The following is a 259,115-nucleotide window of genomic DNA, read 5'->3' on the forward strand; positions in this document are numbered from 1 at the left end:
CATGAGCCCAGCTACACACTCGCTTTATGTCTGTTGTGTTCATTTCAGTCAAGAATATGGTCAGCCAGAACTTCTTGAGTGACCAATCTTTACTGGAATGTGAAGAGACAAGGTTTTCAAGCCTATGGAAAACCCAAGAATCGCAAATTCCGAAAACAAATTTGGAAACAACTTCCCATCTGTCTTTGCTAAGTTGTTTAAACTGCTTTTTAAATTCCTTTAAAGGCATGATCATCATCAGGTAGAAGGCGGCAAAAAACTCCTGCCAGGTGAGGTGAGAAAAGTATCTTAGGTTGTGTCCGTCTAATATCGTCAGCTTGAGACTTACTTGCTTCGTTACTGATGTGGTAAGGAATGCTTCGGCTGTGGAAGGTTTGATTTCAGCTTTCGTAAAGTTCTTGTCTTTAAATACCAACTTGCCCACAAGAAATGCATCCCAAGCCATTTTGGACAGTTTATCCAATTCGCATTCCTGGCCCTGCAGATGTGGTGTTATTACGTATTGGCTACAAGTGAAAGCAAGAACTCTGGTGAGTGAAACAAACTGAATATCTCCATCGTAATTCACCAGGTAATTGATTGTTAATATAAAATTGACAGGAACATAAAAGTATGCAAATACATTAGGATTTTGGGTCAGTTTTTGATGTATCTCACTATATTTTTCGCCACATAGCTGACGTCCGAGTTCATTCTGTGTGATGTTGGAGTTAAACCAAGTATCTGGACTATAAACTTAGGTCGGTATGACGCATGGAACTTGTACAGTTGAGATGGTCGTGATGTAAAAATCTTTCGAGCACGTGGAAGCAAGTTTCCTCCAGCTAAATGCTTCAAGTAGCTTTCTGCAGAATTTTTTCCGTGTATCAGAGGTTTTGAAATCGAATTGGAAAATGATTTGAACGCTGCTTCATCTAAACCAGGGGTCACCAAACTACGGCCCGCGGGCCGGATCCGGCCCTCGAGGTCATTTCATCCGGCCCGCGACCACATTTTTTGGTTTGCCAAATCGTGTTGAAACTTTGTAACATTCAAAAATTAATCTACTCCTAGTTTCATAGGATTACAACGCTCAAGATTGATCCAAAGCCGGTTTGTTACGTCACCAATTGGACTACAAGTGTTAACTGTGTGCAAACAATTGCCTTATTTTGTTAGTTGTGACGTAATATACAAGCATTGCTCGTATGATGAGACCAGCTGTACAGTTTAACAGTCGCATTACCAGATTTTGAATTAGATTGTGGAAAGACCATCTCTTGGCGCCCCTATAAAAATCGCTGGGGCATGTAAACTATGCGGCCCGCGCGAATCAATTTTAAACTTATCTGGCCCGCAGTGTAAAAAGTTTGGTGACCCCTGATCTAAACCATCGAAAATGATCAAAACATGAGGGTCATTGCAAATGGCAGGGAGTATAATGGTTGCTTCGTCAGGTGTGCAGTTCCAATCCGATAACATGGTGGAAATGAGAAACTGAAGTAGAGTCATTTCACCCTTGAATTTAAGAAACCTGATTGCAATGTAAAAGATAAACGATACTCTTCCACACAATTGTCCATCTAACGCTTGAAGAGCCCATTTTTTTGCTGATGTGGTTTTTCCTATTCCAGCTTGCCCAACCACACCAACTACATTTCCATGTTTTTCGATGTAGTTTTGTTTTGCTTCTATGTCATTTGCTTTGAACTTCTTCTCAGCTTCTTGTTGTGCAATTTGTTTTGCACGAGGGAACATTTCTTCGCCGGTAATGTAATTTTTTGGTGTTTTGTAAAGTTTCTCTCTGCGGTGATAATGTCCTTCTGCTAGAAACTCGTCGCTAATTTGTTGTGGTTTGTTGACCATGGCAACGGGGACGGGTTCTATGGCTCGGTCCATAAACTCAGCTAGTGATGATTCTTCACTGGCGGTGGCTTTGACTTCTCTCTTTAGTAGAGATTTTAGTTGTTCACCTAAACAAGATACATTCTGTGAAATACTTTTAGCATCGCGCCAGTTTAAATTGTGGCATCTTATTCAGTGGTAGATTTACTAACTTGTTTTTTAACTGATACCAAACAAAGCCTGTTCTCACATTTTTCATTTGTTGTAGCTTGTGTTGTTTGCTGATTTTCATTAGGCAAAGCATGGACTGCTGTAGATTGTCTTTTTGCTGTCCGAAATTGTCTTGCTGTAGGACCTAGTGTTTTTGGTTCTGCATCCAGAGATGAAGTCGACTGGTTCCGGCTTGTATGTGGTTGATGTGATGCGGACGGGGTTTCATTAAATGATTTTGGCGAGGTTTCTTTCTCCAAAGCAACTGAGGCAGGTGGTTGTGTTGAAGTGTGAGGTTGATCGTGTATATGCTGAACCGTTTGTTGTTGCCGTATAGAGTATAAATGTTGATGAAATTCTACTGATGCGTTGAACACTGGTCCAGTTATGTGGGTGATTGTGTCACCAAACCGTGGAGCATCTGCTTTATCCTGCAAAACACACAATGATTAACATCTACCATACACAAACTCTGTCGCTCTTATTTCGTACAATATTTATAACTTTGCTCTCTTGATCGACTGGACACAGTTGAGCTGGATGTGTATGGGGTACAACTTCACCAGATCGTTGGGAACCTTGAGGCAGTCTTGTGTGGAGTTCACGGTCACCCGATTCTTGCGTCAAGTTTGGTCGGTCACGTGAGTTTTGGGCAATAGTACGATTGAAATTTTCATTTCGAAGTTGGTTTTTCATATTTTCTGACTTTCTTAGAACCACAATAATTAAACTTACACAAATTTTGCCTTTGTAAACAAGTTTAAAGTTACATTAGCAAATAAAAAAATAACGAGGTGTTAGCTGTGTATAATTGTGTATAATTAGGACAGTATGCTCAAATACTTTTGACCATTTAAAACAAACTAATTGAACAGTGCGGTCCAAAATTATCTTTTCGAAAACTAAATCCCTATATTATCAAGGCGCCACCGTAAGAAAATTAAAAGAACCGTGCAAATGACGTCCGTACTGCACAAAAACATCAAAGGAAAAAGGACCTCAGGTTGCCATGTTTGCGAAACTGGTCCATACTGCACGAAAAGTGTAAACGCTCTCATTTTTTAGTAGCCGAAAATCTGTTTCAATAAAATTGCTAATTGCATGCGAAAATATTCGTCGGGAATTACTTAAACGTGATAACAAGCATCAACTTACGCCGGAAACAAAAACAAGACATCTTTCAGAAGCGAATAAGCTTCGAGCTGGGGTCAACTTCTCACACAAAAGTTTTTTAAACAAAATAAAACACGTGAAAGGTTACCCATCCACCAAACACCTTTACTTATTTGTGCTATATTGCGTGTTGCCAGGCAGTTTGGCCTACGACAGGGTTACCCTATCTGCGTGAGAAAAATTCCGAGTGGCTTCAACTGATATCTTAGACGACGTCAAACTTGCGGTGTATAGCATAATGTTGCATGTCACCAACCCAAACAGTTACACTTTTGGTAAAGTAACATTACTATCACAGAGACAAAAAGCGCAATTTTGTTTCTTAATAAGTTACAAAACAGAAAGTTTTACAGGATTCGGTAATTTTAATAGGGTATTGATAGCTTTTAAGACGCAAAATAATCTCTATTTCACCAACTAGGCCTTTGTTCATGATGATAAGTTGTTTTGTATAAATGTAGGTAGCATCTCATGCATCAAAACCGACACACACAACAGTTAATAAGTTAACCCTTTAGTCCCGCAAAAAAAGAATCGTAAGAACTACTGCAAGTTAGGCTACAAGACAGTACGGTGTACAGAGAGCAGTTTCAAAAACGGTCCGCAGTACAAAAGGGGGTTGCGGATCCCTGGTCTATAGACGGGTGAGTACCACATATTGAGAGTGAACATACTATCGCCTAGTTCAAAAAAGACTATACATTCCCAAGGGTCATGTTAATAGGTCCCATATGTGTCCACGCTTTAGTGTAGGTTTTACCACTCTGATGAAATTTTTTACCACTAAAATTTCACCCTTTGTAAAAGAAGTTGTGTAATTGATATAGGGTGATACGCAACAATCGACATCCAACAATTCCACAATGTACAAATTGTTAAAAATTAACCAAATTCGCACAAAATAAGCAAACAAACTGGTTCTGTGTACTAATAGCAGACATGCGGTTTGTTTTAAAAAATATTACAGCGAGCTATGAAAAAAATCTCTCAAACGTGTTATTTTTATTACTAAAGACACTAAAATAGTACGCCGCAATATATTCAAATTGATGTGAAACCCCATTGCGTGAGAAGCACAAACCACTTGACCATGGGGGAAATCGGGCTGACCTATGTGCCCAAAACAGAGAGCAGACAGACAGTCGCATTACTGGATGCCACAAGACAATGAACCGAAGCAGAAGCATTAAGTTTCAGACAAACCTGACAGGAATGATAAACTGACCACTTGAAATCTAAGTCGTGTTTTGCCGATACAAATGTCAACAGGCTCAAATTCAAACATGCCTTGTTTCGCAAAAGCTCCGATACTCTTTATCCTGCCAAGAAAAATGCATGCATTTTTTTCTAAGCTAAACAGACTCAGACCGTATTGTGTACAAACTTTCCAGCCATTTACTAACCCAGGCGTTCCAACCCGCAAATATATGTTTGCATGACCACGAAAAAATCAAGCCTTAAGTCATGCTACCCAAAATACCCAAAAGCAAAGTATAGTGCCCGATTAAGTTAATTTTAGAGCACGGTGCAATACTTCATAAATCAAAATCTTACCTAAATTATCACAAAGACATTTCAGGCTTCGATGCACATTAACCGGGTAATTATAACGTTTACTGTAACGTAACAAACAAACAATGAAATGCACGTTGCTTGACAACAAAGTCACACAATGTGTACAAAGCCACTCTCTTTGTGTACTTTGATTTTGTACACATGCAAACTATTTTCAATTATTTTTATTTTTAGTGATCGTAAACAAACAACAACGAGTCCTACTTAGTATCATCGTATAGCCTGGAAGCGATTGACAAAACGCGAGTCCGACAAATAATTTAAAGTTTAGCGTGTTTTTTTAAGTTAGTGCAATGCACGGCAAATGCAACAATAGAGAGAAAACAGAACTCAGTGGACTTATGCCGTAAGATCTGAAAGAAACTGCTGCATTTGTGTGGTAACTTTGTTTTGCGTGTTTATAGGTCAATCACAGGCGATAAACGCAACAAATACATACAAAAAACTGTTTTCGAAGCGTAAACGAGGAAACAGCGGTCAAAAGTTACCTCAGATGAAATCCAGTCCAGCAGAGGGATGAAGTGTATTTGTTACAACCAGATCATGGGCGAACCACGCAGCAATGAGAAACATAAAATGGCCACTTAAAAACCTAACTTATCCTGTTCGGCTAAAATGTCTATCGTATCAAAAATCTGTGATTTACACAAAGCCCTCAATTGGCGCTGCACATAAGGGCAAGTGGAGACCCTTGGATTTCAATGTACCACAAAAAATCTTGGTGAAATTACCAAAATTACCATATTTTGACAAAAAATATAAGTTGGTCATGTATTAGCAAGCGCGTTTTCAGGAAATTCCTAATAAAGTTTGAGGTAGCACATCAGTAATTAGCGCCTAAAAAGTACATCAACTGGGAAGACTTGACTCATATGAAACTTCATTCAAAAACTCAAAATTGTTCTTTACCTGTTAAAAAGAAATGCTGAAATGTGCCTAATGTACCCTGCTAAGAAAATCAAACCAAACGGTTTTCATGAAGTTTAAAAAGTATTGATAAATTTACAGTAGAAGTGAAAGATCTAAAACCGTAATTAACGAATAGAAATTCAAAAAGTTTTACCTCTGAAATACGCTTGCATAAGTTATGCGTGGTTTTCGTTTCAATATGGCCGACATGTCACCAAATCCTCAAACAAGAAAATTGTTAGGGTATGTGTGTAGGTTGTTTGAACATAAAGAACTACGTATCACGCAGGCAAGCATTAAACATTCACTAACTAAACCATAATAAAAATTAAAGCATAAAGAAACATGCGTTAAAGTATACAGAAAATATAACCTGCGAATTTATTAGGCCTAAAAGAGGAAATTAGGCACACATTTTGCACGAGTAAGTCTCCCTGTGAGAAATTTGACTAATTTCCACCAAAATAGTAACATACTGTATATTCAACTTCACTTAAAATGTAAATATTTTTCGATCCACAAAGCATAGTGTAAAAAAGCTTAGGAAATAAACGTCATTAAGCAAATAGTGTGTACAAACCAATAGTTAACTGACTGACTATGTCTGTTAACGTTGTAATTAGAGTAAGTACATTTTGTTTCTAACAAGGTAAACAACATAGTTTCTTAACCCCTCTGCAGCACAAACATCACACTTCACACAAGACACGGCAGAACAGAAAAACGTTTCAGCGTCGATTTAAAAACGCGATTGAAAAAAACAAAGTGGTTGAAAGCTTTGCCGAAAACATAAGGACCGCAGTTACGTATTTTTTTAAGTTATTTGTTTCATCTTGCAACCAAACGGCAGAAATGAACTGTGCTGATTTGACAAGAACTGATATTTCAAGTCAAATCCACGGGATTAAAAAAATCTTGTAAATATAAAATTGCTTGTAAATATAACCAAGTTTATTTGAAATCGAAACATTCTCATTGATACTGTTAAGAACTTTCACAATGCTTTGTGGCTCACCAAGGCAAAAGGGTCTACATAACCATCGGTAGTAAATCTAAACAGATCGTACCTTATTGCTAAAAGTGCAGTAATTACCACACAACCCAGCTCACACAAATAATGTACCAACACGAACACCCAACAAACGAATAGAAATGGCTGATTTCAAGCAAAGAGGAACGAGTGCTTTGGTGCTTAAAGGCAAATCACAAATCAGAACTAGTTTCGGAAGGCAACTTGGTTTCTGTTTTCAAGAAACGAGGAGAAAGCAATGTGAACAAAAGTTTAAATAATGGTAAACTTTATAATGATTTATGATATCAGTCAAAAAACTGATATTGTAGATGAATATTAACCTATATTACTTAGTAATCTCAGTGTAAGTACAAGCAAATTAAAAACAATGATAGCAATCTTGTGAAAAATGTGCTGCCCAAAACAGAAAAGAGTTCGTTACAACCTGTGTTAAGCATCTGACATAAAAAGCTCAAACCTACAGCTACCATAAAAACAACTGCACACAAATAGGCAAATCAAACTACGATTTAAAAAGGTGCCTGGAACACAACGTCTTTGGGGGAAAAGGCAGTTTGTTGTAAGTGCCCAGGCGGCAGAGTAACATTCGATGGCAAAAAACGACTGCATGAACCTCGGCGAGCTTTGCAACAAGAGAGCAAACACATTTACCCATCATTAACAGATAGGGCGTACAGAAAAACAATGTTGAGTGTTATTATTGTTGGGAAATATCATTGGTTTAAAGCCATCTGCAATGTGATGCTTAAAAGTGTAAACCTGGTCTTGTGTAAACAGCAAATACAAGGCAATCGACAAAATCAAACGACAACAAACTAGTTAAAAAAAACAAAAAAGTCTATATCAAAACAAAATTTACAAAAACATGTTTGGATAGGCGTATTTTTTTCGAGTAATAAACTTTTTATTGGATATTTAGAACACAACTTTTCCTCGCGACTTTGAACTGACGAGTTTCTTTCCTGCTTCTGTAAAGCAATTTTCCCAAACATACAAAACGCTGATGTTGTGAACACATCGTGCCAATGACTCAGCACTTTCATCTGTCAGGTTGTTGTAAGACAGATCAAGAAGTTCCATCTAAACAAAACAACTGCTAAGTAAAATAACGTCAGTCATTTTATGAAGTAATAGTAAGTTAACAGAAGAAGTGACACCGAAACAAGGAATTACACAAATGTGTTTTATTTAACATTCAAACTACGCTTTATAGGTAGTATTCCGCATTATACACATAGCAATGGTTCGTCGTTTCAATCTATATAATATTTTTCGGTTGTTTACTGTTGACATCATCTGTTGTGTTTTGCCTTCAATTTTACTTAAACTCCTTGGCTGTTTTACTTTCGCTTATACCGTGTCCGACACTAGGGGGCGCCGTGCATACAATTGAGAACTGCTCACGTATGTCGGATAGTTTTACATTGACAGCCCTCTGTAAACGCGCAAAACGTTTTGTGCAGAGTTAAACACTGATTTCCTAACTATATTGCTCATTTGAAAACAATTCAATTTAAACATAAAGTTGATTTTTGTAGACTGAAGATACTGCATGAAGTTTTACCGAAGTCCATGGATCCCGCCGGAAAAAAATCCGCTGGGATCCGAACAAATTATCCACCCTTGGTTCAGTGTATTGCTAGTAGGTACACAAAACATATCGCTGATTAAGTTTTTTGATATTACTCTTGTATCACATCTAGGATTTGCATTCGAACTGCACTCTGAGCCTGACTTCGAGTAAAGTAAGTATTTGGTCAAGAACAGCACTTCCCTGTCCTGCGGGAAATGCGTTTGCTGTCTTGTGGTCGTTTGTAGGTTGATTGCTTGTTGTATTTATGTTAATACAATCGGACAATGTGGGCTAAACAAACAACTTTCCAACGACATGTGTTCAGGCCAGACGTCAAATAAATGGGTAAGTGACAGCTGATTTGATTTGACAGCATTAAGTTTATCCATCATTTATTGTACAATACATTGTATCAATTAACAATCCAAATTAAAAAAACTCTCGCCTCAAAAGGCAAAGGTTTCGCTTGATCAGATTGTTGCATTCTATCAGTGATACCATTCTTGGATTTATGGATATTTAGTCAAGACCAAAAACAATGCAGTACCCAGTGTCTAATTCACAAGTGATCCAAGCGCTCTATGCAGACATGGAATAAAAAAGATTTTTTTGGTTGTTTCATTCAAGAAATTGGAGTCAAATGTCAGTAAACATTATCTTAATGAACAATACCGAAGTAAAAAAACATTCTAAAAGTGGTTGGCAACACTCCTAAACATACAAATGGCATCCCAGTGTAAAAATCAAAGTTGAAACACTAAATGCGTAGGACATTTTTTAGAGATTGTTCACATACATATGCTTGCGTTTAATTCTTTTTTTTCCTTTGTTTATCGTGCACTGTACTATGCGTATTCAGTGTTATTTACCCCGATGAAGGTAACCTGTATAGGACGTAGAAACGTTGGAATAAAAATGCAATTGCCAGAAGAGCTGTATAAACTTGATTCACATACATAGGATAATTTACTTACAGGTTTTTCCAATTGCAGTGCAGAATCGCAGAGTTGTTTGACTCCATCGCTTCCGATCTCACAACTCTCCAGTACCAGAACTTCCAATTTGTGAAGACAACGAGCCAACGAAGATGCACCCAGATTACCGATATTGTTGCGGGAAAGGTCGAGTGCCTTCAGCTAATGTTTAAGTAAAAACAAGCACATGTTCACACAGAACAAAGCAGACATAGAAACACCACAAGTATTACTTCGGCATTCCGGACTTTCAAACAAATAATTGGTAACGTGGGTAAAAAGCCAACCTGACATTGTCTTCATTTAAATGAAACGCATTATCACCAGCTATAACTTGTATGCGCATCATTTTTACATGAAATCATGCGCATCTTTTATGCAATACATGTCGACATTAAACATCGTAAAACCTGGGGCAGACTTATTTTGTTACTAATGGAAATTTATTTTGTGTTTTGGTGCCAACTTAAACTGCCCATAAGGTCATGCATCTACATTATAAAATGGTTCTGAAAGCAAAATCGTAATCCTAATCACAGTAATACCGGGTTGGCTCTGTGTTGAAGCACGAAGAAAAGGTTTTCGATGTCATCAGGAAAAAAAGATAAACCACTGAAGTTGAGCACATTAGGAAGACGAGATGTAACAGACGAAGCAACTTCTGGATCATTTGACTCATGTGCCCAGCTACACACTCGCTTCATGTGTGCTGTACTCATACCAGTCAAGAATTCAGTCAGCAAGAACTTCTTGAGTGACCAATCTTCAGAGAAACTTCCAGAGACAAGGTGTCCAAGTCTGTTAAAAACCCAGGAATCGCAGATTCCGAAGGCAAACTTGGAAACAACTTCCCATCTGTCTTCGGTTAGTAGTTTCTGTTGCTTCTGAAATTCCTCTAAGGGCATTTTCATCATCAAGTAGAAAGCGGCAAAAAACTCCTGCCAGGTGAGGTGAGAAAAGTATCTTACTTTGTGTCCGTCTAATATCGTCAGCTTGAGATTCACTTGCTTTAATACTGATGTGGTGAGAAAGGCGTCGGCTGTGAAAGTTTTGATCCCAGCTTTCTTAAAGTCTTTGTCTTTAAATACCAATTTGTCCTCAAGAAATGTATCCCAGGCCATTTTGGCCAGTTTGTCCAACTCGCATTCTTGGCCCTGCACATGATCTGTTGTGACGTATTGACTACAAGTGAAAGCAAGAACTCGTGTGAGCGAAACAAACTGATTATCTCCTTCGTAATTCACCAGGTAGTTGAGTGTCAATATGAAATTGACAGGAACATAACAGTACGCGAATACATTAGGATTGTGGAGAAATTTATGGTGTATAACATTGTATTTGTTTCCACATATCTGACGTCCGAGTTCATTCTGTGATTTTGGAGTTAAACCAAGTATCTGGACTATAAACTTGGGTCGGTATGAAGGATGGAGCTTGTATAGCTGAGCTGGTCGCGAGGTAAAAATCTTTCGAGCACGTGGAAGCAAGTTTCCTCCCGCTAAATGTTTCAAGTAACTTTCTGCAGTATTTTTTGCATGTATGTGTGGTTTGGAAATCAAACTGGAAAATGATTTGAATGCTGCCTCATCTAAACCATCGAAAATGATTAAAACGTAAGGATCACTGCAAATGGTAGCGAGTAGAAAAGTTGCCTCGTCTAGTGAGCAGTTCCAATCCGATAACATGGTGGAAACGAGAAATTGAAGGAACGTCATCTTAACCTTAAAGTTGAGAAGCCTGATCGTAATGTAAAAGATAAACGATACTCTTCCACACATTTGTCCATCTAATGCTTGGAGGGCCCACTTTTTTGCTGAGGTTGTTTTTCCTATTCCAGCTTGCCCAACCACACCAACTACATTTCCATGTTTTTCGATGTAGTTTTGTTTTGCTTCCCGTTCATGCGCTTTAAACTTCTTCTCCGCCTCTTGCTGTGCAGTTTGTATTGCACGATCAAACATTTCTTCACTGGTAATGTCACTTTCTGGTGTTTTGTAAAGTTCCTCTTTGCGGTGGGAATGTCCTTCTGCATGAAACTCGTCAATTTGTTGTGGTTTGTTGACCATGGCAACCGGAACGGGTTCTAAGGCTCGATCTATAAATTCAGCTAGTGTCGATTCTTCACTGGCGATGGCTTTGACTTCTCTCTCTAGCAGAGATTTCAATTGAGCACCTAAACAAGATAAATTCTACATTTATTAATTGTAGCTATGCCAGTGCAATCTAAGTATTCCCATTGAATCATTTATATTAAAAACACACTTCACTTGTACTCACATTTTATATTTCCATTGGCTTGTGTTTGCTGATGTTGACTTGCTAAAGACTCGGCTGCTGTAGTTCGGCTTGTTGCTGTACTACGTTGTGTTGCACTATGACGAAAGTTTTGTGGTTCTTTATCAAGTGATGAAGCCGACTGGCTACGGCTTGTATGTGGTTGATGTGATGTGGATGGGGTTTCATCAAATGACTTGGGCGAGGTTTCTTCCTCCAAAGCAACTGGTGCAGGTAGTTGTGTTGAAGTTTGATGTTGTTCGTTTGGTAGGTGAACTGTTTGCCTTTGCTGAATAAGGGTATAATAGTTGTGTTGATGAAGTGCTACTGGTGCGTTGTACACTGGTCCAGTTGTATGGATGATTGTATCTCCAAACTGTGGCGCTTGTGCTTCATTCTGTAAAACATAACTATTTTAAACCAAACCAGACTTATTCTTTACACTTTCTTACAATATTTATGACCGCGCTTTCACTGCTAACTCCACGGATTTGGCTTGGACGTGGCAGGGGAAGCACATCATTTGAACTTCTTTGCGAGCTGCGTTGTTGTACAACATCATCTAATCCTTGGTGTAAGCTAGGTTGAAGTATATCATCATCTAAGCCTTGGGGTGAGCTGGACTTGGTTGTATCGCTATTGGACCTGTTTTCCGTCATTTTAGCAAACTACAGAACATTGTTTCTCCATTTAGCATTTTTTTCTACACTACTCTATACACGATGAAGCTTAACCTTAATAATATGCAGTTCCATCTGTGAACAACCACTTACATGAAAAAACGTCTTTGTCCACACAAAGTAAGTCAATTGTACGTCAAGGGCATTAAACCTGATTGGGTTAGTTACAAAACTTCGCTTTATACTATGGTGCAGCTGCAGCGCGTTTTATTGTCATTAAACACCAACGCCGCGACTCATCATTGAACAAAATTAGAACTTGGCATTACTATTGTCTGGTTTGTGAGTTATTAGTTTTACACACGTTTAATGGTTCAACCACACATTAAAAATTTGATAATCACTTTTTTGGACTTGTACTTTCGTCCTCCTGCGACTATGAAGATAAACTACACAAATGATTTAAAATGGGCAATAGCAATTATTTCAACAGCAAAATGGCAATAGCAGAAATTTCTTTTGAATTTCTACTAACTTGAAATTGTTCTACTTATATCATACTTGCTACAAGTCCAATTTAAAACAACTTTAAAAGTCTGGAATTGGATTTGCCATGTATCGAACTAATTATAAAGCTAGTGAAATCATTTTGAAAGCTAATGGCTGAAAACAGTTTACCGAAACAAACAATTTTCACTAACAAATTGACTTTTTGTGACTAAACAGACTACTTAAACTTTCATACAAATACCAAACTACCAGTAAATAGAAACAAACATTACACCTTTCACAGTAAACAATTATTGCTCAGTTGCATAAGCAACTTGATCCTATATTATCCTGTTTTTTAATCAGAACATCTACCGCAGATATATATGTTTTAGCCAACCAAGTAACAATGCCGATGGAGTTATTTGGTAGTCAGAAATTTAAACTTCTTTGTCGCAAGTGAAATACAATACAAGTTTTACAGCATGAAAACATTGCAACATGACGAACGACATGTCCAGCATGCTTCTAACCGTCGCAGTTGCAAGTAACTGCACGACTTTTTATATATCTGTTTTAGCCAACCAAGTATCATGGTCGGATAGTTTCACGATACAAGGCCGATGGCGTTATTTGGTAGCCAGATGTTTAAACTTCTTGAACTTTGTTTGCAAGTGACATACAATACATGCGTCGAAGGCACCACGTGAAAACATTGTAACATGACGAACGACATGATCAGCATGCTTCTAACGGTCGCAGTTGCAAGTAACTGCACGACTTTTGATAATGCATACAAAGCCATGAGTCATTTCATCTCGAAGATCTGTGCAAGAGCACGTGGCAAGCTGTCACCCGATAATTAGTCAAAGTTTATCGTCATGCTTAGCGACAGAACTGAATTGTTAAACAAATCGACAGTATAAGGCCGAAAAAACAGGGTAATTGTACAAGTTTGTTTTATTTTACCATGGTGCCGAGTGCTTCTGGCGTTCCTATTGACAGTATTCACGCATTTAACAAAATGATTGCAATAGAGTCCTTTAATTTTGCATCGAAAAACAAAAAACAAAAAAGTCATAATTTTTGCACACATTTTGCACCGAAAAACAAAAGAGTGATAATTTTTGCAAACAAAAAGTCCTTTATTTTGCATCGTCGATCAGTTTCTTTTCGAAGGAACTGATGGGATGCAGTGTCCAATACAATATTATCGATCGCATGTACCGCTTTTGAGTGCCGAAGTAGTGACATAGCATGTCGCTTTTTGCGTCTATTAAGGTATTTCACATTAAACTCTGAATAAACATCACACAAAATGATTCAGTGCAATTTTTATCCAGTTGCAGTATTTGTAAACAAAACACGATTAGTTAAATCTAGTGATAATAGTAAGCCGATATTTATAACAGTACGCCAGGTCAACAAGCGGCACAAAACCTAATCACAATCGACTAAAACATCTACACAGCAATGTTGTTTAACCGACGAAGTTAAAGTACATGTTCATGTGTCGCATTTTGCTCCAAAGTGGTCCTGTATCACAGACCAAAGCACCACGGGTACATCGGTCCGTAAATTTATTTCTTGAGCATCGTTTGAGATGCACGGTCAAAGAACAAACATGTGTTGAACTAACCCTTGAACACTTGTTTCAGGTGGGTCGTGATGCAAACTTAGTGTCATGAACTCCTTGATTCGTGAGTCAATTGTGAGAAACAAAACAAGTTTGCTCTGTCAACTTACATGTTGTTCGTCTTCAAAATACATGAATCAAAACTGGGCCAACTGAACCCCGGAAGGACCGACACCAGGCTAGACATAACCTAGTTTGTTTCCTTACACCGATTATATAACCACAAACCGAGCCACTGCCTGTGCACAAATCTACCATTCATTTTTAACAGCATAAATTACTTAAATCTGGGTCAGCAAAACACGTTTTAGTCTGAAGTAAGCCAGGTCTATACAGCTCTATTCGAGTTTTCCGTATTTGAAAACGTTTGCCCAGTTCTGCAACAGATTACATTTATTGCTTATGAGCGCCACTCCGCAGCGGCGGAAGTCATGTAATTTGTACCTTTAAGTGGTACATTGACAATATGTTTTGGCCTAATGTTCCGGCGCGCTTGACCCATGAACAGATATAAAAAAACTGATCGGGATTCGTTACATTTTCTAAACATGCACAAAACTGTGATGGTTTTTGTTGTAAAATGTACAATTGCAGTGTTTATAACCAAATTCGTTCTCTGTAGGTTTCATAGAAAAGAAAGCCTGAAAAAGAAATCAGAGATAAGGTTGGAAACAAAAACCGGATTTTCAATATGAACTCAAATGTTAGAACATATAACTTGGAAGAAGACAATCACAACAGTTCAGTCTTATATAGTTGTACTACATCCCAGATTTGGGGTTAACAATTCCTGTTGAATTTCATATTAAATTTACAGGTGTTAACTGTAACGTTTTCGTACACACAGCATTATCTCTTTTTGACACAAATTGTAAAAATGCGAGATGCTGGCACCCGAACGTAATAAAAAACAAACCATGGAAAGATTTCCAGGCAGTTTTTCATCGTGTAAATGTTAGTACAGTTTTATTCATACAAAATAGGAATACAGCACATTCAAATTACCAAAAAAGAGAAAATGTTTTTACACAAATGACTCTTTACCTTTAAGTCAAATTTAAATGCCCAAAATGTACTTGATTGTACAAGATCAGTGGTTCTTAACCTTTTTTCCTTGCTGCACCCCTTTCAAATCACCAACCAATTTTCGCACCCCCTTTCAAATCACCAATCAATTTTCGCTCCCCCTTCTGTTATTGCTTAAATAGAATAGACCTAACCAACCTCAATGATTCAGTATCCTCGCACCCCCTAGGAACAGTTCTCAGTTCGGGGGTGCGTGCACCCCTGGTTAAGAACCCCTGTACTAGATTATAGTTGGTTTCGTAATATTAAACACAAAACTAGTTTCACCCACAAAATCATTATTTATTGCAGTCGGCATGTTTACGGTGGAAAATTCTCTGTTTAATATTCTTCACAACGATCTATCAAAAATTTTATTTTGGGATAACTTTAAAATATTTTCTATATTTCGAAATCATTTATGATTTACACTATATTTTAGTATTGTTAGATACAATAACAAATTGCCCGATTGCTTTTTTATCCTCTAACTGAAACTGAACGGGTAACTGAAAGTACAAAACAAAAACTACAACACTGTATGAAAAAATAAATCGTTTCTACTAATACAGTGGAAAACTTCTCTGGTTTTAAAATTTTATTTTCTTGTAGTAGTGAAAAAGAGTTATTTGTGAGCTGTAGAGCAAAAGGTTTGATAACCTTTGTTTCATAAAAGTTATGACGCAACATTTAGTTTGGTAAAACCCCTAAATCGCAAACTGCAAGTCACAATCGACATTTTCACAAAACGAAAAAATATAAAAAAAAAGACCTGTTGCAGATTTTGCAGACAAAATGTCATCGGCATTCAGTTCCAATGACGTCGAGGTTTTGTCAAGAAAAATAAACATTGAAGAAACTTTGCCTAAAACCGATTCTTTGGCATTGCTCCATGAAACGTACGAAATTCCACGCTGCATTCAACATATTAAGGTTTGCATTTATGTACATTAGTTTGGCATAAGACTCGTCTACTGCTATGGTATTTCTATAATTTGCTAAGGTAATCTTTATGGGTAAAAAATCATGACAATGTTCACTCAAACCTTAAAGGTTTTTCATTGCATTTAGTTGTGGCTGGCCCACCTTCTCTTTTTGACTTCTCTTGTGGTCATGAGTCTCATAAACTCCTTGAAAAAAAGTGATCTTGTTATGATAGATGTTTCAAAAATTGTATATTGGTAATGCAAAGAATTCAAGTCAAAATTGTATATGATTTTCAAAGCTCATTGTATAGTATAGATAGATGCACATTGTGCAAAATAAATCGCAGACAATGTGGTTTGTATTTTGTGAAGAAAGTGTTTGCTGATTCTGCCTTTTTGTATTAATGAGTTTAGTTTTTGCTTTAGTACATAACCAATTAAGATTGGTTTGGGTTTTTCATTTACTGATTGATGCATACTTTCTGGTAATGTGTGAAATGTGTGTCCCAAGTTTTGAAAAACAAGTTGTCAACATGTTTCAGGAAAACAACTACACAAAAGTAGCACTCCAGTTTCCAGACTATATGTTAGCTGATGCCGCTGAAGTTGCTTACCAACTGCAGCACGGAACCTCTGCTGACTTCTATGTCCTCGCTGACACTTCATACGGAAGGTAATTTATGTTTACCTAAATGCTGCTAATAAAATTAAACCTCATTTTATGCTTAATTAGGTTTGCATATTTTTCAAAATTTTGCTAAAATTGAATTTGTTTGTACAAAATTAAATTAATATAAGGATTATTTCCATAAGTTTGAGAAAAACAAAAACCTCTTACAAAGCAAAAACGCAACATAAACTACTATAACGTTTCGAAACTCCTTAGCAGGATTGGGTTCATGTTGTTGCTATATTGCTAAAAAACAAATTTTCCAAGTCTTGGCAACATATTAAAGTACAATTTTTTTAAACTATATCATAATGAGACTTAAACATGTTACATATACTAATATACTAACAAGACCTAAACTGTGCAGTATCTCTAATAAACCCTACCTAGAGGTTTTTGCAGCCGTTTTCCGATTCTGTGTCATTAGTATAAGGCTGTTGCAACATACTGTTTAAATCATATTTGGGCAATCGTATGTTAACCTTGATGATATGACACACAAATGGTAGAGTCAATCATTTTTAAATGTCCTTTTAAACACTCAAAACATATTTATCACAGCACCAAACAATTAATGTATAGCAAGTGTACAATAAGAGTTATCAAAAAAAGATTATCAGGAATTTTATTATTTCATGCTTTTTCACAGCTTTGATGTTGATGAGGTAGCAGCACAACATATTCAAACTGACCTAATTATCCATTATGGCAAGGCATCTGTTGTGGCAAATACTAAAACATCTATCATTTATGTATTTGGTGCCATTAAAATAAACCTGGACCCAGCAATTAACCATTTCATGCAATGCTTTCCTGAGCAAACAGAAAGAGTACTCGTGCTTTCATCTGCTTCTTATATTTCATCATTAGGTAAGTGTTGGCACTTGATGTTTTTCACGATACACTCAATATAGACAAATTCTGAGCCTGGCATACTGTGAGTTACATATGAGTGCGTCATAATCACTGGTCTACATAAATGCTTTAGGGCTGATCCCAGTTATGAATTTATGTTCATCTAAACCAGGGGTGGGGAACCTGCGGCCCGCTTGCCTTTTTAATGTGGCCCGTGTCACTATTTTGTTAAAGTACAGCATAAAACGTAGCATAAAAAACAATAACAAAACGTTTATGTACAAATATTTAGTACTTAAAAAGACTTCGACATTTGTACATTTGACGCCAAACTTATTAAAATTGCCACACATTCAACCACTTGCTGTATTTGTGACGTAACAGTCACTCGATTGTCTCTCCTTGCAGTAACAAATCATTTGCCATGTGGTGTTAGTTTTAAATAGAGCTAGGGTGTTCCAGAAAGAATGGACAGATTTTAGTCGAATTAAGTGATAAACCTGTATGCCTTGTTTGTTGCAAACAAGTAACAGCAAAAAAAAATCAAATCTGGAGCGATGAAATATAAAACCACTTGTGTGCTTTTACACGGAATTTGATAATAAAAAAAATACTTGGCCCGCCCGAAAATGTTGTGCAATTCATGCGGCCCGCAGTACTAAGTAGGTTCCCCACCCCTGATCTAAACCAGACAAAATGCTTCATATACATTTGGGCCTTGGTTTTATGAGTAATAACAATGTAATATTTATTTCAACAACAACTTTAAATTGATGGTACAGTGTTCTGTATCCAAATTTACAATGTTTTAAAAAACATGACTGTCTTGTGTTAAAGCACTTTTTCTACCAGAAATGCTACATTACAGACATGATGAAAGACCAGCTGCGACATGAGTACCCCAACTTATCAGTCGTCACATTAAAGCTGCCTGACCAACCAAAACCAGATACTCAAGTTGATAATGATGATTTTTGCACCAACTCATGTCCAGACTGCTCGTGTCGCATCAAATCCACAAAAACAAATCCGGAAACTGGTGACCCATTGGTAGGTTTTGTTAATAATTTTAACATAATATCCATAATGATAAAAATGGGGATTTTACATACACCTGTTAATAAATCTAATGCATCAAAAATGTTTTTGAGTGACATGTATATGCAATTCAATGGGAAATTTTACCTATTTATTTCCTGCAGTTTGGTATTTAGTAGTGATGGGATGATTTTTGAAGTCAGTACTGAGAACAAGAACCACATATATACCTTCGAAACCGACTATGAGTACCGAGTACCTCAATATATTGTTGTACTTAGTTGTATATCCTTAGCTAATTTATCTGACATGGTCGGGGTACATACGCACACACACACACACACACACAAATGCAGAAGCATGTAGAAAATGTGATTTCCACATGATAGCAAAAAATATATATGTAAACTGGCAGAACTTTTTCCCGATTTGCTCTGTCGGAAGCAAATGTGGCACAAAGTTGCCCATATTTTTTAAAAATTCCCAAAGTGTGGTAGCTATGTTGAAAACTATGATTCTGTTTTGTTACTAGTTACTACCTATCATATGAAAGATAACTGTACAAACAATACTAGGATTTAATGAGGGCAAATTATAAGACACAAAAAGTCTGAACAAAAACTAAAAAAATATACCAGCGAAAAAATTTTCATTGACTTTCATGTTGAACTTATAACTATGTATAAAAATGTATCCATGTTCCAGGTTTTTGAGTTTCAGTCATTTGTGGCAAAATTGCAAGAAAACATGAGTATTGATGACTATTCACTTTTCTTCATCGGACATGAGAAGAGTGAAATGTTACAGAATTTCCAGCTGCAACATCCAAACTGCAAAGGTTTTATTTATAACCCAGCTGTGGAAAAATGCACTGAGCTGTGTTGTACAATAAATAAGTAAGTCCAAAATTATAGTTTATCAATGGATAATTTTCTATTGATAAAATGTATGTCTGTAGTAATTAACCACATTCTACTATCCAGTCTTACGTATTTTAAATAATTTGTACTTGTAAATGAAGCAGGGTACTAAATAATTGTTGTTTAATTTATTTATGGTGTAACCCTTCAGGAAAGTAAGTTAAAAACGTCTGCGAGTTATTTGCTTGTTAGCATAAAGCATCAGTACTGAATAGATGGCCTTTTGACATTTTAATGTTTTTTTAGTATTCTTTAAGACCGGGTTTCTCAAACTGTGGGTCGCGAAACTTTATGGGTTATTATGTCAGTCACAATAAATGGTATACATGCATACATTTATTGTTTAAACATCATACCCGTGTATTCAAACTGCTCTGCTCTAAACACATTTTGTAGAACTTAAAAGAGTATTACCAGCCTAGTAGCCATATGCGCCAGACTTTTTTACGCCCATTGTGTGCAAACAATGCGAAAAAGCAGATACCACAAGTGTCACAATATAAATTATGATGTTATAAAAACTAAGACTATCAATCTGTGTATCAACTTAGAAATTAATTTAGGCTTTTTAGGCGCCATTAGATGGTATATATATAAAATATAAGTATTTCCTTACATCATACCCATCAAGGGGTCACATAGAAATTTCTGTTTCAAAATTGGGTCGCAGAGCAAGAAAGTTTGAGTAGCCCTGCTTTAAGACATGTATAAATTTGAACTAATGTTTTAACAGAAACTGTTTGTGCAGATTTTTAATGAAGCGATACTTCATCACGGAAAAAGTAAAAGATGCTAAGACGGTTGGCATTCTAGTTGGAACGATGGGCATGGCTGGATTTCGAGAGATAATTCGACATCTTAAAGACATACTGAAACAGTCAGGCAAAAAATCATACACTTTTGTAGTCGGAAAACTTAACCCTCAAAAATTGGCAAATTTTCCAGAGGTATGTGATCACTGTACTATTTCAAACCTACATCTAACAAAAATTGACTTGTTTTTTTTTAAGATTGACATTTTTGTGATGGTTGCATGCCCTGAAGAGACTATTGTAGATGGAAGTGATTTTTACAAACCGATTGCGACACCGTATGAAGTTGAAGTGGCTTGCAATGCAAACAGACAGTGGGGAGAAAATTATGTAACAAACTTCACCGAACTATTACCAGGTTGGTGATGGCCATCATAGCTATGAATGGTTTTTGTTTATCCACCAGGTTGTTTTGGTAGTCCAGATGTATTTGCATAGTTTAGGGTATTTGTTGTTATATCATAGTTGTACTTTTTACCCTTACTGATATCTGGGCATTTTGTAACATTTATTGGAAGGTAGAGGTTTATTTGGTGGAGAAATTTATTGTAAACAAAAAATAAATTATATAAAAAGCGTTAATGTCTAAAACTTTGCCTGTTTAGTCCATTACCCCATGCCATACCAGGTGCTAAGCGGACTAAACCAGCCAAAGGGCTAAAGCAGCCTTAGTGTAAGCTAAGCGGGCTCGTAGTTTTTGATGGCCGCACCCTTATAAAGACAAGTGCTGGATTAAATAGATTAAACTTTAAGTTTGGAAAATGTGTTCCACTTTAGATGGAAAACACTTTGTGGAATTTTCTCCCCATAAAGAGGTTACTGTGTCTCTGGTGTCTGGAAATTTACGAGGAGTTTCATTACAAGAACAAGACAGCCAAGAAGAAAATAACCAACTTGATACTATAAGAGAAAAAGCTCTGAGTGTATTCCATCCTTATTCATCTGGTGGGTTTTAACTTGGAACTTAAATATTTGGGTTTGAAATTCTACTAACGTTTTGTAACCTTTTTGAGTTTTTAAAGCGCCTTGAACAGTTATTGCTCAAACACAATAAAATTATCTGCTTCTAAAATCTTAATATCAAAAAGTGTAAATCTATGTTCATTCCACTTGAAATGCCACGATTAAAAATGTTGCTTTTGGTGTTAATTCAGACTTAAAAACTTTTTTATACTCCACCAACCGAGTTCACAATGTTTTATTACCAATAAGAGACTTAACGTTTACAACCAAACCCTTGTCATTTTGATTAATGCGCATTTTCCGCAGCTCAATTCTACGCCGGACGAACTTGGCAAGGCCTTGAACAAAAGCTCGGAGAAACGCCAGTGGGTGACGCTAAAGAGGGTCGAAGTGGCTTGCCGATGACGTATACACACGAAATGTGACGTCACACCGGGTAATACGTCATCGGTGGAATTCGTGCTTCGCGAGGCCCCATTTTTGAGGCTCTGTTTCTCAACGACGGATTTGCAATCACAGTGTCATTGCGCATTTGCTTTAATATATTGAAATAGTTTTGTTTAAGCGATTTGACAACTGTGTTACATGAACGTCGGGGGCGACCAGTTTTCCGAATGTGCCAAACTCATACTGTATAATAAATCACAGCTACATTACGCCTTGTAGCAACTGTGTAGCTGCAGCGCGTTTACCATCCATCCACCAATTATGCCCCTTAATTTTGCAGCGCTTTATAATGCTTCAACGTTGCGCAGCTATTTCCGGTTTGGCAATTGTTTTAAGGTAATTGTACTGCTATAGTGTTTGGGGGAGTAAAATGAATTCAGTCAAACATGTGAGTTTTTCTCGTTGCACCTTCAACGTATTTGTACCATTGCTTATTATTAAGCGCTGATCGCTTTGTTGCGTCACAAGCAGCAATTGTCATTTTTCTGCCCACTGCCTGATGTTAATTTAATACACGGCTGACTGAAAAAATCTCGATTTCTTGAATATTTGGTGGGATATTTTTGGTGTAACACATGGGTCAATAACCTACTGCCCGAAAAGCATAATTATCCGATACGCAGCCTTTTAAGAAAATTATTACTTATTAACGTCACTTGGTGGATGGAACAAGGCCAGATGTCTTTGTTTTTGCGACAATTGCTTGTCATGGCCCACAAACATCATCAGATTCCTGAATATGAAGAAACTTTGTTCTGACAGTGTTTTAAGTGCTCTCGGTTTCACATAGATTGCATTTAGGTATTTGACATTCTCAACGTCGTATTACAGTAATAATAACAGTAAAAAAAGTCTTGAGGAAGTTTATAGTAATAGACTGACGTTTTTACAACGTTGGTAAAACGTAGCTAAACAACAACAAAATCTGATAAATCTACGCCAAATTCGAGATGTTTAACAACATGGTAAGCAGCAAATGGAACGAAATTAAAAGCGATAGGTTAGTACAGCCCGTTGTTACTTGGTTGATTTTTTTTCACGGGGTTCAGACCCAGGACGAATCCCTGATTAAAGTTTTTTATGTCTGTATATAGGTCAGGTGCGCCGAACCATTCGGCCAAGTTCCTGCCCTACTTAGTTGATCTTCGTTTTTTGCTCCGCTGCATGCACAGGTTGCCGACCCCTGGTGCAACAAGATGTCTGACAAAGTTCAACAGATGGCCGCGTCAAAATTTTCCCACACTATACCTCAACTTAAATGTCAGACAAACGCAAACGAGCGTCTGTGTTTATTTCACCTTTCCATAGCCTCTATATTTTGTCAGTCGTCAGCAAAAACTTACGTCATCAGAGTTCAGGAGTTTGATTGATAGAGAAGTAAAGTTCACAGTCGTAAAAGAGCACACAATATAGCCTCATGTACATACACGTGCAATTTTCTTCCCATAAAGAGTTTACCGTGTCTCTGGTGTCCGGAACTTTACGAGACAGCCAAGAAGAAAACAACCAACTTGACATTATTAGAGAGAAAGCTCTAAGCGTATTTCATCCCTATTAATCAGGTGGGTTTTATCTTGGCATTTAAATATTTGGGACTTGAAATTCTACTACAGTTTTGTAACCTTTTTGTGTTTATAAACAGTCATTGCTCAAACACAATAAAGTTATCGGCTTCTATAAACTTAATATCAAAAGTGTAAATAATAGTAATGGACTAACTTTTTACAACGTTAATAAACGTAGCGAAACAACAACAAAATCTGATGAAACTCAAAATTTGAGAGGTTTAACAACATGGTAAACAGGAAATGGAATGGAGTTATTGTGATAAGTTGGGACGGCCCTCTGTGATATTGCTTTTGGTTCGCGGCATGTAAAAGGTTGCCGACCTCTGGTCCTGGTGTAACAAAATGTCTGACAAAGTTCAACCGATGGCCGCGTGAAAATTTTCCCAAATTATACCTCAACTTACGTCAATAGTTAAACGTGTAGAATTTAAGTCCGATCTAAAATTGCACCGCAACTAACCCAAGTGATCAGCCCGCAGTTTGGGCGAAATTCGTGTTTTGGACATTCTTTTGAAATCGCTAAATATGCCAGCCAGGTCGAAAAAATAGGCCTATTTCTTGCTCTATCCATTCAAACAGGGTTTAGGTCAGTGGTTCCCAACCTGAGGTTCGCGGAGTCCATGGAGGCAAAAAAAGGTTTAGTATCATTATTCAACAGAAAAATATTTTTTAGTTTCTCAACCGTTTTTACAATCCTGCATAAAAGTGCATCACACCTTAATTGGGCCAAGAACTTACTTTTTGTGAGTGTTTTCCCTATTGTGACATCATAACACACATAGACAATAGACTTTATGAGACAAGCGTTGTGTCAATGTACATACATATGCCAGAAAATGTACCGATTTGTTGTGTTGACCGCTACGATACAGAAACTTCATTGAAATTGAAGAACTTTAAAGGTGAATAAAAATGCTTTTAAAGCGCAATAACGTATAATGCAAAAAAACGTGAAACATAAAAAAAACCTGCGGTAAATTAAGTTGGGGGTCCGAGACTACAAAAATGTTGAGAACCACTGGTTTAGGTGGTACGCAACGATAGAAAAAGTTGTCGGGTGGTACGCGATCCGTATAAGTTTGAGAACCACTGGTGTAGACACTAGACCAGTGGTTCCCAAACTTTTTCTTATTTTTTTCAAAACTGTCCCTTTGCCATTATTTTGAGTGCTCGCGGTCCTTGCCTAAATCTGTATTTCATAAAAACGAAAGTTGATTCCAGGATTTTAGCTGGTTATGCAAAATTGCGCAAAAAAATCATCCAAAGACAGCTTGTGACATCACAGACAAGACAAGAAGCATTACGATTGTGCGCGAACAATTGCATTTTTGATAATTGTCATGCAATAAAGGCTATTGTTTAGCAATGGAGACAGTCGATTTTTATCTCTACTTTGATTTAAACTTATTTAGTGGCACAAACTGAGAATTATAGAATTACTTCAACCGCTTCGCGGTCCCCCCAAAATTGCCTCACGGACCCCTAAAGGACCGCGGACCCCAGTTTGGGAACCGCTGCACTAGACAAACGCAAACGAGCTTCTGTGTTTATTCCCTATTTCACAGCTTCAGTATTTTCTCAAACGTCAACGCATCTTGCGTCAGTAGTTAAACGTATAAAGACGCTAGACGGCTAGAGAAACGCAAGCAAGCGTCTGTGTTTATTTCACCACTCCACAGCTTTTATATTTTCTGAAACGTCAGCAAAAACTTACGTCATCAGAGTTCAGGAGTACGACTAATAGAGAGGTAAAGTTCAGAGTGGTTAAGAAGCGTCCAATATAGCAACATGCACCTCTGGACTTTTTACCCTTACTGATATCTGGACATTTTTAAAGGTAGTCATGCAATACAGCCTGTATTTGGTGGAGAAATTTATTTAAATTAAAAAATGAGATAAATGTGCTAACGTCTAAACTGCTTAGTCCATATATAAGCGGCCTTATTGTAAGCTAAACGGGCTTGTAGTTTAGACGGCACCCAAATAAAAGCAAGTGCTGCATTAAAAACGTAGCCACTCCAGTCTCGATGCCCAAATGCGCCAACCTCACCCTCTGATGTGAGTGTCTATCACATAACGCTTGTAGTAACGGTGTAGCTGATGCGCGTCTACCATATATCCACCAATTGTAGCCTCAACTTTGTCACACTTTTCAACATCTGAACGTTTTGGAGATTGCAAACAGTAATTGCTCAAACACACAAAAATTATCTGCTTCAAAAAACTTAATATCAAAAGTGTAGATTATAGTAATGAACTGACTTTTTACAACGTTGATAAACGTAGCGAAACAACAACAAAATCTGATGAAACTCAAAATTTGAGAGTTTAACCAAAATGTTAAACAGCAAATCGAATGGAGTTAATGTGACAAGTTGGGACGGCCCGTTGTTACTTGGTTGGTCTTCGTGTTTTGCTTCGCTGCATGCAATTATAGATTGCCGACCCCTGGTGTAACAAAATGTAAGACAAAGTTCAACAGATGGCCACTTAAAAAAATTTCCAAACGACAGCGCAACTTGCGTCAATAGTTAAACGTGTAGACGTCAGACAAACGCAAACCAGCGTCTGTGTTTATTCCACCTCTCCACAGCTTTAATATAGTCTGAAACGTCAACAAAAAGCTTACGTCATCAGAGTTCAGGAGTTCGACAGATAGAGAGGTAAAGTTCAGAGTGGTTAAAAAGCACCCAATATAGCATCTCTTACATCTGCTTATTTCCCATGGTGAGCTGATTATAAATGTTGATCGAAGTTGCGCTAGGACAAGTGCCAGAGAAAATGTCGATTGTAAAAGTAGCCTATGTGAGTTTTGTGGCGTTTAATGCGATTCTGAGAATGGTTTCTTAACACTTCACTGTATAGTAATATCATTATGGCAGTTTGGTAATAAAATAAGAGGTCTTATTTCGGTATCGGTTCCGGGAATTTGATGTGACGTAACCACGTAGATAAAAGAACATGACGTCATCACGCTAATGACACAACGTTTGTAAATTAAATAACACAATTAATCGCAGGAGTTATTGTCTAGTTTTTTGAGCTGCAAAAGTATTGAGGTAATTGAACTTCGTCATCGATTGCGTAACTTTAAAATAGCATATCTTGCGAATCCCAGTATCAAGATACATAGTGTGGAACCACGAGTACGGCTTTAAAAGTACGTCTTTAGATTAGTCGGCTGATATAGTAATAGACCACGGGGTTTCCTATACAAAGACCCCTATCAACCATAGGCCTACAACTTCAGTTTACCTGTACATTGCATAACACTAAATATGCCGTTTTACACACATCCTTGGGTTTTTTTCTGAACATCTCTGCAAAGGTTAACATAACCTACAGCTTTGTGGAGATTCTGTGTTTGTTTGACAAATCAGAATTTTTGGTGGTGTCGCTAAAATACCCATTTAACATTGTACCTTCGACTCACCGTCGACTCACCTTCGACGCTCAGAAGTTGAACATCCATTTTTTAATTGCTGGTTTCTTCATACAATCTTGTGGCTATCTTTACCAAGCGAAATTAGCTTTACTATATTTGCTTCAAGCTCAGCAGACAGTATATTCGAATATAATGTGGGTGTTTATGACATTGCTGTGTCTTGTTGGGTCCTGCGCGGCCCAGTGGGACCCGAATTTCGCGCCTGGTCGGGCCGGTATCGTCCATCTGTTCGAGTGGCATTGGGACACTATTGCGGATGAGTGCGAGCAACTTCTCGGGCCAAATATGTGGGCCGGTGTACAGGTAAGATGAGAGGAATGTTCATACCAGTATTTTAAGTAGTAAACTTTAATCGGTGGCAATTTTAAAACGCAAACTGGAAAACCTATGTTTATCAATCCTTTAAATACAACTTTTATGTGCCAGTCGGGCAGAAAAATTCATGCATCTTTTCTTTCCCGACAAACGTGAAAATAACATGGCTTCACGGTTTAAAGTTGATTTGTTTTCTTGATCGTGCAATCTCGAATTTTTTTTTCAATAAATTAACAAAGTGCTCGTTTTATATCAGATATCGCCTCCTACTGAGAACCGCATCATTGATGGCCGTCCCTGGTGGGAAAGATACCAACCTATCTCATATACTTTGAGCACAAGATCTGGAGACCGGCAAGCCCTTGCGTGAGTTATACACTGTTAAGTTTGTTTTATATTTTGAAGTATAATGTTATTTGTTTTTCGTCGTTGTCCTGTCGCACAGCCTACAACGGTGATGTAAGAGTGACTTTTCTCCGATCTGACGCAAATTTACCACAGTTGCAATCATTTTTGCAATGGTTTTGAACAGTGTGGTCCAACTTTATTTTGTTGCGGGCGATTAAAAATCGTTAGCTTACACCGGGGGCCTGTGTCCAACACTTCAGTTAAAACTTTTTTTCTTGCACAAACGCGATTAGAGTGAATATACACCGTTTTCAAACATATAGATGATTTTCTTTTTACATAGTTTTATACCAAGTAGCAGCGTTCAAAACATTCCGTTTCTACTCTACGGCGCAAAAATACCCAACCAGTTTGTTAGCAATTAAGGCTGATCGTCAGACTGTTCAGCTCGATCTGTGCATCGAGGTTTTTTTTTTCCAGGGCATTATATATATATATATATGCGATAAACCTATTTCTTTATCAGTGATACAGAAACAAAAACAACCAAACACTTGGCGGCCTTTGGTGAAATAAAGATCTGCGATGCGGCCGCCATAGTAAAACGGTTGTGCACCCAGATTTAAAGTGTTGCGTTTGTGTTGTTTACAACTTGAATATGTTTTATTGAATGTATTGCTATATTACTATGTGCTTATAATGTGTCCTGTGGTTTCAGGAACATGGTTCAACGTTGCAATGCCGTTGGTGTGAAAATCTATGCCGATGTTGTAATCAACCACATGTGCGGTGCTGGCGGAACTGGTCAGTTTTTGTAACGTTGCGCATTTAAGCGTCTTGTACATTGTAAAAACTTGCACTAAACGGGTTCTTTTTGTTTAATTTCGCAAGTCGGGACGAACTTTTGGTGTCGGGTTTGACAGGGTTAACGCTAAAGTCAGAATAAACGGTTTTTATTTGTGTCGCAATTACATCAAAGGCTTCGCTTCAAATAAATTTCAGCTTAAAACAAATGAACATGATAAAGAAAAACGTGTAGTGTAGTTTGCAACTTAAATGCAATGCAAGTAATTTTGCCCTAGTACGAACAGCTATGTAGAAAAAATTTGTCAATTTCCACTCGGAACAACCCTCAGTTCTTTTGTTCATTACAGGGATACGAATGCAACTTAAATCTTTTACCATTAAAGAAATGTCCATAGAAAGAAAATGAGTACCCGATTTTACACAACATGGCACTACAGAGCTTCATATCTTAGAATAAAAACACCTTCTCCTATAAGATTATATTTCATATGTTTTTCAAAAATATTGGTCAAATCACTTGATTCTCAAGAACTCACAGTACCCAGGTTTGCTATTTTCCAGGAAGAAACGCACGCAAATTTCCGTTATATACAGACATAAAAAACCTTGATCGGGATTCGTCCCCGGGAGCGTCCTGGGTTCGAACCCCGTGAACCTATACCTGGGTTCGAACCCCGTGAATCTTTTTTTCACGGGGTACAAACCCAGGTCAGTCCCGGGGACGAATCCCGATTTTTTTAATGTCTGTATGTGGGTCAGGCGCGCTAGACCTTTCGGCCAAGTTCCTGCCCAACCTATACCAGCCTCACTGCTATTTTAAATAACTGCACACTTTACGCCATCTACTGGTATTTAGCAAAGCTTTTCTACTGTGAGTTATTACGTTACTCTACCTCTAGGAGTAAGACGTGATAATTTTTCGACCTTCAATCTTTCATTAAAATCAATTCATTTTAGGCACAGGAACTGGTGGAACATATTTCAATGCGGACACTGAAGACTTTCCTGGAGTTCCATATTCCAGTGCAGATTTTAATGACGCAAATTGTACATCTTCTTCTGGTAACATCGAGGACTACCAAGATGCCGCAGAAGTGTGTTTTGTTTTGCTTTCTTTGTGGGATTTGAACTCTTGACAGCGGAAGTTAAATTCAACAAAATTTATTCGGGTTCAAGTCTATAGAGCTCTTCTGGCAAAAGTATTTTTATTCCGACGTTTCGACGTCCTATACAGGTCGTCTTCATCAGGGTAAATAACACTGAATGCAACTAGAACAGTGCACGATAAACAAAGGAAAAAAATAATGAAACGCAAGCACGTCACAACGCAACGAAAACACCGCGCGATAACGAATGATTGGGCCTCTAATCTTTGAGCAGGTGCCTGTAGCACGCTGAAAGCATCACGTCTGTTTTGATGTTCATTGTGTTGCCCCGTTGGTGAATATTCCATGACTCAAGAAATAGTCTTTTCCTGTAGTCAGGCTCCCGGGCCACAACAGACGCCGCATTGAAATCAATACGGTGGCCTTGTGATACTGCGTGATTGGAAAGGGCTTATTTATTTATTCGGGTTGTTTTCTATTTTGAATACGGACTCAAATGCACTTATTTTTTCACGCAATTGTGATCTCTGTGTTCTGTTTTATTACAAAAAGAACACAAAGCTACACTGAATCCAGACCTCAACGCAAAAAATATGGCATTTGCAGTTTTTGTAACTGATTTTAACATAAATTACAGTACAGTGTTGTGAGGGTAAAGAATAAAATCCTCTTTTTTCACAGGTACGAAACTGTCGACTTTATGGCCTTCTTGATCTCAATCAAGGATCAGATGAAGTGAGAGGTAAAATACAGTTTCGCAAATATTTTATTATGTATACATTTAACACGTTAATGATTGTAGGGTACGTGCTGGAATGAACTCTAAATATGACCCATTTGGTGGGTAAAATATTTCTTTAAGTACCATACGATACACCAAAATGACTGTAATACGGACGGACACCAAATAAATGTAATACAGACGGACACCAAATGACTGTAATTTATTGATATAAGTTAGACCGTTTTCTTACCGAACGGTCTAAAAGCTCGAGTCAAATAACCTTGGGTGGGTCATAGTTTTTGACAAATCTCATTTCAGTACCGGTAAAGTGAACACAGATCAATGTTCCTGGCATTGATAAGAAAGGGAATCTTCTCACAAGAATTCTTGTGAGTGGTCGGTAACTACATGGAACTGGCATGCACTGCATTTATCATCATTTTGGTAAAGATCGGTCCGAAAAAACGCACTTTCATATTTTGATTTTACTTAGGCAAGATGGTAAACTTCATGAACGACCTCATCTCGTTGGGTGTAGCCGGTTTCCGAATGGATGCATCCAAACACATGTGGCCTACTGACCTTGAAGCAATCTTTAAGTCTCTCAATAAACTTCCAGATGGCTCAACACCATTTATTTACCAGGAGGTCATTGATCAAGAGAGTAAGAATTGTGTATTTAATTTTACGTTTTTCAAGGTGGTTTTTGACGCATCAGGATGCTGTACAAACATTTGGCGCAAAGAAATTTGAACTTTTCGAAATGGTAAAATTAAAATCATGGAGATCATAAAACATAGAAAATCAATGTGCCGACACAATGATAAGTTGGCTGGAGTGCCGTAGCCTGACAACGTCGGCCTGTACGGACAAATCTGTTTGATGCACAACTGGGCACGAAAATTGCATCCACTATGGTCATGCAACTGTTTGACAATCAAAATACACTGTCTATAGCTTACTTATCAATTATAAATGCCTCCATATATATTGATATTTCAAACTCATCACATGTCGAACTTATTTAACTGAAGCTGTATGTCTCCAGGTGAACCAGTGTCCGCATCCGAATATTACTATCTCGGAAGAGTAACAGAGTTCGAGTACGGATATAATTTGGCCAGCAACCTTAACAACATTCAGGTCAAAGCATATCTTCAAAACTTTGTTGGATAAACGCTGATTCACAAAAACAAACTGACAACAACATCATTTATTAACCTGTTTAATGAACAATTCCTTGTAACTTTTAACTGGAAATTTTGGTCTGTTTCAGGTTTTGCAAAACTTCGGCGAGGCTTGGGGTATGATGCCTGATATGAACGCCCTTGTCTTCCTCAATAACCATGACAACCAGAGAGGACATGGCGCAGGAGGAGATGTTATCACCTTCGAAGACCCATACGGTGAATGATCAACAATATTGGTAGATCCAATAAATCGTAAGGATGTGATATTGGTTAGGAAAGAGACATTTTATTTTTAGCATTAAAACTACTATTACATCTGTTCAGACCGCATTGAATTAAGCGACGCTATGTCCTTGAGCACTTAGGATAAGTTAACAAAATCAAGAGAAACAATTTGACACATATGATCTTTTTATATACACCTCACCAGACCTTAAGATCTTCACTGCTTACATGATGGCTTGGCCGTATGGAGTTCCTAGAGTGATGTCCAGCTATTACTTCAGGTAAAACTAATTGTAAACCACATGTGGTTTTTCATTTTTTATGGTAATTATCAGTCAAAACAAATCGTCAGAAACTCGTATGTGACTTCATATTAATGGGATTTGGGTAAACAGACGCACTTTTTTTACAAACGGCGAAGTTATGCCGCATTTGGTCAAACAATTGCTACCAAAAAGTAGGGTTCACAATTTCAATTTCAAGCATACCTTTCATGTCTATTTGATATCACATATTTGTTGCCCAGCAACTCGGATCAAGGTCCACCGCCAAACCAGCGAAGTGTAAATGCTGATGGAACTTGTGGCAATGGATGGGTTTGCGAACACAGATGGAGACAAATCAAGAACATGGCTGCATTTGCTGCCGCTGCTGCAGGTAAGATGGCAATTTTATCGCAGAGGTAAAAATGATTGTTGGATGAGTTCATGCAGTCAAAATAAATCAATTTTTTCGTAAAATCTCTTTTGTAGCAGTTATTTCTTATGACGTTGATAACAACGTTATGATGCCACCATGCACATTTGAAGTCTCTCAGTTATCTTTTAGGTCAAAACAAACATTTTTCTTCAGGGCAACCTGTAACCAATTGGTGGAGCGCAATAGACCAGATTGCATTTTCCCGCGGCAACAAGGCTTTCCTCGCCATCAACAAGGCTTCGGCAACGTTGAGCCGATCTTTCCAGACCGGAATGCCAGCTGGAGAATATTGCAATGTTAACTCTGGCGATTTTGTCAACAATGCTTGCACAGGTAATGGAAACCTGACAATAAAATTAACCTATGCGCTATCAAGACACAAAATGTAGATGGAAATTGTCCAAAGAAACATGATTTCTTATTAAATGTTTGTTAAAGTTCAAAAATGTAAACTACACTGCCATATCCATATTGCAAAACAGTTGCCACTACTTTATGTCAGTTTCAGTTTTTAACAAACACAACTTATGCTCTTCTCGGTGTTAGAAGACAAAACAACCCAATGGCACTAAACATTTACTCCGCGTAAAGGCACATTTTGCGAATCTTATAACAGCTATAAGATTCGCAAAATGTGCCTTTATAGCTACACAAAGAGTCCTTAAATTAACCACCATGTAAAGCAATGGTTAATAATGTTAACCCGCAATGAAAGGAAAAGGTCATAAAATTGATAAAAAATATGATGTAATTACCCCTGCAAAATGTCAAATTACCCTTTTTGGGATAATCACCCAAAGGTTAAGAACCACTGATAATAGACAAAGAGGCCAAGAGGATGGGAAAATTATTCAACATGGAAGTTAAAATTTTATGGTAAACATTTTTGTGGTAAACAGGTTCTTGTGTTAGCGTCGATGGATCAGGCTTCGCATCAATAAGCATTCCACCATCATCTGATCCTGTCGTGGCCATTCACGTTAACGCTCCTTGCAACTGCCCGAGCGGAGATTGCTCGTCCAATGTTGTACCACTTAGCTAAGTGCTGGAATAAAGGATGCGGAATTTCATGGTGTTTCTATCCTGTATAGAAATCTTAAATAAATAAAATGAAGTTGACATGAAAATCGTTTTCAGCTTTTTAGACAGAACGCAGTGTTGACAAAATTTAGAACTTTTTAGAACTTAAAGTTCAATAAACTTATATAAAATTAAAAATTTAAGCAAAGAAATGGAATTTGCAGAGTTTTGGGGGTTGGGATAAAATACAAAAGATTTTTTAATCAGATTGCTCAGGTCCTAAACCTAGAGCACTGAGGTCTTAATTCACTAAATCTGTTATTAATCAAACGACCGACATAAACAAAAATTAAGAAAACCCGTAACAACCTTATCTGAATGTACAGGACGCTAAAGTCATCCAAGTCGCAGTATTGGTAAATTGACACTTAAATGACTGCAAGCAAGAGGAAATGTATATTTAGCCATAATTTGTTTGCATTGTTCACGCTTTAAACAAAATGTCACATAAGCAGTTTATTTTGTCAACGCGACTGGCAGACACTTTAAACCAGGGGTTCTTAACCTGGGGTGCACGCACCCCCAAGGGGTGCGAGAACTGTTCCTAGGGGGTGCGGAGATGCTGAATCATTAAGGTTGGTTAGGTCTATTCTATTTAAGCAATTACAGAAGGGGGTGCGAAAATTGGTTAGTGATTTGAAAGCGGTGCAGCAAGGAAAAAAGGTTAAGAACCACTGCTTTAAACAGAACGGTGGAAACATTCTTGGCCACGTGGCCGCAGCAGATAAGACCGCAGACTAACGACAAACATTATCGACCACTGATGTGAATTTCTGCACATGTCAGTGTCAATAGTTTTTGCGACATCAGCAAACTTACATCACCGGGTTCAAGCGGTGCATCGAGTCACAAACAAAAAATTGACGCAAGCACTAGTGCAACAGTGCCCTCCTGTGGAAATATTCACTGCAAATAGAACACTGATAGCTGTGGACATCCGACCAGCAGTATTTCATAATAAAAACGACATATTTTGTGGCACATTGTCACTGAAAATAGAATACTGACTGCCGTGTTCATCCGACAACACAGATTTCTTTATAAAAGCGACATACTATCTTTAGCAAGCTAATTTAAGTTAGGTACAGTACATAAATGTAGTAATCCTGTCATAAAAAGGCTTACACGTTTATATGCTTGTACGCGTCAAACAAATAAATTTACTTTAAAACACCAGGTTTAGTTTTGTCCGCACAAAAACACACTTCACTGAAAACACATCTTCTGTTTAGTTTGGACTATTTTACTATTACGGGAATTAGCTATAATTGGCTAAAACAATACTTATCTAATGTTTTGTCCATCAGGTTGCATAATTGATAAAGTTCAACTGGTGAAAAATTATAACTTGACCGCATGGTCCAGGAAGCCCAAACATATACAGACACAAAAAACTGATCGAAACTCGTCCGCGGAATTTCGTGTGTCCAAACCCCGTAAAAAACTCGTACTAAACTTTTATGTAATTGCGAATATGATCACTATTATGCACATTTGAATAAATATGTGTACGTCACGTAATAGATGTAAAAATGTTACGTGTACGTTGCAGCTGTTTGGCATGGCTATATCAGTGCTCTTCAACCCTAGGGTGCACCAAAATATGTATAGGGTGCACCAGTACGAAAGTGTATACAAGGGTGCACCACACTAAAAAAGATGTAGGTTTCAACTGATGTATAAATGAACCTTTGTATTTGTTTAAAATGTTCATGTCTAACACTTTCAGTGCGGATTGACGTTAATTTACGTCAAAAGTTTTGATCAGTGTGTAAAACTTCGGTTGCTCCGCTCGGTTTAATTGACTTGATGATATGCACAATGATTTTTCATATCGCTTTTTACCTCAGTTTACCTTTTAAGTAAACAGGGTGCATGAGTTGGTCACAACAACTTTAGGGGTTCACCACACTAAAAAAGGTTGAAGAGCACTGGGCTATATTTCCAGTAACTATTGTGCAATATAGTGTGTACCTTTATATTCAACAAAATAACAAAACTCGAGAAGCTTAAGTCAACAATGATCAGGCAGAAATGAAAAGCACAAACAAAGAGCACCCAAAATAGCATCATGCACATCTGCTTAATTCCCATCGTTCGCTGCGTATAAATGTTGATCAAGCGTTGCGCAAGGGCAAACGCCAGGATAAAGTTTTCTTTGCGACACGATACGAATATTTTAGATATTTATTCGACTTTTTTGAGACAAATGTGATCATAAAAAAAGGTTGAAAATGTAGTAAACCTAACAATTGCAGGTATGATTGGAGAACCGACCAGTGACTAGCTTGTAGTCGGACAAACGTCCAGGTTTTTCAAACTAAGCTAATACAGCAAACTAAACTGCCCAAAGAACATTAGTTTCAGTGAAAATAAGTTTTCCATTAAGATATGAAGTGTAGACTTTGTGCCTTTTTTGTTTCATAATATGTTTTTATCAATAACATTAAAAAAGCCTGACCTAAAGGTTTACACAAGTTTTTTATACTTAGTTAGACGTTTTCGCAGGTTATTTTGACATCGGTTTACTAAACAAAAAAATACGTATAAGTTAAGCAACCCAAATAAGCACGTTGAAACAATAAATCAGTCTTTAACAGATGCGCTACCTAATCTTGCACGACGTTTTTTACAATAACGGCGTTCATGTGAGCTACCACATGTATAACCTTATTACCCGATACAGAAAGCGCGCCCAGCAGTGTATTCGAATATAATGTGGGTGTTTTTGACTTTGTTGTGTCTTGTTGGGTCCTGCACCGCCCAGTGGGACCCAAACTTCGCGCCTGGTCGGGCCGGTATCGTCCATCTGTTCGAATGGCATTGGGACACTATTGCGGATGAGTGCGAGCAACTTCTCGGGCCAAACATGTGGGCCGGTGTACAGGTAAGATGAGAGGAACGGTAATGATAGAGTTTTCACTTAGTAATATTAGTGAAATATATTAATTTAGGGAAAATGTCATGCAGAAACATTTTACAACATTTATACATATTCCCAGCCTCATAAACACATCAGGAAACGTCTTTTTATTCTTATAAGATACCGACAAGCCATAAGTAGTATTAAAACGTCATGTTTTTTGCAAACATATTGGTTTGTCCGTGTTTTGTCAAAATTTTAAAAACTGTCTATGGCGTATCCACCTAAGTTTTTGTTCTTATATTAACGACATAAATAAGGTTTGTGTCTTTTCCTGCATTTTTCGTATTTTGATTGGGCTCGAGGCAGAATAAAATATTCGCTTGATTGGTTTACATCAGATATCGCCACCTAGCGAGAACCGCATCGTGGATAGCCGTCCCTGGTGGGAAAGATACCAACCTATCTCATATGTTCTAAGCACAAGATCTGGCGACAGAGCAGCCCTTCAGTAAGTTACACGAAATTCATTCCAATATAAAATCAAAAGGTGTGTAATTTAGATAATCCAACTAGTTGGCTTGTGTTTACAATTCGTTTTGCTTTTTTACGGGGTTCGAACCCAGAAACCATTGAGGAAAAATTCCGATTACTTTTTTAATGTCTGAATAAGGGTGAGGCGCCTTTGACAATTCGACATTAATTTTACGTTGATACATGAAGTTAGTCTTTAACAGGTGCGCTACCAAATCTTTTCAATATTTTTTTCCTATCACGACTCTTTTTTCAATAACTGCGTCTTTGCAAGATCTGGATCAGGCGTCTTCGACCATTCGTACACAACTCTACGTTAATGTGTTGTAATTAGTGATGCACCGGCCGAAACCGAACTTTTTTATTGCATGGAATTAAGGCCTTAAATTTCACTTACGCCCATACGAAACATTATTAATTAACTTTTTGTTGTATCTATGAAATACCAGCCACGTTGTCTGCAAAATATTAGATGTTTAGCAAAGTTTACCCAGTGTGAAAGTGATTTTAGTTTGTCAAAATTGAGTTCACTCGCATCAACAACACAAGGTTCAGTTGAAAACATCTAAAAAACGGGGATTTTAGGTTCGGCCTGATTCGGCCGAAATTATTCAGCCTCATGGCCGAATATTCGGTTTCGGCCCGAACCTTTTTAGGCGGGTTCGGTGCATCACTAGTTGTAATCGCTTACCCACGTGGTTACAGACTATATAATGTCGTTTCAGGAACATGGTGGATCGTTGCAACGCCGTTGGGGTGAAAATCTATGCCGATATTGTTGTCAATCACATGTGTGGTGGAGGAGGCACTGGTAAGTTTTAATATTTATCCTTCTCTGCAACGAGGTATCTCCATTACTTTACCATCGTTACTCTGCCGAGGATAACACAACAGGATTGATTCACCCTTTTAAAAAACTGAAAATAACAAACCGTAACGTCAAAAAATGATGACGTAATAAAAATAGAAAAAGATAATTTTAGTACTCTTTTAGGGGTAATTTTTACAGGTTAAGCACAAAAAAGCACTAATCTAACCGCTAATCCACCAACACCCAAACATAATATTGTTGAACCAATTGTCATGAAAGCAGAAAGCAGATTTCATCAAATGTGTATATCTTTAACTTGACGTTTTGCGATAAACGAAAGTTGGTCAAAACATTTAAACTGGCCTGTGTATGTAACTCTTAACCATAAACCGGCCAAAGACTTAACCAACACTAAACTTTTGACTTTGCACCTTTTGGCACAAATCGATTTGTGTTTCCAGGCACAGGAACTGGTGGAACTTATTTCGATGCAAACACCGAAGACTTTCCTGGAGTTCCATTCTCCTCCATGGATTTCAACGACGGAAATTGTTACACCTCGTCTGGTAACATTGAAAACTACCAAGATGCCAACCAAGTATGTGTTGTTGTGTTGCTAATGACGTATGAATCTTAATCATTTGCAATCGCAGGTGTTTGCATTACAGAAAAATGCTTAATTTTGTTTGTAGGTGCGAAACTGTCGTCTTGTCAACCTTCTTGATCTCAACCAGAGCAAAGATTACGTGAGAGGTAAAATGCTTCTTTGTTATTTAAGGAACCGAAAATAGTCGTTTATATTCATAATGATTATTAATGGCGAATGGGAATAGAGCCCTGCAAAGCATTTCAACTAAAAATATTGAATCTGTTGTGTTGATCTTTGTGTATATAGGGTACTAAACAAAAGATGAAATAGTTTAGTGCTTGTGTGTTGATAAGTTGATTATTACAATAAATAATTGTTTGTTTGTTCAGGCAAGATTATTGATTTCATGAACGACCTAACTTCACTGGGCATCGCTGGTTTTCGCGTGGATGCATGCAAACATATGTGGCCTGGGGATTTGGACGCAATTTTTAGCTCCCTCAACAACCTACCTGGTTCAAGCTCAAAACCGTTTATATATTCGGAAGTTATTGACCAAGGAGGTTTGGACCATGATTAAGTTGCTTTTTTCAGAATAAGTTTTCTTATTTCACTGCATTTATGTATGATGTTATGGCTGCTTTAATACTGATTTGCAAACTTTCAAGAATAACACCGCCTTGATTTTTTAGGTAAATATGGCTCGCAAATGCGACCAATGCAAAGCAGTATTATATATGTGGTAAATGAACTTTATAATACTAATACTTCGGCCTTTAGTCAAATCAGCGCACAAATCTATTCCCAAAAAACGCATTCAACTCAAGATTATTTTGGTCAGGCGAGCCGATTACAGCTTCTGAATACTTCTATCTCGGGAGAGTAACAGAGTTTAACTACGGAATCAATTTGGGCAACAACAAAAACTCGATTCAGGTAATTAAAAAAGTTTAAACAGAGGTAAAATGCTTATGTTTTGACTAATTAATTGTAATTCTTCATTGGTCCTAAGACCCTATTATACACACAGGTAGTGGTAATGCTGCAAACAAAAAACAATAAGCTAGGTTTAATGGAACTAAACCAAAGCATCTCGCAATTAATCATATTAAGTTAATAGTTAATGTGTGTGTTGATCAAAAAAATCTTCCGCTAAAAGGCCACGAGTTGTTTTTGTTTAAATATTGTATTTAAACTCTTTACAGAACCTGGGCAACTTTGGCGAGGCATGGGGCATGATGCCCGATGGAAACGCTCTAGTCTTCCTCAATAACCATGACAACCAGAGGGGTCACGGTGGAGGTGGCAGTCTTATTACCTTTGACGATCCATACAGTAAGATTTTAGCCACAATGGCAAAAAAACTGATATTTTTTATTTGGCCCAAATCTGACTAAGAGTAGCTATGAAGAGAAATTTTCTCGTAGATCAAACAAATCGTTTTTATGTGACACTTTTCAGACCTTAAGATCTTCTCTGCTTACATGATGGCCTGGCCGTATGGAGTTCCTAGAGTGATGTCCAGCTATTACTTTGAGTACAAATATTTCTGTATTTATGTTGCCATAAAACGGTTTAGCAGTTACTGTGTCAGTAAGCCTAGAATTTAAGTTGTTATACTTAACGCCAGTTCAATCATATTCCAGGACCTGACAAAGTTGACATAAGTTGATTTAGAAACCCACAACTATATTTGTTCCGTAGCAATTCGGATCAAGGTCCTCCTGCCAACCAGCGAAGCATAAATGCTGACGGGAGTTGTGGCAATGGATGGGTTTGCGAACACAGATGGAGGCAAATCAAGAACATGGCTGCCTTTGCTGCCGCTGCTGCAGGTAAGATGACAATTTTACATCATTAAATTAAAAAACCTACAGATGGAGCTACAGCAAACTTAGGTTAATCCGGACCCGTTTGGACCAAAACATTTAACAGGATAACGCGAGTATCCGGATTGGCCGATGTCGATTAGTTTAAGTCTTACCACATTAAAAATCATTTGTATCTCGAGTTTTGCCTGAATTAGGCGAAGATCCAGATTAACCATATCCAGTTTAACAGCAGTTTGCTGTATATACACTTCTACCATGAAGCTAACTACATCTTGTTTAACGTAACTGTGACCACTACTCATTATGATGGCATTTGGGTGTAATTGAAGACACCGCAAACCTTTTTTTTTCTTTTTTCAGGCCAACCTGTAAGTAACTGGTGGCAAGGTAACAACCAAATTGCATTTTCCCGTGGAAACAAGGCCTTCATCGCCATCAACAAGGATTATGGAACAATGAGTGGAACTTTTCAGACCGGAATGCCAGCTGGAGAATATTGCAATGTTAACTCTGGGGATTTTGTCAACAACGCATGCTCAGGTACTGAAGTTTTGTAATTATTTGGGACATTTTACTTTAAGTTTAAACGGATGAGGTACAAACTATCATCTACAATCTGCATCGCTTAGTCATGATCCACCAGTTGTACCATACACTAGTTTGCGATCCATAACGTTTAAACGTTGCACAGCTATTTCCGGCTTAATTGTTGTTTGTTAAGTTTAATTGTGACGCTATACTCTTTCACCAAGCGAAATAAACTCAACAAATCATGTATTTATCTCTGACGAATGCTTACATTTGTATGATCAACAGGATCTTGCGTGAGCGTAGACGGCAACGGCTACGCATCATTGAACATCCCACAATCGGATGATCCAGTCGTGGCCATCCATGTTAACGCTCCTTGCAACTGCCCAACCGGAGATTGTTCGTCCAGCACTGCACCGCCCACTGGTGGAGGTAAATAGTTTACCAATTTCAAAACAGAAACCACGGTTTTAATGCAAGCAATTAAATCCCAAAAATATTGCAATTTTAACAGTTTTGCGCCAGCACTCTCCGAGCTTCAATTGAAATTGTTTGTATGCCATGTGTACAGTGACTTATATTATGTAAATAAGCTGTAGCAATGGACATGATATCAATATCTTTGTAAACAATAAATGTGATGCATACATACATTAACACAAATCTGTCCTTGCCACATTTACAACAGAGAATCAGTCTATGAACTAATTGTTTCCAAACTGACCAACATCCGTTTTGAATCCACATCCATACCCTCTAATTTGTACCCCAAGTGGGTACATGTATCTCTGGGTAAAACCACCAAGGGTATGAAACTCACACGTGAAGAGATTTTTCATGACAAGCCAAACGATGTGCTAATTCATGTTTATCTGTTTTTTGAAAAAAAAAATTAAGCATTCCTTTTTTAAACATTAATTGATAGTTTTCAGTTCGTTATGATGTAAGTTTCAAAAGGAGTCTACATGCACGATTCTGTCTTTTTTTTATTTTTTTAATAACATTTAAATAAACTGACACAACACCACGATATTTCACACACGCACAAACTGTCAACATGCGTCGTTAATAAGGTAGCCGACTCCTGCCCTAGACTATGCAGACCTGGCCAGCATATCAAACGTTAACAACAAACATTACTAAACACGCAGGAACCTGTACCGACTGCGGATCTTGCACTCAAAAAACTGACTGTGGTTTCATGGGAGTCACCGAGTCGGAATGCGAAAGCAGTGGTTGCTTATGGTGTCCTACCACTGAGGGCAGCACAGATCCGTGGTGTGTATACAGAACTTCAACCGATGGTGGCCCTGATGGATCTCCAAGTTGCATCGTCGATGTAAGTTACCGTATTTATTTATGGCTTATAAAGTTTTTTACCCGACAGTTTGTGCGGCTTACAATCGAGGGCGGCTTCCGTTTTATTATCATAGCGATTTTATTTTCACACCCCTTCTTTATATTTTGTTTCGCGTTCAAATTTCGTTTGTATGTGGCTTTGCACGTCAACATACGCTCTGCTGGGTAGAATTATTTGCATGACTGACAATTGTTGACAAATAGTTCTACCATGTAGCAGCAGAAAAAAAATATTATGAAACACTAGTACCTAAGCATCACAGCACACGGCTTACAATCGAGGGCGGCTTACATAAATATTTTTACACCTTAGCATGCGGCTTACATCAGAGGGCGGCTTATAATCGAGTAAATACAGACACTCGCTGACACAACAGCTATGTAGGTGACCCATAGTGCCCATGTAGTCTGATTTGGATTCAGCTAATTTAGTAGTTGGTTTAAATTTAGACTAGACGGTAAAACCAATGTATGGTCAAAATATTACCTTGTCCAAAGGAAACTTGATTTTACATTTATTTGCATCAGGATTCGTCCAAGCAAGACTGTGGTTTTCTTGGCACCACTGCAGCTGAGTGCGAATCTGACGGATGCTGTTGGGCAGAATCGAACACCAGCGGAACTCCTTGGTGCTTCTATCCCGCATAGAAATCGTACTTAAATAAAATGGAGATCCCATGAAAGTCGTTGCGATTTTTGTCAGACCAAGAAAATATTTGTAAACAAAACTAAAGGAATTTAATCGACAAAATTTAAAACTAGACGTAATAAAGTGATTCGTTTGGCAGGATATAGTTTGACCCTGGAACTTCTGGAAGTTATTATTCCTTTCATACGAGGAACCCAGAAACTGGGTATGTCTTTTGCAGACGCCAGAAGAATAAAATATCTTCTTGCTTGTAAAATACCTTGTTAATTCACAATTAAAACGGCAAAATTATGAATGGCTTGAAATTTTAGTTTTTTAAAATTGAAAAAGAAGGCCTAATTATGGTATTTGTTATGTTGACGTAATAAAATGTGACAGTTATCAAAGTTCGTTTTAAATGCGCGCTATTATTGGTGATTGCCATTTGGTGTGCAAGTACAGCTGCATCCATCAATCGGTAAGTTTACCTTATAATTAAGTTCTGAAAGCCTAAAACCGCAAGAAAAGTTCGGAAAGCGACAAAAAAAACTGAGAACCACAGGTCTGGAAATTAAAGTAGTACCGTATGTGGATCAATATATTTTTTGTTTGCTTTCTCTTTCGGGTGGTCATTTTTATCTTAATTCAGGCGTCGTTCATACCCGTTGCCAAATTTTGACTCGCGATCAAACCGTAATTAAAAGTGTACGTTTATTTCTGAAACCAAAACCGAAAACTTTCTGTCCAACATTGCTGGTCGCAACAATTTCAGCTGGAAAAGTTTCTGTAAAGCTTAAAATGCACCAGCATACTTATTTTACTTGAAAGATGCCAAGACTGGAGCTGGTTGTATTTCCTCATTAAATTCACCAAATGAAGGAAAAATCAGTAGAATGGTTTGATCTGGGTTTTGTAATCTTGTCAAAACAACAGTTAATTCTTACGTGCACATAATGTAAGTCGAAAAGAGGTGTGGTTTGCAAAACCAACATATGAAACTAATCAAATTCTAATTAGGGTGCTGGTTGGCTTTGTCTTAAATAAACTCATTTTTAAGATCTTTTCACAACACATTAAAAGAAAAAACAAAACATGCTCAGTATATAATATTTTGAAGAAAAAACACAATAATCACAAACATTAGTTTTGTTTTAAACAAGATGTGGGATGCTGTTGTGAATTTTGTTTGTCAGTCTTAAAATAGAAGTATAAATATGTATATTTCACTGACAAATCGCAAATAATGTAAATAGGACTAAAACACAAGCACATATTATTGCACTTACCAATTTCAGCAGCCATGAAGATTTACTATAGCAGATTCTATTTAAAGTTAGTAAAATATGTTGAAAGGTAAGAAACAGTAGGAGTTCCTTTAAGTATTAATTTTACCCAGAATTACAGATTACTTAGCAATGGACCACCATCAATTTAAAACACATGGCAATAAAAAATACAAATTTTAAAGGTTATTTTACATCACAATTACGACAAGCACCTCTGGATATACAGACACGTAATCTTGTTTTGAATTTCAGCAAAAACAAAATAAGTTTTGATTTATCATGAATCAAGCTAAGAGTTTTGTTGAGATAATAGCTCTGCAATTGACTAACAAAAAATATATTTGCTCATTGGTAATAACTAAATTTATGCACAATTGTTTCAACAACAAGGATAAAATGTCCAATAGAAAAATACCATATTTTGTTACATGATTTGTTTTGAATGGTAAATCAAAGATTAACTAAACTAATCTTCTTTCTGTTTGACATGTACTAAACTCGGATAGTTTACAAAGTCCACACCATTTCGTAAAAGATATAGAGCCATCAAAAACGTTGCGCCTGCCCATAGGAGAATATAACTAAACTGCTCTGTGAAGCCAGATGCTGGTATAAGAGCAAAGATTACAAACAAGGAAAAAGCTAGATAGGTGAAAAATAAGATCATTGGACGTCGCCTTTGTTGCATGGATGGGAAAGGCGACTGTTGGTTGTCCGAATCACTTATCACATAATTTCCAAGTAGAAGATCAATCGAGTCCTAAAACCATAGTCGAATTATTGCACTATAATTTATTTATAGAAACTGATGCACATAATCTACATCAGGGGTGGGCAACCTTTGTTACTGTAGGGCCAATTATAAATGTCAAAATTGGACCGAGGGCCGCACATGTTCATCACAGAATGTGATTTTGCTTTGTTTCTTACCAAATATGCTTAACTACAAGTAAAATTCGTATTTGATTCTAGCCACATTTTATCAGATCGCAGAAAACTAGCAGCAGGCGCATTAATCAGCTCAAAAATATGTAATAATTGGACTCGTTTGCCGGTACTTTTGAAATCCAAGCGTCTCTGCGGGCCACACAAGCTTTAATGAAGGGCCGCAGGTTGCCCACCCCTGATCTACATGTACATATAAACAGTGGTGGGATTCAGCTGGTTCGCATCGGTTTTAAAGAAGCGTCTCACAAAATTTTATGCGTACATTACTGGTTATTGTCAATGGACTTTTTGTCACAACACTGGCTGTAAAACATATGACTTTTATAATAGAACCGGCTGACAAAAAAAAAAAAAAATCCCACCATTGCATATAAACTTGATGTTATTACTGTACTATGAGGAACTTTGTTTAATTTAACCTGTCTAAAGCCGTCAGCAAAATTGTTCTTGTAATATCGCACTGCCGAGTTCATTCCGTCCCTTAGCAAACCAAGTTTTGTCCTTTTCCCAGTTCGTGTAAAGTCAGTTTTGAGAGCTCCAGTGCCAGCGTATTGTTGCGAACAAAAATCTGCATTATCAGCCCAAATCTGCTTGAGCAGATAATCCAGGTCGAACTGAAAAACAAAATGTGCATATTTATTTTTTTATAAAGCTCATCCATAGAAATCATAGTTGGCCAGTCAAATCCTGAGATTGAATCACAAGCACTGTTGCCTGCCTCGTATGCTGTTGCCTGCCTATGATTATTTAACATGTAAACTGCTTGTATATTTATGTTTTGAACACTTGCAGTAGATGATGGGGTATTTTGGTATTCCTTTGGTAAATTGAGGTTAGTTAGGCGTATGAAAGTAAGAACTTGTAAATTAGGACTACAACCAACCTCCTGTTCAATAGCATGTCCTGGTTTGAATATTCCCAATTGTGTTAGCTGTTTCGTTAATGACCTGCGAGCTATGAGCGACTGGACAACATTTGTGCGATCCAAACAATCCATGCAGTTGGTTCTGAAAACTCCAGATTGCTTCATAAATACAGCACCATCCCGATCCTGTTTAACATATTATGTTGTATAACATGTGTGGTGAACTAAAGTGATAGTTAATATCACCATAGGAAAAACCAATTGTTTTATTTTGTTCTATCTATAAAATACGAGTCACGTTGTTTGCAAAATATTACAGGTTTAGTAAAGCTTCCACATTGTGAAAGTGTTTTGGGGATGTCATAATTGAGTTCACTTGCATCAACAACACAAGGTTCAGTTGAAAACATCTATAAGCACAAGGATTTTAGGTTCAGCCTGATTCAGCCAAAATTATTCGGCCTCATGGCCAAATATTTGGTTTTGGCCCTAACCTTTTTAGGCGGGTTTGGAGCATCACTAATCAAAACATCTAGACAGCCATATCAGAAGAGATTAGAAATTTTATAAACAATATTAACCTGCATAAAGTAACCAAACTGATCTTGGTCAAGAGCGATTCGATCCATTAAGATACTCAGTCGATCCCAACGTGACATCCCACATTCATGGTGAAAGTCAAAAGCTTCATATGTGATGTCTTGACACTTGGCTTTGTTCACAGTGTCGAGGAATGCTCGAGCTAGCTCCAATTCACTGCCTTTATGATTTACCAGGTTTATTGCAACCTGTATCAAAGAAAATAAGTTGAGTGTTTCATAACCTTTTTGATGTTGGACAACTTTTATCTTCACATTATATTTTACACCCAATTAACGATAAACCAGACAAAAAAATGCAATTGGATTAAAGTAAAACATGAAAGTTATGCAAAACAAAGAAAAGTTGTAAATAAGCTAATGGAAACCACACAGGCCATAGTTCCTGATTGTTATAACAGTAAATCTAACAGACAAAAAAGACTAAAAAATACTATTGGTTAATGTGCTTACCTGTTTTCCATATGTAACAATTTGTGAATCAAAATGCTGATTGAAATATTTTAAATGTTTTTCCTGATCTCCAACTAAATGCAAAGATGGTTTGTATCTGAAAAAATAGTTGGTATTTTTATCCAATATTACACCAAAACTCAAATTTACCGCTGTAAAATGTTTGTCAAAGAAAAGGCTTCTCCACTTTAAATCCAAAATAGCAAACAAAACTGTACACATTAACTATTATTACCTCAGATTAGGTTTTTGTGTCCAAATTAAAGGTATGGAACCTCTGGTCTGAACAATAGAACAAATGTGATGGGCATATATCAACACTTGTTCAGTTTCTACAAAATTTGCAACTTCTCCATTGCTGTCTATGCCACGAACAAAATAACGAGTTCCAGCGCGAAGTGTGCTGCGACGCGAAATAAGGGCAAGGTCAAATGTACGACCTTGTACAAAGCATGCTGTGATAGAAATAAAACCATGCATGATAGGAAGTGTGAACTGCTGGAGCTCTGGCCGATCAAGAAAGTCATGTAGTGCATGTCTGTTCCACAAAAATCTATTAAAAAAGAAAAACACATAACAAAAAACTTCAACACTGTCAAAATTTGTTGTATTCTAAGAGTACTTTAAGTCTTTGTACAGTTTGTATTCTATATTTTTGGACAGTATAGTCTTTGTTGTGATACTGCAATACCTTTGGCAGGGTAGAATATATTTCACTTTTAATCAGCCTACCTGCCATCTGCTCTACTACTTAAAGGTTCAGAATGGAATCCAGTATCAGCCGAAGCCAATCTTTGCATAGAATGTGTAATATCAAAACTTGTGCAAAAGTAAAAGCTGTCAACGGCAAGAGCATATTCCAACATTGCAAGATATGTGCGGTTGTCTGATGTCTAAAAAACCACACAATACTGAATTTATAGTGAGATATTTTTTTACATTGTTATTTAATCATCATACTCTATAATCAGGGTTGCCATACCGTCCTTATTTCTAAGATGTGTCCTTATTTTGAAGGGCACTGTCTTAGAAAAATGTATTGTCTTTATTTCTAAGAAATGTCCTTTTCACTTCTGTCCTTATTTTGTCTTAATTTCAACAATTACAAGTCAAATCCCCCCTATAAGTAACAGTGTACCGAGACCCGAGCTGTCGTAAAATGCACAAAGTATTTTCTGCAAACAAGGAGTTGCTGGAACAGATGGTTTCTGGCAAAATATATGGCATGTGATATGCCATGGCTCATATAAATTCAAATTCAATAAATTTATTCTACAACGTTTGTTTTGTTTCATATGGAAACTTAATTTTTAAGTTGTCCTTATTTCAGGCTCCGCGTCGATGGCAACCCTGTCTATAATGCAAAAAAGGGATAGATTTATTTTCTATTTAAAACTCAAAACTACATAACATGGTAGCATAGGCGTCGATTTAGGGGTGACCGGGGTGACATGTCTCCCCTCCTGAAAAAACAGGGGTGACAACATATGTATTGTCTCCCCTGTTTTTGTTTGAAATAAAGTATTGCCAGAAAGACCGCATACACGTCTATACCGTAAAGTAGTTGAAACCGGCTGTTTGTAAGATTGAAGGTCACAATCAATGACAAACGCAAGTGTCTCGTGGTTTGTTACGCAACGTAACAATGGTTGCAGTAACAATCGGCATTGTTATGTGATTGTTTTATTCCCAGTACTGGCTGGTTGTTCAAGTATCTTATATTTGCTTTATGGTAACTGCAGGAATGACTAGTCAAACAAATATTATAGGCATTTTTGCAGCCAAAACGCAAGCAACCCTCGAATAAGACGTTGCCAGTTTAATGTTGAGTTGTTTAAAAATCGTCACATACAATGTAAATGAACATCTTGAACAATGTTTACTTAATTCCTGGCAACTTCACTATCTGTCTGTGCGGAAGTTTGCTATATCTGCAAACTTTGTTTCGTTTGTTTAACCCAGGGGTCACCAAACTACGGCCCACATTTTTTTTGATTCATAGGATTACAACGCCCAAAATAGACCACAACCAATTTGTTACGTCACAGACGAGACTACAAGTGTTAATTGTGCGCGAACAATTGCATTCTTTTGTTACTTGTGACGTAATATACGAGCATTGCTTGTTAGTTGATGCTAACTATACAATTTAACAGTCGGATCACCAGATTTTAAATGGGATTGTAGAAAGACCATATTTTGGCCCACCTATGAAAATCGCATCGCGGGCCAAGTATGGAAAGACGGCGCTAGAACATGTTAACTATGCGGCTCGCGCGAATCGTTATTAAAGTTATCCGGCCCGCAGTGTAAAACGTTTAGTGACCCCCTGGTTTAACCGAATAAGGGTCATAACTTAGATCGTGCGCTCGCCAGGACAACGGAGCAGTTAACGCAACTGCATTGTGTTCCTAAGATTGTGGGTTTGAACGGCTGATGGATGTTTCCAAAACATGGAAAGGTCTCCCCTAAAATTTTGCAAATAATTAAAAAATCGACGCCTATGCATGGTAGTACTTAATATCATATCTTACTGCATAACACAGCATGTTATCACATGGTAGGAAGTTTTACAAGTCACGAAAATGCTTCGAAAAAATATATTAAGCTTTAGAAAGCTATTCAGGTTGCATAAAGGGTTTGTAATTGAAATAACACTAAAATCTGGTGTAATTTTCCCTTGTTGGCTTGTATCTTACATTGCACACACTATGCTGTGCACTGCAGTATTATACAGTATTTAGTACTACCTCTACATAACAAATGTATTATTCCAGCAGAATTGATAGCCTAAAAAATGTTATTTAAGTGTCTACATATATCACCTGTGCTTCATTTAGATTCAAAAGTGATTTTCTGAATGGAATAATTTCAGTTTCAGTTATCTTCCACACAGTGTGTCCGAGAATATCTCCAACCCTCTGTCGACCTGTGATAACCACAAGGTACGGTCCTCCAACCAAGCGGATAATGCCAAATATTCCATAAATCAACTAAAAACAAAAGGCAAAAATAAAAGAGTTTATTTCACTTGTAGAAGAATACCTGGTGACATAATTGCATTACAAGCACCATGCTAAGAAATCTACGCAAAGGTAAATGGTTTCAAAGCCAAAAAGTGGAGAGCACAGTGGACGAATCATGAATATACGCACAACTCTACTGTATGATGAAAAAACTAAAACATGATTCACTACCAATAGAAATTGTGATTGGAGAAGTTTAAACTGAATGTAATATTAATTTTCTTTCACGTTTACTTTTCTCAATTTAAAATAGTGTATAAAAGTATTGCAAAAGTACTGATTATTGTAAAATACACTTATTTGTGAAATTTACCACACAGATCGTAGCTAACCTTGCTTTCTGCTAACGAAGGTGGGATATCTTCTCTGTTGGAACGAAGATTAATTTCAAAATTAATTCTGTCCAAAACCAGGACATCTCTCGACCCGGCATTCAAAGACTCGATGTAAAACGAATCACTGGTTATATGGAGTCGCAGGTTATCGTAAACTGCAGCCATTTTGTAAATTATCTGCCAACACCTAACAAAAATAATTCCGCCACAACCAAAGAACCTTGAAACCAGTAAATCACCTGATCACGTTACGATTCAGTGATTTTACTTTGACGCAACACAAGGAAGAACAAAATGTAATTGGTTTCGTATTTTTATTAATTTTTAAAGTTAACAGTCATTGTTTTTTTAACGTTAGGCAGATTTTGAGCTTGTTAAATTTATTGTGGAAAGTTTTGTTCCCTTACATTTATGTGAGGATTTTTTTTGTCCGAAATATTGACGTTCTTTCATGCGTCTGGTCAAACTGTTGCTAATAATCGCAATCCGGAGCGGCAGTGTTTAATTAAAAACTCTTGACTTCAGAATAAGCATTTATTTTAGGCGCATCTTGTCCCATGTTTTTTGCTGTGCTAATCTTCCCAATTATGCTTATCGAAAGCTAGTGACTTAAATAAAGTTTAGGTACTGTTTACCAAATGCTTTAGCTGTACCAAAAGCTGTGAAATGATGCCATATTATATATTTGAAAGTGAACGATACACAAACAATCACACACATACTGTTGTTCAACTATTAAGTACGGCATACTCAATTGAGTTACAGTATTCACAATGCAAATAAAGGTTGTTAAACGAAGGATACCGGGGACTTATTGCCGCATTGTAAAGAAAATGAATGAAAAGCAAAGGCTAACTAGAGATAAAAAAAATATCAGCAATAAACTGATGGAAGTTATTCAAAAGTAGGAGATATTAAAGTACAAGTATAGAAATGTTTATGCGATATGACAATGAAATTTATGTACAAAACAATCCGAATCCAAACGGCTGTTTAGTTGTTCAGAATGATCTCCGTATCGAGCCTGTGATTCATAGCTGCATCATACTCGTCATATGAACAACCAATCAGTTCCATGCGTAAAGCAGGGTGTCGCAGCCATTCGTATGGAAGAAGACGGAAGTAGCGAGCCAAAATTGGAGTTTCAAACATATTTCGCACCACGGTGTCTTTATCATTGTTGCCATTAAATATCTGAACAACAAATTAGATCAATGTTAAGCATCTATCAAACTAGGCCTGTGGTTTTGGTGCTAGGTGTCCAGGAAAACTAGATTTCTGGCTTAGGGCTGTAAGTGGTTGCCCTGTACCGTTTGCACAATGTACTTAAACCAATAATATAGGACTGCAAATTTTTCAGATCTATTGTTAACCAAAAACATTACAGCAATACATCTAGATCAGTGGTTCTCAAACTCGGTTTTCGGGGCCGCATGCGGCTCCTAACTACTTATTTTCACCAGACCTCAGAAAACTACCAAACATTGCTATTTTAGCTTTCAAAGTCATCTTCTTTAGTGATTTTCTTAAGGTTTCGTTTTTTGCGGCTCCCTACACACTTAAAAAATACCATTTGGCCCCGACAATAAAAAAGCTTGAGAGCCACTGATCTAAATCGAGGGGTCTGCAGTCTTTTGAACGCAATATATCAGTTTATCTTGTTTAATATCCTCGCGTGCCAACGTTTTGTGCATAATGTTAATTTAACTGTGCCTGCTGATTTAAATACCAAACAGAAACCATGCAGATTCGAACCTTATGCAAAATTATGCCGAATTTTTAACTTATAAATCGATCGAGGTGCTATGAATAATTATATTTTGCGCCACGTTTGAAGAGCGTACCAGAGTTTGCCGACCCCTGATTTAGACGAATAATTAGAAACCTTGCCAAAAGACCTAAAATAATTTCAGATTAAAAAAACAAAAATGTTATGCACTAATTCGTGTGTATTCTTTTACACCATTGATCTATGTTTTATCACTCCGTTGGTGCCAGTTTGTAGCCGCACAAGCTTGGACGCTGTTTTTGTGCCTAATCAAGATGTCTTGTATGGGACGCCGAAACGTCGGTTATTTAAAAAAAACTGCTGGTAGAGCAATAACAGTTTATGCAATATTGGTATTAGTTCCTAGATAAACGTGGAAACCGCTAAAACTAGTAAATTTGAACACCAAAAGTTCATGGAATTTTTTGTAAAAAGCAAACAATTGGGACATGCCTTGGGTGTAGGTCCATCGGTGTAAAAACTCCACTGTTGACCGTCTTTGCTGAAAGCAACCCTGAACTTCGTAATGCATTGATGCCTTGTCCATCTGCTCACGCCTTGAGTCAAGACTCCAGTAATGGCTGTTGGTTCGCCGAGATCAATCTGAATAAAAATCGTGGAAATCAAAACATGCGTAGAAGAATAGTGTATATGTGTATGGTGAGCTTATACACGTGAACAGTCGTAAATGTTTGTCGAACGCATCGTATTTATTATTTTATTACCATGATGGGTAAATTGTTGTACTCACTTACAGTAAATGTCTTAATCGCCACCAAAATAGCTTCCATTTAACTAAAAACCGAATGTTAGTTTAATGTGAACTATTAATTGAGGATTTTCAGTGTCTGTGTGTGTGTGTTTCTTTCGGTGGTTTCTTTTTCTGTCTAATCCCACCCATATTCCCAACATGGGTGGTTAGATACAAGAGCCCCCTCGACCGGTCCCAGCTCACATTTTGCTAAACTTACTTTCTGATGAGCTCTCGCCACACAACGCTTCGTAATAAGGTGTAGCTGCAGCGCGCTTAGCCATGATCCATCGATTGTGCAATCGATATTTTTGTAATCCATTAGATTTCACCATTGCGAAAATATTTCCTGCTTGAAGATTTTTCAAGTATATTTGCGTCGCAATGTACGTTTCACCTATCAGGTATGTGATTGCGTAAAAATGTGGTATGCTGTGATTGCGTTAGTAGGGGGGTATGTATTTGCGTAAAAACGTAGGTATGTAATTGCTTGAGTAGAAAAGTATGTGCGTGAGTGTAAGGGGATCCGATATTCGAGTCCCAACCCTAAACAAAAGCCCGAAGCCCGTCCAAAAGACGTTTTAAATAAGCCTGTTTAGGCCCTAACATTTGATTGACAGGCCTCTAATAAAGAAGACATAAAAATGGACAATGATAGACAATGGCCCAAACAAGACGTTTTAAATTTGTTGGGCATTCGGTAATGTCTAGACCAGTGGTTCTCAACCAGGGCCCATGCCCCGGTGTACCTTAATACTGCTTGCTGTACATTTATATCACTTGGTGCACCCTTATGCCACTTGGCGCACCTTTATATCGCTAGGTAAAGGCGCACCTAGCATTATATAGGTGCAACAAGCGATATAAAAAGACACCAAGCGATATTAAAGTGAGATCTAGTATAATAAGATGCACCAAATGAGATCTAGTATAATAAGATGCACCAAATGCGCAAGACTCACCTGTATGTATTGGTTAACATCATCGTAATGTGGAATCCACCCATTAAACATGCCGCCTCTGTTAAGACGAGCAAGATGCGCGTTCCAATAAAAGCTTAACCAGTGAGCGACCGATGATGACGTGACGCTTCTGTGACTGATTTTGCCAGTTTCCATTCCCAGTGGTTTGCCACACTTTTTGATTTTAGCTGGAAAATATTTCTGTTTTTTGTATGTCTTGGTGTATTGATTCCAATGCAGTAACAACGCAGATCACGATGAGATATACTTTTGCCCGAGTAGGGAGGTAAACCTCAACCACAGACGTTTGTTACGAAAATCCGGTTATTCGCATAATCCGGTGGATTTCATAAAATGCTTGGTAAACTGCGATACTGCAAAAGTTTTTACTAATTTTCATGATCTGCCCGAGCAGGCATATTTCTCTAGCATGCTTCATGTGATTTTGTGTTACACGATTGATTACTAATTTTGTTTCTTTTATGTGACAACCACCAGTATACTTACGGATATAACAAAATGCGCCTCTTGGGCCGTTCCAGTCGCAGTAGTGCACCCCTGGGCCTCCCCCACAATCTCCTATAGTGTGATTCATTGGATAACGAGCAACCACGTCAGCATTCCAACCACAAACGCAGTGACTGAATCTGTGATGCAAAAGTAACCACTGTGCTTTTTTGTTGCTGATTTAAAATTTGACATAAAACGTCAAAATTATATGCAAAATATCCCATCACAGTAGTTATATCAACCAGATATGGGGCAGTTTGTATTTTAATGCATTCGAATACAGACTTCGTGACCTTCATGCTGTATTTATATGCCGTTTTCTTTTGTGTCCTAATTCATGAATGCAATTCAATTAGTTGATGCTAAAAATATTTGAAATAACAATTCAATATCATGAAGAGGGTGCTTAAACATTTGCCATTTGCCGAAAAAGCAGCCGATCAACGGCCACAAATGCGAAAAAGGCAAATTCGACTTCACCCGTTTCGACTCGCTTCCAAAAGGTCCCCATATGTCGCCAATGAAGCACCTAGACTTTCACATTTCTTGTACGCTTGCACGAAAGAAAGAGGAGATCCCAAATCAATAACTGAAAAACAAATGTTTTCATAACAATGTAAAAAAATGAAATTAATTATTTGGTGGTGCCCAAAATGTCAATTGGAAACGCATTGGTACAAGGTTGATCAAGGTTATGACAATTTATGTCTTGGAAAGCCAAACTTTTTTGATAACACAACGTTTCGTTGTGCAAAACGGCATAATATCTGGTTGGTCAATTAAGCTACAATTGATAAGCCAACGATACGTATAACAACAATTAAATAACACTTTTTACCAGGGAGTCGAACCGGAACTGAACCCGAACCCGCGAACCGGTTTGAGCGGTTAACATCATTAAACCTGAACCGAACCCGAACCGCTATAAATTATAATTATAATTACGATTTTCTAAAAACCCGAACCGGAGTTGAACCCCATATTTTGTTTGGCGTTGGACCCGAACCGGAACTGAACCAGTAACAAATGAAGTATGTTTTATATTTTGTGATTTTTTTCAAAACAGCGCATTGAAGAGTCCGCGAGATAACACTTATAGGGCGTGTCAAAAATAACAGTGCACGGTCAAAATTATTTTGGGATTTGATAAGGCCGGGTAGATGATGGAAAGAATCAAATTAAAACAAAAAAAAGTTGAATCATTTAAAAACCTCAAACCGGTTCGGACCGGATAATTTGCCCAAACCGGAACACCGGAACAAAACCCGATACCGACAAATCTACATTTTTAAAAACCTGAACCGAATCTGAACCCTTGCAAACAAAACCAAGTGAACCCGAACCGAACCTGAACCCATACGACAAGCGGATCGACTCCCTGCTTTTTACAAACTACGTTTAGAAATGATACCTTTTGCCGAAGAAAGAGACGCAGCACAGGAAAACAGCAAGACAAATATCAAACAAGAATTCATTTTAACTTTTATTAATCCTACAAGAACAAAAAAGAAAGTTTGATAGACAAAAGTGTTAATTTTTTTCTGTATATTCGTCGTTGATCAACATTTATTCATACGACATATAAAGCAGCCGAAAAAAATAATGGTACCAGCGCAAAACACCGAAAAGGTTACAAACGATTTAGAAGCTTGTTCAGTTTTGTATGTTTAAATGTCAGTGTGCCTCCAAAGCAATGCATTGTTCTAAAAACGTGAAACTAGACCATAGAGCAGCTAACTGTAAAGATGTGATTACCAGCATTTATTTTATTACACGATCACAATCGTTAGAGGGTTCTACAGGTAAAACTGTTTTTTGTCGTGCTAAAGTGCCTAAACAAACCTGATTAAACAGCTGGTAACATAAATTTGATGCAAAGCTCCAAACAACATTCTGTTCTAAACAACTGTGCTCACGGTGTAGCAGTAACTGCAGAACAGACACTTATAAACTTTAATCTGTGTTATATACTAGGCCAAAATTCCAATAGGCTTCCAGCACTTTTTCCTTCAACCCAGTTGGTCATCGAAGCAAGTGAATGCAAACAAGCAGCCGCCAGCCAGCGTGACGTCAAACTAAGCGTGTTTGTTTCGCAATAAGGGTCTAATTGTAAAGAAGAATATGAGAATGTTTCAAAATCAAAAAAAATCAAATGATTGTCACTTCATAAGAGTATCAACACTTAAACAAAAAGAAATCATATGTTAAATAAATATTACATTATTGCCTCTATTGGCCACATTACTTCGCATTTGTTGTTGTTTTGACTTTAAAAATAACAAATTTAATATTGTTTACTTTAATATCTCATTTTTCTTCTATCTGCGCTTCAAAACATACGCTTACACACACTTACAGCAGCAGCGACTTGTTTGTTAAGCAATTGCTTACGAGCACTTGAAAGCTATCAATGCTGTCACGAGTGGAGACTTTTCCCCAATTGAAAAGTGATCATTTCCTGTAATTCATTGTTTCCAAGCAACGCTCTGACGTAATTGCATTTGCTGACCTACCACGGGGTACAAAGTACCAGCAGTTTTAGCGCAAACAAATTGTTATGAAACAGTCCAAAAAATTTCAGCATTTTTGCAACAACATGCAAAACAGCATATTACAAGTTCTAAAACCAAAATGTATATCCAAACAATAATGCCCAATGTTTACAAGACCTTATAACTTGAAGCTAGTAACAAACACTGCATTTTTAAACAAGCAAGAACTAGGGAGGTATAGTGTGTTTGAAAACTAAAAATAGATGTTTGCAAACCATTTGTAGTTTCAGCGATTTTCTAAACTTTACAAGCTGAATGACTAAAGCAGTGGTTCCCAACCAAGGGGAAAAATTTTGTAATTCGCAGGGGAGAATTTGTGTCACAATATCACTCTTACTGGTTGTCTAAAATATTTTTCAGTAAAGTTCATGATATATTGTACAAAGAGGTACAATTAGGGTAGACCTACTAACACTGAGCTTCACCTTCGGCCCGACCTGAGAACTTCTGGTAGGTGGCGCAACAGAGCATAGGCGTTTATGGTGCTGTTACAGCAATTTGGGTTTATGGTAAGAATAATTGCTGAGTCAGCACCATAAACGCCTATGCTCTTTTGCGTCACCTACCAGAAGTTCTCAGGTCGGGCCAAAGGTGAAGCTCAGTGTTAGTAGCTCTACCTACAATTAGAGGCTATAGACTAGTATAGAGCCTATAATCGAGAGTTTAATTTCTGTTCTAAGAATTACAATAAAATGTTAATATAAACGATATTTTAGCAAACTAAATTTGTAGGGTGGAATCAGATTTGAATATCGACTAAATAGGTGCACAGGACAAAAAAGTTGGGAACCACTGGACTAAAGCTCCTACGAAAACCACTTTGCTTTTGTTGCACAACGTTTGCATCATTGCTTATCTCGCCAAGCCCTATTATTTCGACAGATACTGTTGTTGTTCCAAACGTAAATTGCTGCGTCGAACAGGAAATAAATGAAAATTAAAGCTATCTATGGAAGAACTGAACATTGTCGGCAATAAAATGTTGGAAGTTATTCAGAAGGACAAAGTATTTAAGCACAAGTACAGAGATGTTCATGCAAGATGGCAATAAAATTTATGTACAAAAAAATGGCTGTTTAGTTGTTTAGAAAGATCTCAGTATCGAGCCTGTGATTCATAGCTGCATCAAACTCATCATATGAGCAACCAATCAGCTCCATGCGCAAAGCAGGGTGTCGCAGCCATTCGTATGGAAGAAGACGGAAGTAGCGAGCCAGAATCGGAGTTTCAAACATATTCCGCACCACAGTGTCTTTATCATTGTTGCCCTTAAATATCTGAACAACAAATTTCATCAATGTTAAGTACCTATCAAACTAGGCCTGTAGTTTTAGGTGCCTACAAAACTAGTTTTTTGTTTTATAGGACTTTAGGTGGTTGCCTTGTACCGGTCAAACAATGTACACATAAACAATAACATAGGATTGCAAATTTACAGATCTAATGTTCATCAAAATCATGCATTAAAGGAATACACCTAGATCGGGGGTCAGTAATCCTTTGAACGCAACATTTCAATTTATCTTGTGTTTTTTCAAATGATGATGTGGTTGCGTGCCAACATTTTTGTTGGTATAATGTTAATTTAATTGTGTCCGTTGATTTGAATGCCAAACAGAAGGCATGCAAATTCAAACCATTTATTCATAAAATATTATGCATAAATCGTCGGTTATTTACAAAGAAACTACTAGAAGAGCAATAACAGTTTATGCAATATTGGTATTAGTTCCTAGATAAATATGGAACCCGCAAAAATTAGTAAATTTGTATAACAAAATGTCACGGGCTATTTTGTGGAAAAAAAACAATTGAGACATGCCTTGGGTTTATCTCCATCAGCGTAAAAACTCCAAATTTGGCCGTCTTTGCTGAAAGCAATCCTAAATTTCTTTATGCATTGATGCCTTGTCCATCTGCTCACGCCTTGAGTCAAGACTCCAGTAATGGCTGTTGGTTCGCCGAGATCAATCTGAATAAAAATCGTGAAAATCAAAACATGCATAGAAGAATAGTGTATATGTGTATGGTGAGCTTATACACGTGAACAGTCGCAAGCAAATGGTTTGTTTGCTGAAACCATAGTATGTATCACCTTTTCCGTTTTTTTTTTTGGTGGGTAAAGTGTTGTCCACAATTACAGTACATGACAAAGCTGCCAGTTAACGACAAAACATGTTCTAATTTAAAGTGAACTATCTGGGATTTCAGTATGTGTGTGTTTCTACCGGCGCTTGACCCCATCACACTATGTTTCTTCGATGAATTATTTTCCCGTCTAATCCCACCTTTATTTCTATGACGGGTGGTAAGATACTATAGGGCCCCCTCGACAGGTCCCAGCAGCTACTTACAGTGCGCCAAACTCACTCCTTGGTGAGCTTCTGCCACACAACGCTTCGTAATAAGGTGTAGCTGCAGCGCGTTTAGTCATGATCCACCGATTGTGCAATCGATATTTTTGTAATCCCTTAGATTTCAACATAGCGCCAATATTTCCGGCTTGTTGATTGTTCAAGTACATGCGTGGCGTTGTTTGTGCTTCACCAAGCAGATATGTGATTGCGTAAAAGATGGTATGTGAATGATTGTGTAGGGAGGTATGTGATTGATTGTGTAGGGAGGTATGTGATTGCGTAAAAAGGTATGTGAATGATTGTGTAGGGAGGTATGTGATTGCGTAAAAAGATGGTATGTGATTGATTGCGTAGGGAGGTATGTGATTGCGTAAGTAGGCGTGTATACTTGCGTGCGTGATCCAGAGTTGTAGGCGGGCCCGATATTCGAGCCTAAACCCTAAACAAAAGCCCAAACCGAAACCGAAACCGTTTTAGATAAGCCCGTTTAGGCCCGATATTTGATTGACAGGCCTATAATAAAGAGGCATACGTCATGGACAGTAATTGGCAATGGTCCAAACAAGACGTTTTGAAGCTGGGCATTAGGTAATGTCCAGCAAACTAACTACTTGGGTAATTTATATTTTTAAAGCTAGGCAATTTATATTTTTTTAAATTACTGACATATAATGTGAAGTCAAGCCTGAAATAAATCCGATTGTTACCAAAACAAAAGCCAGAACCTGACCCGAAAAGCACAGGCACGATCTACATCTCTGACATGATAATACTGTACTGGTAAATCTTTGTAGATAATTGACTGTGTCTGGGTAAGTAACTGAGTGTTACTTGGCTTGGTAGGTACGAGAATTTACGCAAGTGTGGCGAACCTGAAAGATAAACCATTTGTATTGTGGCAACATTAACCATTGCAAAAAAACGACGCAGTTTTAACCGTATATTGGGGTACATTTAAACAGTGAAAAATTCGCCTGTGAAAAATTGCCCGCTTGTGAAAAATCTTGGTGCCCTAAACAGAGGCTTATTTTCTTTATGGTTTATCTAGCCCCGGTGAATACGTAAGTATTTCATTACTGCGCGTACAAGACTCACCTGTATGTATTGGTTAATATCATCGTGATGTGGAATCCAGCCATTAAACATGCCTCCTCTGTTAAGACGAGCGAGAAGTGCATTCCAATATGCGCCAAACCAAGTGTGAGCTACCGATGATGAAGTGACGCTTCTGTGTCTGATTTTGCCAGTTTCCATTCCCAGTGGTTTGCCACATTTTCTGATTTTAGCTGGAAAATATTTCTGTTTTTTCACATGTTTTTAGGTGATTGATTTTACTGCACCAACAAGGCAGATCACGATGCAAAAAAGTTTTGATTTTTTTATCATATCGGTAACAGTTATATGACGAATCGGTTATTTGCATTTAATTGCATAGGGAACGTAAACCTCAACCGTAACCGTTTGTTACGAAAATCCGGTTTTTCGCATGACCCGGTGGAGTACATAAAATGCTTGGTAAAGTAATCATGCGAATAACCAGATTTGTGAATACTGCGAAATTAAGCCCCCAAGATTTATTCTGTATTTAAAAAAATTGGTAAAAAATATCAAACGAAATGCAACTCTTTGTAACGTTTTCAAATGAGGCGTAGTTCCGTTAATAAAGAATAAAAGTGGAGCAAAAAGCTACAAGATTTTAATACGTTTTTAAGCCATAAGTTTTTACCAATTTTCATGATTTGCCGAAGCAGGCATATATAGAATGCTTATAGTGACACGACTGATAACTAACTTTGTTTCTTATATGTGACAACCACCAGTATACTTACGGATATAACAAAATGCGCCTCTTGGGCCGTTCCAGTCGCAGTAGTGCACCCCTGGGCCTCCCCCACAACCCCCTAAAGTGTGATTCATTGGATACCGAGCAACCACGTCAGCATTCCATCCACAAACGCAGTGACTCATTCTGTAATGCAAAAGTAGCAACTGTTTTTTTTTTGCTGATTTAAAATTTGAAACTGGCATAGAACGTCAAATCGTATTCAAAAAATCCGAATACAGTACTTATATCAACCAGATATGGGGCAGTTTGTATTTTAATGCATTCGAATACAGATTATGTGACCTTCATGCTGTTGCACATTTAATTCAGTTGTGCTTTTATGATCTGATTGAAGAATGCAATTCAATTAGTTAATGATAAAAAAAGTGAAACAACAATTTAATATCCTGAACAAAATACCGAAATAAAAAATATCTCTTCGTTTCGTTGGATATGTTTTATTTCGATAATTCGTTCCAATATTTGGACAAAAATTATTTAATTTGTTTCGGCATAAAACAGTGCTTAAACATTTCTTTTCTTTAAAAACTGTTTTTAGGCGAAAAAGCAACCGATCAATCACGGTTTAACTTGTTGAGATGCAATGAGCTACTTGTTGCAGTTACAAAAAGCAAATTCGACTTTACCCGTTTCGACTCGCTTCCAAAAGGTCCCCATATGTCGCCAGTGAAGCACCTAGACTCTCACACTTCCTGTACGCTTGCACGAACGAAAGGGGAGATCCCAATGCAATAACTAAAAAAAAGAATTACTTGAGCGCAACATAAGCTCAAATAAGTCAGAAGCGAAATTTGATGCCCAACATGTTAAATTTTTCTTGTTATAAAATTTCTTTATAAAATAGAGAAAGTGTTGTTGAGAAATACGGCCTAATACAAGTTAGTCAATTTATACTTGAAGTTATACACCTGACAAACCAACGATACCGAAAACATGAATTAAATCATGTTTTTACAGACCACGTTTAGAAATAATACCTTTTGCCGAAGAAAGAGACACAGCACAAGAAAGCAGCAAAACAAATATCAAACAAGAATTCATTTTCACTTTTATTAATCCTACAAGAACAAAAAATAAAGCTTGATAAACAAACGTTTTAAAAATTCTCACTATGTTCGTCGTTGGTCAACATTTATTCATACGACATATAAAGCAGCCGAAAAAAACAATATTACCAGCGCAAAACAACCAAAAGGTTACGCACGATTTAGAACAGTGGTTCTTAACCTTTTTGGTGTGGTTTCCCACTAAAGTCAATTGCCAAGTTCAAATTTCCCCCCTGTTATTTTTGTTCTGATATTTTGAGCCCTATATTAACAAAACAATTTTTTCTTCGATTGTTGTTATTCTTCGAAGCGATTTGGTCAGGACCTTAAAGGTATACTGCAATCTTGTTTAGTTTGTATAGTGCTTTCATAAGAAAGTAAAGTTGTGTGGAATATTGAAGAGTCTCATGTGCTTGCATTAGGCTTTTAGTGCATCACAATCAACAGAGTAAACGCATTTATTCGCGAACAATAACAAAGTCACTGTCACTTTTAGTAATGTCTGTGACGTAATAAGCAATTTTCTGATTTTTCTGCGCCTTGTAAAACTAGGTGAAATTAATCTTGCATATTGTTGTGGAAGAAAATTGCTTTAAATTAACCTTCAATGGTTAAAGGACGGATTTCGACCCGCGGTTTGGTGACCCCGACTCACATAATTTCCCTCTGAAAACATTAAATTTCCCACTAGTGGGAAATTTCCCACCGGTTAAGAACCACTGATTTAGAAGCTTGTTTCAGTTTTGTATGTTTAAATGTCAGAGTGCCGCCGAAGCATATTTCCAATCCATTGCTCCAAAAACAGTCAAACCTTTAAAATAACATGTTCTCGAGGTTTAACAAGCTGGTATATTTTGTTTAAATAATTCACCGACATTTAATTTATCACACGATGACAGGCTAAATCTTTGTGCACCTATCCTATACCTTAAGTTCTTAAATAATCCTACTGAAACTGCACTGAAAATAAACTTACTGCAAAATTTCCAACATTTAACTCTAAACTGTGCTTAGGGTGTAACAGTAACTGCACAACGGAAATTTAGAAACTTTAATCTGTGTCTTAAACTGCTAGGCCAAAATTCCAACAGGCTTCCAGAGCTTTTTCTTATAACCCAGTTGGTCATCGAAGCAAGTTAATGCAAACAGGCAGCCACCAGCCAGCGTGACGTCAAACTAAGACTGTTTGTTTCGCAATAAGGGTCTAATTGTAAAGAAGAATATGAGAATGTCTCAAAAACTAATAAAATAAATGATTGCCACTTATAAGACAGCATCAACATTTACACAAACAACAAACCATATGTAAAATAAATATTACAAATATTACCTATATTGGCCACATTACATTACCATTTCGCATTGTTTTTGTTTCAACTTAAAAAAATAATATTGTTTACTTTAATTTCTATTTTTTTCTTCCAGCTGAGCTTCAAAACATTCATACGCTTACACACACTTACAGCAGCAACGACTTGTTTGCAAAGAAATTGCTTACGAGCACTTGAAAGCTATCAATGCTGTCACGAGTGGAGACTTTTCCCGAATTGAAAAAGATCATTTCCTGTAATTCATTGTTTCCAAGCAACGCTCTGACGTAATTGCATTTGCTGACCTACTGCGAGGTACAAAGTACCAGCAGTTTTAGCGCAAACGAATTGTTATGAAACAGTCCAAAAACTTTCAGCATTTTTGCAGCAACATGCGAAACAGTATTTTACGTTCCTAACCCAAAATGTATATCCTAACAATAATGCCCACTGTTTACATGGCGTTGCAACTTGGAGTTTATAACAAAAATTATACTTTCAAACAAGCAAGTGCCAAGGAGGTATAGTATGTTTGAAAACTAAGAATAGCTGTTTTGTAAACCATTTGCAGTTTAACTGTTGTCTAAACTTTTCACCTTTTTACAAGCTGAATGACTATGGAGCTTCTACGAAACCACTTTGCTTTTGTTGCACAACATTGGCTCCTTGTGCTTACTTTGCCATGCCTTTTTATAGAACGTAAATTATTTAGCTTGAGGCATTTTCTGACGCAAGTGTAAAGAAATGCGTTTGTTAATGGCGACGTAAGCAGATATTCTATCGGGTAGTTCAGGTGCATTTACAGTTTCCCCGTGGCAATTGCCTAGATAAGCATGAAATCTCGCATGTGATGAGTCATGTGGCGTAAATTAAAAATCGCCCGAAGCTATCAAACATACAAAATCGTACTGACCACTGCACGAAAAAAATTAAAATTAGGAAAACCTCCTTTCAGTGCAACATGAATCATTAGGCAATTCAGCAAAAAAATACCATTTAATAGAAATATGGCAATTTGCCAAATTATTTTTTGAAACGCTATACAAACACAATTTTTCTATTAAAGAATGTCACGTTGCTTTAACGGTTTTTGAATTATGGCATATGCTGCCAAACAATCTACAAAAAACGAGTTCTTAATTTTAAGCACCAAAAATATGTGTTTATTATTTTGCTCTGCTGTATGTAAGGTGTTATACATGTATATCTCATCTTTTCAACAAAACTAATTAAAAAACCAACTAAGTTTTGTTTAGCGTTAAGGCTCTTTTGTGACTTGCTTTGTTGCGTAACAAACGGCATTGTCAAGTAGAATGCAATAATTTTGCAAGTGTTTATTTTGTTTACACAAGCGATATAAAAATCTACACTGTGTGCTTTGTGTTTACAGAAATAAAAAATAAACTTTTGTGCACTAATGTACATCTAAGGTTTTTACAAAATGTACAGTTACTTGTAACTCTGGTATGATATGAATTATAAACTCAATGTACACTTTTACAAAAATATGCAATTTAAACACAAAATTTGTTTTAAACTCGTAAAAAACTTTGTCATGTGTTAGTTTAATGAACAAAACTTAATTAACAGTCGTCGATGTACAAATAAATTCGTCTTTCAAAGCATAAAGAAAATTTGTGACATCAAATATTTTGAAACAAGGTTTCGAAAATGACATTAAATGCAGTTTCCCGCCATAAGTTTATGCTACGTTACATTAAGTAATAGTTTTGTGATATAAAACAGCAAAAAAGCTCATGTAGACAAAATAAAGTATTCAGGCACAGTTATGCTCGTAAAAAAACTGTACAAAAAATGTTCCCTAAAAATCGACATTTGGGCTCGTAGAAATAAATAAAGCAAAACCAAACAGCAATTAACAGTGGATATTGATTTGTCTGCCACATTCTATCCGCCCAATTGCTTTCACTACTTTTCACTTTGACTTTGTATATTCAACTTTTTATATAGTTACGTCATAATGACGTGTATGTTAAGTGAACAATCAGAAACAAACGCTTCGCACAAATTGGGAATACGGCACAACTGCTTCTCCTCTTTGACGAAGTTTTGAATCAAGGTCAACGAGGTCACGAAAAAACTGGTCGCTTGCGGCGGTAGCAAGCTCATCATCGAAATCATACCTGGAAATAAAAAAGTCAAAGATTTTCACAAATGTATTCAGCTGGGCTTAAACAACAATTATTTTTTTTGCAAATCAAGGAAAATAAAAACATTTTTCGCTTTGCAGTGTTGCTTACTTGGTCAAGGGCAGAGTCATGTCTTCTTGGGTGTTTTCGTTGTAGCGAACAAAGCATCGCAGAAAGCATCTTGTGTGGTAAACGTCCTCGCCAGTGAAGAAGTTCTCATTGCTTGGGACGGGATGTGACGTGTTGATGACGCCATTTGGTGCCGATTTCGATGCGTCGGTTGGCTGTGCGGACGGACTGTCAGGTGGTACGAGCGGAGTTCTGCACATTAAAATAAAAGTTATAGCAGAAATAAGCATGCATGAAAAAAACAAAATTAAATTTGAAGTGTAACGAATACAAACTAATTAAAGACATAGCATACCTGATAGTAATACATCCATATTTGTTGGCGAAGTGCTTTAGAAAACCCTGGTGGTCACAATAGTGAACAATGGCACAGTTCCACAACATCGTGCTGATGACGTCAACCGGATTGTGACGTTTCACCGAGGGCAGGTGATCCTGAATCGATGACGCAAGATGGACGTAATCGTCGACAATAAGGGGCTCGAGGCTATTGACAAAATCGCGGACCACATCGTAGTACTAAAGAAATAAAATGTGGTTCAAATTTTGCTACAAAACTAGATAAGGTTTATCGTGCAACAGCCTTGTCATTTTTATTTTGTTATAGTTAAGAATAATGTTCAAAAATGACTTTCTTTTTCCAGGTCTTAAATAATACTAAATGTATACACGTAATCTATGTTCTTTTTAACGTCTCTCCTCTTTTATATGACATTTAATCTAACTTTCCAAACATCAGGGGCTTTTTACAAACTTATGCTTACTTGTTTCAGAAAGGAGTGATAATGAAGGTCATCCGTCAGCTCTTGTGTGATCAGCATTTCATCGTAATAACACTTCTCACAATGATCTTGTATTCCCTGCAGAAAATCGTCGTTGCGAATCGGAAAACTCAACCAGGGCTTGAAAACGCGATCGGTCAATGTTCCTGTGTTGGTGGAAGACTGGCATTCCTGAAAAACAAAATAAAACGTATATGAGGAATTTTTGGTGCTGCCTGGCGTTCAAAGGAAACTGCTGTGTATTTTAAATACATTGAATCCGGACCCGTTTGGACCAAAGATTTTTTTTCGACTTGCGACATTTCGAATTAAATGATGTCGATTAGTTTAAGCCTTACCATATTACTCATGATTGGTTTTCAGTTCTAGTTACAATTTACCTGTTTAAAGATTTTCATATAACAGTAATAACTGGAATCATTAGTTAAGTTACGCTGTGATGATGTCATGTTATCCAAATTATCGGTCAGCTTGACTTAAAACTCACGTGTAGGGCTTGGTAGTTGATGTACTCCGTATATTTAGTGTGCGGTTCCAGCAGCTGGCGTAGAACGGATGAGGGAGGGAGAACCGTACGGACTTTGCCGGCAACCAATGAGGGAAAGACAAAGTGTACGGTGTTGTGAGCGAGGCCGGGAGCGTAAAACGTCAACAGAGCCTGTGCGTGAGCCTTTGCGAGTCTCCAAGTTTTGTCCAAGGGGGTGTGCACTCCCCCTACTCGATCCACAAGGCTAATCTTGTACTCGCGGTGAAGACGAATCTCTCTGATGTCCCAGTAACATCCCTTGAAGAGTTTGTAATTGTCGATGTTGATAGGCAGTCGCCACAAGATGTCAGTGGAGGGGTCTAAAAAGATAACATATCTATGTAAGCGCACAACACAGGTGTTTCTACATCTAGTTTCCTACTACAACCGTTTTGAACCCTTGTTATTAAGTCAACGTAAATTCTAACAACTACGTCACGGTCTTACCTCCTCTTTCCATCCCATGAGCGAAAACAGTGTTGCGTAACACGTGATACAATACGTCATCCGGAACTAGAGGGATGTTTTGTGAGTTGGACGCAAGTTTCGAAAACTCCCACAAACAGCCGAAGGTCAGTTGCTTCGTATAACACGGCGATCGTTTTTTCTTAAAGTCCAGGGCCACTTTCGTTGAGACGCTGTTTAACTCCGTCATGCGGCCACCATTAAAATTTGCGAACTCCGCTAATTGAAAAACAAAAGCAAATTTCAAGGTTTGGATAAAGTAAATGAATTTGGGCTGGCCGTGATTCGTACTCTGAAGTGTCCAGCAATGGTAAACGTCGTTCTGTTCGTATCGGGTTTAAGATAGGGCCGATTCAGGTTCAGTTAGAAATAACGGCTTTTAAACGGTGTTAGGCAGATCTCATTTCCAGGTCCACTTTGGGCTTCATTTGCGTGTTCGGACCGGTTTTAAGTATATTCGTTTAGGTTTGGACATTAGTTTTAGGTCCGTTTACAATTCTGAGGTCCTTCGCCTAAAAGTTTTTGAACTATTTATTGAAATTTAAGGTTCAGACTAAAAATTAAAACCAAAAACGTAACACAAAACATTTTTTCCTCTTTTTTACAAAACAATATTTAGTTTAATTAAGACGTTTTGCCTGCCAATTGAGCTTTTTGCCTAAAAAGCCTAATCATTACTTAAACACTACACAGAAATGTACCATTTCATATTGTTTTACCATAGCAGTGTTTCACTATTATTTTTTTACCTTCCCGTTTTGGCGCAAATCGAAGTCGTACTAATTCCTTCCATACGCAAAGTTGCAGAACAATGTAGCACAGAGACACCGGAAGAGCCAGAATCGCTAGAACGAAAAACTGAACGATCTTCGAGAAAATTCCGGCAGCAAGATTCTGCATCATCGTTTTTGTGTCAGTGAAAAAAATCGAATAAAGCAGAATAATATCCCATTAACCAAGTTTCTGTTTAAAAGATTTGCGTTAGGTTAAATACAATTAAATCAGTGGTTCCCAAACTTTTTCATATTTTTTTCAAAACGGTCCCTTTGCCATTATTTCGAGGGCTCGCGGTCCTTAAGCCAAAATGTGTATTTCATAAAAACGACAGTTGATTGCAGGATTTTAGCTAGTTATGCAAAATTGTGCAGAACAATCATCCAAAGACAGCATGTGACATCACAAAAACATTACGATTGTGCGCGAACAATTGCATTTTTGATAGTTGTCATTCAATAAAGGTCATTGTTTAGCAATGGAGACAGTCGATTTTCAATTTTACTTTGATTTAAACTTATTTAGTGGCACAAACTGACGCCAAATAAGATTATAGATTTCCTTCAACCGCTTCGCAGTCCCCCCAAAATTGCCTCACGGACCCCTAAAGGACCGCGGACCCCAGTTTGGGAACCGCTGAATTAAATAAACACTTTGCAGACAAAATCGCAAACAAAAATTTTTGAGCAAAACTTCAAAAGTAAAGTGACGTCAAAACTGACGCTATTAGTAAATATACTTGACAAAAAAATGAAAACAAAAATATGTTCATAAAGATAGCGATCACGATACGCTCGTACACCTATCATAATAGCACAAGACCATTTGAAGACGTTATGACGAATCAAGCCTCGTCGAATTTTTAGAATGCCGGCCTGATTCGGTATGACGTCTTCAATAGGCCTGGTGCACTAAAATTAACTTCAATTACTGCTTTGCTGGTGTCGATTGAAGTTTTTGCAAAAACAACAACAACAACCCATACTAAACCGAAAGCATATTGTACAACGGTCGCTTGTCAAAACAGCCGCCATGCAGTCTCACTAACTAGCAAATGGGTGGATATTTCTATTCGCATTTGGCATGTCCACCTCTTGACCACTTGTTTCTTACGTTGCTGCGAATTTATTGAGCAAAATCTCAAACATGCCCGGTAATTGGATTTAACCATCGGTGAAATGAGATCAAATTGGTCTGGACAAACCGCAAGAGCTTAGCAAAGCGGACAAAGCAATTTCAGCAATTGATGAGACACTTAAAGTTAATGATCGTCCGAAGGTAATTTAAAAATTGGTTTGAAAATTTGATATGCACTGTTACAACGTTATGCTACAATTTCGTGCAATTTTCCACTTGGAAATTGAAATCGAAACATATTTTTTTCAAATAGCAACAAAGCGTTTCCACAGGACGTGCAAAAATTAAAAATGTATAAACTTTGCTGACAAACCCAAAACATTTTTGAGAGCAAACTATTTGCAACCTTTTTTGAATTATAAAATATGGGGCAAACCGATAAAACGATCAATAATTGCCTAACTGCTGACAGATAGGTTATTTCGTAACTGGAAAGTACTAAAAATAATCTTAATATCAAAAATCTGTTAGAAAATTGAAATAAATCATCTATAGTTAAATCACTGAAATAAAATTATTTCCCGTTTTCTGCTTCTGATAATACGAAATATATTTTTAGACAATCAATTCATCATCATCATATGTTTTGATTCCAGTTTTCTAACATTTCTCTTTACGTTGAATTACGAAGTGTCCGTCATTTTACTACCCAACTGCTTGCTTACCAAACTGCGCGCGCTCTCTCTACATCGTGGAAAGTATGACGAATCACATCAAGACCCCGTCTGAGACAGAATTACTTACAAGGTAAAAGACGTCGCGTATTACTGGAGGTCGTTTAGCTAGGTGACTATCACAAATGATTACCATTTTATGATTGCCAGAGGCTTTAGTCAGTAATTAAACATCGCCTAGTAATCACTACCCTGTCCGACCCGTACTGCTAACAGTGTTTCGTCATAAAGGCATGACACAATCGTTTGTGACTAACACAATCGACTTGTTATCTTGTAGAACGCCCCTTTTGTTCCCGCCTGATGCCTTCCACTGCGGTTACTGCAGAATAACGTCTGTTCGCTTGAACTGCTGTATTTATTTACTGAGAAAATAATGACAATTTTTTCAACTGAAACGTGATAAGCTGGCGTCGTGTAAGCCCGATGTTTTTAAACATTGCCGGAACACGTGTTTGTAAAATCAGTCCCGTTTTCATTTCATCACAAAATGTAGCACGAATGTTCTACTTTAAACCTTCAGGACACCCAAGTTACATTTTGAAACTCCTAGAAGTGAAACATTTTGAGATTTGATTCTACCGAAATAACAACTTGTCGTAAATATAGTAGTTTTAGCTGTATAGATTAAAATCTTGCTACAAATAATCTAAATTTAACAATTATTTTACTAGAAGGTGCTGTTTAAAGCCCTTAAAAATATTTTTTGCCAAATCTCAGTTTTTAGATCTGTGGATTTATTTTTTTCCAAGAAACTTTAGCTTTTGTTCTTAAATGCGTGTACACTATATAAGGAAGCTTAATGTATGACCGTTTGACAAATGACGGAAGGAATAAAATAAAATTTTGGCAATTAATTATTACGTATGTAATCTTGTTCTATGACGAAACACGCAAACAGTTACAATCAATGCTTGTTTTAACTGGGCTATATCATGTTACATTTTTTTGTTTCTGTCTATTGCATATGCTCGTAACTCTTACTTTAGGAGTTCGCGCTTCATACGTTATTGGAAAATACTAACAAATGTATTTAAACCAGGGCTTCCCAAACTTTTTTGATCGCGACCCCTTTTAATCTCTTTAAATTTTCCGCGACCCTTCACGGATAATATAAACAGTGCGAAAAATACGTTTATTGTATTTACTGAAATGACTAATTCGAGCGAAAACTAAAAACAACCAAACGGTACTCAGAATCTACTACTTTACACGTCCAAACCCCGATACCTTTTACGTGCTTTAGCCTTTAGCTTCTGTCACACTGTTTTTCAAATAGGCACTTATCACCGTGTGGACTAAGTTTGGGCCGTTGCAGTGCTTTGCAAGCGGACATTAAACACTGCTTAGAAATCGTAAATTTATTACCTATTTTGATTAGAAAATGTTTTTCTCTTTGTGCCACACAGAACTTAAGCGTAGTCTATAACTCTATTTGTCATCTTTATGTTGCATTAAAATGCCTGTGTATTTCAAAACAATTGCAAGCGTTGCGTTTCAACCGACGTTTGTTTGATCAATGACGTCGCTACAAGCGCGTTTGCGCTTAGCTGCAAACGTTTCAAAACCGACGTAACTTGGAGCAAATATGACATTTTGACGTTATACAACGGTCACGGCGGGGGGTGTGCGACACCCCGTACTCTACGCCAGTGTATGGAGTATCTTCTGCAAAATTGGTACAGCTCTCTGCGACCCCTCAAGTTTGTTAAGCGACCCCTTCCGGGGTCGCGACCCCCAGTTTGGGAAGCCCTGATTTAAACTATGTCTTGTAACTTTCCTTCTATTTGAATTAACAATCAAAATTTACAATAAATTGTAGCTTCTATCAAATTTGTCTGAACTAAAAAACAGGTTTCGATGTGTTGTCTTCAATGCTTTCTTTGCCAACTCCTGAAAAACTAAAATGATCAAACCTACCTCTCCCAAATCGGAGTCAAATTGTGTTTAAGCAAAACTTCTGTTAACAAACTGTATTTAACCCCCAACTTCATAAAACTGTAAATCGAAAAAAAAAACAGAAAAACGCCCGGAAATGTAAAGCACACTTTATAGCCCCGCCAATCTTAATTTAGCCACAAAAACTATTTTCGCTTTCCACACAAATCTGATTCACGCCCAACGAAGCATTTAAGTAGGCGATGACATCACACACCACAAAACAACACGTCACAGTAGATTACTTGAAGCTTAAAAGCGCGTGGCTCCAAGAAACTATTTCCTAGTTTCGGGATTTTTGCGAAGTGCGTTTCTCCAAACCTGCGAGGAAACAACAAACGCTCACCGACAGTGACGTCACAGTAGTGTTAAAAGATTTCGAACAAATTCCCACGCAACTGGTGCGTTACGCATGAGTGGATGCCGCTATCGCGTTGGCGCGTTGTGAATGTGACGTCATGTGTGATAGAAAACAATTGAGGAATTTTCGACTTTTTATTTCATTTCTCCCGCCCTTTTTTCGTACACCAATGGTCGAATGAAGTGTCCACTACAAACCACATAAAATAAGGGGAGGGGGGAGAAATCCGAATCCAAAGGAGAAAATTATTCGCTTACTTTTTTGGCTTAGAAAAAAAGTTCAATCGAAAACATCAAGGCAAATATTTAAAATTTGACAAAAGAAAACGAGCAAACACTAAAATATCGCCATATATATCCAGGGTTGCCATCGACATTGACCCCAAAATAAGGACAGCCGAAAAATGTAATTCTCATACTAAACGAAACAAACGTTTTTAAAAAATCTTTACATTTTTACGAGCCATGACATGTCACGTGCCGTATTTTTTTGCCAGAAACAATCTTTTCCAGCAACTTCTTGTTTACTTGTAGCAGGGATTTGACTTGTAATTGCTGAAAATAAGACACATTAAGGACTCAAGTCAAAAACAAGGAGATTTCTTATGATTAAGGACAATCATTTTTCTTTAGACATTGGCCCTCAAACTATTCGGACAAATCTTAGAAATAAGGACAGGATGGTTATATCTCTTCACTTCTTCGATGTCAAGGCTCTCTTTGTGACGTAAGACAGATGACACTAGTTATTGGGAAAGTCCCCAGCCGTAACATCTCCTCATGTCTGAAACGTGTCAAAATTTCAAAACGATTTTTCCGAGAATTTTACTTAACTTTACCCAGGCTGTCTTTTAAATCAAAACTTCCAGCTATTTTTAAAGATAGCTTCGTGGACTTAGCTACATCTGTCAAATAGTTCAGGTATGTTTTGTACGGTGACATTTTTTCTCGCTTAGAAAACCTGTTTTACTGAAGTAAGCTCAAACAAAAGCTTTTCTGGTATGACTCAGCGCTTTTCGGAAAAGTCAACTAATTGTCGCAAAATGCAAATTACATCGCATCCGGTTCCGAATTGTGACGTCATACTTAGCGAAAAGGAAATAACCCAGAAAATTACGAAATTTGATTTTCCAAGACCGAGCATCCTAACTTGGAAAAAGCAATAGGCCTATACAAATCTTTTTTAACAGATAGGCAACGTTTGCTTGTCACACTCTATATCGAAACCGAAATTATACTGCAGCTTCTTGCACTTTATGATCCACATTTTGTTGCGCAATTCCTTACTATATAAGATAACAATCATACTTGCTGTGCCCTCCCCGGACATGTCTCGCGAAAATTTACTCAACAAACCACTTGCTGTAGCACAAAGATTTGGTTGCCATGGTATTCCCACCTATTGTTCGCAGCTCAGCAGGAAAACTGACAAAGTGTTCGATTTGTTCAGCATTCGGTAAAGGTACTTGCCAAATATCAGCAGTACAAACCTCAAAACAGCTTATTTTGTGATTTCTGTTAGTTTTACTCTCGTAATTAGCAACTAAACATAACAAGGAATACGAAAGTGCCACCACATCCCGTCGGACCTGTCCACACCCAGACAGTTTTCCGGTCGTTAAAACCTCATAAACCCTTTGCTATAGCGAATCAAATCAGAGTAAATACTTCATCATCTGTCGGTTTATATAAGCTAGTACTGTCAGGCATAATATCAAGTTTATAGAGCTCTTCTGGTAACTGTGGTTTTATTCCGACGTTTCGATTTACAGGTCGCCTTCATCAGGGTAACCCCATACACATCTCGCGTTTAATTCTTTTTCCTTTGTTTATCGTGCACTGTGCTACGCGCATGGAGTGTATTTTACCCTGATGAAGGCGATCTGTATAAGACGCCGAAACGTCGGAATAAAACCACAATTGCCAGAAGAGCTCTATAAACTTGATCTGACTGTTTAGATTAATAATAAGTTTGTTTCAAAAAACTTTCTGAAAAATAAGTTCATTGGATCTGTTTCTCCCACTGAAGCTGGCGAGGTATAAATAAACACGGTTTTTAACGCTGACTGAATTAACTTGTAGCATGAATAATAGGCTAATTTGCAGTCAGAAGCATTGCTTTGTCATTGTTTGTTGCAAAGACGTTAAATGATGTCAGCGTTCAAGGTCGCGTACTATGTTCGCTTCTGAAAACCACACTGTAACTGCCAGTATGGTCTGCATAATATCACACTTATTTGACAGCTCCCACACCTCACCTTCACATAGCAACGGATTATGTCGCGCCACCTACGGCACAACAAAAAGTCGTAAGGATTATGTCTTGCTACATCAGAATTCAAATAATTTCATGTAAGAGTAGTTTTTGGCTTTTCCAGTTTCGGCATCAACAAAGAATGCCTGTTTTGCCCACTGAGGTGGATTAAGAGCGTTGTAAAGTGATAAATATCACAACAAAGCTTCCAGATGTGTTCACAATTTAAAACCTTTGATCTCGCTAGTTTACTTAGAAAATCCGTTTATTAAACATTCGAAGTCTTTTTTTGTCAGATATGGAAACTATGCCTTAAAACTAACATCAAAAGCAGTAACTACCAACGGATTTCAATTTTAAATTGCCTTTACGCACATCATAATTCCTGATTGGCCACTCTCAAAGCAGAACTTGGGATTTTAATCACCAATTTAGCCCTTAGTACTTGTTTTTACGCAAAGTGGTCATTTGGTTCGTTGCGTTATATGCACAGTCCACTCCACACGCAGTTAGGCCATTTCCGGTTTTGTTTTGTTTTTCTGAAATTATGACGCAATCTTTTAACAACTGTATTTACGTGTAAAACAGCTGTATTTATTAGGCTCCTGTAGCATTGTTTAAAACTAGGATATTTTGCATGAACAATAAATTCATACAACAATGTTTTAAGATTTGGAAATTTGATGGTGTTTTTTCACACAAAGGTGACAACAGCGAATGGCGCAAGCGCAGAGGTATGAAATATGAAGTCAAATTTATTTTCTCTTTTTAATCAGAGTGCTTTATTCGAAAGTTTTACATCTTTTCCGAAATTGGGCTTCATTCGTCGGAAACTACTGACAAGATAGTGTATTGATTTACTTATTCAACTCACATGTGTCAAATTTTTTATTTAAATACAACACTTCAATTAAAAAAATGTGACAAAATTTGATTTATCAACTCAAGTAAAAATTGGTAAAAAAGTTTTATTTCTGTGACAGGCTGCCATTGAATTTTAACAAACGTGGCTTCAGTGACGTTTTGTTCCACATGACTGCACATGTAAATTTGCCGACAGAAATCCAAAACTCGATTTTTTAACAGAAGAAAATAAAAATAATAACGTTTAGAAAGTAGGAACGTTTAAATTTTGTGGACTAAACTATTTGTGTTGCAGTGATTGTTTTTGTTGTGTCCTTTCGGTAAAATGTTGACAAAATTTGAATCCAAGTCTGCTCGTGTAAAAGGTTAGTCCAAACTAAAACCAAAAACCAGTTTTTAAACAATTGGATCTGAGTTTATGTTATCCTAAATCTAACAATAAATCCAATCAGTTCTTACACATGATTCTGATGTGTTTTACGATTTTTCTGTTTGCTTTGTACCTAAATTGAAACTCAGCAAAACAGTGTTTTTGAGTTAATAAATAAAACAAAACAATATTTTATGAAATATAAACTGTGATCAAACTGCACTTCAGTTAAAAAGTTTGCCTTTAGATTAATTTGTTGCCCGAAAACTTTGCTGTATGTAACTTTTTTATTTTAATGGCTTATATATTCAGGGTTGTCTTTTCACCCAAAGCGACCGTGGGTTTTATCTTCACTTCACAACGGAGCAATTCAGTTATGGGATTATCGAATGTGCACCATGATCGACAAATTCGAGGAACATGATGGTAAGATGCTATACAGATTGAAATAATGGCTGTCTAAATCTTCTTTTCATTTTTGAGATTTTACCTATAATTCCAGCAAATTTTAGACATCTAATTTATGCAAATAATGTAGTCTTTGCGGAATAAACTTTTCAATTTAGGATACTGTCTTGCTAGCAGTTCCAGAGTATTTTATTTAAATCTGCCAAATTGCTACCAATTTTTTGTCAGAAATCGTGCCACCTGTTTTTATTAAACTTTTTTCTTGCAGGCCCTGTCAGAGGAATTTGTTTCCACAACCAACAACCATTGTTTGTATCTGGTGGTGATGATTACAAAATAAAGGTTTGTTTATTGTTTATTTAAAACAGAAAGCAGTTTATTGTCCCATCAGAAATTGCTGGTTATATGTTTTATTTTAATTTAAATCTCTTTTTGTACATATTTTTTTATTTTTTTTATGGTATGAGATGAGTACTTTATTTTATTACCTGTTGCACTAAATACAGTAGCCACGATTTTTATACATGTTGAAAAACTATATTTCGTATACTAAAGGTTTATATATATTCTAGATCAGGGCTTCCCAAACTTTTTTGATCGCGACCCCTTTCAATCTCTTTTTCAGCGACCCTCCACGTTTAATATGATAAACAATGCAAAAAGTATGTTTGTTGTATTTAGTAAAACGACTAATTCTAGCGAAAACTAAAAACCACCTACCGGTACTTGGAGTCTACTACTTTACACGTCTAAACACTGATACCTTTTGCGTGCTTTAGCCTTTAGTTTCTGTCACATTGTTGTGCAAATAGGCACTTATCACCTTGGACCAAGTTTAGGCCGTTGCAGTGCTTTGCAAATGGACATTTAACACTGCTTAGAAGTCGTAATTTTTTTACCTATTTTATTAGAGGAAGTTTATTGCGCCACACAATACTTGAACGTTAGTCTATAACTCTATATGTCACCTTTATGATTCATCAAAATGCCTGTGTATTTCAAAACAATTGCAATTTTTGCGTTTCAACCGACGTTTGTTCAATCAATGGCGTCACTACAAGCTTGTTTGCGCTTAGCTGGAAACGTTTTAAAACTGACGTAACAACAAAAATGACATTGTGACGTAAAACAAAGGTCAAGACCGGGATGTGTGGCTTCCCCATACTCTACTTCAGTGTATGGAGTACTTTCTTCAAAATTGATACAGCTCTCTGCGACCCCTCAAGTATGTTAAGAGACCCCTTCCGGGGTTGCGACTCCAAGTTTGGGAAGCCCTGTTCTAGATTCTATTCACAAGTTGAATAAAATAGTTGTATTTAACCACACATTCGATGAAAGGTTAACTGTGTATGTTTTTGTGTAGATATGGAATTACAAGCTTAGAAGATGCCTGTTCACATTACTTGGTCATTTGGATTACATCCGTACAACAGTTTTCCATCATGACTATCCTTGGATTCTTTCTGCTTCTGATGATCAGGTATTATTGACTCGTCAGTTGGGGTCTGTGATGTTTTGTAGCAACCAACTAAATAAGACCACACAAGCATCCGAACTGCAGTTTTCTAGTTAATCATATAATTAATTTACCAAACATCTTTGAAGCATTAAAATATGTCATCTACAAACCCTTTGCAATTAAAAAGATTATGCATTTCACTGGAATCTTCTGTACTGTAAATTCCCTTGACCTATTCCAGAATGTTTTAGTAAACAAAACAGAAAAAGTTTTATGTAGCAAAACACTGGCGCATAAGTACAGGTTGTATAATTGTGGTGTTTATTTGAAACCCGCTTGCAGACAATTCGGATTTGGAACTGGCAATCCCGCTCTTGTATTGCTGTCCTGACTGGCCACAACCATTATGTGATGTCCGCTAACTTCCACCCCTCAGAAGATTTGGTGGTTTCTGCTTCATTGGATCAAACAGCAAGAGTTTGGGACATAGCTGGTAATTTTACTCTTTTGCCTTTTATATTTCTCATTGTGCTTTTGGGATAAACTGATGTGTATCAAACTGTTCTTTAAGATGGGTACACATTTGCTGTACCTTAATAATAATTAAGAAGCAAATTCTTTTGACTCAAAACTAGTAGACACGAAGATGCTAAAATCGAGATGTATATATATTTCACCTATACAGGCATTGTCAGTCTCTAAAAACTTATTCAAATAGAATCTGACTCAGTGATCATGGACATTAACATGCCTACTATTAGAGGGACAGATCCTGTGCATAGCATTTATATTTGTTGTACCCTATTGGTACTTTAAAAATGCTTACATGGTTGCTTTTACTGTTTTTCATAAAATAACCTTTGGAGTTTTTTGTAAGTGTACACAGCCATTGTTTTCAAATGCAATCAAAGCATTTCAGGTTATAACTTTTGTTCTGTTGGTTAGGTTTGCGCAAGAAGAATCTGTCCCCAAATTCTGGTCCAGATGAATCAGTTCGTGGGACTGGTGTTGGAGGACCTGCCTCAATTGAGCTATTTGGTAGCACCGACGTAATGATTAAACATGTGCTCGAGGTATGTTGCAAGTATGTGTTTTGGTAACTAATTGTGTAGATTTTATACCCAAGCAGAATATTAAATGTTTTTTAGTAATTAAGTAGCTATATAACCATATTCTTCATATTTTAAAGCGTTTTGCATGCCCTTCTGTTTTGAAAATTCTTTATTCATAAATTTTATCCATTATTTTTTTGCCATTGGCTGTCACAATAACATTGTGAATTTACTAACTTTTTATTCCATTATTGAAAGTTTTATCTAAAGTGATCCTTCCACCTTTCAAACCACAATTTTTCAATGCAACTTTAAGGCTTTTTCGACAGTATTTGACCCTTTTTCATCTAATAAGAAGATCTAGTTTTTATGTGTAACAAGTTTGACTTTATGCCATACTTTTGTTGTTCAGGGTCACGATCGGGGAGTAAACTGGGCATGTTTCCATCCCACAATGCCTTTGGTCGTCACATCGGCAGACGACAGACTCGTAAAACTCTGGCGAATGAATGAATCCAAAGCATGGGAGGTGGACTCATGTCGTGGTCATTACAACAATGTGTCGTGCTGTGCTTTTCACCCTCGCCAAGAACTTATTCTCAGCGCTTCTGAGGATAAATCTATCCGAGTCTGGGACATGGGAAAGCGTACAAGTGTGCAATCTTTCAGGCGCGATCACGACAGGCAAGTATTGGTTGTCAGTTTCTTATCTCTCTCTTCAAGTTTAACCTTTGGTGATGGGAAAGGGTGTTTGATGGTTCAGTGATGACTGCATAGATGACGAGTCATACTTTTTGTGATGACAAAGCGCGAGGCATTTGTCTGAGAACCTACTTTCAAATCTTTGAATATTCTTAAACTCATATACTTTTGTACTGACATAAGTATTTATTGACACTTGTGTTGGCAAGTTTTTAACATTTGTTTTTCTTTCAGTTTTTTTATTTATTTATAGGAGCTAACATTTGTTTTGTGTTTTAAGGTTTTGGATTTTGGCATGCCACCCTACTTTGAACCTGTTTGCAGCTGGCCACGATGGTGGAATGGTGATTTTTAAACTGGAGCGTGAACGGCCAGCGTTTGCTACCCATGAGAACTTCCTCTACTATGTGAAAGACAAATATCTTCGCAAGTTGGATTTTACTACAAGCAAAGACACACCTGCAATGCAGCTCAGAAGGTCAGTCTTATGTGAAGTGTAAAACAGTTTATGTTGATTTGTATTGGCAAAACATATAATGTAACTGTGTCCGGAACTTTGAAAAGGATATACTTTTTGACAACTAAAAAAATGCAAGATTTGTTACATTAAAGTCTTTGGTGGCCAGTTCATGCAAAAAATGAATGCATGGGTAACCAGATAATTTGATTGCTTTAAATTATTTTTTGTCAAATTTTTACTTTTTACAGTGGTTCAAAGACATCAGTTTATTCCATGTCTTACAATCCAGTTGAAAATGCTGTTGTCATCACATCGCGTGCATCCAACATCGAAAACTCTCACTACGATCTTTATCAAATTCCCAAAACAACTGATTCATCCAACCCTGATGGTAAGTAAAAAGTTAATCGAGAAGAAAAAGTTTGTCATGTGTGCCACATTTCGTAATTCAGTCCTAAAATACCACAGAATGTTTGAGCACACTTGGAAATATCTCAGTTTGGGAATCGCTGGTGTAAAAACTGAACACCTTTATTAGTAGGGATTTGCCAGAACTGCAAATGTTCTGTTTGATCGAGCACCGAGCATCTCATGTTAATGCTCAGTGATCAGCCGAGCACGCTCAATGCATTGTGATGTCACAAACATACCTAATCTCATGCTAGTTTTGTAGCTTTCCTAGATCCCTTACCTCACAGTGTATTAAGCTATACATACCCCAGAAATACATGTTATTCCAAAATCTGACGCATTTACTCTAAAACACCCTTTCGAACACTAGTTTTGAATGGTTTTGCAATTTAATGCTCAGGTCAGTTTGTGCAACTGCTCGCCGAGCATCAAAAACAGTGATGCTCGGTACCGAGTACTCGGGTTCTGGCTTGGCTTGGCTCGGCCCAACCCTATGAATTAGGTTAGGACAAATTGCTAATTGATTATTTTTTTCCAGCACCTGAAGGAAAGCGATCGTCAGGTTTGACTGCAGTGTGGGTGGCCAGAAGCAGGTTTGCTGTGCTTGACAGAACACACACCATTGTCATTAAAAATCACAAGAACGAAATCACCAAGAAGGTTCAGGTTCCAGCTGTTGACGAGATATTTTACGCCGGCACTGGTTCTTTGTTACTTCGCACTCCAGAAGGCATTACACTCTATGATGTTCAACAAAAAAGGTTGGTTGTGCTGATGTTTTTAAAATTTCTCAGCTCAAACCAATAGCTTTAGTCCAGTGGTGTCCGAAGTGTGGCCGTGACGACATGTCCAATGGCCCGCGGTTGTTGTTTCAAATTTATTGTGTAGAACCTGCCAATATTTGAATTAAGGTTTTGGGTTGAGGCGACTTGTGACTTCACGCAAAAACTTTTCCATGGAACTTTATTAACCGGTAAAAAGGAAGTATACATGGTGCTGAGTGCTGACACAACAAAATCCCATAATTTCCTTAAATGCCGTACTTTGTGTTATAATAGTCCGGTTGAAAAACTTTGCAAAAAAACATTGGCCCACAGGCATTTTCAGCTGATAAAAATTGAACTCCATTAAAAAAGGTTTGGACACCCCTGCTTTAGTTCATAAACAGAATCAATCATAGTACCACTTGAAAGAATCAACTTGTCAGTTTAGTTGTTCATAAATAAGGAATTGTTAAAATGAATTTAAGACGCTTTTGATTTTTCGTAACAAACAGACAGTGCATTATATTATGGTTTAATTTGGGGCATTGCTGAATATTAGTTTTGAATTTAATCAAAAATCAACACCATTTTAAATAGAACTGAAAATACTACTGTTTCATTTCAGAGCACTGGCATCTGTGAAGCTTACCAAAGTGAAGTATGTGGTTTGGTCCAATGATATGTCACATGTTGCACTGTTGGCTAAACACAACATTGCAATCTGCAATCGTAAACTTGAATCGCTTGCCACAATCCACGAAAATGTGCGTGTGAAGTCGGGAGCATGGGAAGAAAGTGGTGTGTTTATCTACACTACTTCTAATCACATCAAATATGCTCTTACTAATGGGTTAGTTGGTTTATTTTTTTGTTTTGAGCAGTAAAAGTATTTTTATCGAATTTCCTGTTTTGAAAAACAAATTTGAAATCAGGTTTATTATTAACATAATAAACTTTTGGCTTAAACAATCAATTTTTTGATGTTCAAACAGCTTACTTTGTCCCTGTGATGTTGAGGTTATGGTCAAATATGCCTTTTTTGTCTTAATTTTATGTATTATGTAAAATGAAAATATTACTATCTGTTTTTGAAATTATTGCATTCCTCAGGGATTTTTCACTCTTTGTTAATAACTCAGAATTTATGTCTAAAAATATGTCAGTCTTGGACAGTGAAAAACACATATAAAGGAGCTTGCATATCATCAATGTGTTTATTATTTTACATTCCAGTGATCATGGCATCATTCGAACCCTGGACCTTCCCATCTATATAACAAGGGTTAAGGGCACAAGTGTGTATTGCTTGGATCGAGAAACTCGTCCTCGAGTTCTTTCCATTGATCCAACAGAATTCAGATTCAAGGTTTGTATCTATGTTTTCGAAATGAGTATTTAATTGTAACAATTGGAAACTGAATCTCATTCCAATTGCTTGCAAGAAAAGTGACATTTGCGATTAAGCAGAATTGTCTACTATATTTTTCACATTTCAATACTACTTTAAAACCCAAGAAAGATGTACAGGTTAAATATGAGTCTTATTTTGCATAAAATTGTCTGATATACGTTACTTTTGTCAGTTTATAGTTGAGCTGAAATACTGTATTTTTTGTGAGTTTTTTAAAGACTTTTTGCAGTATTTAAATTCCTTTTCAGAAATCAGCAAATCCATTGCAGTATTTTTATTGTCTCAGTGACTTTTATTCAAAGATAACATCGATGCTAAAATGTATTTAAAGATCGGCGTAACAGCTAAAATATAATTACACTTGATAGATGGCACTTGTGAATCGCAAATACGATGAAGTTCTACACATGGTTCGTAACACCAAGCTGGTCGGACAATCGATCATCGCTTACTTGCAACAGAAAGGATACCCAGAAGTTGCTCTACACTTTGTCAAGGACGACAAAACAAGGTTTTCATTGGCTCTAGAGTGTGGAGATATTGAGGTAAATAATTGTATCTTGTATGAATATGAAGATTAAAATAGATTAATGAAATTATTGACAAAACAACAAACCAAGTAGATGCAAAAAGAGACATGCTTTATTATTCAAATGTTTCTGCAAATGCTCACCCATCAACAGTGATGAAACTTATAAACAGATTAATGAAATTATGGAAGTATAAAAACGACTAAATAAAAATAATTTAATATCCACAAAAGTGTAATTGCAACTATTAAATTTTTGAACAAGTAAAACACCATAATAAACGTTATAGCATACTAACTCTATGGAATTGTTTAGGTGGCATTAGCTGCTGCAAAAGCACTTGATGACAAGCAGTGCTGGGTTGCACTTGGAGAAGTTGCACTTGCTCATGGGAACCACCAAGTGGTAGAAATGGCTTATCAGCGAACCAAGGATTTCGACAAACTCTCGTTTCTATATTTGCTCACTGGAAATCTTGAAAAGTTGAGAAAAATGATGAAAATCGGTAAGTATGTACAGACCCCTGAAGTACGCGGTTTCCATCATTTAACGCAATTAAAAAGCAGTCATTTTTGTTCTGTTATACCTTGTTGGACACTGGTTATCGTATGTTAGTAGAATAGTTGGTTTAATGCTCGGGTCAGTTAGTGAGACTGCTCGGCTAAACACAGAGCATCAAAAACAGTGATGCTCGGTACAGAGTGCTTAGATTCTTGCTCGGCTCGACCCATCAAATCAATAAACAACATCGAAATCTGTGGTTTACTATAGTTGTTGCCCTTTTTGTACGTGTCATTTGACTGTAGTGTTTCTTTTTCCAGCTGAAATCAGAAAGGATACATCAGGTCATTACCAGGCTGCTCTTTATCTCGGAGATGTAGCAGAGCGAGTAAAGGTTCTTCGTGGATGCGGACAAAAGTCGCTCGCTTATCTTACTGCTGCTACACATGGATTAGAAGAAGAAGCAGAGCAGCTCAAAGATGAAGTAGTCCCAGATATTGATCCCAGCGCAGTCCTTCTTCAGCCACCACCTCCCATCAAACAGTGTGAAGAAAATTGGCCGTTGCTAACTGTCAGCAAAGGTGGGTCCACAAAAATTTGAGCACTTCGTATAACTTGGTCACACAGCAAACTAACCTTTATAGCAGTGGTTGACAACCTTTTGCTGTGGTCTAAAAGCAAGATTCACTTTACTATTAAAACCAGAGATTAAGTGGTAAAATTGCCCACTACTTTAAAGGACAGAAACATTGTTTGGAAATGCAAAAATAAACTTCTTTTGGCGGTTTTGAATTCCTCAGAAAAATAGTTCCACAAACGAACTGTTTTGGATAAGTACGTTAAAAAATGATTGTTTGTATTTTAATTGGTCAAATTGTTGTAGACCTTGTTTGCACTGGATTCAGTAAATCTGAATTTTCACCTAATTCCAACAAAACTTGAGGTTCAAAAGATTTGTAATGTGATAAGGCTTAAACTATTCGACTTCAGTTAATCCAGATTTTCGCCTAACCCTGAAAATTTTTTGTTTCAATTTTGTACGTGTTCACTGAGGTTTGGTGTACTGCATAATGCAGGGGTGTCAAACATGCAGTCCTCCCAAGAGTTTTTGTGTGGCTCACAAAGTAACTTTGAAAAGTGACGTGTTTTACTCAGGCTCAGGAATACCCTGTCGGAGCACTGAGTTTACATGATGCAATGGTGCTATATGCAACGTCTCAATATGCCCATCTTTAGCATCAGCATTTGCAATTGTTGCATCATTGTATGCCACTGTCTTTACACAAAGCAATAAAGCACAGTGGGTTATTTTACCCTGCACTGTGTATATGTTTGTTAAAAAGTTCTATTAAACTTTGTTTTTGGCTCTCAAAGTTGTTGGAGTTTGACACCCCTGGTGTAATGGCTAAAAAAGCACAAGCAATATCACAGAGATAAACAAGGAGTTTATTTCACAATTTTTGTTACAGGATTCTTCCATGAGAACAGAAACAAGGGAGGCACAGTCGGAGCTCTCAACGCAGATGACATGGACGCAGATGTTGGAGGATGGGGAGAAGATGTTGAGATCATCATTGATGATGAGGGAGGGATCGTGGAAGAAGAGTTTGAGGATGCAGAGGAGGGAGAGGACACTGGAGGAGGTTGGGATGTTGATGATGATGATCTTGAACTTCCAGCTGATCTTGACATCGCTCCTGATGATGGATCTCATGGAGAAGGATTCTTTGTTGCTCCCACAAAAGGTTTAAATGTTACATATGTTTTATGTAAAAATAAAAATAAATGTATCTTTTTATGTTGGTATGCCTTAAAATATTTTTAATACTGGACACAGTTTATTGACTATTTCCTATTCTGTCATTGATAAGCCTTGACATTTTAACTACCTTACGTAATAAGTAAGAAACGGTAATGTTTACTAAGTTATCCATACACAAGTTTTTGGTGATTATGTACTAACTTGAATGCATTACACATTCAACATTTCAAGTTTTAGGTTGTCCAGAGCTTCTAATGTAGCCTTATGACCCCCTTCCTTAAAAAAACTTCCGTTATATTGCACTAGTTTTTATGTGGCGAAACTATTGTTTTGGGCATGTTTTATCTGTGAAAGCAACTCTTTTACTGTTTTTTTTTTTTCAGGAACATCTCAATGCCAGGTATGGTGCAACAATTCACAACTTGCTGTTGACCACATACTTGCCGGATCATTTGACACTGCGTTCAGGGTGGGTAAAGTGTTGTGGTTGTATGTAATGTTTTTTGAAAAGCCATTTTAACTTTGTAACATCATTTAATGGAGCTGGTTTGAATGCGCAAAAAAAATTATTCCCATTTAAGTTGTAGTTCACCGAAACTTTTGATGTAGCATTTGTCGAGTGGTTGCACAGAGGCTTTTATGTCATGTATTTTGTGTTAAAGCTTTGAAGCTACAGCCATAACTTAGATTAAATTTCTTGCAGTTGCTTCATGACCAAGTTGGGGTCACTGACTTTCAACCCTACAAGACCCTCTTTACCCAAACATTTGCACGGGGACGTACGGCGTTCACGGGAATTCCCGGTCTACCCCCGATGAACAGTTACCCCCATCGGAACTGGCGAGAAGCGGGGGCCAAAGGGGGACTTCCCGTCGTGGGTTTGAGCCTCGCTGTGTTAGCTACAAGACTACAGGTAAACTATTGAACTGCAATTTCCTTTGCAAATAATTTAAATTTGTTGCGTCATATATGTCTGACGTCACAATGCTTAAATGTTGCTAGGCAAATAAAGAAACGAAATTTATATTTGGTTAAGCAGAAACGCTAATAACACAGTAAGATTGTAAATATAACAACAAAAAATGAAACCATTTGATTATCAGTTGTGTAAAAGATTCCCGTCAAAAACGAGGCCTGAAATTTTGTATCATGCTCAATTGCTCACACATATGCGCTTGCATTCTTGCTAAGATCCGGTTTATTTTTTGAAAAACACAAGTTTAACCGGTATGTGATTTCAGGATGCTTACAAACTGACCACACAAGGAAAATTCGATGATGCAATTGTAAAATTCCGTGACATTCTTTTATCTGTTCCACTTTTGGTGGTCGACAACAAGCAGGAAATAAGTGAGGTGGGATATAACAGGGCACAAAAATCAGTGGCCTTTAAGGTTTTCAATAAAAGGTTGCATTGCTTACTTTTAAAACTAATTTTTTTTCAAATCGACGAATGCTTATGGTCAAGGTTTTTTGAAACAGAAAGTCTTGACATTACTTTCCTTCAGTTTCTTACAAAATTCAAAGTTAGAACTTTACTGTACAATCCAGTCAAAAAAATACTGACAAATTGCAAATCGATAAACCAAGACTAAAAATAACACCAAACACAAAAAAATCACCAAAAGCCGTTTTCCGACATGCAATATTTTTCCTTCAATGCAGAAGGTTACGAAAAAAGTTGTTAATTTTTTTTAAAACACTAATAAAACAATATTAAAATAAAACATTGCTGTTATTTAACAGGCTCAACAGCTGATTACAATTTGCCGCGAATACATTGTCGGACTTTCAATGGAACAACTTCGTAAATCCCTACCCAAAGCGAGTTTGGATGACCAAAAACGAACATGTGAGATGGCAGCTTACCTCACACACTGTCAGTGGCAACCTATCCATCTCATACTTGCACTGAGAACAGCACAAAACCTATTCTTCAAGCTGAAAAACTACAAGGTACGTCGGTGTGGTTGTTTTAAAGTGTGTTTAAGATGCAATTAGTTCACTAGTGGGCTTATTACAAAGGGTGATTTTAACGAATTTCACTAGCCACCGGGAACAAATCTTATTAAACTGTCTCTTAATCCCATTTCAGACGATTCTGGTTTAATGCTAACTGATATTTTGTGTTTTACTATACACTGTAAGTATAGCCTAAGAAATTTGAGCACATTAGACATGATTAACTGGAAAGATAGACCTTAGTCTGCATCGTGGTAAAATTCACATTACGCCACAAGAGGCGTTATACCTAATAGGGATGTGCCAAAACTGCAAATGTTCTGTTTGGTCGAGCACCGAGCATTAAAAACAGCGATGCTCGGTACCGAGTACTCGGGTTCTGGCTCGGCTCGGCCCATCCCGAATACCTAATCAAGCCGGTTAACTGAGCATTTTCTACACGAAATCTACAATATGAAGTTGGATATTATTTCTTCGTGACGTCATAATAGATTGATGACGTAATAATTGTTTCAGACTGCCGCGTCATTTGCGCGTCGACTTCTGGAGCTGGGTCCCAAACCGGATGTTGCATCACAAACGCGAAAGATAATCGCGGCTTGTGAGAAAAACCCACGTGACACACACGAGTTGCTTTATGACGCACACAATCCATTCGATATCTGCGCGGCCACATATGTTCCAATATACAGGTATGTAGTTGTGACGTCATCAGTGTTGTAATTACGCGTTTATGCTAAGGCTACTAGACGTAAATATTAATTTTTAAAAATTGAAGAAAACAATAAAAAAATACTTTTCTGGCATAAATTTGTTTCTATTTGACCCGAGTTGGATAATTCGATTTTTTTAAATAAAATGACCGGAGTGAAATCGAGTATCTTCCCGAATGTGACTCGATTAAAGTTCATTTCAAAAACCACAATTTTACTCAATATGAGCTGTAGACTAAACTTATAACACTATATATCACCAAACTTATTTTTACAATCATCAAGTCCACATAACTACAAATATTTTTTCTTTTAGGGGCAAACCGGTTGAAAAATGTCCGCTAAGTGGCGCATGTTACACTCCCGCCCACAAAGGGGAAATTTGCCCGGTCACGAAATGCACAGAGATAGGAAAAGATTGTGTTGGTCTGAGGGTTAGCTCTATACAATTCCGCTAATTCCGACTAACAGTGGACATTCAAATTTCGTTTCAAGATATTTTGCTGACTTCGTATTGTTATTGATTCCTTGTAGATATCTATGTTTCATGTAGCATTTATGGAATTGCTTTTTTTCTGTGGTAAACGCAATATTTGCTGTCAGTTCATGTTGGCACAGAAAATTGGCTCGTGTCTTCTTTATCCGGTGCAATGGGAATTTGTATGAAAAATATTTGTCAAGAAATAAAAATCAATTTCAATACTTTTTCTCACCACTATTGCCTTTTAAATCTGTTGTAGAGCTTCTAAAAATGTAAATGTAACGAATATAGTGGAAGAATCGAATCCGAGGTTTTAAGATTGTAGACTGCGGGGCACTTGTGTATCGTTTGGTAATTGTAAGCCGTAAGCTAGGCCCCGAATGCAAAAAGTGGTATTTTAAACCTGGAAAGACTCCTGTCGGGGGTTCAGATCACACCGCAGGCATAGATTTTTCAGCCTTTGCCGTGCCTGACCAATTGGGAATGCTTGGTGATCGGCTGATTTGGTACGACATCTCTAATAGGCCTGGCGTACCGAGATTTATATGTGAGTGTCCCGTGATCGCTGGTCTGCATGGATGCCTAATAGTTATGAACTAATGCTCATCTTATTTATATCCCAGTTGATATCAGATAATAATTACCACTACTCACATTGAGCATTTCAACTACATCACGAAGGATTTAAGGACTATAAATGTCCTCGAAGGACAAACTAGCCTACATTTTAACAAAACATTACATGTCGTCCTCCGAAGACGTGCAGGTGCAGCAGGCCCAGTTTAAACAGGCATCGGCACAGCAGGCATATTTTCCAATTCTTAAACAACATAAAGCATTTTTTGCCCAAAATTATTTCCATTTTATGAATTGATGTGCCGGGGATTTATTGAGAACTAATGAAAAAAAAGCCTGCAAATAATATGCATGACTGCTTTTGTGTCGCATGAGTGATTTCCATGCCTGTGTGATGTGATGTAAGACAGTCAAAGTTGTAAGTTTGTGATTGTTTTTCTGTTTGTCTTCGAATTTACTAATTGGGCTTTTGAAGAAGCAAAAAAATCACAATCTTGAAGTCAAGAATGTCCGAAGAAAATCGGGATGTGAAAAAACTGAAGGGATTCGAGTTTTGGGAGAAAACGTTGCAAAAAGCAAAACTTGTTGTTGCTCCAATGGTCGACCAGAGTGAGTTAGCGTGGAGGATGTTATCACGAAAATATGGAGCACAGCTTTGCTACACTCCGATGCTACATTCATCTGTTTTCATTCGTGATCCACAATACAGGTACAAGTTAATCTAATATAATGCTCATTTGTTCGGTCATGTCTAAAACTGCGGGCCCACTTGGATCACTTGGCCCGCCTCATGCAATTGGAAAACTGTGGGCCCGCTTCTTGCAAGTATAAAAACTGTAGCCCCACTATATATCCAGTGCTTGGCCCGCCTCTCGTATCGAAAAACCGCGGGCCCACTATATCCTGTGCTTGTCGCCTGTCGCCTCTATCGCAAGGAAAAACTGCGGGCCCACTACATCCATTGCTTGCCGTTCAGATCTTGTCAAAATCAAAATTTAATGACATGTGACAGGTGTGTCCACTGCTTTATCAAGCCGGCCCGCAGTTTTTATACTCTTTATACCAACATCAAATTCAGTCACAGTTTTATAATTGCCAAAAATGAAACCAAAAGTTTGTAAATTAGTGCTGAATGGGCATGTTAAGTATTGGCTGGCTTTAGAGTATTCCCTTTAATTTACTAATTGCTCATGTTTAAATGTTGCACAATTGGATCTTTAGGCTGGATGGTCTAGCATCGTGTGATGAAGATCGTCCACTTATTGTTCAGTTTTGTGGAAATAAACCGGAAACAATTTTGGAAGCTTGCTTGTTAGCTCAGGATAAATGTGATGCAGTGGACCTTAATCTTGGTTGTCCACAGGTATTTGAAATGCCATGCTTAGCATCAAAAGTTGCAGAAAATTTAGCTATATTGTATTTAGATTGTGTTAAAATGTAAATATTTTTTACAATACTTCTTGTTTTGTTTTTCAATTTTAAAATACTGCGATTTATATATTTCTCATAGATTTTTGATCAGATTGAAGTACAGTAATGTAATTACAATAAACTACAGTAATTACAATAAACTATAGTAATTACAGTAAACTACAGTAATGGTGATTTAAAATAAGTTTAATACTTTTCTATAAAAGCCTATTGAAGCAAGCTCCTCTTTTCAAAAAAATATTTTATTTATGGACAACTGATAATTCCTTTGCAGATGATTGCCAAGCGGGGAAACTATGGAGCATTCTTGGGTGAAAAATGGGAATTGGTGGAAAAGATTGTTAAAACATGCAACGAGAAATTATCAGTGCCAATCACATGCAAGATAAGAGTTTTTACTGATATTGAGAAAACTGTTGCCTATGCTAAAATGCTGGAGAGGTATGTAAATATTTTGTTGTTGTTTTTTGTACAATTTATTGATAGTTTAGTTTAACATAAATTTTATTTCATTTTGTTACTTACTATTGTGGTAAAATTAAACATAAAGCTCAGATTTTTCTTTTTATTATGGCACATTTTAAACCATACGATTCTCCTTGTGATGCATTAATATCAGGGACAATTTTTGCATCATTCAGGGCTGGTTGTCAGTTGCTAACTGTGCACGGTCGCACCAAGGAAATGAAAGGACCCAAAACTGGCATTGCTAGTTGGAAACACATAAAGGCTGTGAAAGATGCTGTCAAAATTCCCGTATATGCCAATGGAAATATTCAATACAAAGAAGATGTTGACAGGTAAAACGCTCTACCAACTGGGCTACAAAGAGTCACTGTTGTGCCCAAACCACAAATGCTGTTGCCTACCTCATATGCGGCACATGTCAGCTTTGTAGTAGGGAATTTCCAGGTCCACCATTAATTAGCTAAGATGAACATACATAACATTTATGCAGACTAGCGATCATAACACACTCATATTTAAATCACAGTACGCCTGGCTGATAATTAGGTGTTATACCAAATTGTCTGGTGGATACATGGTACCGTCCCTGTGGTGCTTATTTTTGTAGCAAGAATCGTTAACTCATTTCTTGGGTATCTTAGCGTAATTGTTATTACAATATTGATCCCTTTTTCAACCAGGTGTATCAAAGATCTAAAAGTCGAGGGAGTTATGACAGCTGAGGGAAACCTTCACAACCCAGCAATATTTATGGGGCAACAACCAATCACATGGGAGATTTCAAGCGAGTACTTAGATTTGGTGGAAAAGTATCCATGCCCTATGTCATATGTAAGGGGACATTTGTTTAAAATCTGTCACCATGGATTACAAAAGCACACCAATGCGAGGGATGTGTTAGCTGGGTCAAAAGACCTAAAAGACATGCGTAGGTCATTAGACATTTTACGTGAGACATGCAAGAAAGTGTGCTGGGGTGAAAATGGAGTTACCGAGGGACTACCCCACCCACACTGGATCTGCCAACCCTACGTTCGCCCCCCACCCAAACCTGACCCAAGTCGTGTTAAGGTAACCCCACCGACAAGTCCAGATATTGGAGAAGTGTCCAGAAAAAAAATGAAAAAGTTGTTGAAACGGTGTCGAAATGCTTCGGAGCTGTCTCTGGAAAACTTGAATCCGAATGAAAAAGCGGCAAAACTGGCTGAATGTATTGCTCAGCGACAAGCCAACAAACCAGTTTACACAAAATGCGTTCGTTGTGGAAACCCAAGCGGGAAAAACTGCATATTTATCTCGTGTAAACGTTGCTGCAAGGACAGAGCCCGAGAGCTGGAAAAGTTTTGTCAAACTCACCGAAATTTTACACCACAAGCTAATTGCAAAGACAACGTTAATTCATGATAGATTCAATGCTATGTGCTTTTCCTCATTATAATAGATGTAGTGTACGGTGGATAACCCTTTATACAGGCTACGTTTTTCTTTACCGTGTAACTGCAGCGAAATTCGATCGATGCACTGTAGGTGGTACAGTGAACCTCGCTTAATCCGGACCCGTTTGGCCCAAAAAATGGCCAGATTTAGGCGAAGATCCGGATTAACCGATGTTGATTAGTTCAAGCGTTTACCACATTACAAACCATTTGTACCTCAAGTTTTGTCAGAACTAGACGAAGATCCGGTTTACTATTTATGTTTTTCTCTGGTAGTACATGATAAGTTTAGGAATGCGTTTTCTCATAATCTTTCTTGTAGTAAATAAGATCAAAGCTAGAATTGCAAAACGTGTTCTATGCAGCAATTTGTTTCCTGAAGGAACGAAATCCTAAACAATTCATCTACGTTTTCCACTATTCTACATTACTTTTCGACCACAATTAATTTGCTACGTTATTTATTGCGATTGTATAACGCAACTGTCCAAGTTCTGGCATAGGAAAAAAATCTACGTTAGTTCATTTGTTGACTTGTCACAATACACAAAAACAATCGACACTTCTATTGCGTCACAAACAAATAAGGAAATCTTCATGATTTTCCAAAGGTAAGATTCTGGCAGAAGTTTTAAAGAAGATTTTCTGTAAAACAAAATTTTGTTCCATCAAAGTGCTCAAATCAAGGAGTCAAACCGCTTGAATTTAAAATATGGGTTTAATTTCACCTTTTGTTGCTTTTTTCGGGGTTCGGTTCAGGTTTTTTAAATTTCTATTATCGAGTTTAAGCTCCAAAAGATTTTTTAATGTGCTCTGCGCGACATCTTATAATTCGTTATTTTTGACACGCCCTGTAGCCATTATCTCACGTACTGTTCAGTACACTGTTCCGAAAAAAAAAACTCACAAAAAATAATACGGGCTTCTACTGGTTCGGTTCCGGTTCGTGTTTTTAGGAAATCGTCGTTTACGGTTCGGGTTTAATTAATTTAAGCGCTCAAATAGTTTTGCGGGTTTCGGTTCAACACTCATTTTGCCCCACTAAACAGGTAATGCGCTGTTTTTTTGCATTTCTTGAGACATAGCAATTGGCTTGCCATGTACTATTAAATACTTAATATTTAATTTGCGACAATTCGTTCGTAAAACATTCCATTCTTCATTGCATCTTTACCTGCAAGTGGACTTGACTCTCTCAATAAGGAAATCTGTGTTGTTTCATCACAATCAGGCGAACCTATTGTTACATCTTGCGCCACGCTGCCAAGCACAGGACTGTCCGTCGACTGCATGAGGTACACTGAAAGCACAATGACGTCATTAATTGTGACGTAACGACCGCGTTTGAAAACGTTATTCGGTCTTGAACATGGAAAACGTATTTCACACCTGATTCGACAGTCGAGTCGTATGTGACGTCATCCGCTTGGCCCGATGACGTCACTTCGGTGTCATCATCGGCAAGTTTGGAACTGTTCAGTTTGAGCATTGTGTTAAAGACTTCCGGCGCAAAAGTGATGTTGACGTAACGATCGTCATCAGTCGTTAAAGTCACTTCCTGTGAATGGAAAATTGACAAAAATATGATTTCTTGAACAAACAAATTTTATATGATGAAAAAATCAGTTTGGCACCAGTCATAATAAGATCGCCTGATGAAGTGTATCTAGATCAGTGGTTCCAAAACCGGGGAGGAATTCCTCCCTAGGGAGGAATTTCACAAAAACTACAAAAAAATTACATTGGAAATGTTACAGAATATTTTTGTATGTACATTATTATGTCCATTGTAATTTGGACCGGGTTCACATTTGGTAAAGGATTCTGAATGGACATCCCTAACGATAAGGTCTATTTCAAATTGCTATAATTTTTTATGTTATATTTGTTTTTCTTCTTATGGGGAGGAATGAATAGTTCGAAAATGGGCAAAGGGAGGAATGTAACAAAAAAGGTTGGGAACCACTGATCTGACACTGACTGATGTATCAACTGTACGTATTGATTCAATTTTTGTGCAAATTCTCGTTCTTTTGGTGCATGGTGCTCGTGAGTTATTGTTAAATAAGCAGCAAGGAACAAAAGTTAAGCTGTGTAAAATACGTTTCGCTATACTGTGGTGTTTTGTCGTCTTGATATTTTGCACAACGTTAGAATCACCATAACATGGGTGAAAAACCTGCTGCCTACGTGACTATATAATGTGATTACATCTCAATTTGGTTAAACTATACAATATTGCAGGGAAAGTCAAAACCAATAAAAGTTGACATGTAAGCATTCCCCTTAGATAAGTTTGCTATGTTTGGCAATTTATATCCAACATTCAACCGCATTATAAGGTCAAACTTTTTTTCAACACTGTTGATTATCTGGAACTAAAAAATCATTAGGGATGGGCCGAGCCGAGCCAGAACCCGAGTACTCGGTACCGAGCATCGCTGTTTTTAATGCTCGGTGCTCGGCCGAGCAGTTGCACAAACTGACCCGAGCGTTAAATTTGCATATTCATGCCCTGCTAACATACGAAACTAGTGTTCTAAGAAAGGGTGTCTATGAACAAAAACCAATGATTATTCAAATGCATTAGATAGTGAAAAAACGCGTACTTAAAGGGCATACACAGCTTAATAAAACACCGCCGGTGACGTAAGAGACCTTGTAGAGCTAAAACATAGAAAGGGGATTTTTTGTGACGTCATAATGCACCGAGCGTGCTCGGCCGAGCACCGAGCATTAAAGTGAGATGCTCGGTGCTCGACCAAACAGAACATTGGCAGTTTTGGCACATCCCTAAAAATCATAACTTATCCAGTCGGTGATGTTGTTTAACTCATGCGGTCGCAGTACAAGAAGGCGACACACTCCTGCAATACAACGTAAGTCCATAACCTAGTGTTCGGCTTTATTACTGCTTCGCCGCACACGGAATAACGAATTTAAGTCCTATTTACCTCCGATCCACTGTCGGGTGCAGCTTGTATGATATAAATCCCATCAGAGGAAGTGGATGTGAGATGATAAGTTCCAATGGGAAGTTGACTCTCACCGTCTTCACATAAAAGTGCTGAAAACAAGAAAAACTTCACTGTTTCACAATTTGAAGAACTGTACTTGGATTAGGGCCGAAATTTATCTAAAATGCCATTTTATACTTTGGGAAAAATTTACTTTAGAAAAAGATTTACTTTACTTGGTATTTTAGCCCGTTGTATGTTGTCTAGATTTTCAACAGACTGTGTTTACGACAAAATTTGTGGTCATGTTTATAACACATAAGCTTACTTCAAAACGTGGAAAACACTTACAATTAGAAAACTGCGTTTTTTCCTCCCCGTCTGATGATTCCTGTCACAAAAAATAATCAAATTTAGACAGAAAGCAGTTTTACCTACCAATCACCAGCCATTCAATGAACTAACATTAAACTGTACAGCCTAAAAAAATAGGTAAATCGGGCTCTTGTGACGTCAAAAATGCATGACGTAATTTTAAATGAACCGTATTTTTTTTAAAAACCAAACCGTTCCCGATTTTCACCTTGAAAAGTGGAATGACAATAGAGGCCTGTTGTAAAAGAATAGTGTAATAATTCTCTGTAGAAAACCGTAGCTTACTATTGTGCCTTAGTCACTTTAAATCTTTTTCGTTTGTTCAGGTATAAAACAATTACGTCATACACCGATTACGTCATACATATGTGATGTCACTATGCCTAAAGCACGAAATATTATCATAAGGTGTATTGCGCCCTACAAAACAAAACTTCCAATCTTCTAAAAGACTTACAGCGGGAATTCGAAAACGTAAGGAATCTGAGCGGGGACTCCCCACATTTGGTGAAGAATTTAACAACTCTTCTGACACCAAGTGGTCGGGATCGGTCGTCTGTATGAAGAGTGGCGCGGACGTGGTGTCTTCTGATTGGCTGATGACACTAGTGGTGATGTTACTGGTGTCATCCAATTCTAAATCCTCTTTGCTAAGAATGCGGACACCTCTGTTACGGAGAGCTTCTGCAAAGAAGGGATACTCTCTTAGACACAGTTGAATCATAGTAGCAAGATTATAAACTGCTAGTGGTAAGCAGCAAGAACCAGGATGTATCGGGCCAAAATATAACCCAACTTTTTTAAAAGCTAAGCCTGTATTAGGCCTAAACGTTGCTAAAATTGCACAAATGAGGCAGAGTGTATAGTCAGGTCCAAACCCGGTTTTAACCCGACTCTAAAATATGAATACATCACAAGGCAGACATTTTAACAATCGCTGCTGTATCTGCACTACCATGGCAGTGTGTGACCCATAGAGAAGTGGAGTTGAAATATGTGAAAAGTTGTTCCATATATTGACGAATCAGATTTTTATGCTGGCTCTTATGTTTAAGCTAGTACTTAAAAGTTATGAAATCGAACCCGAAAGTTGGGTTAACTCAGTGGTTCCCAAACTATGCGAGATGTCATTAGGTGTGCCGCAAAAAATATTGAAATTAAAATCAATCAAGTAGAGTAGTAGTACCAGGTGCTTAGACCACTAGGCCAACATGCTCCACGTCTCTGATATGTTTAACTAGGCTATTTAACTATGAGAGTGACCTGTATAGCGGCTTTATGACCTCATAGTTAGTGCCTTTGTCAATATAATTTTTATTCAAATGTTCGAAGTGCGCCAAATAATTTTTGTTTTTTTCTAAAATGCGCCTTAAAAGAAAAAAGTTTGGGAACCACTGGGTTAACTGAATGTCCAATTGGCCAAACCAAACCACAACTGAGCCTGAAATTCAACCTAGGCACAAAATGCACACACATGAGATTTTAGGGGATAAATTTCAGTTATTAAACTTATACTTACGTAAATCAGCTGGACTAATTTTTGTGTATTTTCCTTCTGGTTTGTAGCATGTGTTCTTCGCTTTGTCCCAAGTCTTTACAGTTCGATGGGAAAAGTGAGTTTTGAGAAATGCAACAGTTTCTACATCAAAAATATTCGATATTTAGCATCTTAAATAACTTAAAGAAAGGCTTTTATGAAATTTGAAATTCTGACTTTAACAAATTTACACCATTTCACTGATACAAAAATCAATAAAATCATGTGCTTAGCTCTTGTTTCTCAACCAAAAATATATTTTGCACCCTTACCCTTAAAAGTAAGTTTTTCTGCCTCAGAATCAGCAATTTGTTTTTTGAGGCAATTCCACTTCAATCTGAGCCACTGAGGTGATCTGGCACTTTTCCATCCCTCGCACATTTCAAACCAATCTATCTGGTTTTCAGCCATCACGTCGAGTTGTGATATTCTGTGAAAGAAGCAAAAATGACTGTTTAAATTTTTGATTTGGTCTGAAAAGTTTAAATGGGATTTTACAAATGTGCTCTGTTTTTGAAAAGTTTCATTTTTTTAATGTATTTTTCGACAATCAGGCGGCAGTCCGAGAACTGAAAATTGCCCTTTGTCGTTCACAGGGTTCGAACCAGGACACTCCCGAGGACGAAACCCGATCTGGTTTTGTATATGGGTCAGGCGCGTCAGGCCATTCGGTCAAGTTTCATTTTTTAATGACTGAACAGTTGCCATTTTGAAAACAAGCAAACAAGTAATTTTGTCTGTGCTAAAATACATACAATTTCTTATCATATGTTGTAAATGTATTTCATTCCATCAAAACAGCTTGCTTAGTTTCTAAACAGTTCTAGCCTTTTTTTGAAAAAATGAATCATCTCCGAACAAGAAAGATTTGATTTTAAGTAAAAGTGGATAAACCAAAATCTAAAAAAAAATCCCATAGCCTTCAAAAAAATCCTTAATCTGTTAATTTGGAACTTGAGTTTGGGCAAGCTGCAATATCAATATTTGCATGAAATTTTTTTTTAATAATTACGATTACAAAGCTCATGAAGTCAAAATTCAAATACTTACTTGTCAACAAGTGATTTATCATCGTTTTTCGTCCATTGCTCTCCTTCCAACATCTTCCAGTTGAGGTAATTTAACCACTTGGTTCGACATTGCTTCTCTGTTCTAGTTTTCACCTTAAGTTGGACATCAATACATACTTATGAAGGTGGATTTCAATACCCTTTGTTTTTTATATCCTATATACCGATTTACTAAACACACCATTTGATCTACACATATGATTGTATTTGCAAGCAAAAACAAATGGGTCGCCACTAGGGATGTGCCAAAACTGCAAATGTTCTGTTTGGTCGAGCACGCGCGGTGCATTATGACATCACAAAAAATCCCATTTCTACGTTTTAGCTCCATAAGGTCTCTTATGTCACCGGTGGTTTTTTATTGAGCGGTACATGTCCATAAAGAACGCGTTTTTCCACCATCCAATACATTTGATAAATCATTCGTTTTTTTGGATACCCTTCAGAGCACTAGTTACGTATGTTAACAGGGCATGAATATACAAATTTAACGCTCGGTTCAGTTTGTGCAACTGCTCGGCCGAGCACCGAGCACCGAGCATCAAAAACGGCAATGCTCGGTACCGAGTACTGGAGATCTGACTCGGCTCGGTTTGGCCCATCCCTAGTCCGCACACATGTTCTGGTAATTTTTAGATTCTTAGAAACAATTTAGTAGAAAGCATTAACCCAAACTTCGAAGGTTTTATCACTTTTTTTATAAAGCATTATATTGTCATATATATAATATTTATGAAAACAATAGGAAACCATAAATATGAACCCAACTTAACATGTTGTACCATGTGTGCCACGAAAGCAACACTTTACTCACAATTTCAGCAACTAGGGGCCATGAAACACCATCAGTAACCGATTCACCAGGTTTTGTGTCGGTTACTGCGTGGACAGCAAAATCCAATTTCCTTTCCTCAATTGATGTCCACCGACCTGCCAACAGATTTTTTTGTAAGATTCAAAGACAGATTTTTTATATTTTAAACTGGCTATTGTTTAAAATTTGGAGGATGGTTGGGTGATTTTAGATTGTACCAAAATGGTATGTTGGGCACCATTGGTGTTCATTCAAGCGTTTTAAGGAGTGGTCTGTAACTTCACCCACCTGAAAAACCCAACTTTAAATTGTAAATTTTTGCAAAAGCCCACAAATCCATTTAATTGTTTTGATACTTTTTTTTAAACTCTAACACCACGAAAATGTTTTTAAACAATGCATCCTGAAAATTATATAAAGACTGAAACAAAATAGTAGCATCAAATAAAACCCAAAGTGTTAGCAAATCAAAAATGTTTCAAAAAGCGTTGTTTTAAAAGTGTGTGGAAAATAAAAACAAGATAACACAAATTAACCTTTTTACTTTTTAAAAAAAGAGGTCTAACCTGTAGTGAGATCATCTTTAATCAATCGACATCTATCCTTTACTGAGTCTGAACTTCGACCCAATTCTTGTCCGATAATCGACCAATCACGTCCATAGATCTTTCTCAACTCTTTTAACTTGTTTACTTCTTCTTCAGAATATCTACAGTACAATAATATATGAAGGAATTTTATAGAGAAGTGAACTGACCCAAATAGAAAGTGAAATGCTATATTATTGTGAATTGTTTGGGCAAAAGCTCATGTCATGGTTTGTGATATAATGAGCCTGTTATATCAGTTAAAACCCATTTTATAAACCTACTTTGCGCAAAAAGTTTGTTATTAAATTTTATTTACAAAGTTTATGTTCTCAGATGGCTTGCATTCCAATTGTGCAAAACATGTGTGCAATTGATTGCTTTTTGTGCCAATTTAATTGCTTTTTTGTAGGGAGAATAACTGCTCACCAACAAAGCTTTTCAATTTTTTTTAACCAACAAAGCTATTCAAAAGGTTTTCATGTGGTATATGTATTTTCGTGGATAACTCTGAAAGCTTTCACCAGGCTTGGGTTCCATGCAACACTTACTTTCCCTTGTGGTTTCTTTTGTCGAACATTCTCTTTACTCTTCTATAGACGGCAAATAAAGGTCGATTTAATCCAACACAAAGTGAAGGATAAAAATCTTTGCGCATTTCTTTGTCACTCGTAAAGATGAGATCGGCAACATTTTTTATGTTGTTTTTCTGCAACAAAAATAACTTCTGTAAACTTCTGTACTTAAATAATGCCTTATATCTTTAAATAATCCCTTTAATGCAATAGAGATGATTCCAGTTAATTGCATACCCAATTCACGCAGTTGTTTTACATGTGCAATCAAAAATTGATATAAACAGAACAGGTTGTTTGAAACTCAACGCAATATGGATAGACCAACTATCAGCGCCAATCTTCAGTACAAGCCTTTTTGTCAACTATATTTTGTTTGGTTGGTGCTACTACGTGTTTGACTTAAGCATTGCCTAGTAACTAATCAGTATCAAGGCAAAATGACATTGATAGCTTTAAAGCTCCGACATGGCCTCTTACTACAAACAAAATATTGGCTTTAAATTTTGGTTTTCAGCCTATTTAACAACCCATAATTGGTATCGGCCCTAAAAAATCCATATCAGTCTATCTCTACTATGCAATTAAACTGATTATGCGATTAACCAAAATCATTTATACCCAGTTCTGTAAATAACAAAACAACTTTACCTCACAGTAATCTTTAATGTTCTGCTTGAGTATTTGGACTTCCTCATTACTCCATGTTCCTTTGGTCCATGTATGTCCGCATTGTTTTAGTTGTTCCTTATGCTCTTTTACAGTGACCCAAACATTACGAACAGGATCTTTCACAGACTCAGGTACTCCTGACAGTGTTTGCTGCATTAGAAAAACAGAAGCAATTTAAAATTCTATTTGTTTGTGTTCACAACAGGCTTGTAGAGGGGAAATCAATAAAGTCAGGGTCATAATATTTTGGCTTGTTCAGTCAATTTTGCCACAAACTTTGTAATACAATAATAACCTAAGTACGGTATTTAATTGTAGGCATCATTTTGTGTGTGTTCTTCCTTCCAGCACTTGAAACTATGTGCCTTCTCAGCATTTTAGGCCCCCCTTGGCTGGTCCCCCCCCCCCAAAAAAAAAACAACAGCAATAAACTCCGCTCTTTTTTTGGTTGGTGTCAAAAAATTTTAAAAACTGGAGTTTGAGTCAGAAACTTTTTAATTGATCCTACAACCCTGTTTTACAAACTCAACAAAATAAGTAAAACATATTGAAAAAGTCGATGTAACTTAAAAAATGAATAAAAAGCTATGTGGTTTAAATACAGTGCAAAAACTAAAAGCACATTGTTTGCTTCTTTGGGACGTTTGATAGACAAACTTACATTGTGTTTCAGTAACTTTGCAGTGGATTTCAAGGCAGTTTTTGCGCGATTTGAAGTGTTTGAGGCAGTGGTGGTAGGTGGAACGAGTGTGTAGACAACATCTTCTTCAGGATTTTCAATTGACGGGCTGCAAATATATTAAAGTAAAATCAGTCCTGAAACAGAGGCATTTTGGAATCATCAATCTATACAGGAGTCAGTACAAAAAATGCTAAAATTTACACTACACCAGGGGTTCCCAACCTTTCTATGATCCCGTACCACTTGAACGCTCTGCACTGCCACGCGTACCACTTCTTGCAGAACAACTAATTTGTTTGAATCATATTTCATTCAACGCTAGCTTAAGCTACAAAACAGTAGATGATATCTATCAAGAGCAATCATTTGACATAATTAACGCCCACTGTGCCACAGCGTTGTTCGGTTTTTCATAGCAACTATGCTTTTTGTTGAGAATTGACATGACCTGTATTTCGAAGATCGTAATGATACAAAACAACAGGAATAGTTACGTAACAATGACAATAGGCCTGGGGAATGTTTTTTTTTTGTAAACAAAACCAGATAAACAAAATATAAAGTTGCAAATCAAGGTTTTTGCGAACAAAACCAGCTGAAAACCCTTCGCGTACCACAGGTTGGGAACCCCTGCACTACACCAACATAGAAACTGAATGTAGTTTGGTATGACTAGGTGTAACAGGCATTGACACTATACATTGCTGGGGTGGCAGCAACTATGAAAATTCTATGCTGTCACCCTGAAAATTTCCTTGTTTTACTATTATACTGATGCTTTTAAAATATGTGTTGCTTGTGGCAGCATAAAGTGATTGTTGGTTAAACAAGGCAACTGGCATGATTTTTTTTTCAAATGTGCAACCTTGTAAGGTTGCGCTTGTGTTATATGTGCTGACAATATTAACCAACACATACAATATATACAGTACCAGAACCAACAAATGTATGTTGTGGAATTGTCAGACTGTATGTCTTGGATCAAGTTTCGCCTCCCACACACACACACACACAAAAGTAAAAAACCTACACATATACTAGGTGTATATATTTACGTTTGCATCTCAGTATTTTCATTGGTGTTAAGATAATCTGATGACAGGAATATTGTTGTTGGTTGATCTTCTTTGAGGTACGTCGATGCAGAGGTTGCTTCAACCTTTAAACACATGAAATAATGGATTAATTTCACAATAATTGTTCAGCAATAAAGGTCATATACTGCTTCAGAATGCACCTTTATCGAAAACCAGTATTTTGGACAACTTTTCAAGTATTAACCAATAATTTGAACATCTTCTCCACTTACATTTTGGTTTTTTGGAATGTTCTGATCAGTTTCAGGTGTGGAATACAAAGTGACTACAAGTTCTCCATAATCATCTGCATAACAACAAGTTATTAGATAAAAGAAAACATGATTTAAATGTGAATAACTTGACTTACCAGTAACAACTTGTAGTGAGGGCGAGTTAAAAACAGGAACTTCATCACTTCCATTCCCAGCTTTTGTCTTTTCACCCTGAAAGTCATATAAATAATATTCTACGTTGACAGTTTGTTCAGTAATGTGCATCCCAGTTTCTAAAATAGCATGGTGCATGCTTTGAGAAACGTGGAAATATAAGCCCCAACAAGGGTAAATGAGACCAGATTGTAGTGTTATTTTAATTACAAACCCTCACCCCAACCCCGAATAGCTCTAACCCAGTGGTTCTTAACCTTTTTATAACGGCCGAACCCCTACGATATTCTTGATCCTTTGGTCAAACCCGGTTACATCCTAGGTATTTAACCCATTTTGTTTGGTGGGTCATAATTAGTTTTTGTTCAAACGTAGTGGCAACAGTAACTGTTTGTCCTTTTGTTAAATTCTGACATAATAGTACAAGCAACTTGTTTCATGATTGATTTAATTCCGGCACTTTTTAGTTTTTACCAAAATGAAGCATTGTATTTTTAGCATCTGTACACAAACATGAAAAAGATGAAGTTATAAGTTTTTACTGCCAACAAAATTTCGTTGTGTTTCTGCTTACGAACAATGCGAACAATGCTCTTTGTTATGTCAAAAAAGAAAATGAAACAAGTGCAGGGGTACACAAACATTTTGCCGTTTTTAGCAACTATAGACCCTAACGTTTGACAAAAGCGAGTATTTATATTGTACTTTAAAAAGACCTTCGTCGAACCCCTGAATCAGCGTGGCCGAACCCTGGGGTTCGATCGAACCCCGGTTAAGAACCACTGCTCTAACCGTCAGTATGTTTAAGAGTCCGGAAAATTATAATCTCTACATGACGTATATTTCAGTCCATTAAAACTCAGTAACATGGGGTATACCATGCAGTATTTAGAACCACTACCAATAACCTGATCCCTGAAGAAAGGTAAACGAACACAACAAGACAACCATTGAATGATTTGTACAAACATTAAAAATGGGCCAATTAAAAGTTTACCAATTGATGTTCATACAATACTTGTTGAGTTTAGTAATGTGAACATGTCAATAAATTTCCTGGCGTTATTTTTTCTTAGAAAGCAACAGTTCAGCATGCCGGTACCTCTTGTATATTTTTCTTAACGTCCTTGTTTTTCTTGGATGAGTTGGTGAGATATTTCTCTGTGTCATCGTCTTCGGCAATTATCGCTGCATCATGTTGGTCATGTGGGGAGGAATTGAGTGATGATGAGTTGATCGACAAATGTATCTTATCTACAGACTTGCGCTGCACTTTGCAATCTTTGTGGTACGAAAAGAGATCCTGAGCTAAAAAATAGAGATTTGTTTGTAATAACTAGTGCAGTAGTGGTCACAATACAGAATCTAGTCATTTTTTTGTGTTTTACATTTTAAATAATATTACTTTTTATAGTATTAATACCTTTTCTCTTTCGTACGCCCATTAGCGACAAATCGTGTACATGTTTTGCAGGGTCGGTGACATTCATAATCTCGGAGTCAGTAAAGAATGGTTTGTTTTCGGTTGATATGCTGTTGTACGAGTCCAAAATCAGGTCCGAACCATTGTCATTAGGGTCACACATTTTCATGCCTCTATATTTTCATCTATATTTTGTTTGTGCATTTTTATTGTAAAGCATAGTGATTATCACTGTTTAACACAAAGTAAAGACATAATTCGATTATAAAATATATAAAAAATCAATACAAAAAAAAATCATGTAACACATGATGTTGAAAGTTGAATTAACCAAACCATGTAGCACAAATCGCAAAAAAATATGTAGAAATACATCAAATATAGTTTTGTTATAACAATAACAACCACATTTGAATTGTACTTATAGACGAAATTCAAAATTTCAAAAAACACAACGCAACATGGGGCAGGCAAAAACCATAGGTTATCCGGGTCTGGTATACTTTCATGACCCAACGTCATAACTACGTCATACCTGTACATACACCAATAACCTTAACATATGATCAACTACGTCATAGTACGGATACGTCACGCGCATAATGACGTCACTCTGACGTCACATATTTTCCCTATCGCCCGACCAAAATTTCCCACTTTTCGAAATACACATCGCAGAAAGCTGAAAATTGGTGTGTTGCGTCATCAAGGCTTACTATGCGTAGTTGATCATATGTAAAGGTCATTGGTGTATGTACAGGTATGACGTAGTTATGACGTTGGGTCATGAAAGTATACCAGACCCAGGTTATCCGACGAAGTGCTAATAACCACAGTCAATTAAACCAATAAACTTTTGAGCAAATAAAATCAACATGACAAAATACGAAAGTACGCAAAAAAGAATGCTCGCACCGCTACGGCTGCGACTGCGATAATAGATTAGTACAAGAAGAGAGAACAATCAGACAAACTATGCGTATTGTTTTCCATCCTTGAAGTACACGAAAATTCAGGCAATTAAAAAAAACATTTAAATTACATCTCGAATTTATCTTAAACTCTATGGAGACTTGCCAACTTAAAAAAAGATAATGCTCATATTAAAAAAAATGGAATTTTTACAAACTACTTTTAATAGCAAAGTCGTGAGCAAAAAACGCCAAAGTAAATTTTGACAAAATTATTTTTAATTTTTGTATTAATAAACCGAAAATATATTTTTAACTGATTTTCAGAAATTTAAAAATTTTATATTTTTTGAGAATGATTTTTTTTCTGGAAAACTTGTGTAAACTGTAGTGTCACGGATTAACAATACCGGCTGCGGCTGCTAACGATTTTTCTCTTCCTGAGTTCCCCTGATTTTCTTGAATGAAACCGATTTTAGTTTTTTGTGACAACTTTCTGGTTTTAAACAAGTATATTAACTCAATAGTCCAAACTTTTAACTGAAATTGCTTGTTAAGATCAAAATAAATTATTGTGTGCTGGTATTTTTGATTTACCCTTTCCCTAGAGTTAGTAGTTAGACCCCCATCATAAGTCACAACATGTTATATTGAATACATATTTGTGCAGGTTGTTTTATTTGTGGCTTGTTGTAATAATAATCAGTGTACTGAATTGCCTGTTTTTAACACCCATTTTCTTATGGGTAACATAACCTTTGATTTCACTTCCTAAAATACACTTTCTCATTTAAACAGAAAAGAATTCATAAAAACTTCCTTGCACAGATTGTGTTTGGAACGGACGGTAACCTGTTACGAAGGTTACACATTTGTGTATTTCATAGTTTTGTGTTTGTTAGCCATGGCTGCCTTGCCTCGTCGTATAATAAAGGTAAGCTTATTGTAATTTTTCACTGTTTAAACACTGTTTAAATATTTTTTGATAGAATTTTACGAATGATTTTTCCACAATTTGTTTCAGTGAACTTAATGCACTAACATGTTTTTCGCCTGTGACATAACAATGCTAGCAAAAATGCATGATTTATTTCAGGGGTTAGGCAACCTTATCTGTGTCTCGACAAACTGATATTATGACACACTGATATAAATTACAAATACATGAATATGAACTAGTAAACTGTTTGCCATGCCATGAAAAATAATTGCCGACCTTTGAGTTATTGTTAGAACATTGATCGTTTTATGTTGAACTTAGATCATATTTGCCTTTTGAAAAGGTGATATCTATGGTTCAAGGCTTAGCCACTTAGCGTATTTCATCTGCAAGTCTTTGTGCCTTTATTTCAAGTGCTTCAATTTCAAGGCATAGAAAACAGTTCCCAAATTGATGCTTTTTGCTTTGACTATAAATAATCCTGTTTTTTTTCCTGTCATTGTAGAAAATGAATAAACCTGAATCACTTTTCGTTTGATCAAGCTGGTTGTAATTTTAATGCCATGATGTTCTTTAATGCTGTTTTATTTTGTTTCAGGAAACGCAACGTCTGGTCTCAGAACCTGTACCTGGGATTCAAGCAATTCCTGATGACAATAATTTAAGACTTTTTCATGTCGTCATTGATGGACCAAAAGATGTAATGACCTATTTTAATATTATACAGTTGTTTGACTTATTCTTTTTACTATTCGACCTGTTTCATGTAATTGTTTTAAGTCACCTGTTTGGAAATGTTTGTTTGAATGCTGAAATCAATTATCTTTAGTATAAGGAACAGGCCTATTAAAGGCGTTATACAGAATCGAAGCATTCCTATATAACAAGGCGTATGCTAGAAAATTACTTGTTTACTGGTTAATCTGGTGATCCCCTACTTTGAAGCTGACATGTGCAACATACGAGGCAGGCAATGGTGCTTGTGATTCAAGTTTTGTCGCGCTCACCACTGAGCCAGTGTAGTTCATTTGGTAGAATGTGAGTCCCTGCTGTGGGTTCGAATCCCATGGCTACATTTTTTCAGCCTACGCCTTGGCATATGGGGATGCTTGATGACTGGCTGATTTGGTATAATGCAGGGTTATTCAATGGGGGCAATATCGCCTGTGAAATGGACCTTGCGTGTTGTAGTAGCAATTAAATTAGGTTTTAGCTGTTAACTGAAGCTTTCGTGATCCTGGCTGAATCTAACCGCCCACGTCTGCTCAAAAAGCAGAACTTTTATACAAATAACAATTTCATAGGTGGGCGATTTGGAGACAGTGCATTAATAAGGGGGCGATTGAGCCAAAAAGGTTGAAGACCCCGGGTATGATGCCTTTAATAGGCCTGGTATATCATGATTCATATATGAGTGTGGTGCGATTGATGGTCTGCAGACGCTTCAGGGCTGAACCCATTAATTTAGGTTTATCTTAACATTCTAGTTTTGTTTCTGTTTATTCCAGTCCCCATTTGAAAATGGAGCTTTCAAACTGGAGTTGTTTCTACCAGCAGAATATCCGATGGCTGCTCCTAAAGTTCGATTTTTAACTAAAATTTATCATCCAAACATTGATAAGCTTGGCAGAATTTGCCTGGATATTCTTAAAGGTAAGATTTCAAAATATTAACTTGCTTTTTGACCAATCCAAGTCCTATTTTTTGTGAACATTTCTCTATGTTGTTTCATTTAACTTACAGTCAGCAAAAGCGAGTAGGCGTTGTAATATTGACTAATTGATGTGTCAGCTAGTTCTGAAAAATATTTCTTAATCATTTGTTTGCGTAAAAGTTGTGATAACGTAATGAAATTGCCGTTTTATTTTGTTATTTCAAAGTTTTGACAGTTCATTGTATTTTACCTCTGAAAGAGTCCTAAAAATATTTATGATTTTTGAATTTTTGCGATATTGAGTTGGGGTACCTTTGCTTGATGAGAGAAAACATAGCAAAACAATTGCATTAGAACAATTATCAAGCTGTGAATAGCTTCACAATGTCAAACATTATTCATGTTTTTGAATGTTTGAACCAAAAAAGAAACTAAAAACAACTATACATACCTGTGTGTTTGGTTGATCAACAGTTTTATGTAATGTGTGTCAATTAAACGTGCTTTAAATCTATAGATAAATGGAGTCCGGCTTTACAAATGAGAACTGTACTTCTTTCAATACAAGCTCTGCTTAGTGCTCCAAATCCGGACGATCCACTAGAAAATGAGGTTGCAGAAAAATGGAAAGAGGCTGAAGCTGTTGCAATAAAAACAGGTAAGATTTATCTGTTTTTTCTGTATACATGCATCATATTGGTTATTACTTTACAACAGTGGTTCTCAAAGTATGGGTCGCGCAGGGTCAAAAAATGGGTCGCTCTATGGTGATTCAATTCTGCCTAAATGAACTGTTTTCATTTATTTTTCAAGTATTTTCAATTCCTAGTCATGACTGAATTATTGTATCATAGGCATTTTATGTGGCTTTATCTTCGTAACCTTGGAGTATTGCATCATAAATAAGGGTTTTCTGAGTGTTTAGATGGCACCCAGCTACAGTACTACCATAGCGAAATACAGCCTCACTCGACCACGTTGTACGGCAAAATGAACCAATCATTACAACATACAGACAATAGCCTTCCAATATTCTGTTACGCACATGGCGCTTGTAGGCTATTAGCATGGGGAATAATAGGAGGTTAATCATGCGAAACTAAACTTGGAATGTAACAGTTAGCATTCAAGGACAAGTAGGTATTCATTAGTTATATACAAGAAATAAAAAATACATATTTTGATGTTTGAGGCTTGGGTCGCAACATGTTCATAAAGCTCAGATTTGGGTCGCGCACAAAAAAGTTTGAGAACCACTGCTTTACAAGCTTGTAGTAAAAAAATTAGATTGAATTTGGCAAATATTTCATGTTTTAGAAATTTACCTATCTGAGTTTTAAAATTTTTGCAAACAGACCTAAGCACAAGGGCACATGTGTCTTTGCTCCCAGCATAACCAATCGCTAAGCTTTTTTATGCAATTACCGTTTTATGCCATTGTATGGACAATTTTTTTTCTTAACAAGTAGGTTTGGATGACATTTGCAATGCATCATATAAAATTCAATGGATTATACCTTATATATTAATAAGGTTTATCTGTAATGGCAAATGGCATCTTTTAAAAAACCACCTGATTGTGTTTATTATTTTCGAACAGCATCTCATGAAAGGCTATTTTTTTACAGCTAAGGAATGGACAAGAAAATACGCCGTACCAGATTGCAAGTAATATTCAAGTTATTGAAATGGGGGTCACACAGAAACTGTTATCTCAATCCCTGCAGTGGATGAAGATTGTTATCATCATAAGACTGATACTTGAACAGTTCCAGACGAAATTTGCTGTTGTGTACCTTTTCCTATTTATAAAAATGTTCTTTTGAATATATTCAATTTAATCCCCTGTTACAAAAAAGTGGGCCCAGTTTTGCCCATGTGGAGTTTGTTAGTTTCCAATTTGTGTGAGGCTGGTACCATTTGCTATGATTAACAAATACTGAAGCCGCTCATAATCCCAATTTAGTGAAGTTTTATGCAACTGCATTGACTTCATGGAAACATTGTAAAAGCTTGGCACCTCAAGTGGACAAATAACCATATTTGTTAATGTGCAACACTTAACATTGCCCGCAAATTTTCAGACTGCCATGTTAGGGATCTTTATAGCATAACTATACAGATGTGAAACATGTCGTTAAGTGTGTGTTGAAATCATGGTTGAATTATTAATTAGCTTAAGCAGTGACTTATTTCAAAATTTGAGTGAAGTATAGCCCTTATGAGTTGTTTGATATTGTCTCACTTTTACCAGCCCTATTAAACAGGATAATTTTGGATATATCATACAATGGTGTACTTTAATTTCACACGTCACTGTACTCTTAAATGGATTGATCTGTTTTTTCATCAATTTAAATTAAAGCTTTTAAAGCCACCTACCTGTTATTAATTGTGTAGCGTGAGGTATATCATGAACTTGGTACAGCGATATGTTTTGGTCTTTTCACATAACTTGTCTATTTGTTATTTCGTCTTTGACCACGCCCAAGTTATGTGTGCTATGTCTGCGTGTTAAGTTCCCGAAATAAAAACTTCTGTTTTTAAACGAATTTGGATTCTAATTTGTAGTCATCTTGTATTGACCCATGTTTTTTTGAAGCGGTAATATACCAAGTTCCACAAATTCTTCGAAGCTCTATAACAATCTTTGGTGATTTCTGTTTTGCTTTAAAGCTGGCAGCCTAAAGGTAAAATTACTTATAAACAGTGGTGGGATTTAGCCAGTTTGCATTGGTTCTATAGAACCGTCTCATGAAATTTTATGAGATCAGTGAACCGGTTAGCATTACTGGTTACTTTATATGTAACAGAACCGGCTGAAAAATATGATTTTGTGATAGAACCGGCAGAAAAAAAATGAATCCCACCACTGCTTACACTGGGCAACAAAAAAATATTTTTTTACTGGTGTCTGTAATGTTTTACCTGATTTTGACTAATTCTAGTGCCCTGATTTCAAAAATGCAATCGGTTTATCTGTATCACGTCTAGTTTTCCTGTTATGGTACATCCACCTTTGAATCATAATCTATATGTATACACTATAGTGAAACTGGTTTTAAGCATTTTATTTGGAATTAACGCTATTGCAAGAACAAAATTTCGAATTTAATTTTAAATGCAACAGGTGGACACTTCTAACAAACAAAATTCAACACACAAAAAACAAAAAAATGTTTCAAATTTGTAAGTTATCAGGTATAGGCCTACACATGTACATTGGTAACGTTCGGAACTGAGTGGCAGCAATATCGTCCTGTTTAATTGACCAACAATAGTTAGCCAGGACCACATTATTCCCTCTTCCCTGACACGTTTCGTTTTACTGATATCCTGTTGGAACCTTTCAGCTTAATTCTCATCATTTATATCCCCTATGTTTTAAGGAAAGTGTAGCTTTATACTCATTTTTGTGCCAAATTTTTCAGACCGCTTAATAACTTAGTTATGTACTCTTTCTAATAATTTCAGTCCCTTTCTACTGTTTTTGTCCATCACTGCAATATTCCAGTCAACATAAGGTAAGTGGAGCCCATGGCTTGTCCTAAACCCTTAAAGCCACATCGAAGTGTGCAAGATATGCACATTTGATACAGATATTTCTTTTTAGTTGTGTTGTATGGGTATTCACCAGTAATGTAGCATAAAACATCTTGGTAATTCATGCAACACCTTATAGATGACCTAGCCACTATTAATTTTAGTTTTACCACCTGGCTTTACTAGTCTGAAAATCACTCCATAAAACACGTATAGTTTAAAGTTACCGCTAGCCTGCACCAACCATTTTTAGACAGAGCATAGGCATAGAACGCATATTCATGCTATAAAACTGACTGCACTGTAGGAAATTGATGTGTATAATGTAACAAAACTTTAACAAACACATAAAAGCATGATTTTAAAGTCATTGAATCAATATGGTCATAAATTTTGATTTTGTAAATAACTTAAAAAGTTGATCTGATTGAAGAAAACCGTAATGATTTTTGAAATCAGCACCCCAAAATTAGTCAATATCAGTTTTAACATTAAAGACACCAAAAATTGTGTTGGCCAGTGTTATTAATCAGTAAAAAATGTCACATATACACAAACAAATATGTTGTATATGCCTATTTGCTGCTCTAAACTCTCAAAATATTGATATGTGACAAACAAAATCTGTGTATGCCACAGCAAATTTTTACAATTTTGTGTATTTCATCATAAATAATGGCAAAAAGCATCCCCTGAAGTGCAAAACCTTTATCTTCAAGTAAATATATACTTGAATTGGGTGCAATGCAAAACAGATTTACCAGACACAGTTCTTTGTTCGATTGGCACACAGGGGTAGCTTATTAAAAAAACATAAATACTCTATTACAGGAACTGTATCCAAACATTTGCAATAAATGACTATGCTCTATCTGCAGCTGCTTGAATATGAAGTGTCTTTTTAACAGAAAGCACAACGTCTTTCACTGCAGGTAAGGCTCCATCTTCCAGGATTTGTGCATAAGGCATTGGTACATCCGCCCCTGTTACACGAACTACTGGTGCATCAAGATAATCGAAAGCCTGACCTAAAATAAAAAGCACCCAACGCTTAGTGAAAGTTTAGTGTGTTTAGAACACTGATTGTGTTTAGATGCTTGGTCTTTTAATGACCTCCAAAGGTTGCTCTCAGACTTAGCCAACATAAGTTTATGTACTGATGTAATTAAAGGTTTGGATAGCAATGTAAACAAGTTTTGTTGGCCTTAATATGACTTTATTGCTAAAAGAATGTTTATTTACTTAAAATTTCCATCAAAATATTTTAGAAGAAGAAATAAGTTTACTAGGACTAACACAAAAATGTTTGAAAGAAGCCACTCTTTTATTTTTAGCAGTTATGAATACTTTCGAACAGATAACATGAACTAACCTTCCATAATTTGGGCACAAATCTCAGACCCGATGCCGAACATTGGCCATCCTCCCTCTACTGTCACCAAGTGGTTGGTTTTCATGACACTTTTCTCAACACATTCAATATCAAGAGGTCGAATGCTTCTCATGTTAATGACCTAAACGCAATTACACTTTTAAAGCTTTTTGTTGTAAATAATGTGTTTTTTTCTCTTAAAATAAGAACACAATTAACAAACATTTCTCCAACTAGCAAAATAAAACTGATAGCACCTCCAAAGACATAAATGACTTCATTTTAAATCCCATTACAGGCAATAACTGTAATTCAAAAAGTTTGCTTCGAAAGTTTTTTGGCACATTAAACTTTAAACAGCAGTCAAGAAATGCTATTAGACAAAAATTGACCTTCAAAGGTCAAAAAAAAACTGTGACTATCTTAGTCCACATAATAGCAGGTATTCGAAGGAAGTAGAGAATGTAAATTCAAGCATGCTCGCCTCACAATCGATCCCTTCTGATGCCAATTGCTCTGCAGCCTCCAGACATAGACCAACAGGTTTTGAGTGTGCAACAAGTGTTATGTGCTTTCCAGGCCTTTCGACCTTGGCCTTGCCAATCTCAATGACAAAATCTTCAGACATAGCTTCTTCGCTGACAGGAAAGGCTTGACCATACATGAGCTCATTTTCAAGGAATACAACTGTAATGTAAATGTACTGGCATAAAACAATGCAATGTAATTTGATATTCAAGGGGTCTAGCTGGTCTCAAATGAAGTAACTTAAAACTTTCAAAATACCCAAATATACATTGTTTAGCGCAGACAAAGCAGGTAAATTGTTTAAACTTATTTTTTTCCTGGAATGAATTGGCACTCAAATTTCTTCAAGCCAACATAAACAAATACCGTATTTATTCGATTGTAAGCTACAGCTTAAAAATATTTACCCTGCTGTTTGTGTGGCTTACAATCCAGGGTGGCTTACATTTTTATGTCATACTGATATTATTGCTTCTACACCCATGCTTTTTGATTTGTCTAGCATTCAAAAATATTTTAAATACATGCTTTACATGTCAAAATAGACTGTGCTGGGTACAATTATTTGCAAAATAACGATTGTTAACAAATAATTGTACTATGTAGCAACATAACTAAGTGTTAGTAAACAATAGTACCTAATATCACAAGTGTGGCATACGAGTTAATATGGTACATATATTTGAAAAAAAATAATCATATTTAGTGGAGTTATCTTTGCAGTACTACACATGTGAATTTAATTGACACTAAATTTTGAAAGTTTGAATGTTTTTTGACACGTTGACTGCCAACTATGAGTTATCTCGTAGTTGCCGATCTAGCCAGGCTCGCCAGATACGAGTATACTCGTAGTAGACTTATTTGATTGTAATGCGCTTAAAACGAGCTGGTGCCTCGAACTAACGTCGTGAATGCATTGTGGCAACACCGAGACACCCTACACCAGCATGTTACCTACGAGTTAACTCGTAGCATGGCACACAAAATATTTTGACCTGATTTCAGAACGCCACTAAAACATGTTTGGCAAATTTCAGCACAACATAGGAATATCCCTCGGCAGTCAACGTGTTAAACTCTTTATACCTGGATTAGGATCTCTGATAGCTGCCTTCAAAAGTCCGCGGCAGTCTTCGGAACTATAAGGCGAAATCACTTTTAACCCAGGGCAGTGTCCATACCATGCAGCAAAACATTGGGAATGTTGAGCTCCAACACCTAAAACAATAGATGTTACAAACAGTTTCAGTACAGCTATTATGTATGATCATGTGTTTCAGCACTGTATGATAACATTTTTTTGGTGAAACTTGACGATTGCTATTGACTGTTAGGTAATCTTGGTTTACTTGGAATATTTTATATTTTGTGTGTGATCTTACATGCAGAAGAAAAGAACTTTTTAACAAAAAATCTTGTACACAGTTAAACTATTCTACTTCATCATGGTTCCTACTGATTGGTAATGAAATATTTTTGCTTGTAATTAAGCCTAAATCAAGGCTCTGAAATAAATATGAATTAAGAGCAATGAAAACTCAAAATAAGAGCAACCTCAATCTTATGCAACTTTTAATAAAGGACCAATGGTTTGCAAGCCTACCATCTATTTTATTTTCATTACCATATATATATATACATACTTTAGTGTTAGTTCACCTGCTGCTGCTCCATTGGGTCCACGAAAAACAATTGGAACTTTGACAAAACCTGCCGACATGTAATGACTTTTCGCAGCGGAGTTTATCACCTGATCAATGGCTTGCATAGAAAAGTTAAAGGTCATAAATTCACAAATCGGTTTCAACCCAGCCTACAAAACAGTAAAAACAATCTTGTATGCATGGATTGGATTATATCAACATGGTGACAGTTAAGATCCCAACATGCACAAAAACATACATGAAGACATTGAAAAGCATACTGTTACTATCTGATAACTTAAACAAAAATGTTATATCTCAAAAAGTGACCTATAAATGCTACCAAATAGCATATAACATGTAACTGCTAAATACAGTACAAAAACGGTGTTTGTACCATTGCAGCACCAACTGCGATTCCAGCAAATCCCATCTCAGTAATAGGAGTGTCGATTACTCGTTGGTCTCCATACTTCCTCCATAATCCACGACTAACCTAAAATACAGCGTACACACAAATAACTAAAAATTTTCATGTTGGAGACCTGCAAAATCTTGCTTTATACCACCAGTTGGGGTGTCCTAAAACCAGAACGATCTTGTGTGTAACTGGGCCAAACTGATTTGATGCCAGGGTAAATACAGAGCAACAGACATTTCTGGCATGTTTGGTAGTATACACATAAGAAAACCTGTTCATTTGCTTGCAGAAAATTGATATAACCAGTTTAAGTCATTGTGCACAGACCTTGTATGCTCCATCGTATTGGGCAACTTCTTCACCCAGAATAAATACTTTTTCATCTCTTTGCATTTCCTCGTCCATTGCTGAGTTTAAGGCATCTCTTACATACATCTATAATAAACGCATATTCATTGAATAAACATGGTGACAAATGTTCCAGTTTTGCAGTTGAAAAAAACAACAAGGGACTAAATTTGCAGTTTCAATCAATATATTTTGTACACTTACTGTTTGAGTTAATGCCTTGTTTGTCGTGGAAAAGTGTTTTCTTACAATGAAGGCTTTAAATATCTCGCCCTGAAAAAATACATGTTTAATTCGCTGTTTACAGACGTAACAAAGATGTAAAACGTGTGGTTCAAAGATGTAAAAGCATGTACCGGTTTTATTAATCGTAACGCCATGGTGTCGGTGATTTTCCGTAGATTATGGAATTGAAAGTGACTTGCAGGAACAGCAATATCGCTAAAACAAAACTTTTGTTTCTTTCTCGATCCGCTTTCTCGAACTTAATTACCAAAAACAAAACAAACCTTCAACTCAACTCAACTCAACTCATGAAGTTCATCAGCCACAAACGCATTCATCCATGACGGTGAATCGTCGTGGTTCACTCATTTTTCACGGCAGAAAAAATAAAAGTTTGCAGCGAAACTTTACTCTTACGGGGAAAGCAAAATTTGCCGGATTCGGACATAAAATGTGAAACAATGTAGCTCAGATTTTCTAAGCGTTCATCGTTAAGGTAAAGTGGTTCGCGTAATACGTTTTAGAAGTGCTTTGCGATTTCTGAACTTCGAAATCAGACAATACAGAATTTGTATGACATCCGTTTCACTATTTTTGTGCCGTTGAACTTGCCATGAATTCTGAAGCGGAGAAAATTCTACAGAAATGGAAAGACAAGGTTTTAATTGTTTTTATGTTTTTTTCATTGCAATTTTGATTGAATAGGCTATTGTTTTTTTTATGCAATGACCCAAACTTGTTCATTGTTATGTATTTTTCGATATATTTGAAACTGTTTTAGTGTGCCTGTAGTATATTTACTGTAATCTTGACCTAGAATTGTGTCAAACTTTATTTAATAGTTGACATTATAACATTCTAACTTAAATTATTATCTGATAAATGACTGTTTCAAAACGGTCACGTCTAAAACTGCGGGCCCACTTGGATCACTTGGCCCGCTTGGCCCAGCACTTCATGCAATTGAAAAACTGCGGGCCCACTATATCCAGTGCTTGTCGCGTCTCTCGTAAGTACAAAAACTGCGGGCCCACTATATCCAGTGCTTGTCGCGTCTCTTGCAAGGAAAAACTGCGGGCCCACAATATCCAGTGCTTGTCGCGTCTCTTGCAAGGAAAAACTGCGGGCCCACAATATCCATTGCTTGGCCCGTCTCTCGCAGGACAAAACGGGCCAAGTGCTGGGCCAAGTGGGCCAAGCGGGCCCGCAGTTTTAGACATGACCCTTTCAAAACTGCACATACATTTTGAGATCACAAGTTTTTAATGATGCTGTTTATCATTTTTTCTATCTAATGTTAAAGTTTCCCATCCCAACCAGGCATCCGACAGTAATCCAGTGAAGGAACTGCAATGTCGCCTATGTTCAGAAACTTTTCATGGGGAAGGAATGTTTGTTGAGTCTCTGATTCACTTACAAACATCTCATTCTGGGTACGAAGAAACTTTTAAAAGAAAACTGAATAGTATCATATGCAGAATTTTTTTGATATCAAAATTGTCCATTTTAAATGCACAATAAAAAATAACATCTCCAAAAGCTCAGTTAAAAGTATTAATCAACAAAATTTATACAAAAAAAAATCAACAAAATTATGTTTTATGATATTAGAAAAATAATGACACCAGTTGCAAAAGGAAGAAACAAATGGCCCTGTGACTGTTTTCATGTTTTTTTTATTTTACTTCATTAAAAAATAAATTCCTAGTTCTAAGCTAAACAAAAACAAATCAAAAATGTATTGAATAAGTCACATTGTCATATCTTACTATTTTACATGAAGCCATTTTTTTACACATCACATTAAAAACTATGTTCATAGGACTTTGCATTATTCGCATGATATATATATGTCACAATTCCGCAAAAACACACACAAATGATTGAATCTTTCTTAGGGTTCTGTTGTTAGTGTTATGAAATATCGGTTTTGATATCACATTTTAATGGGGCATTCCAGTTAGTACTGATACCCGGGCTAGTAACATCAGGTCATAGAAACAGATACAAACACAAAAATCAATACGAACTCTTTCAGTTGCATATCCTGTGTTATATATAACTGTCATTTATGTGCTGGTGTTAATTTGTAATGTATTTTATAGGTATTTTGAGTCCCAGCAGCACAGCATTTCTAGTTCTACGGAAGTGGACCACATAGCAACTGCTGAGGAGAATTCGAATACACTTGTTAGCAGCTCATCGAGAGATGAAGCATTGCAGATGAGTAATGCTGATGAAATATGTGTGGTGGAAAAGATGAATCAAACCACTCAGACCAACAGGAAAAGTCAGCCCACAGATATGTGTACTCAAACAGGTACGTTTAAAGGTTTTGATTGTGTTAGTTTGTATTGTTTGTTACTTGTTGTATTCTACATGCTGGAGCAAATCACAGCACATTAATTAATATCATTTTGCCATAATAATTTTTTTTTAATTTGAGCACATTTTGACCACTCTGTATTATTTAGATTAAATTACAGCGTACTGTAATTACAGTTATTAACATTCATGCCATAATAAGAAAAAAATATAATTTGAGCACATTTTGATCAATCTATATTATTTAATAGAAAAATATATTGATATGTAGCTTTGTTTGTGTTTTGTTATACATGTATCGTATTTATACTTCTAGACTTTGCAATTCCTTTACCTATTCCTGAACCTCTGAAAAGATTTTTGTGCTTATCAGGTGGGTAAAACAATACTACTTAATTTTTGTGGTGGAAATTAACTTTTAAGCACAACCAATGCTCGAATTTGTTTTGAAAAATATCGTTAATACATATTCTATGGCATTTTTTTATATGTGTGACCTAAGCTTACAAGTCAAAGCAATCAAAATGCCTAGTTCGCTCTTACACATCAATTTTGTGCTATCAACAAATTTGCGTTCTCATGTATAAAATGGCCTGAACGATTTCCCTTTACAACTTCCTAAATTTTATTTCTTGTGGTCAATTTACCCGTTGTGGTAACTACCCTTGACAAGCAAACTTATTGCTGGTAACTGGCAAACATTAGTCTATACTAGTTGAAGTCAGGGCTTGGTAATCTGTACATAATTTTTTTTATCTAGATTGTATAGATATTGTATAAAAAAAAACAGATTAACAAAAAAACAGTATTTAAATGATAGGAGACCATTTAGTTGACAGAAAAAAATGGTGTTTATTTAAAACAAGTTACACTTTAAATGTGTTTACCAAAGTTTAGCTCATATAGTTTATTTAACTAACTGTTTTTGGTCACAAAAATAATTGCTGATTTTTATCTTGGGGTAGAATATTTGATTTTTGTAGCCTTAATGTTGTTGATTAGAGAATCCAGGCAACTGTAGACCTTACCTTTGCCTCATATGCAACAAACCAGTTTTGAACCTGAAGATAGCAGTGATGCATTTAAGGAAAAGGCATAATATTTCACTCAGAAGTGATGCAAAAAGAATACAAGGTTTGTATTTGCCCCTGTTATGTGGTGACATTGTGTTTGATTTGATTCATGTAATTGATTCATTAAACAAGATAACCTAGATGGTTTTTGCTCGAACTGGTTGTTGAAAAAAAGATAAACAAAATGTACTAAGTATATATTGTTATCCCTTAGAATTGGATTGGTTTTTGCATTGCCCTATGCATGTCTTATCAAATACTATGATCACAAGATAATTGCATTTGGGCAAAGCAGAATCTTGACAAAAAAGTTTGACTCAAAGCTTATCAAATTGTATATTTATCAAAATATGAAACTTTGCATGCAGAAACATAGTAGAGTGTATGTGTATTGTATGGCCGAAGTGAGTAAAATCCATCCAAATGCATAACCAGAAGTTGTTTCTGTATTGTGATGGTACGAATTCTAACTAAAGTCCTTATGAGTCTTAATTTAAACTTTCCTGCGTTGCCATGTATAGGCTACCTTATTTTTTTTAGACCACTTTAACTTGGAGTAGTCTATTGTAGCCGTGCATGAAAGGTTTATTACAGGTTTGTGCAACATTGCGGGCTTTGACCTAAAACGTGGGGTTATCACGTACGCAGTGCACCACGATAATAATAAGTTAAAACCTAATCAAAAATGTTACTTACAGCACCAGCTAATGGAAGTCCTTTAAAACTCGACACCCTAACAAGCGCGAAGGTTAAGATCCGCAAAACGGCGCGCAAGAGCACCACCGCAAGATTGTCGCTCCAGCGTTCAACTTCGGTTGGGACGGGACAACTTGTACAACAAGTCTTAAACACAATGCCAAGTTCGCCGGAATCCCACTCCAGTACGAATCGTGACGTAGCAATCGCCATTATGACGTCACGATCAAAAGCTCACGTGATACAGAGTTCAAGCGACGACGGCTCAGATGATCTCATGAACTTGTTCGTTCCTAAGAAAAAGTCGGCTCTGTCTGGTAATGAAACGGAAACTTCGAAAAACGGATCGCATTCGTCAGACGAAAAGGTCCGAAGTCTTTCGGCCGAAAAATCGACCACTTTTAAGAGGTTTTATGGAGAGTCAAAGCATCTTTCGCCGTTAAAGCCTTCTAGCAGTAGCACGTCTGATGAAAGTTCACCGAATCCCGTAACCGTTTCGGCAAAGAAGGCGACCACACCACAAAAAGCAAAGAAAAAGATAATTCAGTCCTTCTGTGGTGAAGGGATGAACCGTCATCAGCAAACTGTAGAAAAACGAGCCATGTTTTTGGAACAACTAAAAGAGAGGCGGAAAAATAGACCAGGAAAAAATAATAATTTCAAAGTCAAGAAAAAATTCGTGTCACCAAAGAAACAAACCCCGAAATCACCCGCCAGAAAAACTGGCTTTGAATGGAAAAGTATTGAATATAACTCCACTTGTAATAGGTTAGCCGAGAAGTCATCAGTCCCAAAGAAAACTCAATCTACCACTGCCAACACAACGCCTCCAGCCAGCCCCGAAACTTCCACACCCATGGAAACCTCACCACCAAAATCTAAAAGTACCGACAGGGAAATCCCCAAAACGAAGAACACGGCTCGCAAAACGGCCCGCCCCCCTAAGTCGCGCACCCCTAGCGATGACAGTGGCTCGATGGACATTAACCAAATTCTCGGCAACAGTCTTTTCGTTACAACGAAACCGAGTGATGCGGAACGTGACGTGGTATCGCCGGATATTTTCGAACAAAGCAAAATTGTTTCGCGCACATCTCCGTCAGTGACCTCACATTCGCATAGTGACGTCAAAGTGAAGCGCCAAACGAGCCGAAAGACAACGAGAAGCAAACTGACGTCCACATCGTTACTTGATGACGTCAAAAGGGTTGCAGAAAATGGACGATGACGTGTTTCAAACGGCACGGAATTAAAGCGAAAATTCAATGCAAGTTAGTTGTGGAATTGCCTACTCAGCGAAATTTTGCTTATTCTTGCCAGTTTCAACCCTATACATTATACTGTTTTCTGTTGTGTTTTTTACAGTCTCAGGTTGACAACTTTTCATGATTAACATTTTTCGCTTCCTAACTAATTGTTCCATCTGCAATTTACCACGGCGTTCTTTTCCGGCATTACTTCAACAGCAAACCGGTGTCAAGCCGACTTGTCGATTTTGATACGCCCTATGTCTTGAGAGAGAGAGAGAGTATCAAATTTTATATATTTGGTAATTTCCGATGCCAAAGTCGAAGGATGAATAAATGCAACTAAAAATTCAAAAAAATCAATTACGCCGAAAAGTTTACTTTACCTTGCTTAACGACAGCACTTTTTTACACCACATTTCTATAATATAACTAAAACCTAAATTTGGACAAAAAAAATGTAAAAACCTACACAAAAATGGTTCTCATATTTTGTCACACTATTGTGGATTGATATCTAACTATATCGTCGATTTGTAGTTTAAACTTTAAACGTTTTGTATGGATCGATCTGTTATTGTGACGAATATCTACGCTATAGCATGCTGGCATCTTGCAATAGTCTCCCAATAATGTGATGTGACTATAAGCCTGCAGTAACCTTATATAGCCAATCATTTCCTGATAGTTAAACCCCAAATTACTATTCGTTGTTTTTTTGCCTTTGATTTTTTTCGTTTTTTTACCTTTCCATTTCGCCATGCTACTGAGCTATTTTATATTTTTGGACTGGGTGAGATTTTGCGTGCTACCTCAGCTGAAATATTGTCCCTATGTGCAAATCACGTGTTTTCAGTTAACCAATCAGGCTGCTTTAACGCCTAATGGCGAATTCTAACTGAGGTTTGGCCATAATGAATGGGTAGAACTACTAAAACTGGAACTCAGCAAACGCCCTGTTTGGTAGGTGGCGCAACAGAGCATAGGCGGTAATGGTGTTGACTCGGCGATTATTCTTACCATAAACCCAAATTGCTGAGTCAGCATCATAAACGCCTATGCTTCGTTGCGCCACCTACCAGAAAATCCCAGACCGGGCCATAGCCAAATTTCAGTGTTAGTAGCTCTACCTAATAAATGACTCAATTGTGGAATGAGGATAAAAATCATCATAAATAAAAACGCTTCTCTTATTAGCACATAATGTACCGAATATGGTTTGATTTTCGTTTTGAAACTTTCGTTTCTGTTATGTTTTTGTTGTTGCCAAATATTCGTTCTAAAGAAAAATAATGTTACTATTTGTATTGTGTGTTTAACTTACGCATTATCAAAAGAATTTTTGGGGGGATTGGTGCCAGTGATAATAGACATGCTATTTTTTAAGCAGGCCCGAAATCATAGAAACACTGTCTACTGCAAGCTAGGTTCAGTCAAAGCTACGCAATCCCACAGGGCTCAAACAAAAACTACGAAATAATGCTGCATTTCAAAACACTTTACAGTATGCTTAAGGAAGTTTGTTTGTATTTCGGACACAAGAAGAAATAAAGTGATTAGTGAACTTTACTTGTTAAATACCTACGCCATTCAATGTCGGCCAGTCTTAGCCATTTGCTATGCAACGCGTGTGGAATAATTTATTGATCACCTGAAGAAAAGGGGAAAGTCCTTAATCCGTAGCAATGCCGTTAGTTACCGCGTAACTGCTGCATTTCTACAGCGATTAGTGACATTTCAAGGCCTTTTGTACCTTTGTCTTAGTTGTCTGCCGTAACGAAGGCCGCTTTTTCGTTCGTATTAGTTGCCTAGCGCTTTGTTGTCTATCCTTGCTAAGAAACAAGACTGTCCTGTTAATGAACTTGTTTTCCCTGAGGTAAACGACTGAGACGTCTCTCCACGCAGGTTGTATTGTTAGTTATTTGTTTTTGACACTGAGATTGGTTTAGCTGAAGGCATTTTCAAAGTTTGCTGCAATAAAACTAGCGCAAGGTTGGAAGTGTGTAAGAAATATAAAAATATTGGAATAAACTGTTGGCAGTGTATAGGGTAAAGAATCTTTTACAACTTCTGATTACTTATGACGGTTAATTGTTGGAAAGCACATCTGAATGTATTTTGCAAGCCCAAATTTCAACAGTTTATTTCATTCAAGCTTTAATTATACCTTCTGTTGCTTTTACTTCTGACGACCTGAACATGACAATAGCACTTGTCGAAACGTAGTCATGTTTTATACACAAATATACTGGCTCTGATATTTTTGCGAAGGTTTCATTGAATCTTTCAAAAGACATGTTTAAGCTTAAACATATTTATTTATTTCCCCGTAGCATTTTTGTGTGTTTATGTTATAGGTTACAATCTAGCACACAAAACGCTGTCTAAGGAAACCCTAACACCAATAATGTTTTCTAAGCCCTATTAACGACATGTGTTTCCTTACTGGTGTAAAAATAAAAATTTGTCTCATTTTTTATCTTATTTTAAACTTGCTACACAAGGTTTATTTAAAAGTGCGTTTTTCGTGCTAAAATTCTTCTTGGCACTTTCGAGTTAATCTACGTTGCCACGGTGAATCAATCTTGATGAGATTAGGAACAAAGAACCCGAAGCACTTACTCTGTGTTACATGTGCGCATGAGTGTCAGGGTTAGCCTTTTAAACCACATTAAGTGGTTGACAGCAGAGGCATGGTAGCTGGTGGTTGTCGATTGCATGCTCGGTATATTGATTTCAATGCATTAAATATCGTTTAGGTAAAACAATTACTAGGATTTAGCCTCATTTTTTTCCACCAGTATGGAATGAAGCTCGTTTAGGTTAAAATAAAAAATTGTAATACAGTCTCAATGAGTTCAGATGAGTTTACTTTGCTTGGTGAAAGAACACATGTCAAAACAATCATTTAAGTCCAAAACAGCTGTGTAAGGTTAAGACGTTATGAAGCGCAAAATAGTAGATTGAACAATCGGTGGGTCATGGCTAAACGCGCTGCAACCACACCGTATTAATAGTGTTATGTGACGGGAGTTCACCAGAGAGTTAGTTTGGCGCACATTGGTATATCATGACTGGGGGAAACCTTGGCAGAACCAGTCTTGGGGGCTCTAGAATCTAACCACCAGCGTTAGGAAAAGGATGGGGTTTGACAGCAAAAGAACAAACAATGCAAGTTAAAACAGGTGCGTGAAGCTTCTTTATTTTTTGTTTATTAATAAGTTTTTCGTCCCCCACTGAATCGGAGTTTTGTTTACTCGTCACGCATTGTTGCCTTCACCAATAAACGCCTATCGCCCCATGTGTAGGATTTACGTATGTGATCAAAAATAGACAAATAGCTTAAACTTCGTCGTGCAAAAAAAGTTTAAACTTCTCACAAAAGGGTTTCGTAGTAGGGTTAAAATCACAATGTCACCAATTTCTGTAAATATTGTCCGGATTTGGCGCCAATTCTAGTCACGCATCAATGCTTACCACGGTTGACTGGCGATGCTGTCAATTCCTATCAGCAAGAGCAAGAAACTTTTAACTTACCGCAAGATAGTTGCGTCTAATGCTGACATGCAATAACAAGCAAGCCTAAGTCGGTGGTTGTAAGCAGCCAACAGTCTTGTAGAACATGGCGTAAGTGCTTGTAGTTGTGAAAGTTGAGCCTGTGTTACATCATTAGTGGTCAAAGAACAAGGTTTTGCAAAGTGCAATAGACAGTTGACTGTAGAAGTCTGGGTAAATGCCAAAGCACTTTATGGAAGAACTGAAGGGTAGATAGAATTCAGTGAGATACAGAAGGCTTGTTTTGTGTTGGTTGTAAACTTGATTGAATGCCTTCAAAGTCAGAATCACCGCAAAGTTGTTTACTTTGTGCCTTTTTCGTTTTTCAGTAAAAAGGAACGTTAAAACAATGTAGCCTAACTGTTTAGTTTTGTTTAGTCCTGTTTATGTTTTCACAAGCACATACTTCCCACCAACCGTGAAGTATTTCGTTTACCGGATTGTAGCTGCGGTTGCCAGAGTTCTCTTAAGAAAACTGACAACAAATTATCAGCCTTAAAATAAATTAATTATTCGGTCTATTTGGTGTGAAGTTGTTTGCAAATATTTGAAGATTACAAAGTTTAGGGACCAGAAACATAACTAACACTCGACTAGTACATACATTTTGACGTTTTTATGCTTCTCGAAGTCGCACTACCATTGTTGAAGCGGAAAAATGTGCTTTGGGCTGAAAACGAAAGCACGCTCAGGTGAAAATGCCGTGTTTTACTAAATTGCATTGTTTATCAGGCGACTAGAACGCCGAACAGGAAGCAGAGAAAGCACTCCAGTTTTCGATGTATTGTTGTTTTAACACCTCTCGGTGTAAGTACCGACTGATGTGACACGTAATTTGCTACTTGTGACCGTGGAAAGGTATAACTCCTTGGGGATAATGTTGCCACACGTGTTCTGAGAGAGATTAAAGCTATACATGTGTAAAGGGCATTGGCATGCGGCATAACATGCGCACTTAGGTTCAACATGGTGACAGACAAATCCCTTTTAATGACTCCCAGATGTTTCGCCGTTAGTCAGTCAACGTAGGGTATAACTGCGACAACATAATAAATGTTCCTTCGATAATACACGAAAGTGTGGTGATTTTGGTTTGTTGTATGTAATGGTTTCTAAACTTGTGACAGCAATGGAGCCTTTTTTCCAAATTAAAGGGTGCGATAGCCAAAAAAATTGAATATATTGTCTCTGCTACGAAATGCTTCATTATTGCAAATTTTGAGCTAGTTAACCAGACGCAAATTTATTTGGGGTACACGATATAAAGTCATCATAGGTTTTCACAATGTCAAATAACGCTTATTAATTTTTGTATTCTTTTTCTCAATTACTGTTTCTCGTCCTTTTTAATTCCGAATGCGGCAAATTTTGTGATCGCGAAGGCTTCTCAAGATCACAGACACCTTCGCTATACCTTGATCTTAGGGATTTTCAAGAACTCGCGTAATCTCAATCGATTTACTCGTCAATGAATCTTTTGACTGTTATAAGCCAGTTGTTGTCAACCAGGGCTAAATATTACATGCTTATAGTGTGAAACATCAACAAGCAAAAAGTGGTGAGTTTTTCAGGATTTGTGTGTTGAAAAATAGGGGTCGATTTTAGCTTAAAAAAGAAAACGAGAGGAAAACTATTGAGAATCTTAGTCGTAACGTAATGGTCTTCTAAAGCTTTTTTGAACATGTTTACTTTCCGCCAGACTTACAACTGGATATTTTTAGGCCCGTGTAGACTGGTGAACTTTAACATGTTTCGGGATTTGAACCCACGACAGGAGCCTTAGTGGAGTTGGTGCTGTACAAACAGACCTGCGCAGGCTCGGTGAAAGGCCTGCCGAAAGTTTGAACCACATACAGTGCACAGTCACCTGCCGGAAATACCGCACATCTCAGCTAATGATAGTAATATATATCACCAGTTTAACCATTGGTCGACAGATGCAGCTACAAGATATCTCTGTGTTGTTTAACGTTGTAGTGTGATCGTTTGCTTGTGACTATATGTGTTGATTTACCAGCCGAACCTCATGTAACACTGTGTTAACTTAAAAAGAAACAAACTTACAACATGTGTATGTTTCCGTATGTAACGTGTTTTGTGTGCTTTATTCAACAGAACAATACCGGTAGAGAAGCCGCTGTATGTAGTTGCATAACTTTATAAAACTTGCAGTCTCAAATCAACATGTACAGCAGAAACGCGGGCAGCAGCTGTGTTAAGCAAGTCAATTACCCTAGCGACGCCATGCGACGGACACGCCCGAACCGGAGAAACCGCACATCGGCGCTAGAGAGGATTATAAACCGTTGCTTTCTGTTCCGCTGCTTAGATTTTTGCTGCATGCCCAACCCCAACGCGATGGATGATGACGACGATTTCGAAGGTCAGTAGATGTTAAGTTTGATGCATGATTTTATTTTATTTGACAATTGAGATGTTTTGTCGTTTTGGCACATCCGGTTTATGACACAGTTAGCTAATGTTCCATTTAATTTTTTTGTGTCTTTATATACACACAAATAAGTATGTAAGGACTTAAAATTAAATATGTGCATTTTGTACGAAGTACCCACGGAGAACATCAATTTAAACACATGCGAACAGTTTGCAATAACACAAACTCACTGTTTTAAACAGAACATCTGATTAAATTGTTTCGTTATTTTTTATTTCGTATTAATTACTTAGATTGATTCACAAGAAATTCAAGGTTATATTTTTACAGATAAAAATTTTTGCATGACTTTGTTGACTTTTGTGCTATAATATATCATATTAAAAAATCCTACCGCCGTCTTTTCTCCTAAGACGGTCTGGTGACCTAATATTGACAAACGCAATACTCATAATCTTGCCTGTCAAAAGTTTTGATCCTAATGTAGTAATCACAAAACACAGCGATTCTGTTACAAGCTAACGAGCTTTTGTGGACGACTCAATGAGTATTCTGATCTGTCGTTATCTCTCTATCTCTACCTCTTCCCTTCTTGCTCCGGATCAAATCCGAAATCGATATTTCCCCTTACTTCATTAAAAAGTTACAGAAACAAACCTGTCACTGTTGTCGGTGAATACGAGGACTTTTGCTCGCATTCGGCGATTCCACGATAAAACTAACAGGTTCTTTGCGGCGTTGATAATAGTTTCTGTAACACATTTGATAAAATACTCTGCGTTACGATCCCTCTGTGGCTTTTGTTGCCTGTGCATTATTGATGAGTTGAAGTACATAATTAATGTCAGATGCGGTCTGCGCGAAACATCGTCCGACGCATGGACCGATACACCAGGGCAAAAATATTCAACACACTGATTTAGAGGTTTGGAGCCTAGGCAAGATTAGATATTGTCATCTTTAGTATCTATGTTTCACTGTAGAAAGCTCAACTGGGCGAGTTTATAAGAAGAAACAGTTGTAATTAATTTTCTTTAATTTTGAATCAAAACATTTGTAAGATGCAGTTATTGTTTTTTTTACCCAGAATCAAAATTGTCAACAAATCGCCTATTTTAAGAAGCTGTGTTATCTTTGATATGAAACTGATAGTATGGCCAACTGTTGCGTTGAATTATAATGGTCTAAATTGACGTTACAATTACAAACATTTTAAAATTCTGAAGAGTGTGTCAGGGGTTGCCAAACTGCGGCTCTTTGAGCCTTTGATTGCGGCTGTTTAATGTTGCACATGCATTTCCCATCTTGCCGAGTTGTTTAATCTGATTATGAAACAATACATTCTATCACTTATTAACAATGGACTGTTTGTAATAAGTTAATGTACATTCCGAAAACCAAAAAGAACATTATTGTACAGAAAGGTGCTATAGCTTGTGCATTGTAGTCCATTATATTGTCAGATTGAAGCTGTAAATCAGGGCTGACATTAAAAGCATTTTACATTTGTATTGCGGCTTATACTCGCAATAACTGCAAATTTAGCCATGAAAATGTCGTTGAGAAATAATTGCAAAACAAAGAAAGATAAACAAATCTAACTTGGGAAAACAAAATGGGAGGAGGAGTTTGCATTCATTGATGATGGAGGTAAACCTTTGTGTCTTATCTCTCAAGCTTCGCTCAATTTATTCGCTTTAGAACCGCACTACGATTACAGTCAAAGGGTTCCGCAATTTTTAAAATAGAATGAATAAACATTAAATAAGGCAATCAAATAATTGCACTGGGGTTCCTCGAGTCAGTAGAATGTTTACATGGGGTTTCACTCGAGCAAAAAGGTTGAAAATCACTGTCCTAATGTGTCATTAACATATAAAAATCATTGTATTATAATTTACACCACGTTATTTTATTTTTTTTGAAGTGCAATACGTGATGTTAAATCCTTTCAAGCCTATTTGTTCACGATCAAGACTAGCTGAAATTACAGCCGTGCAGATAGTCATAACTTGCTTTAAAACTTATTACCAAAAATCTCAAATAAAACGAATCGTAATCTGACATTATGTTTAAAATCAATCACAAATCTTAGCAACACAAGATAGAATGCCTTGACTTTTACCATGGACCGGCTCATTAATTTCCGCGATAACTTGCCAACTGAACGACTTGTGTGTGACGAATGCGACACGACAAACGTGAAGATATATTAATCATTGATGAAGTTTAATTCGTGGGAATATCGATTCCATTATCAGATGAAGACCGAATTGTGTCTTCCCACTGGGCTTGTATGTCTTGGGTTGGCGCTTTCCGCTAATGATGTGTTTCAGCGTTCTTTACAAACCATAAATCCGACATAAAGATGCATAGATAGTTTACTCAAAAATACACATACAGACGGGTTGTAATCCCTTTAGAGCAAGCCGGTTTTTGCAAACTTTTGTTGAAGATTTTTGTTTAAGATGAAGGTGTTAAATGCTCATTAAATCTGTCTATGTATTTTCAGCTATGTGAAATGTAATAAGAATCTGCAAACAAATCGATTGTTTCCATCACTTACTGAATAAGAATTAGTTTCAATCGGGGGAGTTCTTATATTTTTCTCCATTTTTAACGTTCTACAGATACTGATCCTATTATATCATTTATTTCGCATTTGCCCAACCTAAAAGTACTCATTTTGTCGAGAAATTTTCGACCTTGCATTTTGGGGAAACTTACTAAAACAGGTTCCTACTAAAACAACGGGTCGTGACAGTGTTTGAACAATAAACCTATTGCTCTTCGCCGGTCAGTTCTGTTTTGTGTAATGCCAACAGACAAAGCCTGAGATAAAAGCAAGGCAACGTGTCGATCGTGGTGGGAGAATTGATCGAACAATTTTGTAAATCGATTTTTTAATGGCTCCTGGACTTCGTGCTACAGTGAGTTATTGGCTTTCGCGTACTATGTGGTCGAAACCTTCAGCTTAGCCCGGCTTAACAAGCTCAGAAGCCGACAATTCGTCTCTGTTACAGTAATTTAGCTCTGACTAAGGTAGTTGTTTTCATGCCATTATAGGATTTTTAGTTTTTGTCAGAGCCTTTAATGGCAAGATTTAGTGTTTTGGTTAGCGATTTTCGTTTGGTTTGGTTTGAATATTTGCTGTAAGATTGTATTGTAGTGGCATTTAATGCTATATTAAATACAGCTTGGCTTTGGATTGGCAGATTGATATTAGTAGTTGTGTGCTATCGTAACATGCGAGTTGTTAGTAAAGCAACTGACTGCACCCAGCAGGAAGTATGTTAACCTGTAATGCCCACAAGCCAACGAATTTTTTACGCGAATTTAATCAAAATTCAAGGACGTGATAAGACAATGTAAGCCGCCCTCAAATGTAAGCTACACAAACGGTAGAGTACCAAACTTCGCGGCTTGCAAACGGACAAATACGGAATCCGTTTAATTGAATACATGACTTTATTGAGCAACAGTAAGTAAACCATAAAGGCTCAGGTTTAACGTGTATCAGGGCGAAAGCACTGGATGTAACAACTTCGTTTTGTGCGAATTACAAATGAATCAAGAAACCAACCTTTGTTGTGTTCAAACTATAAACTATCGGACGCGTCCGAAATATCGATCTAACATTAGTTCCAATTTACAATCCGGCAATTTTTTTGTGTTTGGCGCAAAATAATTTCGTTCTGTTTTTATTTTGTCTCAATCTTGCCAGCATGTTTTAGTTTGGTAACTGTAATAAACATCCAAACGTAAGAGTTTCATTCTTAGTCAATTGATCAAAATATCTTAAAATATTGCACTTACGATGTCCAAAGGTGCCACTCTATCACGTCAGAGCACAGGTCAGTAACCAGGGCAACCAGTCGCTGACGTCAATAACTTATCTCGCGTTTAATTTCCGCCCAACCTTTTCTCGTCCCCTCCAGCCCCAAGGGAACCTTTTTCTATATCAGTCGGTTCTCTCACCTCGCTACTCCGTCACAATGACGCAAGTCTGAGTTCAAGGTTTCCCGCTTTCTTGCAAAGCACGTGGCCGAGTTCTTGAGCTCATGCGATGTGTGGATGAGATGAAAGCTTGCGTTCTTCCCGTATTGATTTTCCGTCCGTCCGATATGATATTTGTCCGAGAATGGACGTGGTTTAGATATTGGTCGCTTGTTGCCGACGCTTCCGTTGTAAGAATGTTGGTTGCTGAAGATAGTGCGAGTTATGTTGAGAAAGTGGTGTCGTTATGCTTATTTGCGAGTAGACGTCATGGAGGCACAGTAACACATTAAATGCGCTCTTATTGGCATCGTTTCGTTTTGGAAGGTGCAACTTAAGTTCGTTTTTTCCTTGTAAATGTGGTAAGTTGTTTTTCGTTTTAGAGCAATTCTTATACAGAACTTATCTCTATTTGGTGTGGCCACTGTAATTAATGACTAAGTCCCAACAATGTTTTACAAACCAATTTTGTGTTTTATGATATTGCGGGTCACTAATTTGGAATGATTTGTGATGGGAAAATACACAAACGATTCGGCCATCTAAACATTTCCAACGTAAATGCAATATCCGTTCAGTTTTGTGCTCCATCTGTAACGAAGAACTTTGTTTGAGTAAGGATTGGTGATCATCGTGCCTGGTTGTTTAGCGTTATTTTGAAATGCTTCAAAGTATGCAGAACGTTTTATTACTCTGCAGAGACATATACGTCGACCGGACGTTAACAAGCGTGCGCTGTAATTAGAATGTAATAACTTTGTTAGTTACTTCGGCTTTGTCGCGAACAGTTATAAAATATATTCGAGAAAGTACCTTAAATGTCATATGTTGGACGCACTATGTGTAAAACTGACTTAGGAACGCTAGAAACTGACTTAGAAACCTGATGAAAGAAACTGCCAGATTGTATCATGAAGTTTTAACAGTTTCTGTGTTTGTAAAGTTAAAAAATTCTGATCAACATATACAGCAAATGATTTCTTTGTATACAAGTTCTCAGCTAGAGATGTTTTTGAAACTGTATGTCTGCCAAAACTGAAACAAGTGGCGAAATTACGATTCGCCTGAATTGTGTCACTTGCGTGTGAAGTCAGTGGTGCGTAAAAAGTGTCGGTGTCGGATGTACGTTGTTTGTGGTACACAGAGATTTTCGAGTCGGTAAATGTATTTGTTGTTTAGCAAATAGTGCGAGAAACACAGTGTTTGTAGCAGTCCTTCAAAAATTTAAAAATTAAAAGATTATTTCTGCGAAAAAGGCGTTTCTCGTTTGTTTAGTATTAGTGGTACAAATTGACGGAAACTGTGATTTGAAATTGATCTATCAGATAGTGTCTGTAGACAGATCATGTAGGGCAACTTGGAACTTTAACAAGCTAGGAACTGTTATACTTAGGCGAGACAGTTCCTCTATCTTTATGATACAGACTAACAAAAAGTTATTTAAAGAAGCAATTGTCTTACCTTGTCCTCCATATTATAGAATTCTGTAACAAAAAAACATAGCATCTCAGGCTGGTTTCCTATGTGAGTTTTTATGGCAACTAAAACGTCGATGTGTTGGTTTGAACAGAAACAATACAGTTTTGCCGAGTCAGTATTTTCACATAGAATTGTTGATTACTGCTAAATTCGACGTTAACCGAACATGACGTCCAAACTGAACTCCTTCAACATTCATCAACACCGCAACAATGCCTCCAAAAGTCGCGAGTCCATTGTGATGTCATGCAAGTCGCGATCGCAGCTCTCATCCGAAAGTGGGGAGGAGGACCGCATAATTCGTGGTGGTGAGACCGCCATGTTTTTGCGCGGGAGCATCGACCATGACTGCCTCGTGCCGAATGCTCAGCCTCTGGCGGTCTCAAGAAGATCCATTTCCGGGGGATGTGATACAAGAGTCTTCTACCAAGCCGGAAGCAGCGGGATCAGCGCCTGTGGATCCCAGCATCCTCTTTCTCCTGTGTTCTCTACAGGAATGCGAGACACGTCAGGTATTGCGTCTCTTGCGCCCGTTGAAAGGAAGTGGGAGAGATACAGGCCTTGGAGGCAGAGTCTCGTGTCTTATGCTGTGCGAGTGGGACAAAGGATCGTTGCTTTGTTGGAGGGGAAGAAAGCAAGTATGTTGAGTGGTTAAATAAATGTTTTGTGTTTAACTTGTGATATAAATAAGAATGTTATTTTCTCGGCATTTTTTTACAAAGGCATTTCTTTTCCAAACGAAGCATTTTCCTACGTCCTTTCTTAAAGCTCCAGGGCTTTTTCGGAGCTAGTACCGCAAAATTATGAAAAGTTTGCGGATTGGATTAAAACAGCTTGCTATAATTAATCTTTGATATATTTTTTCACTAGCAACTTTGGCTGCAGTTGTTTCTCTTAGCCCTACAGAGTTTCCTTTGCAATACTTATAACTACTTTCTGCAAATTACCGAATGACTTTACTGTCGGAGGTTTTAGGCCGTGTGTTCGTCATAAACGAATTATTGACGTGGGTCGATACTTTCATCCCGTTTACACGTCACATTCCACCAGGGAATTTGTCAATCTTGATATTTCAACACGTTTTAATGCTGCAAAGTATAAAAGGAAACGGAAAGTTTTGCCTTTTGGCCAATTTATCGGCCTTTGGTTCCTAGAAACTTCTCCGTATTTCGAAACTTTAACGACAAACTGCTTGTGTATTTTATCTTCAAACAACATTAGGCCGATGGAGACATCTTGTGGCCAAATTTATGTTATAATTTGTCCATTAGTGGGCGTAGCATGCGGTCAAATCAATTGTGGTTACATGTTCAGCTTTACAGATGCACATTTTTCTTATGTTTAACGGTGGTGAACGTGCTGTTTTCTTTGTGTAAAATGTAACTATAAATGTGAAATGTTACCACAAACGTAAAAAGTGACTACAAACGCAAAATGTCGTCACGGACGTATGCTTCAGAATCTATAAGGTAGTTGTACAAAATCTAGTTTCAAAAGAATCGAAACGGAACAATAAACGTACTTGATACGACAAACATATATAAACTACTCAGTGTGATTTTTATGAAAACATTGGAAGTCACGTAAAATTCGCCCTAATCGTGCAGGATAAATAACACTTCAGCGCGTAATACACCACACGGGAACAACGAAAATATTAAGCAAGCGTTACACGTGGTCGTTACTTTTCACTGGATGTACCTCTTTCAGGCGGGTATTTGGCTTCTTGAATCATTCTATTAAGTTACCTATTGTGATTCAGCGTGTACTGACCCGTAAGGTTAGCATGTTTAATTATGAACCAATCCTCTATTGGTTAATTCACAAAATGAAAGCATCATTATTTTGTATCTGAAAAACCTTGCTGACGTCAGGCCGTGACGTAATTAGCAAGTAACTGCTGGAGGTGATTGTCAAAAAACGTCTGTAACACACTGTTTTCATAAGCCAAGAAAACAGTGTTGGCGACCGTTTCTCTTGCTGTGTTATGTATAGGAGCGCGAAACTAATGAAAACAAGCGCGCATTTCCCACTTGATTATCATTTGTGTCATAGCGATAAGACGCCATGAACTGGCATCGCGCCCATGAATAATGTAGTGCTGACATCCATGGCTTGTTCGTATGTGGGTGCGTTCCTTGCACTACACCTTGTGTTTAATTAATTAGACGCCGGAAGCCCATTTACGGCAAACTTGACTTGAAATGCACAAACTGTGTTCGTTGTAAATTATCGTTTTAATGATTAAAGCTTACATTTCGGGTATTTTCAGTTCAAAGTCCTTTTTTAGTTTGTTCCTTCCTGCTGCCAAAATGCCTGTTTGTAATGTTAGCTTCAGTATTTACAATGAATTTGAAAGAACGAGTGAGTTAACTTTACTAATTTGCTTTTGCAAAATTTATCTAAGCTTTACCACTCAACATTGCACTGCCTATATAAAAAAACAACGTTCGGCGTTTTTTTACTGTCTGAATTATACAGACTCGTTAAAAAAATTGACAGCAATCATCCTGCGCCAGCTGCCCAAAACAAGACAAAGATGTATATATATATTCATTGGCAGAATAAGTTGGAGAAATTTTTTATCATGCATTTGTGTCTTCAAAAATGGGACTTCTCCAAGCAAGCAAACGCATTTTAACATTAACGAAAATTAATAGTTTGGCATTACCGTTTTCAGGTGTTTTTTGATACGGCCACCTAAACTTCACCAATGCCTTTGATATTTTTTTTGTTATACAGATAACATTTTTTATTTAAAACTTCTCTGGTCAAATATTTTAGACGATAAAAATTACTTTAGTTATGTTTGTATCAAACCGTCCCATAGGTTCGGTTGTTTAATCCAAAAAACTTTAACAAATGGTCGTTTCTGCTTTCGGGGTTAAACTGCTGATGCCAAAGGTATGTTTTGTCCACAAATAAACCATTCACTGCATACCACACTTGCTAATTCCCTTCAGCAGTTCAGCAACAAAAAAGTGCTTGCCCAATCTGTCTCGTCGCTTCTGTAAAACGCTCTGCCTTTGAGAAAAAGGGGTTTCGTGTTAGGGGGCATTTAGCTCAGCTGCCAATATTTCGTTTAACTTGCCATGCGGGTACAATGCGTGTTGAATGAACACGACTTGAGTGCTATAGGGATTAGAGCCAACATGAAGTTTACCGGTGACCTTCAGGGTTTTGAAATGTTGCTGACTTTTCTCGGCTTGCTGCTGTTATTCAGATTACTGGGGCGTTACGGCGTTATCCGTTCAAAAAGAGGTAAGATTGGGTTTTTGTGGCTTCACGCGTGGTGTCTAATAACTTAGAACAGGATTCAACCGGTTATACTTGTTATATGTCAAGTTTTTTATTTGTAAATTTTACTAAATGCTTTTCTCAGTCTTTGAATAACGCTGTTTAATCTACAAGCATCAAGCTGCTCTTTAATTGCATTACAGGTTTGTAACGGGTTTACAGTTAGCAGTCTTTGCCAGTTTCTTTAACTGTTTTCAAATTCTATTTACCTAAACCAACAGTATAACTGTTGTTGTCACAAAGACCATTGTTAGATAAGACACAATCGAATGTTGTCTTTGTTCTATGTAGAAATAACGCGTTTGCTAGAGAGCAGCGATAAAGCACTTCACAGTTGTAGACAGTAGACTTTTTTGAACAGTTTTACTTCCAAACTATACATACTGGTTTTAGGTAAAATGTGGCACACTTTTCAACAAGTTTGTTGTTTTGAACTGGCAAACCTGAGCGCCGTGTCTAACTTAAGTTTAATTCGTGGTAAACTTGATTAAGCGACTGACGCAGTGGGACGATGGTTATTAAAACTTTCGGCGGGTGTGAGCTGTCCAACGTGAGGAAAGATTGAAATTGTACGATAACAATGAAACAACACAAAAACAATATCAGTTCATATCTCTCTCAGACTAGCGTTGGTCGTCTATAAAAATTTACAATCGGCTTGATTCCTTTTAGCGGGTTTTTATTGGACAATAACAAAGCACTTTTGGTCATGACTTTATCGTGTTTTTTCTCATGTTTCAGTTTACTTTGTAATTTAACAGTCACATCAGTTGTCACGTGTTTGACTAACCCCAGACGCAGGTCAGTTGCGTCATCAATTGACCCTGACGTAAATTTGCGCAGTTGTTTTCCGTTTCGCACGATTTTAAGCAATTTGTTCCGCTTGTGGCTACCACAGGCTTGAAAGATTTCAAGTTTAAAACCAACTGTAAAGGGCGGTGACCTTATATTCCTTAAAAAGCAGTTTGTTTCAAGTGTTTTCGAGTCTGCTTCGTAGATTGGGTTTGAAAGGAGATATTACCTTTTCACAAGCCGTGCACGTGTTACAAGAATTCGTATTAATTGTTGTTCATGAAACCGTGTCGTCCTTAAAATCATCGGTACCACGAAACCAGACGCCGTTGTCACGCTCCAATGACCATGTGACGCGTGCTCAAAGACGCAACTAAGCATAACATAAATTGTAAACGTCACAAGACATGAAACTTGTACCTCTTTTGTGAAGCAAGGCCCGTGTCTTAAGCATTTTTCCTGCTTTTTGGTGCAGAGTGTTAATTGGTTGTGAAGAACACAGTGTGAATGTGGGTGAGTTGTATATTTAGGTGGGTTGGTGGGGTTAAAATGTTTACGAAAACTATCAGTTGGTAATATTTTAATTTCTGGTCGTAATTAAATTTGTCTCACACATCAAAGTCTGTATTGTCTTGTTTTGTTTGGCACTTCAAAAATATTTTCTTTGCCTTGGTTTAAATTGTAGAATGATTTATCAAACGGGTGGAACGGGTCGCTGCGTGCATTGAAGTAACTACGCTCTCCTATTGTTTTCTTGGTCTTTTGAATTCTTGGATTTTCCATGTTTTGTATTTTGTTTGATACTCGTAGCAAGATCCGCTGGAGGCAGCCGTTACCCCAGTGACCATAAGTGTATGAGAATCTGATAGACATGTAAATGTCAAAAAGGAAAATTACGCGTGGATTTTTTTTATTCTTGCTTTGACGCAATAAATGTTAATAAGCTTATTAGAAAGGGGACTAGAAAATTTGTGTCAGTATCTTTTCCTCGTAATGGTCTGTGAAACAAATTAATGGGAAAACAGCTCCCTCTTTCCTTACTTAGCAGTTTACTGTTCGTCAAACTTCGATAAGACCTAACGCTAGTACTTACACGACGTTGCACGGTTCGTGTCAATCTGCGTTCAAAAAACATCACATCCATGAGTCAAAAGTTGTACAGATGGTCAATATATTTTAATTTCTGCAATTGTGTGAATGCATTTAAAGTCAATATCGACTTGTTTTACTTGTTTTTTTTGTCATTTTAGAGCCTTTAATATTCGGTGGAGTGTTTATGTTCGCCCTGGACACCTATCGAATGTTGAAAATAAATAATTCCACCTTTGTTGAACGTGAAATTATGCCTGTATTAATCGGCCTCATCACATCTTGTCACCACATCCTATCATGTCACTCAATGATGCATAAAGCAGCAGGAAAACACGATTCTTTGCCAAGTTTGAGTCTATTTTTCTGGTCACAAGTCGATATAATCGATAAATAAAAGTCATCTACATATAACCTCCATATAAATAGGTTGGGATTTTTTGAAGGTTTTTCGGACCAAACGTATAGCTTTGTATGTGTCAAATACAACGCAGTGCAACTGCTTTAACTTGCGCTATTGCATTTCAAGTGAAATTTGCAGCGAACAGTCATTTTTGAAAAATCATTTATATTTTCGATGCTTTCTGCTGGATTTGTTTAATATTGAGCTATATCAAGCACTCTTGTACTAGTTTTAAGTTTGTTGACGTTTTTTGTTTATTAGTAATGTTACCATTTGCCTGTTAAAATTTCCGGTTTTATTTCTGGATAACCTCATAAAGTGACATAGGTTTCGCGAAAGGCAAATTGCTTGCTAATGCACCATTCTTGTATTTTTTTCAACTCTCTTAAGCTTTTAATAGGTCACGGCACATTTTGCAGGCTAAAAATACAAAAAAAAATGCTTTATAATTTAATGCAAAGGACAAGACTGCTTGAGCCACCAAATAAGATCACAATGGAGATACAGTGTGCTTCCAAACCCCACAAATAAAATAAAATATTTCTCGGCTCACTTGACAATCTCTCATGGGACACTCGTGTACCGCGATACAATGATTGAAAAACGCTGCTGTGGAGCTTGAAAAACCTAATCCACCGGAAGCTTTTTTATCCCCACCATTTCTCCGGTTTCTTAATTGGCTGCTAAATTGTACTTATTTTGCGTTGGTGTTAAGATACCCCTATATAAAAAGATTGCATGTTCTCTAAAGCAGTTCAATTTTAAATTAATCTTTTTTTGACATGATGAAAAAATGTGATTCAATGCAATCACGAATGGAAGCAAAACGCGTTTCATTTTAACAAAATCATATGAACCAGGAAGCCCAAAACGTATGATTGTCAGATTATTAAATTTTTCACGAGCATACGCACATCCTGCTGGTGAACTTTCACCTTTAACCTCCCTCTAACCTTTTCCATATAAAACAAGTAGCGGACTCCGCTACTCGCGCGTTTAATTTTTCATGGGATCGAAAACCGAACACCGCACTTTTCATTTGCTTAAACACGCCTGCGACGAGACTATAATCGACTTTGGCCAATCAATAACTGCCGCGTGTTCGTTCAAGAAACCGCAATGCTTTATTCTGGTTTGTTGGTTTTCGACCGAATAGTTGGTGTTAGTTTTTTGGTAAATTTTTTCATCCGCACAGAACAATTATTCAAGTTTGGTCAACAGTGTTATCAGCTTGAATACAAACAGATCATATTTAAGACCACTGATTTTTTTTTATTTTCCTTTTTGTTTATTGGCCTTAAACTCGGTTGGAAAATAAACAAAAAATCAGTGGTCTTAAATATGATCTGTTTGTATTCAAGCTGATAACACTGTTGACCAAACTTGAATAATTGTTCTGTGCGGATGAAAAAATACAATAAACTGTGTTGATAAAAAAGACCAAAAACTGTACTGAAGAAAAAACAAACAGCGCTATAAGTTTGTTAATTATAATTGTGTCAACGTTTAATTTCCATGCGTGTTTATTGCTGAAGTGGCGTAATAGAGTATTCACGGCGCGGAGTTTTGTTATGACAGAAACTACGTAAATATTTTCACCTTCTGCCCCCGCTCATATATAATTCAACACCAGCGCGACACCTTGCGGTTGCGGGTGGCAATCATCACAAATTGGATGCAAGATACAATACGTGTATTGAGGCAGCAAATGATTGTCGATTTTCTTTTTATTCATGGGGTTCGAACCCAGGACACTCCCGGGGACGAATCCCGATCAAGGTTTTCCGTTAGTGAGTAGTGCCATTTTGTAACGTCTACCGCCATCTGGTGTCGACAGGAATTGTGATTAGTTTTACACCGGGTGGCGCTGTTGCGAAGGTCTAATGTTGGTAGGACTGAAACATCTTCAGCTAGTACTTTGTCGAAAAGTCGGAGGAGGTTAATCTTCACATAAACATTTGACCGATTAGTGTTTTTTAGTGCGCAGCTTTGAATTACGTAAATATACGAACACAGTCTTGCCACAAGTACAAACAACGATTATCTTTAATTCTTTATATTTCTAAAACTTGGCTTCATGCTTTTTTACATTTATGTAATTACAAAACAGTGACTCTAATCTTAAATGTCTGGTTTTAGAAATAAATGGAGTTGTTTGTTTCTTCATGCATTTTCTTCACATTTCTAAAACTTAGTTTTATTTGACAATTTGTTTACAACCCCTAAGGAATCTTTCGCGAATGCGAATCGTATCAATGGATTTCGATCAACAGTTATTAAGTTCCATGACATCCTCACAATGCAAGTTTTCAACTGTTGGACAAGTTAAAAGTATCTGTATGCACAGCATTGTATGGAACCTAGACCACATTGCTGTTTTGTTATTGGTGTCAAATCTTGTGTGCATCTTGTTGCGACGCTTAAAGTCCCTAGAGCCCAGCTTGACAACCGTCCCGGTGTCGCGTTCGTTTAACTTTAGGTTATTGATGTCACTTGTGTTGTGAACTGGGTCATGATTGTTGGAAGCAACTGCGGCGTAGGGCCTGTTGACTTATGATCTATTCGAATTTAGATGTGGGAAAGCTACGTCAGAGGTAAATTTCAGGACAATTCTGCCGATTCGTTTTTGAATAATATAAAAATTTTAAACTCTTCCAGCAGTCTTTATTATAAAGGCATTTTAATAAAGACTGCTGGAAGAACTTTTGTTGATACATTATGCCTGGCAGAAACAGTTTCTTTCAGTCTGTTTTCGATCATCAAACGAAATTTTTGGTTTCAAACATATTGTTGCTTTTACTTCAAACTTTCCGTTTGCCCGACAAGTTTCCATATGTTTTTAGATTCAAATCCGAATAAGTTTCTTTTTGAATGTGCTATAAATCTTGTTGACCCGTTTTGCAGTTTATTGACTGGTCACATACACTTTACATCAAAACGACATTTGTAGCGGCAGTCAATTATTATTTGGTTTTATCAGAATTTGGATAACTTTGTATTATTTCAGGCTTTTTACGCCCTATAGCCTTCTCTTTCTCATATACGTTTCCAGTGTTTCTTGATGCAAACAACTATTTGTTTGTGAAAGCATTCTACTTTTCAACTAACGCTGCGGTTAAAAGTATCAGAAAACTTGAACGCACATGAAGACTTCAATCTTATCACATCCTCATCATTTTGATGGACGTTGTTTACAGTTACAGTCTAATGCAGTCACCTACAAAAGTGTATCCCAAGCCCGAAAACGTTCACCAACCCGAATGAGTCAGTAAACAGTTTACGTAAGACTACCTCACGAAACACAGAAGTGTTTTTCAACTTCATGCCATGTGTAATGAGGCAACATTTCAAGATCAAGTAAGATTAAAAAACACTCGTTTACCGTATGTTTTCAATGCGATCAACGATTTTTAAGGAAATGGTATTGTTAACCCCTGGGGAGAAAATGTAACGAACACCGGCTCGTATTTAAATTGAAGAAATAAATTGTGAAAGCCGAAGTTCGCTCTGGAGGGTTTAAAAGCTATCTTGGGATTCAAATGATTTGTGCGGGTCATGCGAGTCCAAATATATGCCGATTAACATATCCATGAAGCCAAATACAATGCGACCACCAAACGACTGTATAGATACAAACCGATTTCTAGTCCTTTTCAGTTTACCCTAATGGAAACATTTACTTTAATGTTTTGTTTGGAGTAATGCGATTAAGTTGGTGTAAAAAACGAACGACCTAAAAGCTAGTTTAACAAATTAAACGCTAAAAAGGGGATCATTTCAACTTGAATTAACAGCTTTAACGAGGATGGCAATGTTACTGCAAACATTTGAAAGGTTGCTTTTCCAACTCAAGCCAAATGTCAGAAACTTCCCTGAATGTGTCAGTCAAGCATAATGGAAACTTTTCGTGAGGGAATCGACTGCACATCAATACTTTCATAATGAATGAAAAAAATCATTAAACTTCCTCCGCAAATCTATTCGGGGTAATGCAAAAAAGGCAACTTGAACTTTAGGAAGTTTTAGTTTTATCGATCATCCTAATTCTCGGGATAACAACTAAAAGTTCAAAATATCTCCATGGACGATGGTCCGCGCTAAATTCAATTACACGACGTCGCCGGAACATCGGAGGAGAGCACGGTAAACATCAGCGGCAGTTGAATTCCCTTACGTACCCGACAGTTGGTCTGCCCTGAACGCAGAAGGCAATCTTTGCACAGAGGAGTGGCCACGACGGTTTCTGGCTGTCTGGGAATAGATTGACCTTCTTCGTGCGGTCGTTTGCACCGTCAATCGATTTTCTGAGCGCTGTGTGTTTAAGAATGCGGTGATGTGCATTTCACTAGCCAGTTTAGTCTTTGGTATCGGTAAGGTTAGAAGATTGTTTCTGTTCTGAATATCTTTGCCAAAGCCTGTGTGCCACTCGCTGAGTCTGTTAGGGTCTAAACAACCAAGGGTTTTAAGCCACAACCTATTGTGTGAACTCAGCGTTGTCGGCGTAAAACAGTTGGATTACACTCATCATTTACCTGTGTCTGGTCGGTATTCAGCTTGTAGAAATGTGCGGAATCGGCCGGCAAGTTGTTCACTGCATGCAAAAAGCTTTCAAGCGAAAACCACCCCAACCCGAAGAAGAGGAATCAGGTACGTCCTGCTCTTCAATATCGTTTAATCGTAAAACAGTTTGCGGCTACTGACATCACTCAACCTCTGAATGACGTTTTTGTCCCGACTTTACAGCAGAACGAGTATTTACGAATGATTGGTAAAATAATTTTTGTGGTCCTAAACTGAATGTCAAAACATATGCTTGATGAAGGTTGTTCAATTTTGTTTTGGCAGAATTGCTGGTTAGTATTTGTCAAGCCTTTTTTTTCAAAAGGCCTTTTTTTGTAAAAAAGTTGACCACATTAAGTGAGCAAATTTATGCAAGATACTAGGTACCTTTATTTCGTTCGGAGCTTTTGTCAATCAGCGAAACTCAACACCATAGTTTACGTTCCTCTTATCTTCCAAATTCTGCAGTTGTAATATGTCAAAATTGTAATTACTGCAATGTGTCACTAATGTATTCGCGAATAGCGTGTTGAAAGTGTTGATTTAGTTGCCAAGAAGATTGAAGCAAGTAATGAATTTATGTAATTGTTGGCGCCACAACTAATTGATGCTTTATGAAGATTCACTTTTAGTTGTTGTCTTTTTTAAGAATAATTAAACATTCCCATGAGGTAAAAGTGGTTTCGCTTCAACCCGGTAGTGCCGTAATGTGGTTACTAAATAATTTATTGTTATTTTCTGTTACTTGAAAGTGCCAAACTGGAATAGCCATTTAGGCTGGACATGACAGTAACCTAAATTAATAAAAGTAACTCGTTTCCAAACCAGCGAGATCTTATGAAACCGATTTAGCAAATCCATGACCTGAGAATGAGCAAATCTGAATCAGCGATAATTCAGGTACGACTCAAATCGGATTGAAAGTTGATTTTTTTGCTTGAAACTAATTTCGCATCGATTGAAAACGGAAAATAATTAGAAAACCCTACATAATGTCTGTACCGCTAATGCCTCCGTTAATTTCGCTCCGTTAACCGCAACAGTTTTTCAATTACAGCGTTAATTGTATTTTAGTTCTATAGATTTTCGAGGTCTTACTATTCTTGTATAAACGGCCAGTCCAATCAAAATGGTTTGAAATCGTTTTTGTTAAAGATTGCCACACAAACTTTGTTGTTCAGATGCAAAAAAATGCGTTGTTTGTGTTTCCCAATTAAATGTTTTTCCCTTTTTACTTTGTTGAACAACCTTAACGCGTTCATTACCCGCCTCTTTAAGGGTACGTATGACCGCACAATGGCGATGACAATAAATGATTAAAGTTGATCCCCCGAAGCGGTTGGCTATTATGACGTCATAAACCTGTTAGCGTTGGTTAAGGACAAGGCAGTGGTGTTGATTGTGTCACAAAATGTGGGTACTGTCAGCGATTTTCGTAATGCATTTCTATCCGATTGTAGTACACAGCATATTGACGAAAGCTGACTTATACCTACATAGACATGTATTTCATTCTTTCGTGCATCACTATAGGAAACATACTTCTTGCTTTTGATTGTCAAGTTATTTCCCAAGACTATTTCAGTGTATTTCACATTTTCAGTATTTCAATTCTATATTCTGGGATGGTAATCTAGTTTCGAATGTATACTTTGTTTTTGTGTGCCAAGGTTACCCACTATGTGTTTTGACCATTGGTTCGTTTATTCCTTCAGTCTGAATGTATAGAAAATAAAAAAACGGCCTTAACTTTCTTGCATTTGTTGATGCTATATAGCTGAAGGTCGAAGTTGTTCAATCGTAGTAACGTTTCGTATTATTCCAACCAGGCAATGGGTTTTCATTTAATGGCATAGGGCACTTGGGAATCGTCAAATTGCCAATGTCCGCAGTCCACCGATGAAATCGATCTCGAATGAAAAACTTGCGCTCATCTTCTGATATCATTCGTTGGAGCGTATGACCGCAAGGTAAAGATCCCTATTTATTGATCGGCTTTTTGACATAGGACCACTTGAAAATACTGCATCCGATTTCCGCACTGTCTATTTACAATAGTGTACTAGAAATATTGTTTTCATGTTCAAATGACATTTGGACCAACTCTAATTACAAGGGGGGAATTTTGGCCCATTGATTTTAAAGCAAAATCGTTAAATGGCTATTAAAAATGTAAACCCTTGACTTTTTCTGAAGTAACAAAAATAGCTGTATATTTTGAACGAGGAATGGGTTACGGGTTTGCACTAAGATGTAACACCCAAAGCATTGATCAATACCCAACTAAATCTACAACTTGAAATACATTTTTTGTAAGCATTCTTCTGGGGAGGGCCCAGCAAAGAAGGACTGTATAGTAATACATTAGCAAATTTCTGAGACGGGGGAAATATACTTACTGTAAATTGTTCAACCTCAAAATACAACTGAAAACAATTGACACAACCGTAAACCAAACAAAAATGGAAATCTAGTGTAACTGCAGTAAACAGATGACTTGATATTACGTGGTTATAAGCCACACAGTTTGTTTACTCTTTAGTATACAGTTAGGAGCATACCCTATACGCTTAATATGTTAAACATTTTTTAAACAGCTGGCTAACATGAAACCGTTTACTATACAAACACAAACTCACAAAAATTTCAATGTACAGCCAATGCCAATGCGACGGTTAAGGCTGAAACAATCACACATCAACTTAGTTAATTACGTAAAGTTGACCAGTATTACAGAAACGTTTACCGGAAGTTATTGTATTCAGTTTTACCGGTCAAAATTCATTTGGCGACCCCAACTCCTCATTTTTCTCCAGTACCCCATTTATGATGGTAAACGCCTTTAAACCGCGTTGGTTGCCGCTCTGAGAGCCACTGCTGTCAACTTATAAGTTAATGCTGACAAAAGTTTTGATCGAAATTCGACATTTTTTGTAAAGGATGAGCTCAGAACACCCCTAAGCACTGAGGCGCTTATGTGAATCGATAAAATTCTGCGAACGCACCAGACGTTTGTGCTGATTAGCCATGTCGCTCGAGAGCACCACCAAGCGTCCAAAATAATTGTAACTTTTTTACCACTACATCGCGCCAGAGATGTACTTTTACGCTGACATTGATCGATGCCGACACTGCGACCAATAGGCTGGAGCTGGTTAGTTGGATAGACTGACACAGCAAAATGTTTGTAATAAAACTGTCCAAGAGTCACTACCATTCGTTGATCCTATAGTGTATGTAAAGTAATTTATCTTTCTCCTGTTTATTAGTCGCTGCTTATTGAAACATAATCCAATAATCACTTCAAAGAAACAACTTCCTTCATTTGGGGATTAGCTTCTACAAAGTCCTACAAATATCTTATTTTGTTGGTTTTCGAGCGTCAACAGATAGTATCTGTTTCTTTTGGTGTTGGTAATTGGTGGGTGTCACTAGTAAGGACCTACACCCATTCTCCCCAGAAAAACAACTAGCATTCCCCTTCCGGAGGCGTATTAGCTCACGGTTATGAAAGGCTTGTTTAATCTTGCTGTGCAAGCTTAAACTACCTGTCAACTTTTTTAACAGTAAGATATTTATTTTGCGTGCGGATTTTCAAAAAAATAGCTTAGATGGGTCGTTCTACAAATTTCTATGTTTCCAAGATTCAAACACCAAAGTTCGTTGGCGTAACTTCCGTCAAATCTGTCCGTGATTATTTCGCAAAAAGAACCTAAAAACTATAAGACGAGTTGAAAACAAAAATGTGTGTCTATAACACACCAACCTTTTACGTGCCTCTTGCCTAATTTCCTAAAGAATGGTCTCTTGAATTAACTTTCCTCGTGAACTTTTGTAACCGGATTTCTCAAATGCTTTTGGGGTTATTAGAGGTCAATGTCACGGAATTCAATCGATTGCCGTTTAAATTTGAAGCCTGTCCAATTCTTTCTGGTAAGGATTTATTATTAGTCTAGGGATTTAGCCGAACTAGGAATCGAACTATATCGTTTGTTTGACTTCAAAACTTACTTTAGTGGTTTAGTGTTTCTTAAAAAGGAAATCAAAGAAATGTGAAAGCTTTCCGGAATATTGCTGGTCTCGGGATTTTTTTATTGCATCTTTGTGGGGTTTTCGGTCAGTTGTTCATGCTTGTGGTAATGCGTGCACTTGTATCGGTAAAACAAAAACAAAAACCACCCGAATCTATACTGGTTTTTCCCTGTTTTAATAGACCCGCACTAAATGTTCTCTCAAGCAGAAATCATTAAGTCACCGAAAAACAAATTATTATCACTCATCTGGTCTGCGTAATCCCGCTTACACATTTACAACTTCTATTCATTCATTAATACGACACATTTTATACCGCGATAAAGCACAACACGTTTTAGACCCACTATATCGCGCTCCTCGTCAGCGGAAGATCTTGCTTCGGCAATCTTTCGTTTAAACCGCGCAATGATAGCTATTATGTTGGGAATATCCTGAAAGCTCTGTGAAGATCTGGGCGTCGATATAGCAGCGTTGGCGAAAGGATCGATGTCTTGGTTTCAATTTACCCGAAGTCTCGCAGCCATCGCCCTCTTGCAGGGTTGTACACTCACCCTATCCGTAACCGCTGGCGCCCAACTCATTAATTTTAAATGCTCGCGCTCAGCAGGGCGACTTGCATTGTTTCGAGACCCTCGCTTGTCTGTCCGATTGCCATCTAGACAAAGCTCCTTAACCACGTGCAAAGACATCCTAGTGTTTAGTCGAAGTGCTTATAGTAAAACAGGCTGGTTAGACCCAAATAGAATGTTTTTTTTTCTTCTGAAACAGTGACGTGACCATGCTTGTGACGTCATTGCTTCTGACAATTATATTTCGATACAGTTTCATTTTTTGTGACCTTGAGACTTTGGAAAGCCTAAACTTGCTTAATGTAGGGTTTAATGGAATCAAGAGGCAACAAAACTGATTTTCTAAAAGGTTTAAAAGTTTGTTTAGAAGGCATGTAGTAACAAATCAAGTGCAAATTTTTCATTGAGGCTATAGGATAGGGTGTTTTGCATCTAGTTTACGTAGTTCACCAGTGATCAATACATCTCACTGGCTGGAAAAGCCCGGATTGAATTGATCATGTCTGTTTTTTTCGTTTGGATGTTTTTAATCTGTTGCAGCTTTACTCTGATTAATGTTTTCTAAATGACCGAAGGCATTGAAATGTTCAGAACTAACTCATTTTATCAAACGCTTCACTCTTCACAGTATAAAGGCGATTTGTAGGATGTTTTTGTGACAGAAAAATACTAACACATCCAACTAGTCCACAGCTGAGTTCAAAAGATCAAGTGAGATTTAGAGATAGAATTATTAAGATGTCAGCAATTTTGTTGTTAGAAAAGTTTTTCCGTTTGTTACACAATTAAAAAAAAATAGGAAAGATAAGTTTTAGTTCATGTTAATGTAAGTTTAAATATTTTGAGGCTAATATAGATTTGTTCTGATTCCAGCCGTCGGAAAAGTTGACCTAGTACTTTTACTGATTAGAATGGACCTATCAAGCCCAATGGTGTCATATTGTCCAACTTCGCAATGGTTTTAGGGATTTAAATTTGTACAAACGAAATGCGACCCTAAAATCTATTCCGACGTGGCCCGAGTGCGTGAAATCAATCAACGAACAATAAATCTACGGCTGACAGTCGGTGACTGGTCGTAGGGTCATCCGTTGAATAATTCAATTGCGTGTATATTGAACTGTGTACGAAGGGAGCATAGATAAATTTGTCACAATAACAAGAACATGTTCATGCTATTTCCTGTCGGTTAAATCGAGCACAAAAACACGCCACAATAGCACGCACGTATTGCTGGCTTCTTCGTCTTCACCAGATTAGCATCGATTTTCGGCCCAAATTCGATAAGGGACACCTGCATCTGGTTTTCGTGACTGCTTGTTTCGCTGGCTTACCTTCGGTAATAGATTGGGGCTATTTTCTGGCAGTAAAGCTTTGGCTGTATTGACCTGATAGATCGCTGTACAGCAGGTTTAAAAGTATTTTGACCTGATAGGGTTGGCATCAAAACTAGACTGAGTTAAAGAGTAAATAGAGGTAGAGAGCTTAAACTTGATAACCATTCAAATAGAAAGTTGGGCGATATCTTTTAACTGTGGCCTTACGGATAAATTAAGTATAAAAGGGCGTAAAAAATGTTTCTGTATCTATACATTGACCACAAAAAAATTGTTTGTCAACACAACTTTATTGGAAGTGCACATATAACTTCTAAACGTTTAAATTCACCTATTAAAGTTTTAATGGTGTAATTTTTACCTCATCAAAAAATAAAGCAGCTAACAGCTAGTTCGCTTCAAATCACAATCAGCTATCCAGTTGTGATTAATATGCAGACAGTGCGAGATGTGGTCTAATATAGTGTGATAGACTTATCATTTAAACCGGATGACTACGAAGTTCAGCTTACTTCTTCAGCTTCCCGAGAGAGTGAGAGAAGGCGGGAGCAACGAGACGCAAAAAGCTCGACGTCGGCTTTATATAGCTCGACCTAATGGTTTGCTGGCATCGTTGTCTCAAAGACGACTGAAGTAAGCAGTGAGCTGGTTGCAGTGCAGGTCGAGATTGAATGCTTACCACAAAACAGCGCAGCAGGGTTTAGATCTTTCTGAATAGAAATGATAAAAAATAAACTGAAGAGGTTTTGTGAGTTTATTTAAGTTTCATACCTATAAAACAGAGTAAGTAAAAAGTTGCAAAAAAAGGTGTATTTATCTCTTTTAAACAGAAAAGAAAAGTTTTCATTACAACATGAGTAAAGTACTGAACTTTAGATGTAGTAAATATTTTCATTTTAAATAAATAAAGCTGTATTGGATGTTTATTTTGCATTGTGCTTAGGCAAACTTAAAAACCCTAAAAATATTTTTTGACGAGGTTGAGTTTTTTTACTTTATTTAATCGTTTCTTTATCCCATTTTATTAGAATAGGCATGTTACAGAAGCTACGAAATAATTGTTCAACAAACCGCTGTACACGAGTAAATCAATTTTAACGTTAACCGTTATGACATAGTTGCTAAACTGGCAATAAATTTCTTTTACAGTCCCACACAACTAATCATTGTCATTAAAAACATAGCCACATAAAAATAATGCTTTAGGCTTAAGCTATTCGTCCTTTTGTCTGCAGCGCAAAAACACAGGTGTACATTGAATTATAACTGCCACCCTCGGCGCGTGTGTTTCCTCGAGTCAGAACAGCGCATATTGTGTTCAATGTCGTTTCGTGTTCTTAACATGAGTTTGGCAGCGGACAGTTTATGGGAAACTGAGAAGATCGGGGTAGCTATCACTGCTGCGTGTGTAGTCATGGTTTTATTCAACAGAATGCATCGTTATATTCCCTGCCTCAAGTGTTGGACAAAAGGTATTTTAAAATTTGCGTAACTTACACTTAAAACTGACTTTAAAAAACTTACATATGAATTTGAGGTACTTTTAATAATAGATCTGCTGTTGTTTGCTTCGTGAGTTTTTGTTGTAGCCTATTTTTGACTACCTGTTCCTGTGTAGTTTGATAGCAACTTGGTTTGGGCTGCAATATTTGAAGTACATTTTGGTTGTTTCTTAAAACATCCAGACAGTTTAAACGATTTTTTAAAGAAGGTAGTTTGTTTCATATCAGCACAAGCTTTAAAATATTCCGTGTTTAGATTGTTAAAGGAGGCATGTTTTGACATGATCACCTTGCATACGTTTTAATTCGGTATTCCCTGATGAGAGTCGATTAAATTTGAATACAGTCCGCATTTGCAGGGCTTACCTCATAGTTTGTTTGTTTCAAATCGTTTGATACACTTTCTTTGAAATTAGGTGGTTAGTCGTGACTATGTATATCGATATGAAGTGCTATTTATGTCTCTTGCAATGTTTGTGTCGTTTTAGTTTAGATTTTCAATGCTGGTTTGTATGCTCACAGTCTTTGGTGTAAAGGTGGCCTCGCTTTTCAAAGCATCCGGTTTTTGTCTCGCAGCCTTTTGTTCGGTTGCTCCCACTCAAATATTTCGAATATGGTTTATTTTCTTAAGATCGCTTTCAATTTGTGCTCGCTATTGTCACGCACTCGCCCCAAACGAGTTCTTCCGAATTTGTCGAAGCTCTTGTGTAAATCGAATGACAGAAAAATAACAAAGGAACAAATTCTTTCAACTTCTTACTGACATAGCTGGCTGAAAATGAAAAACAGTTGACTTGCCTTTTGTTTTGATGTTGAAACCTGACATCTGATTATCTGTTTGTCAATTTTCTGCCTTTCTGTGTGTTTGTAACTATCTTTTGACTCTTCTTGTCAGTTGCCATCTGTTTGTTGTTGTATTAAAGCCAGAAGCATGGGCCTTTTAAGCCAAAGATACAGGGACATTTTATCCACTTTTCATGTTGTATTTTGAAGGAAACGAATTCACAATTTGTTGTTTTCTTGAAAAACAAGTCATTTTACATTTGCAAATCTTTTTTTATTTATTTTTATTGGCTATTATGGAAAATCTAACGAACAGTTTTGAGTGCTGTATATCTGCGTTGTTGGTTTAATTTTGAACGCGTCTTTAAAGGCCCTGGTCTCACCGTATGTATTGTTATAAGCAAGTTTTAAATTGTTGTCATTGTCCTTTCCTCAAAACAGTTGGTTTTGTTTATATCGACACCGATTTGAGTTGTTTCAAAACTCGATGTATACGAATATCATTAAGCTGTCAATCAACGACATTGGGATCAAGTAATTTGATCCTTAACACGGACGAATTAGCTTTCGTCGCCTTACTTCAATCTCGCTTATCACGTACACATCATTCGTTAACCTTCGAAACCCACCAATCTTGCTTTTTGCGTTGTAGATGCTGAAGGAACTGAAGTAGAGAGGACGGTCGTACGATACATGCCCGAAAGTATCGACAAACTCCTTTCCATCACTGGATTCGACAAAAACGAACTAAAAACGTTGTACAGAAACTTTAAAAACGTAAGTGAATCCATCAGCAAAAAGCTTGTTTAACATGTTGGGTTTTTGTTGCTGTAAATGTACAGTGATCTGGTAATCGATTTTTCACCTTTTTTGTAAAAGTGTTTGCTGAAGCAGTTTGTTGACATTAGCTCACGTCAGCTCTGTACCGCGGGCAAAGAATTGGTAATGATAAACTTGATGATAATTTGCTTAAACAGGCTTTATTGGTGTCCGCACATTACATATTAATGACAAGAAAATGTGGTGATGATGCATGACTGGGTTGGGTTCTTTAAAACTAGTTTCAGAAAAACTTTTCTGTTTTCTGCTTGGTTAATCATCATGATTTAGACGCAAATTGGATTTAGGCCAATTCAATTTTGTGTGCTAAAGCTTCTTTACCAAACATTCGTTGCATATTGTTCATACTTTAACCCTCTATCTTAGTTGACAATGTTGTTCATACGAAAACGGGCCAAAATTGTATCTGGAGAAGTTTTAAGTACTAAAGCAATAATGCTCTTGTACCAAATAGATTCTTGCAACTCGTACAATAAAGATATATTCCAACAAGGCCAATAGAGTTCACGTTGGTGCTATAAACGGTTTTTGCGACGTTACAAGGCACGTTCAATTTTTTTAAGCTGGTTGAAACAAAACAAAAAGGTTTAGGAAAGGCCACTGAACAACCACAAAATCAAATTAGCTTTGATTGATTGCAATTAGCCGCCGTCACTTCTACTTACTCGACAATTCCCTTGCTCTGATCGATATCAACTCCGTGTTTTGTGCTTGCGCTGATGGGATGGCGATAATGACGAAACTAATCGTGTGCGACGAAACTAATTACACGTTGCATCGATCGACAACCAAATATTTGGTACCAGTCTAAAGTTCAATGGCTGTAAGTTCGAATCCCCACCAAGTAGTGTTACTGCGGTGTTATGTTGGTTATCAAGGCTGATTAAATGACAGTTAACAACAATACGTCTTGCGTGTAAGATGGGTAACCAATGTTTTCTCTAATTTTCCATTGTATTGTCACACATAAAAGCTACCTGAATACACGAGAACCATTGTGAGCAACATTACATGTGCTATATTTTTTTTACCGAAACTTTTTCAATCTTAATGACGAATATAACGGCCCAATTCGTAATTAAACTTATGAAGAGATCCATGTATAGTTTTTCAATCTTCATTGCAGTAAAGCCACGAAAGTAAATATCATTGTAGAAGGGTGCAATAACATGACTGAGAACAGATTTCTGATACAGCCAAAACTACCGTCACCTTTGTTTTGTGACTCTTACCAGAACTCCGAAAACTCAATCTTTAACATTAATGCAGTAATTTTCTTTACGTTCTAAGGGCATTTTCACGTTGAAGGCATAAAAACTAACTTTAAGTGGGAAAATTTAGGCGTTTTGTTTCATGTTGTTTCATTTTGTTCTCATCAACCCGACACTAATACGTTTTGACTTAATTTGCAGGAATGTCCAACGGGAGTTGTAAACGAAGAGAAATTCAAGTCAATCTATTGTCAGTTCTTTCCCAACGGAGGTGAGGGGTCACGCATGATTAGGTACCTGTCACGTGCGTGAAAGGGACATGATTTGTCGATTAGCTTGACACGTGTTTTTGCGTGAGCACGACATTACATGGTTAAATATGTTTTTTTTCCAAACTGGGAGCTAATCCCACGGTTGAAATCACATGCTCACCATAAGGCAGTGGTTATTTTTCAAACCGTGGGTATGGCGGCACAAATTGCAAACATCTTTTCGGAACCGTAATTTAATGAAATTTATTTCATGTATACATGTCAAAAACAAAAGTAATTTGACATCGGAAGTATTCTATTTTTTGCGGACCCAAAAGAACTAATTGGTCGTTTTTTTGTCATCTGTAATATGTTCTACTGAATGTGCTGTGTTGACCTTAATCAAAAACATAAACTATCTACTTCACAATATTTCTTACAACTGTCATCATTTTGATGTTTTATTACAACACTTTTAAGATCTTGCAGCTATATTATTGCAGCATATATTCGGGACCCTTTCAAAACAGCATAGGGGTTATGGAATGATAAACTCGATTTTAAAACACTCCTACCAAACCTACAATCTACATTGTTCATTGATACTACGCCGTTAGATAGTTTAAGGATCCACCAACGTAGTGTTGTGTTTTCGTCGTGATCAGTCGTAAATCCGCCATATTGTCGGTTTCAATCCAACACGAATACTTCACCTTTACTGTGATGTTTTTTTGTCGTTTAGGATATATTTGAAAACTGTTTAATCAATGTGAAAACCACGCTGGCTCTAAACTGCGGGCATATGTCATCCTTCAAAATGGTTGATCGCTGTAAATGCCGATCGATCAGTAAGAGTTGCCAGCAGACCTAAAATTGGGTCCCTAATCGCATTGTAAACACGATCCCATTTCGCCCTGAAAATTGGTGAAAATGCTGCAAAACGAGTGTAAAGTCAGGCCCGACTCAAGGCCGTTTCATTGAAGCTCAAGTTCGAACCCAAACCTGACCTGAAACGTGTGGACCGTATCACGATTCTGGTCTTGGTACTGCCTGTTTTCAACGTGAAGTCCATTTAAGATGTGTGACAACTTAACATTATTCTTATTCACAGATGCAGACATGTACGCTCATCACGTATTTCGCGCTTTCGACCAACAAGAAGAAGGATACGTTAATTTTGAAGTAAGGTTACTACGTTTATAGCTTGGATTTTGCCATACAAAACCGAATTGATATAAAACACCTTTTCTGGATCTGGCATATTGCAATTAACATCTGAATGTGCCGTTTAATTATTGGTAAACTACATAAACGCATTAGAACTGAATCCACAGTACTAAATTTCGTTCACACATAGTTTTATCATCGAAATACACGTTTACAGTACAACCCATACTCTAATTTCTAACTAGTTACTGTTTTTGAGAAAGAGAAGGCGCTTTTAACGTTTTTTTTGTATACGTATAGCTTTAAGCGCATCGTCAAAATCTGTGAGTAAGCAAGATAATAATCGTAAAACTATAGGCAAAACATCCTCACCCGTACAAAATACCAACCAGATATACAACTTAATAATACTGACAGAAGGCGTAAATTTGTATGCCCAAATCTATACTGCCATTAGGTTAATTACAAGTAGCAAGCTGGCTGATTCTATCTTAAAGTTTGAAGAACGAGTATAAATGTACAATTAATTTTTATGTTTATTAACAAGGAATTTGCCATCGGATTGTCATCCTTATTGCGAGGTTCACTGGCTGATCGATTGCATTGGACGTTTCGTCTGTACGACATTAACCACGATGGATTTATCACGAAAGAAGTAAGTGTCGAACCCGTTTGTTTTATAACTAAAATTTCTTGAAGATATATTCAATTGTATTTCATCACCTTGGACTAAGTGATTCTTACCAAAATTCCGTAAAAATTAAAATTCAATCTTAAAACGAACTCCTTCGCCATGATGAGGTTACACCGAACAGGGGGAAATTACTTTGGCCCTACATAAACTTGTGGACATTTTTGTCAAATTGAAAAAAATCGTTAAGAATTTTAGATGCTAATTTCCCAGTCAGCTTTTTTCGCGACCCTATTGAAATAAAGTAAGATAAACAAGCTGTTATTAAACAAAAAAAGGTAACACCCAAGTTTTGTTTGTTTAAATCTTATATGTTCGACACTACTTAAACTAAGTATTTTTTCGTTTCCTCACTTCTTATTATACAAACGATCTGTCAACTTATTGACCAAAATTCAAAACGGCTGGGATAAAGGCAGGTCGAAACATAAACTATAGTGTTTGGGAATTGTAAAACTATAAGTAAAAATATAGTGCTTCACTTATGCATGTTGACCAGTTGTTATGCCGAGTGTTTGGGGAAAAAAATTCCTCATGTTGTTATTGTTTAGCAAGGTGGCATAACGTTTACAGACATATTTATATGTTTAGGAAATGATCGATATACTGAAGTCGATATATCTTATGCTGGGAAAATTTGTTGATCCAGCAGTCACTGAGGAAAGTTACATCGTTCATGCCGAGAAAATTTTTACACAGCTCGATCTGAACCAGGACGGAATTGTTACAATGGACGAGTTTTGTGAAACGTGTGCGAAGGTACGTAAGTCCATAGGTTCAGGGTTCAAACCCGCCAGTTGGTGCTTGCTTTAATTTTTAGTTTTTTAAGTTTTGATCGATTGTATTTGTGCAAAATCTTGCTCGCACTCAGAAAAAAATGGTTGAATTAAAATTTAGGCACTAAAATCTACATCATAAATCACGGCTTGCCAGCGCAGTTAAGAGGTACTATATCGCAATACATGGGTCTTTCAAGCATTCCCATGCTGCTGACGTAGGTTAGCATAATCTAGCCTGTGGTGGGATTCAAATAAGATACATATGTGTTGGTAATAAGCAACAAAATATTGTTTGATCTATCCAAATTCAACCTAAAGTATTGGCTATATACCATCTTTGATCATACCATCTCATACACACGTAAAATACACTTTGTGTGAAAACGAACTTTATAAATTTATCGAAATACGCCTTAACCTCAAACGTCTAGAGTTTACATTTTTAATCAACAATTCCTGTGCCTATTGCGAGGCGGTGTGATCGTCGTAAAGCCGGTTTTGGCATTGCATTACTTGAACCGTCATTCGATTGACGTTTAGTGGTCGCACTCCTCAACATTTCGTCATATTGTGACATCATATTGACAGCAGCAAATCGTGAATTGGAAGGTCGCTTTAAATTATTTATGCCCCTCCCCTATTTTGTTGAAACTTAAAACTTGGCATACTGCAATATAAATCTAATCACACGCAACCACATTTGTTTGTATGGGTGCATTTTTTCGGCTTTTTGTTAAAATTAGGTTTAATCCTACACTTTGGTGTTTTTTTACGGAATTTATTTCGATATTATAACTCTCCCTGTCATATTTTGTGATTGTCATGACGCATTTGCAATTGTGAATCCTAATCCGTCTTAACCTCGAAAGGTTGGCGGTTCAAGCCCAGTCAGTCGCTTGTTTTGTTTCATTTATCAAGGTTTCGCGGCATTGCACCGAACCAATCATGTCGTATTCAAATAGACCGATTTAGACTATCCTACCAACCATTTTCTGCTACGTGAAGAGGTGTCATTAGTTTTCCCCTATGAGTCGCATTTGTTACTCAAAAGTTTTCAGGTTACTCAATACTGTTTACTGCACTTTTTGAATTATTTAAATCCTGTTTACTAAATAACTTCATGGATCGAGTCCTTGGGTTTCTCCTTAACCACTTCTTACTCGTTCAAAGCAGTTTTGGCCAAACATGTCTCGGAAAACGACAAAGCTGACAAATTTCCGCCAAAAACTTCTTCCATGTGTTTGTAAAGAGGTTGTGTTGAGTTAGAGAACTTCTAAAAGGGGCCGCAAAGTAAAAAAAAGGTTGAGAACCACTGTCATAGTGTATTTAAAAATGGTATTAATTCCGTTTTAAGTCATCAAATCAGCTATTATTGCATACTAAAATACAACAAAATATTTCAGTATTGTTTGGCTGATCACAATGAATTTCAAGTTAAATGCACCACACACGAGTGATGTGGAGTCTTAAGCATTCAGAAAAGTCTACAAAGACTCGGTATTTATAGTTTACCACCAGAAGGTCAAGTGGCAGAGGAATCGTTACATTGATCGTAAATGCACCATCCAAGCTCTATTACTTAACTCTTTCGTCTTTTCCCTTGATCCAGAAGTGAAGCATAATTGCCCGCAAAAGTCTCTGAAAAAATCTTCTACTTATATGCAATGTTGATGTCAGCAGGGTCTGCTAGATTTCAATCGGAAACTTTTTGTTTTTAAAGACTGCAAAATATTTTGTACTTGTTACTATGGTGGCATATACACTAACTGGTTGATTTTTTTATTTTAATTTGCGTTGTATTTAAAAATTTTAGGGTCTTTAGAATTATATCAGACCTGTTCAAATGAATACCCAAGCAAAAAAAAACTCCATTTACCCTTCGCATCTTTGCTCTGTTATATAGTTTTGGCATATGCACTAAATCGTTTATCCGTTTTATTTAGCATTTTTCGGATGTTTAGAATTTTATCAGACCCAGAATGCAAATGAACAGCAAATCAAAAAAGTCTATCTTTTCCCTAGCCTTCACAAACATCCTAACACTAGGAAATAAAAATTTTCAAGCGAAAAACGTCGAAACAACCAAACAACGTCTTGTCGCATAAAATATTTATTAGACACGCGAATCTTGCTTGTTAGGCGTCGAAGTCTTGTCTGCCATCGCCCTTTTCCACTCCTTGTTCGGTCCAAACACTGTGACAGCTTCGTAAACTAAACGAAACCACAAAAATGAAGCCCAAGTTAATGCACAAGGTTCACTATCGTCAAACTACGTACTATGACGCCATCAGAACTCTGAAGTTACTGGTTTCGCTAAATCGTTGCGTAAACTTAATGTATAAAAGTAACATGTGTACAACATAGAACTTTGGAAATAAGGAAAAGCTATTTTCAACTATTTGAAAGAAAAATTAAAGAAGAAGGGAGTCGTACTTTTTTTCTCTTTGTGTCAAAATCGTGCTGACAAGGCGGTGGCATGAAGAAACCCTAATCCAGTTATTAGCCGTCCCCACATCCTGTGACACACCACAAGCCATTAATATTAACGAATCTGTCTGCACGACATTATGCAGGATTTGGGGAAAATGAACCTTTTTGTGTTTTGTGATGTTGTGTTGTGGCTTTATGCTCCCTTCACCTGTCATGAAATTCTTGTTTATTGATAAATTTTCTGTTTGTGTGACACTCTGACAGTAAGGTTGCGACAATTATTGATTTGTTCTTAAAATATCTGCATAAAGGGTATTAATTAACCCAACATTTCGAAAAACCTGGAGACTTCATCAGGAAAACACGAAAAATATATTCCTGGTGAAACTGTTTAAATGTTTAAAAAATGTATTTTTTATCAAAACATTGTATAGTAAAATTACCACCTTTTTTTCCTTTAATGGCATTTTTGTCCCTAGTAAAGCATTTGTTTAAGTTCATGAGTATTGTGAACATAGCATATGAAGTGGTAAATTATGGAGATGATGGCAAAGAACCCTGCGACAGAACATATCATTCGGACGTTTTTCCTGGTACTAACAGAAGTTCCATATATCTTGATAAACGTTAACAACTCCAATCATGGCATCGAAAATAAACAAAATTATTTGATTTAATACAAAATGTTTTGAGTAAGTCAGTCATGTTATCAGAAATAAGTTACCAGAAATGTTGGAATTGCTTTACCACTTTTTATTTTCCTTATCTTTCTGGACAAACAGCTGTTCAACAAGCATATAAACCTGTTCAGCACAGTACTGCAGTACTTCAAACTGTTTCAAGTCTTGTACAAATCCGACAGCGTTATAATAATAATCCACGCAAGCGTTTATGCGTGTGACCACACGTCGGCACCAGGGAGTTTGCTGCACAGAATTGCGGTTAATCACCAAGTTATTTCGGGTGTGCGCTCCTAATGCTGCGCAATGCCTTCCATCTGTTTCATTCCAATCTCACGGTTTAAACTAGTTTGGAACAAAGCTTGTGCAAAGAGTAACATCAAGGGCTTATGATTTTTTGTGGAACTAAACTTTTGTAAAACCTATGCATTTAGTTTCCCCTAACTCACTTCTTTTAATGTAGATGACTTCTTTCAATCAATACGTGCTCACCATTTTTGACGCATTTGTTCAAAATAGCCTTTATCTTTTTCCAGTCAGCTTTTGTGTTTGACCTTGCAAAGTTATGCGCACAAGATTGATATGTAGCTCTTGTATGCATTGGACACATTTAGTGCAAATGTTTTAATAACCAGTTTTAATATCATCATTAACAAATTCTAAAGAACTTAAACCTGTGCATTATGAGATAATTTTGTTGTGGCGTTTCTTTTTAAACCTAGGTATAGAGGTGAAATATAAAACGCAACCTGTATTTTTTTACATTCACCTAACATTCTCTCATCTTCTTTAGGACGAGTCGATCATCCACTCTATGAGCATCTTCGACAAAGCGATGTAAAATGAAGAAACAAAACACCACAAGTAGTTGAAGGTGATACCTCGGGATGAAGCTCTCCAGCGCCACTCAACGGACAATAGCAAGGAGGATATTAGTCGCTTGGGGGCGCTGCATCGTTTTACGCCGAAAGCTGTGAATTTTATGATTTCGCTGTCGGCCTTTGTATGACAAACTTGCACTGGGTGACCATTTAATCTTGCTTTAATATCATCAAGCAATAGACATCGTATGCACCATAATTATGAAACTTATTTTACGCTTTGTAACAAAGGGCATGGTTTGTTTCTATTATCTGTGCTTAAAAGTGAACGGTATCCGTTAAGTTTCTTCTCTCTAGTGCACCCTAGTGTTAAATCCGTGAAATATTTAAACATAAAACGTGAAAACAAATCTCATAAGGACCAATAAAACTCAAATTGTCGCATTATGGTTATAACATTTTGTCGTTACATTGAACTACGTGAGATCAAATTGTTGATTGTTATGCGTTTTTTTGTAGAATATATTATTTTCCTTTTTTACTGTGTGAGCTTGTTACCGATAAAATTAAAAATTGACGTAACCAGATTAATTTGACGTAACTTAAACATTGGAGTTATATGACTTGAAATCAGTTGTATCGAAAATCTTTAATGATATCTGCAAGACTTCCATTAAAACCGGTTTGGAGGTTCGGTAGGAAGCAGAAACCGGCCAGAACCAGTTTGAAAATGGAATATTTCGGCGAAAACCCACCCAAAACCAGAGTTTTCTTTAATTCTGCCGTAGATTGTGATTTTCAACCTATTTTTATCTGAGATTATTTTTTCGCTGCAAAAAAACACAAGTTGCCTTTTTTCACGAAACTTTAGTACGCAAATACGCAAAGCATCATTAACCGACGAAAAGTAAAAAAAACAAGCTAGTTTATAAAATATCACAGTAAAACGAAATAATATTTCAACATCAAAAGTCTTCATTTTTTCTTGGCTTTGAAATCAGGTGAAGACTGGATGACATCTGGCTCATCGTCGCTCCCTGGCGCCGCTGGTGGTGGCTTGATAACGGGAAAAGTAAATTTCGAACGTTGTTGTAATCTGCACCACAGAAAATGTATAAACATATGATGTACGTGTTTGTTCACTACATCGTTCCCAGCAATTTGTTTTAGTTCTTGTAATCACGAACTTTGTGCAGGCAGAATGCGAACAAGTCACAACAGAATGATAGGACGTTGAAAGGGTTTTCCTACTTTACTGACCCTGCTGAATGTGTCCATAAAAACCTACGTTAAGTCTTTGTGCCAGTGCCAATATCGTATATGTATATATATGTGTTTGTGTCTGCGTTTCGTTGGTCTACCTCTTCGAAAATGTTTTTTGTGTAGCTGTTTGGTCAATATTTAAACTTACCTGAACTTATCGTTGTTTTTGATAAGTCTCTCTATCTCCACCAAACGGTTGATTCTGGCCGTGTTTTCACCTCGGCAGGGGGCGCCAAACACAACTACATCCGCTCCCAAACCTACGCCCTGAAAAAAAAACAATATACACAATGACCCAAGAGAACTGGCAGTAAACTATAGATAAATTAAAGGGCCAGGACTTTTGGTTTTAGGCTACAGTTTGGTTAAAACGAATTTCATTCAGACCTGAACTGACACTAGGCCACATTTGTATCGCACCTTCACCTTTTTTGGAACTAAGAGCGCTTTATTTCAGGTTTCGGGCCAAATTTTGTGTTCTCCCTTACAACATTGAGGCAAAGATTGGGTCAAATCTTACTTCTTTGCATATAAACGAGTAATTGGACTTTTCGTTTCTTACCAAGTCTGTGTAAGACTCCTCCGCAGCGTCTCCTGGTGGAGAGCGCAACACGGCCACACGATGTCGCGCTTGCAGGTCTCCGGTGATTCGCGCCAGATCAGAACACGTGACTCGCCCGCCGTTGCTAATAACAACGCCGCTTGAGTTTCGCGCGTCCAACATGTTGGCGGTGAGCGAATGCAACGGTCCCATCACGTGATCACTGCCCAGAACGAAACATCTGCGAAATGGGAAAATATATTTAGGATGTGGTTTAGGCCCGAAAGTTTGATTGACAGGTCTAAACATTGAAGTCTTAGAAAAGACCAAGACAACACAACAAACAATTGGTTTTGAACAAAAGCGTTTTTGGGCTGTTTGACATTAGGTCAGGTCCAGAAACTGCTTAGCTTGTTAATTTTATTCAAAGAAACACTGACACAGAGTGTAAAGTCAGGTCGAATCAAGCCCATTTTTATTTATGAAACCCAAGCCCGAACCCGGTCCGACTTACAACGGTCCACGGCCCTGGTAAGTCATTGGTTTTGAAACAATTGCTTATCTGTGTTGCATTAGGCAAAGAATAGTGCATGGAGTAAAGCAGCAAATTTCACCATTCTTTAAGGTGTTCATTACATGTTGAATAGCTGTATCACAAAATTGTATACGTATTGCAATAATTAAATGGTTTGACAAAATGCTGAGTATACGGTGGTTTCTATTAATTGTGAAGACCAAAGGGCAATGGTTATGAAACTGACAAAGCACTCTTACGAACTTATCACATTTGCGTGCTAAACGCTGTTGATTTGACACTAATTTGCATGTTTACTTGATATTGATTTTGGAAACCAATAAGATCGAAATGAGGTTAGAACTTTGCCAAGCACATCCACATTTTATTATGAAGCCATTAAACTTAAATGAGAATTGAACTTAGCACAAAACGTGTACAAGTGGAATCACTAAGCCAAGTGCTGAATTACGAATTACTTCACTATGGTCAACAAATGTCTCAGAAAGGAAACCTGTGTGTTACTCAACCGCCATAATCCAAATAATGTTTAAAAACGAGTTGTTATTTCAATAATCCTTGCTTACTTTTCGCTGACAGCCTCGCACAATTTCGGCCACTGCTCTCTGTCTTCCTTGCGGAGAGGATCAATAATCATAATCACTGCTGGGTAGCGTGATAGAGCATCTCTGTATACATCACAAATCTCGTCGGCTGACTTTAAAGTGCCCGTTGCAATCTCATATTTTCCTTTGTCCTAAAAAAATAGTAAAAATTCTAATTAACTAACCGAAACCACTGGAACATATACAAATCTTACATAAAGCTTGTATATGGTAAATTGTTACGGTAAAGTAAAATTGGTAAAATCGCTGTGGTCATCGTCTGTCCAAGGACAGCAATTAATATAAACGAGTTCTCCTGTTTTGGTTTAAACAAATGTGAAGGAGGCATACAAGTTTTTAACTGACAAACATATTCCAATATAAAAACATAGAGCCAATACATGATAAGCTGCAGACAGTGTACACTGTTTCGACTTATATGGTCATATCAGTGCAGCTGTTGATGATATGATCTGATGTAGCCACCTTACGGCACTCCAGTTTGTTGGGAGTAATAGGCTAAAAAAGCTATATGTCTCACCTAATCTGTTCGATGCCACAATTGGGAATAAACGACAGAGGAAACTGCCTCACAATGAACCAGTAATTGTTTGAGAACTAAATCTATTTCAAATATTGAAATTTGAAACACCCCCCTTTCCCCACAAAGAAGTATAAACATCGCTTTCACTGCATGATTTGGCAAAAACACTAATCAAAAAACTCCGACCAAGAACCAGTTTTCGGTATCTTTTCACAGACTGAAACAAAACATATTTATCTATGTCGACTCACATAGTCAAATATTTCGTGTGCTGAGATGGAAAGACCGATAAAAACATCTTGTGCTGGTGTCAGACCTGCTGCGTTGATCGCCTCAAGCACGACGTCTAGAGGTTGTTCTATTTTATCATAGGTCGGTTGAAATCCTCCGCTTGTCCCAGTTGGCACACCACTGCTCTGCAATTTTATAAACAGAAATACATCTTGTATCCAGTTTATGGAAAAATATTGTGTAGATGTATGTGTAGGGAACATTTTTTCCCTTTTTCAAAAAAATAAAACATGAAAAAACATTAGTTTAAAGCAGTAGTTCTCAAACTTTCGTGGACCGTGGTCCCCTAAAAGTAACTTTTTGGTCTCGTGGCCCCCTTCAAGTAATCCTGTAAGTCCTGTGGCCCCCTTTATAAAAAAAATAAAATGGCAACCTGTGTTGGAATTACACAAATAAGTAGTTGTAATATGAGACAGGTACACTATTACAAGCAAATTTGATTAAAGCCACCAAGACTTCATAGCTGCAAGACTTGACTTAAAGCAAAGAAAACTAACAATGCTTCGTTTTAGAGCCTACAATCAATATGTCATGATAAAAAGCCAGGTTTTTCTGTACAGCAAAGGTGTTGACGACCACATATATTAAAGCAGCTGACAGGAGACCTAACAAAGCACCTATCTAAATCAGAATTTAGTGTTATTAATTTCCCAGCACAAAACCTCATGTACTTACCGCTTTTGCTGAGAGAATTTTTCCAAGACTCTTGTGAACTTTATTAAGTTTTTCACATGATTCTTGAGAACTCCAGTTTGGCTTGCCAATAATAAACAGGTTCTTGATGAGGTTTAATTTTCCTACAAAATGTGTTTAGTTTACATCATTCACATCCCAAAATCCCCAAGGTATAGAGTAGAATCATATAGATCAGTGCAAACTGCGGTCCGTGGGCCAAATGCGGTCCTTGAATAAAGGTTGTGCGGCCCGCAGAGACGCTTGGAATGCAAATGTACTGACAAACGAGTCCAACTATTTTGTATTTTTGAGCAGATTAATGCGCCTGATGCTATTTTACTGAGACCAGGTAATATGTGGCTGGAATCAAATGCGAATTTTACTTGTAGTTGAACATATTTGGTAGGCAACAAAGTAAAATCACCTTGTGTTATACACAGGTGCGGCCCGCGATCTAATTTTGGCCATTGTATTTGGCCCAACGGTAACAAAGGTTGCACACCCCTGATATAGATTAAACTTCGACATTTTTTCTCAGAAATGAACAGTAAAAACAATATACACACTTATCACAAACAACCTAATAATTTCTTTTTTCTTTGTTAAATAAAGGTTATGTCAACTTAAAATGTTTGCAAAAACTTTAACAATATGGTTTTGCACATTGTGGTTTGTCTTACCGGGTGCAGTTTTTCCTCCACTGAAAACAACCATAGCAGGTGTTGGCATTGTGATGTCGTAAACACCTTTCTCACTGGAGTCAGACATCGTTAACGAGTGATGTAAATGTTCAAACAAAGGTTTGTCCTGACAATTTGCAGCAGCTTTTGCAACAGCCAATGATGACACACTAGCTGACGTGCAACCCTGAAAATAAAAATTTCCGAATTTAAATACATCCCATTTGATATGAAAAGGAAAGTTATCATTCAGCTATTGTTATTGTTGTTAATGACATCCTCATAATATCTTCATACATGTTTAAAACAGTACAGTCAATTTATATTTACCATCATTCGATTTTCAAGTGGCTCTTTAGGTGGCACTGGTTTGTCCGAGGGTTTTCCAGTTTTGTTTTTTGCAGATGCTTTCTTTTTCTTGCCACTGGATGGGGTCGGTGTTCTATTGGGACTGCCCTCATTGGATTTTGTTTCTGTTTCTTTGGACAAACTTCTCTCTACATCATTTACCCAATCACTGCAATCATATTGATAGTTAGCAAAGATGACTAAAAACAACCACCAATGTATTACCCACAAAATTTTGGGGCAGTTTAAGACAGTGGTTATGCACTTGTAAAAAATTTGTTTCCAAAATCTTTATTTTGAAATTCATTGTTGCCTTGTTCTGTGATAGCTTGTCTAAACCTACTGAAAAGTTTTTTTATATTTTTTATCTGAAAGGAGGTTGAGTTTCCTAATCACAGAATATAAATATAATACATAGATTTACCTCTTGGAGAAAGTTTTTTAGCAGAAAAAATAGTTAAGCTTTTTGTTTTTTGTTTATAAAGTTTCAATGTGGGCATCTACTATAATGAACATCTAACAGTTTCAATTTTACATGTTACACACCTGATGGTTCTGTCAATTAGAAGTTGGTTAATTAGTGGAATTCCGCTTAGTTTTGATGTGAGATCTTCAGTAAGTTTTGAAACATTCGCTGTGGCAACTTCAGAAATAGTTGGAATTGAATCTGGAATATAAATAATTGAGCTGTAAGGATATATTATCAAACTAGCTTTAAGATAACCAAACAAACAACAAATTGAAATTGCACATGTCCTATAGTTTCAAAGTGCTTAAACAAATAGCAAAAGCACAGACCTCCACTTCCTTCCATTTGTCCAAGAATATTGGTCATTTCTTTGTCCAAAGACATTGATACTTCAGACAGAAGCTATATGTAAACCACACATAAAAAGCTGTTGTAATACTAAAAGTATTTAACTTTATTACAAGTGGTACTAGTAACCCATTTCTTAACAAAAATTGCCCAATTTAAATGCACTCTTCTAATTCAACAAAACTAAGATAAAGTCAGATTTAGAAGTAAAAATATTTATAAGTTGAAAGAAACCAATGAGGTAAAGTAGATCATTTCATAGATGATTTATGTTCGTTGCAGTTTGCATGAAAAATGATATATATGATATGCAGGAAAATCTGTTAGTTAATTGCAGAAACTATTAGTTAATTGACATGAAATTAACCAGAATTGTTTTTATCATGACATAGCTTAGAAATCATATGTATAGTATTTGTTTGCATGCACTTGACATATTAATAGATGTATAGGACTTTTTGGGTACAGTTAAAGCATTAGAAAACGCAAATAGTTGGACCACTTGCTTACCTTGTCATGGTTTTTAACTGTTCCATAAACTTGACATAGCACAGCAGGGTTGCCAGCACTATCCAAAACCTCTGAACCATTAGAATGTGCAAAAACTGGGCTCACAGCAAAACCACTAAAGTACTCAGCCTATAGCAAATCACAACATAAATGTAAAAAAGGTGAGAATTTAATTGCATTCTTACCAAACGTCCATAAACATCCTTCGGATTTTCAAAAAACATTGAGTTGAGAATTTCTTCCAGTCGCTCAGGGACTTTATTTTCAGCATAAAAATCCGCTGCTTGCTGTTTCAAATCATTAGTTTCATTTGCCATTCTTTTCTTAACACTAAAAACCTTAATATTCAAGTTACAGCACTTGGGTGTTTGTTTGTACTGTTTGAAAAAACTTTAGCTAGCGAGCGTGTGGTGCATAGCAACAAAGCGCCATAAAAATCACCAAAATGTGTTCGAACTGGTGTGAGAATATTGCTGACTTTGTCTCCGATCTCCGCTTTCAATTCGTTTGATCTGCATGGGCGAAAGCTTGGAGTTAACTTTAATATAAAGCCTCATGCGGTGACTGATGGACTTCCATGTTCTTAGAATGAAGGAGTGACAGTCAGTAAACGTTTAACGATGTCTGTTTTAATTTCGTTAATGCCGTTTTTCATTTACAAAATGGTGCACGTGATGGACGTGTGGATTTTTTACATCGTAGAGTGTTTCAGACTTCAGGGTACGCAATTCTAATTTATGCGTTTATGTACAAATTACTTAATATTGTCATCCTTCCATATACAAGCATGTATGTCACAATTTGAACCCCCTTGCAAAATTTTCTGCCGGCGCCCATGCAATCTACTTGCAGAAAAGTATGAAATTTTGCAAATGCTGACCAGTGCGTTGAACAAGTGGCCTGAGTGGAAACAGATTGCTGGTGCGAGACACATAATGAACCCCTTTATCACATCTAAGCGTCCCCATCCTCACAATATTATACACTCATATCGTTTTCAAACTATGGATAATACAAACGTTTTAAGAGGCCACTAATCCATTTTAATGTGTATTATTTTGTGATGAAGTAAGCTGCCATACACTCTCGTGTTTCTATACTTGTACAGATTTTATCTGCAGCATGTAATAAGCTAATAAACGTATTTGATTTAATGTTGCGGCGCATGGAATATAAAGATTGGGACCACTGCACTAATACTGGTCATCTGACTGTGCCTAACTATTTGTATTTTAACTCTACTCTTAATTGTATCCAAAAATATGACTGTTAACTACAATTTTAACGAAAGAAATTGTATTCACAGAATTTGCCAACATAAAAACAGCCTCGTAAAGCAATGATAAGAAACAACACAGCCCATTTATTTGTGTTTCAGTCAGTTATACCAAGATTTAAATCCACTACACTTTAAATCTTTTCCTCAACAGTAAGTGTGACATAGAAAATAAAAACAGGTTTGCAGAAACTGTTTCATATGTTCCTAATTCCGACTAGCCAGTCTCACAAAAGCCAGTTGAAATGCAACAAATTTCTGACTGTCTTCGTTAGCAGTTATCTGTACAAGGTGGGCTCTATTCCTTTCAATATCGACGGCTCCTGTGCTCGGCAGGTGAATGACTGCGTTGACTTGTACGCTTTGCAGACGAGCGACCAGTTTCGACCACAGTTGGCGATGCAGCCCTATATCTGCTTGAAGAGTATCGTCCGGCGTCTCCGTCTGCATGGCCAGCCTCCAGCCGACCTTTGTAAAAACCGTTATAACTTGAACCTGAAAGACCCAGGAAAATTTGAACGTTACAAAACTTTAGTTGGACTTTGGTAAAGAAGCAAACAATTATTCACGGAAATAACTAATATTTTTGCACAACTTGTTTTAGTTCGTTTGACAATTCAGATAATTATTATGAAGTATAACATGTTTAGGACTAAGCTATGATTGATTTGTAACGTTTATGAGACAAAATGTCAATCAAAGTCTAAATGTTCTTCGTCATTTCAGGCCATTTCAGTAAAAAAAATGCTGAATTCTGTCAACAAATACCTGAGCGGTCAGGAGCAGCATAAGCACGACTGGAAGCAGAATCAGCGTAAGCATCTCTTGATTTGCTGGAACCAACATCATGCGATCTTCGCTGCGCATAATCAGCCTTTCTTCCTGGTGAAGACCTGCTGTAACCATCAGATCGCGAACCATATGCGCGATCTCTTCCAGGCGGTGTTGTAGCCCTTGCAGTTGCAGCAGCAGCAGCAGCATAACGACCGCTGTAATCTTCCGGGGAAGGATCCCTCATTCTGCGTCTAGCTGGAGGGGAGTAAGTTGCGTCTGCAAATTCCCTTCGATCATGATATCCCGAGCCTTCCGGCCGTCTACTACCCATAGCAGGAGGGGAATAATCCCTCGTAACCTGCTCACTTCTGTGCACTGCTGGTGGCGAGTACTCACGCCGACTTCCAACAGGCATTCTTCTGGACCTTGGTGGGCTTTCCTCCTGATAGTTGTACCTTGTAACTGGACTTCGTGACCTTCCACGTGATGCTTCGTATCTACCATTGTATGCATCACGAACAGTTTCTGTTGCATAACCTCTTGAACCAAAGTCTTCTCTTCTGCTTTCAGTGTAACGATAACTGTCACTATTATCTGCCCTCCTGTAATCGTAACTGCTTGATCTTGTGTCAGGGTTGGCTCGATCTCCATAACCTCCACTCGATGCACCATAACCCCGACGAGAATCTCTAGCATCGTCTCTTGGGTCATCAAAACTGGCAACACCACCACCACGAGAGTCGTAAGTACTTCTTCTTACATCACTGTAAGAGTCACGACCACCACCGCCGCCACCACTTCTGTAACTGTCAAATGAGCTTCGGCGTCCATCGCTCCTGCCTCTACCATCATCATACCGATCGGTCCTCCCAGAAAACCTGTCACCTCCTCTACCACCGCCACGAAATCCTCCCCGGCGGGGCCGATCAGCCATAGATGATTGTTTTTCAGCTTTTCTTACAGTCACACAGCGTCCCATAATTTCAACTCCATGCATTCTGCGGATTGCATCATCGGCAGATGATTGTTCTTTAAATGAGAGAAAAGCAAACCCTCTTGATTTGTTGGTCTCTCTGTCTCGCATTACCATGACTTGGACAATGTCCCCGAACATACTGAATGACTTTTCAAGCACAATTTCATCACAGTTGTGGTCCAGACCCCCAATGAAAATCCTTCCACCGATATCATCACGGCTCATGTTTCTGATTTTGTTTTGATGTAAAACAAATAATACTATCCTGTGAGACAAAATTCTGAGTTGGACACCAAAAACACAAGTGGCATAAAACCGAATTCACACCAAAAAATATCTGACCTCCAGTAACTTAATGCTGCCAATAGCATGCGATTGCATGGTAGTTTGACTACACATTCTCTATGAAACTGTTTCTATATTTCACTGTATATGTATCCACATTTCAAATATCAAATGCATTGCAGTAATGGACATGAAACAAAACAATAGCTTTCATTTTGACAAAGTCCCAGTAGTATAGCAGCCAAACTGTTACAAGTGAAAGGTTCAGTGCAGCACTTTTGAGACAACAAGGTGTTCTCCAGTGTGCTACGAGTGTAGGACACCCACCAACAATCGAACCTCAACATGTTCAACAAACCAAATGGCTACCATTCTTTAGAGTTTTAAGCTGCCAAAATACCAGCATTGTGGTGTTTAGTCAGTCATTTTCTTTTGTGCCATAGCTATTTTTTCGTAATGCACAGAATGCACAACTGCACAACATATGGTTTGTTGTCAAATAAACAGACAAGCATAAATAAATTATGAATTTCAAAGCAACCTTGCTAAACATATTTTTTTCTCCATGTAAGTATTGTAATGCTCTTGCAACTGTCAATTCATCAAATTCTTGTTACACCAATGAATGAAAGGAATAGATTGGGACTATATTTATATTACTTAGTAATCACCAAATTAAACAAGGATACAACAGGACACTTGACTCAATAACCCATATTTTTTCAGTGTCCTTATCGTTTTACACTAATGACAAATTTGATGAAGTGACAAATGCCTATAAGTTTGACTTGTTGCAGTAGATGCACATAACCAACAAACTGATCACAAGTCGTGGAAACAAATGTTTTGTATTCTTTTAAATCTTGCTTAGCTCAAAGTGTCAACAAATACCATATAAACAGCAAACACAATCTTGACAGTCTTATATTCCTACACAGTTTCATTTAAATTAAAACTGATTTCACAGAACAAAAACTGATTCTTACGAATTTAGATTCTCTGATTTCAAAATGTAGTCAGTTCTTTTCTATCAGGCCTAGTTTTTCTGTTACTGTGCATCTGCTTTTGTGAAAAGTTGATTGTAATAAAATTGTCCCTGGTTATGTTTACAGAGACAATATAGTACTAATGTAACTTGTGATATGAATTTACATTTATTTTAAGATCAAGCCGTCACAAACCACTTCAGCCAATATAGGTCAAGGTACATGCAGAAAATATATTTTACATTTTGAAATATCCGATACAAATTGACTTTCATGATTTCCAACCAAAGTTAACCAACAGTAGTCAGCTTTTAACAAAACATCTCTACATTCTGGACATCTTAGTTTGCTTTCACTGACATCTGGATGAAACAGTTTTCTTTCACTTAGTTTTTTTTACAAATCCAGTTTGCACAAATTTCACATGAACCACTTTGCTCATTTTTCATCAAAAACTTTAGTTCTTTCAAAAAGTTTCGCCCCAGCATTGAATCCATTAACTATACACTAATATAATGGGGGGATTTTTTATTTTTGACAAGTCTGTTAAAGTGCAACTTTTGTTTTAGTGAGATTGATTCACTCTGATATTAGGAAAATAAAACTGGCAAGTAGCCACAGTTAATATACAATAGCTTTTGTGTTATTACAGTGCAAATTTATAAAATTTATGAAACACCAACTTAATCAAGATTTTAAAACACCCAACACAGACAGTCCAATGATTACTGCACTTTCAGCATCCATAAACATCTGAACAGTACATCAAGTTTAACAAGCATTTATTGTTCAGGCACAGAAAACTGGCAAATCCATTTCTTTTTGTCTGTCCACCTAATTGACAGCTGACAATAAGTTAATAAAGATTTTGGGCAGAGAAACATTTTAGAAGATAACAAGATGCTTGCCATACAAATTATCAATGGCTAGACTCTCGATAGTTGAAAATTGGAATGTACTAAATTTTACAACTTGAAAACACACTTGACGCTTTGTCATATATTTCTTTAGTTACACATAGCAGCTTGTTTTTACAAATTTAGTATAGGGGACCATGTTTTGTGTAATATGTTCTCTCATAGCGAGTCTTTCTGAAGTTTCTGAACTTGTAATGTTTCTCATTTCTCAAAAATCCAAGAACAGGTTGAAATATAGTGTTAAACAATTCACCATACTACAACAAATGCTAATAAACTTAGTGTGGTAAGTGGTTTGTGTACCACATAAAATCATTTCTTTTTTACGAACTATTTCAGATTCTCAAACATTTTAATGTATTTGCTATGCAACTCACACAAATCAAACTCAGGGTTCCACAGATTGTTGACAATCAAAGTTCACTGACATCAGGTTCAGATTCTGACAATAAAACTGAAATTAAAACCGAAAAACATCCAAAAACTGCGAACCTTTACCAATTTCATTTCACAGATCACACGAAGAAAAGAGGAACTGGAAAAGCGCTCACCGACTTTAAACAGTGTGAAAATATGGTCACGTGGTAACTTAGTTTTTGAAAATATTTAAGTTTTTTTGTAGATTTATTTATGAAAAAAATATTCATTTTGTAATACCAGTTTAACCGATGGTTGGTAAACGGATTTGATTTAATACAGTTTTGGATACCGGTATCATTAAAAAAAAGCGAAGTTTCTGGACTTTTATTTTATTTCATACGATAAAGTATACCGATAAATGCGTATAAATAGGCAGTGAGAAAAAACAACGCGTATATCTAGATTTAACACGCGCCCGTTGCTCAGTACCATTTGTACAAAGTTTAGTTCAGTTAAAAAAAAGTCCATCTGCCAACTTGAATACGTTATTGCATTGAAGTTACATGCTGGTTTCAGTCGTACTTTTACGACATCGAGGGGAGTACAATTCTTTTCAGTTTTGTAAATGCAACACTTGTTATCCATTTATGTGACTTTTGTGACCTGTGTGTCGAAGAGAAGTTAATTATGCTTTTTAGTGAATTATTTGCTTTTGTACTGTGAGGAGTTTAAGATTTGTAGCTACCTTATTGCCTTGCGTTTTAATTTGTAATACTTTTTTAATTTTATTCCCTTGTTTTTTTGTTTTTTTTATCTTTTCTTCATTTTGTGAAGTCTGTATGCATGCTGTATAATTTATTATAGTACAGTTTCCAAACAGCTAAATTACCTTGAACTTGTCGTACATCTTTATTTATTGTTTTACTTAAAGTTTTGAAGATTATAGAATTTATATTCTTTTGGGAGTCGAGTTCTGACAATCATGGATTTCCAGAATCGAGCTGGAGGCAAGACTGGTTCTGGGGGAGTTGCTTCATTTTCGGAAGCAAATCGTGACAGACGAGAGAGACTTCGTCAACTTGCACTTGAGACGATCGATTTGAACAAGGTGTGAAACTGTGAATGACATCTTTGTTTATTAATTTAAGAGGTGTTCTGTAATTTTGAAAAGGACACGAGAATGAATAAACTGATAAAGAATTAGCATGTTTTGTTTTTCAGGATCCTTATTTTATGAAAAATCATCTTGGTTCATACGAATGTAAACTGTGTTTGACACTTCACAACAATGAGGTATGTATTACTTCATACATTTCTACCCATTTTCTTTCTTTTTTAACCACAACATTTATTTTTATGGTGTCATAGGGTAGTTATCTTGCACACACACAAGGTAAAAAGCATCAGTCAAATTTGGCAAAGCGAGCAGCACGAGACGCCAAGGAAGCTCCAATACAGCCAGCACCAGCAAAACCTCAGGTCGAAGTCAAGAAGTTTGTTAAAATTGGGCGTCCTGGTTATAAAGGTATGAACATAATGTAAACTTGTCACTCTAAGCCACTTGCTGTAGGGCAGGTGTGGCCAACACGTCGATCGCGATCGACTGGTCGATCGTCTGCTTTTGACTGGTCGATCGCACTAAATTCTCCATTACTAATCAAAAGCTTATCAATTGAAAAACAAATTAAATAATATAAAACAGCACTTCTGACATTTTGACACAACCCACAAATGTGCAATGAGACAATAATAATGTAAATGTCACTCTCTTTGTTGGGTAACAATTGTGATTTTCGTTTGTCGTCACAACTTTAATGTTTGCGTTAACGAAGCAGTTGCAATTGATTGAGGAGATTTAAAAGTTTGAAAAATATGTACATATGCGACGTTTTATTGTTGCAAGAACTAGGTGATGCTTTATAATAAAACTCATGAATATAAATATGTGGTAATTGTCAATCAAATCTCATGCAGAAATTTGCGTTATTGCTTTGTGTAAGTGGTAGCCTAAATTACTACTGATCAGTCGATCGTGTGCAATTAAGAAAATTTTCGTCGATCTTAACGACTAACAAGTTGGCCACCCCTGCTGTAGGGGATACAGTGTTGTCGTAATTAAATTTGCCAAGCAATATTACGAAATCCAAATTCAACTTTTTTAGCTTTATATTGATATCGACAACTATTAAAACATGTCAATAAAAGTTAAATCATGTCTTTAAAAACAAAAATACATTTTTGCAAACATCATTCTGGTACTAAGACTGCTAACTGTCGCGACTGGTATAACTGGTATCATTAGTTAAATTTGTACCAATCAGATTTTTATTAACCGACCAAATGTCAATTGATTTTGTGATATATATATAAGCCAGAACAGTTTTACAAACCTATTTCATGTAGATTTAGCATCATACTCTAGCAAAATGTATTTTATACTTTCAGTTACAAAGCAAAGAGTTCCAGACTCCGGACAACAAAGTCTTCTTTTCCAAGTGGATTATCCAGAAATAGTAGAAACCATTCAACCACGACACCGCTTCATGTCAGCTTATGAGCAGCACGTTGAGCCACCAGATCGAAAATGGCAGTATCTACTTTTTGCTGCTGAGCCATATGAAACAATTTCTTTCAAGGTATTTTAAAACATTTTGAGATTAACACAAGAAAATTCTGTTGTAAACTATTATGTGCCTTGTAACACTGTTAATCTGTGCTGGGTTTTTGATTAGGCCTTAGACGAAGCTTAAGCAAAAATAATTTCAGGCAGCTCACAATCTTGGTGTAGTTGTTTTTGAAGAAAATTAGACATGTGACTTTAAAATAGATAAAACACATAGCTAATTAAAAGAGGTGATCTGAAAAATTTGCAACCCTGATTTTGAACAAAAAGTCAAAACCAAAATAATACTATATATTGCTCAAACATATATATAATTGTAATTTTCTGGGTCACTGAAGTAACAGTTAAAACAATGGTTTGTAACCTCCAGTAGTTTGTGATCACCTAAAGTACTGCCTAAAACTCATAGCACCCTGCTCACCTAATAAAAATGTGCTGCATTAAAAAGGAAAAAGGGGTTGCCACTTGGGCCCAACCACTCACTTAATACTATGGAATGCCTAAGATAGTCGTCATAACTACTTAAAGGTGTATAAGTTCACACATGTTTTTGTTATTGTTTATTGTTGGGTTTAATGACAGCACTAAGAAGTTTCCTACTTTGTTCATCGGTGCATTGCAAAATGTTTGAAAGCATTCGTCCATTTTTCACCCTTTTACCCCACATTTATATATATTTATACATATATATGTGTTGGGTTTGGGTTGAGAAACGTAGACCTAAAAGGTTCAGATCATGGTTTGGATAAAAGCCTGCCATAATTTTTAAAGCACAAAATTGATTGGTTGAAAATTACAAGTTTGTTTTTTCAGGTGCCAAGTAGGGAGATTGACAAAGGTGAGGGAAAATTTTGGACATACTGGAACAGGGACACAAAGCAAGTAAGTTCAAAAAATTTAGCCTGTCACCAAGCATTCACCATATGACAAGGTGTAGGCTAAAAAAATATAGCCTGTGGTGGAACTTGAACTCATGACAGGAGTCTTTGGGTAAAACATTAAACAATATCTAAAAGTAAGGAAGGGTTTTGTGTTAAACATGTATTTCTTGATCTCCCACTGCAGTTTTTCTTGCAATTTCACTACAAGATGGAACTTCGTCCTCCACCGATGACAATCATGCCTGAGGAGCAGCAGAATCCCCAACCTCCACAAGAAGAAGAGGACACAGTACCTCTTCCACCTGGAACTCTTCCTCCTATGAACAACATGGACGACTTCGACAATGTTGCTCCTCCTGGGATGTTCAACGACATGCCCCCATTCCAACCACCACCAGGAGGTCCTCCATCTTTCAACAACTACCGAGGTCCCCCACCCCCTATGGCCCCACCACCAATGGGACCCCCACCTGGAGGCCCCCCGATGATGGGAGGAGGGGGTCAAGATGAGTTTATGGATCATGGCCCTCCACGTGGTGCCCCACCCCCTCCACCCATGGGTCCTCCCCCGGATATGGACGATCCCGAAAACTGAAAAAGGAATTGCCATCTGGTTAGGCTTAAAATGCAGCCAAATCCACCAAAGGATTTTTAAGAAAAACCTGCTACCTACTGCCCAATGTGTTGCATACAGGCAATGTGTAAGTTGTAGCATCGAAAAAAATAAACTCAGCCAAATAAAACACTGTTTTATGCATAGGGATGTTAAAAGTAGAAAACAGAACTGGGTATTCTAGAATAATCGTTTCAAATCTGGAATATCTAGTTCAATTTTTATATTATTGACTGTATTATACTTGATCTTGACAACAATAAAATCAAACCAGTTTAGAACATTCAAAATCGTATTTTGCATTTACAATACAAAAAAGAAACTTTCAAAACACTGAGAGAGGATTGGCATATTTTACCTTGGAAAGTACACTTTCATAACTGTATTAAAATTGACATAATATACAAGTGTTTTGAAAAAAGACTACCCACGGTCTACCGGTTAAAGCATGGGCATGCGCATGACAAATGATCGTCACGTGCTAATCGTTAGGCTTTTCGAGTCTAATCAAAATGCTAACCGCCGTCGTTAACGGTGTTAGCGCCCTCAACGAACGAAAGACCATAGTCCATGGCGCCTGAACGACTCAACTTGCTTTAAGGAACGATTGCAAGCGTAAACATCATGCATGCGTTTTCAATCGGCCGAGAGCCAAATTCATGTCGGTTTCAACTACCCGATGAAAACGGCACATTAGTATTCGAATCATAAGGATTCGATAGTCTGCTTTGAACATCCCTATATGCTATTAAGAAAATATTCCAGCAATTGTTAGAGAAACTCTGGTTTATTTCAATAAAAAAATCAGCAAAAGTCTCAAACAACAGTAAAAAAATCACAAAAAAATGGAACATTTATAAGCTAAAATGAGTAAAAGAAGCAAAAAAGGAAATGTGTTTACGGTACAAAACAGTTTTGTACATGATAAAAATTAAATAAACAGGGTCACATAGTATTTAGATTGCTGAATACCGTTCTATTTGTCCAGCTAGACTTATGACAGATGTTGTGAAAGTATAAGAAACATACCATGGAACAAGTCAGTACCCGACGTTAAGACAGAAAATAGTCTCATGAACGGCAATGATCACAGTGGTAGAAATAGCATAAAAATGTGATGTTGATATTATAGGCGACGATTTTTCCCCGTTTGAAACCTTTTCTTGTCGCTCTGTGCACAAATGCATTGCACGACATGGCAGTCGTTTTTCTCACAGCCAAATTACTTGCACTCGAGATTTATTTTAATTTTTTGTCCGAAAAGGTTTTAAATCTTTTTGATATCTCTAATCTGAAGACAATAATATTGTCTGGTAAAGGACGTTGTAGAAACAATATTAGCAAAACAGTGAACATATTTTATTCAGCCGTCCTGGCTATGACTGTGTGAGGAGACAGACTGACTTGCGCGTTGTTTTCTTCGAGATCTGAACGATTTAAATAAAGATTTGCTTCGACTTTTCCTCAAGGGATGATCCTTTTCAAACTCGTTGCCTGGCAACGCCAGAATCGCGTCATTTTTTTGTGCCTGAGGTTCGATTCGCTCTTTCGGATGTAGAAAGGATGAGAGGGACGAAAATATTACGGTTTCCAATGGTCGATGGGCTTGTTTACGTGACCTTAAAAGAGAAAAAAATTGATAAGGTTATAGTATGTGTGTTTTTTGTGCGGCTTGATTCTGCATAACGTGCCTTAAATGGATCTGGCATACTATGATTTATATATGAGTGTGCCATGATCGCTGGTCTGCATTGATGCTTCAGGGCTGATCCCAGTTATGAATTTATGTGTTGTGGGTAGCCTACATTTGTTATTTATTCTAAAAATTGAAACTTATACCGACATACCCTATTTAATATGTAGAAAGTGTTTTGCTATATTTTCACTAAATGTGGCAACTGTACACACTACTGCTGGGTCTTGAAAACAGGGCAGTCTTCAAGACATTTACTGAAAAAGTCAAGACGCAATGCATATAATACTTTTATACCTGTCAATACAAGAAAACTTCCAGTTAAGGATCGTCAGCCATTCTTTCTTTTCCTTCTCACTTATTGTGTACATGTAATATGTGCGGTCCGGCATTTTGATTCTGGAAACGGAAAAACTTTACTATGATCGAAAGATACCAACACGAAGGCCAAACACTAGTTTACTGCCGTCGTAAAAAGCAACGTTAAAAAGTCATGCACGTAATTATTTGCTGATATTGCAGAAATAACACATTATGCAAATCAAGAAAGGTACTGTGCAAAGATAATAAATACAGTATGTAAGTTATTGTTCCGAGGCATAATATTAAGTTTATAGAGCTCTTCTGGCAAATGTATTTATGCACCGACGTTTCGACGTCTTATTTACAGGTCGCCCTCATCAGGGTAAATAACACTGAATGAACAGCACAGTGCACGATAAAAAAAAATTTCTTTGTTTCCCTGACAGAAGAGCTCTATAAACTTGATAATAAAAACATACTACTTCATAAAAAATCATTTTGCTTACCCGAACGAAAACGGTCTTCCCACTTGAGCACTTGGGTCTTCTTCTAAAGCTTTGTATGACGTCAGATCGAGCGTTCCTAGTGGCCGAAGATCGGTTGGTTCGTGATAATATTTCATTTCATATCCACTCAATGTGAACCAGCGAATGTTCCAGGTTTTTACAGATCCTCCTTGTTTCGTCATAAAACCCTGCTTCGAGAGAACCTGTAGAAAAAGGCGACACCTTGTTAAATGCTGCAGCGACCCGGATAAAATAAGTTCTTTAAACTACCTAATTTTGTATTTTATTTTGTAATTTTTGTATATTATGACATGCACAAAAAAACTTCTATGCGTCACAGATAAATTATGACGTACTTACTATACGTCACACTTAAGTTAATTATTTGCAAAATTAAAATTTAGCTGTTATTTTGTAGAAAATTGATCTGTGCGCCATGAAACATTTCACTGAGATATTTTAAAAAACTTACCCCCGATTTTTCCCAGTTATCGAACAAATTATCGACATCTCGAATTGCTTGCATAGTAATTGCTCGTCGTTCGGTTTCATTTACAGAAGCTGTTACTTCTTCCATCATCTGTGACGTGATAAAGAGCACATTATTAAGCGCAAAATAAAAAAACCTTCATGTGAACACGAGTTAGGAAGGTTTAAATGCGAAAAAACAACATATAAAAACGCCATTATTTGTTTAACTGTATGTCGACACTAGGTTGCAGCAAAGTGCCATTTTGTGTTTAGAAACAAAAGAACAATAAAATTTTAACTAAGATGAACATAGATGTGCCTTGCCATGTGGGGATGCTTGGGTAAAACCTTAATTTTACATTCCAATGTTTATCTAAGTCTTTCAATCAAATCGGATAATCGGCTTTGTGACGTAAAAGAGCTATTTTCAGGATCAATAAACAACAGCCATCAAAGGTCAAACGCAGACTAGCATTAAATGTCGTCACAACGTCATTACGCAATAAAGGAAAAGCGCTACGTCGTAAAACACAGAGCTGACTCAGGCGGAAACCCACGCTAGTGTAAAGTTCATCGATTAACGCTCTTGAACAACACGACGGGAACTTGGATTTGTCAGACGTTGACATTAACTAATGGCGTTTCTCTTTTACTCAGTGTTCTGCACCAGTTCTTCTTTACCGGGTAAATGTTTAACACATCAGGGTGAATAAAATGATTGGAATGATGAACAGACTAAAAGGGTGAAACAAGGTTTAAGAATACTGTCGTTTACTTACGTGAAAGGGGTGAATGACATTTTGGGAATTTTCGCGTAAAAACGGTAAATGAAATTTTATGAAATTTCAGTGAAACAAGAACATTACATTGTGGAAATTTTCGCGTGAAATATGAGAATGATATTTCACGAATTCGGCGTGAAACTAATGAATGACCTTTGTGAAATGTTCATGAAACAGGTAAATAAAATTTTGGTGGCGATTCGTGAGTAAGAGTAAACAATTATAAAAAAAGCTTTACACGACATTAAGTTAATATATTTACCTTCATGGCATTTGAGACCGGGGTATGATCGCTGTGACTTTCTGGCGTAAATTTCTTCAGTTCCCGTAAAAGTAGAGGGTATTTGCACAAACGCTGAACAGGTGAAATGATGAAACCTTCAAGGTGGAGAAATTTACGAGTTTTGCTCGCTACACTGTCTTTCCAATCCTAAAAAATAAATTAAATATATTTGTTTGTTGCATTTTTATGGTTGTTATTTGTTGCTTTTTTCCCGCTGCAAACCTGTATGTAATAGCATATACGTCTACTACAAATGCGTAAAACATGAAAACCACCAAAATTGACTTCTGTTTTAATAGTTGTATTTGTACCAGTACAAACATGATACCAACTCCATCGCTTATATTCAACAGTTCTCAAGTTTAATCCGAAATATAACGGCCCAAATAGACGTCAAAAGCGACATGCTTTATTGTTCAGACGTTTCGGCAAATGCTCATGCCATCATCAGTGATATAAAGCATGTCGCCTTTACGTTTATTTACGGGGCTGTTAAATTCTTCATTATTCTTATGAACAGATCCGTGTCTAGTGTTTCAATGGTTCTCAAATCCACAAAAACTTCTATATTAATCCAACCGTTCTATAACACATTATGTTTTTTTGTTGGAAGTTTGGAAACATTCTGTGCAGCTTCAGCGATTCGTGTAAAGTAAACTCACGGTGAAGCCAATAGTTTAATGTGAAAATTTTGACTTTAGAATAATGAAAATAACTTCTAAAACTGTACATACCTGTATCAGTGCAAGGACTGTCGGGTCGGCTTGAAGCTCGTAACTGATCCGTTGCGCGGTTTTGAAGTTGGCGCAAAACTCTCCATAAACTTTAAACTCGTCCCTCTGCAAAATACAAGTTGTTTGTCAAAATTATCAGTTCACTTATACATCGCTCTTATGTCCTTCATTTCTGCTTCAATGTCGATTAACCGTGTTCGTTATGTTTGTGTCCAAACTAGTTTCCAAACAGATCCAAAGGTTGCAACAGTTTAATTTGTACTTTAATATCTTAACAAATGATGTACTTATTACGTAATATTAAGTTTATGAGCCTATATGGAATCACTTTTAATCAAAAAATGGTGCAATACACGTTATATTCACTTATACTTATCAACAAACTGTTTACTAGTTTGTCCACATAAAAAAACGCACACGCTTACTCAAACTTACGTGTTTGAGGAAAATGTTGCCTATGCAGTTAGTATAGTAAGGGTATGGTTCCATGACGTCACGCAGAGCGGCTGAGAATCGAACGTGCAACCTGTGGATCTCTCTGATGTTGGACAACATTTCGGGGATAGTTCGGGAGGTGACACATGCAATCTTCTCATCTTTGGCAAGTCGTTGCAGACTTGGAATAATAACCTGTTGAAGGCCACGGAACTATTATTAGAGTGAATGCTTTGTCTTATATGTGTGGGCACAGCTTGCGCACATACGGTTGCTTGCAGTGGCCCTCAGTGTACTCAGGGAGCTTGTGTGTATGCCCAGGTACATTAAAATATATGGTGCACATAAACTGGTGTGTGACCACAGCATGTACATCTAATGTTGCTCACAGTGGTCCATATAGCACTCAGGGCTCATGTGTGAATGTACAGACACATCAAATTCTATGCTGCATCTCACAGAGGCCCTTTCAATACTCAGGGAACTTGTGTGTATTCCAGGACACATGAAAATCCCCGCTGGACATAAACTAGTAAGTGACCACACAGCATGCACATCTAATATTGCTCGCAGTGTTTTTAAAGAGCTTGTATGTCCATAAATGACAAACTAAAGAGAACTCTTTTAACAATAAGGCAACAGTTTCAGTATTGGATCACAACAACAGGGCTTCTGCTACACCAACAAACACTTACGTCAACGATAAACTGGAGTAACTTGGCGTAATCTTCTTCAGTTTCGAGTATCTCCTTGAGCACATACATCCTCAACTTTTGCTCCCCAGTGAGAGCATAACCTCTTCCTCCCTCCTTCTCGCTTCCTCCGGGATCAGCTTCGTTGATCTGCATCGCTCCCTTCACTGTCTTCCTCATGGTTCTGCGAAAAAAACAAGTTATATGGTGATAAAGATTGAGAACCACTGGACTCTTGAAACCAATGAGGGATGAGGCAATTGTTTGCTTATTAATTGTTTGGTACAAAGTTGATTAGGCCCGAAAGTTTGATTGACAGGTCTATACATTGAAGCCTCAGGAGAGATCAAGACAACAAACACAATTGGTCTTAAACAAGGCGTTTTAGGGCTGTTTGACATGAGATCAAGTCCAGCAACTGGCTTGTGAAAAAAAAGTTATGAAAACGGTCATCCACATAACAATAGGGCTAAATTTATTAACGACAGTTCAAAACAATTTATATTTAAAATTGCGTCGGTGTTACCAGCAGGAAACGTTCATCAATATGCTTAAAAGACGTTATATATACGTTTAATTTGCCACTGTGTACATAAATATCATAAACGGGAAAACAACACCGTTATAATTAACAGGTTATATTTTGGTGATCAACATCCTGACATTTGCCTGTTTAGCATTAAAATGCAAATTAGCCTTGGTCAGGTTTCATGAAGTGAAACGTTATCTAATCTCGAACTTTTTTTGTGGCATTTTTGTACCTTTTGATCTGCGTTGCTTCGGGCATTTTAGCCTGACGTTTGGAAATCAGATCAATGCGACTTATTTTATGGTTATAAACTTCTTAAAGTTGTCGATTTATCAAAGCTAAAAAGGAAAAGGAAATTTGTTACAGCACGACCGGCGGCTGTTTATAGCAACATTGATAGCTTACAATCAATAAACCATTTCTTAAAAACTCAGTAAGTATGAAGTATAACGGAAGTGTAACAGTTTAAAGAACATCATACATATTGTTTATGATTTTGTATGTACATTTTACCAACGACATCCTTAAACCAACAACTAACACTTCGACTGTACAAGCGCTTGTCGCCCCCAAAAAAGCAGTTTAGAAGACATCAAGCATAAGGGAGGCTGAGTTTGTCACAAAAAACTTAAATCAAACACTATCAGCTTTAACACGACTTTCTATTTAACTCAAGAAACTGAATTCACCAGATTACTATTTGGTACAACATTTTGCATGGCAGCATTATGCTCGTACAAAGACAGACACTAACATTCTTATCTCAACGTTCAGCCTTTGTAAAGAAAAAACACACACAAACCCGTCTTAACCTGCAATACTGCTGTTAAACTGAAACCACGTCTGCAGATGGTCACAAATTGTAATCAAACAGTCTCTACATCCGACTAGAAACGTCGTCATGTTACGCTGAAAAATCACGACTGCGTGCAAAGGATCTGACTCTATGGAAATGCACACTTAACGATGACAAACCATTATAACAGTAGTTCTCAAACTGTGCGTCGCGACGCCCTGGTGCGTCGTTTCAATTTTCCAAGGGCGTCGCAGAAAAGTTCCGTTTCGTGACTTTATGTTGTTGTATCAATAAACACAACTTTAATAATAAGTTTCCTCATTAACTTTTATTTGCTAGTGCGTCGCAAGTCAACGGAATTTTTCCAGAGGCGTCGCAACAAAAAAAGTTTGAGAACCACTGCATTATAACATTAGAGTTGGTTGTTTTGCATGCCGAGAATTTTTGACTATACATTTAAGTACAGTTTAATACATGGGTTCCCAACCTGTGGTACGCGAAGGTTTTTCAGGTGGTACGCGAGTAGCTTCCGTTTTTTTCACAAAAACTGGGTGCGCCCAGAAATGACTTTCGATGCGCTGTTAGCAAATTTACACCGCGCATCGACCAATAGGTGGACAGTAAACAAACACCAAAATCTCGTTAAATTCAGTTGTGTTGCTTTAGTGTTATTTTAGTAGGCCAATATTATTCTTCATAAATATATTTCGATCAAATTAGTTGTTCTGTACAAAGTGGTACGAGTGGCAGTAAAGAGCGCCTAAGTGGTACGAGATTGTAAAAAGGTTGGGAACCCCTGGTTTAATAGAATTTAAACTACTGCTTCGTTGTGTTCAGCTTATTGTGATTTATTACCGACATTAAAAATGTTAAAGACCCCTTTTAGAATTTGACATGCTATGCGAGATAACAAAGTATAGCTAAAAACAACTAAGATTGGACTACAATCAGAAAACGTAACAAACGGTTCAATTTTTGGACTTTTGTTAGTACAACATATGTTTTCACACTAGGAACGGTCTAAAATTCATTACGTTGTCGTCGTTTTCACTTTATTTTAAAAGCGGCCACCAAGCAAACACAAATATATTGCTTTTTGTTTAATTTCAGCGAATTGTGTGTGGAAGTAATTTGCTCAAATTTTGTGCTTGACTGACATATTGTGTTGACACGAGACGGCGGTATTTATGCAATGTAACAGACGATGTTTAAATTTACCCTTCGCACAATAGAGATTAACACGCAAGTGAAATATGTCTAACACATTTTAGCTATGTCTTGTAAATCGTATTGTTAATCACTTTTTCTTTCTACATAACATCTATGCTGTACTATGCCTAACTAAGAGTATTTTGGCAAATCTGAATGGCTTTAATACGCTTTGTTTTTTCTGCCTTACTAATCCAACAACTTTTCGTTTGTAATACTTAGCTTTCATATATGTGTTAAAACATAACGATTTACCACCTTAAACTATTACCTTGCCTATCGACTGCCAGTTCTGAGTTATTTGATAGACTTGCATACACTTATGTAAAGATTTTTTCATCCATATAATATCCGAACTTGAATTGCTCGAATACAAAATGAAAGGGCGTGCTACGTTCGATAAACTAACCAACTAACTAACTAAGTCTTAGATGTGTAAACTATCAATATAAAAGCAACTCTAAAACATGTGACAATTTATAAAAATAACAATGCGTAAACTTGTGGTCTAGATGTCGTTAAAAATACATAATAACCGCTAATATAGTCTTTACGTAGCAGTAGTGTCACAATCAACGCTACGCATAGCTGTCATAACAACAAAAACAACAACAACGTTTTGCTGTACGCTCCATCTACTGAAGACTTGTACATGCATTGTGACGTCACTATCCGTTATTTCGGGGTGCGTAAGAATTCCGAGATTAAAAATACCCAGCGCAAGATTTTTAGGGGAAGGGATATTGCCCTAATTGTCGGAAATAAAACAGGCGTTCCACAAAGTGATGCGTCATTGTGCATTACGACAGGAAACGTATTAGTGTTAATTACGCAATACGCCTAACATGTAACGTTTTGTGAAGTAATAGTTTTGAAATCGTGTCGAAATTTTGTATTTTACTTTCTTGTAGATTTGCTAGATGACAAAATCAAAAAACGGCTTTGCAAGCTTTTTGTTATTAGTGCTTGGCACGTGTGCTGTGCAAGCCTTTGATATAGCCATACATAGGGTTGCCATACTGTCCTTATTTCTAAGATTTGTCCTTATTTTCACTTGAGTCCTTATTTTGTCACATTTTCAACATTTCCAAGTCAAATCTCCGCTACGAGCAAACAGTAAACCTATAGACCTGAGCTGTCGTGGGACGCGCGAAGTATTTTCTACGAACAAGAAATTGCTGGAACAGATTGTTTCTGGCATAAAATATGGCAGATGATATGTCCTGGCTTGTATCAATGCAAAGATTTTTTTAAAAACGTTTTTTTCATAATGAATGAAATTTTGATTTTTCGGTTGTCCTTATTTTGCAGTCCATGCCGATGTCAACCCTGTCTATACAGTATTAAACACCATACAAATCTGCTACCTCAAAACACTTAAAACTGACACGACCTGTCAAAACACAATCTGTTCGTTGCACATTAATACCCTGTGCTAATAGATAGAAGGAGGAACTTTCATGTAAGGCTAAACTAGCTGACTGCTTGCATCAAGCTAAACGTGCAAACAAGTAACACCAATAATGCTGATCGTTGTCACAACATTGAACACATACAATACTAACGCCCTAAACATAAAACACGTCTGAGTTCATTCATCCTTAAACAGTGTACATACGCTCGCCTCACACAATACAACTGGATGGGCTGTAACTACACGGCGAAGGGAACGTTTTTTCCTAACCTTTACCACGTAAGTAGATAAAAATGCGCCAAAACCCAAACTTTGTGCGTCAGAATCAACAAAGCCTAGGGCGCATAACGTGGCTGGTGGCTACGAACGCCCAATTGCCGACTGTATAATTTCCCATCTTGTTCTGCAACTTTTTAGCGCTCGTTATTTAGAGGTGCAGTAGAGGTCACATATTTCCTGGATATTAGGTTCGCAAGGTCGTACATGGCGGGGTCAATGTGTCGACTGTTAGCTTGTCATAAGCAACGAGAAATTGATTTCGCTACATCGGTTGCTATGGTGCTTTATTGAAAAGGCGTATGAAACACTGATCATGGATTTATGGCACAGTTTTGCTTTAGTCATAAAACGTATTGTCATGTTAAATTTTTGCTGCTGAAACGAGGTTTACGTATTGCAATGATATGAGTTTTGTAATACTACTTAATGGGTACGTGTCAGCATTTTTAAAAGTAATTTGTTGGTCAACAGGCTGGGAACTGTTCAGTTAAACACCAACTGAATTAGGTGGCATCTGAAAGAAAAAGCGACCAAAGGGGCTAAACAGATCAATATTACGCATTAAAGATCTCATTACCAAATCTCTGCTTCCATGCAACAGAAATTTATACCCTTTGATCTTAACGACATAAGTGGCATCTTCAAAACGCTGTTGAGGTAAGGAGGGCGCCCTGACCTTTCACACACTTCCAATACAGCTGTAAATAAACCTCTAGTCTGATATTTTCTAACCCATAAAATGTAATGTACTGCATATATGCCCACCAGGTCCAACAAAATAAATTTACAAACAGTTGACGCAACAAATTTTCGCAATTTTAACATTTAAAACCAAATATATTAAGACTTTACTTTAAAAACATCGAAAATCTTGAATTTTACTAATCTAATTTTTCCTAAACAGCAAACCCAATATTCTGACTGATGAAACAACAGCTATAATCATGCAACTACCTTAATTAAAATTAGTCATCGCAAACGTATAAAGCATATTGCTTTCCTACGCACAGGATAAAGCCAGCTAATGCATAACAACACACGAATTATATCCGCTTCTACCACACTAACAGATAAACATGTTTTTTTTTTCCTTTCTCTTTTGCCAGACTTTACACGAGAAAGCCATTTCACCGGTTAGGCACATTTAATAATAGAGACTGCATAAATGAATTGCTGAAAAATTAACTCGCAAAATGGAAATAATTTTGGATCAATGCTTGACTTGGAAAATGTTGATTGTTAGGTGTCAAGAATGTAAGACGTTTAACACGGGGTATTCTGCTTGATGTTCAACAATGTTCTACTCGAAAGGTAATTATGTCAACAAACAATCAACGACAATGTTATGAAAGTGCCTAAACTAGTTTCAGTTTAGCCTTTGACTGAGACAAAAGCAATCTCCTTTGTTTCTTGTAAAACGTGAAAAAAACCTCCCGATTTCATAAAGAACGCTGTACAGTAAACCAGCTTGCTACTACGTTTAGGATGATTGTAATAACAGCAAACTACGTACAATACACATTTTGTTGTACAATAATTCCTCGCAAACAGTTCCTTCACCACTAAATAATGCAGCTGTCAACAACATGTCTGTCGCTTTAATAACAATTCGTATCACATTTCGTTTCAGTTTCGCGAAAGGAAATATCCATCACACGCATAATCTTATAACAGACATTAACAACCCTGGGTTCGACGTGTTTCCCCGAAATTAAAGCAATATTGCGTGCAAATACATGGAGGTTTGGCGACGGTCTCAAACCCCCAACATGCAGTTATGAGAAGTAGCAATCAATGCAATTCCTGAGGGACCACGCGTTACGAAATCCTATAACCTGCTCGTTAAAAGCTAGTCAGTTTGCAATATACACTTCGCACATTTACACAAAGTGCAGGTATTGTACAATTTTTATAGGTAAAGACATGCTGTGAAAAGTAACTTATTTTTCTTATTATAACCAAAAATTTTTTATATTATAAACCGACATTGTTGCATATAATACCAAATTTAGCTAATATGCGTAAAGTTCTGCTTTTTCTCCCGATTAGCAATGGTTTTTAATTTACTAAGCTTGCGCCTTGCTAACACTTTTTTTTCTTGACTGTCTTTGCGGAACACACAAAGGTTGTTCAAAGAAATTAATTTGCAACGAATTTGTGAGATAAAAATAAAGATCTAGGGTTGTTATGCCCACCCGTGCTTTGTCACAAAGTCCAAACACATGAGATGACTCCAAAACTATAAAAATTCCGTCTTTTGTAACTAGTTACACTATCTTGCAGTAAAAAAAATGTTGCAGTAAGCCCTACAAATCACTAGACGTGTTGAAAATAATGAAATTAATTCTTGATGAAATATATCTTGTTACAATAAAGTCTCATTTTGAGTATTTAGTCGAGAGTACTTCAAAACGTTTCACTTAAAATAACTTCAACAAAGTATTTTAATCGCTTCTTTACACAACACCGCGTCAACTGCACCTCTTTGCTTAAGTGTGAAATATTGTTTCAAAACATGCATGACCTCGTTACTGTAACTGCTGGATACTACTTGCTTATTGTAAACACAAGAAGGTCGCAAAATCACAAAGACCAGCTCGAAAACTCCGTTAACAACAAACTAACATCCGCTTAACGCTAAGTGTAATCAACTTCTCTATTGAACAAGGCACAAGTGGTTGTAGCGCACTAGTGTAAGATTGTTTGACGCAAGAACGGACTGACTTGACCTTAACAATACAGCATTCCACCAAGGCCTAATTGCTCGTCTATGGAAATCAGTTAAACGGTAATTGTCCGGTTGCTGGGTCCATTGCTAACGACATAGAGTATCGATTCATTAGCCACATTGTTAATGCGTGGGAAAAGTGTATTATTGTTGTTGTTTCCATGGACGGCCTTACGTTTACTCAGTTTTTAATCTAGACGTGTTTCCTGGGTTTCTTACACGAAAAATACAGCCAATCAAAAGGCAATTTGCATTGTCACAGAAACCGTTTTATTTTCTAAAATTTCAAACATATTGTCGCATTCCTAGTACAGTATGTATAATTTTTTTCACACCAAAAGCGCAGTTTCTGGCAGTTTAATAAAACGTTTGAATCCGGCTTAATTTTTAAAATATTTTGTCATGGTACCTTCCGCGTTTCATAATTCCATGCATGACTGATTTCTTGCGTTGAATTCGATTCGCTTTGGCGCTGTCGGTTTCGCTTGGGTGATTACTGCCGCGGCTTGTTCCTGTGGTTGTTCTCGTTCTGAAAGAAACAAATCCTGAGTGCAATTTGGCATATATAAAAGAAAACCAGCATATTTGAACACGAAACGCTGTAATGTGTGGTTCCCAACCCGTTACATTCCTCCCTTCGCCCATTTTCGAACTATTCATTCCTTCCCATAAGAAGAAAAACAAATATAACATAAAAAATTATAGCAATTTGAAATAGACCTTATAATTAGGGATATCCATTCAGAATCCTTTACCAAATGTGAACCGGGTCCAAATTATAATGGACATAATAATGTACACACAGAAATATTCTGTTTCCAATGTAATTTTTTTGCAGTTTTTATGAAATTCCTCCCCTGAACTCATAAAATTCCTCCCTGGGGAGGAATTCCTCCCCGGTTGGGAACCACTGCTGTAATGGAAGGTTTTAATAAAACGAACATCACAAACCATGAGATTATGCACTTATGCTGTTTTTCTATTAAAATATTGAATCAAAACCTGTTTAAGTAAGCAAAGTATTTCATAATTAAGTTCCACAACCCCATATTATCCAATCTCATTTGTTTGTTTGTTCTTATGTATTTTGGAAAACTATGTTACAATCTATGATACAGCTTGCCTAATATCAGGTCTAAACATTGTATCAGTAACAAAAATTTATGTGCGGTGCAGACAAATCTTTTGAAAAAATTTGCACGTTACAAAACTTTGACTCGAAAGGTTTTGTGGAAATTGAAAAGGCTCATTGCTCCCACCTTGTGGTCGAATTGGTGTTTGTTCTGCCTTCGCGCTGCCGGAAGAACCACTTTGCCGATCGCATTGTTGTACTGTGGTTGCTATGTGTGCTAGACATCGATGACGAACGGCTGTGTGACGGATTAACAACCTCAACGCGATCTGGGGACAAAACAAGAAGAATTTGTGAACGAAAACAGTGTTTATTCATCACCAGTACCGTATTGATGCAAGTTAATGCTGGTACGATGCTTTAAACTAGATTTAAAATGGGATCAATCATATGCGTCTTTGCTAAGGTATGTATTTTCCGTGGGTTTATGATATTACACTGCATCAACTTTATCCTTATTTCTTTCAAACAAAGATTTGTTTTAACCATATTTTTATTTTAACAAAACAAAACATGATATATTGTTACTATTTGTAAGTTTATTGAACTGACATATTGTCAGTTACGACAATGCGGGCCTGATCACACAATAAAACTCATGAACATGCCATCATGAAGAGTTCCCAAATATTGTATTTATATCCCCAATAAGTTTTCGCGACTATAAAAAACGCTTAGGTTTCAGTCATATTATTACCCGGAACTTGCAGAGTCACCACACTCTTATATTCATTTGCTTGTGGTACGGTTTCTACTTTGACGTCATCAGCGGATAGATCCGTCACTGTTATATCCCCGTAACCGTTTTCCATCTTGCAGTATTTGCAGCCAATTCAGGTTTTTAAATTTCAATTTACCTACACCTGTCAGAAACTCTGTCATAAAAATGTGGTCCTTAAATAACTGTAAATCCTAAGCAGCTATTGCAGTATAACAACATAAGTCTTCATTTTTTTTTGAAAAAACTAAAAAACAAACAATTTTAACCTGTTTAACCAAATAAAAAAACCAAGGTTGGTTTAATTTTCGGTTATCCGTATTTTAACTGTAGTTACTAAACAAAAAGTTATAAGCAACAACGTCTGTTTCAGAGGCGCCCAATGGAGTCAAATCGTGACTGGAAGTGTCGTCATCGCATTGTTGGTTTCAATATGGGAAGGACCCTTGTTACGTCACAATCATATCTGATGTGTGAACACAAATCTACAGTTTCGGAGCTAATAAAGCCAGTGTAGCTCTTTTATTAGTTTCATGCTCTATCTTTCTTTTTTGTTAAACGGTTAAAGTCGCAAAAGACACTGAAGACGGATACAGATTTTTCGTATTAAGTTGAAGTCCTCGTAAACAAAGTTAAGCAAAATATGCAGAACAGAATGGTTCTTAACACCTATCACTATTATACACCAAAACAGTGCATTTATTCCTAGAATACTAGCTACAATACTGCCAAGACCCAGTTAGTGAACGGACGCACTGGTGCTGCAGTATACGTTGTTTCTAACAATCTAACAATCAATACCGTAATTTTAAAATGATTAAACCTATCTACTCTACAAGACCCAATAACGAGGTGTGTCATAAACTGATTGATGTTTCATATGCGACAATGAATGCGTTCCATACGAATAATAATCCATTGTCATCCATTGTGCTACGAACTGATTCATTGTCTATACGCGTCAAGTCTTATATGTCAAGTCTTCTACACCTTTAACTTTCTGTGTAGTAAACAATAGATGCAACTTACTGAAGTAAATGTTAGTTCTTTACCGCTGAGTGAACAGTAGCAATTACTGGTCATAAATGGTAAACAAACATACTTTAAAAACTCAACCAAAATCACCATTCACGAAGCAATTGAAACTAAAATTAAAATCGCAACTGCTAAAACATTCACAGTTACAACTACGCAAACTAAACCAAAGTCTTAGGGGAATACAAATCAAATTGTCTGGGACGAACAACTGAAAAGGCGCACAAACTACCTAGACCTAACTGCCTAAGTCAAACAAACTGTCGAGTCAGACTGGTTAATAATTAGCACTCGGGTTCGGGTAGACGAAGACTACAAATGTTTCTCCACCGAGGCGGAGGTAAACAATATGTGTAGTCTTGGCGGAACTTGCTTACACGCTCAGTAACTATAGAATGACACACACGTTTAGTAGTAAGTTATAAACGGTTACCACATTGCGTTGCTGAACGCCAAGGAAGTGATGATACGCCACGCGAAAAACTATGGGCGGCTGACAGCTTTTAACTTACTCACGCTATAATGTATTGTCAAGTTGCTGCAGTGAGTTTTCAACAAATTGACACATAAACTGGGTGGAACGTCAAAACAGACTCGAACGAAAAGGTTACATGGAATCAAGCATTTGCAAATTGCTACCGGTAAACTGCCTTAAACTGTTCAGTAAATCACTGGATGCTTGCTGCAGTTACCTTTATCCAATACAAACCTGACTGGCTGATTTTATTGATCTAATAACTAGTTAGTGACTTATCTAAAACATTTTCGTGGTCCGGTTAAAAAGTAGTCCAGATTTCTTCCTTCCTGCTGTTCGTAAAAACAGAACAACGCCCCTTCCACTTTAGCAGTAGTAAGACAAATGGCGCATGTCGGTATGAGAACTATGTAGGTTACCTGTAAGACCTTGCTGTGTTTACTGATAATAAGCGAAGCGTGAACACCAGCCCGACGTCACAATGGTGAATGTAACTGGATATCAAGTACATCAAGGCTCACCAATGGCCTCACACTTCAATTTTTACTGGAGCTTATTTTTTTCGCCATGAAATCTGTTGTTGTGTCGAAAACCTAAGGCAAAAGATACAGTAGTTCTGCGTGCACACTTTCTGTGACGTATTACAACTGTTTCTGAGCCAACAAATGCTTTTCGCTGTAAATTAATGACCTGATCGTTTTCAAGACTTGCTGTACTGTATATGCTGTACTGTATATTTGAATACCTATTTTAAGCACGTGTTTGTCTGGTCAAATAAAATAGGCATTGTATTTTAACAATCCTTACAACATGGCCTCGACATCATCCATCGTAAACTGTCCACACAGCAAGAACTATTTTCAAGGTAACTTAAACAAATATTCAGTTTGAAATTTTGGTTAATAACATTATACTCCACGACAGTTTGTTTAAGCGAGAAATCCACAACTCCTCAAATTACTAAGAAAAATCGATATACAGTGCCGCCCCTGATAATGCATATTTCTGCAAACCGATGAACAATAGACATTACAATGTTGTTGCTGTAGTAGCATGATGCTGGCACTGTTCCAAACACAATGAGGCTATGAGCAAACACATTTAGGATAGTTACAAGCGGTTTCGTTTGTTGCACAATAATGCCCGGGCATCAAGTTTCAATCGACACTTCCTTGATACTCTGACCCAGTACAGTGCACAATAACATGGCCGGGCTGAGGTCATCGTCAAAACAACTAAAGCCACAGTTACTTTACTAAACTAAACATGAAGATCATGCAATAAAACCTTTTTTAAATTCTTCTTGAACTTATAATTTGAACCTAAATTTTCGTCTTATCCCCAAGGGGCTGCTTTGACTTACAAAACTGACCGCATATTTCACGAAACAACAGCCCTAATTGTAAAAGTTAGCTATGTCGAAACCTTTATTCAGGACCAATTTGTTCTTGTATCAAACCAAACAACTCTGCGCCCACACCCCGCACAATTCAGTTAGGTCGTATTCCTTTGTTAAGCACTACTACCGACGCATGAGTAATATGCCGACTAAAGCTTAACGATTCCCAATCGGTTTCTAAGACCATATGAGGAGAGGTTGTATGCAACTAGCAGGGGTGGCCAAACTAGGGGATTGCAGTTTTATTTGATTTGGTCAATCACGAATTTTTTAACGTTACATGTTAAAGGTTTGAATGTGACCGGCGGAGACTTAATACGTAATTGAGACCTGTATGCCATAAAGCTATATTTTTCTTTCTATTATTGATATGTATTGCACGAAACACAAAAGCTGTTTTAAATTCCTGGCACTTGGTTCTTTAGAAAATCACCAAATTTTAAACTCATGTTTTTTTAGAACAATACACATTAAATGTTCGGCTAAATTGCCTCAATAATTAATAAATTTAAATTAAACACTCAAGTTATATAAATTCGTCACTATAACTTACATAGTTGTGACGTCAGTCGGGGTGCGTCACAACGTGACGTAAGATCGGTTGCGTGGTGATTCAGTGACTGCAAGTTGGTCATATGGAGTTTATACGTGTGATGAAAGCACGGTATGAACATTACGCCAAATCAGGGGTGCTTTAATAGTTCCTTACAGAAATAGAAATAGGCGTGTAAAGAAAAATTTGATTTCGTCTTTTCAGCAGCTTAACGTTGAATTTCTTCCAGAGCCCTGGAAAGCAAGAAACGTTCTGGTGCAAGAAATTTTTTGTCCCATTTCAAACACTAGTTATATTTACACGTGCGCTCAATTCTATAAAGAAAGAGAACCAAAATGGTATACTCGTCAATCAGTAGTAAAGCAACTAATAAAAAAAAACACGTTTTTTTGTTTTTGAAATTTAACATCCATGCCACCCTTAGACTTTTATGGATCGTGGTTCGGCGCATTGGTTGTGGTGCATCCCCTCTTGTGGGCTCTAATATTTGCGCAACGATGCGTTAAAAATCCGTGCTGTTGTTTAAGTACTATTTAATACATTGCTATTAAATTTGGGTACTAAAAAAAAAACAATAAGTAAAGGCTGGAACTACTTGGCAATATGTTTAGGTTTTTTAAAGGAGGTTCGAATCAAGGAGTTCCGGATAAACAAATCACGTTCAGCTTGTTTGTTTGTGCACCCCTGGACCAATTTACCAAGTGCCGAAGGTAAATAGCTCGAGTATGCCTCTAGTGTTTGCTAATAAATATTATACTTCCGCCAGGTAGCGTAAAAGGTATTTTAAAGGTTTAGCGTTTATTTGGACGAGCAAACGAGGCAGGAACTTGGCTGAATAGCGCGCCTGACCCATACACAGACATACAAAAAAAACTGATCTGGATTCGTCCCCGGGAGTGTCCTGGGTTCGGACCCCGTGAAAAAAAAATGGACGAGTAAACGAACGCAATTTAATTTGACCATAATTTTGTGACCACGTTTTTGCGTTTTAAGAATGCCTTTTCATCACAGAATAACTAAAATACACCAGTGGTTATTTTTTATTGGCCAGTCGGTCCTTAAATTTTTAAATCTAAAAATATTTTTTGTATTTAACATTTCATCTGTAAAATCCGTTTAGAGATTAATGGATGTCAAAGACGAAACATTTCAATGATATTAAAGCATTAAAAATTTCAACCATTGTTTTTACAAACACGTTGATGTTGGCATTTAAATTTAACTACTATGAGCTGAAAATAACGACATTGAAAACATCGGAAGTATAACTAAAATCTTAAAATTAAATTAACTTGTGCGAACTCAATCCTGAATAGCATTGAACTAAATCCGTTCATAGTTCATCGAGATGTAACTTTGATATTTAGACAAAAGATTAACATAGCAAATGGACAAATGGGGCAAACTGGTCGACGGTACCAACTCCTTCGAGTCAATTTGAATGGAGATTAAGATTCCGTCGCGGAAATTTAGCTGGGTGAGGCCAATTGCGGTCGACGATTTGGGGGTGTGTTATGTTTATCAGCTTGTTGCTCCCGCAGGTGAAACGGTCAAGGTTAAACGTTTGACATTGACGCGGAATGCGGTTTAAGGTCAAATTGGGATCACGTACTTTCACGGAGTCGAACCGTGATCAATTTGTGACGTTAATAACTCTAACTACTTCGCTTTTATTGAATAGGACAATAACGATGTATGTAACTGACATTAGTGCCGTACTTGCGTAATTGAATAAGGCAAAACAAAGAATATTTCTTTAAATACCAATAACGTCGGAGTTTTTTGTAATCCAATTTCATATGTTTTTCATTTAAGCCTTTTGAGTTTACCAACTGTTGAAATTGGGTTCAGTTTAAACGCACCAGACGATATACAACTTCTACTTTATGTAGTGATCCACAGAAAATGCTTTGAAGAGTTGTCCGAATGCGTTTAAATGCTAAAGACTTTTGCAGGCAATTTATTTGGCAGTTTTTGACATAACCCATCATCTTAAATAAATTAAGAGTCCATGAAATTAAAATTCTGAAACAAGTTCTTGTGATTGGAACACTATATACGGATATGTTCATAAGTTTAATTATGAAAATAACGGCCCAAGTAGACGTAAAACGCTACTTTATTTTTTAAATGTTTCCGCAAATCACTGACGATGACATGAGCATTTGCCAAAATGTTTGAAAAACAAAGTATGTCAATTTTTACGTCTATTTTGTCCGTTTTTCTTGTAATTAAAATAAAAAAATAAAAACTTATAATAAGGGAAGAGGGCCATAAAAAATTTATTACAAACGTTTTAACAAACGCTGTTGTCTTTCTCACTGCAATAACATGCATATTTGCAGCTTTTGGGCCACTATCATCATGCAACATAGGGTGTTTTACGTTCACCTAAAGTGGTCAACAAAAGGGAAATTTAAATTGTAAAATATATTTCGGTCTGTTTTCTGTTTGACAAATCTCAATTTAAATATTCGTGCAAACAACACTAAAGGATTGAAATAGCAGAGTGCCAAGTAGAAAAGCAAATGTCAGTGTTTGACAAACACTTGAAGTTGCGGCAACACAAATAAACAAACACTTGTTCGCGTGTGAACATTGGGGTCAACGAAACATGGCAATGCAAAATATTTGGTAAAAGTCAACAAAAATGCCCTCCAAAAAACAAACTAATCCGAATTTAACTAATACAAAGTTTTCTGTACTATTTCCTAAGCTTTTAAATGCAGATTATAATTTCCGTAATCTCCTAACGTATTCTCAATAACAACACACGAACAATCAGTAATTCGGGAGCAATTATTTCCCCTCATTGTCCTAGCTTCGTGATCGCTTCTCAGTATGGTGACGTCACAGTACTCATGATTGCGTCATACTGAGCTTGTTCTGGAATACTTTCATGTCGATGTTGGCTTGAAAAACGTGGAAAGATTCAAGTGTTTGTTGAATGAGTTCAAACGTTAGGTCGTCGTTGATTAAACACTTAATTAGCTAGCGACAAAAACGTGATGATTTTTATACGCGACTTGTTTCATGTTTTGGTCACGTCATATTTTGTAAGCGACATTACATCACTGGCCGAAAGTAATATGAACAAAAACAAACTTGTAATTGTAAAATGAAGACAAAGGGTATCAACTAATTGCGCTTATAAATCTATTATCGGCAATATAATATACAAACATGAGTTTTAGTGTGTTTGTGACTTTTGTCGGTCAAATACTTTTCGCATCTTTATGCACTAAATCGGGGAGATTTCATAGGCGTTTAAATTGCAATTCTGTAATTCCTGACGCACAAAAAATGATTCCAGACAACGTAGACATTCCCAGTCGTACACAATACTAATCGCACGTTTGGAGAACATACTAGAATGCCAAACAACAACTTTCACACGACATACAACACAACCACATCAAACATCACACCACATCCACAAATGCTAATTATCCAAGCTGCGCGGCCATCTGCCTTATCCCCTTCTCTATTTCTCATTAAAACATACGTTTGCAGCCTCAAAATCAGCTCTTGTCGGTGTTAAGTAACGGGGCGTCGCCAACACATCAGTCAGGCCGCTGTAAGGGTTGCAATTAGAAGAATCAGGTTCAACTTTGCTGGTGCCTCACCGTCTAACCGCTACTGGTTATTAACGAGGCAAGTTAACGGACAAAATCTGGGTTTCCGTGATTTCGTTAATTTGACACGCAAGGTTCAACCTATAGAGGTAAGGTCATGGAGGTTAAGATCAAAAGTAGGAGGGGCAGTGAAAAAGGGGCGGGGCACTTTTGGAATTCGCTTGGTTGCATAATTCTTGAAATTTACTGTGTGAGAAAGGAAAAAATATAGGTGCGCAAAGAAAACAAATATACGTCTTTATTGTGTTTTGTCTCCTTTCCAACACTTTATTCTTTCCGTTTTGGATTTTTATTTTCATTTAAACCACACCCATGCGTTCATTCTTCCTTTCCATACTATGTCTTATTAAAATTTAGCACATGATAGGCGATCAAAGGACATGAATAGAGACAATTGCAATTTCGTAGGCTTACCTCACCTATCATTTTCTATTCTCAGTTTTACCCCAAACTAGTTTTTAGGGCAAAACATTTTTCCAGGATTTTGCTTGGATTTTTAGTCTGGTGCTTTGATTCTCTGTCATTTTACCTGTAAACACCTAGTCTCAAACAACAGTTTTTTTTTTTATATATTTGCGCACTCATGGAAAAAAGCTATTCTAAAGACAAGTTTGTGCAACAACGATTGTAAAATAGTATATAATTGAATTCTCATCTAAATAAAGTGAACACCAATTCAGATTCTAAAAAGCTTTTACAATTTACGTAGCATTTTCAAACCATAAACTGCAAAAAAGTAATTTAGAAATCAAAAATTATTTGAAAATAATATGCCACCGAATGTTGTTGACCAAACCATAAACCTCAATAAGGCCAGAAAAATCATTTTCGATAAATTTCTAAATATTGGGAAAGTCCCAAATCGTGGGGCACTTTTCTTTGGGGTCAATAATTGGGGTTTGATGGTTTGTTGGGGGTGGGATGTTTTGTTACGGGGGGTTTAGGGGGCGCGTCGTGGGCCGATTCAAATACCGTGGGAAAGCGACACTCAGGAATTCGCGGAAGAATATGAAAGTACTTGAAATTTTAAGAGCTGGCATGCGGCGGGTGCGCCTCTAATTGGACGCTGACGTTGTAAGTGTAAAATATTTTGTTTTGAGTCAAAGTTCTTGCCTATAATGATTTGCTAACTAGTTCGTCCTGCACTTGTAATATTATATGTTGATCGTGGGCCGAACAAAAAAATCAATAACTGAAGTAATTAAACATGAAAACGAGTTATAGTTATGCATGCCATCAAAATTTAGACTTTGTTAATGTTCTCAAACTTGTTCAAATACAAACTTTTCCAAACTCCCCAAACTTTCAAGTCCGAATTCAAAGTCATTACCGAAAAATATTTTGACTTGCCCCAACCCATCCCTCAAAACGCCCCAACAGGTCCCCGTTTGTTTATTGTTTACATTGTTACTTCGTTGCCGCCCCAACAAAATCCACTCATCTCTACCAACACCCAAAATTCACTGTCAGGTTTTATTATGACGTCACAATCACTGGTGTGACGCTATCAACCTGTGACGTAACGGCGGGTGGCGATGCCAACGACCCCAACCAGGGGTGAGACCCCTAAATAAGCCCCACCTTTGTGCCTCATTTCGCCTGGGTCTTGTTGTTTCCATTATAGATAAGATCCCGCACACCTGGGCAGACGAGAGAGGCTGATTGCACGCGGAGATAGCGCAAGGCGAGAAGCCTCTGCTGGCACGGATTTCGCTGGAAATATTTGCACATAGATCAAGTCTAGGAATTTTGAAAGGAAGTCTGTTGAACTTTAAGTGGAAATGTTGGGTCCCAGTTGGAGCCTTCTTATCACGCTAAGCGACAAAGGCAGTGTCTTCTATGCACATTGTTTTGCAGGTTATCAATAAGGTATGTTTTATTTCTGTTTAATAAATCAGATTTAACTATTAATAATAAATTTAAAAACCATATATAAATGCAAGTAAATGTTCGTTAGTTAGTTCGTTGCATTTTCGAAACATTTGAAGCATTTTGGCACAAATATTTCAGCATTTCTATTTTTAAGCAATCCTTGGTTTCAAGCTACTAAAATTACCGGAAAATTCCTTACAAATTCTTGCGTGTGGTCTTGTTTCTCAATCATCATCTCGCATTGCAACGTCACAATGAACCTGTTTGTGACGTAACACTAATCGTATATCACGTAACCACCTCTCGGCATTGTTACGTGTATTTTCACAACTGCGATTTCGTCCAATTGGCGCCGAGTGCAATACAAACTTGTGACTTTAGAACTGGTCGTCACGTTTAACTGCACAAGGAGAGGTGTTATTGGCAAACACTACATGAATGGCTTGTTTAGTAAACTCCGTTTTGTTGTAACTTACAAATTAATGCATTATGTGTGGTGGTAAGTATGGGGCAACGAATCAATCAGATATGAAGACCTGTCTGTCCTATACTGGCATTGATGGTAAAAAAAGAAACAGAAAATAACAAAAAAATGATTTAAACCACAGTGCATTTTGACAAAACTGACAGTTACTTAGGGTAAATGTATGGTAGGTTGTGGCATTTGTTAATCATTTTCCTAACGAAAGATACTAGCATTTTTTCAGCCCAAAATAATATTTGTTGTGAACATTTAAGTGCAGTGTCTTCTAAGAATTCCTTTTATAATCGTTACAGAAATGTATTAGTAAGATGTTCTAGGAGACGTGTAACTTCCGGCTGCAATTTCACTAATTTCTGGATTACTTTGAATATTAGCGAACACTAAAGTAGGTAATGCACATGCAATTGCGAGTTGCAACGCCCTTACGCACGTGATTACAAAGCACTGTTGCGTCATAATGCACTGCCGAATAGTGGGAAAACCATAAAAGCTTCCAATTATTTTTTTTCACAGCAATTATTCTTGTATTATGCATTACTTTATGTATCTTGCTGCTGATTTTTTACTAAAACAAAGTTGTCGTGATTTTGTACTATTTAGTAAAAAGTTACGAATTTATTAGGTAATATATGTATTAGGTATATGCATGGGGTCTCTAAACGTACACCATTCCAAGGAAATTAGTTGTGGAATGTTTTGCAATGCAGTACAATGTGTGCAACAAAATTTGCCAAAAAAAAACAATATTAGCTTTGCAATAAATGTTGCAACAAAAGTATATGTGATAGATTAGAAGCTCAGTTCATAAATACACAATCACCAAATTTACATAGTTAAAGACAAGCAACTACAAATGCTTCCAGGATCTGTCACTCTAATAGTAAGCATGTTAATGTCAACGATCACTGAGTTTCTTGATTATCTACTATTTAGATAAGCAATACACTATGCGACTTGGAGGCGCTTTCGGGGCGAAAAACAACTAAAACCAGTCTGTTTGGAATTGATATCCAATGCGAGCAAGGTAAGATAATCCAAACTCGCCGCTGCATTAGAAGATCGCACGTCGACTGTCGTTTAATAGCTTGTAAGTGGCACTAATTTGCCAAAACAAACGCAGCACGACGCGAGGTACGGCATTGTCCAGTTGTGGCGCGACACGGAAGACAATGCTGTGCATGTTTGTACAGCGCAATCAGTACATGTTGACTCATGGCGCTCAATGCGATTGCCCGCACGGCGCTCGGCAGCCGGCAATGATAATGTTGATGTTGCTGATGATGGCGAAGAGCGCGAGACCTAAGACTGTGTTGACCTTCTTGCGAGTCTGGTGGGGGTAAAACGCGCGGGCAGCTCTTAAGCGAATCGAAGCACCAGATCGACCAGCAGTTGCTATTTCGACGTCGACCTGTTCGGCGCTAAGTTTAATTTCGTTCAGGAGTGTCTGCATTCAGGTAGCAACAAAGCAGTTTGTATATTTGTAAAGTTGTATGTGGTGGATGATTTAAGAAACTTGGAACAGAATAAAACAGAATCAATGCATATAAAACTTGAGCTAAATTGTGTAATGTAATAACGATTACAATTACATGAACTTTAGTTGAAGAATTAAGTTTCAAATTATAAACTTTAGTTGAAGGCTTAAGTTCAAAATTATAAAAATTTACATCGTAATTTCCGAGTTTGTTAAGGGCAAGGTAATGGTTGGAAACACAGCAACAACCGATGGTGTTAGTTCATATTCAAGCGATATAAATGAGTTATTTGCTCAATGGGCAGTTCTGAAAATACCTTTGGACATATTGTTCTAAAGTTGCATTGCTGTGCTTGTTGCGAAAATCAGGCCAATGTTGTGGAGATGAAAAAATATGTTTTTACGATTTGTAATAAATGCCTGTTAAGCCCTAACATTTCGTGACATAAAGACTTTCAAAAGAGTTGCCTTAGCTAAGGATGTGCTTGTTGTTCATACAGAGCTTTAAAAGTGCAGTGATTGTAAAACGTTGACGTTAAAAACATTATTGATCAGAAAACGTCGTAAAAACTGGTAAAACGAGCGATAAACGAAGCTTGGTGGGATAAAGTTTACAGCTACACAAACGTTGGAATTTTTTCGGGAAGGATTTTCTAGGACGCCAAATATGACGTCACAGCGGTTTTTGCCGACTCTCATGCTGCTTTTCATCTGCTTATGTGGTAAGTTAAGTTACATATGTTTTTTTAAGTGGTTTTGACTCGGGAGGAAGTTGTGGTCTCGACGACATCGAGTCGCGACGGTTGATCCGACCGCAAACTTGTTGACGATTTACCGCAGATGTTTGTACATGTCCCGGGGGTGCAATTACGGGTAGGGCTTCAAGTGTTTGGGATTTTAAATCGTGTTTCTACCACAAAGACTTGAGCTGTGTTAAACACATCAATCAAAAATTGCAAGGTGATAATGAACTCCAAAAAAGCGCGTGAGCTATTTACTTAAACCCGAGTTTTCTAAACAAGCTTTAGCCGCGAAGCTTAGTCTCGAAGCAGCCTTTGAAGTAACACGCCAGCGCGATATACGTCAAAGGAATGCCTGAAACAAGCGGACAGGACAAGGGGGCTGACGAATGACACCACGCTTGTGGTTCTGCAAAAACAAGAGTCGGGTTTTCAATTAGAGCAACAAGCTTTCCACCGACAACAATGCTCCTTTTAGCTGCTCGCCAAAGCCGCGCTGGCTAAGGCTGATTGATAAAGGTGCGAAGTGATTAATTCCTCCCCGTGTTCGGATAAGGGGTGCGCGGATTTAGGGGTGAGAGGGGTTGAAATTTGTGGAAGATCAGCAAAAACATGTTGGAATTTTAGTTTGGGGCGAAAACATGTGTTAGATCACGTTTTTGCGTTTTGCTATAATTTTTTACGAGGAACTTTTTATTGATGTTGGGGGAGTTTACAAGCAAAATTGGAATGCAGTAAATTTCAATTTGGCTTATTAAGCTGTTTTCATTTCATTCCTTAATACAATTGTCTTTCAAATATTTTTCTTATCTTACATGGACATGATTAAAATTAATTGTCAGTTGTAAATCACAATAGTTGCAAAATCTTTTTTGCGTTAATAACATTTCCGTTATTTTAATACTTCAGAATCGCGCAGCAAAACTTCAAAGCATGAAAACATTCTTATACGTCCCACAAAAAACTCCCATCTATTTTTCGTCCAAGTCTGGCGAAAGCATATACAACTTCAGCGCAGTAGTTGCCAAATAAGGGCACGATCTGCCCACTCTATGCTAAAGTATTAACACCTACGAAGTCCGCCACTCGAATTGAGATGGTATCTCGCATTCCAATGAACGAAGCGCCGATCCTGCAAAGCGATACGCACCGCAATGCAATATATTGGTCGTATCGCGACGATCTTAACGCGTAAATCAGATACTTAGAACGTGATTTCTTTGGCCTGGTTTATTCTTGAAAACTTACTACACTTCATACTTGTATTGATGATAAACGGTGTTAGATGTCAAGATGGCTTAGACTGACATCTTAGTAGTTTTATGATGATGTAGCGTGGTTAGAAAATACAGTGATAGTACATCTTTTTAGGTAGGTTTAGGTCTTTGAGTAATGGATGGTATTACAACATAATTTAAAAACGGCTAGATTTGAATGTCAGTTTTTCAAAATATTTACATTGATTTAATTGTATTTAAATGGATTACCATGAACTAAATATTCAAAGTTTTGACCAGAGAAACATAGTTTGAAACAGCATAGAAATATTAATAATTATGCACCTATACGTTCTACTACCGCTTCGGAAATTGTCGGTTAGCTCCGATATATGCAAATGGTAACCTGAGAGTTTTCTGATAAGACTATCAGTCTATCACTAGCCAAAATCAACTAGTGCTTCCCATCTAATCTATGACCGCAACAAGCCCACGGCAGGGAATGCTAGCTAGCTGCGGTCGACTGCTACTGCTATCCGATTTTATTGCAAATATGTTCAAATTTTCAAAGCAAACATATTTTCAATGGTGTTAATATAAGAACTAATAATTCAACTGTTTTTGCGTATATAAAACGGGTGAATTTTTGCAGGAAGTGAGTCTGCATTTTTTTAACACCTTGATTTTGGGGGTAAATGTTTATTCGACGATAAGATGTAATGTCGTTACGCAGCATATAAACTGTGTGAATTTTTCATCTTTGCGCACCTGTAGGCTACATTAAAACGGACTTAAATCGTGATGTACCAATCCACAAACAGTCATGTGTGTGTAGGAAAACCATCGAGTTTTCGAGTTTGTTTACGGGGTAGCGAGATATTGGGTTGGGCTATCGGTTGGGCGATGACAGCTGAATGACGAAAAAGATAAAACGTGATAAACGTGAGGCGTACATTTGTATTGCAAGCGGATAAAAACAAAATAATAAGCTAATGCGTTTAAAAGCGTAAACATGTTTACGTTTCAGAATGAAACAACGGTAGTTATGACAAAGTTAAACTACAATAGCAGACAATATTAACGAAAACTTCTGTGTAATTTTTAATAGTTTTCCGTTGGTTTCTGCAAACGCATTTTCAAGCATAATAAATTCCTTAACACGAGGTCTTTCTAATCTCACACCAGATTTCTTATCTTGGTTTGTTTGGCAGCTGCCGAAATCGTTATTTCACTGGCAACGTTTAATCGCAGACGTCAGTCGTTTTGCCCCCGGTTTATTTACTCCCAAACCCCTCCTAATCACGATTAAGCAACTACGGTTTGTGTTAACAAGGCGAGATTAAAGTGGGTGGTCGGATTTTAGACGGACAGCTGTTGTATAATCATGTATTGTGATGTGGTTTCACACAAAACGTTTTGTTAACTACGTTCTATGTAGTGGTGAGATTCAAAATTGTTGTCAGCCGGTTCAATCACAAAAGTCATATTTTTCAGTCGGCTCTGTTACAAAAAGTCCATCGACAGTAACCAGCAATGCTAACCGGTTCGCTGATCTCATAAGATTTCGTAAGACGGTTCTATAGGACCGCTGCGAACTGACTGAATCCTATCACTTGTTCTATGTACAATAGATTTTTATGTTTTCAAACCAAATAATATAGTTTTTGCCTTCTTGAGTCAAACGTCTGTTATATTTCGATTGCATCATCGCCAAACTTCAAAAACATCAAAAACAAACACTTGACACAAAACAAGACCCTAAAATAACGAAGACTAATGTGTTGAGGTTTATAGTAAAGGGGGTTGACAAGTGACCCTAAGGGGTGCGAACCCAAAACATGATAGTAAGTGGAATCGGCAAAACAAAGTGTTTGTAACAAATGGACTTATATGTGAGCAGAATTACTGATCTTTATGCGTTGTGTGAGTTTAGAAAGTAGATCCTCTGCCATGAGAACATAAGCAAAATCGTCAATTGCTTACAATACAGTTGACCTTGGGACTTACAGGTCACCGCGCATGCGTGGATGTCATATCTCCATGCACTGGGTGAGCTATTTTGCGACTGAAGGCTCTTGACAGCAAACAGGTGATGCTTTATTCCATCAGCTGCACGCATTTGCGCGAAAATCAGCTTGCCAGAAGAACTAACTTACGTGCAAGTGACCTTGTGTAGAAAACGCATGCTCACTTGGCAATGAATGTCCACAGGGTCTTTGTCACCAAAAGGAAACCCTCGAAAAAGTTAGAAAGTCGTTTATGTTCTAATTGGGGTTTTAGGGCTTGTGTTTTGCTTTTGTGCTCGGGTTTTGAATTGTGTGAAAACTCACGGGACGCAAATTTTCTCGACAATAACCACTCAAGGGCCAAAGGCGGTGCTCAACCTCACTTTGATGACGTAAGAGTCGTGGGAAAGTATGTGCTTGGGTACACAGGGGGGTTGTTGCAGCGAAGTTGCCGCCACCCTATTTGGGTCCCTTAGAAACCCCAATTTTTTATTTAAACTACGATTTTCGTACTCTTTTGAAATATGGTCCTTTGCAATTATTGTGATTAAAGCAAGTTTTTGAAAGTAATTTGGTCTGGTAAGAAATATTTTATAATTTATGTTTGCTGTATCTTTAAAATTCGATTTAAACCTCGATATTTCAATGTTTAATGCCATAAAGTTTTGATAATTGCAATATAGTTAAACATACTGCAGTTATGTTCATAAAGTTAACTACATAACACTTTATTTGCGCCGCATGTATGCGCACCTTGTAATCATAAATTCGCCAATTCGGAGACTTGCCGCCACAGTTTGCAAATAGGAAACCCATCGGCGGTCAAACACCGAACCGCAGGTGCCAATTAATTCAAAGCTAACCGACATTTGGCACATCTAATTGCCATTTCCGCGCAGTCTGTGTTTGCCTTGCTGCCCGGCCTGCTAACGTCAACTCCCTTGTTTAAGGAGCCAGGGTCGGCGTTTAATTTCCACTTACAACGCTAATCGTCTTTTGCGCTGCCGCCTTTTTATCCGTTTCCTCCCTCAGATGTGGGTCGGGATATCGCCTTTGTGCGGAATTGCGTCAAACACACAATACGCTACAATCACGGTCAACTTATGAGAATTGAGAACTGTTTTACACCAGCAAAACTAATAATCATTTTTTATTCATAATTATCGACATGAAGATCTCTTTATCCGACGTATATGTACGCTTTTAATTCATTTTACTGATGTATTAGTGGTTATAATTGTTCAAATAAACCATCTGCTGGTCGAAATAGATCCCCCGTTTTAAGTTTGTGTAACTTTTTATTTGCAGGCAAAGTGTGCTGCAGGGACAGTCAGTCGCTTTCGAATCCCTTCATTCATTTGCCTGGAATCCAGCTTGCAGCGTTGTCCACACAAAACAAGTAAGTAACATAACTGTCATGCACTTCTACATTGACTGGCTACTTCAGTTTGCTGTCACAACAGTGCACCGTCATTAAGGCCTTATTTGCACCACTGACCATGTTTGGAACACATTTAAGTATTTTCCCATCTCCATTGCGAGCTTGGATTCTCTCACGAATAACAAAGTGGCGCATCGCAAAATTGGAGTACCATGCGAGTGGGTGGCAAAATCTTCATGGTACGGACAAACACACACCAAATATCGACACCAAGTGATTCAGCACAAAGCAGCAAAGCTAATTTTCGGTTTCACTGACTGTCCCGAATTTAATTCACGCATTTGACATCAATTGGCGTGTTGATAATCGCCACAATCCCGCTCAAGCAATTGAGTTTTGCGTGCGAGCAAGCGGATGGTATAGGCACGGTAATTTGCAAACTTACCGGGCCGGCGGAGTGGGAATTATCGGGTCTTTAGCATTCCTGTCCGCTCCGTTCTGCGTCAAGTGAGTCGTAAATGCAGTAGTTATTAAGTGGGGCAGTTTCCTTTGCTGTCCGCTGCGGAAAATCCAATGACCCCAACGGTATACTTTCAAAGTCTTGATAAATTTTGCAAAAACTATTCCTGGAAAAACCTTGCGTTTTAAGGGTGAAAACAAACAAACAAATATTGATTAGGCCTTAAAAACTTTAATCTGCAACCGCTGTTTAAATTCTGGGAAGCTCTTGAGTGCGCAATCGAGTTGAACATTCTTTACACAACAAGTGCTAAGCGACTTACATAATCGATTGAAATTCTTGGAAACCAAACGAAGTGTTCAAATCACATTTACATTTACCACATCAGTGATACTTTACCAGCCTTCAAGTAACAAGACATTGCAAAATCAGCGTTTAATTACCCTTTCGTGTCAAAGTGTAAAGAACATCTGTAATAGACATGTACTCGGAAACGCCTTCGTCACAAAATGATGAAATTCGGGGTGGTTGTTTTATCGACACCTTAATACGTAACGTTTAACGTTTGGATGTAAAACATGTATCCTGTTGTGTTAAATGCCATCACCAAGTGAATGTCGTTTGAAAATATATAATCTCTTGAATAACTTTAAAAAACTTTGAAAAAACACGCAAGTTGTACAGTAGGGTTTTTGATTGAGGTCATATATTGTCCACCTATTTTTGCTAAATCATTCAAGCAAATGTAAACCAAAGCAAGTTTGAATAAAATTAACGTGACATTACTTTCAATTTATGTCATGAATTTACTATCTCAAGTTAGCAGCGATTGGTAAACTATGTTAGTTATTAAAACTCTTTCGTGGTGGCAAAATGAAAATAAACAATGAATATATTATTGTGACAAGCATATTTTATGAGAAAAAAAGATGAGGACCAATGTTGCAAAATACTTCCAACAAATTAAAATCGAATAAAAGCTAAAGCTGGAACTTGCATTCGGGGTATTTGCATCACGTGGTCATTAATCAAGGCTGCTTTGAGACCAAAACACTCGCGGGCTTTGTGTTCGTTCAACGAAGCGACGATGCGTTTCAACTTGTTGTCTTTCACTGCGAAACACAACAGGACCTGCGCTTATTTTGATAGCCAGCACGCCATTTGTAAACAACCACATACTGAAAGGCCTGACCACAATAGAAGGGCATTGATTTGAACGCTTGTTATCATAGTTTCAACGCATGTGTTTTTGTTCTTGCAGACTTTCAAGCGACAGTAAGGGTGGTTCAAGATCGTCAGGTAAGAATCGTGTTTTGCTGATGGAATCTTGTTAATTTCCTGTTCGCTTTGCGCTCGCACGTGTTCCAATGTTGCTTTACAAGACCGTGCAAACATCCTGTACAGGTCAGGGAAATTGCTTTACTACACAGATGGATTATCAAACTCCAACTGGTCCACCAAACATACATGACAAATTCCAAGTTAGAACATACGTACTTACATATGTCGCGAAAATTTACCACACAACACAACCGACAAGATACAAATAAGACTATAAATAAGTTGTTGGGTATTTTACATGTTGCAACAACATTTATGATATGAAAAGTTGTTTTCATAAGCATTTCATTAGGATTATCATTACATGTGTTTTTATGGTACAAACGACTTTAATATCTCCTAAACAATGTCAAACAAACAAGTTATTCCATAATCAACTCGCGATTATTGCGTCATAAGAGGCACTAATTATTAATCAGATAGGTTCCCAGGCAATTAAACCAGGCAGCGACATTGCGACATTCGCATACGTTGAAGCCAGCGCATACCAGAGTCCACATTAAACTATCAGCGTCAAAACAATCGCTATTTCACAAAATTAAAAGGTTCACAGCGAAATCGTGACAACGATTAAACATCACGTGACGATAAAACAACCAATTAGCGACGCAGGACAATTGGTTCCAGCGGTAACAGCTGACGCACTTTTAAACGCCACTCGACCACGCCGTGGTCTCGCGGACTCAAAGACGCCGACTTGAAACAGGAAGCCCCTGTTATGACTTTTTGAGCTTTCGAAATATCCACTAGTTCTTTCAATGATGAGGGGAGGGAGGGAAGAGGCTTCTTGATGTTCGAGTGTTTTTCAGCAGATTTATGACGCACGGGGTCACCTACGGTTTAAAACGTGATTTCCCGTTGGATTCTTGTGAAGTCAATAACATACACGTTTTAAACTTTACAGTTGCTGTGATCTCAATTTACAACACCAAATAACTTTGTGAAAAGTTTCGTGGGTTAAAAATTGAATCGCATAAACCACGCCAATATAGTAATTCACAATTCCTCCAACGCAAATAACTAAGTGACATCACGCTGGAATCAAAACAAAGAGCAGTCCGATATCACCTGAAAAAACATCAAATCGCCAAATCATTCTGTTTTGAGAACCACCCAGAAGCCCAATATTAAAGTTAGAGAATTGATGGATAAGTTATTATCACGTATCTTCAACACGCGACGACAGCTGTTTTATCCCCAGGAAGTGTAAAATACCTTCAGCTTATATTACAGCGCACTACCATGAAGAACAGTGTTTTTTCCACACGACTTGCGAAAGCTGCAATAGATTTATTTTCATTTATCAATATGCAAGTTTGCGCAATTTTCCCTAAGGTTTTCTTAAGAACAGTTGGTGGCGGGGCCTGTTGACTCCAACGTTCGCACGAACCCCTCTTCACCCATCACCCTTCACTGGAGGGGGTAAACTCAACGCGAAGGCGAAGAATTTTAACATATTCTTTGCACGAGCAAACGGTCCAGTGCATTAATCTCTCGTGGAAACATATTAACCTTAATTTAATTTCCTTACTGTAGCGGCGGATTCTTTGCGTTGCTTGGTGATTCCATTTCGGCTTTGTATTGCTCGATTGTTTGACAACTGGTGGTTTTCTGGGCGACGCTTTTTTCCGCCTCTCTTCAGGATATTAGCTCTCAACGAGATCATCCTTAAAATTCAATAGTCGTAAAAAAAACCTTGCTGCCTTGCTTATTGGATTTAAAGCAGATAAATAAAGTACGAGTTTAGAGCGTCAAAAAAGAAACCAACTCAATGAACTAAAAGTATACACTGCGTTCATTAAAGAATTGCGACAAAATTCTACATTTCTGGTGATTATGGGGTCGTGAAACGCATGAAACCATTCTAATAATATGTTGCCGCATTTTCATGCCCCTAAGACGACACGTAATTTTTTTAGGCTACGGAAACGTTACCATGGTAACCACGACATATAAAACCCGTCAACAAGTTCTCAACATCGGCCACTGGCCCTCTGTCGTGTGGGGCCGCGCTATTGCCAGCCATTCACCCGCGGCGCCTCTATTTGCTTTCGTGGCGCGATGACAGGGGGATCAATGCGCCACACAAATTTCTCAACATGATTGTTGCTGCGTTGCTGTGGAGACACACATTGTGCTTTTGGAACCGTTTTTGAGTCGGTTCTTTTTAGGGGACGAAATAACCCACGTTGGGACCCCACAGCGCATGTCTTGCTTGTATTCAATGTAGTGTGTATCCGGTTCGTTCTGGTTCCTTATCTGAGCAAATGTTAACGTCATAAAGTTGTCGTCCAGAAGGTTTAGGGGAATTGCGTGAGTGAAGAAGAGTCGTGGAACTTGTATTAAAAAGGGTGGGGCAATGTTATTTGGAATGCGCAGGAAAAATGATTCTCAATTTGCCGCATGTCAGTTTGTCAAGAAGAGCATTCATATTCCTGGTTCTTGGTCATGAAATTCAAAGGGGAAATGCTTTACATTTGGTATTTTTGACTCAACAACTAGAAAATCTATCTGAGGCATTGAACGTTTGCTGTTCTTATGGAAGGAATTTCAGGCAATGTATAGATCATATTCTGAAAATAGCTTTGAGGACACCATTTTCTACCGGTTGGAACCCAAACGAAAGCAAATTCAAATCCCAAACGGCCTCAGAAATGTAATTAACATTTAAACAACAGACAGAACCAATTGTTTCTGCATCAAAGCTAATCACTTAATCCTTACTTGGCACTGCAGTCATTTTGCATTGTAGCGGGGAACAAAGAAGCTTGTTACCCCAAAGCAGCCCGCCCATGTTGATCCAATAAGCAATACGCAAACCAATGCCCCCGTGCAAACCAACAACACAACACGTCAGATCAATTGCCACTGACGTCACGCACGACGTCACGCACGACGTCACGCACCTGTTTCTCACTCATCGACGTCACAATGGACCGACTTTGTACCGGAAGATAGGAGTAATGTTTCATCAGCTTAAGACAATGGCGTTTGTATTACAAGGGAATTTACTGCGGGTGTGAATGACAAACACTGGCAGTGGAGAAAGGCAAATGTGTTTTGAAGATGTCTGTCTCAACTTTACGAGGTCATCGGTTCAAACCCCATCAAGTTTTTGAGGCACAAGTCTCCTATCGCGTTTTCGGGGTAAAATTAAGGATGACATCACTGCACAGTTTTGCGCGTGACCATCTTAACCTTCTAGCAACGATTTGCAAAGAACTGGCGACAAATGAACTTCAACCGTTTGCCTTTGATCTCGAAATTTCACGTCGGCATTGCACCTGTGTGGAAGACGTTAAAGTTCCAATGCCAGCAGCCGTTAGCTGTCATCACTTCAATGCTCATGGTCTTGCAAGCTTAGCCGGTTGTGTTGCTTTAGCATTGATCCAGCGGCGCTTTTGCTTCCCCAAATCTCCTGATAAGGCACCACACTGTCAGTGGCCCGAAGCTTTCACCAGTTGAAAATTTAAACGTGGCATTCCTAAGATGGTTATGTCACAGAAAACCTCAGTTTATTTTTGAGGGTTTGCTAGTTTTCTTTGAATCCACTTATCACAGCGCCAGTTCGAAATAACTCAGTGTCAAAACGCCTCATAAATCTGAAACTTGCACGGCTATTTATTTTACTTATTAGTCGGAATTAGTTATCAACAAGCCAGGGTATTTTCCTGGAATGAAAAGGGATTAGAAGAAAGAAAAACATTCATATATTCATCGTTGTCAGTCGCCATTCGTCACCAGGAAATGTTAGTCGACGTGTTGACCTGACGACTTTTGCTAAACCAACGGAATTCCAGGAATTGTCAGATAACCCACAGCGAGTTAAAATAACGATAAGTCAGGATTCCTTCAAGTGCTTGAAAGTGGAAAATCGCCAAATCCACTTTAAACATTTGTGTTACCAACGCAACTTCGCAAGTGCTAACTTTTCTTGATTTGACTCTAATTGCCTTGGTCAGGTGTTATCAGTTTCTCTGGACAACAGTAGCCATAGAAATATCATTAATCTTTGTGAAAATACCTTTCGCTCACCCGCTTTCTGTGTACATAAGATAGCGCTCATTTTAAGTCGCATCAATCGTGGCGCCTGGCCCGCGACCAAACAAACCCTTATCAGTGGCGATGACGTGCCACTTGTGGCCAGATACCTTTGTGACGTAACACAGAAACCGTAATGACGTTGGCAAAATTTTACCGAAATAAAACAAATACAGATTTTTTTTTGCAAAATCCAAACAAAACACAATTTTAAAACTTTATGATGGAAAAAGTGTAATTTTTAGGAACTTCTGTTGGTGTAATAACACATTTTGTTTTAATCTTTGCAGGCAAACAAGTCTACCTTCGATTAACCAGTGAGATGAAAAATCAGAGTGCAAACTCCGGGGAACGAGTTTCATTCAAGTGCAAAGTAGAAGGCAGTGAAAAACACAAGATCACATACACATGGTAAGCAAGAAGTCCAAAATTGCCTGAAAAAATTAGCGCAAATAATCCCAATGCAGTCGTAAGATTATCCCGATTTTTCTCAGCCACATCCCAATTTTTATCAGCCAAAAGCCGCTTAGCCTAATAATTCAGGTTGTAAGTCGTTGTGCGGCAAATTGTTTGATGTAAATTGCTTTTGCAAAGTCAGATTTAGGAATATTTTAAGCTCAAGCTGGTGGCTCGCCATATATTAAACAGAACATGGGGTCCTTGAACACATTTAGTATATTTAATTTAAGCTGTTATTGTTGGTGATCTGGTCCAAGTTTGAAACTTTTTGTGTTTTGACAACACACCTTTTACACTTTTGACCCTAAAATTCGCAAAACCAATGATAAATATTTGCCAAACTGTAAATTTTAAACTTTTCCGTGGCTACTCCCAGTATTTGAGGGCAAACGGTCCGTGAATTTAAGCCGGATTAATATTTACGTTCGCGCGCGCCGTACGGTTGGCCTCCGCTGATCCGATTAAAGCATCGCAAACTCTTTCGGCTCAAAACCGGAGTTCAAAAGCTGGAAGCAAAATTCGATTAATCTTCTCGCAAGCGGAAGGATTTGATTGAACCGGCGCTTGGCCTTCGTAACCTTCGGTTCTCGGAGAAAATTATTCGCTGTTTTTTGCTTCAGAAGTTATCACAAATTAACCCATCTGCACTCCTTGTGTTATTGCTCTGGCACTTTGTGGCCCATTACCTTTGGACAACAATCCTTTGGTGGTCCCGGAATATTACGCAAATTTGTCAAAGTCAACGACATTTTTTTCTGCCATTTGAGTTTAATGAAATCGTTTTTGAAATATTTTGGCCCAGTAGCTCTAGCAGTGTTGATTTACGCTGTGTGAACTGTGCGCTTTCTGAAAACAAACTATATTTTGTAATTTTTGTTTTATTTATTTTTGACTAAGATTCGTGTATATATCGTTCTGCACGAGTTACACCGAACAATTTATGCAATTTGTAATGAGAATTTTATGTTGTGGGTTAATTTGACAAGTTGTAGTAAATTTTACAGCTGAATTACATAACTATATTAAATTCAATCCGCATGTTTGACATGTGATGGGCGAGTTTAATTAATCTTAATGTAATTCGCCGGTTTAATCCATCTTATTGTGGTCCAGAACACAAGCAAATCGCAATTATTTGTTGTTTTGTCTAAATTAAGCCGCTTTTATGCCGATTTGCGTTTGTTGCGAAATAAACTCACTATGAATTTCTCTGCACGTCAGCAGTGGATGAAATTACGCATAAGAATTGACCTAAATCTGTTGCTGAAACACTTTTAGATGGTTTGAAAATTCGGCAAAATATCAAGTCGTTAACACTAATTTAACGAAACATCTCAAAACGTTGTATGCCGTATTATCCATTTATTTGGGTTATTTTGTTTTTGCAAGAATCATAAAAAATTCGTGTACTGTACACTAATAATACTTGTGACATATAGGTAACATTCAAAACTTCGTAAAACGTGTTTCTGAACAAGCGCAAGTGTCATTAGAAAACGAGGTTTTCCTGTTGCAAAGTACTTTGGTTAAAAACGTGAATTTCCTAAAGCACTTGTGGCCAAACACTTCGCCTTATCCCAAACCGTGACGTTGGCCCCAAACCGACAAAGCCTGTTGAAACGCTTCCCAAAATGCGGCGTGAGTCTTTGAAGATTCCGAATCCATCGGAAGCTCAAGACCCGGGTGCATTTATCTTCATCTTACGGGAACTTGAAAGAGCTTTTCTCGCAGTGAGGGATCATGGGCAGTCAGCAGCATCAGTGACCCTTGATATGATGGCTGGACCTTCGCAGGCTTCCTGCCTAATGCCCGGAACACATTTTTTAGCCTTAAATCCCAACCTGCGTTCTGTAATTTCGCTTGACAACCCTTCTCATTTGCCCTATGTGAATATTTTTACCACTTTACGTAAGGTTTTTGGTACAGTGGAATGTCAACCTATTAATAGAAGCGACCTTGGTTAATGGGCATGAAAACATGAATATCTAGAAAAACACTTTTAGTATTCACCAAGTCGAAATTGTGTATAGATTCTTCTAATGCAACAAAACAATCAATTGCCTAACACGGTCCATTGACACTTCTGAAAATAGAATTGCAACAAATATTATTTCACCCAAAACTTCAAATTAATGTGTTGTGTGTTTTAATTCAGGTACAAAGACAACCGAGTGATTAATTCTGAAGAGACAAGAATCAGCATCACAACCCGACCATGGGGATCTCGTCTGAAAATCTCTGGTGTTTTCACTGTAGATGCGGGAAAGTACCGATGTGAAGCGTCCAACTCATGGAGAAGAGTTCAGACACAGGCTTATCTCAACGTGCAGTTCGGTAAGTCGAATCTTCCTATTCATTCTATTTCCCATTCATTTATTGAGGTTGGGGGCATTGAAGTAGACTCTAAAACGTCAATCAAATACACATGGCGCCCCTACCAATTTGTGTATCGCCAAACAATTAAAATACCATCAAGGCCTTAGCGCCGCACCCCTAAACCGCAATAAGAAAACTAGGTGCGCAAATTATGGTATCAAGTTGTCGCTACACGCTGCACGCGACAACTACACGCGATGCGCTTCAAGTTCAAGAGATCAGGTTGCATTTGAAAATAACGGCGGCGTTTCGTGGCAATGAAGTGCCGCTAACTTCGAAAGGAAATGCCGATCTCTAGATACTTGGAGATAGGATATTTTTGCAGTGCTCAGCACGCAATAAGCAACGCACTGGAGCGACCTGCAATCGATGCCACGATTAACGTACGTTTGCGGTCAGAGCAGCGCCGCGTTTTCGAAGCTCAAGTGTTTGTGCTACATTATACCCCCTGGGTGATTTGTAGGGCAGAACCACATGTTGAGAGGAATAACTCCCGTTTTGAACCCGATACCTCGCTAAACGTGGGTGGGTTGCTGAGGGGGTGAAATCGCTCTAACCACATTAAAACAACACAAATTAGCAACAACAAGCGACACTTTGCGCTGGACGAATTTTCCCACAATGTTGGATTTTAGAACTTACTGATCGTGACGTCATATTTGTATGTAAATCGTATCGCGCTTGGGTTTCTATTGCTGTAATTCCTTGCGAGTTAATACAGAGATATTTTCGCAGTAGGCAGCTGCTTATAGCCTAGAAGCCCTAATCTACTTACTCCCCAACATTCGCGCGGGAAATATGCGCGCGGTCGGCGTTCTAAATAAACAAGAACAAACAATTAACTAGCGCGACAGCATTAAGTGCTTTGCAGAGCGTTTCTTTGTTGCGCAATAATCCCTCTTTTGTTTTTTCCTGCCACACGCGATTTGTTGGCGCCCGGATTGAGGGTGGGGCGTGACGTCAACTGCATGACGTCATTAATCCTATTTGTTTTTTTTTGTGTGCAGCGCGACCCCCAAAGTTCGACATCGAAGATGGAAATCCACCATTGTAAGTTTTTTTAATGATAAATCTTATCAAATTTCGATGAAATAAATGTTGGTTTCATCAATTTCCTGTGCGACCCAAAATCATAAAAAAAATTCCGAGAAATTTTATGATTTTATAGATAAATGTTTAAATATTTAGATTATTTTAAAGTCAACCTCCGATTTCAGCAAAAATATAAATTTCATGTTACTATAGCACACAACAAATACGCTTTCATGTTTAGTTTTTCTTGGAACATGATGAACATAAGTCAATAATTATGTTGTTGTATTTCCTTGCAGATCGTCTTTCTTTCCATCTGGGAAATGTGAGAAGTACAAGGGATTTGTGTGCGACGATTTCCTGAAAGGAGTCGATGTTTACGTGCACGCATTCGGGACTCAAAAAGATATGAACAGGGAGATTACCTCAGCTCTCAGAAAATTGAGTAAGTTTAAAATCTGAAAGTGTTTGATAAAAACTAGGGCCTTGTATTAAAATTATCTAGCGATTTTGAGAAAGGTCTATTATTAATACAACTTATCACGTGATTGCAGCTCAACCAATGGTAAGCCAGCAATGCCGACGCTACTTGCTTCCCGCCTTCTGTCATTTCGCCTTTCCCACTTGTCAAAAGTCCGAGGAAGGAGTTTCTCGTAGTGGGGCTCGCCTGTGCCGCGAGGATTGTGAAATTCTAAAGAGTGACACCTGCCGGCGAGAGTTTGACCGAGATAACGAGTTTGTCAGGGTGAGTATTATAAACGGACTGTTTATATCTTCAAAGTATGAACCGTAAAAGACGGTCGACATGCACCTGGATATGTATGATGTACTTTCATTGATCCTTGTTGGAAGACTGGTGGCTTTTTAAGTATGAGCAGCACAGGTGTGCTAACCGAAATTGTCAATAGCTTGTTGTAAATATTTAACTTGGGCAGGGTTTGGATTGATTACACGCTAAGATTAGCTTTTGTTGTGCAACAAACTTTGAGGGATTATACACAGGTGAGGATAACATTGCGGTGAGAAACAATGCGGAAAGACTCATAACAAGTCTAAGACCAAAAGAACACAGAATGACTAATATTAATCAATGGAAAATAACTAATATAGTTAACTACCTAGGATCTAGGAAAACACTCAATGTTCTAATTTTTAACCAGTTGTTTGTTTTCAAACTTATTTTATTCCTCTTTTTTTAAAGGAGCTCTTTGACACTGCGAACTGCTCTCTTCTATCCTCGTATAAGGATGATGAAACCTGCGTCAGGATCGGACTTACTTCCTCCGCAACATCCAAAGATCAGGATGAAGGTTGTGATAAAAACGGAGGAGCTGTCAGTGTTACTATATCAGGAAAAACTTGCAAATCCTGGCCACTTCAAATGGGAGCCAAGGTGGGTTGAACATTGTTACAAAACTTGTTCTGGTGGAAAGTAAAAAGCGATTTGCTAATACAAAAAAATGGTAAACAATCTGATATGCCTATTGGTCATTCCATTGATAGACTTTCTAGTGGCCAATAGCTTTGTTTCGCAGTGGTCTAAAATGCTTAAATAGGTAAGGACAATTGACGGTCAAATCACGACCATTTTCCTTTTAACCACGGGACATTTAGAATGAAACATATAACTATCTCACACTGTACCAAATTTACCAACCATTGGCACGTTATACGATCAAAGCTAGGTGCTTCCAACGTCACTTGCACAAAGGATTTCTTTCAGCTCGTTTCCGGGCCAGCGAGTAACATTTCACCCGGAATTGAAGCCCATAATCCGGCAGAGTGCAATTTACCTCTCGGTCTTAAATCCCCTCGTTTTTCAACTTGTTATTTTCTTCCTTTAGCGTCCGGAATTGCTCGGAGGTCACAACTTTTGTCGATCATCGGAAACTAAAAATGACTTGCCCTGGTGTTTTGTGAACGAGGAGCGAACTGATAAGGAAAATTGCGTCGTGAAACCTTGTGGTATGTTGTGGATCAGTAAAACGATACACAGTGAAAACATAGCAAATACCGGCGTATTAAAAAACACCATAAACAGGATTTCATCAGAAAATCAACGTTTGACTTTGCATTTTGAAGCAACAAAAAACATTTGGGCATAAAAAGCCTAAAAAATCGAATTTAAAGTTTTTGATTTTGAATAGTTGATTGCGAACAAGTGCATGCTATAGTCTCGACTTGCAAATAATTCAAACAACAACTTATTTTTGTACTGTTTGAGGTTCAACAAATGTTCTTATCACAGTTTCTGATGACAATGACTCAACAAAGATTATTTTCATCGCCATTCCTAGCGCATGTGCAGTACTGCTTCTTGCTTTGTGCTGCGTCATCTACTGCAAGTGTCGACGTCAGAAACACCCATCCAACATCACCGAAAAAACGATTCCCGCCAAAGCTCAAACCACTCTTATCAAACGCGAGGTTTGTAAAAGCAAGTTGTAGTGGCAACCTAAGAGTGCCTGTTAACTTTATAGAGCTCTGCTAGCTATTGTATTTTTGCACCGACATTTGCCCTGATGAAGACGACCTGAAAAACAAGTCGAAACGTCGGTAAAAAATTACAACAGCCAGAAGAGCTCTATAAGGGAGATATTATTTAAGTAGCAACAGCTTACATAAGATTACATATGTTTGTATTGTCAGTTAGGTACATGTGCGAACTAAACATTTGCATATAATTGTGATAATATGCCAACGTTTCGATGTCCCATACGAAACACCTTCATCAGGGTAATGACATACATTGCAAACACAAGTTATTATAAAGCGAAAAGGGCGGCGAAACACACACAAAAAAGGCGGTAGAAAAAACGCAGTGCGCACCAATGGTCGTGTGATAACACCTGAAACGTTGGCATATTACCATAAAAAAACTGCCGGAAGAGCTAAAAATTCTGTTGATACGTTATGCCTGGCAGCAACAGTGTATTCATATAATTTTGATGTTTTCTGCAGGTTAAAGTACCCGAGGTTAGCTCTTCATGTATTCAACTGTTGATGGAAATTGGAAGTAGCGAGTTCGGCAAAGCATACAAAGGACAAATTGTCAACGATTCGCGATTTCCTAATGGATTTCCGGTAAGTTCCACTATTAAATATTTTGATTGTCCAAATATTCCTCGAAAACAGTGATAAGAACGACAACTTTGTCAAAAGGTCAGATACGTTCTTAGCATCTCCCAACTATTCCAACAGTATCGGTAATTTTGGAATCGACCATGGCTCCCACTCCCCCTATATCTGTAAAATGAGACTTGAATTCACCTTTTGCGATATTTCAAAGTTCTCAGTCGCCTACAACGAAAGTTTTTTCGGGAAATTCGTTTTTCCTGTGCGGATATACGAACGTGATCGGGAACTTGTATTTATTCGAACTAGTCGTTTTTGTTCGTGTGTGCGACCAACGATCCGGAAACCTATGTATAGAAGCAAAATCACAATTCATGTTACCTTCATTTATCATGGGAATTTTATTTGAATAAAAAGATCTGATGTAATCACGATTTCGGTGAAATAACAAAAGCCAGTTTTGTTTAACATTATCTCCATACATTTCAATGCGAACAAAACAAGCTATCAATCCACCGTTTGTGGTATTTTAACAATGGTTTTGTTAACTAGATAAAACCGCAGGAAATGAATTAGCGAAAGTAATGAGCAACGATTTTTGCTTGTAGTCTGCAATTAGAGAGGAAACCTTTCCCTGTAGTACGTTAACTGTTACAAATATTAACTGTTAAATTGCATCACTTAAGTTCTCAACCCGAAAACCAATCGCTTATGTTTACCAAGAATTAAGTCAAGTGCTTTAAATTTTGTTACATAATATTTGTTTGATTTGCTGCAAAAGTGCGCAGCAGAAAATTTTTCGAACGCTCAACCTTGTTTGTCCTTATGACGTCACAATCGGTCAGGCGATAGCGCGCCAATTCCCCGCTAAATCGATTCGTTTCGACGAGAAAAATATGCCAAAATTCTTGCGGGTTTTGCCTCTCCGGTAGTGACTTCGCGTGTTTTGCGCTTTTTAAGGTCACATATGTTTTCGAATTTTTCTGACTTTTACTACAAGGCAGCAACAAATACTCAAATGAACAGCACAATGAAATTTCTTTTTTTAAAGATTATTATTTCCACAATTGTAAAAAAAACTTTTACACATATTTTTAAGCTAGCTTGAATTTTTAAAATTACACTGCCTATGAAACTAAAAGTACAAAATATACCAAGTGTATTTAATTAAAAGTTAGTTAAAGTGACTTAGTAAAAAGTGGTTAACCATGCAAGTCCTAAAATAGCATCAGCTTGGAAAACCCAAACCGTATCAGAATGTCAACGTGCGCATCGTTCTGCCCGTTAGCCTGTCGGTGATATCGGGACCTCTGCGCGAATTCCTCCACTGTTATTAAAACACAGGAATCGGCGCACGATCTCGAGTTATCGTTCAACAATCTCTGTTCGCTAGGCAAGATATCGATCAGCTGGCTGCCAGTAAATTAAGTCCCAGCATTTTAATGCACTGCTTAAACTACTCCGTATTGTGTTGCTCAAAGACAAGACGGCGGTTTTAATTGATTTCCGTGGTCCATTTGAATGCATTCCAATTCAGTGTGCTGTACTCGGTGGGACGGAGTCATGGGACTGCCAGTCGCTGGATTAAATGGGTTTAAGATTTGAAGATAACTGCCGTAATAATTGCTATAAATATGAACTCCACTCAACTGGATAAACAAGCTGACTTTTAGTGAAACAAGGCACACACCTTCCACTGCACGTATTGTATTGGTTTATGGTGTTGCTTATACACAAAACAGTTGTATTCACTTGAATTCGAAATTTATCGATGTGCTTTTCACAGGTCGTTGTGAAGACACTGGATGACGTCACCATGCTGGAGAACTTCATGAGTGAAATCGAGGTTTTGTCTGAGCTCCATCATCCCAACATTATGTGCCTCAAGGTGAGAAACCACAAATCTCATTCTTTTTCGAATAGAAAAATAATTTCACGACAATAAAAGTCCTGGTGCCACAACAGGAACTGTTGACGTCACAGTGACGTAGCGTCAGCAAACAGCTGTCGCGTTAAGTTTGTGTGGGCCTGTCAGCTTTTGATGGATTACAAAGCGCCCGCCGCATCGAATCTGCTTAATACGCACAGATTGCACAACGTGTGGCGTGCGGTCGACGCACGATAATCGCATCACATCGAGTCAATGACCTGTAAACCGCCAGAGTTTCGATCTTTAACCGCCGTCTAGAGCCGCTTGATTTTCCGGGGTTAAGCCCAGCCGGATATCGGCTGTGAATCAATCAGCTGAACTTTAATCCTTGACTTAAATGTTTATGACCTTTTTAAACCTTGCTTTTGAATTATGAAATGCTATAAGGCTAAGCATTGCGGCCAATTTGTTTTTATGAAGTAAACGAAGCTTTTAAAACGAAACAAATCAATTTTAAAATTCCCAAATTGTTTAGGCGGTTTCCTTGCAATCCAACTTTCGGTGTCTGATATTCGAGAACCCTGAAGTCGTAGACCTTCATCAACATCTCATGGCGCGTTCTCCTAATTGTGACATCACAAGCACAGCAACAATGGTAGTTGTTCCACAATTTGATTTGGCCGACATTGCTGCCCAGGTAGGAAAAATTGAAGATTGGCAATAACTACTTTCATAGCATTCATAAACTAAACACAGATTTAAATAACATGACGCCTAATAAGTGCATATTATGTACTAAAAGCTTTTATTAAACCAGTATAGTCTCATTCTCAACCTATATATAACATCAAGCGATTGTCTCTGCAGAGTACACACACAGAATGGTGTTCACTTGTTACAATTATAGAAAAATATCACATCAACAAGGCATAGGATTCTTGTATCAAGTCTCTTACTTGTTTACAGGTCGTTTCTGGTCTCGAGTATCTCTCCAGTCATGGATTCTGTCACCGGGATGTCGCAGCACGTAATGTGTCTCTGTGTTCTGATCACACAGTGAAGATTAACTTGCATGGAATCACACGGGACGCGTATGCCTCAAATTACTACAAACCTGCCGCAAATGCAGTATGCTTCCCAATCAGGTGATAACCTAATGCAGTTAGTTAAAAAGCAGACAGTTTACTGTATGTTGAGTTAGGAATTTAAGACTTCATAAAAGTAACTTAATATTATTTCGTCAAACTTTTAGAATGTTTTTTAAGAATGAACATTCCTTTGTTGTTGCCTGACAATATGATGATTTTTAGTTCGTCTATTTTTGTGTGTAATCGCACAGGCAGTATGAAACATGGATCGTTGCTTAACAAGTTTGCTGTTTTCAAGGTGGATGTCTCCTGAGTCTGTGCGCGCTTGGCAATTCCTCGACAAATGCGATGTGTATTCATTCGGTGTTCTGTTGTGGGAGATGTACAGCTATGCCTCACAGCCCTACTGTGGATACAACAACAGAGAGGTAACTGAAATTTTCAAATTCAACAGCGCTAAGTTGTCACTCAAGTTTTTTTCCACTGTATAACTTTGAGCTTTATTGACTACATTTTGTCGAAGATTTAAACTACATCTTTTCAACCAGTGGATAACTTGCAAAGACTTTGAGTAAAAAGACTGGTGTTTTCAGGTTCTTGAGATAATTTCTCGACGTCAACTTCTAACTTGTCCCGATCAATGTCCAGCAAAGGTTTACTCACTTATGCATGAATGCTGGCTCGCCCAACCTTCACAACGACCTTCATTCAAGGTGAGAACACGTTCAAGATCATTGACACAGAGGCCAAATTATTAGAAGAAATTAAAATTTTGTTGCTACGTCCCATGTAAACAATGCGGTTTGTTGTCATATTCAATAAACTAAGATGAATATATTCATACTGGGATCAGATCTTAAGCGTCGATGCAGACCAGCGATCACAGCATAGTTATCGATAAATCATAGTACGCCAAACCTATTAAAGGAGTTATACAGAATCAAACCGGTCTACCAAGCAATAAACTAATACTATCGTGTATTGCAGGAAATCCTGGTGAAAATGAGCACATGGGCTAACTCAGACGACTCCGTGATCAACATGGATCAAATACACATGGCAAGGTTCGTATCTTCCTCTAAACCTTTATTAAAATTGATATTTTTCGAGCCCTTGACGTTTGAGTCCACACCTTCATACCTTATGATTATTACAGCAAGGGAGAGACATAATTGCTGGAATTTAGATGCGGTTTTGCGTTTTATATATCGCTTGTTGAACCGCAAATACGTGTTTTGTGGGAAGGGTTGACGTTAAATAGGATTCGCTACATTTCGAAATTGCCATGAAAACGTTTTCGACAACTCGATTAAAACCACAAAGTCTGACTACAAGGTCACGAAATTTAATCATTAAAACTATTTACAGAATATGGGCAAAAAGCAAATCAGTCTGCACTACAAAGTTAATGTAACATCCTTTGAATATATTCAAATTATCATTGGTAGAATCATAGAAATAACAATTTGTTCTTGTGTTTCTTTAGTGATGTGAACAGCATCATTTCCTCAGTTCCTCCTCCCGATTATTCCTCCATCGCTCCTTGGAACGCATCCACAGCCGCATCCGAGCGATCCTTTGCATCCGCCCCAAGAAGAAACCCCGCATCTTCACGTGACGACCACTCCCGTTACTATGACAACCGCATTGCTTGCGCGTCCCAGGTGACGGAAGTGACGAGCCTCATCTCGGCGTCTCGCGACTCTGGACTTCCGGCCGACGATCTTCAGTCCAGATACGACCGGAACAGGGACTTTCCTCTTCTCCGCAAACCTTCAAACCACGATGACGGCAACATGACCACGTGAGCAAATTCATCACGTGACTTCCATTCATGACGCGGTCTGACGCGACAATCGTTCAATAGCGACGTGCAGTTCAAATGTTTTTGTGTAATGGTGGTGAGACGTTGAGAACAAAGGTCAAATACCAGAGGTCAAGGTCATGACCTGAAAACATGATTTCACTCTTATGTATTTGATTTTCGGAGGTCTCCTTTTTGTTGTTGTTGTCAATCAAAATGTTTTTATTATGTTGTGATACTGCCGTTCATATGACAGTTACCGAAATACTGGTACAGTTTGTTTGTTGTTTCTGTTGCGAATTTGTATTTAATTTATCGCTGGTGTGTTTTGTGATATTATTTCATGTTATTATCGAGCAGACATTTTTCACTTTTCTTGTAGGTTTGACTTTACGTTTCTTCATATTATTGAGGTAATATGGCTTAAAGCCGACTGACTATTCTGAGTTCTTCTACCACCGTTTCATGTAAATAAGATTGAATGTTGTCCAAGTATCCCGACAAATGACAAAATGCATCTGATATACAGATACACTATTTTCATGATAAACTTTTTAAAATCCTATTGTCGAAATTCAACTACAAAAAAAATCAAATTATTTCCCCTTAATGACGTCAACGTAGCTTTTTTACAACCTTTTTTGTATTTTTTACTTGTTCCAATCAGGGAGTTTCCCAGATTTGCAGTCGAGCGGGGAATTCCCATTTTTTATTCTGCACAGCATCAAATTTGTGAATGGATTTTGTAAAGGTCGTAAAGGCGTTTTTATGTGTGTACAACTTTTGTCTTTTTTGCGTTGTGTTTGGCTGCGATATACGAAAATACAAACTTTTAATTAACAACGTTTGATGTTGACTAGAACTTTTTGGTAGTTTAAACCAGGGGTCCGCAAATACTTTTTGGTGCGACCCTAAAAAAATTGCTCTAAATTCTCGCGACCCAAGCACTTTGTTAGCATGTAGGTTTGTGAAAAATACTATTGTCAGTTGCTGTTTTCGCATAAAACAGTTGGTAAACGAACGTATTTATTCCAGCAAATAAGAACTGTGGGCTCTGTGTTGAGAACACAGCAAATCAATTCGAGGTTTAATTTGAGAGACGACAAGCCGAAGATCGTCCTCTACTTCTAGTCTTGATCTGTATTTGCTTTAAATATAAGATAGTGCAGAAAACGCATGTCTGTTTGCACAGGTGCGCTTAGCTTATTGCATTGTTACATAATACTGTGACAGTTACGTAGTCTTATGCAACAATGCAATAATAATCAAAAGTTTGAAAAAAAGCCCAAGTTGATTAATACTGTAGATGCGATACTTATATTCATGAGAAATTTAAAATATTTCGCGACCCAGCCCGGAAGGTCTCGCGACCCAAATTTGGGTCGCGACCCACTATTTGCGGACCCCTGGTTTAAACTACTACAGGAAAATCTTTAAGCTGTAAAACACAGTAACGCCCATGCGGGGTTAGAACTTTGGTATCAAGTTTGATAACTGTCTTGTCATGTCAGGCAAAACAAGACTTCAATTATTTTTTTTCACGGTGTTCCAACCCAGGAGACTACCGGGGACGAATCCCGATGAGGTTTTTTATGTCTGTATATCGGTCAGGCCCGCCGGACCATTCGGCCAAGTTCCTGCCCGCACTAACGAATTTACCCCCATTGATGGTTCGCAAGCGCCCCCTAACGACAGTCGTTTTTGACGTAGACGTATATTGGTTGTATTTTTTCACGGTGCTGTGATCTTCATAAAAAAAAAACACACGCAAAAAATAATACAATCATATTGTGTCAGTTATTTTCCATCAAACAAGTTTAAAAATTAGGATTTCATTTAGACTCTTTGGTGTAAGACAATTGATATTATGCCTGTGGAAAGTCCCCGATATTAATTGCAATTGAAACAGGATTGCATGAGGAAAAAATCTGGTCATTTAGTTGCTATTTTTTTAACTTCACTGTGTTGAATAATCTTCGATTGTGTCAATGTTTTTTTTTTCTGGAAATTTATTCTATGTTATCAAGTTCAGAAGGAAATAGATGATAAAAAATTATCTCGGCATTTTCATGAAGGCGTCAAGGTCAATATCAACGACAAACAGGAGATAAGGGTCATGCAACGTCTTATCGTAACCTAACGCCTTTTTATCTGGTGCAGTAAGCAAGGGGCTGTTCCCAAAATAAACAAGATCAACATGATTGACAGTTTTATCTCGACAACATCGGCAGGTTGGGTTTCTGACTCCATAAGGTTACTGCTAGTTACTTGTGCATTGTCAGTGCAAATTGAAATATTAAAAAAGAGCCTAAACTTTGGGACAACCCGACATTTTTCTGTCAAAAAGCGAAATAAATACAAATTAAAATCGAAAATAACTTTACATATACAATGGTTTTTTACCCAAATGCAAAACAAGCTTCCCTAGATTCCCGTCACGGGTTATGCACATGGCCACGCGTGGTTGATGGAGCGTGACGCAACCCTCTGTGCCGCACGGAACAGCTAAGCCCTTAAGACCGCTGCGGGTTGCCGGTTGCATGATAAGTACAGGCTGCTTTAAACCATAGAGGAGCCAACTTTAGAGATTTGAGAGTTAAATTCCAGCGTAAGAACACGGTTTATCGACTGGGTAACGTGCAATTGGTACCGAACGATTTTCGTGTCATCCATAGTGTATAGTTTTTACGCATATTTAGTCGGACTATACGAAATTATTTTGACTGGTCAGATACCAAAGTATTGTCACTACTGAGAAATTCCATTTTTGTGATCTAACTAAATATAAAAAAGTAAATTCTAGGTCTTGTTTAATGTTTTTACAATATGTAGATGCTGTGTTGTGCAGTTTGGTGCGTATAAAAGAAGATGTGCGCTTGCAACAATATTGTAAAATTCAGAATTGCAAAAAAATAAAAATCCCAGCTTTGTGCTTTAAACCCAACTCAATATTGACAAGGATTTTCACAACGACACCTGTTATTTCCTTTGGCACTTGGCAGATTTACGAGTGCAGCTGCGTCGGCCTAAACACCAATTTACTGTAATTGCTTTGGAGTATTACAAGCTTTTGACACAGAAAAGCATGTTTTTGAATCCACACACCAACGTAAGCGCATATAATTGCCACGTGATCGTTTTTAATGTCAGTTCATGTTGTATGGGCCTCGGTATTGGATTTTTTGATTAAATACTCTGATTCCAAAGAGAAAGTCCCCTATTTTATTGTCTTTTCTCGAAAAATACTTGACTTTCACTACATTGTAGCATTTTTAACACGATTTTAAATGAATTTTGCTGTTGTAAATTTGAAAACGAATAGCATATAGGCCAAGCGTTGCCCAACATTTATATTATTGATTTTTCAGTTTGATGAACGTAATGTCGCAGTAGGTTACCTGCATAAGAAGGTGAGTTCGAGGCTTTTCCCCCAACATGACATGTAAGCAAAATAGGCTCCCGCATTTCATATATCAAGCATCGGCGTTCGCGGTAACCAAATCTCATGCAAAGGTGTCACCTGCATGGAACGTGTAAATGAAATGCACAACAGGGCTGAGGTTTTCATTTGCTGACCTGGTGCATTTGTGAACAATGAATTGAGGTTGGTACTGCAACTTACAATTGTAAAGAACAATGTAGCTCCGACCTGCAACATATCATCTTTGTTGCAACCATGGTTCCGCAATTGTCAGAATTTCTGTATGTTCTGTGTACGACAAGTCCAAAGTGCTAAAATGTGTTTGTACTAAACGCTACGAAAGCTATTTGCTACCGACGTTAGCTGTCATAAAACTTAGTGGGTAAAACTAAAAACCATCTATGCCCACATAAGCCTGTTGTGCCTATAAGTGTCGAAAGTTTTGTTTAAACTATAGGCTTGCAGATTCTTTTCCTGCATTTCTTTGATAACTTTAACGATACGAAAATGTCTAAGATTAATTACAATTAAACAGACCAAAAATGATGTTTAGTTTCAATTAACCTGCCGTATTTTTAGGTTTAAAATTTAATCAACTAACATGGCAATTTTTTGTGTTTCAATTACAATGTAGAAATATTGAGGAAGTTTGGTTAAATCCGCAAATAAATCACGGATGTGTTTTGCAGAAAGAGGGCAATATAATTGTACACAAGTATTTAATTCCTTTGACATTGCACAAACACCGATAAACGGCCCAAACAACCACAGCGATTTGTCCCAAACGCGTTTCTATAGCAACATCATCTGGTACGGAATCCAGGGCCACCTAATAAAACAAACGGACAGCGATTAGTTGTTTACCTTGGAGCCTACTAATCGTACAGCTGACAACTGCAAACTCAAGATCCGCCCGAAACGAAGATAAACGCGCTAATTAGGCAAGACAAACCTGCTTAATGACGTCACAATCAGCGGCGTCGCAAAGTCAGCGATGCGCGAAAAAGTCCGTCGCTCCCTTTTTCTTCGTTTTTCGCTCGATCGCTATCAGAAACGTCGACTGTTAAAACCACGCACAGAAGGACAATTCCACATGCTACTGACTGATAAAGTCTGACTGCAGTGCATTGCAAGTAACATACCAGGCAAGCTGCTATAATAGGAATCGATGGTGCAGTCTGTAGTGTTGTTAAAACAAAACAGTTTAGTTGAGTTTTGGGAGGGCTAGGTTTAATTAGAAGCAATAAGGAGTGCGGATATAATTGAAGTGTGTTTTGTCTATGAACGAGAAATACGGTTTCCGCGGTGAGACCCAACAGGAAGCAAATTTATGCTGAGTTTATGAAATTTACCTGTAAGACTAGTCGATGAGTTTCAAACAAAGTAACTGTCTAGTAAACAGTGGTGTAAAAACAACAAGAGTAATTTCAATATGTTAACTTAATGTAGTAACATAAATCGTTAATTTTATTGTATGCATAAATCAGTTTATTTCATATAAAAAAGTAGTTAGTTGTTGTTCTTTTTAAAACATTTGAAGTCAAGTCGTTGATGCAGAATATGGAACTTTTTGGTCGTGTGCCCGCCGGATTAAGACTATCGCAGGAAAGGCAGTAGATTTTCGCGCACACGGAACACAGCTTGACATCTTTGTATGACTGCTGCGTGATACAGAGATCCGATCAACATGCTGTGAATTTACCAATGTCATCTTTATTTCACAGATAATAAAGTAGGGCTATTCTAATAACTTTCGATCACCAAAGACGTTGTTTTTTGACAAGAGAATACTGCAGTGCTGACTCTGCGGATATTTTATGCAAGCGCTGGTCCTGCTTTCGTGGACAAAATGTCAGGACTGAAGATGCATGTTCTATTGGTGATGATGCTCACTATAGCAGGTTAGTGAAAACGTTTTGTTGTTCTTAATTACACATTGTTCATGTGGTGTAATATTCACAGTTGTGGCTAAATTGTAAAAGATACGTTTTTCCTGATATAAACGTGCAAGAAAATTGTTAAATTTTCGAACAGTACTAATGCAGTAAACGCAATTGCCAATTGGGATGTCACAATGACCAATAGGACACTGTGGTTGGACAGTGTGCCATTTTGAGTCCACAGTTTAGGCAACGCACCTGGTTTGTGATGGCCTCAACCTGACATCGGGACAAATACCTACTAAACCTTGCGTAAACCTAAATTTTTCACCACAAAGAGGATTACTAAATCGCAGTTCTCTGCTTATCATGTGTTCACTGTAACTAGCGCGCATACGTCCGCTCGTGGTTGACATTTAGAGGATTGCGGCCTGATTTTTAAATGTGTTTTGTTTGGGACTGGTGGTGTACAGTGCAACCTATTGCCGATTGTGATAATGTCGTAGTGTCTTAACAAAACACTGCCACCTGGGTTCGACCGAACGACTACGTCCTTCTATTATCAAAATCCTAACCAAACAAAACTAGTATTTTTGTGGACATGTTAGTAATAACAAAACCAATATGGCGTTCTATGTTGGCAATGGTATGTATGAAATTTCACTTTTGTTGTGCAAATTTCATTTCCATTTTATAACTTGTGCTTGGAGCAAAAGGTTACACGTAAAATTTGTTTTATTTTTCTTCTAAATACAATGTTTAAAAACCGCCAGTTTATTTCAAAATCCTAATCCCCATGCAAGCAAAGGCAGGGGGAATGTTGACCTTAATCCGGTGTTTGCCAATTCGCACCAAGCGCCGTAGAATCGGACTCTTTTGTAAATTCCTTTGTTTCCTTCCCTGGTCCTTTTCCATTGTTACACACTGTTGACGAATTTTCACGTCAGGTGCCCACTTATTGTTTGTGACCTCACAATTAACAGCGATTTGTAATGGATTAGTGACGTACTTGATTGCGAATCGATGGCGCAGTTGATTCACAGGTTATTCTAGAATTAAGTAGCGCACTATTCAAAACAGAAAAAAAAACATTTTCCTGCGTGTGAGTATGAGTTTCTATATGTTTCGCTTTATTTACCAACCGTCAGTTCTACGTAAGAATCAGGACAATTTAATTGTTCTTTTAATACAATAATGCACTCCCCTTCAAATATATACCAATAAAAATAATATCTTTATGTACAGAAATGTCAAAAGCGACTCACAAAAATTTGGATTCCTTTAATGTAACTTTGCAACATTCAGTACTTAACCTAAATGTAAAGCATGCGGCATAACCGCAAGGCAAAATCTTAAGCATTTTCCATCCATGCAAAAAGCGAGACATGCCTCAAGGTTTGGACGCGTCTCACCCAACATACCTTGCCGCCAGAAACGCGTAACCTACACTTCGGTTTCTGCCCTAAGCGGAAACGCACAAGCGCCAGTAATTAGTTGGCTACCATTAGAGCTCATACTAACTTTCTTTCAACCTAAAACTTTTACCTACACCGTAACATTGAGTTCTGACGTGTTTTGGCGGCTACAAATTATGTCAACATGTTATGGGTGTTGTCTTCTGTCTGTTGACTGATGTTTAGCTTGTGATGTGGTCCTTTGGCGTCAGCAATCTGCGTTTAATGGGAGGCAAATTTATTCATTTTCTCTGTGCAAAGGAAGTTTTGCTAGCGGCTATGTTTGGTTGCTACGCTTAAAAGACATCTTTTCGCGCATAAAACTAAACGCATTAGCAATTTAATTGTCTCCCAACAATGGGTGTGTTAGTTTCGAACTCGTGCATTGTTAGTTAAAAATGATAATGGTGAAGCACTGTATCTGCGTAATTATGAAGCACCTCATGAAGGAAGACGCGTTTTCCAAATTAGATTCGGTCACTTTTCGGCTGCTTATAATTACTGGAGCGTGTCGCCTATTGGGGAAGGAAAGACTGTTAAAAGAGCAGATGGCATTCACTCTGTGTCTGGCGGCTGATGATCAAAATAACCTCAAAAAAAGTAAATATCCCTTTCCTGCGTGCCGAGCCGGATAGCAATGCGCGGTAGCTGAAAAGAAGCTAGCGATTGTTTACATAATCATGGCCAGCAGGCGACTGGATGTTTAAATAGCTGTGTTCTAAAAAATAGTCCAAAACAAATACGATTTAGATTGTTGATGGCATAGCAATAAATGCGCGACCAAACGAAATTAAATAAACAACGCATGCTGCTGTTTTCAACCCTAACATACCCTGCTAAGCAATAAATGCAAACCAGTATAAAGATATTGATTGGATATAATTCCATACACCTCTCGTATGAGTAACACCATCTCGTGGTTTCAAATGTTTAGACTTGTGGTTTGCGGAATTTCTATTGAGAATGAGTCGAACCGAATTAGGAACCCTTTGGTTCTTGGTCGTATTTGTGTTTAAAATTAGGCGGTAGCAATTTTTACATTAGCGCTGTGTGCATGGACGGGGATGCCAAGTTTAAGTGAAAAAGCCATGATTCTAAGCTAATGTCTAATAGCAAAACACAACACGCCAACTTGAACAGTAGCTTGATTAAGAGCAACCTAACCTGTCAGAACAATCTAAACTAAATACGTGCTAGTGCATTGATGACATTATGTGTTCACTATTTATAAGACGCCTACTTTTCTACATTTTTGGGGTTTCTAATCAACCTTTAACCAATTAGGACACCTATCCGACTTACAACTAGCGCATTTTGTATCCCCGAATGTCGCATTTAAAGTAAATATTGCACGCAATCAATGCAATAAGTTTTGCTGGTTGTGCAGTATGTCCGTTGTCGCCATTTAATGGAAATTGAGTTGGCCTGAAAAGTGGAAACCGAATGAGTAATTATCACCGGGCCTACATTCCTCAAGCACTTGTACACGAGGATGACTGCCATTATATTTTGGCAACATTAAGACCTCAAGATGAGAACGTCAAACTTCTACGCCTCGGGGCCGCGTTTGCATCTAAGACTACGCTTCCTTGCAGCGTTTTAAGTTACGCGGATTTTTGAAATGTTGAAATTTACAATTTACACTTACACTTTTACACTAAGTGTAAATTTACACTTCCCCAAAAACGTGATAAAAATTGCAAGCATTGATGTCATTTATCTGTTTCAACAACATTTCTAAAAACTGTATTTTTTGAAATATTCAATTAAGTGTATTTGTTGAAAGTAGTTTAACCCAGCCTGTCTGTGACAAAAAATATAAACTCATTATTTCACGTTCATAGTATAGTGCAATAGCCGAAATGTCAAAGTGATTTGGAATTTTAATAGCGGTCACAAATCTGTACTGACCATTGTGAATGCCTCAAGGCATCGCATTGGGCCTCATTTGTTTACATTCCAACGTCCCTTCGTTATCCACTTGTAACATGTACGGGTCAAGGTAAGCTTCGGTTGTTTGCAACATTGTATCGCAGTCGAAAGTTAAAACAAGCATTGTTTAAGCCGACATGCTGGACAATCTCATTCAACACAACGCCATTTTTGAGCTCAGACCCCACGCAAAGTTGGTAAAAGGCGTAAATTGTGGAAACTTATACGTCCTCTGGGGTATGGTGGCGTTGGCTGTATTGGTGTAATTACCTCTTTTTCTTTACTATTCAATTTTAAAGCCCTATGGTACATGTATATTTACCAAACAATTATTGCCCATGTGTTGTTTTGCTTACTCCCGCAACGCAAGTTTAACCGACAACAACACTCATAAATATCTTAACAACCATATGTCGTTTGTTACGCAAGAAGCGTCGCGGCCACAACAAACACACGTCGCTATTTGATTCCGTTCTGCATAATGCATTTGCGTACAAAATTAATATCCCCCATAAGGAGTAATCCGTTCACATGCTCAAAACCACGTCAAGACGACAGAAGGTGGCTTGGCCGTGCCGCCAAAAAACCGCTTAATACCTGATTAAACCAGTTTTTGTGCCGCTGTATTGCGGGGTCGGGCATACTAATTAATGTAGTGCATCTGGAAATGGACTCTCTGTCTTTTTGCGGGAATCGCGACGCGCTAATCACAGATTAACCTTGCAAACTGTTCCTTTGTTAAATGATTCGGTCCGCCGTTGGGTCGCCAGTGGCTGCGGTCTTCTAAATGTCAAGTGAAAGTGTTGAGATTCGTAATTTGAGAAGTGTTTTGTAAATTGGCTAGTGTGAGAAACTATCTTCTTGTGGTGTGTGGCTGTACACCCAGGGCTTAGCCCATGGTTTTAGAAATCGGTAATAGACAAAATTACTTTGGTTTTAGCTATTTAGACGTTCAGCTTTGTTAATTTTTGGGATAAAGGTCAACAACTTTTTAAGTGTTAAGGTTTTAATTGAATTATTCTTGAGCAACGAAGTTAGCGGAATTTAAGCGGAAGCTAAAAAGACACAAACAGCAATATAACACCACTCACAAAATATAACCGCTCTATTTCACGCTTACGTTGTTTTTTGCAAACCGTAGTTAAGCACAGAACCTATACAGGGGTAAAAACAGGGTTGATGATGTCGTGCCACCTCGCCCCACTGCCATCCTGGTATTTAGCGTCCCTTTCCCCCTCGGCTTCATGTTCTACTTGTTTTTTTGCGCCAGGACGCACTCCATTTTCTGGGTAAAAATCCTAACCCTCTGTTATGCAGCACAAGACTTACGTCATCGCTTGTCGAACACCGAGAACCCGTTTAAATGTTAACGAGTTGGTGTGCTTCCATTTGTGGTTTCGACTGATGGGAAACACTGTTTGCAAAGTGCCGGGTTACATACCTACTGTTGGAAACCATTGCACTGCTACTTTAGAGCCAATATGTTCCCACGTGTATATGGTTTTTGTGTCACCTCAAAAGACTGGGCGTGGTTTGTGAGCTGTCAAATCCAACACTAGAAATGTTTCGTGGTTTTATGTCTGAACGCTTGTCAAAATTGTGGCTAGGTTCCAATTGTGGCGAAACTAAACACGTTTTGCCCTATACTACTTTAAATCTAAACCTGTCATTACTACCAGCTTAAAACTAAAGGATAAAGTTTTAAAACAAGGAATCTTCTGGTTACAACCGTTGTTTAATAACTGAGCCAGGCTTTGCGTTTTAACTATCAATTTAAAGAGTTAAACCGTTGTGAAATTTTCCCATCTGGATTAGGGTCATAAACATCGTTCTTTTGTGTCCTCCTTCAAACATCATCAATATTTCACGATGTCAAGAACAAGTGTTTGATCCGTTCATTGTGATGACGAGTTGTATAATTTAATGTAATGTTCGAGTTGTTGAAGACTGCTACCTTACATTACAGAACGCCTTACAGAAATATCTTCTCAGACAAAATATTCTTATGGTGATATGATTGTTACGTTTTGATGAAAAATGTGCGCAATCCTTAAATCTGTACATTAGTGGTACTACCAATTCGAACTGGAACCACGGATTTTTGACAACGATATAATTATCCTGTGTTTGTGTGTACGTTTGCACATCATTTAAACATCCTTAAATCTAAGCAAGAAATTGCCATGTCGGTTTTAAACCCGTATGACATAAGAGTATATCTTGTTTAACAACCAAGATAATACCAGGATCCAAGACATACACATGATAGGAGAAATATGTTATTGGAAAAGTTTGAAAACGTTGGTTCAGTAGCGTGTCATACTACTATTAATTGGCAATCTGTCGCCATGTTAGATGCTCTAACTTTCAAACAAACTTTCGCTCTGTGCTATGCTATGTGTGCTTATCCAGCTCGCGCCGACAGGTAGCTTCGATTAATGGTATTTGCATAACGGCCCCCTCCCTTTCAAGCCCGTTTGTTCCCAGCAAGGCGCGCTTCTGTGACGTAACAAACGCCCGCAACGTAAAATATAGTGTTGGTAGATTCGTCGATTTGTCAGACGACTCGTGTTTGATCTGGGAGCGCCGAAAAAGGTGCCCTAATGACGTCATGTTAGTCTGGGGGCTGTGATAAACGAGAGGTGATGATCATGCCCCCATTTACCTAGTATCTCGACTCTTTTGTTGTTTTTGGATAAATTAGCATGCACGAGAAGACGAAATTATTCATACGTATGCTAAACTTTCCCGATTTTATGTACTGCAACGAAATGACCTTACACGACCTTTTCCCGAATATAATTGACCTTTAATTACATTTCATTTGTTTTGCAGATATCACAATCGCCTTCTCAACTTCTTCCCCCACAACAAGGTACGTGTTTTCGGTGTCAGCATATCCAGTGTGACGTCACAATACCCTGTTCGTCACCGCCCTCGCAGTGTTGTGGACGTAACAGTTCGAATTGCGGGGAATGTTTGCCCAAAGTCAAGACGATAATCGCTTAATCAGGTCGCGGTTTTTGCGGCTGACAAGACACTTGTTCATAATTGCTGGAATTTCGCTCTGGCCCTTAATCGCTTTTCCTGTCGTGTCCGCATGACGTAGGGTAGCCACGGTAATTGGTGGGATTCTGTGCATTAGGATTTGTCGCTAGGAAATGCCATCAAGCTTGTTTGGGTTGAAATTCTTGAGTACTTCGTGCTTAAAACTAGAATGTCGCGACTGCTTTTCCGTTTCACGGCTGATGCACTTCGTATGCGGTATTTGAAACCTGATAATTTGCCATGGTCTGGAAAATAAGGGTTTTTCGACCATTCTTTGTTGTTGGGTTGTGTAAGGCTCTTGCGACAAGTTTAAGCTCTGTACAAGTTAATTTTCTCAAAAACGTGACCATATTATGATAACGCTGTAAGAATTGATGTAACGAATAAGTGAAAGTTAAATACTCGAGTAATTGTTAACATAAGTTTTTGTATACCAACGCAAATAAAAATGCTGTTACTGATGGACAATACCAGTTTTGTCGTAAGGTTTTGCCATAAATAGATCAAGGCCCCCAAAACTGCCACCCAACAAGCCAAACTTACGCAACCGTGTTTATTTTCACAGCGACGAAGAGGTTGCCTCGTTGTTCGGCGATGCAGAACCGGAAGATACGGGTGAGTGAGCATGAAAGAGTCGGATTTATCTTCGCAATGCAACACTACTTTACATTGTCCATCATTGGCCAAACAGAACCACTGTCCGCTGGCATAATAACACATTCATGCGTTTATGGATTGTTTGTTATTTTATCCTAATTTCATTTTAAACTGAATTATTATCGGGCATTGACCTGAAGTTATTTTTTCTCCCTTTTTTGCCTCTTTGTCATTACGGCCGTGACTTCGTTAAGCAAATATAGGTTTAATTGTGCTTCTGTGTTTATTATACCGACAAAGTTTGTACTTCGCTAAAAGAGAAACTCTCTTTAATGTTGGTTCTACTCTGCCGGATTTAACAAGAGATACGATCTACAACTATTTCTGTTTGACAATCGATAACAAGACGCGATAATATCATAACATTAGGTAATGATTTATGAATGAAATCGATAAGTTCGATGCAGATGAGCGATATTTAATTATCGTGGTGCGATATTTGTTGCTCTCATGGGATTTATCATGTGTTTTGAAACCAAAAATAGTTGAAACAAATTTATTTCTCAAAACAAGTGTTTACTTTTGAAAAAGAAACAAACAATTAAGTTCACATTTGTTCCCGAAGTCGTAAAAGTGTCTTTAAACAGCTAAACGCATTGAACAACTGGAAATGGTAGTTAACCGGTACAGTGGTAAAATAATGACTAATACCGGCCATCGAGGCATAGTGTATGTTGTGTACATTGGCATAAGCACGTCAAACGGTCTAGTTACGCACAATAAGTGGGTAGTTGACTCTGCCTTGGTGTCAATCCCGCCAACAACAAACCTGAATACGACTCTACGACTGAACGCTGACTTTCAATCCAATAACTTAATTCAATGACGCGGTGCCAATATTTTGACAAACCCAACTGGTATGATTTAGCTATTGTTGATCGGATACGAGCTATGCCGATGCTCCATACGATTTCTATGGCGTCGCAGCTTTCCTGAAGGGCCATCGAAGCGACGATATCAATAGAATTGTGTTGTTTTGTGCGCTGTGGGAAAGTTGTATTGTCGCCAGCAATGTTGACGCGATTTCGTCTCGGAGACCGGCCCGTTAGAAAATCTAGGGATTAGGATTTGTGGATTTTGCGCTGGCTTTTCGCTGTCTGAATCACACCAAACATCATAATCCCTGTCGGATAAATTTCCATTCTCTCTGAAAGATTATTACTTTTCAACGCTCAGATGCCTACCTTTAGCGTCTCATGGGGGCTTCAAAAGACCAGCAAGTAAATTGGGTCGAGTAAACTTTGTTAAAGTTTGATATTTATGTTTTTACTTCAGATGAACAAGAACCCTTTCTTCGTATTACGTCACCACTACGTAACGTCAGCGTGACGTCAGGCGGAAAATTGGTGTTGAGATGCAAAGTTGAAGGCTATCCTAAGGACCCAATGAATTTTCAATGGTGAGACATAATATCAAGTTTGTTATTGAGCATTTTCGACCACTTCTATATTACTGCAGTAGCACATGAAAGCCTAAAGTACATTACCAACGAAATTGTTTGCAAAGCTGTTTAAAAACTTGTTTAACATCTCACCGTGTATTAGTTTTGCGGCTTTCCAGCCAAATTGCTTTTTCCAAGGGCCAAAAACGATAAGTAAAGTGAAATGAGTATTTGTAATTGGCGGCACCCTTTGCTATTTCACCTTTCAAATATTAAACAGAAGTTAAACACCAGCGTCCCTCGAAACCACTTCAGTACAAACCATCAACCCTATCCCTAATGTCCTTTTACGTCAAATGAAAAGGGATGTCAGTGTGAAATAAGGAAGGACAGGCGTTGATGGCGTAAAACACTAGAAGAGCCGATGTTTAATTGCGACTCTCTTCCACAAAATGTCGTCCGAGCGAAAGTAAATTATAACCTCGCGTTAACTTTGATGCGGTCTTCGCTTCAAGGCGAGCCAATCGCCACGTTCTCGTGTAACCAATTACGTCTGCGCACTGGCTCTTCTCTGTGTAATAACCAGGCGAGACCGGATGTAACGACAGTGCGGATTTTGAAAGAAAGGTTTTAGCGCCATCTAGCATATCTCGCACAAACTAAAGCCTACACGCAACAAAGTTTGAAACTGTAAACCTCTAAATCACTTTAGTTTTAATGAGCTACCCAAAATATAGAAATGCATAAAAGTTGTAGGTTTAACGTGTTTTTTTACAATTTTTACTTTGTTGTCGTTTTCACTTACATTTACCGTGGCTGTACAGGTACAAGGACAACCGTCTGGTTACTAGTGACAACTATGCAATCATGGACAAACCCACATTTTCACGTCTGAAAATCGACTCGGTTTATTCTCTGGATTCTGGGTTGTACAGATGTGAGGCTTCCAACGGACAAAGAAGAGTTTCAAGTCAAGCATACGTAACAGTTTCTTTCGGTAAGTTCCGTGTTTTAGAGATGTTTAATTAGCTAAACAATCGCAAACTAGTCTTAAAACACAAAACCACAGCTTTTACCACTTAAACAACTTTAAAATCTTTGCCTACATGTTAAAACTCAGATGTAAAATCCCAAGATATTCATTTTGACCTTTAAACTGTTTTTAACCTTCACGTTCAAAGTCCGATTGGAACTATAAGTGCTTGTCACTGCTTGCGACAAATGCGTTTGATAAATAGCAGATCTAGTCACGCTATAGTATTTGCTTGGGATGTATGGATGAGTTACTTGTGGTGAAGCGTTTCTGGGTTACTTGGGTCAAACGTACCTTGTTATTTAGAAGCCAAAGTTTAGTTAGGGGTACATGAAACATGAAGTTAGGGTACAATTTCTAAGCTTTTGATTTTTTTGTATTTGCAGGAAGGCCACCTACAGTGAAACCAATTTTGTAAGTACTTTTACAATTTTTTTTGCCAAATCTGTCTTTAAATTCTCGTTTCAAATGTCATTGTTGACGCAATACGTGACTGTTTACTTGGACTTAAAGCATCCATTTCTCGCATTTTCAGGAATGAAAAATACCAAGGAAAGTGTGAGACTTATTCTGGTGAGGTTTGTCAATCGATTCTGGCCGGGAAGAGTATTTACGTCGATCCTTTTGTGGCTCAAGAAAACCTGGAAGAATCTCTGAAGACAGCTCTAAGTAAACTATGTAAGTCCACCAGCTGGTTCAACTTTGTCTCATGACGATTTCCGGCTAGCTCAAATACTCATGCTTTTGTACCAGTTTTACAGTATTTTATCTAGTACAAGATTTTTCCATTCTACTCGACAAAAAATAAATTAGCATGACTTTGAAATTACACATACGTTTGTGTAATAAATTTGATTCTGACTTACAATTTTTTTAATATTTGCAATGTAAGGTGAAACTACTATTTATAGGTATTTCAAATTTGTGGTACTCTTTTTAACATCGTTTTTGTTATTTAGCTGCTGAAGCGAGCGGAGTTTCGGAGGAATGTATGCTGTACGCTTACCCGACATTCTGCAACTTCGTCTTTTCATCTTGCGAATACACAACCGATCTTCTGACCGGTAAAAAGAAAGCCAAGGAAATCCGCCTCTGTCGTGAAGATTGTGAACTGATGAAATATGATGTGTGTCGAAATGACTTGAAGAAAAGCACATCCGACTCCTTTCTCATGGTAAGCGATATAACCATAAACGAAATCTTCAAATAAGTCAAAATTAGACGCAAAATTTTGTACAATTTCGTTACGAACACTCTCGGCTTGTTTTTAGAACATTTCAAGAACACGTCCCTTCGATTTGAATTGAAGAAATATTGACTAAATTACCTTTAAAACTTTGCAATGTTAAATTTATGTTGATAAACATAAGTATTTTACACATTGGTTGCATCAATATGACCATAACGGTTGTCTAATTCAATCAGGATAAAGATTTGTAGAAAACAAGTTATAAACCCGCTTGCTATGCAGTTTTATAGCGTTTTAAACTTGTCGTGTAACGTTATAGACAATTTTCCACGGAGCGAATTGTACCAACCTTCCTGCCACCAACTCAAACGACGGAGAATGCATCAAGGTTGGACTGCCAAAAATCATCAACAAGGAACACACGTGCTACAAAAAAGACGGTAGCGACTACAGGGGGACTGCAAACCGTGCCCAAGGAGGCAGAACCTGTCAAGAATGGCCACTAAAAGACGTCAAGAAGGTACAATTATTTTCCGCTATAACTATAAGTGATGTATTTCGACTTTTAACAGGCGCTAAAAAATCGCATATTTGTATAATACACAATACTTGCTGTTAAGAATGATTCGATCAATAACTGTGATGTTTTTTTTTCAGTACCCAGAGTTGGCTGGGGGTCACAACTACTGTCGTAACCCTGACAACGAGAAGAGCGCCCCGTGGTGTTACGTGGATAGTCGTTATCGTCACAAAGTTGTGTGTGAACTGGAAAAATGCTGTACGTATATATATGTGCATACCTTTCATTTTGTTCTATTTGAAACAATATTAAAACGATGTTATTTCTGTATATAGCTTCCAAATCGTCCAGCGGATCCGATATGATTGTCATCTTGATTCCGAGTGTTTCAATTCCATTTGTGCTTGCTTGTATAGCTGTTGCATTTTGTGTGTGTCGGAAACGAAGAGGTCGCAAAAATAACGCGCCGACGAAAGCTCGTAACACACAAAACGAAATTCCGCTACTCGTCAAGTCCAAGGTTAGTTGGAAGTTTTGCAAACAGCTCCCTGTTTAATATTTTTGTTTTCAATTTCGCCTAAACTCTTTCCAAAAGAAATTATACTGCTGTAGTAAAAGTGGTTGATGTAAATGGTAGAAATTTAGTTTCATGTTGAACAATAGTATGTATGGCGCAGTGGGTGTTTTTTAACACATTTTAAATTCCATCCATTCTGTACAGGCTAAAGTGCCCGACTTGCCTTCCAATTCAGTCCAACTTCTCAACGAAATTGGCGACGGACAATACGGGAAAGTATACAAAGGCAAAGTTCTTCCCAACCCTCTCTTCAGCACGAATTTCGCGGTAAGAACTTTACTAAAGGCGAACTTGAACTAGTAAACACCTCAGCTAGTTGAACCAGCTATAAATCAGTTGTGTAAGGACTTGAACGGTCCAGGTGGCAGGGTTTAGGCCCTAAGCCCATAATCACGGGTCATTTGAGCTCTTTCAGCTATTATCCACTACAAGTGGCGTTCGTTTAGTAAATAGGGGACTGTTTTGGGACGAGTCTCACTCCCACGGGGTTTGCATTAAAACCGCTTCAGAAATTCAGGTTTTAAGTTGTGAAAAACTACTGGACGAATGGGTGAAAAAACTTGGTGTTTGATTTTGACATATATATGAACATTGTTTTGACTTTTTCAAAATTGGTGATTTAAAAAAGTGTATTTAATATTCCAAGGCCATATGTTGAAAAAATCGATTTGTTTATTTGTTTATTTTTTCTTCAGAGTTTTTTTTCAAAAATCGTAACTTGTATGCTAAATTTAAGTCAAAAATAACTTTAAAACAAGTCAGCACGATATAAACATCCAACTTTGTCGTCACAGGTTGCAGTGAAAACCTTACGCGAGGGATCTTTGCCTCAACAAGCCGAGGACTTTCAACGTGAAATTGATGTTTTTGCCGAACTCCAACACGAAAACGTCGCATCTCTGAAGGTAACCAAAATGCCTACAACATACAAAACTATCAAATTTTCAAACATATAATAAAAGTGAATAGTTCATCTCCACTGTTTTAATAATATTACCCCCATCTCTTATAACATTGCATAATACAACTCGCATATTAATTGCCCGGAAGGCTGTTTATCTTTGCTCTTTACGTTGTTTACATAGTTAGAAAGCAATGTTGGGTTTGCTGGTTTATCTACATTATGTATTTTAAACATAGTACCACAGCTTGAAATAACCCGATCTCGTTGTCACGTAGGCGATTGTGACGCAATCCAGTTTACGTTGTATGATATTCGAATACACGAACGGTGTTGATTTGCACGAATATTTGGTGATGCATTCTCCACAAGCTGATTTTGCTAAACCACCCATAAGCAGCGCCAGCAGTCATGCTTCTTCTACTATTGACCACACCGATTTTGTGCGCATGGCAATACAGGTAATGTTGCATTATACAACAATAAACTTTTTCCTGCTAGACCTATGTTAAACAAGTCGGTCTGTTATTCAAGAACTGTTTGCTGCCTTTAATTTAGCAGTTCAGTATAAAGGCTTGGTACTCTTAAGGCAAAACGATTGGATAACTTGCCGATGGTCCACTTTAGAGCAAAATTATACCTTTATCTGTGTTTACATGTTGTTTTTTTTTTGTACAAGAGTCTTTACAATAGATTTTGAAACAAAAGATTGTCATCTGAAGGAAAATTAGATGGTTTTCCACTACAAAGCGATAAAATGTCATAGTTTCTATCTTTGCGTGCCCTTTGATGAAAAAATAAAGCTGCAAAGATTACTGATCAACAAAGAAACTAATCTCCTTTACAACCTTTAGGTGGCATCCGGAATGGAATATCTTTCAAGCAACAATTTCGTGCATCGAGACGTGGCTTCCCGAAATATTCTCGTGTGTAGTTCCTTGGATTTGAAGATCAGTAATCTTGGTGTGGTTCGCGATTCATATTTGTCAAGTTATTATCGCTCCCCGCAAGGTGGTCAACTTCTCCCGATCAGGTGTGTATGATGTCTATGGTCGTAATATGATCTTTATGTGAAGTTAGATTTAAACATTTTTAACAACAAATTCCAAAAATCGGCGATTTCTTAATTTTGGCACAACACAAGCAAAATGCAACTATTCAAGTTTTTTTTGAAACTTTTTAACAACAATTCAATTTTATTTTCAAAGGTGGATGGCACCAGAGTCACTTCAGAACTGGCAATTCTCAAATAAAAGCTCAGTTTGGTCATTTGGTGTTCTGCTTTGGGAAATGTTTTCCTACGGAATGCAACCTTATTGTGGATACAACAACCATGAGGTAACAATATTATAACTTCACAAAGACATTTAAATATTCAATAACCAAACACTTAATAAAGTCTGTATAGTAAACATTTGTCTGATGTGTTTAAATTTTCCTCAAAGGTCCTTGAGATGATTTCTCGACGTCAACTTCTAACTTGCCCTGATCAATGTCCAGCCAAGGTTTACTCACTCATGCATGAATGCTGGTTCGCCCAACCCTCACAACGACCTTCATTCAAGGTGAGAACTCGGTTACAACATTAAACCATTTCTCACTTATTTAAAAACTTCATTATGTTACGGACCATTTGACGGCAAACTTCATTTTTTCAGGATTTGCGAGCCAAACTTCAGGGCTGGGAAGGCTCATCAACTGGACGTGTGACGTCACAATTGGCACAGGGAATTCACCGTCAGCTTGCGACTGTTATGAGGGACGGACCAAACCAATATCCACAATATACTTCACAAGGCAGCAGTCTGTAAGTAGAACTTCTTCCTAAACAATGTTAACCACAAATGCTTTGAAATAACATTTTATCATCTCATTTCTATTTGCAGTGGCGGAAGTAGCGGTATGACGTACAGCTCAAATCTCCAAGGCCCCACCCCGTCCCCGCCCCCAACCTACGTCAGTAACATTCCACTTCCCAATTCATCAGCTTCTACCTTTATGACATCACAGCAGCCGTTGCCCCCCAACGTGAGCCCCTCCTCCCAGCAGTTTTTCTCCTCCCCCGGAACCAACGTGTCTTACCCCAACGCAGCCCCAGTAAACCCCTACCAGGGTGGGTATCAGCCCCCTGTGTCGACCGGTGGGGTGTACGGCGAGGGTTACCAACCCCAGATGCAGCAATACTCGCAGTACAACCAGCGTAAACCGCAGAACTACAGGAAAGGTCCCCCGTCTCACAGCAGCCTGGGTAGCAGTAGTTCTTCATCTCGGGAATACACTCCAGTGAGACCTCAGTACATCCAGCAAGCCGGCTACAGTGACACGTCATCATACGAAGTGCCTCAACAGCATCACCATGCGTCGTACGGGCAGCACGTCAACCGCCCACTGAGTGGCGTTATGGAGACTGAAAACGACGAAGAAGACGCCGCTGCCGAAGAGGAATACTACCACAAGCAACCACAAAACGCTGAAAACGAACCACTCACGGTTACCGCCGCGCGAGTGAACAATGGAAAGGAAGGAAAAGTCGTTTCACCGACTGGTCACTTTCCCGAGGTCGATTCCTCTGACATGTCGACGTCCAGTATGAAAGCCACGTCATGTGACTCGGGACTTCCCCCAGAAGACGTTGAAAACCACATGGTAGACCCAAAGACCCCCTTGATGGGCAGGGGACAGCCCCGAAACTTGAGCCGCACCCCAGTTCGCGTCTCGACTCCTCGAAAGTTCGTGTAAACAGCGCCACCACGCGATCCTAAAATTTCAAACTTGGTCACGTGTCTTCGACGGAAGTTACATCATACGAGTGGATGAGTGCTGAGCCACGCGGGAAGAGACGTTACCGGGTCTAAAGGTCAAGCGCTCGAGTTATTGACAATTTCGTTGCCTTCGTAAAAGTCCATGCAATGACGTCATAATTACGTCGTCATATTATTCTGGATGTTGAAGCATGTTTTTTTGATAAAACAATTTTTTGGTTTGGTAAAATGAGCGGTTGAACGAAATTACTGAACTTTCTATTTATGTCAAATTTTACCTAATTTTAGTTTTCACGGACTTATTTCCGTTTTGTTGCTTTACTTTTATTTGTAAGCAGGAGACACAAAAATGTTTTAATTCTTATCATCTCTCGGTTGACCCGATCGCCACACTGTGCAAATCGAACATTTTTTCTGCTTTTTGTGCAGCAACGTTTTAACCACCCTAACCACCGCGTGTACATTTGCCGAAACGAACATGCTCAGTTCATGGCGCAGTTTAAATAAACGGATGATACTAAACTATCTAACCATATTTCAAAGTTCGATTGCCTCAAGTTCTCCAAAGGTAGAATATTTTTGAATTTTTCTTTTTTCAAAACTTTTTTCAAAGTTTCAAAGTAGTCATGATTTGACTTTCCCTAACAGCAAATCAAAACATTAATTTCCACAAGTAGCAGGAGGACGACCAACGCACAAATCTTTGAGAGTGATGTATTTATGACAAACAAAAGCAATTCACCTTATCAAGTCGTTACAGCGAGTTTGCGTAACGGTAACGTCACAGTGTTGAAAGAATGTTCGAAAAAATAACGAGAAAGGTTGAAACAATGGAAACCGACAAAGCAATATCAGAGATTATGTGTGAAGTGAGGCCAAAGTAGAAACCGAAAGTTTGTCCATTTTTCATCAAAGCCAAATAAAAATCAATTTAAAATGATGAACGTATAAAGCTGCTCATTAGGTCACGTGATATCAACTATGAACTTTACGAGGAATTCGTTGCTAAGCAACAACCAGAAGTATTTGATCACAGTTTGGCAAAATGTGGAAGGTCCGATAGTGGTTAGGTCGATGTCATCTTCTGTACGACACTGGCTGAGTCGGTTTCAGCCCAGTCGGCGGCTTCATTGGGTTCTTAGAACCCTCAAACATACGTGCACGGGCAGACACTGTGCTGTTAGGTTCATCAGTACTTGGTTTAGCGGTTTCGCTGCGTTGTTTCAACCCTTCAAACATCTGCCCTCGAGCGGAAACACTATTAACAGTGTTACCACTAGATGTCCCGTTTGAGCAAGGGGATGGTTTGCTTTGTGATCGCGGTTTCATGGCAGTTGGTGGTTTTTGAGCTGCTGGCTTTTGTGGTTTGTCTGGTTTTACCGCTGGTTTGGGAAGTGTCGGCTTGGCAGGTGTCGGTTTAGGTGATGCAGGTTTGATTGGAGTCAGGGGTTTTGCTGGAAGTTGAAAATTTCTGCCAGTTTCCCTTTTTTCCGCAACAGTCGGTGGTGAACCACTTGTCTGTAAAAACTCGGTCTGCGACCGCGGTTTGGTCGGCAGAGTAGGTGCAACTTTTGCCTCGCTCGTGGGTGTGGTTGGTGGGAGAGGTTTCTTCGCAATCCTGGAGGTAACTTGCTTCGTCGTGGCAGAAATTAAATTAAACCCTCCCGGAGTTCGAAGGGGGGACATAGTGGATTGCTGAACATGTTCCTCAGTGTCTTGGTACATTCCGCCCTCCAAATCCTCATAAACACTCGGTACTAGTCCACCTATGTCACGTGACAATACGGGAGGTGGTTTCCCCTGTCCCGGAGTGGGGGGAAGCATAGTCCGTGACGTCATCTCCCAGTCTATTGCGTCATTGAACGATGGAAGAGGCCGCTTGATCATGTTCGGTGACGTTGGCAGGTCTGGTTGCTCGTAGTTCGGTTGATCGTCAGAGACGATGCCATTAGAAAAACGCTGGTTTGTTTGACTAAAGTTATTCGTCTGTGATCGGCTGAAAAAGGGGGCGTGGTCCCGTTGGAAAAGGTTAAGCTTTGGCCTGTTTGGTAAATTGTTTGTCGGCTTGTTCGAAAATAGCGGATTATGAGTGAAACCTTTACTCTGCTGTAGGCTTTCGCTTTTGTTGGTGGGAGGCTGAGGGGCCTGTTCGGTCGGACAACTGGATTTCTTCTCTAGGCGTTGCTTTGTAAACCCTTGGAACGGAAAGTTATGCGAATGATTGTGTTTATCAGGAAATGGATGTTGAGTGGAAACTGGCTCATAGAAGTCACAGCTCAGGGTATCAGGCCTCGGTGGTGGCAGCGGTTGGGGATAAGGGTCTGCATCATCAAAAATAGTCTTAACCAGTTGCACTGGACAGAATAAGTACAATGATATGACTTTCACGAAAAAAAATGTTTTATCACTAATGATGACATAAGTTTTTGTCTAAACATTTAAAACAAAAGCATGTTGCTGTAAACAACTATTTGGGCTAGGATATTTATCAAAAGATTGTAATCGCACCTTCCCTAATTGTTTTAAAAATATGTCACACTGTAACTCTATGCTGTAACGCGACAAGTAGAAAGCAGATTTTCATGTCAGTCAAAAATATCCAAATAAATATTTGCAACTTTTACACCGATCAATCAACAAAATTGGTTTCTGTTTCAACCTAACAAGCAGTTTCCCGGTGACCTTAAAAAGCGAATCGCTTATCCCGTAATTTAAGAGCTTGGTATGAAAGGACCAAAGACATTGGCGTTGTGCTTAGAGCTGCTTTGAGAATCCCTAAGGATAACATTACCGGTTTCAGCGTCCAAAGCATTTTTGTTGCTTAAAATGTCCAGCGATTTTAAGTGTAATCCCTATATCGGTAATATTTGATTGATTCCAAGCAATGGTGCTTTTAAATATCCGATGAGATAAAATTTTTGAGACATGTAAATCAAGCGACAATATAATGGTGCTTTTTGAAATTCCACCAACTCTGTACCCGTACCTGGGGCTGTGTCGAATTTTTCATAGTAACCCTCGTCTTCAGCAGTGAACACGTGGTCAGGGGGTCGCGGCGACGCAACGTCATCAATAGGTAAAGATTGCATGCTGCCACTCGAACTTGTGCTCTGTGATGACGTCACTGAGTTGGAGGTCACCTTCCTGTTAAGGTCAGGGGTCGACAAAACCGTTTAGTTACATGTAAAGCATAGTTTCGTGGTTCAATCAATCATTTCAACACGACATTTTGAAACTATCTAAAATCATTTCTTGAACTTTGCATGAAATATAGATCTAAGCATTTTTTACACATTTGGCGATTCTTAAACGCGGTAATATATTAATGAATGTTGCACATTTACATCACAGAATTTTAGTGTTTAAATGAAACCAGCGTGAAATAGGGAACGGTATTGTTAGTTGTAATGCACGGACCAGGAAGTAACCGTAGATTGATGTGTCACCGAATTGAAAACAAACAAACAACAGGCTGTGACATCACAGTAGGCTACTGTTGTTTTGAATAATTTATTTATAGATTTGCCACGTTACGCAATGCAAAGCAACTTTCGATGTACTTTCACTCTAAAGATTTGTTACGTCATTAGGTGCAATACGTTAAAAAAGACAAAGAAAAACAAGACAAAACAGAAAAAAAGGAAAATTACTCGAAAATGTTTAAAAATTTACGAAAGTAATATTTACTTACCCGTGATGGAAGTTTGTTTTCGTTTTGTCAGAGAAACTATTTGGACGCTTGGTGTCGCCAAGGTGTCCCATCGGTGTGGGTCCGTTTGGGGAGCCTGGTGAATTCCCTGGACGTTTCTCTGGTAAGGATCGGCTCATTCTTAGGTTATTGGCTGTGAGAAGTCGGAAAGGCGCGTGAATGCATGACGCAACTTGTTACGCGGTTACTTAACGTCGTTAAGACCAAAACAGAGCTAAATCGTGAAATAAATTTGTTCTGCGCATGCGCACTGACAAACTGGAACGCCTTTGATTGGTAGCAAATTTTTTAAGTCATGCAGTGCCTAACTTGTATGTTTAAAGGCACCGAAGAAGGGATTTTATACCGTTTAGTTCAGGGGTGGGCAACCTTTGTTACTGTAGGGCCAATTACAAACGTCAAAATTGGATCGAGGGCCGCACATGTGCATCACACAAAGTGATTTTGATTTGTTTCTTATCGAATATGCTTAATTACAAGTATAGTTCGTATTTGATTCTAGCCACGTTTTGCCAGATCGCAGAAAACTAGCATCAGGCGCATTAATCAACTCAAAAATATGTAATAATTGGGCTCGTTTGCCAGTACTTATGAAATCCAAGCGTCTCTGCGGGCCGCACAAGATTTAATGAAGGGCCGCAGGTTGCCCGCCCCTGGTTTAGTAGATTGCTTAAACAGATTGTTCAATAAGAAAATGCTTAAACAGATCAGCCAATTAGAAAATGAAATTACAATTTACGCAATAAATTTGGTAATATGATTTATTTTTTATTTTATTTATTTTTTACGACAATCAGACGACAGTCCGGAAACTGAAAACTATCGTTTGTCGTGTCACCATACGAGAAATAAACGTATTTTCAGATAAAGGATAGACGACAATAATATAAACAAAAGCGGAAAAGCGAACGAAAGAGGCTAAATGTCAATAGATCGGTAGCAGAAATCAAAATCTATTACATGCGCGCAAATATTTGTGAACAGCATGAAATAATGACAGTGTATGAGCGTCTGTTAAATCAGGATGACCAAATAGCATGAAACGAATAATTGCACCAGGAGAAAGATTGGAAAGAAATGATGCGTTAAACTTTGCGCTTTCTGTCAGAATATTCGAAACAGTAGAGAACAAAATTGTGCGAGGACCAACCAATTGTGGACAATTGAGAAACAAATGTTGCGTGGTTTCTATGGCCTGACATGCACAAGGGCGAAAGTGGGATTGATATTGAGTGGGCTATGGTTAAGTCGAAGCATGCAATGAAGGGCAGTTGACTTAGGACAAGAGCCAGACAGATGTAAGGTTCTGACTGGATGCGTAAAGAAAAGTTTTTTAACTTTATTTTTAAAAACCGAAACAGATTTTATCGATCGGATTTCTTTTGGGAGATTATTCCACAAGCGGATAGTTTTGGGACAAAATTAGTTGAATTTGGTACTTCTGCGGCACGCAATGGGGTGGATTTTGAGGGGGTTACGCAAGTCATGTTAGAATGAATTTTTAATGTATTCAGGAATGCAGCTTTGTAAATATTATGGTCCTATGCGATTTAGAACTTTGTGAAATTGAATGAGAGAGTGAACGTTGCCACGAACACGGAGGGGTGTCAAACCAAGGTCCTGTAATATTTTATCATACGAGGTGGTCTTCATACACCCTAAAATTAGTTTGGCTGATTGGTGTTGCACATTTTCTAGTACTTCACAGTCAGAGAGGTTACAGTTATCGAATACAATGTCGCCATACTCAAGTGTAGGAAGAACGCATGACCTATAAAGGGTTAGGATGATATGCCGGGAGACTGTGTTAGATATTTTGCGCAATCGGTTAACTTTGATTTGTGCTTTGTGGCATATGTAGCGAATGTGGTCGTGCCAAGAAAGTGTTGGTGTAAACATAAGGCCGAGATACATATGATTTATTGTTCTAATATTGTTCCAATTTTATTTTTGTAAATTAAAAACATCGTATCAAGAGTTGTAAAATGTCGATTTAAACATTGTCAATTTTGACTTTACATGCGTTTGTATCAATATGAAAGCGCCATTTGAATTGCATTGCAAGCCATTTTCACAATAACATGCATTTTAATTTATACTTATACTTTTATTCACCTGTTATGTTGTATTTTTCAATTTCCTGTTTAAAACACTCTTTCCATGATTTCATTTCTACTTCAGTTTCTAAACAAGAACATATTTGAATTGACTGAGTTATCCCAAAATAATAAATACGTTTTTAAAAAGAAAGTTGTACAAGTAAAAGTCATTCAGTCACATCAGATGTCAAACAGAACACACACGTTGTATTTAATCACTTAAATTTAAGCAAAATGTCGCTATCTAGACAGACACGCGTCAAATTAAAAAGACTACTTCCCAACAAAACGGTGTAGTTCCAACCGTTTTCCAGGGGATTTGTCTGTACGCACTTGTCTATCATTTAACTATACGCGGAAGCCATACGAAAAAACGTGTACGAGTCGAAAACACAAACTAAAGCTTCTGTTGAAATCTTAATACCAGTAGTTGTTTGAAAAGAATAAATTGTATATTTTTTAACACATATACACATTAATTTTAAAGAGCTCTTCTGGCAATTGTATTTTTGCAACGACGTTTCGACGTCCTATACAGATCGTCTTCAGGGTAAATAACACTGAATGTGGAATTTGAAAACAATTTTGTACCTGGAGCGAAGTAGTAAGTTCGTCCGTCTGCGGATTTCGGATAAACCTTGAAAACGTATGGAATAGCTGTACATCGTTCTTCCTCTGCTGTTATCACCCTGGGTTTCAAAAAATATATTTTGTTAATACAAAGCATCCAAACTGGAATCGTTCTAAAAGTTAACTGCTGTTTGGTAAAGTTATTTTGCTGATATTTTCTGTTTTGCATGGACGTATTTCTGGCTGGTATGACAACGTTTTTACGCCCACGTATTTTGTTATTTAGTTCTCTGGACAAAATCGGCTACTTTGCTTCACATAACAATAATTGAGGCAAGAAATTGTTTTCATTTAATACATATTAATCAGTAAGCACAGTATTTTAAAAACATTTAGAACTCGAAATTACTTGCATTGACTACAAACTGATACCATCCAACAAGCGTTTAGGCGGTTCTCGAACCCCAGGTCAAAACAGTGGCTTAGAGTAATTAACAAAATCGATTGCTTGTTTACGCAACAACTGCTGAGCTACTGTACGAAAGTAAATCCGACATACTGATATCGGTTTAAAGATAACCTAGAGTGTTTGAACAGAAACCTCTAATGTGTGGACTTACATACCTATTGCTGTAACCCTGAAGTGAGAAAGCTCCTTGTGGAGACTTGGAGCTCAAGTCTTTGTAATAATAAACCCATCCTTTTAATAAGATGAAAAATCGTTTGTCGTCTGAAACCGAAAACAACGTTTGTTAATTATTACACAATTGTAAGCTTAGGAAGAGGGGATTGATTTGATATCATGCCTTTTATAGGCTTTGTGTATTGTGATTTATACAAATAAATAAGCGTGTTTTCTGGTCCGCATAGAACGCTTCCGGACTGTTTCCAGTAATATATAAAGGTTCATCTATAGCAGGGACGGGCAACTTCTCCAGTCGGCGGGCCTGATATGGGAAAATGAAGTACTTGGCGGGCCGGATTCTTGAATCAATACATTAATCGCGCATTTATCCAGTGATTTAAAACGCATTTTGGACCTAATAAACCAAATACAATCAAGAACGTCACAATCACAATACAGTCCAAACAATCTAACTGATATTATAAAATTATTCACCACAGCAAATTTAATGCATACACAACAGACTTAGATACTGCTGAAACACTAACTAGGCTACAAGTGTGGAAACAAAGGAAACCGTGAAAGCAGGCCACACACAAGGTTGGCAGTTATGTCGTAACAATGGATTTATGGTGCAATGGTACGGCGGGGAAGTTTTTTGCTATTGGGGAGCGTTACTGTCCGTTACAACTATAATTTGACATAGTAAGCAAGTAGTGGGGATTGCGGCAGACTGTGGCTGCGGGCCACATTATCATGTAAGACCAGAAACTGTCTGTGGGCCGCTCAAAATCCCGTCGCGGGCCGGATCCGGCCCGCGGGCCGTATGTTGCCCGCCCCTGATCTATAGGCTAAATATTATGCAAATTTATTTTTAGTTTACCAAGTCGAACAGAACTGATTTTTTTTATTGAATGTAAACATAAACAAACTCTCGTCACCAGCTGCACTGATGAGACCTTATAGGTCGAAACAGTGTGCACTGTCTGCAGCTTATCATTTATTGGCTCATATGCTTTTACATTGATACTGTGACACTGAGCCGACTTCACTGTGGTTCCCAAGCAGTTGCTTGGCCACTGTGAGCCAGTTTCATTTGTGCTGTATGCCCAGTTGTGGCATCGCACAGACTGGGTGATGTATGGGGTTGTACCCTGTTGCTCACCACAAACTGGAGTGCCGTTTGATGGCTACACTAGCCAATGCGGCCGATCTCTCGTCACCAGCTGCACTGATGAGACCTTATAGGTCGAAACAGTGTGCACTGTCTGCAGCTTATCATTTATTGGCTCATATGCTTTTACATAAACAAACTACAAACATGAAAAGTTTAAAAAAGTTAATTAATAGTTATACCAAAAATTGTAACTACAGGCAGTCAGAAACAGTAATAGTCAAAAATTGAAAAAAATATGTGCCACATTTCGATCATCATCAGTGCAGGTGACAACAGTCATTTTTGAAACGTCTGCATACTGATTCTATATACGCAAGTTCTTTGACAGTTATGTTTATGAATAAATTACTCTTTATGCCCTTGTATAGTGTATGAATAAATTACCTAAATGTGCCATATGTTCTAAAAAAGATATCGTACATATTGTCAGACACTCTTTGCTAACCCCGTTAAAAGCATGGCAATGAACGCATGAGTGCCATATGCAGCCTGTGTTCTAAAGTTTATGCTGCTGTTAGTACTTGATTAAGTGGTAAAAACCGTTCGCCGGAAGCTATTTTATTTCCTTATACCCATAATTATGCACAGCAGGGAATAAACAAGCGAAAATCGATTCTCAACAATGTTTTCCAGGAAAACAGATGATAAACGTTGACGATCTGCAGTCAATCAATTTCAGGCGATAAGGGTTTGTGCACTGATTTTGCAAATTGAGATTGTTGTTATTAGTAAAAAAAATGCTCTCCAGCCTAAAACGTTTATTAACGCGCATAACTTTCATTTTTATGACGTCAAGTACGTCACGCACTAAACGTGGGAGGCAAAAGTTCAAACTGGTGAGCCGTCATTAATCTACCTCAGCCAATTTACACACGCAAAGCATGTGTCACACAGAATGTTTACTAACGAGTTCGCAAAACATTTTCTGCATTACGAATTTACAATTAGGTAACTGATGTGTATTTAGATGGTAGGTCTAACATTTTCCCTCTAGAAAGTTGTGGTAACGCTTTTAAACGCCAAAACTGGAACAACACACTGGCCTGCCAAATTGGGGGAAAATATCGTAAACATTTATTCCTCAACCAAAAAGTGGGCATTGTACGGCAACTCATGGGACAAGACCTCAAGACCCCCCCTGATTACTCCATATAGTGATCGAAATGTTACCCTTAACGTTTTCTCGAGAGAAGTAAACACAAAAACTTACAGTTGCTTAGCGGAGTGAATGGGATTTTGTTTCGACCCGACTTTTTCAGCATCCATCCCCGCTTTGTCACTCCTCGTTCCAAATTCAGTTGTTCTGCTGGCAGGTTCTGGTAAGCCTCGGGATATTGAAATTCTGACATACTTTTCAAATATACTTTTTCAATTTTAACACATCTGTTTCTGTATTAGACGTTACATAGTTCTGCAAAAGTATGATGTGGTTTAAAATGTTTTTAGTATTTCAATTGGTTATTTGGCATTGGTGTCACAATCTACTTCTCGCAATAGGTAACCTGCGGCAAAACTGTTGGTTCGCCACATGAGGATTTCAACTCAATTATCGTACAGTATAAAGATATCCGAATATTGTACAGTTTAAGAAAACTTGCAATACAAAACAGTATATTGACACAACTATCGCTTAATGGTTTATAACTGTAACCCTAACACGTTGCTTGTACTTAGCTGTACCCAGTCTACGGTACTATATACTGAACTAAAGCAGCATAGCGGTCTGCAACCAGGAGATGATCAGGACCCGTTGTTTACAAACTGATAACCTACGTTGACTTATACGTCACTGTGTACACTACTGAGGTTTCCTACAGGTTCAATCGCAAAGCGATAATTGGCTCAGCATGTCAAGAAAAATCTCTCACCGTTTAGCGAATTAAAGCCTATCACATAACCGATTATAACGCCGCGTCTACCGAGCTACTGCATCTGCATTAAAGTGCGTTCACAAGCAGTTCCTCCTACGGGTTGCGTAGTATATAATGACTAATAAATTGCGTAAGCCAGCTGAAACGCTATGTCATTGAGTCATCCATAACATTCAACAATGCAACTAGCAAAAAATTGCTATTTGTTACATAGGAATGAACACAGGAAATACAATATACACCTGCAGTGTTACATATCCATGCAATGTTATTGTCAGATTTGTTCAAGTAATAAAATACGAGGAAATCTGTAAATAATTAACTGTCCTGGTGGAATCATATGGAATTGACATCATGGAGAAAGTTTGTTTAGCGACACATAATAAAGCGATGTTTTATTTGAACAAGAACTTCCACAAACAAAACTCTGGCATTAGTGGTATTTGAACTTTAACACCAACGCGAATTAGGTCCCAAACTTTTACAGTCTTATTGAATAAAGCACAACAAATTGGTCAAAAACAAATGTGAGCTGTATCTGCGTTCTGGCAACTTGGATGAATAATATTCTTACAGCGTAAAATTTTTGATAATTTTCTCTGGAAAATCCGTGCGGTTTTTCCGGCTAAATTTAAACTTTGGTAAATTTAAATTCCCTAAATTAGCTTCAAACCTCTTTCTCTTTATTTTTGACTCAAAATTTTCCAGCACCGCACTGACCACTAATCTATCCAATATTTATCATATATCCTTAACGTCACCTTTACCCTGAAGATTCTGTTTAAAATGAAATCCCTTCTTTGCGCAGCGTACTAAGGCTTGATGCATTATACGTGACATGACGACCCAAGCAAGCGCTCTCGTTGCGTACGATGTTCGACTGATACGTTGGTTTCGCCGGAACGTCTTTTGCCCATAATTGCTGTAGCAACTGATGTTAGCACGTACATCTTATCATCGCGCTCTATGACGATGCAACATGGGTTATGACGTCATACTGCGGTAAAACCCGATATGATACGTGGTGTAAGGCCCAACGTACGGTAGCTGCTTCCTGGGTAGGTTTCGGTGGCAATCAAAAGTTCAAACGTTCAAGAATGAGGGGTCCGACTCGTTGGTAAGGTGCGCATGAGTTATAAAGAGCAAGATGGAAATGTTTTGCAACTGTTTTAATGAAACAGTTATGTATATTTAGAGACAACATATACGGTCTTTGTATCTTTAAAGTTGTTGCCAACATTTAGCAACACGTATAGCATGTAGATTAAAAGCACATTACCACCTCTAGTGACTATATGTTTTACCAATTGTATCAAACAATATAAATGTGTCAAAACTACACACCGAAATGACGCTTCTTTTTTGAAATAACTTCTTCACACTATTTTATTCATATTTATAGCTTTTTTGCCTTTTTAATGTTTTCTTTTGCAAATCTACACATCAACTCGCATTTTAGTTTAACTCATTACCACAATTTGCACAAATTTAACTCAAACAATGCCAACCTAAATGTTTCCTACTTCTCACACCCTAATAACTCTCTGTTCATTAAGTGGCATTCTATTCTGAAATCAATAGATACTCTGCAGACTGACCAACACAACTTCAACCTTTTTTGCCTCAATGTTTATTCCAGCTATGAACTTTAGAATTTTAACGCCTGACGCAGATCACTCCTCCTTCTATTCCTGGCCCCGTGCATGGCTTGCGCTACTATTTCCGTCTATGTAAGGCAGCCAAACACGGGCTGTTGCTTCCTTGAGCTGTGAAAACCGGAGAGTAGCTGATGTTCAACGCCCAACTAATATGACCTTATGGTGGACTAAACATGTAAAAGTCGTGTCACAAAAAAAACAGACGTGCAGATTTGGTTTTACAAAGACAAGTGAAAAACTTGGTGACAGAACAAAAACAAGAATGACTGATCGGCTATAGCGCTTCTTTTACGTATTATCCAAATTACTCCTTGCTCACAGTTCATCTTATAAGGAATTGCTCACGTCTATCATTTTTGGAGGCGTTTCCGCAGACGAAGTACTGCTCACTCTCACTTCTTGGTAATATACGTGTCACTGCAAGAAAACAAACAGCAAATATAAAGTCACACACTTCCATCTTTCCTTGCTATTACTAAGAGGATGTATATAAATAATTTTATATGCAAGGAAATTACGATAAATATCAACTTTTGAACCAAACCGGGGTTAGGCCGAGAAGCAGTTATTGCTGCGGAGTGAGCTATCACCTTCTAGACATGGGAAAGGTTGACTTAAAGTTTAAAATCACGTCGAAGAAAAAAGCAAAAATTGGAAAGAGTTTCAGGAACCAGACTGACGTCAGCGCATCTGCATGTGACTTTTGAATAGTTGGATGTCGTGAACTTCTCTCTACCCCAACGCCTGGCAGTTATACGTGCTTTATGGCATAGAGGTGCATTTATGATGCGAAAACGGTAGTTAATTTGACGCGACTAGGGATATACTACTATAATGTATATCGGGGCTTCAATAATCAGTTCTGTATTATGTTTCATTTGTTCTGTGAGTAAAATGGTTACAAAATGTAAAAGAGTGAAACAGTTTGTCTCAGAATTGACACTTTCAACTCTTAATCGTATGGATTCTACAATTCTCCCCTTGACATATTTGCAACTTATTACACAAGATATAGAATGAACTTATCTACCAGATGTGACAGTACAAGCTCCCTACGTACAAAACAAGACTAAACGTCTGCTCTAAATACCTTCGGTCAACGCCAGGTCTTCAAAAACAACCATAAGTTCTTTGACCAACTGGCGTTTAATTATACAAAATACTCGTCTTTACTAAATATGCCACCGGTTGGATAAATACTTAACGATTTACTTGACAAACGCACTTTTAACTTCAAGGTATCATACATTTGTCGAAAACATCTGTACAGCAGATGTAACACACATACACCACTAGTTAAGACTTAACACCTACACATCTTCCAGCAATGTTATGAACGGAAAAAGGAAACACGTCATTTTGAACACATTACGTTGATCGAAATAATCTCTACCTGAAATCCAATGATAAACTAACAATGTAAATTCGTCATCAACTGCCAACATGAATCGAAAACAGTGACGTCACCTGTTACGTCATATCCGTGCTCAATTGTAAGGTCCGTATATGGGTTACATAATCATTGTCAAAACAATAATACTGTTTTATAACGAGGGACAAGTTTATATAATTTGCATGCTGAAAATAGGCATGTGCCAATTTAAACAACATTTCTCGTGTAAAGATTTTCACATTCAAATAATGCCAATCGTAAAACTACTACAATCCAAGACACGGTAAAGTGAAAGCCTCTCCATGA

General features: G+C 37.6%; 21 protein-coding genes across 27 annotated transcripts; 11 read left to right on the top strand and 10 right to left on the bottom strand.

Moving 5' to 3' along the window:
* Positions 1–6,091: 6,091 nt before the first annotated feature.
* LOC145225307 (protein NLRC5-like) lies at positions 6,092–12,271 on the bottom strand. Its single transcript, XM_080091998.1, has 5 exons — positions 11,998–12,271; positions 11,549–11,942; positions 9,817–11,444; positions 9,272–9,433; positions 6,092–7,804 (listed from the first exon to the last, which is right to left on the bottom strand). The coding sequence occupies exons 1-5, from the start codon at positions 12,202–12,204 to the stop codon at positions 7,640–7,642; spliced, it is 2,556 nt and encodes an 851-aa protein (XP_079948124.1). The 5' UTR covers positions 12,205–12,271; the 3' UTR covers positions 6,092–7,639.
* A 3,693-nt stretch (positions 12,272–15,964) lies between these two features.
* Positions 15,965–22,748, top strand: LOC145224870 (2-(3-amino-3-carboxypropyl)histidine synthase subunit 2-like). The gene is made up of 9 exons (XM_080091473.1): positions 15,965–16,288; positions 16,824–16,954; positions 17,601–17,821; positions 18,675–18,856; positions 19,550–19,740; positions 20,513–20,711; positions 20,775–20,934; positions 21,354–21,521; positions 21,846–22,748. Exons 1-9 carry the CDS (start codon positions 16,151–16,153, stop codon positions 21,962–21,964), a joined length of 1,509 nt encoding a protein of 502 aa, XP_079947599.1. The 5' UTR covers positions 15,965–16,150; the 3' UTR covers positions 21,965–22,748.
* A 4,383-nt stretch (positions 22,749–27,131) lies between these two features.
* Positions 27,132–33,493, top strand: LOC145223107 (alpha-amylase 1-like). The gene is made up of 12 exons (XM_080089442.1): positions 27,132–27,302; positions 27,571–27,680; positions 28,381–28,466; positions 29,427–29,563; positions 30,257–30,317; positions 30,793–30,963; positions 31,348–31,442; positions 31,576–31,705; positions 31,920–31,995; positions 32,241–32,371; positions 32,567–32,746; positions 33,313–33,493. The coding sequence occupies exons 1-12, from the start codon at positions 27,132–27,134 to the stop codon at positions 33,453–33,455; spliced, it is 1,491 nt and encodes a 496-aa protein (XP_079945568.1). The 3' UTR covers positions 33,456–33,493.
* A 2,716-nt stretch (positions 33,494–36,209) lies between these two features.
* LOC145222736 (alpha-amylase-like) lies at positions 36,210–42,755 on the top strand. The gene is made up of 14 exons (XM_080088925.1): positions 36,210–36,380; positions 36,758–36,867; positions 37,616–37,701; positions 38,163–38,299; positions 38,394–38,454; positions 38,680–38,853; positions 39,132–39,226; positions 39,496–39,625; positions 39,752–39,827; positions 39,995–40,125; positions 40,483–40,662; positions 40,939–41,085; positions 41,805–41,992; positions 42,541–42,755. Exons 1-14 carry the CDS (start codon positions 36,210–36,212, stop codon positions 42,658–42,660), a joined length of 1,806 nt encoding a protein of 601 aa, XP_079945051.1. The 3' UTR covers positions 42,661–42,755.
* Positions 42,756–43,534: 779 nt separating this feature from the next.
* LOC145222737 (phosphatidylinositol-3-phosphatase SAC1-like) lies at positions 43,535–50,390 on the bottom strand. Its single transcript, XM_080088926.1, has 9 exons — positions 50,150–50,390; positions 49,617–49,784; positions 47,524–47,684; positions 47,027–47,344; positions 46,792–46,888; positions 46,321–46,527; positions 45,758–45,925; positions 45,294–45,488; positions 43,535–44,686 (listed from the first exon to the last, which is right to left on the bottom strand). Exons 1-9 carry the CDS (start codon positions 50,315–50,317, stop codon positions 44,393–44,395), a joined length of 1,776 nt encoding a protein of 591 aa, XP_079945052.1. The 5' UTR covers positions 50,318–50,390; the 3' UTR covers positions 43,535–44,392.
* A 424-nt stretch (positions 50,391–50,814) lies between these two features.
* LOC145223712 (lactadherin-like) lies at positions 50,815–61,976 on the bottom strand. Its single transcript, XM_080090105.1, has 12 exons — positions 61,876–61,976; positions 61,525–61,633; positions 60,882–61,021; positions 60,148–60,338; positions 58,518–58,667; positions 57,775–57,972; positions 55,555–55,699; positions 54,624–54,732; positions 54,141–54,280; positions 53,634–53,821; positions 52,374–52,523; positions 50,815–51,346 (listed from the first exon to the last, which is right to left on the bottom strand). Exons 1-12 carry the CDS (start codon positions 61,937–61,939, stop codon positions 51,146–51,148), a joined length of 1,785 nt encoding a protein of 594 aa, XP_079946231.1. The 5' UTR covers positions 61,940–61,976; the 3' UTR covers positions 50,815–51,145.
* A 2,587-nt stretch (positions 61,977–64,563) lies between these two features.
* LOC145224232 (uncharacterized) lies at positions 64,564–68,825 on the bottom strand. The gene is made up of 7 exons (XM_080090686.1): positions 68,056–68,825; positions 67,289–67,525; positions 66,803–67,161; positions 66,298–66,486; positions 65,829–66,052; positions 65,516–65,725; positions 64,564–65,398 (listed from the first exon to the last, which is right to left on the bottom strand). The coding sequence occupies exons 1-7, from the start codon at positions 68,207–68,209 to the stop codon at positions 65,260–65,262; spliced, it is 1,512 nt and encodes a 503-aa protein (XP_079946812.1). The 5' UTR covers positions 68,210–68,825; the 3' UTR covers positions 64,564–65,259.
* A 6,704-nt stretch (positions 68,826–75,529) lies between these two features.
* On the top strand, positions 75,530–88,514 carry LOC145223815 (coatomer subunit alpha-like). Its single transcript, XM_080090203.1, has 22 exons — positions 75,530–75,672; positions 75,990–76,103; positions 76,354–76,427; positions 77,449–77,565; positions 77,887–78,037; positions 78,490–78,617; positions 79,009–79,280; positions 79,579–79,776; positions 80,007–80,149; positions 80,708–80,930; positions 81,559–81,783; positions 82,167–82,299; positions 82,713–82,889; positions 83,190–83,379; positions 83,696–83,956; positions 84,845–85,120; positions 85,521–85,606; positions 85,841–86,050; positions 86,379–86,492; positions 86,884–87,093; positions 87,616–87,791; positions 88,129–88,514. The coding sequence occupies exons 1-22, from the start codon at positions 75,633–75,635 to the stop codon at positions 88,268–88,270; spliced, it is 3,660 nt and encodes a 1,219-aa protein (XP_079946329.1). The 5' UTR covers positions 75,530–75,632; the 3' UTR covers positions 88,271–88,514.
* A 695-nt stretch (positions 88,515–89,209) lies between these two features.
* Positions 89,210–92,425, top strand: LOC145223819 (tRNA-dihydrouridine(16/17) synthase [NAD(P)(+)]-like). Its single transcript, XM_080090208.1, has 5 exons — positions 89,210–89,578; positions 90,091–90,232; positions 90,575–90,741; positions 90,942–91,100; positions 91,449–92,425. Exons 1-5 carry the CDS (start codon positions 89,376–89,378, stop codon positions 92,170–92,172), a joined length of 1,395 nt encoding a protein of 464 aa, XP_079946334.1. The 5' UTR covers positions 89,210–89,375; the 3' UTR covers positions 92,173–92,425.
* A 223-nt stretch (positions 92,426–92,648) lies between these two features.
* LOC145223816 (uncharacterized) lies at positions 92,649–104,615 on the bottom strand. 2 transcript variants are annotated; one of them, XM_080090204.1, is made up of 19 exons: positions 104,362–104,615; positions 104,041–104,246; positions 102,920–102,995; positions 102,783–102,856; positions 102,529–102,632; positions 101,453–101,579; positions 100,771–100,941; positions 100,096–100,253; positions 99,524–99,666; positions 98,958–99,073; positions 98,124–98,236; positions 97,346–97,503; positions 97,056–97,175; positions 95,994–96,220; positions 95,513–95,552; positions 95,159–95,271; positions 93,594–93,762; positions 93,379–93,504; positions 92,649–92,849 (listed from the first exon to the last, which is right to left on the bottom strand). In XM_080090204.1, exons 1-19 carry the CDS (start codon positions 104,528–104,530, stop codon positions 92,836–92,838), a joined length of 2,424 nt encoding a protein of 807 aa, XP_079946330.1. In that variant the 5' UTR covers positions 104,531–104,615; the 3' UTR covers positions 92,649–92,835. The 2 variants fall into 2 exon arrangements, 1 of the variants encoding a protein (XP_079946330.1); XR_013859508.1 differs by having other exon boundaries at positions 93,379–93,762.
* A 1,424-nt stretch (positions 104,616–106,039) lies between these two features.
* Positions 106,040–110,418, top strand: LOC145222901 (ubiquitin-conjugating enzyme E2 N-like). The gene is made up of 5 exons (XM_080089140.1): positions 106,040–106,206; positions 106,811–106,912; positions 107,721–107,865; positions 108,384–108,524; positions 109,495–110,418. Exons 1-5 carry the CDS (start codon positions 106,177–106,179, stop codon positions 109,536–109,538), a joined length of 462 nt encoding a protein of 153 aa, XP_079945266.1. The 5' UTR covers positions 106,040–106,176; the 3' UTR covers positions 109,539–110,418.
* Positions 110,419–112,052: 1,634 nt separating this feature from the next.
* On the bottom strand, positions 112,053–116,141 carry LOC145222900 (pyruvate dehydrogenase E1 component subunit beta, mitochondrial-like). Its single transcript, XM_080089139.1, has 9 exons — positions 116,081–116,141; positions 115,929–115,997; positions 115,704–115,811; positions 115,353–115,451; positions 114,972–115,125; positions 114,399–114,530; positions 113,266–113,468; positions 112,782–112,923; positions 112,053–112,437 (listed from the first exon to the last, which is right to left on the bottom strand). Exons 1-9 carry the CDS (start codon positions 116,102–116,104, stop codon positions 112,271–112,273), a joined length of 1,098 nt encoding a protein of 365 aa, XP_079945265.1. The 5' UTR covers positions 116,105–116,141; the 3' UTR covers positions 112,053–112,270.
* Positions 116,142–116,323: 182 nt separating this feature from the next.
* LOC145222899 (uncharacterized) lies at positions 116,324–122,593 on the top strand. Its single transcript, XM_080089138.1, has 6 exons — positions 116,324–116,607; positions 117,270–117,382; positions 118,055–118,269; positions 118,591–118,647; positions 119,277–119,408; positions 120,046–122,593. The coding sequence occupies exons 1-6, from the start codon at positions 116,563–116,565 to the stop codon at positions 121,269–121,271; spliced, it is 1,788 nt and encodes a 595-aa protein (XP_079945264.1). The 5' UTR covers positions 116,324–116,562; the 3' UTR covers positions 121,272–122,593.
* A 4,371-nt stretch (positions 122,594–126,964) lies between these two features.
* On the top strand, positions 126,965–160,490 carry LOC145223821 (calsenilin-like). Of its 4 annotated transcripts, none has more exons than XM_080090212.1 (7): positions 126,965–127,228; positions 151,735–151,859; positions 153,335–153,404; positions 154,496–154,566; positions 155,099–155,206; positions 155,834–156,001; positions 159,925–160,490. In XM_080090212.1, exons 1-7 carry the CDS (start codon positions 127,030–127,032, stop codon positions 159,970–159,972), a joined length of 789 nt encoding a protein of 262 aa, XP_079946338.1. In that variant the 5' UTR covers positions 126,965–127,029; the 3' UTR covers positions 159,973–160,490. The 4 variants fall into 4 exon arrangements, with proteins under 4 accessions (XP_079946338.1, XP_079946337.1, XP_079946340.1 ...); XM_080090211.1 differs by lacking the exon at positions 126,965–127,228 and adding an exon at positions 132,728–133,353; XM_080090214.1 differs by lacking the exon at positions 126,965–127,228 and adding an exon at positions 142,539–142,943.
* A 314-nt stretch (positions 160,491–160,804) lies between these two features.
* LOC145223817 (enolase 4-like) lies at positions 160,805–167,298 on the bottom strand. The gene is made up of 12 exons (XM_080090206.1): positions 166,926–167,298; positions 166,741–166,869; positions 166,212–166,284; positions 165,960–166,080; positions 165,396–165,582; positions 165,066–165,252; positions 164,386–164,507; positions 163,671–163,835; positions 162,858–163,027; positions 161,778–161,997; positions 161,364–161,482; positions 160,805–161,048 (listed from the first exon to the last, which is right to left on the bottom strand). Exons 1-12 carry the CDS (start codon positions 167,055–167,057, stop codon positions 160,928–160,930), a joined length of 1,746 nt encoding a protein of 581 aa, XP_079946332.1. The 5' UTR covers positions 167,058–167,298; the 3' UTR covers positions 160,805–160,927.
* A 721-nt stretch (positions 167,299–168,019) lies between these two features.
* LOC145223820 (uncharacterized) lies at positions 168,020–172,450 on the bottom strand. 2 transcript variants are annotated; one of them, XM_080090209.1, is made up of 2 exons: positions 168,785–172,450; positions 168,020–168,511 (listed from the first exon to the last, which is right to left on the bottom strand). In XM_080090209.1, the coding sequence occupies exons 1-2, from the start codon at positions 169,989–169,991 to the stop codon at positions 168,324–168,326; spliced, it is 1,395 nt and encodes a 464-aa protein (XP_079946335.1). In that variant the 5' UTR covers positions 169,992–172,450; the 3' UTR covers positions 168,020–168,323. The 2 variants fall into 2 exon arrangements, with proteins under 2 accessions (XP_079946335.1, XP_079946336.1); XM_080090210.1 differs by having other exon boundaries at positions 168,020–168,484; positions 168,785–172,448.
* A 695-nt stretch (positions 172,451–173,145) lies between these two features.
* Positions 173,146–176,714, top strand: LOC145223823 (splicing factor 3A subunit 2-like). Its single transcript, XM_080090215.1, has 6 exons — positions 173,146–173,422; positions 173,536–173,607; positions 173,683–173,839; positions 174,760–174,950; positions 175,751–175,819; positions 176,003–176,714. The coding sequence occupies exons 1-6, from the start codon at positions 173,297–173,299 to the stop codon at positions 176,411–176,413; spliced, it is 1,026 nt and encodes a 341-aa protein (XP_079946341.1). The 5' UTR covers positions 173,146–173,296; the 3' UTR covers positions 176,414–176,714.
* Positions 176,715–177,205: 491 nt separating this feature from the next.
* LOC145223818 (rho guanine nucleotide exchange factor 9-like) lies at positions 177,206–191,285 on the bottom strand. Its single transcript, XM_080090207.1, has 11 exons — positions 191,115–191,285; positions 190,545–190,686; positions 189,695–189,814; positions 182,334–182,514; positions 181,639–181,833; positions 181,204–181,308; positions 180,449–180,616; positions 179,406–179,513; positions 178,934–179,136; positions 178,422–178,523; positions 177,206–178,050 (listed from the first exon to the last, which is right to left on the bottom strand). Exons 1-11 carry the CDS (start codon positions 191,227–191,229, stop codon positions 177,795–177,797), a joined length of 1,695 nt encoding a protein of 564 aa, XP_079946333.1. The 5' UTR covers positions 191,230–191,285; the 3' UTR covers positions 177,206–177,794.
* Positions 191,286–202,530: 11,245 nt separating this feature from the next.
* Positions 202,531–225,795, top strand: LOC145224324 (inactive tyrosine-protein kinase transmembrane receptor ROR1-like). Its single transcript, XM_080090793.1, has 19 exons — positions 202,531–202,784; positions 207,334–207,424; positions 209,128–209,165; positions 213,539–213,659; positions 215,863–216,041; positions 217,091–217,133; positions 217,415–217,560; positions 217,670–217,860; positions 218,317–218,508; positions 218,960–219,080; positions 219,364–219,542; positions 220,077–220,199; positions 221,977–222,078; positions 222,596–222,757; positions 223,027–223,205; positions 223,447–223,576; positions 223,742–223,861; positions 224,136–224,212; positions 224,635–225,795. Exons 1-19 carry the CDS (start codon positions 202,730–202,732, stop codon positions 224,954–224,956), a joined length of 2,571 nt encoding a protein of 856 aa, XP_079946919.1. The 5' UTR covers positions 202,531–202,729; the 3' UTR covers positions 224,957–225,795.
* Positions 225,796–230,073: 4,278 nt separating this feature from the next.
* Positions 230,074–246,232, top strand: LOC145224323 (inactive tyrosine-protein kinase transmembrane receptor ROR1-like). Its single transcript, XM_080090792.1, has 19 exons — positions 230,074–230,274; positions 236,475–236,514; positions 237,253–237,302; positions 238,620–238,743; positions 239,550–239,722; positions 240,145–240,172; positions 240,294–240,436; positions 240,718–240,932; positions 241,267–241,467; positions 241,605–241,725; positions 241,803–241,987; positions 242,189–242,311; positions 242,839–242,949; positions 243,224–243,406; positions 243,800–243,978; positions 244,154–244,283; positions 244,391–244,510; positions 244,604–244,752; positions 244,832–246,232. Exons 1-19 carry the CDS (start codon positions 230,223–230,225, stop codon positions 245,682–245,684), a joined length of 3,180 nt encoding a protein of 1,059 aa, XP_079946918.1. The 5' UTR covers positions 230,074–230,222; the 3' UTR covers positions 245,685–246,232.
* A 173-nt stretch (positions 246,233–246,405) lies between these two features.
* Positions 246,406–255,293, bottom strand: LOC145224325 (uncharacterized). Of its 2 annotated transcripts, none has more exons than XM_080090795.1 (7): positions 255,098–255,293; positions 252,710–252,815; positions 252,107–252,204; positions 251,532–251,600; positions 249,399–249,516; positions 248,694–248,851; positions 246,406–248,028 (listed from the first exon to the last, which is right to left on the bottom strand). In XM_080090795.1, the coding sequence occupies exons 1-7, from the start codon at positions 255,234–255,236 to the stop codon at positions 246,785–246,787; spliced, it is 1,932 nt and encodes a 643-aa protein (XP_079946921.1). In that variant the 5' UTR covers positions 255,237–255,293; the 3' UTR covers positions 246,406–246,784. The 2 variants fall into 2 exon arrangements, with proteins under 2 accessions (XP_079946921.1, XP_079946920.1); XM_080090794.1 differs by having other exon boundaries at positions 249,399–249,549.
* Positions 255,294–259,115: the final 3,822 nt, after the last annotated feature.

The sequence above is a fragment of the Phallusia mammillata genome, chromosome 4, assembly GCF_965637545.1.
Source record: "Phallusia mammillata chromosome 4, kaPhaMamm4.hap1.1, whole genome shotgun sequence".
Classification (NCBI taxonomy): domain Eukaryota; kingdom Metazoa; phylum Chordata; class Ascidiacea; order Phlebobranchia; family Ascidiidae; genus Phallusia; species Phallusia mammillata.

Excerpts from the sequence above, each read along its gene's own strand:
- LOC145225307 (XM_080091998.1), bottom strand. The coding sequence starts at position 12,204 with ATGACGGAAAACAGGTCCAATAGCGATACAACCAAGTCCAGCTCACCC. Across the intron at positions 11,445-11,548 it reads AGCCAATGGAAATATAAAAT|GTGCTCAATTGAAATCTCTG; the intron begins GTGAGTACAAGT and ends TATCTTGTTTAG. Across the intron at positions 9,434-9,816 it reads TTCAACACAGAGCCAACCCG|CTGAAGGCACTCGACCTTTC; the intron begins GTATTACTGTGA and ends CTTAAACATTAG.
- LOC145224870 (XM_080091473.1), top strand. The coding sequence starts at position 16,151 with ATGTCATCGGCATTCAGTTCCAATGACGTCGAGGTTTTGTCAAGAAAA. Across the intron at positions 17,822-18,674 it reads TTCTTATATTTCATCATTAG|ACATGATGAAAGACCAGCTG; the intron begins GTAAGTGTTGGC and ends GCTACATTACAG. Across the intron at positions 18,857-19,549 it reads CGGAAACTGGTGACCCATTG|GTTTTTGAGTTTCAGTCATT; the intron begins GTAGGTTTTGTT and ends TCCATGTTCCAG.
- LOC145223107 (XM_080089442.1), top strand. The coding sequence starts at position 27,132 with ATGTGGGTGTTTATGACATTGCTGTGTCTTGTTGGGTCCTGCGCGGCC. Across the intron at positions 28,467-29,426 it reads GTGCGGTGCTGGCGGAACTG|GCACAGGAACTGGTGGAACA; the intron begins GTCAGTTTTTGT and ends AATTCATTTTAG. Across the intron at positions 32,372-32,566 it reads ATTTGCTGCCGCTGCTGCAG|GGCAACCTGTAACCAATTGG; the intron begins GTAAGATGGCAA and ends ATTTTTCTTCAG.
- LOC145222736 (XM_080088925.1), top strand. The coding sequence starts at position 36,210 with ATGTGGGTGTTTTTGACTTTGTTGTGTCTTGTTGGGTCCTGCACCGCC. Across the intron at positions 36,868-37,615 it reads GGCGACAGAGCAGCCCTTCA|GAACATGGTGGATCGTTGCA; the intron begins GTAAGTTACACG and ends ATGTCGTTTCAG. Across the intron at positions 41,086-41,804 it reads TGCACCGCCCACTGGTGGAG|GAACCTGTACCGACTGCGGA; the intron begins GTAAATAGTTTA and ends CTAAACACGCAG.
- LOC145222737 (XM_080088926.1), bottom strand. The coding sequence starts at position 50,317 with ATGGCTGCAGTTTACGATAACCTGCGACTCCATATAACCAGTGATTCG. Across the intron at positions 46,889-47,026 it reads ACACAAAAACCTAATCTGAG|ATACAAACCATCTTTGCATT; the intron begins GTAATAATAGTT and ends CTATTTTTTCAG. Across the intron at positions 45,489-45,757 it reads GACATGCTATTGAACAGGAG|TTCGACCTGGATTATCTGCT; the intron begins GTTGGTTGTAGT and ends TTTGTTTTTCAG.
- LOC145223712 (XM_080090105.1), bottom strand. The coding sequence starts at position 61,939 with ATGAATTCTTGTTTGATATTTGTTTTGCTGCTTTCTTGTGCTGTGTCT. Across the intron at positions 61,634-61,875 it reads GTCTCTTTCTTCGGCAAAAG|TTATTGCATTGGGATCTCCC; the intron begins GTATTATTTCTA and ends TCTTTTTTTTAG. Across the intron at positions 61,022-61,524 it reads TTGGAAGCGAGTCGAAACGG|AATGAGTCACTGCGTTTGTG; the intron begins GTAAAGTCGAAT and ends TTTGCATTACAG.
- LOC145224232 (XM_080090686.1), bottom strand. The coding sequence starts at position 68,209 with ATGATGCAGAATCTTGCTGCCGGAATTTTCTCGAAGATCGTTCAGTTT. Across the intron at positions 66,487-66,802 it reads TCAACTACCAAGCCCTACAC|GAATGCCAGTCTTCCACCAA; the intron begins GTGAGTTTTAAG and ends TTTGTTTTTCAG. Across the intron at positions 65,726-65,828 it reads TATGGATGTATTACTATCAG|AACTCCGCTCGTACCACCTG; the intron begins GTATGCTATGTC and ends TTTAATGTGCAG.
- LOC145223815 (XM_080090203.1), top strand. The coding sequence starts at position 75,633 with ATGTTGACAAAATTTGAATCCAAGTCTGCTCGTGTAAAAG. Across the intron at positions 83,380-83,695 it reads GAGAAAAATGATGAAAATCG|CTGAAATCAGAAAGGATACA; the intron begins GTAAGTATGTAC and ends TTCTTTTTCCAG. Across the intron at positions 83,957-84,844 it reads GTTGCTAACTGTCAGCAAAG|GATTCTTCCATGAGAACAGA; the intron begins GTGGGTCCACAA and ends TTTTTGTTACAG.
- LOC145223819 (XM_080090208.1), top strand. The coding sequence starts at position 89,376 with ATGTCCGAAGAAAATCGGGATGTGAAAAAACTGAAGGGATTCGAGTTT. Across the intron at positions 89,579-90,090 it reads ATTCGTGATCCACAATACAG|GCTGGATGGTCTAGCATCGT; the intron begins GTACAAGTTAAT and ends TTGGATCTTTAG. Across the intron at positions 91,101-91,448 it reads TACAAAGAAGATGTTGACAG|GTGTATCAAAGATCTAAAAG; the intron begins GTAAAACGCTCT and ends TTTTTCAACCAG.
- LOC145223816 (XM_080090204.1), bottom strand. The coding sequence starts at position 104,530 with ATGAAAATGTGTGACCCTAATGACAATGGTTCGGACCTGATTTTGGAC. Across the intron at positions 104,247-104,361 it reads GGGCGTACGAAAGAGAAAAG|CTCAGGATCTCTTTTCGTAC; the intron begins GTATTAATACTA and ends TCTATTTTTTAG. Across the intron at positions 97,504-98,123 it reads GATAAATCACTTGTTGACAA|AATATCACAACTCGACGTGA; the intron begins GTAAGTATTTGA and ends CTTCTTTCACAG.
- LOC145222901 (XM_080089140.1), top strand. The coding sequence starts at position 106,177 with ATGGCTGCCTTGCCTCGTCGTATAATAAAG. Across the intron at positions 106,207-106,810 it reads TGCCTCGTCGTATAATAAAG|GAAACGCAACGTCTGGTCTC; the intron begins GTAAGCTTATTG and ends ATTTTGTTTCAG. Across the intron at positions 107,866-108,383 it reads TTGCCTGGATATTCTTAAAG|ATAAATGGAGTCCGGCTTTA; the intron begins GTAAGATTTCAA and ends TTAAATCTATAG.
- LOC145222900 (XM_080089139.1), bottom strand. The coding sequence starts at position 116,104 with ATGGCGTTACGATTAATAAAACCG. Across the intron at positions 115,452-115,703 it reads AATACGATGGAGCATACAAG|GTTAGTCGTGGATTATGGAG; the intron begins GTCTGTGCACAA and ends GCTGTATTTTAG. Across the intron at positions 112,924-113,265 it reads CAGAAGGGATCGATTGTGAG|GTCATTAACATGAGAAGCAT; the intron begins GCGAGCATGCTT and ends AATTGCGTTTAG.
- LOC145222899 (XM_080089138.1), top strand. The coding sequence starts at position 116,563 with ATGAATTCTGAAGCGGAGAAAATTCTACAGAAATGGAAAGACAAG. Across the intron at positions 116,608-117,269 it reads TACAGAAATGGAAAGACAAG|GCATCCGACAGTAATCCAGT; the intron begins GTTTTAATTGTT and ends CATCCCAACCAG. Across the intron at positions 117,383-118,054 it reads TTACAAACATCTCATTCTGG|GTATTTTGAGTCCCAGCAGC; the intron begins GTACGAAGAAAC and ends TGTATTTTATAG.
- LOC145223821 (XM_080090211.1), top strand. The coding sequence starts at position 132,882 with ATGACGTCCAAACTGAACTCCTTCAACATTCATCAACACCGCAACAAT. Across the intron at positions 133,354-151,734 it reads GTTGGAGGGGAAGAAAGCAA|ATGCTGAAGGAACTGAAGTA; the intron begins GTATGTTGAGTG and ends TTTGCGTTGTAG. Across the intron at positions 151,860-153,334 it reads TGTACAGAAACTTTAAAAAC|GAATGTCCAACGGGAGTTGT; the intron begins GTAAGTGAATCC and ends CTTAATTTGCAG.
- LOC145223817 (XM_080090206.1), bottom strand. The coding sequence starts at position 167,057 with ATGGCAAATGAAACTAATGATTTGAAACAGCAAGCAGCGGATTTTTAT. Across the intron at positions 166,870-166,925 it reads AGGATGTTTATGGACGTTTG|GCTGAGTACTTTAGTGGTTT; the intron begins GTAAGAATGCAA and ends GATTTGCTATAG. Across the intron at positions 165,583-165,959 it reads CTAATTGACAGAACCATCAG|TGATTGGGTAAATGATGTAG; the intron begins GTGTGTAACATG and ends ATATGATTGCAG.
- LOC145223820 (XM_080090209.1), bottom strand. The coding sequence starts at position 169,991 with ATGAGCCGTGATGATATCGGTGGAAGGATTTTCATTGGGGGTCTGGAC. Across the intron at positions 168,512-168,784 it reads TGCTGCTCCTGACCGCTCAG|GTTCAAGTTATAACGGTTTT; the intron begins GTATTTGTTGAC and ends TGGGTCTTTCAG.
- LOC145223823 (XM_080090215.1), top strand. The coding sequence starts at position 173,297 with ATGGATTTCCAGAATCGAGCTGGAGGCAAGACTGGTTCTGGGGGAGTT. Across the intron at positions 173,423-173,535 it reads AGACGATCGATTTGAACAAG|GATCCTTATTTTATGAAAAA; the intron begins GTGTGAAACTGT and ends TTTGTTTTTCAG. Across the intron at positions 174,951-175,750 it reads ATGAAACAATTTCTTTCAAG|GTGCCAAGTAGGGAGATTGA; the intron begins GTATTTTAAAAC and ends TTGTTTTTTCAG.
- LOC145223818 (XM_080090207.1), bottom strand. The coding sequence starts at position 191,229 with ATGGAAAACGGTTACGGGGATATAACAGTGACGGATCTATCCGCTGAT. Across the intron at positions 190,687-191,114 it reads GGTGACTCTGCAAGTTCCGG|ATCGCGTTGAGGTTGTTAAT; the intron begins GTAATAATATGA and ends TTTTGTCCCCAG. Across the intron at positions 180,617-181,203 it reads CAGTCCTTGCACTGATACAG|GATTGGAAAGACAGTGTAGC; the intron begins GTATGTACAGTT and ends TTTATTTTTTAG.
- LOC145224324 (XM_080090793.1), top strand. The coding sequence starts at position 202,730 with ATGACGTCACAGCGGTTTTTGCCGACTCTCATGCTGCTTTTCATCTGC. Across the intron at positions 209,166-213,538 it reads GGGTGGTTCAAGATCGTCAG|GCAAACAAGTCTACCTTCGA; the intron begins GTAAGAATCGTG and ends TAATCTTTGCAG. Across the intron at positions 220,200-221,976 it reads GATTTCCTAATGGATTTCCG|GTCGTTGTGAAGACACTGGA; the intron begins GTAAGTTCCACT and ends TGCTTTTCACAG.
- LOC145224323 (XM_080090792.1), top strand. The coding sequence starts at position 230,223 with ATGTCAGGACTGAAGATGCATGTTCTATTGGTGATGATGCTCACTATA. Across the intron at positions 241,468-241,604 it reads CACTAAAAGACGTCAAGAAG|TACCCAGAGTTGGCTGGGGG; the intron begins GTACAATTATTT and ends TTTTTTTTTCAG. Across the intron at positions 241,988-242,188 it reads CGCTACTCGTCAAGTCCAAG|GCTAAAGTGCCCGACTTGCC; the intron begins GTTAGTTGGAAG and ends CATTCTGTACAG.
- LOC145224325 (XM_080090794.1), bottom strand. The coding sequence starts at position 255,236 with ATGTCAGAATTTCAATATCCCGAGGCTTACCAGAACCTGCCAGCAGAA. Across the intron at positions 252,205-252,709 it reads CTTCAGGGTTACAGCAATAG|GGTGATAACAGCAGAGGAAG; the intron begins GTATGTAAGTCC and ends TTTGAAACCCAG. Across the intron at positions 251,601-252,106 it reads AACTTACTACTTCGCTCCAG|AAACTGAAGTAGAAATGAAA; the intron begins GTACAAAATTGT and ends GTTCTTGTTTAG.